This window comes from Zosterops lateralis, assembly GCF_965231275.1.
Source record: "Zosterops lateralis genome assembly, chromosome: 5".
Classification (NCBI taxonomy): domain Eukaryota; kingdom Metazoa; phylum Chordata; class Aves; order Passeriformes; family Zosteropidae; genus Zosterops; species Zosterops lateralis.
In genome coordinates, this window is record NC_139766.1 from 60,454,419 (window position 1) to 60,742,678 (window position 288,260).

At 39.0% G+C, this 288,260-nt stretch overlaps 2 protein-coding genes across 2 annotated transcripts; one reads left to right on the forward strand and one right to left on the reverse strand.

Moving 5' to 3' along the window:
• Positions 1–141,774: 141,774 nt before the first annotated feature.
• TTC29 (tetratricopeptide repeat domain 29) lies at positions 141,775–243,571 on the forward strand (the record flags this gene model as incomplete). Its single annotated transcript, XM_083861976.1, has 10 exons — positions 141,775–141,866; positions 144,188–144,271; positions 157,446–157,669; positions 167,250–167,435; positions 182,891–183,103; positions 185,728–185,813; positions 200,921–201,012; positions 206,545–206,668; positions 209,664–209,898; positions 243,486–243,571. 10 exons carry the CDS (start codon positions 141,775–141,777, stop codon positions 243,569–243,571), a joined length of 1,422 nt encoding a protein of 473 aa, XP_083718102.1.
• Positions 243,572–271,500: 27,929 nt separating this feature from the next.
• POU4F2 (POU class 4 homeobox 2) lies at positions 271,501–274,251 on the reverse strand (the record flags this gene model as incomplete). The annotated part of the gene is made up of 2 exons (XM_083861060.1): positions 272,900–274,251; positions 271,501–272,442 (listed from the first exon to the last, which is right to left on the reverse strand). The coding sequence occupies exons 1-2, from the start codon at positions 273,191–273,193 to the stop codon at positions 271,501–271,503; spliced, it is 1,236 nt and encodes a 411-aa protein (XP_083717186.1). The 5' UTR covers positions 273,194–274,251.
• Positions 274,252–288,260: the final 14,009 nt, after the last annotated feature.

A 288,260-nucleotide genomic window follows, 5' to 3' on the forward strand; every position in this document is an offset into this window, starting at 1 on the left:
CCTTCATCTTGATAACTTTGGTTTTGTTGGCTTGCTGTAAACCTCAAAAAGCCATACTGTTGTGTCTGCCCACAAAATTAATCTCAGCACCACACTACAGCTTACTTTAGAGGCCTCTCCAAACAAAAATAAATTTAAATAATCCATCAGTTATAGCTAAATTTTAGTGTATCTCTAAAGAAATGGGAGTGAAAGTCAAAGGCAGCTTTTTAATACCTGTTGAATTCACACCTTACACTAATTCATTATTTAGGTCTTTGTTTTAAACCACATATTAACAAATTGATGGGTTTATGATTATTTAATTTATAATCTATTATTTAAAGATGTAATTATTTTATTTAATTAATCTATTGCAGATATCATTTATTTTGTGACAAATAATTTCCAATTAATATTAAATATTCTGATTTCATATATAAATTATCCAGTTCTTGATCATTAACTTTCAAGGTATTATGAATTTCCAACAACAGCTGTTTATTTTCAGCATTCTACACTTTATTGGTAACAGATCTGGCATTTTTCTTCAATAAGAAATTTTTATACCACTGGGAATTTTTATTGTTTATGCATAACAAAGTTTTCCTTCTTTACAGGTTGTAAACACTTTCTCTACAACAGTTTCAGAGTTTTAACTCTTGCTGCCATAAATGTTGCCATATTACCTCTCCTCTGAAACCTAAGGGATGGCACAGTGAATAATTTCAGGAAAGTTTTACCCCAAAAACAACTTGCTCAGAATAAATACATCTTGGCAAAGAGCATTATGAAATTAAAAAATAGTTCGTCTCTCAAAGCTTTTGCTTTTACGTCACTTTTAAGGAGCAGAGTTCGTTTTAAACATACTAATTCAATGGCAGATCATTGGAAGATGATTCAGATTAAATTGTCCTTTACAGTAACACCTTTATGGTTAATGTGTCCTTTCTGATTTGATGCTCTGGGTGACCAGATTTCAAGGTTTTGTGGGAGTCATAGAATGAATTCCAGGTTTTTCTACATCTTGAGTTGTCTTGCATCTTGACCAGGTCAATAGTTTCTGGTTGTTAAAGCTTTTGTTTGTTCTTTGTTGTCCAGAATAACCAGTAAATGGCTAGAACACATTTAAATGCTTCATGTTTGAAAATGAGAGGGAAATAAAGTAAAATATAAAAATAATAATTGTAAAGAAAAGGGAGATGACAAAAAGAGAGGAATAAAACTGCAGAAAAACAAGTGATGCACAATACAACTGCTCACCACACACTGGCCAATGCTCAGCCCATCCCTGAGCAGTGATCAGCACCTTCTCAGTTTATACACTAGGAATGATGCTCTGTGGTATGGAATATCCCTTTGGCCAGTTTGGGTCAGCTGTCCTGGCCATGTTCCCTCCCACCTTCCCTCCCTCTTGTGCTTCCTCACTGACAGAGCACCAGATGTGAAAAAGACTCATCTTAGGCTAAGCACTACTTAGCAACAACAAAAACATCAATGTGTTATCAACAGTCTTCTCATGCTAAAGCCAAACCACAGCACTGCAGCAGCTACTAAGAAGAAAATTAACCCAGCTGTAACCAGGAGGAAAGGAAATAAGTGGAAGATATAAACAGGAAAAAGAAGGTATATCTCAAACTGGGTGCATTGTTCTAAACTGAGTGGAAGTATATTTTGAACTTTATCCTCCATTTGCAGTGTTTGGAGCCTGTCCTAATTAGGTCTGAGCAATCTAATAGGATTATTGTGCTAGAAATGTGACATTGGAGATTTTTCTTTAATTAGGCATTTGAGCTCTGATACCCTATACCAGGACAAATACAAATCCTGTCAGCTTCTCTATGGCACATCTACTTCTGTTCAGTTGACACATTTGTGTATTCTGAAAAAGAAACCAAATTATAACTGACAGCCCACAGAATTCCCCTTTGCATTAGTTTGAATGAATTGAGTAGGCTATTGAACTAAGTTTTCTTACAGCTTTTTGGTTGAAAATTATTGGTTTTGCCAGATCCTTGACTTCCTTTGTGTCAGGCAAGGGGTTTGTTTCTGCAAATCTACAGAACCTTAAGGAGTGTTTAAAGAATTCACTGATTCCTAGAGGGTCTGTTGCTGGTTCAGTTCAATAAAAGACATAACAGGAATGCAAATTACTTCCATTATACAATTTTAATAAATATGATTCAAAGACAACTGTTCCTGTGGCTTGTCCAACAGGAAAAAAAAGCCACGCCAGTTGCTGAAAAACAATGCCAGTAGCTGCGATGAATTTTAATTTTTTTTGGAGGGGAGACCATGGATATATGACCTAAAGGGAAAAAAAACCCCTCAACTTTAGGCAATGTGATGGGAGGAGGAGGGGAATACCATTAGTAGACTATGGGCTTAGCAGGAAACTCCCAAGTGTTAGGAATGAGGCTCTAAAACTGTAATTGTTCAAAAACAACCTAGAAATATATACAGGAAGGATACAGCAACGTTTGCAAAAGGTGAGGGACAATTTCTAAATGCTCATCCAGAGAAAATTCAGAAGTATTTTATTTCACATACAGTCCATTACAGCAATTATATAGTCACTTCACTGATAATGTTCTTACCTACAGATGGCTTAACAGGTTTCTGCTTTCTCATGCTTGAAGAGCAGCTTCAGTTTGAGACCTGTTGATTTGTTGTTTATCAGGGTATCAGGGTGACTTACATAGCCTGCTGCCTTTTCCTGTGTTTTTTCTGTGCTCTCTTCTGCTTTTATAATGTAATTCCTCTTGTTTTCCTTCTTACAAGGTATTTCTTACCCTCTAAGTCCATGTGAAATTGTTCCTGGTGTTCTTTGCTGCCCTTTTTCTGCCATAAGAGAAATCCTGTGTCTGTGACATGGAACTTACTGTCATCAAGTTCAAATCTTAGATCACCTGTCAGCTGCTACATATCCATTCACCATTCACAGAGCAATTCTTTCTTCAGTGCTACAGCGTATTTTCTCTTTTCCTCTCCCTGTTCAGACTATTCCACTTTCCATGGGATTAAGAATGGTTGTGGGACCCTCTTTTAGGGCCTCAGTTTACAGCTCCAGTGCCATGCAAGGAAGCATAGAGTGTTTGCATTACTCTACTAGCTTCAGATCCTAGAATAAAAATAGCATTCAAAGATGACTCCCTGAATGTTGAGAGGTAAAAATGCTTTAAAAGTTCATTTTGTGCCTTGCAATTTTTCTACTCTTAATCTCATAAGGATTTGTTTGTTTTAATTCTGGAAGATAAGTTATGCTGTCACTGGACTCTGCTAAATTACTACTATCTGATGCATTCAAACCAGTCTTACTCATGTTACAGAATAAAGATTGACATTCAGAGGGGATATGCAGTAACAAAGAGAATGTGTACTATATACTGTTCTAGGGTCATGGTTTTGTCTCTAACCAGTCACTCAGGTGAAATGTGCAGGGGCTGGAGTTGCAGGACTGTCCATGTGTGGGAGCAGGGCTGTGCTGCCATGCCCAGATACATAGCAACAAACAGCGCACAAAATATTGGAGCAGAGTGAAAGCAGAGGGGTGACCTTTGCTCTGCTTGCTGCCAAGCCCAAGCTCTTGGGGACTGATGATAGGAATGTTCTCCAGAGATGAGGCTGTGCTGAGTGAGAGAGCTCCTCCATTTGATATTTTTTTCTGGAACTGTGAAATGGAGGTTTGTGCTTAGGAAATGAGGTGCTGTCGATGGGTTTGTGTGATCCTCCTTGACACCAGTGTACTCCTGCAGTAATTTTCATCACTTACCAATTGTATTTTAACATAAAAGGATTTTTGAAGTGCAATTGAAGTGTGGAGGAACAATGCAAGTGAACATGTGCAGAAGTGAGTGATTACACTCTGAGGGGAATTCAGCTTTGTGAGTGCCAGGCTGGCCTGAAGGATCCTTTATGGGCAGCCCATGAGTGACTTGTGGTGTATCCATTAACTGTTATCCAACTCCTGCTGGTCTTTTTCCTTCCTTAGCCAATGCCATCCTGGTGAATGTGGAGCACTACACTGGACAACTGTATCCCTGCTTCTGGCCAGGGGGATTGCAGTGCCTGCTTTGTCATCTCCAGTGTCTAGCCCAGGAACACAGTAGGAGGTGATTACTGATATCTGCCAAGTCTGATACTCAGATTAGCAAAAAAACTAAAAGGTGGTATCTGAAATTGTAACTATATGACTCTAGAAGCAAAAACTCTTCTTGATCTTATCCAGACAAAAGAAGGGGGTTGTATTTAAATGTTGAATGTTAAATTAAATATTAAGGGCCTGATTCTTCATTGCATTGCGCTCATTCCAGAATCAGTATTCAGACTGCATCTTTAAATATTAAATTTCTCCTGACAGGATGGAAGCAGATATGCAACCTCTGACACTGGGTTCCCATGCTGTCTCTTATGTCACAGGTGATGACAATTGCTAGAAACAGTGACTAGCAGCAAGAGACTGCAATATCCACCTTAATTGCATTCTATATTTTCAGACATAATTTACAGTTTTAAAAAGTGTGGAAAAATGAGTATCCTGACATGAGTGCTCAGTATCCTGTAGCAAGCCACTGGGAACAGGAAAGTTTTCCTTTCAAGATTCAACAAAAACAGTCCCTTACTGTGTGACAGAAACAAGATGCACCAAACCTGCCAATGATTCAGCGTGTTTTTCTAAATTCATACTGGGATGTATCCTGAGGTTTGCAGCAGAGATTCAAACCCTGCAGGGAAACACCAGAGGCTCAGGCCTTTCTCCCAGCATCCGTCATGGTGCTAGGTAGGGAACCAAATGAGTAGCAAAAGTGCTCTCTGTACTAAAATAGCACAACAAATGGCTCCAGGGCACACAGAGAGGGGCCCATACACAGCATTAATTAGCTTAAAACTAATTAGCAAAATATTGCTAAAAAAAAAATCTTAAGTGGCACAATTGAGAGCTGGATGAGGGTTTGAACTCAGGAATATTAAAACTCTTGTGCAGTAGCTGTGAATTTGATGCACACTGGGAGGTTTCAGTGACAAGCAGTCCAGTTTTTACTGGTAGAGAGGAATACAGTATAAAATACAGCATGCTGTGGGATTAAAGGGTTTTAATAAAATATAAATTTTCCCAGTAAATTCTGACCTAGGCAAGACAGGGAGGAAACAGACATTACCCTTTACTAGAATTCCATTAATTGCAGCGAATGTTTTTCTGAATGTAGCTGTGGTTTTTTAGACGGAAACTGTATGAAGTCAATTTTTAAAAATATTTTCATTCAAGAGTTTTGGACAAATATTTATTAGATTAGATTTCAGCATATGGATCATGCATTAACTATTCTGCTTTACTTACCACATTCAATATTTAGTATGATAACCTTGAGCTATGTGATTCCTCCCATAAATCTTAAGTTTTAAAATATTTTCCCATTTTTCACTGTACTCCTGCTCTTGACCAGTTGAAAATGAAGAATATGTTTATCATACTTGGCTAAACACAAGAGTCTGTTTAGTCTTCTCTGTTTAGTCTGAACACTAAATAGAGATTGTGTGTGCCAGAAATGAAACCAGGCTGAAAATCACAGAACAACCTGGAGAGGGATATATTCGTATACCTTAAAATTGCCCAGGCAGCATGTAGAAGAATTTATTACCAATATAAATTATGTAAATGGAAATTCAATTATAGTGATTGTGTAGACATAAGTAGTTAGAGCATGTCCCTATCAATCATTGTAAAAGGTCTTTAAGAAAGAGACAGTACAAAAGTTTAAAGATGAACACAAACAATATCCAGTGGAGATGACTAAGGTAGGTTCTGGAAGGGGGAGTTGAGGGTGAACGGAGCTTTCTGCTTGGCCAGCCCAGCCCACAATCTCTGGAACCAGACAGTGGGTTGGGAATGTTTCATTTGGGGAGTTTGTTCCATGGGCTGGCTGCCTTGGAGTCTGCTATATCAGGCAGCTCTGACGCTTCTGGAACACCATTATCAATTAAATTATGGATCAGTATGTCTTTTAACGTAAAATAATGCATTTATGTAAAAATTAATGAAACAATCTTCTTGGCCCCTCAATATCAGCCACTTTTCTCAAATGTTCTTATTGCCATCAGAGTGGTCATATCCCTTCAACCAAGCAGTAGAAGTGGTAGTTGCTGTCTAATGTTGATGGGTCTTCCTGAAAGCCCTTTAATTTACAGGTTTTGGTTTTTCTGGGAAATAAAGGAATTCCTTGTGGAGCAACTGTTTCTTTTCTATGCAAAATCTGGAAAGCTATGGCCTACTCAAGTGGTTTGATTTTGTTACATGCTATAAATGCCCAAAGGATGAGATCTGAAAAAGTGGAATATACCAAGAGCCAGGATATTTAGATTCAAAACCTTAATTTTGTTTCTGTTGAAATGTAGGGAGCAGCAGTTATTTATACAGTTTATATGTAGGGTAACACTTGGATTTAAGTTACCTTCATTATTTGTACACCGAGTTTTCGGTTTACACTTAATCCTAAAAATTCCAAATAAATACTTTTCTGTACAAGTGTTATTTACACATGAGATTTATTAAGTCTTCTGTAATAATGACAGAATTTTTTCACTATTTTGTAATTTTTAAGTAACATGTTTTACAATATATGGGTTAGTAATTGTACCCAATTTTAACCCTTAGGCAACATTTTGGATAAATGAAAACCTCCCAATGTGTTGTTCATGAAAACAGGCAAAGCATTTATCTAGTTCTACCACTGCCTGTCCCCTGTGACCTAAAACATTTTATGAAAAAGATACAGTGGGAAAAAAATGGAAAAATAAACAAAATACTTGGCATTGAAAAAAGCTGGGTTTTTCTTTTCTCTAAAAACTGTAAAGCTCTTTACAAATAGAGCTGAAAATCTTGACCTCAAAGGATCTCTCCTTCAGAAGCAAAACAGAGGTGTGTTTCCATTTGGAAAACATTGGTGGTATCTGTCGATTTACTGGGAAAAGTGAACAAGATTGTTAATTGATGTTGATGCCTGTTTGCCTCCAGAAACTTTCCAGATTTTTAGGATAAAAGCTACTAGACAGATCTGAAGTCTCATCCTTCTTTTTGAAGACTTTCAGTGGTCTCATCCCAGTTGTATTCAAGACCAAAACCATCTGTCATTTAAAGACCTGAGATAAAGACAGGAGTTGGTGAATCTGCTCTGTCTGTAGAATTCTTTTAATTTTGGTAACAAGGTTCTTTCTGCTCACTCTAGACACCTAAAGTGTCAAAATGTGACCATCTTTGCTCAGGAAAAATACATATCTCTGGCACTATTTAAGCAAAAGCTGATGTTTAGGGGACTAGTAAGAGTATAGTAACCTCCTTGGAACTTTGTCAATTCCCTGAACGAATGTGGGATCAATACCCTGCTAAATTACAAATGGCAAAATGGGATTGGTTGCACTGTCTTAAAATATGCCATCAAGTTAATTTCAAACAGTGAACTAAATTTGAAAAGTGTATATATGGTCCTGCTTCAACTAGTGAGGTACTAACAAAGCAAGGGGATGCTGCCAAAGTTGTCTCATGGAACATCTTCATGTGGGACTCAGCTGGAGGTGGATGTCTTTGGCTAAAGTTAAGCCAATTCCAAAGGCTAGGTTTAGGATTAAGGATGGCAGAGAAACAAAGCCCAGCATTCCAGGTGGGGGTGGGACTGCAATAAATCTGCCAAAGGAAAGAACAGTCTGCAGAGAGACTTCTCTCTGCAGAAATTTATCATGTGAGACAGAGATGGGGACCTTGGGCTGAGACCCAGCCTGTACCTTGACCCCTAAAATCAAGGATTATGTTTAGGACTGAGGATGGCTGAGAGACTAAGCTCTGGGATCATTTGGAGTGGGGATGCCGAAAGCATTATGTGCTGAGAACTCCATGTGGAACTAGACCTAATTTCATGTGGCTTGACCTAAGGTTTAGTCTATGCTAATGCCTAGGGATTAGGGTTGTGAGCTGAGGAGAGAGAAGGATTAGGGCTGCAGGTGGACCCAGTCTCGCTGTAAATGGGTTGATAAAGGGGACAAGCTACCAAAAGATGTTATCCTCTGGGAACTTCATCATGCAGGACTATGTTGTGGAACTTGGGCTAAGGCTCAGCACCTGCACAGGCTGGGGTTTGGGCCAGAGACCAAGTGTAGAGTTGTAGGTGGTGTGTGGGGATGGAAAGGTGCAGCCAAAGAAACAGGCAGTCTACAAGCAGACTTTTTCTTTTGGAAATTTTTCTTATGGAGGAGAGCAATGGGGCTTTCCATGTGGCTCAGTCAATGCCAGGGGTTGCAGTTGGGGTTGGTAGAGGCAGAGCCTAGAGCTGCAGTGGATTGGGGCTGTCAAAGGAAGGAGTGTTCTGGAGAAGGCTTATTCCTGCAAGAACTCCATATGAAACTTTGTGTGGGTTTAACATCTAGAGTTCTGCCCCAACCTATATTATTCTGTGATTATGTACTGACTCTGGGAAACAATGTGAAATGAAAACCAAAAAATCTGTGGCTTCAAGTTTCAACACCAGAAAATTCAGGATTATTCTCCCATGGTCTTCTCAACATGAAAGAGTCAGATGCAGCACAGCCTTGGCTACTCTCCAGTCTAGTTGGGAGGTAAATTGTAATCCTCTTCCTGGAATCCAGCCTTCACCGCCAGTGCCCCCGGCCCCTCTTCTCCTGAGAGCTGAAGTCAGCCAAGAGGAACCACAAACCCTGCAAGAGACTGACATTCACAAACCAGCTCTCCCACTTCTCTACCTCAACATTTCCCTCGATTGCTGAATTTCCTTCTCATCCCAGACAACTCTAGGCTAGACAAGTCTTTGCTGTGGCCAACCCTTGAACCCCTTTGGGTGTGGAGAAGACAAAGAATATTTCCTGGCTCCAGCTTGAAAACAGCTGAGACTTCATCACACCAAAAATTCAGCTGTTGATGCTGAACATGTGATGCTTCCAGCACATGTGGGAGAGACTGCCTGGGAACTGGGAATGCCAGGTTTTGAATGGCTGAGCCTATCCTTCCTTGGGAAGGTCATTTGGGAATCAGCTGACAGGTAGTTTTGTGGGGCCATTCAAGAAGTCAGTCTGATGTGTCAGGCCTGTAAAACATTGAGTTGTCAGCCAAATTTACTGCTGTCTTTCTGCAAGAATGCTATGTTAGCCCTTAGAAAATATCTCTCATCAATTTGCAGCTCTCTGTATAAATCAAGGAGTTTGTGGAGATAAGGTCCAGACCACAGAATAAAATACTGCATTAAGTACTAAAATATTGCATTAAGTACTAAGTGCTAAATTTTTAAGTGTTGACCATTTCAAGGGCCAATTTAAACAAGACAGGATTAGGCTGAGCTGTTTACCTTCCTAACATGGCTCACTATAGCATAATAAATGATGGGGCTGTAAGCCAAGGAAGGCGACTACAAGAATGTTTTGTTTAGACTACTACAATAGCCAATTCAACATCATGAGAGGAATGTAGGATATTAGGAGTGATCTGAACTAGCAGAGCTACCATAAAAGTGATGAGTTACTGAAATGTCTGAAGCCATGGAAGTTTTGCTTCAGATTTGCCCAGAATCTCCATATTATTTAGAAGGTTTAGAACTAGGGAAGAGATTATTTGCCTCTATTTCTCTAGTTGTTTACCGTATTTGTTTTACATGGGTATTTACTTCACTGTTTCTAGTTTTCCACTGGCTAAGTGCGTTCTGAGAAGCTTCATTCTCCATACCACACTCTTTCTATATAACAGCAACAGAGCCTCCTTCTTTGTCCCTGGAGCTTCCAGCTCTCTAACATCTCTAGAGAGCTTTCATTATACTCTTGTTTTATTGGCAGCAGGACCAGCAACTTCAGAAGCACAGAGAACAAAGCAAATTTAGCTTGTGAAAACATTTGTATCCAATACAGTGAGAAAAATTCTCCAAGATTCATTTTGCTGCAGGCCTAAGCAGGCTTGTGACTTGGGGAGGTGGGATGAGAAAAGGAGAAGCACCCTTTGGCTGCACAAAGTGCACTCTTCTACCAGAACCTGCCTACTTCCTTTGTCATGTCAGAAAGTCATCTTCGTACTATGTTCAAGCTCTTTCTTATTCTTTGAAATTATTAATAACAATTGATAAAACTGAATTTTCTTCTTATTTCTGATTTTTTTCCCCCCTACTTTCAACTCCTACTCTGAAAGCAGGAACATGTGGGGGTGATGGTGGAATTAGAACTATACAACTTAACTGAGATTTGATAGAACTCTGTATTAAAAGTTGAGAGTATTTGGTCATAGCCTGTAAATAATCAATCTTAATTCAAATAATCTCTATGCAAAAGAGGGAGAAGAAATTTGAAATACTGAGGCAATTTGTAGATGAGGATTTACTGAGACAAAGTATTAGGAAAGACTTTATTCTGATTACTATAATGTGTAAAATTTTCCTAGGTTATGTCTTTATACTGTATGCATACATCACTGTCTTCACTAATTAGGGTTAATAACTGAGGATGGTAGGTTTGGCTAAAATGAGTATAAAAAGATTGATTATTTATGCAGAACAGTTTTCAAGACCAAAGTAGTTTAGGTGTAATCCTTAATCTATTATTTCTTTAGAATATCACTGACCATCTTAGCTAAATATACTGAGTTTGTTTTGGTGTTTTGTTGCTTTTTTTTGGGGGGGGGAGGAGGGTGGGGGAATATCAGAGGCACTGATGACTTTCAATGAGACTGAGATTCTGAAGAAAATAAAGGGCAGATCTTTAAAAATATTTGGTGCTTTCCATTAGTTTATCTGAGAACGTGGGCTAGGAGAATTTTTGAAATTGAGCTGTAAGGATAGTCAAAAGTTTTACTCATGATGTCAAAATCTTCCTTTGAACTCTTTGGGAGGGAGGTTACAGCAGTCATAGAAAACCAATGAATTCACAAATCTCTGGTGAAAAATCCACAATTAAGTTCTCATTGCATATTGTTATTGGTGATACTACAGGAGAGACCTGCCCAGTGGTAATTTTACTCTTTGATTCTTTCAGGATTTCTTGTAAAGCTTGTTTTCAATCATGACTACAAGTGGAAAATAAAATAGTTGTTGTGGTTAAAGATTTACTTAGAGGTTAAAAAGTTGGTCTAATAATATTTTAGGATTTGGGTAACATTTTCTCATGGTTCACTTTTTCACCACAGATGTCACCAGTTTATCCCTTTTCTATATCTCAGACTAAAACCCAAGCAACAAACAAAAACAAAACCCAAACGAAAACTATGTTTATTGTGCTGAACAACACCTTTAAACAGTGTCACTGATTACTTATCACCTGTTAAGTGAAATAAACCTTTACTTACGGTATGATGTTTTTTATGTCCATGGAAACTATGGAACCATGAGGAGTTTCACTCTTGGCTGTGAAAGCTTGATCTTTACAAAGAGCCATTTTCTCCTTTTGTGAGGATGTGTGTGTTGATAGGTCTCTGAGAAGGTCATACGGGTAACATTTGATATGCATTTTTATGGTGCCTTAAATGCTTAAAATTTAGACCACTTTGAATAATGCTTGGAAGTATTGTTTAAAAGTCTGCTGTGATCTTTGTTGTGGCTAAAGTCTAAGTGTTCTGTTTTGGTTTTAGAAGGGTTTCTATATGTCACTAATTGTCATCCGACTTCCTGAAATGTTCCACTGTTTATCTTCTGTACTCATGACAGAAATATGACATTTCATACAAAGCTGGGCTAATAAGCAGCTTTTGAAATTATTAGACAAAGCAGGAACTACTGCAAGTACTGAACAATTTGAAATGGTGACTCAAATCAGCTTGCCCTGAGCCCTTTGAAATGAACAAGTGCAATGTTTCATCAGATCTCCTAAGAAGTTCTCTGTCCTTATCATAAATATTCATCTGTTCTAAGAGGCATTGTTTGAAGTGCTTTTAAACCATGTTTAGTATTCTAATAAAGGATACTCAGATTAGGTTCACACTGCGTCCTGCTGCTGCTCTACAAACCCATTGGAAAAGAGGGAGTCATTGCAAAGAAGAGTTAACAGTTTAAATAGGCAAGAATAAAACAAGAAGATGAAGAAATGGGTACATGGAGACAATAATTTGGTTGATTTCCATCAGGCATAGCTGGGAATATGATTCAGGCTAGGACTTGCTCTGATACAAGACCATGTGTTTCTGAACAATAAGAATGTGCAATTAAGAAGGAACAACACAATTCTGTGACTTTAGTCTGAGTGAATATAAATGGTTACTTATATTCAGGCTATTCCTCTTTGTTTAAAGACTTTGTAGCATTACCCTAGGCTTTTCTTTTTCCCTGCAACAGTGTAATGGTATAACACTGTGTGCAAAGCAGTCCTTTTATTCCTTTAGTGCTTGAAAGGCAAAAGGTATAGTTGGTGAAGGTTAGTGCTTTCTCAAAGTCTGAAGTCCCAATATGCTTTTCTTTCCTAAAATTGTTGTCCTGGTCTTTTAACCTTTTTAGTATCTCTTGAGGGTGCTTGGCTAGCATCATTTATTTGTGGAAATAGTGAGGAGCCTGCCCTCATAGACTGGATTAATGTCTTTGCTACTTTAAAGAAAGAAATTTGGTTACATGTGTAGTACTTGTATATAATGCAAAGAAAATATTATAGTTCTATTTTCTCAGCCTGGTGGATTAATATCACTTAGGAATATTTCATCCTATAATAGCTTTCTCCCTCTGGACTGCAGCTGAGTCCAGAGGGAGAAATTTCTGGGACTGCTTCAGCCTGAAATGGTAACTTTGCCCATTGAAGAATTTAAAACACATGAGAAGAGCTACACCATTTAACTGAGCAAGGGTCTGGCCCAGAGTGAGCAGAAAGTTTTGATACCATGAAGGTCTCTGAATTTGTACATGTCCATAGGTAATGTTGATTGTTGTACTGTAAGCTGGCATACTGATGTGACTCAGGGGAGATCAGACACGTCTTTCTAGTCTTTCTTGGCAAGAGCAGAAGTATTTTAACTCCAAAAGAAAGTTTAAGTGTTGTGCAGGGTCTTACACAATGTTGGTGATTCCAAGTTTGCAACCTAAGATAGGAAACCAGTTTAAATAACTATCCCACTCTGATCCTGCTGTTGATTCATACTCTGTTACAAGTCAGACACAAATATGGATTTTATTTCAGAATATAAAAAAAAATGAAACAGGGAAGGCATTGTTCAGAAATAATCACAAACAAAAGGAAGCCTTGCTTATGCAAAAGAAAAATACATTTGCATTTAAATTAATGATTTCTTGAGTTAAGAGTGTGTTTCTTATGGCCAAGATAGAGAAGACCTGGAAGTTTTTGCTATTTAAGTGCCAGTTCGTGAGGATGGCTGTAAGCTGCTGTAACTTGTACCTCTAACTTTTAGTAAATGATGTCTTTATTCTCATAAATCAATGCTGGCTTTTATCTCTTGTACATCTTGTCTTCTCTGTCTTCCTTATCTTGTGGTTTCCTCATTTACCACCCATGACTCTTGAAATTCAGCAGTTTTTTTTAGTGTGCCACATTAATGTAAATATGTAGAGTTTTTAGTGGATTCCTAATTTTACTGGAGCTGCATCTGGTTTTATGCTGTGCTTACATACTTTACCTGAGTACCAGGGCATGTCTACTCCTATCAATGGTCTTGCAGAAGTATCAAGACCTTTACCTCTTCTTGTCAAAGTCTACAGTTTGTCTTTTTTTGTTTGTCTTCTGTTTTCAAACTTCAGTTTGCTGAAGAGGACTTTCATTTCAAATGAAAGGGGATGCTCTGGGTATGCATTTGACTGTGAGAGCTGTGGTGTTTGTGGGAGGAATTTTATAAATCTGGATGGAAATGTGAGATTTGGCAGCTCTGATCATAGGTAGAGAGGATCCCTAAAGAAAAGAAACAAATGCTGGTTAGCTGTCTCTCCACTCCCTCTGCTTTTCTTTTGCTTTTTTGAAACTGTCTAGACTTACTGGAAAGAACTTTCATGGGGCAAATAAACTGTAAGTTCAGTGAACTGTGGTGGGAAATTAATTTGGAATACATCAGTAGAAACACTGGTGTATTTCCCTGAGAAACCTGGCTGCGAGAGTTAGTAATTTAATAAGTAAATCATCACATTACCATGTGGTTTGCGTCAATCTAACCAATGTAGCACAAATTTGAACACTTCTAGTTTAGTTGTTGATAAATTATAAATCAATTGTTGGTAGACATCACTGTGAAAGTAGTTGTTACAGAATTAAGAAAATCAATAATTATTTATGCTACTCACCAGATAAAGGGCTGCCTTTCCTGAGTCAATTACTGAATGGCATTTGCTATTCTCATGTGTGGAAGTATTTTAAAATACAAATCCTTAATACAACAAAAACATCTATGTCCAATTGCCATATTTACTTTATGAAAGAGAAGAGAGCTGGGAAATTGCATAAGCTAGAGCTGGTTCCTGTATTCATGGGGACACTTTCATTGATGCCAGATATTGATTGGATAATAGAAAGCAGAATTCTTCCTGCAGCCCTGAGGGATCCCCGGAACTTCTCTTTGTTTTGTTTCAGACTTGTTTCCTCTCACATCAGCCATGAACGTGGACATTGACCCTTTTACTACCTTCTCTTCCTTGCATCCTACCTCATGGTCCAGAAGTGATTGGCTGCTTTTCTACTATCCACTCACATTATTCTTTGCCTGTAGTGGTTGTTTGGGTTTATGCTTTTAGATATGGACTAGAAATTGATCCATTATTGATTTCAAGAAACTGTGCCTTTACAGCATGGTGTGCACCTTGACATGAGAAAAAAGAATGCACTGCAGGAAAAAAAGGTGCTTGGAACAAATCAAAAGATATTTTAGGATAGGATAAAAATGCTGAAGATTGTAAGTCCTCATGAATATGTACTCTCATGAAGCACATGAAATTACACCAAACATTTCCAATTCTGAGAACACAATAAACATGCTCTCTTTTTTTGTTCTCATGTAAGAATGATTTGATGTTGCTGTGATGGAAAGAAACACAATAAAGGTGGTGTAATGTGACTTCTTTCAGGTGCTGGAGTCATGGGGTAACAAATTATGTTTCTGTGGGCTGCTGTGTGATTTATGCCTTTAAAATTTCCATTAAAATGGATTATCAGTTTGCCATGACCATTGTAGTCTCATTCTTACTGAGTGATAAATCTGCTCATAAATTTCTGAGAGAGATTTTTGCTTCATGCTTTCTATGCCTGACATCAGCTACAATGTCCAGTCTTCAGAAACCTTAGGTAAATAACATTCAGCTGTTTTGAAGGCAAAATTTGATGCAAAGTTAGTTTTAATGTACTCCCAGTGACACTTTTATGCTTTTGTAACTTGCACAGCTGCTGTTATAAATCTTGAAGTAGGATTGTTTCATCACTCTCAAACTGGAGTGAAAAACAAGCTGAAATTCAGAAATGTGGGTTTGTTATTTCAAAAGCTGACATTTGCAAATGCACAATAGAATGTCCTTTCTCTTTTTTCTTTCTGGTTAACAGAATAATTTAAGGTCTTACACATCAACAAACAGTGTAGTAATTAAGACCATCTGAGGTATACAGACAAATTCAACCAGTGTTTCTTCAAGACTTTAATCCAACATTCTTTAACTTATTTTTTTTTAGCCAAATATCTTTTTAAACTGTAAGAACTCAAGAAAAGCAAATGTAATTACAGGGATTAGTGCTGTGATGCTGAAGTATAGTGTACATATTTAGAAATAAAATACGTGTATTTCGTTTCTCATAATTCACTTCCGCAGTTAATTAAGATAAACAAATATGTGCTGGACTGTTTTAAGTCATTCTACAAATCTATTTCAGAAGTTTATTGAAATTATTTTCCAGAGTGTATATATACAAGTGTATCTTAATTTGAAAAGAGCTAGATAACTATATGGAGCAATTAACCTCTTTTGCACTTTCATTGTTTTGTCTATGTGGTAACATGAAGTTTAATTGGTGTATCTGCTTCTTTGTTTAACCTTATTGCTTTTCTTGGTAATGTGTATCTTAGCATTAGCAGCAGAAGAAAATTTTTCTAAAACCAAAAAAATCAGAGCCCAAGCATATATTTTACCAAAAAATAAGTTGTCTTACCTTTCATTATTGATAAAATTTAAATTTCTTATGTATTCTTAGGTTTTCTTTCTCAGATAGTTCATGAGCATGAAGATACTTTGTGTGGATCATGTATTTTTATTAAAAGTTAGCGAACATGATTTTTAAAACTGCTTTTTTTACAAGATGCAGCCAACAGCTGAACACTTTGGAACCAAGTCTATCAGAAAAGTTTTGTGCCATCCACCACTATATACACATTTTTATATATCCATTTTCACAAACAAATCTGAGCCTTAGCTGCTTTTAGATACTTATAAAAAAGGCATGGAGTTTGGTAATACTATTTTTCCTCTTCTCCATATGGAATGGAGGCATTATAATATTTGGAATCCCCCTTGAGTCCATGGTTTGACACTGCTTGACACTAATGTTTTGTTTCAGCACAGTAAGATTATAAAACCAAAGCCAAGACCAGTAATAACATCTGTCCAGACCTCTTTTAAAAATCAACTATATTTGGGATTATTTTGCTTTCATAAAACTGTTTTACAATACTTTTGCTTCCCTGTCTTCTGTGGCACTCTGTATGCATGCCCATGATACGTGTCAGTCTTCTGCTGTGTGAAAAAAAATAAAATCTAAGATGAGGTGGTGCATAAGAAGGGAATTTTTCCCTTTTGGTTTACCACTACCACTAGGCAAGACAATAACATTATGGAGACAGCTGCAGGGAGAGCTGACAATAGGATGGCATTGATCACTCTCTTAGGTTTGGGAATACTGTGGATGAGAATATATTCTCACCATCAGCCAGCCTTGATTCAAAGCATTCTAGTTAAATATCAATGGGTTATCTGTCCTTGTAAGGACATTTTAACAGCCTCACCCCTGGTGTTTGTTTCTGCTTTGGTAGTTCCATTGAGGATCACGGTACTTTTATTTAAATATTTATTCATATGTTTTTGTTTAAATGTGATTCATGTACACATGAAAGCTGAACTAAACAGTGCTAGTAACTCACCTTTCACTGGTGCAACAGAGCCTGAACAAGACTGGTCCTTTATCCAAAACTATTGTATTCCTGCTTAAAATTTCCTAGAGAAAATGGATGCAAAATGCACTAATTTAAAAAAAACAAACAGGTTACATAAAATATGTCCAGCTCAAAACACAGCCCCTGCTGAACAGTGGTATTAAAGTGCAGCGTTTGCTTCATTTTACATTGCTGACTTTATTTGAAGTGGTTTTGTCGATTTTATTTTTACTGTATTGGAGGGATAATTTATGGGTCTTGGAAATTTTCTTTAAATTTTTTGTGTTGCTACGAATTGTTTCTTTACTTTTGGGGGTTTCACTCAAAATCTGTACTAATAGAGACATGCTAATCACTACTAGCCCTTACTGAAGAAACTGCAAGTAGCACATGCTCAATATCTGCCTGACACCTATCACAGTATTCACAAGGAAGAGGGGAACAACTGCTGGTGGCCACAAGTTAAAACTCTCTCATGGCTTGGTTGCTGTTTTTTTTTTTACAGGGCATAAACTGTTTCTCAAACTTCCTTTCATCTTCCTCTTGCAGACTGAGCTGTGTGTATGTCAAATGCTGCTCTTGGCCTCGTGTCTGAGAAATCTGCTGCTCCTGACGTAGTTTCCCCAGGGAGCTGCAACTGTTTGTGCTTGTCCTTTGGCAGCCCATGATCAGAATATTTTAATTGCCTCCTAACAGATTTAAAATGGGACTGACTAGAGATACCCCTTGCCTTTGCTTGGCTTCCTTCCTCTGGAAGACAGTCGGAGTATTTTTGAGGTGCACTGGAAATGGCTTCCCAGTCCTGCAGAGCTCCATGTTTGGCTCATTGCTATGGGCTGTCCAGAGATGAATTTGAATATAGAAATTCTCATTTGGAGGTGTTATTGAGAATTTAAACATAAAAGAATAATTATTCTCTTCTTTAACGATGCTGTATTAGTTTGAATCTGAGCAGGGAGTCTTGGCAGATAAGCCAAGGTGTGAAGCACAAGCAACCCTATCAGAATTTCTTGCCTGGATATTTGTATCCAGTGATTATACCAATTAGATTACTATCACCATTCAGAGACTGGAAATTTTTACTCAATAGGGGAAACCCAAGAATGTTTTTTAGAATGACTATGACAATTCTCCTCCTTGCCTAGTAAACCTTAATTTGAGAGACAGCGTCAACATTGCCATTACCTGCTCTGGTGGCACATCAAACAAATCTGACAGGAGAATCCATTATAATTGGCAGTCAGTTTATTAGTTCAGAGTTTTCTTAGGGATTAGGTTTTTTTAAAATTTAATAGGGCTGTTATAATAAAATTCTATGGTTGAGAAGGCTGTTCTGTTATCCAGGAAAGATTTCAAAAGTTACAGGCTGCATCAGGGGTGGAAAGGTCTTTATGACACTGCTTCTGTCTAGCCAAACTTGAAAATGAGACATATTTGCTCACAGACTGGAGTTTATCAGGCAGAAAGAGTAATTAAATTTGAATTGCGTCAGCCAACTACCTTGAAATGAAGAGAAGTCAATGTAGGTTGCTCCAAGGAGAAAGAAGGAAATGATTAGTTGTAGTCATACTCAGTGTCCAAAAGAATTTCTTCACACCCCTTGCTTGAATCTTTTGCTAAGGGAAGGGGAAAAACTACATAAAGGATCTCTAATCCTTCTCTTAATGTCTAAAATTTCTTGAGTTCAGGATTCCCTTTGGGGGTTAGAGAAACGAGATACTATTGAACCATAATATTTTAAGGATTGACAGAAGGACTGTTAGGAGGATGAGGAATTAGTTGGATTGTTGCATCCAGAGGGACAACAGCTCAGTCCTGATCAGGGGCATCAGTGACAAGTGGTGTCCCTCAGGGGTCCATAATGGACCAGTGCTTTTTAATGTCTTCATTAATGACTTAGGCAGAGAGATTTAGTGCAGCCTCAGTGAATTTCCTATGAAGACAGGCTTGGAGAAATGAGATTGTCAGCCAGGAGAAAGGAAGACCCCAGAGAGACCTTGTGGCCTTTCAGTACTTAAAGGAGCCTTATAAGAAAGATGGGGAGAAACATTTCAGGAGGGCCTGTTGCAGCAGGACAAAGGGGATTTTTAATATTTTTTTTAAATAAAGGTTTAGACTAGATATGAGACATTTTTCACAATGAATGTGGTGAAATACTAGTATGTGTTGCCTAGAGGGGTGGCAGATGCTCCATCCCTGGAAACGTTCAAGGTCAGGTTGGATGGGGTTCTGAACAACCATATCTGGTTGAAGATGTCCCTGCTCATTGCAGGGGTTTGCATTACACAACCTTTAAAGGTCCTTTCCAACCCAAACCACTCCGTGGTTATGTGGGCTCTCAGTAGCTGAGTGCAGCCAATGAGACTCAGTTAAAAATACACTTACAACAAACTTGCTGATATTATTTTAATTTAGAAACTGCTTAACAAGAGAATCACAAAATATTTGCATTGAAACCTTGGCTTGCAGTTTAATCTTGAAGTCCCGGCATGAATCATTTGTAGAATGTCACACAGCACAAAGTAGGTGGTCCTTTGTTGAGGGAAAAAAAAAGATAAAATACTTCACTGTTAAAACTTGGTTTAGGTAAAGCTGGCACAGGTGGCTGTCATTTAAGTTATGTAGTGCATTCCTTTATGAGACCTTTTCCATGCTAGTCTATAACTTGAAAAGAATGGACCTGATTTCTCCATGGCTACTATCAACCTTAGGCTGACTTTCTGTGGAAAATTTCAGTAGACAATGAACAAATTCAAGGCAAAACAGAGTCTACACAATGGTTAAGTAAAAATCCTATAACCACCTTTTTCAGGTGATTAAAGAAGCTGGAGAGCCTGGAATCAGAAATTCGTGTGAATCTGACTGTATCACCATCCCCTTTGAAAATTTTGTGTGTACTCTCTATGGGAGTTTAGCAGCAACAGTCCCTGAAGATTCCATCTGTGCTGGCCATACTCTGGAGCTCAGGGGTCTGGGCTGAGTAGGAGTTTTCTTTATGTTTGACATCCAAATCTTCTTGTGGCACTTGTGGTTTATTTGTTCTCCCTTACTAGCATCTTTGTGGCTCTATTTTCTTCTTGCTGGACCACACATCGCTGATGTTGAGAAATGAGGGATTGACATCAGTGAAGCTGGATATTCATGGTACTTGATACTAGGTTTTACTTACAGTGATGCAGGGGTAGAGGTGTCTGGAGTTTTTCCTGGAGGTAAAACCAGCAGGATTTGGAAATGATCCAAATGTGGGATTTGGAGGAAAGAAGAAAGAAAAAGCAACCACAAAGCTTAGAGACAAAAGTGAATTTTTAAGTGACTTTGTGATGAGAGTGAAGAGGATGGGGCTGGATTAATTTTTTGTTGACTTTGAAGATGTGGTGTCACAACGGAGCAAAAGGATGGAAGAGCTCAACTGAAAGGGGACAATTAGAGCTTGAAAGAAAGAACAAATTTTTAAGTCATTGATGTTTACAAGGGGAAGGTAAAGATGCTCTTGTCAGATTGTTGGCCTTCCAGCCCCTGAGATAAGGCATTATACTGAACCTCACTTTAAAGAGATTGCTGTGCTTTGTACAAATGCTTGGCTAGATAAAATTAGCAGCTTGCAGACCTGTGGGAGTCATTGTCAAAAACTGTGTACCTTTTCTTTCCACAACACAGATTTAAAGGGGAACTTGAACAGGTAATTGAAGAGACACCTATTGAGGTAACTGAGAAGGAAAATGCCCTCAGTGGTTTTGCTTAGAGTCTGAGAGGTTATACCAGGTGAAGTGGACCCTTGATCTGCCATTCATGTACTCTTAGGATGTCATTTTATTTTTGGAGCCCATGTTTTGTCCTTGTACAGCATCAAGGTGCAGGAGCTTTAGGGAGGAAAGGAGAAGGCCATTTCCAAAGTTTCCCAAGCTGCAGATAGAGCTTAACTGGGCTATTTAACAGGATTGAAAGGGCTCCTAGGGGGCTGTTTGCTGACTCCTGCGTTACCTTCCTGTACTGTTTGGCACTTGTGTGATGTCCTTATTTGCTGACTACAACTGGTTGGATTGCTTATTTATTCCCCTATATAACCTCCCATGTAGCATAGACATCATCTCCATCATATTTTATGAGTCATGCTCCCAAAATATGCGTTAACTCTTTGATTTTTATAAGATAAGTTTTCTCTCTGAAAATTCAAGTGTTTTTCCTGCTATTTCACTGACTCAGAACAAAATAATCTGTGTATTGTTTAGATGTAATTAGCTGCAATAAATTATGGAAAAATAGCACAGTTTGCAGACTTTTTTGTAAAAAGACTGTTGTGATTTGATGTTTGATGGTAGTACTAATAGTTTGAAAGTAATTTTTTTATATTCTCTTTTGTTAACTTTTGTATCTCACTATAAAATTTTTATGATTTTTTGTTTTTACTTTTTGGCAATGTAGTAATAGGGAGAAAGAGATCAACTGCAGGACAAGAATAGGTTGTTCCTCCAGCTCCCTCTTTCCTTCCAAAGAAAAAGGCAGGAGACAGGTAAAGAACTGACCTGGTGCTACATATTGTCAGTGGTGGCACAGAGAAAAAGGTGTTGGAGTAGTTAGCCCAGCAAAACACAGATGAAGTTCAGGCAAAAGCAGGTTGCTAGTGGTCCTATAATCAATAAAACTTTTACTTTCATTATTTTTGGTCACCCCAAGTTAAATCATTGATATAAAATATGCTTTTCTAATATTTACCTTCACTCTGGCCAGAAATCAGTTAGACTTATCACAGGTTCTGGTGAAACATTTTTCACAACTACAACAAGTGTTCTGTGTATTAGTTGTCTCCAAAAATTAGGCTTAGGATAAATCAGAATTTAACCAGACTAGTGGTAACTCTTAATTAAAATGTATGTGGCATATTTAAGAAAGGAATACCTGAAAGTAAATATGGCGAGGAATTCTATTTAGGTCTTACTGTGTCTGAAAAGAAAAAAAAATTGTTCATTTCTCTTTTTTAATTATAAGTTTTCTTGTGTCATTTGTAAACTTAAAATTATTTCCAAATTTAATTTAGATCTCAACTATTTGCTTACATACCTACAATTCAGAATGCTATTTGAAGTGGAATTGTTATGATTGATTTTCAAATTGTTATGAAGGGAGAAATGATAAGGGATGTGTTCAATTAAACTTCCATTCTTTTTTCTTAGCTGAAATGTGAAACAGGAGATAGCCCCAGAAAATGTTTTACCCTGAATTCCTTTGGGCTGTGAACTACAGATGAACCAGAATTCATGGTGACTGGTGGAACAAAATGTTTACGAGTAGTTTAGTTATTTTCTCCACTTTCACTTATTTAGATTGTCTAAGAAATTAATTCCTCAGAGATAACAGTCCATGTAATTTTATTCGAAATATGCAAACTAGAGCAATTTCTAGGCCAGCAGAGTAAGCACAATAAGTATTTTACAGCTTTCAGTTTAAAGGCTATTGAAGTATAAACAAGTATTTCAAAGAGAATCCATTTGGTAAATGCTAAACTCTCCAAGAAAAGGTTTTCCTAGATGGCAATTTTTTAATGTCCCCTCGACCCCTTTTTACTTTTCCCTGCTGAGAACTATTTGATTTACTTTCAGATTTTTCCTTGTGCTCCTGCCCTCCTCAGCTCAGCTGAAGGCACTGCCTGGGAGGTAACTGCTGTTACCTGGCCTCAGGATGTACCATGGGAAAAGCACTTAATTTCCCTTCCCTCCCTTCCTGCAAGGATAGAAGCAAAAAGGTGCAACCTCCTTCTTCAGCCATCTGATTTTTTTATTCATGGTATGTAATTCATATTTATATTTTGGGGTGGTTTTTTATTGTTTTTGATGTGTTTCTGAAAATCTGCGTTGAATTCTTCAATTTCTTGGTCTTTTCTGTCTGTGCTTGTTTTGGTGGGCAATGTATTAAAAGGGAATAGAAGTCTTATGGAGTGTGAAATGGTCTGCCCAAGTCCCACCCTGTTGGCCTCCAGGGGAAAAAATCTCTTTGCAATTTATACTTAGTTGATTTTACTGCTGGTGCATTTAAAAGTGTCCTTGAGATTAGACACAGGACTCCTGAGCTTTCTGGATGGCAGAAAGTAAAGGGATAATGTTCAGTGCTCTAAAAAAATGTCAGTTTTCTGCTAGAACCTGAGAATTTAGAATACAGGATTAGAAGGAATCTCATTTTCAGTGGCATTTCTAGTTGGAGTAAGAAACTTACTATTTTGAATTGGAAAGGAGAAAAAAGAGGCTATATAGCCTGAGAGAGAAAGGAGTGGTATTAGAAAAATAAATTTAGAGTGGATTTTCTTTCAAGCCTTTCTAAGTAAAGTGAGCTTTCTCATACATGCAAATAGAGAAATGTATTTGAGTTGGACGATGATGGAGTGGTTTATAAAAGTATTGTTTCTGCAACTGATATTCCATCAGAAACATGGAGGTGTGTTGTGTTAATTGGTAGTTTAGTGCTTTGAGGACAAAAGTTAATTTGCTGTTTAAGTGCTGGTTTTCGTGTATATTGAGTATGGATTTGCTCCATGTTAATGGATACTCATGTTTTTCATATGTCAGCTCTAGCCTTCATCATCTTACAAATATGTTTGAAAATGTTGCTAAGTTTCATGCAATTGGAAAGAACAAAGCATTAAGGACAATAATTTCATGCTTTGTACAGAATAAACAAAAAATCCCAGAACTTTCCAGGCAAGGGAAGGGAGTGTGTCAAATTAATCTATAAAAGTCAGACAAAGGGACTTTGCTTGGAAAAGAAATGCAGAATGGTTTTAATTAACATTTTGCTTCAGGTCATGCCATGTTCTTTCAATTAGGACTGTGTAAGAAAGACTGTCTCGTCCTGAAATGCCTTTACTTTTTTAAAGGGAAAGACTTGGTCATTTTCCAGAGATGGGGAATGGGATACTTTCAGTTATCTTTTGTTTGGGGCAAGTATAGATTGTGGTTCTTTTTCAATTTTGAATATAATTGAGAAGAGTTGGGATCAAGCATGTTCAAGTGTCATTCTGAACTCTTCATTTTTTGAGTTCAGCTGTCTTTCTTCAGACTATTTATCCATTGCAAAACTCTGGCATAAATAACTTCTCTTTGTGCTGTAGTCACTTTTTCTCTAATGCTCTATGCATCTATTTAATAATTTTTCTGCAGCATTTAGCAGCAATGGGAATAGGTTTGTGTGTGTTGTCATACAGTGTTATGTGTAAAAGCATCTGCATGTTAAAGTTTTAGGGTTTGTAAAGGCGTTGCTCCTTTTTGTAAAAATTGTGTGTTTCCTCTGTCTTTGCATCTGCCCTGCAGTGGGCCCCTTTTGTTTGCAACTTCCTAGTTCTGCCTGGAATGAAGTACTTAGGTAAACAGGATGGTTTGAGGGAAGAGTTTCGTGCTAATTTCCTTTTTCATCCAGGGTATATGCCACTTCCAGCTTATACACCCAGAATGGGCACCACAGTTCCCATCATGCCTGATGAAACCAAAGCTAAACAAGCAAGAAGGATAAACTGATGTGTTTCTGTATCTAAAGCAGACTGACAAAAGAACTGTGGTCATCTTATTTGTGAATATTTCCCATGTCAAACACTGTTAACAAAAGATCCCCCACACTGCCAACCATTGGGCATTGCCATCCATTGTTTTAAGGAGTAAGACCCATTTTTGGGGAAAACAGCATCCACATCAGGATAATGCTACGTGAATTCAGTCATGAGGTCATATAAATATCAACCTCAGTCTTTAATTATGTAAGGTACAATTAATAGTCATGCCCTGCTTTGCACAGAACTTTGCACTAATGGAATAACACAGATGTTACTACAATTATACCATAAACTGTAGATTAGCAGCAGTGTGGGGTATTTTTATTACTACTTGGTTTGCAAACCAAGTCCTCAAACATTCAGAAATTCCAAATTCAGAATTGCCCTTGCTATATCATAGGGCCACTTTATCCAGTCCTATTCTCCTTATGAAACAAACATGTTGCAGAGAAAATTTATGCATGATCCTCTAGTCAGAAAGGATCATAGCATCTTGATATAATGACATATAGGTAACTTTAAATCTACCCAGTATCTGGTTTAACCCACTAGGCAGTGAAAATTGCTTTTAGAAATTCTCTTAGAGCTACTTTTTATTTTAGAATAGGAAAAAAATGGAAGAAGAAAATTTCCTTGACATTCTTGAGGGCAGCATGCTGCAGCTGCTGCCCCAGATGTGGTGCGAGTCAAACTCCTTCCCATAGTTAGGGGTATCATTTTCTTTTGAGATATTACCAGTATTTTTCTGTGGAATGAATGTGGCAGGGGAAAGTTCTTGGGGCACATCACTCACTTCCAAAAAGAGGGACTTCTGTGTATTCTTTACAGACAATTTCAAATGTTTAATGAGAATAACATTGGGCATTCTCAGGCAAAGGTCAGAGGAAGTTTTAAGACTGAAAAAATTAGTTTAAATTGACTGTACTATGAGATCCCGAAATAAGTGAAAAAAAGGAACTAGTGTTATACAGTAGAATGTACTTTTGAATGCACTGGTTTAGGGTTTGGTGCTGGCCAAAAGCTTGCTAAATACTTTAACTTATTAACAATAGAAAGTGAAGAAAGTTTGGGTTTGGTGGAAAGGATATTATATACAAGAATATAATGTTAGCTCTTGCAGCCAGTCAGCATCAGCTGACACAATCTAATAGGCATGTTCTAATACTTAACACTGTTATAGTTACAGACCAACATACTTAGGGCAAAAGAGTTCAGGTTTTTTGGAATTTCTATCTGGAGATGCTCCCATTATTGTCATTATTGAACAGGAATGGTCAGAGCCTACTCAATAGTTGTGTAACTGTGTTCCCTTCAGCTGTGTTTAGTTCATTTAAATAGTAATGGACACAATTACTATGTTGTTCTCCGAATACTTAGCCATTTTCAAGCATTTGAACTTCTAAGCTGGATCCTATTTCTCTTTTACCATTCAGCTATAGAGTACTCTACTTAATTGTAAATGAGACTCTGAGATGAAATCAATTTGTTGAAAGTATTTTGTATTTTCTAGCTGTTAAGAAATGCAGTATATCTTTGGCGTCATGTTTTGGCTTGGAGGTGAGACAAGAGTATTGAAATAATTCCAAAAATGAGGAGGATTATTAATGATACACAGTGTCATGGCTTCAAATCTGTAGGGATTTGCTTCCAGCTTGCTGATGCCCTGCAATCCGTTGCATGCCTGAGCTTTTGAGTGCTGGAGGAGATATCATTAGGTGTACAAAGCTTTGAATATTATGTGTGTATTTCTAAACAGTCTGGGTACATGGGAATTCCTGTGTCTCTAGAGGGGAACCTGTCAGAATCCCTTTAACCTATCTATTAAGAAACACCTGGATGGTGGCAATTGCATGTGGATCCTCTGGCATTATTGTGGCTGGAAAAGGAGAAGGAAAAGGAGACGGTAGAAGACAAGTGTGTGGTTAACTGCAGACCCAAACACAGGCAGTGGAGCTGCAGGGGCCCATTGGGAGAGGGGCGAGGAGAGCTGCCGAGGGGGTGCTTCCCTGGTGCCCTGCAGTAGCCTCGAGATCCAGTCCAAAGGGTGGGAGAGAGCAGAGTTGAAATTGCTGGGAAGAGATTGGGTCAGGCCTCTCTCTGAGAACCAGCAGTCCGCAGAGGGGGGAGAGATGGCAAGCAGAGCTTGACCCAAACAAATGTCAGTCCCAGCACTGGGACAGCTTGGCCTGCAGGGAGGCTGATCCCTGGAGATGCTGGCATTGCATAAGAACACTTTGAACCAAACTCAGCAGAGAGGATCTGCACAGCTCTAATTGAAACAGCCTTCTGTTGCAATGAAAAGAAAGCTGCAGAAGGGATGGTAAATGATGAATCCTTTCCTTTTATTTGGAGCCCACAATCGGCCTGCTGGTTTTATACAGAGAACGTTCCGCACTCCAAGTCCATTTGAAATTTAGTCAAGCTTTGCAGTAAATGATGTAACTCACTGCTGGGAGCTTCTCCAGACCTCTACTGTTTTACTTGCTTGTCAGTAAAGCATGTTTCACAGTACAAATACTTTTTTTTTGTCTTCCTTTTTTTTAATAATTTATAGATTCCACGTTTGTGTTCCTTCAAATATTTCCTATCTAGGTTTTTGCTTAAAGCAGTTCCAATCAAATGATTGATTTAATTTATATCCTTTAAATCATGAACTAAGATCTTTTTGACATGTAATAATGTTCCACATTCATTAAACCCGCAGCTCTCCAGCTTTAATAATTGCTTCCAGGCTCTTTGGAAATAAATAAAGACTGGACTCTTCCACTTGATGCATTACTGTATCCTTTATCATGAGCTGAAACTCTTGCTATTCTTTCTAGTATTCTGCTTATATAGTTTTAAATACTTTTTGATCTGAAGTTTTACAACACAGTAAATTAGCTCAAGGGTACACAACTGAACTTTGACCTTGTGAAGACATTCAGTCAGATGTGATTATAAAGAAATTTAGGATCATTTGTGGCTTTTGAAAGCAATTAGGGAACTATGGATTCCTTTTCTCCTTCAAGCTACATGTAAACATTCATACACATATGCTTCTTTCCCCTGTGTGTAAGGGACATGCTTACCAGTTTTATTGGGAGAAAAGGTTGGATGCATTAGAAACACTTGACAAAATCTGTTCCCAATTTCTCCCCTGTTGCTGCAGTTTTCTACAATACCAGTTAGAGAGTTTTTTTGCTGAGCCAAACCCATGGTTTGAGTTAACTGGAATTAAAGGCAGATTTAACTGGTACTTTTCTCTACCAGCCACATCCAGCTTAACCAAGAGGCCTGTGAACTCCAAAGGGGACACTCCATGGCCTACTTACCTTTACAGGAGATCAGCCTTTAAGTTCTAGTTCTTCTTGAACGCTGTGTGAATATAAAACTAGTTGGGCTTTAAGCCCAACTGCTAATCATGTTTGTGTACAAAGCATGGTCCAAAGCAGGCAAACTTACATAAACAATCTGCTAAAAGAATATTGGTCTGCCTTACCCAGTCTCCCAGCTCCAGAGATTTTCCAGAGCTTTGCTGATCCTTTCCAGCCTCCTTGTATCTTTTGAAGACATCAAAACAAGAGATAGTGGGACTGCAGCAGGCACACGTGGATATAAGAAGCCAAAGGTTATACAGTCAAGGTGCATTATTTTATGATGTATTGAGATCTGCAAAGGGTTGGCATCCCTGTAGATCCTGTTGAACACAACAGAACCCAGTCTATACATTGTCTTTGTTTGCAAGCTTCCTAAATGCTATGACTATTATGACAGATACACAGATATTTGCAGTGGGAAGGATTTTCAGGAATATCTTTAATTTCCATTAGAGCTCAGGTTTAAATGTTTAATATGCTTATGCCAGAAATTATGTACTTGGTTTGGAATGATTTTTTTAGTTGCCCGGTAAGAAATTTACAAAATCCACCTGGAACTTGGAGATTTCAAATGTAGACTGTTGAGTTGACACACAAATGCTCTGTTCATAAATATATGATCATACAGAAGATGCATTGTGCCCCAAAATGTTGCCTTCCATATGCAAGAAGTCTTTGTTGTAATGCCACGTGGTTTTTACATTATTTGAAGTACTAGGAGAATAGATTGGATCAGATCCCATGGAGGGGATCCTTGCAGCTGGCTGATAGATGTCATTTGTGACCTCTGGGAAGACTTGTGTCAGAAAAGGGAAGTTTCTTGCTACAGGTATCTCTTGGTGGTAAGATAATGCAGGACCTATGTATACAGATGACTGTCTGAGTTCCTGTGCTGTTCCTTTTGTCTCAAAAGGACTGGTTTGTGTGAATATTAATGTGTTGTGGCTAAAAGGGACTTTTTCTTCTGGGCCACAACAGCAAGAGTAGACCACACAAAACAGGAGAGCTATCCCAGTTGTGCTAAGCATGGTAGCATCTTGACTAGAATAATGCCTCAGGGTTGTGGGTTGGCAACCCAAGCAGAGGTTGGCTCATTTGAAGGGGTTCCAGATGAGGACAACAAAAATGGTCCCAAGTCTAGAAATCATGAGCTATTAAAAAAAGAAATCAAAGTCTACTGCCTAGTCTAGAGAATTCTGAGGCCATCACTGTAGTCATTGTGTAATAAAAGGCCACTGCAGTCACAGATGGGAACTTTCCCGCCGCATTTGGGTGGGGTAGGAGGACAGTAAGTTCTGTGGGCTGAAACTGCGACAAAACCAGCCTGGATTAGGCTTTAGGAAACCTAACAGGAAGGTGACTCACTGGAGCCCTGCAAACTGTCATGGGAAGGGCTTCTGAGAACAAATTAAGTAACTGTTGGTCAGGACAGACCTAGGTAAAACTGTTGTTCCATATCGTGTACTCATGTCAAAGAAACAGGCCAGATGACTTCAGAAGCTCTTTTTAACCCTGTAGTTTCTTTGAGGACCTGATTTTACTAAATTACAAGATTCTCTTTCTCTGAAGATCTTCGAAAGCCATCTGGAAACAATCCTGAGTAAAGTGCTCCTGGTAAGCCTGCTTGAGCAGGGAGGTTGGACTAGGTGACCTCCAGTGGTCCCTTCCAACCCTTGCCCATGGCAGGTAGTTTTCCAGCATGGCACAGACTGAATACTGACCCTTGTTGTTGGCAATTTGTTGTGTTTTACAGCCTGGAGCTTTCCAGGGAAAGGTATCTGTTTATTAACCAGCAGCAGGCACTGCCTTCTTCCTGGCTTCTGAAGGGAGATGGTGCTGACCAGAGGCAACAGGAGGATCTGATTCCCTGCTTTGAGCAGCCATAGCACTCTAGGCTTCAAAGGGAATGGAAACTGGAACACTCTGTATTCAGATATTAAATATACCTGTTCTAATAAAAATTGACTGGAAACACATTTCAGAGAGCCAAACTCCAAACTCTTCCATTGTAAGAAATGGTTATCAGACCATCAGTTTGATGCTTGCCCAGTTAATATATGCCTGCTTTAGCTTATCTGAATTTCAGTCTTCTCAGAGAACACTGCTTTTCTCTCAACCTTTTTAGTGTAACTGCTCTTTTCTTCCCAAATAAGGAAGCTTTAACCACAGTGTGTGCCTGCCAAACTTTAGCTTTTTGGAGCTGCAAATCTGAAGCAGGATGCTATCTGGTTTTATGAGGTCTTTCTGTTATTTCTATAATCCTCAGCCAGCCAAGAACCCCTCATTTATCCTCCTGTTCTAATCCTCCTGTGTAAACAAAAGGCAGACACAGTCTTGGTTCCAACTCAGCTAAAAATCAAGGCAACTCAATGTGTAAATATACCTTACAGAGAGACCTGTTTTCCAGAAACATGTTACTTCAAAGAAATTGTATTAAGATCCTCTACTGTTTAAGAAACACCTGAAAAATGCTACTTTCTCAAGTGCATTTTAATTTATGTTAAAGGACAGTCAAGAGACCTCGCAACTATGGTTTCATTATGTCAAATGTTGCTGAGCAGTGCCTATGCTGAAGAATTTCTTTATTTTAAAAGAGATGAAGGTTTGTCAATGAAACTCAGAGAATGACAGTGAAATAATGTGATTATGTACATAAACACTTACTTGAAATGAAGTTAAGTCATATTGGTAAAATCCGTGAGATTAAAGAGGAAGAAATAAAAATAAACAAAAATCCTCACATAAAAATGTTAACATTACTAAATCTGTTTTGTTTGTTGTGGCCTAGCCTAACATGAGGCATCCCAGCATTAATCCCTGCTAAGTGAATGAGCACATAGGCAGTTTAAAAACTTTTGTTTTCAAGCAAAAACCCCTGCGTGGTAGCCTAAAGGCCAATGTTTTCCGTAGTTTATCAGTTTGTTTAAATGTAGGGCTTTTAAAAATGTGTTTAATGATTTCATAGTGCAGATTATAAAGCCTTTAGTTTCTTCAAGCTTTTTTTTAAGTCCAAAATTCTTAGTTCTTCCTCCAACCCTTAAAAGTTGCAGATACTGGGGTGAAAATCTGACCAAGTCAGAAGTTAAATTTCCATCAACTTAATGGGGGATTTTCCTCCACAGTATTCAGTGTTACAAAAAGTCACACTGAGATTTTTATTCTTCTGTGAGAAAATAAGGCTTCCTTTTTTGCAATTAAGCTGTCCATGAAGTACCAAGGGAATCACAAAGCCTACAGTGGGGTGGTTATCATTTGTCTGTTGTTCATTAGATTTGGTTACAAATTATGTTAAGAATATGACAAAATTACTCTTCTATCTTGGTTACACATTGATAGTGCACTGTTGCGGTTTCTCCAGTTCCCTGCATGGATTTAAAGTAACATACCCTTTTCTGAGCATTTAATAAAATAGAAGGGTACAGTTGGTTTTGTTTTGCTTTAATCTACAAGTGACATTCCTACTGACTTAAAATCATTGATATTGCAAGGCACCTTGTTACCATGGATTTGTAAATGAACAGTAGGTATAATCTCATAAAACTAAACAGCAAGATTGTATGAAAAATGTAAATCAATATAGTACATGAAGTAGCATCCTGGGAAAAGAGCATAAAAATAACTGAAAATAAGTCTTATTATTGAGATTGATTCTTACAGAGAGAAAACAACTTGGAGATAAATGGTATCTTAATTCTTTCAAAGCAGATCAAATAGAACATCATCTCAGTAGTAAAAATCTTGTAAAATTACACAAAATCAAGTGAAATAATCAACATATGAGAAACTTGGAAACATTTGGTGGCATAATATTTGTAAACCCACTTAGTACTCTGGCTTTTGAAGAGGCTCCAGAAGCTGCACAATAGTCCCTGAAATCTTAGGGAAAAATATTTTCATTGGATCTGTTTTCTACTCTTCAGTAAGACTTAAATGAATAACAGTTCATACTTGAATACATTTGTTTACTAGCATTTCTTCTTAAAGTCAAAGAAACAAATCTTTGAAGTAAAGCACTGTTACCTTGCAAAAACATTCATCCTATGCCAGTTAATGCTAGCAAAGGATTTCAAAATTTATTGTAATATGTTAAAATGTATTACAAATATAAAAATAGCTTTAAAACATGATCAAACAATAACGGCAGTCGGGGATCCATGAAAAGATTTAAAATTGATTTGGAGATAATTTTCATTCAGAAAACAGCAGATAATGCACAGTTCCTATGCAAATGCATGAACCAAAACAAAATGAGAGCCACAAAACCTCAAAACAAAGGAACATTGGAAAAGACAAAGAAATGGGTAGATAAATCCACTGAATAAATCATTAGTGAAAGAACATGCCTTTTGAGAGCTGGACTAATTGCAGACATTCCTCAAGCAAAATGGAACCTGACTGTGAAAATGTGAAGATTGACAAAAATCAGGACAAAATGAATCCAAAATATCAATAAACCTATTAAGAGCCATGTGAGAAACTAATCAATGGGGCAGGCAGTATGGCACACCTGCTGACCAGTCCATTTTAATGCCATGAATAGCCCCTAGGGACAGCTCAGCCTGATGATTTGGGAGCATGAAAGAAAAAAAGAGGGAAGAAAAGAAAAAAAGAAACAAAGTAAATTCAGTGTTTTTGGGGGAAGCATCCTCCTTGCAAGAATTCATTTATGTGTGATTTAAGAGGAGTATCTGGTGTTGATTTGAGAGACATTTATCATTTGTGCTGGAATTGAGAAAGGAAAGATGGTAATCTTAAGGTAGATTGGTCAGAAGTCAAATGGCTGAGTTCTGGTCCTCTTCAGTTTCAGGAGCAGAAATCCAAAAACTGCAGTTAAGGAAGATTTTTTTATTATTATTTTATTGTTTGTTAATTTGTTATGCAGCAACGTTGTGGGTTTCTTTGCCAAAGCACTCCTGGCAAATTCTGTGTGTCAGAATACAGAGCTTGCATTTATTTTAAAATCTTTGTGGAAATATTTTTGAGGCAAACACACCGATAGAGAGGGGGGAGGAGCTTGACCAATAACACTAGAATTGTTAATAATATGGGCTTCACAAACATGCTGTGTTTCAAATGAGTCTCTATCCTGGTAGTTTCTATCACTGCCAGATGCTTTGCTCTAGAAGCATCTTCTTTGTAGCTCCACAGGAGCACAACCCAAACCTTCCCTCTGCTTCGGGGTTCTGGCAATCCTGAACAGCAATTCCGTTACTGTTCCAAGATGCAAAGCCTTCCCTGTGGAAACTGTAGATTTAAGAGTGACTGTCATACATCCTTACAACTTCCTTTAGCTCTGTGTTGAACATCTTCCAACATCAAAACCACAAAAGGATAGAGTTTTTGACTCGTTGTGAAGTAAGGAGGGAGGTCAACAAAACATCTCTTGTACTTTGGCCTGTTTAGGTCACTGATTTGTAGAGTCCCTTGGGAAGCAGTCCTTAATAACAAAATCCTGGATACACCCTAAGAAGGAAATTTTAAAGGTGCAGAAGCAGGGCATCCCTATGCACTGAAAGAGGAGCTGGTGGGGAAGACGACCAGACTGGCTGAACGAAGTTAAAGAGGCTTAACAAACTTTGGAAGAAGGGGCAGGCAACTCAGGAGGGTACAAGGAAGCTTGTTAGGTCATGTAGAAAGAGAATCAGAAAGCCTCCATCTGACCATCACAGTGAAGTCTAACAAAAAGTGTCTTTATAAATGTAGCAACAACAAAAAGAGGGCCAAGGAAAATCTCCATCCTACTTTAGAGGCAGAGGGGAACACTGTCACCAAAGGTGAAGGAACAGCTGAGGCACTTGATCCCTTCTTTGCCTCAGTCAACAAGAAAGAATGGTTATCCTGAGGGTAGCTGGCCCCCTGAGCTAGTAGACAGGGACAGGGATCAGAATAGATCCCCTGCAATCCAGGAGGAATTTAGTCAGTGGTTTGCTGGTAGTTGGACACTCACAAGCCTAAGGGGCTGCATGGAATTCATCCTATGATATTGAGAGAGCTGGTGGGAGAGGTCACCAAGCCGCTCCATCATTTGTCATTAGCCCTGGCTCACTGGGGAGGCCCCAGGCAACTAGAGACTGGCCAATGTGACACCTATCCACAAGAAAGGCTGGAAGGAAGATCCAGGGAACTACAGAATTGTCAGTCTGATCTAAGTGCTAGGGGAAGGTTATGGAACAGATTATCAGGACAACCAAAGAGCCAGACCCCAACATGGATTTAGGAAAGGCAGGTTCTTGCTTGACCAACCTGATCTCTTTTATGACCAGGTCAGCTGTCTGGTTGTCCTGGGTTGCAGTGTAGGATGTACACAAAGTATTTATTCTATCACCATCTTCATGAACTGTTGAAACCAGGTGGACTAGTGTTTTCCCAAGCCCCCTGCCTTTTTCTGCTAATGGCCCATTAACGCATTTGGGGTGTTTTTTCTGCTAATGACTTTTGGGGTGTCTTCTGCTAATGACCCATGAGTCACAGGTAACTCCCTCCAGGGGTTATCTCTGTTTAATGGGCCATCAAGGACCCATTTCACACTTCTCATGCTATTGTGAGATGCTCTGCCCAGGGGGAGGAGCCAAGCATTCTCACCTGGATATAAGCTGGGATTTGGGACAGTGCAAGCAGCCCTTATCCGCTGGATTCCCAGAGGAGCAGAGCTCCCAGACCTTTCTACAGGATCACTGCTTCAGGAAGAGCACCTCACCTGGATTGCTTCCAGCATCCTGCTCAGGTTGTATTCTGACCCTGTCAGTGATTCTTTGTGTTATTGCATTTATTTTATTTTATTTTTACCTTTTTACCTTTCTTCTCATTAAATTATATCTCTGACTTGGAGCCTCTCACTCGTTTTGCTTTCAAACCACAACACTGGTAGATGAGAGAAAAGCTGTGCACTAGTCTACCTTGCTGTTTGTTTTAGTTCTGTACTTCTGCTGACTCCCACAGCTTTCCACTATAAATGCTCCTTGTATATCCCACATCCCTGGCCTGGGTTGGCTTGCCTGGGATATTGGATTTTGACCTGCCGTGGCTCTGCCATCCTCTTGGTCAAAGTCTCACAGGTACTGATTTGAGTAGTGTAACTTTGCTCCCACAAAATTTTAAGTTTGCTTTTCTTGGTGACCTTTTCTCCATTTTGCTGAAGAAATGCTTTTGGCACACCTTCCATCACCATTTTCCCCATAATATTTATCAATTGTTTTCTGACACCTGGATTGGAGCCTGTCTGCTAACTCTGTGGACATCTTTTTCTTAAAACTTCATGGAGGATAAAGGATATTTGAGACTATCTTAATCAACATCTGCATCTCCTCTACCAGTAATGATTCGGTTTTAAGTCTTTAATTCCTGCTGAACAGCCCTAAATACTACTGTTGAATTTATTCTGGATTTTGCTTTTAATATTAAAATTTCTAATTCGTATACCAGTGGCAATCAACTTAATTGGCACTGTACTCTGTTTTTTTAACCACAGAACGAATTATAATATTGGAAAGCTAATGGTTTATTGTCCCTTTGTTTATTCTTGCTTATTTATTCTCTCCCTCTGGAGAAATTCCTAAGTTCTTAGGTTTCTTTACACTTCCCAATATTTAGAAGCTAATCATTGCAAAGAAAGTTTTTCAGTTTTCTTTTTTTCCTCCCAAAGTTTTGGAAACAGAATCTGGAAGTAAAAGGTTTCAGATCGCTTCATACTTGTTCAGTCTCTACCAAAATTTATTTTAATATAATTTTCAGATTTGAAAAAAATCTAATCTCTGAGTATCAGAACAAAGCACCCTGAAAATAATCTAGGTTATAAAAAGGGGATTTTATTTAAATTTATTTAAAAATAATGCAGTTCTTCCAACAAAAGAAATAAGTGAAAAAAAATAACAGCAATTCTATCTTAGTTCCTACTGTGAAGATATATATAAATGTATGTGCATATATTTTTTTAAAATTTAAATGATTGACTTTGATAACATGATGTCAACAGCTTACATATGTAGAGGTATGAACATTTCTGATTGTGAATCATTCTGGACTTTCAGATCATGTCCCAATTATGCTTTTGTGTCAGAGCATTCAGCTATAAAGAAAATGTGTTTTGGATATCTCAGGGTACTTTGTTTCAAATGGCTTTGTTTCTGTGACTGTTAGTGCAAAATTTACTCTTCTAGGACATCTTTGGCGAAGAGAAAACTGTGTTTGTCTTGTTTTGTCTTTTAAGTTTGGTTTCCAGGGTTCTCTGTTCTGATAAAGTTTGTTTCCCACAACTGGAAGCCGAGTCCCACAGGACTTAGAGCAACATCAGCAAAAGCTCAGACTCAATTTCTCATTACTAAACAACTGCAGAGAGATCTACATGCCTCAACTCTCCCAAACAAATTCCTTGTTTAATTCACAGTGCTTTTTGACTCACCTCACCACCCAGTTTTATGTGTCTCTAACATTAGGAGTATGTGCAAGACCAGCTGAAGGTTAAAGCACTTTGCGCTGACAGAACACGCAGTGTGTCAAACAGCAGCCCTGGCTGCTCCCATCTACAGCCTTTTAGCCAGACCTGCTAAACATAGCTGGGCTTATCACAGTCCCAGTGAGGGGAAGTGTGCCATTCCTGGGGCAGGGAGCCAGCACTGGGCACTTCAGACGTGCCTTTCATCACTCTCCTTCCCTGGGATAGAAGTGGCATTCCTCTGTCTATCACCCAACATCAATCCTGGACAAGCGCCTGCCATGCTGAGCCCTCACGGTTGTTTGGCCTGATAGCTGCTGAATTTATTGTGTGCTAATCAGCTTTGTTATGACACTCTGCAGTGAAAGAGGCAAAACAGGGCTGGAATAACGCAGAAATAACTGGAATTAGTGTGTGTGCAGATGGGCAGCTCTAGCACTGCGTGTCACTGTGACCTGTTTCCACTTGGTGAAGTTAAAATGACCATGGAACAGAAGGTCCTGCAGCATGTTATAACCAAAAACAAACCTGTGGAGAGCCTGGAGATTTGAAAGATGGCCACTGGCTGTGTTTTCTACTTAATTAAAAGAGGAATTTGAAGGTGATTAGGATTGTAACAGAATTGGTGCCCTGTGGGTGAAACAGACTCTGAATGCCAAACCAAAAGTGCTACTAATATATGATTATTTTATGTTGTCTTTTTTTTTTTTTTAAATATTAGGAAACTTGGACACACAAGGGGTTTCACATCTCCCTGTCCATTTGCAGCGCTGAATTTGCACTTTCTAAAGCCACAGACAGTGTAAATGGCAATGGTCCTTCTTGCCTGGGGCAGGTACTGAGGCCCTGCAAGAATTCCCAGCCCAAGTGCTTCAGGTGCAAACACCACTCACAAAGGGTGATATGTAACTTGTAGGGCAGTGGAGTAAGTGCAGGATTGTGGCAGGGGTTTCACAAATAGTTTGAACAAAGCCTATGCAACACTTGACCTCCTTCAATTTTGATATTGAAACTTAATGACAAGAAAAAAATTATCCCATTACATATAAATATATATTTAGTGTTCTTCCTGCTTTTCCTGGGTTTATAAATAGCTAAAGGTCAAGCTAGCTGAAAAGCAGAAGCATGCATATTTCAACTCCCATCCTCTGAAAGCAGAACATCATCCAGCAAATACTATTTTCAAGAAATTAACTTTCTGTCTGTACTTTAGTGATACTTCTAATACTTCTCTGCTGGAACCTAGGTACTTAAAATTAAAAAAATTAAAAATCTTGCCTTTTTTTTTTTTTTCTTTTTTTAATCTGATAAGCAGAAATCTATACAGCTTTCTTCTAGAAGTAGTTTGTACTTAGGGATAAAAATGTGGATAAAGCTCCTTCTATTATAGCTACCACATTCTCCTGAGAGAATTTAGCCCATAGAAGAAAATAGAAAAACAGAGGATTAATCAATATCTAAATTTGACTTGACTCTGTTCTGCTTCTCAGCAGAGAGGAACTGCTGTGGGGAGGTGACAGTCCTCTCCTGGGAAAGGGACTTGGCTGCCTCTCCTGCAGGGGCTGGCTCCTCTCTAGCCACAGGAGAGGTCCTGGTGCCAGCTACAGCGGTCACTGTTCATTTGCCCTCTGTCTTGAAATGGAAAAAAGGAAACATTGCCAAAGGAGGAGGAAAAAAAGCAATGGAGAGGAGGCAGTGTAAGGCCAAAGGCAGAAGTGTGGGTTGTTGTGGATATGCTGGAGAGGAAATGGCTAGAAAAGAAATGTGGTAAATTGGGAGGTGGACTGAAGGTCCTGGGGCAGGATTGATGGTCCTGGCAGGATGTTGACAACCACCCTTTTAAAGGGAAAGATCAGACAGGGCAGAGAGCAGGAAAAGGGAGGGAATACAAGGGCAATGAAAGGGAATACAGGGGCATTGGAAATCCTTTATTCTTCAATGATTATCCCTGTATTGTATCACAATGTAAACAGCACTGCCAGAGAGGGAACACAACGTTGTTTCTGTGTCTCTCAGTACAGTATGGTATCCTTAGGCTGTTAAAGCCAGGGCAGGAAAAGCTAAATTGAAATTAAGTTGCAAAATGCCTGTTGTTTTTTGATGAACAAAAAAAAGGAGAACCTAAATGTATATTCAGTATTTAGTGAACCTCAAGGAATTGGTTGTTGAGGCAGTAAGCCTGTTTGCTCTGGGAAAGGCATTAGCAAAGCTTCTGGTTTTGACAAGGAAAGATGGGTTACTCTGTGGGAGCAAAGTGGATTAGAAAGAAATTGTAGAGATAATAATGAGTGGAGTGAGGTGGACAGGTGAATATTTGGGTGCCTGGGGACCTGCCCAAATACCATTATCAAGTTCTGTTTTATAAGATTGCTCTTTGGCACTTTTACTCTGAATATGAAGAGAAGAATCTCCCAGAATTTTGTTATTGTCTGCCTGTGGGTAGTCCCTGAAGTCCTCTGGATGGGCAAGTTCTATGAACATCAGTGCTGTAGGCAGGATAAGCTCATTAGTAAGGGCTGAGTGTTGTTTTGGGATGGGTTGGGACCCATGTTAGCACTGCCTGTTCCTTCTCTTGGCTCCAGAAGAAATCGAGGTGACCAGCTCGGATATGAGCTTCTTACATGGTACATGCCTCAGGACCTGCTCGTATATCTCAAACCCTATCTGTAGTGTATTTGACTGTACTCAAAGGTTCTGCTGAAGCATTAGCATTTGTGAACTTGTTTTCACTGAAATAAAACCTCTAGAGACACTTCAGGTCTGAGTAGGTTTATTCTGGGTTTACGAGAGTGAGGAAATACTCGTAGACTGGAGTACTAAGACTTTTTTCCAGAGCAATGTGGAAGAAATGAGCAATTGAGGAAAAAGGCAAGATTTTGACTATGCCATTCTGAAGTGAACTTGAGGGCAAGCCGTTATTGTCAAGCTGATTGTTTTTCCTAACTTTCTATAATCCTGTCAGTTCTGCTAGTATGGCTGTGCTGTGAACCAAGTCAGGGAAGACAACATGTTTTAAAGTAAGATTTCTGGGGAAGTGGAAAGGAGGTTCTGTATTTGTTATGTATTTTTACTGAGCCAGATCAGCTCTCCAAACTGGCTGATAAAATATCCACCCTAAAGATACCCAGTTTTGACTGGTGGTTTTGGAAGAAAGCTGGGAGGAGAAAGTGGGATGGACAGGAAAGGCAAGAGCCTCTCCAGCTGATATTGCTGGCTAGAAATGTCTCATTGAACTTGGTCTCAGCTAAAATACATTTCTTTCAAGGCAAGAGTGGCTTATAAAGTACTTGGGTCCATCTGGTTCCCAGTTCTCTTTCCTGCCCCCAGACTGTCCCTGGCATCAATGTTTGTATAGCCACATGTTAAACAGATGTGAACTGAGTGAAAAATACTTTCTATAAGGATGAATATGTGTGAGTTCTAGACAATGGAGAGGAATATGAACTTACTTTTCTCAGGGCTCACACAGTCACATCTGTAATAGAGACAGCTAAAAATTGATAATATAAACTCTCCCTACACTTCTGTCACTCAGCCTGGAGGGTCATGCTTGCACTATGAATGTACCTAGAGGGGATACAGAAAAACTGCAGAACAATTTGTAGAAATGGAGGTTTCCAGTCTCACAGAAATCTCTTAAAACTGGTCAGTCAATCTTTGCCCTGAAAGTATCAGAAAGATGATCTCTGAGAAAGCCCTGGAGATATGAGATAGAATACAAGGTGTCTGAGATATAAGATAAGCAGAAACACAGTTGGGCTTTTTCTACTGTAGATGGATCCGGGTGACAATATTCACTACAGAAATGTTCTGTAGCAAGGATGACTCAAGAACTTGCTTTCTGTAGCAACTTGTTACTGCAGCAGGCCTCAGAAAATGATCACAAGAAATTAACCTTCAGGGTGAAAAATGAATGAGATTAGACTGTGTATTTTGGAATCCAGTGTTAGTAGGATGTGTTCCTTAAACCAATAATCATAATTAAATGGATGAGAGGAAATTTTTATCTCTGCTCCTGTGCACTGGCTTTTGTTATTGATTATAAAGATTTTGAAATAAAATTAAATCCATGTATAAAAGGACTTTGGAGAGGCCCAAAAATCTCTGAAGGGCTGAAACTTTGATGGTTCTCCAAGCCTGCAGCTGCAGATTTATCACCTGTGATGTGGTTTACTTAGTGTGTTTTATTGCTAACCAACTGTTGTGAGCTGGGAAATCAGACTATTATCAGCACAGGAACTGGACAAATATCAGCCATATGAATGGGTGGGAATGTGTCTTGTACTGGAAGTTGCTTGTTGGTCATGAAGCCTTGGTGATGCCTGTCTGCAGGGGGAAGGAAAGGAAAACACTCTCCCTCCCTAGGAAGCGAGTGCTTGACGTGGCTTTTTAACTAGGCTGTAAAAGGGTGCCCCTTGCTGTTTAGTGTTCCTGAGACTCACCATGGGATCTTAAGCAGCCAACAGGGTTTTTGTCCCACTTCCCATTTCTGTCTTGTGAAGGAGTTTATTGATTCCTCCTAATTACAAAAAACAAAAAACAAAAAACAAAACAAAACAAAAAAAAAACCAAAAAAAAAAAAAAAAAAAAAAAAAAAAAAAAAAAAAAAAAAAGGGGAAAAAACCCCAACCCCCTTTCTTGCCCTTCCTAAAAGTGTAGGAGACTGAAAATGAGTAGCTGGTTTTTTTTTTTTAGCAGGGCTCCAAGACCATAACAAGGCTCTGAGCTTTTTCATGCATATATAGCTGAAACACAGAACCTGAAACATATTTTGCCTTCCAGCATGCTTAGATTCATTTTTCTCGGACATTCCCAGTTTTCTATACCTTCACAGATCCAGACAGAATCATTATATTTTTGATCAAGATAACATGAAACCACAAATTTCCATTGCTGTTTCTTAAACAGACATCTACTGGCTCAAACTCTTATAGTACTGAAGTGTTGAGGTGGGAGGTAATGAGGCTGTTTCTGGGACAGAGGAAGAAGCTGTCTGTACTTGGAGCAAACCAGAAATGTTGTGGATGAAGTTAGCACAGTACTAGGCCCTAGCAAGCAGCTTCTAGGGGCAGGATGAGACTATATGAACTTTGCAGCAAGTTCATGTAATCTGAGAAATTCTTCTAGAGATGGGAACAGGAACACAAGATTTTTCTTCTGAAGTGTAGCTGGGAACTGTAAAAGTAACACACTGGTAATTTTTTAATGCACCCTTATGGCTTTCTTCTATGACTAGAATGATTTTTATTTGCTGGTGGCTAAATCTGGATTCTGCTTCCTGTTCAGACTTTAATGGAACTAATCATGCCAAACTAAATGTTTTCATGCAATGCACTTGAAATATCCAAAACTACAAATTGAGTACAGGTGTCTACAAAAGAAAAAAAAATCTGACAGGATTTTCTATCGATATATTACCCTCAGGCATACCCTAATATTCATTTACAATTAATGAGAAAAAGTTGGATTATATATTCTATGGATATTCTGCTTGCTTGGTTGCTTTTTGCCTGACTTGTATTAGATTTGATGGTTTACAAATGTGAACTTTTTATGTGTTGCATGTTTTGACTTCCTATCTGCTTAGGAGAAGTCAATAGTATTTCTCTAGAGACCAATTCCTCAGGTTCTGGAGAGTCTGCTTGCCTATTACTATAATAAGTTAACTAAAACTTTGCAAAATATAAAGCATTCTTGGGAGTAAAACTGTGTAAAGATGTCTTTAAAAGCTTGATATTCGCACTCAGTTCCTACTAGTCCATAATTGACATCATATTGCTTAAGTCGTTTTTGAGGAGGTTGTTTAAAAAAACAGAGCAAAGCAAAGAAGAAAACAAACTCTGTGCTTTTCTGTATTCCCAGAGATATGGCTCTGCAAAAAAAGTGTGGTTTAAGGTATGGAATGAGAGGGTCAGAGAATGTTCTAAAGCAGGAAAAAGGTGGAAGTTGGTGTAGAGACCTGGAACAAAATCAGAGGATAATTTTGACAGAATCACATAGTCAAGAGCAATATTCATAGGAAGGCTTGTGGGGCTTTCTTTTTTATGGCAGTAAGAATGGAGTACAGCCTCCTGTGAACAGCTTAGAGATGTCTTCAGAGATGAAAGTAATAAAGAAAAGAGAATCTCTTCTGAAAGAATGAAATCTTAAAAATCAGAAAATGTCTTGAACAGGAGAGTTGTTCACATACAGTGGCTTTGTTCATGGCAAAAACCTCATAATGACTTTAGAGTTTCAGGGCAAAATGCGTTGTGTGATTGACTTGGGCTCCTTTTCTCTGATTTTTGACATTCCTAATAGTTTACAATATCAAACTGAATTGAAAACAGAGTTTTCTCTTAGCTGTGGAGATTCCTGTGTCTAGTTCTATTCTAAGTATTCAAAGATGATAAATAACTTTACAATTTCTGAAGGACGTATTTTCCTGACTTTAAGCAGCCATAACATTTGATCCCCACTGCACTTCCAGTATTTCTATTTCAAAAAGGTTATGAGAAGATGAAAAAACAGATTGATATGCTCTCTTCTACCTTGCTTGGAAAGATGCAGCTTTTTTGGATGAGGATATTAAATATTTAAATAGATCTTGTAACACTCTAGATGGTAAATATTTCTCTGGAAAAGGTGTCGAAATTCTTAGAAATAACATCTCAGCTAATGTTGGAGAATGTTTCCTGTATGTTCCTCCTACTGCTTACTCATCCTAGCACAGACATTGCTGACTTACAGTTATCCACTTTATACTGACAAGGATCCCTTTCCATGGAAAAATTTCTCTCAAAAAACACCCCAGACATTCCTGTAAGTTCACTGAAACTTACTTTGAACTTAGAAGACGAGGTGCTGCAGTTCCTAAGGTCTTCATGAAACATTTGAAGTATTTGTTTATCTCACACATGAGAGTTAAGTCTTAAAGCTTCACAAGGCCACTCCCTTGATTAAAGTAAGGCAGTAGGCTTTAAATATTCTTACTGGGCTATGTCTCTAGTGAACCATGTTCCAGCTGCTGCCTCTCACTTATGAGACTCAGTAACATTCTTCTGACTGTAGGAGCATAATTAAAAGAGAAAAATAAACTGTTTTAAAAAGGCTTTAAATTAGGATGTGAGGTGGGTTGGTTTTTTGGTGTTTTTTTGGGGGGGGTTCTTTTTGAGATAAAGGTAGCATCATCCTTTATCTGATCTGGCTAGACATGAACTTCAAAGCTCTGTCAAGATAAGGAACGTGACACCCAGATTATACTGAGAGAATGTTTGCAATAAACCAAATTATTCAGTGCAGTCACTCGGTCAAGTTGATACAATCTATGAGTGCTAACAAATCCTCTGCACAGCACCCTGCTGGTTGTCATCTCCTATAGCATATGCTGGTATTGCTCATACATGGTAACTTGCTTTTTTCCAGTTAATGAAAAAAATTGTGGTTTTGACCGGTTAAGTTAATTCCTAATCAGCTTTTCCTTGCTTGGTTCGATTTTGGAACACATTTAGGGTTTCCCTTTATACCTTCAGAAGAAACTCTTCATGTATTCTAGGGGATGGGGGCAATGGTGCCCCTTCCTGCTGTCTTCTGCTACTTAATGAGGAGCTACAGACAAGGCAGAGCAGGCTCTTGCTGATGTTCACAGGGAAAGACAAAGCAGAATTAAAATGTCACATCAAGACAAACTCTCATTGTGCTCTCTTTCTTTACAGATATAGCAGTCCTTACTGTCAAATGAGTCCCTCTGCTCTGTAACTGTAATTTGTAATCTAGAAGTTATGGATGCATGTTGGAATATATAAGTTTAACTGCTGTATATGAGGAAGAAAAAAATCTAAGTCTGCTTTTTAATCTAACCTGCATGAATAACACCGAGGGGAGGGCAGTGTGCCTAAAGAAAACCATGCAGTTAAATCCTGAATGTCCTATGTGTGACTGATTAATTTTAAATTGTTTTCATCACCCTGAAAATTGGCCTGGCCTGTTCTGGCATAAAGAGGGAAAACAGCTCAAATTCAAAAGATAAGTCAGTAGTTAAATGATCAATGTAGGGACTGTGGCTTTGACTCTGAACATAAACAAGCTTTTTCCTCATTGCTTAATGCTGTAAGGGCAGTGTAGCTGTTCTAAATGAGAACCATGTGGATGAGGTTAAGGAGGGGACTTCTAATCTGACAGACTGATTTGTAGGTATGTGATGATGTCTGGTGTCAGCCAGAATTGCCCATAGGTATTGCAGGGTGAGGGTGGTTGGGTTTCATTTTTTTTTTTCCTTTCTCCAGGTCTGAGAATGCTGCTTGTGTTGTTGCTTTTTGTACAAAGTTGTGGGGAACAAGAGGGTTCTTTTTGCTATTTTATGTAAGAATGCCTGGAAAAATCTCAGTGTGCTCTTTGCTATATGCTAGCAATAGACTTCTGTGAAGTCCTTTATCAAGAAAATTAGGGCTGGCAATTTTGGCTCAGTGCTTGGAAGACAAATTCCTGAAGTTGCATACCTAGGCTTCCCTTGTGTTTGCCTTGATTAACAGGCTATACATAGCACAAACCAGAGCTACTAACCAATGCAACGAGATCTGAAACTTGGCTCCTGCAAGTGTCTTATTTATAACTTGAAAAATTCTCCTAAACAAGAACCAAAATGGGCAGGTTAGTTGTTGATGTCTCACAGATTTAAGCAATGCTGCATTTAAGAGGGGATCAGCAGAGAAGTCCTGCATGTAAGAGACAAAATATGAGTGTGGTTATTCCTCCTTGCATTTTAAGGACATTAAAGAGAATAAAATTGACCCCTGGGTGAAATATAATCTAGAAGTATTTGTTTTCACTGGCTCTCAACTCATTTTGACTGACAACTATAGAAGGGCAATTGATTTCCCTCCAAAGTTTATGCCAGCTTAGCCAGCTGCTTGAAAGGGTAAGTTTTGAAAATCTTAACAATACCAAAGGGGATTCACTTCCTGACTCCTCAAGAAGAAAATATCAACAGTGGTAGAAGTGTTATCATGGAACTGCAATTTTCCCAGGCTGAGTTCCTGGTAAGATGGTGGCCTTAACTCATAGGGTAATCCATAAGAATTCCTGGCAGTGCTCCACTGCACAATGCAGTGTTGGCTTTCTATCATTCTGCTTGCTACAGTAAGGTGGGTTAAAGAACACAGTTCTGGAAGATTGAGTCCACACAACTATGTACATAATGCTATCTGAAATTTGCATGTGTACTTAATGACCATGTAGGTTGTCAGGTTACTAACGGCCACTTAGGCACCATGGATAACCTGAAAAACCAGAAGCATAACCTTGGAATGCCCAGATTACAGGGTTTAGTGAAATTATTTTAGCACATTTTGAACTTTGAGGTTTCCAATATCCCTCTTTAAATGGCTACATTCGTGTAGTTGTGTGGGGGGAAGCAATCACAGAAAAAAACAGAGTTGATTGATTATTAAAATCACAATTGTCTGAAATCATGAACAGGTCAGCAGCATTCATGACATCCCTCAAGAATTTCTAGTAAAAGGAGAATGAGTTATTTACCTCAAAAGTAAAACACAGAGGTTTCAAAGACCAACTCAAGATGTCCACACTCTAAAGGCTTGCTTTCTTTTCTTAGTAAAACGTGAGAGGCCCATGTAGGTGGAAGTGATAAATTAACACTCAGAGCCATGAATTATGTAACACTTCTTACTTTCAGCAGTGTTTGCTGCACTCATTGGTTGTTTACATTGTGATAAGGCCTAGAGACAATATGGATTAGACACATGAAAGTGTGTCCCTACCCTTAGGATGACAAAGAAATGAGAAATAGCAGATGTCCAAGACAAATACTTGTGTCAGAATAGAGGAAGTCAGAATAAGACAATTACTATGAAATACAGTATCTTACCTGTCAGGCTGAAACACCAGGGCTTGTCGATCATCATGTAATGGTTCTGGTTGTTTCTGTCCCTGATAGAAGCTGTGAGTTGGTGTTTGAGAGAAAATACAAGCAACTTTGCAACATTGGCTCCAGTAGAAGTGCCGTGAGAGAAGTCATGATTCTGCATCTTAGATGAATGTAGAAATTTGTAAGCACTGGTGATAAGCCTCTGGTGGGTGTTACAGCAGAACTTGTCACCTGGGGCTTAAAGGAAAAATCTCTATTTGTGTTGGTCTAGACTGCCTCTAGGAATGGATAAGCCAATGTGGCTTTCAAAAAAAGATTTTACTAATGATATTTTCTACCCACTTGAAGCAGATGTCGCCTTAGTACAGTTTATCTTCACAGCTTAGTTCTGTACAGATACACAAAAAGAGAGAAAACAGGCCAATGGGGTCATGATCAATTCTTGCTCTTCTCATGTAAGAGGAAAATACAAAGGAGTACCTACAGAGCAAGATGAAGGAAAAAGGAGCTCTTGATGAAGTTTTTCTGTGGTTAGGTTGTGGTTCTTTGCTTCTTGCTGGAGTAAACAGAACTTTTCCTCGTGTAGCTCTTCTAAGCATCTAGAAATGGTATTTTCAGAGGCCATTTTTTTCCTCTTAAATTCAGTTTTGCTTAAATGAGCTACTGACACAGTCCTCTTTTGTCCTTTGAATATATCAACTGATGATATTGAGGAAAGGCAAAAGTGTTCTATGTTCCTATTCCTAAAAAGGAGTACCAAAAGTGAAATTCAAGCTGAAAAGAGAAATAAATAATAGTCTCCCAACTTCTTTTATGTGAGCTGAGTTATCAAAGAACTGAGAAAGGCATGTGTCATGCATTATGTCCTGCAGGATGCACTGCAAATTGAAATATAGAATAGGTTTACTTGGGATTTTTTGCTTTGTTTGAACAGTTGAGACTTATTACTTCTTCAAATCTTCAGGTAAATATCTCTCTACAAGTGTGGTATTTGGTTGTTCAGTCTGTTGAAGCAGACTGGGTTTATGCTGCTTTTCTTTTTCCCATTATGTTGAAATTAGAATAGTACCGTGGGGAAAACAGCAAACTGAAAAGTACAGGAATAGAATATTTGTATATTCAATGCAGTGGTGTTTCCCTGAGGGCTGATTAAGGTGGGTGGTCTAATAGATGTACTAATGTGACTGGGTAGCCTGCATTAAATGACTACTTAACTGTGTGATTAAAGAAGGACTTCAATTTAGTTTCATTCTCAAAAAAAAAAAAAAAAAAAAAAAAAAAATCATGGTGATATCTTACTACTTTTCCCTATTTTTTTAGTTAGGCTTCCTTCCAAGAATTCTTTTTCTGTCGAAGTAAATAAGAACTGACAAATAAGATCTTTGATAGCAGTTGTGATAAGAGGTAAGATCAGCTACAAACTGAACTGAATTTAGGATGGCCAGGGAAAGTACTGAGCATTCTCCTGGCTTCCTAGGTTAGAGCCACTCTCACAGACACTGGTGTGATGTTTGCAGACATCCATGCCAGAATAAGCACAAGGCTGCAGGTGCCCCATGTGTCTTCTGTACTCTGTGACTCGTCTTCAGAGGCACTTTCTAGAAAGTGGCTTGGAACTCCTTTGGACTGCTGGCAAAGCTGGCTCTGCATCTCCAGCTTCTGGGGGACGGTTTCTCACCACTCACCTGTTCTGAGTGATAATCTGGCCCTTCCCAGGACTGATGTGATGGTGTTGATGCCTGTTTCAGCTGTGGCCTGTGCATAGTGAGTGGTGCAGCCTGCTGGGGATTCAAGCACCATTCTGCCTATCTCCAGATCTGACTGCTGCAGATTGCTGCACCAAATTTTTGGCTGGATATTGCTGGGATTGTCCATATGTGGGTGGAAACAGAAACTGTCTGCTGCTGTCAAGCTCTCATAGGAACAATAACCAATTTCCCCCCATGTTTATTCCTGTGCAGTGACTGCTGCCAGCCCTGTGGGGATGTCCAGAGCAAACAAAGGTGAGGTTGGTTCTGAGTACATAGCAAAACCATTTAGGTAAATTGTTTGTGTGTGATGTGGATTTATTCACTTACCCAATGCTATTAGCTGAGTATTATACTGTTAGATTTTCCTGGCTAGTGACTATGAGGTTTTCATTAGCATAAATGCCTAGCTTTTTGCATTTCTCAGAAACCTGCTAATGACTTTGAGACAGCTTATATGGGAGCTCTGACTCTCTCACAAATTACTTATTCCCTTTCCCCACTTCTCCAATATGCTGTTAAATTACAATATTTTAATGCAATTTCCCATGTGCCTGATTGCTCTGATTGTCTTCATCAGTAGTTACTAATTTTTGAAATTATGATTGTTTTCTCTGTGATAAAGTTTCAGAAGTGAGCCTCAAGGAGCTGAGAAAATGGTTTTGGGGTTTTTTGTGTTAGCTGAAAGCTGCCTAGTGTTTTCTTAAAGCAAAATGTACCTATTTATATAAATAACATCAGGGAGTGAGGGAGGGAAACAGCTCACAATTTGTATCGTACCTATTGTGCTTCATTTTATATAACTACTACAAGGCTTTCTGTTGGTATGAACAATACATTTACTTCCAAACATTGTTTGCTGAGTCCAAGATGTAAATTAGTTATGAATATTATTCCTGGCAAAATACATAGGCAATCATGTGGGATGCTGCATCAGGAGCAAGATACAAATTCTGCAATAGGTAGAACAGTGAAGATTACAGTATGAAGAAGACATGACTTCACAATGTACTTCTGTTACATTTATCAATATTAAACAAGTCAATTAAACTGGAAGATCTTTGTGGTGGATAGTCAAAAGAAAGTATTGCAGCAATACAAAATGCTATTAAGAAAAGTCCTGACAATATTATTTAGTCTGCCTAAGGAATAGCCCGTCCTCAGAGTATTTGTTTTATGGAGATTTGCATCCTCTCTGCAGATTAGGCAGAGAGAGAAATAAACTTTTTGTGACACATGTTTAAGCCAGACCCCTCAATAACTTACCCAGTAGAAATGTGTTTGCCTCCTCTGTCCACCCCATGGAGCTCATAGCTCACAGCAAACATTCCATGTGCAGTCCCATAACCTCCTGCTGACATAAACAAAAAATGCTGCCTTTGAGCAAAAATGCCAAAGCATGCCCTCACTGACTGAATATTTATAGAAAGATGCTATCGAAAGATGAAATAAAGAAATTTAGAAGGAGAAATAAAAAATATTTTTGGAAGAATTTTTAGTAATATGCCTTGATATTTGGCAACAATTTGGAAAGCATACCATGCAGGACCTTAGAGAGATTGCTCACACAGGTAAAAATATTAATGTAGTTCCCCAGAGTTGCCAGTGGGCCTGTTCATGTGGGCACCCACCCTCTGCTGTTCCACTGAAATCCTGGCAAGAATGTGGCCCTTTATTTTAGACAGTGTTTTTTTAGCAGCAGAAGTCGGTAGGGTACATTCCCATGTTGGTGTGCACTGGGAACGATGACAGATGCAATCTGCATCACGTTATTCTATTTATTCTTGCTTTCAAACCAGAAAAGTGAATGTCTGTCTGCTAATGCTGCTGCTCACAGCTGGGCTGCAGGCAGAGCCTGTCTGAAGGTGAGGAGGAGACATAGAGTGGGAAAACTGTTACTGAACTTAAGAAAAAAAATTATTTTTTTTACATTTTTTTAAAGGGAGACATGTCGGGCTCCCTTTCTCAGTATACATTTCCAAGCAAGTATAGGTATATATTTTCTTTTTTTCACTACTGAGAATATAATTTGCATATTGAAAATGTCTGCCTAAATTTATCTACAAATTTAGTAGCTGAGCTTTATAGCCTATTAAAGTGACTTCATGAGAGCATTTGAAAGTAGGATCAGGAATAAAACACTTGTCCAGATGAACAAAAATACATTTTGTTGCATAATAGTCTGTTTGATAAGTTTGTTGGGTTTTTTTCCTACTATATTTGCTTACTTAAGTATTTATTTACAAAATTTCTATGGCTCACAATAGGACATAAAATCTGTCCAGCAGAGGGTTTTCTGAAGTAATATACTGTTCAGAACAATTTAGAAAGGAGACATCTGTTTCTAATCTCAAAAAGCAATTGCAGAATGACCCAAGGCTTTAAAACATTAATTTTCAATAGGTTGCATATTTTTTTCTGTCTACTGCTTCTTAAGTGCTGGACATTTTTTGCCACAAAACATGCATAAATTAAAATCCATGTGTGCAAACATATTTGTGTGGTATGATGTGTGCATCAGAGCTTTTGGAAATGAGACATTCTTTTCCTGGAGTCAAATTTCCAAGGCTTGCCCCTTGACATGAGCAGTTCACTTCCTGCTCTCCAGTTCTCAGACAGCATAAAGCTGAGGGTGGGTTTTGGGTTTTTTTCTATTATTTCAAATGAACCATAAGAAAATTGATATCATGTGATGTGAAAACTTCTCAGCATGGTAAATATACTTCTTTTTTTTGAGCTGAAAAAGGATTGCAGTTAACATTTGTTTCAGATTTCCTGCAATACCATCACTACTGTGTAATAGCTGAAATGGTTCCATCCATCCCATTATGAAGTTACTTTACTTCTTGACAAGAAGACATTAAGTACAAGGAAAATTGGGGGTAGGGAGAATCAAAACTGTGTGAATTGTTTAACCTTCCACCACGGTTCAACAAAGTTTAAAAAAAAAAAAAAAAAAAAAAGAGCCTTTGGCTAACTGCCTAGATTTTGTAAGGCCACTCAAGCTTTGTGAGCCCCCAAAGATCACAGTGTTTCTGGCTCAAGGCTGAAATCCCATTGAGCCAGAGCTGAAAAAAGCCTTTCAACAGTGTTGAGTAAACACTTCAAGAAACAGTTATTTGTCATGATGCTCTTAAATGTTGGATGTGAGCTGACTGCCACATCTTGGACAAAGACGAACAGTAATCATGAATACATTGTTTGACATCAAACACTTTCAGAAGGCATGGTTGCACTTGGTCCTAGGTGGAACAGCTGTTGTTTCGGTTTAAACTGTGGGCTGGAAAAAGGAGCAAAATGATAAATTTGCAAACCAAACACTAATACCCCTTGAAACTTAACGGCATAAACCATCTTGAAAAAGAATTGAAGCAAAAGCTTCTCCTTACAACAAGAATCCTGATTTCTATCACCCAATTTTCTACTTAGGAGCCTGGAAGAAATCATGTCTCCAGGAAAAATACTTCATTCTGAAAAATTGGTACTACTGATGAATTCCAATGTAGGGATTAGCTAAGAATGCAATTGGTGGTCTTATAACCATTTGTGTGTTTATGTTTGCTGGGTTTGGTTTGGATTTTATTTGTTCAGATTTTCTTTTGGTGGTAGGGTTGGGGAGGTTTTTGCTTTGTTGAAGAAATGCTGGCAAACTCAGGAATAAGCACTTTCATTGTACCCAGTCCTGTGGGCTCAAGCACCATCCACAAGATCTTCTCAACCTATGCAAGAGTTTACAGAACTAAGATAATATCCTTTTGCTCACTGTGATGTCTTCAGACCACTGTAGTTTTATTTTAGCTGATTAATTTCTAAACCAGAAAAAAGTTAATGCCATATTCAGTGCTTGAGGGCAACCAGGGACAACGGCGACTGTTCAAAATCTCGTTGTCAGATGACGGTTTTGCTATTCATGCAATTAATTTACCTAGCACACTTCAAGAAATGGATGTTCATCAAGTTACCCAAGCTGCAGTGACACCTCAGACTCATGTGTGCAATAGCAAAGTAACAGCACACTTAAAACTACTGCTAATTTTTCCTGTCGAGAAAGGTATTTGACTGTACATGAAACCAAGTTGTTATCTCCTTACTCTTCCATTTCACTCAAAATTTGCCCAGCATAATTAAATACCTAGCCTTGTATTGCATTTAGTAGTGAGTCTTACCTCACATTTAGTGGCATCCCTATCCTGACTACTTTTTATAAGGTAATTTTAGAAACAGTTTGATTATCTGTGCTCTGGAAATCTCTATCAATCTCTCTTTAATTAGAAACATGCCACCTTTTCCAGATAAGAATTTTGTATCCTATTAAAATCAAGAAGAAAGTCTCGATTTGTTACCTTTTTGAACTTTAAAAAAGTTTGTTTAGTTTGCATTTCAGGTTAATATTTGAGATAAGGTTGAACAGAAGCTAACTGAAATATTATGGACACATTCCTTTATATCTTGCCTGAGGAATACAAAGTTGTAACTCTGGGGTACATAGCAAAGAACAAAGAGAGACGGGATGAGAGTATTCTGCCTGGAAATGGAAGTACCTCCTTAAATGCTTGATTAATATGATGACTTCTTTTCACTTTTACTATAAGCTCAGATTTATCAACAGATTTATTATAACTGGGAATAAAATTTTCAGATTTGTTCCTGTAGTACCACAAAAGGTATTTAGTTATATTCCCAAGCAGTTTCAAAAACAATTTGGCCAGTTTAGGTTCAAACAGCCAGTACAAGAAAGCAAATGGTATGAACATCAGAGAAAAAAACCTAATTAAATTAACATTAGAAACTTTCAAAACTTTGGATTTTATTCATGGCATTGAAATGATGCTGATAATGTGCATATATAGTGGAGCGTGGTATTTGATGGTGTAACATTTACATGACTTGGTACCACAAGTATCTGGTCTTCAGGCTCACTCAGCACAACATTCTTGAACCCTGCTGCTGTAACACTGCCAGACACACCTTGTCATGCGTTTAGAATCTGTGTCACTGGACAAATGTTTTTTATTAGCAAAAGTTTCTACAGATGAGTTTCACCATACGTTTTCTGGTTCATTTCAATTTAACAACAGTTCTATATTTTGCCCAAAGGCTAGAGAGCTAAGTTTGTGTCAGAAACTTCTACTTTAGCTATCAGAGTCCAAATTGAACACTTTGTCTTAAAAAGAACTTGGAAGAATTATTGTAAAAAAGAAAATGTAATTTATTTTGACATTTAAAAAAACAACTCTTATAAACAAATACTTCATTTATCCTGTACAATAAGTATTCAGTTCCTCAGCAAATAGCTGAAGATGAGTTTGATAAAGTGCATTGTTTTTATAGCAAGTTGTTATGGCAGCCATAGCAACATCAAAGTTCTTTGCTGGATTTTAACTTTTTTTTGGGGGACTGCAATCAAATTTTGGGAGTTTTTTTTTCCATGGATAAGCTCTGCATCTGTTGTGATTGCAGGGAATAATTCTGATGACACCCAATGGCATCACAGAAAATACTAAGTGTATAAAAACTGGTCATACATCAGAAGTGTTGTCAAAGATGTGCTAAATCAGACACTTACATAGGCTTTGCAGTTAGAGTCAATGTTTTGTCTGTAAACAAATACTGGAGTGTCTCAACTTCATACTTCAGTAGTGACAAAACTGATTTAGAGTGTGCAACCTTTTGTGGTTTAAGTGATATGGATTAAAACTCCTGATAGATGTGCACAGAGGACACAATGTGTTTACAACACATCACTAAGTTTTGATCACTAGGGATTTAACATATGTGCATAGTTAAAGTTCAGGGCAGGTAAGGCAATTAATTTGTGGATGTTAATGTAACTGATGCACTCTGGAAGGCCTTTGTCCTCACTCCCATAACAATCTCTGACACTTTTTGAGATTTTCTGCCTTTGGACTAAAGCTTCTCATGTTTCATTTGAACTCTGATTTTTGGACAGAGAAAATGGAGCAAAGGGAATGTAAATGGCTGAGATGTTGATGTTCCTCCCACACATCCCTTCTTTTTAATGCATGTGTAGGAGGAATGAAGAAAAAGCTATAATTTCCTTTACTTGCTACAGCTTTCATTTCCTTTCCCAATGTGGAGGCAGAGACTATAAGAAATAACAAATGCTCTGCACTGTTTATTGGGATTTCTTGTTGAAGTTTTAGTGTTTGGGTTTTTCTTCCACAAGAGATTTTGTAAACTTGCCTTATAGAAAACACATGCCTAAGTCAATTCCTCCTTAGTCATCAATCTCATTCAAGGATATGTGTTTAATTCTAGGAACATACTTAAACGTTTTGCTCAGAGTTTGTTGAATTGCAAGTTGTGTGAATTTTGATACAAGCCTCAGTGCTGTGCTTGGGCAGGCAGACAATTTTATTAAGACTTCATTTGCCTAAAAATAGAGGGAAAAAAAGGAGAAGATTTACTGAAAAATAGACTAAAAGTAGACCTCCTGAGAGCCCAGGCAAGGCAGGCTGTGCTGTGAAATTCCTGAAAACACTTCCCTCATCTTTTCTTGGAGGCTTCTGATGCCAGAAATTTTATGACTTTTTAGGTAATCTTTTCCAGGCCTTCACTAATCATGCCATTAAAAAGGTGCCTTTTTTTTTTTTTTTTTTCCTTTCTTTCTTATTTGTCTATGTAAGTTTGCTATTTCTTTTCTGACTGCCATGGGCACAGTCAACAAATTAATCATTTTATTCCTTGCAGCAGCTTGTCTGCTGTTGAAGATTGTTATCTTGTCTTTGCTAAGATACAGAATCATTATTCAAAGATTTTCCAGGTGGTATTTTCAGCTGTTCCCAGAGTTTTACAATCTCCTTTTAACTTCCATCGTCGGTTCTTCAGGAAGGAAGATGGCCCTCTTCCAAACAAGTAAATATAGGAAATGGATCAAAAAGTACTTTCAATAAGTGAGTAGAACAATCAAAGACACCTGCCATCCAGGTAGGTATGGCAGCCTGCCAGCTGGCAGCCAAGGATGCCAGGGGAGGAATTTCAGGTCCTAACCCTAGGATTAGACCACTGAAGAGGCCTTAGAGAGCAAAAGTAAGGTCGTTAACCAATGTCAGTTAAGTCAGGATTGAGTCATATGGAAAATCTTGTAAGACTTCAGTAATAACAGCTATTTAGTTTAGAAAATAAGTAGGCCATATAATAGAAATATTAGCCTGAACGTGGGGTTTTTTTGTAGTAGAGGGGACTCAAAACATCCAAACCAATGCAGGACACTGAGTTTTTTGGGAAAGGTCTGTTGGCAGATAAAGGCAGGTGCGTGCAAGCGTGTTGCAGTTAAAATGACCCCCTTCAGTTGAATTTTTAGTACGTTGTTAAATTCTTCAGGATAGTAACACTTCTTTTACTCATCTGGCAACGTACTGAAGCACATGCATAATTGCAACCTTGTGGCTAGTCCAGTTAAGCCAGTAAATCTGTTCCTGGTCTGTTTTCTGTCAAACAAAGAAAGAAAAACCCAAACCCTAACAGGTTTCTTCCTAGGAAGGAAAAAATAATTTTAAAAGACGATAATCTTCTTTAAATACACCTCCTCATCTTCTTTGTAGAGAAAAAGCACTCATCAATCAGAAGTCCTTCTAGAGGGCCCTGTAGGAGCTTATTCTTGTTCCTTAGTTATTTAATATTTAAAAGCAACTAAAAGATAACAAGTAGAATAATGGGAATTTACAAGTAAGGAAACTGATGGAAATAGATCAGGAAATGGGAACAGGAAATGATTGGGACCGCCTTGGTCTGAGCAACCAAAAGATATTTTGTACAACAAAACAGATATTTAGAAGCTAAGATTGTTGGCTGAATTTCTGTGTGAAATTTCTCCTCAGAAGCAGTAATTTTACATGTCATACACTCCAGGCCTTCCTCAATCAGCTTTGCTGACGTTCCGGGAGGACTTAGAACAAATGTGCATAATAAGCAGTAGAAATTCTTGTAAGAACAAAGTGATAAACATTACTGTGTTTGGTGCTAGTTCAGCCACTATTGGAACACCGTGTAATGTGCTGGAAGCCAAACTCCAAGAAGTATTTCCATTAACAGAAAATGGCTCAGGGAGAAAACACCAAGGTAACTTGACAGATTCTTGTGGTTTGAAAAAGGTCCTGTGGAACAGGACCACCATTTACACAGTCCTGTGGAACAGGACTAGACAGTCAGAGCTCTGTTATTTATATGATATATTTCTACTGTCAATTTTTCTCTCACTGGTTGTGCTATGTTTGATCCAGCAAAGGGGTTTGGTTATTTTTTTAAAGGATCCAGAGAAAGGCTGTCCTTCAAAGATAGTTCCTCCTTTTTGTGAACTATTTCTGGTTGTGGAACATCCCCAAGCTCACCTTTGACACCAGTCCTTGAGACCTCACTTGATCCTGTCTGTTTTGTCCTGCCTTCACATTGCTTTTGGAGAATTGAAAAATATTCACAGAAAATTGTCTTAGCCTTCCCTGGATTCCACGTATTCTTCTGCTTTCATTGCTTGGTTCCATTATCTCAACCAGGTTTTTCACTTAAAGTGGTTAGGGTTTTTTTGCTTCAGTTCATCATTGTTGCCATTATTGCAACCTTTTTTTTTTTTTAAAAAAAACCACAATTTCCAGCTTTGCATCTTTTTTGGGTAACTTCTCTCTGTCCTTGTGCCACCCTATTCCTTTAGCACATATAGTTCTTCTCTGTTCCTAGAACTTACTAGAAGTTATGTCCTGTCATCCAAGTTCTGGTTTATTAGGATAAACAAATTAATTTAATCTCCTTCATTAGACTTATCTTGGTAGGATGGATGAAATGGGTTTATCAGATCACTTAACCAAGACTTACTTGTGCAGAAACATTCTGCTGCCACATATAAAAACATTAGTCTTTAAAGAAAGCATGAAATATATCTAGGGTTGTTCTACACTGGAAATCCAGTGTGTTCATTGACAATATTACTGGCAAGCAGCTTGCTGCTAGGGGAAGAAAAATTCCTTGCCTACAGTTAATCTGCACAGCATGTGAAATCCATGGTCCTATATTAACACATGATCTCTGTGAATTTATTGGAGAGAGATTAAGCAACAGTTCTTAAAAAATAATAAATTTGCCTTCAAAAAGGGCTTTTTTTTTTTTTACTAAATGGTTGCAGCTGTTAAGTTCCTCCTAATTGTGGGAATAATAGTAAAAGAAGTGGTATTTTTCATTAGACTGCCCTTTCTTTCTCTTTAAATTCCCAGGCTCATTGGAGGAAATTAATGTTTTCGTTTCCAGGAACTCTTGCTTCAGCCATTTCTTGCGTGTTTAGAAGTGACTTAAAGACCAACAGAAGTCAGAAACCACAGCCCAATGCAAGTCTGTCACTCTTCAAGTGAAATTATTTTTGAAAGTATATTATCTGGAGACCTAATTGATTAGGCAGCTGGAAGAAGGAACAGTGGAGGAAAAAATTATTTCTTGCTGTAGACAACATTAAATCTGTCTCACTACAAGGGCAGGTCAGCCCAGCTGGGGGAAGGGATTCTTGCTTGATTCAATTCCCTTGACCGCATGGTAATCCATTAACCTGCTGTTGACCATTCCCTCTCCACACTTGCACCTTTCCTTGGCAATGTCCATGTTCACTGGCACTGGGTCTGTTCCCATGCGGATGTTTTAAAACTTTCACTCATGTATATCCATGAAACTGTGGGGGTTTTTTACATGAGGGTGTAAATCCTAGGATAAACTGTGATGTAGAAGGGAGTATTATTGAATGCATAGCTAGAATTAAACTATTTCTGTAATCTAAAGAAAAATAAGGCTTATGCCCTTCTTTTCCTCTTCACCAAGATACATACACAGCCTCATAAAGCATGTGAGACAAAGTTTCAGTTCAATCAGTAGTTTCCACTGCAATCTGTAGGAATTTTTGTTGATTTACTCAAAATAAAAATGCTTATTTAACCTTAAAAATATCAAGAACATCAACTCATGACTTGTCTGTTTTTGCTGAGATTCTTCTGGATGACTGGAAAAAGTTGTTCTGAGTTAAAAAAAGAATAACATGGAGAGAAAGCCAAGCTAATGCCAAAGGATAGTTTAAAACTGTTGAGGACAGATGTTTTGTGTGTTCTCTGGGTCACTTTGGGGAAAAAAATATGCTGCTGTGACTCCTCAGAAACTGATTTAATACTGACAATCTGGTTTGTTTCTTCATAATTAGAAAAGCATCATATCAGTTACCAGTAGTAGTGTATTTATAATTTATCTCTTTAGTTATGATTAATTACATCATTAGTTTAGTCAAGATTTAGTTAAACCATGGGCAATCAGAAATACAAAAGACAAAAATGGAAAGCAAAAATAGTCCCTGTAAACTGGGCCTTATTAAACTAGATGAAAAAAAATCAATGAGCACTAAGAAGTTTTTCTCCAGGACAGACAAGTGCCTGTGAAAACATTGAAAACATCACCTCTAAGGTTTTTTTTGGTTAGGCTCTGCTCTAGCATGGGCTGGACTGGCAGTAAGAAGCCTGGGTGAAGATTATGACTGGAACAGGGAGAATCTTGATGCTACCCCACAGAGAGCCCTGTATTTTAATCATGTACTGAAATGGGTAATTGTCAGCCTCCAGGGCAATGCAGGTTTAGACAAGTGGAAAGTGTGCTGCCTTCAAGGACAACAAGCATTGTAATGTCCTGATGTGCTGTTCAATATAATTCCCAATGTCTTCCTTTCAAGACCTTCCCAAGAAGTTCCAGGTCTTTCTAGGTTCCACTGAATCATCTATGAATGACATGAAGGTGGCAAATCAACAAAGTGATGGCAGAGTAATGTAAGCGTCATAACACTAGGAAGAAATCAGCAAGATATTTGTTTGGAAAAAGAGAGGAAACAGCTCTCCTTAAATCTGGCACTACACACTACACAGCAAAGGGAGAGGTCCGTCACTGTAGGTTTCAGGGGTTTTAGCAGCTCAGAGGACAATTGGCTGGAGTTCCTCAAGGGGCACCCTGTGGAGAACCAAAAATATTTTTGGCTAAAGTTGCAATGCTTGCAGAGCACTGATGGGTTGTTGTGGGTCTTACACGGGAAATGTGACTTGGAGAAAGAGGACAGCCTTTGGACAGGTTTCTCTGATCCCAACAAATGTGCTGGGGAGCTGTAGAGGTTGGGAATTGGCATCTGCTGGAGCTCAGTAGCTCAGTCCCTGAGCTGAGAGTGGTGCTGACAGAGGGATTCTCTACCCTGTGGTGTCTCTGTAGGTCATACACAAATGGGGACATTGCCTCCCTGTATGGACTCTGCATGTAGAAGAAGCATGTGATGCTGGGCAGGGCTATTCTGAGGCAACCCTTTAATGCCCAGGAACTGTCTAGTATGTGGTCTGAAAAGGGGTGTCTTTGTTTCCTAGAAAGAAAGTTCCTAATCCCAAAACCTGACTGAAGATTTATCACAGTGGGGTGCTGATCCTCCAGGATAGCATCATCTCTTCTGAATCCTACTGCTACGTCCTGAAACACTCAATCTTTTCAAAACTCCTCCTGATGTTAGTCTTTCCATACCTGTGTGAAAACATGACAAGACTCTTGCTGGCAGTTCTTGGAAGGCAGAATTAATGAAGAAATGAGCCAAATGTTTTCTGACTGATCTTCTGGCAATATGGATGTCCATTTACTGCAATTGCACCTTCTAAAGCAAGTGCATATCTGATCAAAAATCAGAAGGGACACAAAGGTGCAGCTTCTCTACCAAATAATTGGGTACCCCATGCACCTGAGAGAAGTAGACATTGAAACAAGAGTTTTCTTATTATTGATGCAAATTTGACACCTTGAACAACAATGCAAGAAGACAGAAGAATCCAAACAAACTAAAAGTAACCTGTCAGAGCAGAAGGTGCAACTCATTCCCTGCTATTAAAGGTATTGTTTAATGATGTACAAAACCTTCAAGTTTTCCTCTTTAGCCTGAAAAGTCCTGACTCTCCTGTGTAATGATAGGGTATACCCTAAACATCATGGCTGCAAAAAGCACCAGCATCTTCTTTAGGGCTGCCTACCTTGACTTAAACAGTTCTTTCAGTTTCCCTCAGAGAAATGACTCTTTTATGAACATGTCATCTTCAAACTTAGGCAAAGCACTTTCCAGACTGCTGTTGACTCCTGCAGTATGAACTTCACGGTTAAATATCTTCTACTGTAGACAAGAGTACAGACAATACAGACTTTGCCTTAGAATAAAGGATCCAAGGAGAGTTGTTGACTTATTGATTTTACAGTACAGGCCACGGTTACCACATTTGTTCTTTGATCTGACACTCCAGATATCAACCACTGCCAAGAAGAAAAACAACAGTAGGAAGCTCATATTTATAGTGATACTCTGCCCTGTCCAAGCAACAGATGGCTTTGTCATGGAACAATGACCCCTGCTAAAGCAAATCACTCATTTCTGCTACAGGAAATAATAGCTTCCTCTGAAATTACCAGTTCCAAGTGCTAGATGAACCATACTGGGATGAGTTAGCAGGCACTGAAGGAATGAAGAACATGAAGGAATCCCCTTCTTTCTCCATGTAGTGGCTGTGATGTGGGGATGCCCTTTGGAAAGCCTGATAGGAGTTTCCTGCTGACGTTGTGCAAAGCAGCTTTCCCACTAGGTGACATTTGAGCACCCACAAACATTTACAACTGTGGGAATGCTGTAGAGTTCCCTTAAACTTCAGGAAAAAAAACTTGAAAATGATTTATTTGCGTCACTTGAGAATGTAATTTCAAAGGGGGTAGACAGCTCACAGCTGTGTATTCTTACCCTCACCTGTGCTTAGCACAGGGTGCCTGGTCTGTGCACCAGTGCACATAAATAGAGTCCTGTTATCCCAGAAAACACTCCAGTGATATCAGTCCTGCTGTGGCTTTACCCCTCAGCATGCAGTTCAGTTCCTTTTATTAATAACCAGACATTATGTTTAACCATTTCACTTGCAGTGTTGCACAGCCCTCCTTTAAGGGACCATCTATGTGTTTTCATGGCAGTTTTACAGCCTTAATTCAGAGCTGGTGATAAATAAAGCTGTTCCCAAACTTAGAAATGCCGAGAGCCAAGAATCACAGTTTCTCAAATCTCCAAAATAAATAAGTCATGTGTCAAACTTGCCTATCCATTGGCAAGGGAGTGCCATGAACACTAATGTCTGATTGTTGATAAGGGACTGTGGATGTTGCGAAGTGTTGACTGATACAGCACTCAAGGGAATGGAAAAGAGAAAGTGGTGGAAGATGCAAAAATGTGTCAGCTGATATCTCAGTAGGGCTTTTTTTTTCTGGTTCAGTGAAGATACTGTCCTGAAGGGTTGCAGAGGAGAATAACTCTCTAAGTTCAGCAAAATCAGTTCTGGGAGTTTTATTCTAGTGGTTTTGTGGTGATGTACAGTCTGAGTAAGGTGAACAAGGTAGTTGGGGTTTTTTAAGTGCATATCAGGGCTGGTACCCTTGGCTTTTGTTTTTGTAGTTATGAATGCTTTTCATCTATGAATTACAACCTTTGTTATCTTGATTAGAACATCTAAAAGCTCACGTAGCAGAAATGATACTTTGGCTTGTTCTTTACTCTGTTTACTTGTGTGTTTATGACAATTAAATTCAAAAGGAGAGTTTTCCATCTTTTTTGTTTTGAGTAACTTTCCATGAATCTCGAGGCTTTTCTTTTCTCTTTGGTACTTCCTCTCTAGAACTGTACTTCTTGTTCTGATAGGATGTGTCAGTCACTCATCCTGTTGCCTGTAAATTGGCCAGGATCATTTCCAGTAACAGAGGCCAGTGCCATGATGCACTAGCACTGGTATCCCACAACTATAAATAGATTCTTCCATGGGCCTCGGAAGGATAAATAGACATTCAGAGTTGCTGCAGTCATATAGGAGAAGAATAACAGCTCTAAAACTAATGCCAGGACCCAATGTTTGGTTATTCAGAGGGCTGCTTTTTCTCTCAAAGGGCTTGGCTTGTGTAACTCTTTAGATATTTTTTTAAATTATTTTTTAAAAATTTATTTTATTTGCTTTCTTCTGGCACGTGGGCAAGTTGCTGCTACCCAGCATGTGCTGTAGTGTTGTTATTAGATTTTAGGAGGAAAATGAAAGGTTTCACTGTTACAGTCATTTCTGGTTTTCACGTGTCCTTTTCACAGCTTCTGTCTCCACATCTGCACAGATGTGTGATGTGTGTGAAAGAAGGTTCCTTGTATGCTGTGTATAAGAAATCTGCTAATTGAATCAAGCAAGAATCATTTCAGATATAACAGGCAACTTCTGCTGAATCTTGATTTGGTACCTTAAACTGTCTCTTCAATCTGCAGGTCTCCACTGCATCTCTGCTGGAGGTTTCTGCCTCTAACCTGAGTGGAGGAACTGCCTGGAGTCTCAGCTATTGTAACGGGGAGCATTTTAGCTTCAAACAGTAATGAAAAAGTGTGTATTCCCTTCTTGTAGGTTTAGAAAGCAGGCTGGGGCTGGTAGAGATGTGTGGCTATGGCTTAAACCATCACAGCTCTATTTGCCTTTTGCTAAAGCCTGTGACAGGATAAGCCTCCTAACTTTTGTTCTGGTACAAAACCAAAGAGGAGCAGGAGCCTCACTGGCTGTATGGATGACAAATAAACACAGGGCTCACAAAAGTTTAGTTTTGGCTAAAGGATCTTCCTGTGTCACACTTCCAGAGGACTTGATCCCATGTGCTCATGGAGGCACTATATTGGATTAATCCCCAAAAGATTTTTGCCATGTAGTTAATGTTTCCTGTTTTTCAAGGGCGGTCCCAGCAACTGAAATTTTATTCCTTTTTAGAAAATTTGGGTTGACTTACATGGGTGTAATAAAACACCTGGGCTGCAAAATAGATCACATTTAATTTGATCTCCTTGTGTAGCCTGTATAAGTTCTGGACTAGAACAAAAAGTGACCACATTTTGCCTGTGTTTGCCCAGCACTTCTACTTGTAAGGCTCTTTTTTCAACTGATAATGACGTGCCAGCTTTAAACCATTTGGCCTTGGCATTTCCACGGCATGTTTTCCCAGTAAATGTCACTATTAGGCTGAATGAAGCTTTCCAGAAACACCAAAAATGATTCAGCTTTCTAAGATAGAAAGGTGGAAAAATACATTTTGCTAATATGCTCAGAAAATAGTCTCTTCAGTAAGTAGTTCTTGATATTTATCTACTTATTTATTTGACACATGAGTTGTACTGAGGATTGTGGCAATGTGTGTGGCTCTTTTTTTCTTTTGGGTTTGTTTGTTTGTTTGTTTGTTTGTTTCAGTTTTTGTTGGGTTTTTTTGGTTGGTTTGGTTTTTTGAGGGTTTTTTTTTGTTGTTTTTTTTTTTTTTTCCTGAAAAAGCAACTAACTACGTATCCTGACTGGAGCCTTTTATGAGTTTGTCATATTAAATTGGTATCTATGGACAAAGAGAGGATACTTTGAAATGCCTGAGGGATGGGATGTTATCCAGAAGGACCTGGACAAGTTAAAGAAAAGAACTCACCTTGTGAGGTTTAACAAGGTGAAGTGCCAGTTGCTGCAGCTAAGCTGGGACAAGCCCTGGTGTTAATACAGGCTAGGGGATGAAGGGATTGAGAGCATTCCTGCAGAGAAGGACTTGAGGATGCTGGTGGATGAGAGGCTGGATGTGAGCCAGGAACATGAACTGAAGCCCAGAAAGCCAATTGCAACATAAAGCAAAGAAAGTCCAAAAACCTGCATGGCCAGCAGGTGAAGGGTGGTGATCCTGCCCCTCTGCTCTGGTGAGACCCTGTGTGCAGTGCTGCCTCCAGCTCTGGGCTCCCCAGCACAGGAAGGGCATAGGCCTGTTCGAGTGGGTGTAGAGGAGACCACAGAGATGATAAGAGGGTTGCAGCACCTCCTCTATGAAGACAGCTGAGAGAGCTGGGGTTGTTCAGCATGGAGAAGTCTCCAGGGAGACCTTACAGCACCTACAATACCTAAAGGATCGACAGGAGAGCTGGGGATGGACTGTTTAGCAGGGCCCGTTGGGTAGGACAGGGTTACGATAGTTCTGAGCTGAAGGAGGATCCATTTGGACTCGATATGAGGAGGAGGGGTGATGAAACTCTAACATGTTGCCACGAGAGGTGGTACATGCTCCTTCCCTGGAAACATTCAAAGCCAGATGGGACGGGGCTCTGAGCAACCTGATCTAATTGAAGATGTCCCTGCTAATTGCAGGGAGTTTGGCCTGGATGAACTTCAAAAGTTTTTTCCAACCCAGCAGCCCATTCTGTGCCTCTGACTCTGTGACATCTTTGGTATCCCTGCCTGCCCAGGAGGCATGGTGCTGTCCCCTGGGGACATCCTGGGGACACAGCTCTCCCCTGGGGACACAGCTCTCCCTGGGGACACAGATTTCCCGGAGGACACAGCTCTCCCCGGGGACACAGATTTCCCGGAGGACACAGCTCTCCCTGGAGGGACACAGCTCTCCCTGGGGGACACAGCTCTCCCGGGGGACACAGCTCTCCCAGGGGACACAGCTCTCCCTTGGGGGGACACAGCTCTCCCTGGGGACACAGATTTCCCGGAGGACACAGCTCTCCCTGGGGACACAGCTCTCCCTGGGGACACAGCTCTCCCTGGGGGGACACAGCTCTCCCAGGGGACACAGCTCTCCCTTGGGGGGACACAGCTCTCCCCTGGGGGACACAGCTCTCCCTGGGGGACACAGCTCTCCCTGGAGGGACACAGCTCTCCCTGGGGGACACAGCTCTCCCGGGGGACACAGCTCTCCCGGGGGACACAGCTCTCCCTGGGGGACACAGATCTCCCTTGGGGGGGGACACAGCTCTCCCCTGAGGGGACACAGCTCTCCCTGAGGGGACACAGCTCTCCCTGGGGGACACAGCTCTCCCTGGGGACACAGCTCTCCCTGGAGGACACAGCTCTCCCCTGGGGGACACAGATCTCCCAGGGGGGACACAGATCTCCCAGGGGACACAGCTCTCCCTTGGGGGGACACAGCTCTCCCTGGAGGGACACAGCTCTCCCTGGAGGACACAGCTCTCCCTTGGGACACAGCTCTCCCGGGGGACACAGCTCTCCCTGGAGGACACAGCTCTCCCTGGGGACACAGCTCTCCCGGGGGACACAGCTCTCCCTGAGGGGACACAGCTCTCCCCTGGGGACACAGCTCTCCCTTGGGGGGACACAGCTCTCCCTGGGGGACACAGCTCTCCCTGAGGGGACACAGCTCTCCCTTGGGGGACACAGCTCTCCCGGGGGACACAGCTCTCCCTGGGGACACAGCTCTACCTTGGGGGACACAGCTCTCCCCTGGGGACACAGATCTCCCTGGGGGGACACAGCTCTCCCTGAGGGGACACAGCTCTCCCCTGGGGACACAGCTCTCCCTGGGGGGACACAGCTCTCCCTGAGGGGACACAGCTCTCCCGGGGGGACACAGCTCTCCCTTGGGACACAGCTCTCCCTGGGGACACAGATTTCCCGGAGAACACAGATCTCCTTTGGGACACAGCTCTCCCTGGATCTCCGTTTCCCGCGGCGGGCCCGCCGTGTGAGGTGCCCCGTCCAGCCGCTAGATGTCGCCGTTGCTCTTTGGCGGATTTTGGGAGCCCGCCCGGCGAATTTCCAGGGAGCGGGTTATTCATCCCATGGAAACAGGGTCTTCACTGCTGGGAAAGGACCTGTGAGACCACCGAGCCCTACCGGCCACCCAGCACAGCCAGGTCTATCACTAAACCATGTCCCCAAGTGCCACATCTACATGTCTCTTAAACACCTTCAGCGGTGGTGACCCAAACACTGCCCTGGGCAGCCTGTCCCAATGCCTGACCCATTCAGTGAAGAAGTTTTTCCAGATATCCAAACTTAAACCTCTCCTGGTGCATCTTGACGCCCTTTCCTAGCCTTGTTGCTTGTTATCTTGGAGAAGAGAGCCACTGCCTCCTGGCTACAGCCTCCTGTCAGGGAGTTGTAGAGAGCATAAGGTCTCCTGAGCATCCTTTTCTCCAGGCTGAACACCCCCAGCTCCCTCAGCCACTCTTTGCAGGATATACACTCCAGACCCTTCCCCAACTCAGTCACCCTTCTCTGGACTCAATCCCAGGACCTCAGTTTTGGTTGGTTTTATCTAGAATTGATTTTTGAGGGCGTGGTAATGGGGGCAGTACTTTGTGGGGCATGCTTTTCCCTGTGGATGCAAAATTCAAAATTCACATCTTCCACTGAGTTCATTATGCCTGAAAAACACAAGTGGAAATAGTGGACTTGCTTGATATTCTGTTCTTACTGGAATGAATTATGATTGTCTCAGTGCCAGAAAATTAGTCATCACATAGTTAAGTTTGTCTTTGACAGAACTTTATGCTGCCATTTGTTCTAAAGTAACACGTCAGATTACAGTTCCCAAACTGGTACAGAATCATAGAATTGTTTGGGCTGGAAGCAATTTTTAAAGATTACCTAATCCATATACCCTGCCTTAAGCAGGAAAAATGGGTTACACTTTGATTCAAATTTTGAGTCTGTCTCTCCTATAAATGTTTATGGGAGTTTATAGCATGTTGCATTCAAAAATCTGGATTAACAAAGCATTATTAAAGCTGAAAAACCAAGCATGGTTGTTGAATTTAATATTGTCTATGCATGCCCTGTTTTCTTCTTTCTACAGAAATAGAAATTACAGCATCTGTGTATACAAACACTCACTGTTTATTTTTGCCATGTCAGTGTGTTTTCATTTTCAGCAGGGATGGCCTTTACCTCACCTCATTCAATGCTTTGTTTTTCATTGAAAAAGATGAAATATGAGGTTCCTGTTCTGCGATGCTGACTGAATTATTAATTTCTTGTGGACATTTCTGTAATACTTCACAATATGCACACAAAATCAAGCAGTGTTACTGGGCCACATAGACAGTGTTGTGAGACAGAGTATAAAATTGTCAAACAGCTGTTAATTCTAGTGATTACAGTGAGATGTCTTGAAAAAGCTTTTCAAAGCATTCTGCTTTTTTATGCTATATTAGGTATTTAAAAAAACTACTATAATAAATTAAACTTTGGCTGAAACTGTGAGTACTCAGCAAATCTGGCCAGGTGTTTCACATGGGATGTGTAAGAACTTAGAGAGTTTGTGGTCATCGAGTTAGTTAAGGTTTCTGCTTAGTTCTGCCTTGTGTTATGTACAGAAGCAGATATGGAATCTCATTTTTCAGGCAGCATTCAATTTCTTGACCCTAAGGATATACATTTTTATTTTTTGCTATAGAGATCTCCTGTTTTGCCACTTATCTTCTGCATTATTAAGAACAAACAAGCAAACAAAGAAACAACAACAGCGAAAGCAACAGAAAAAGAAATGAGACAAAATTATAAGGACAGTAGCATTTGTTATCCCTGTAGAGCAATGTGCATCACAGGGAACATGCACAGAAGAGAGCACATTAAAAAGAGCAGGCATTTTTAATCTTGATACTGCTTTCTTTACTTGCAAGCATAATATTGTTTTTAATACTTTGTGTAATTCCCTAGGTTTTTAGAAAAGCAAAGTGAGAACATTGAACTAGATTTTGTGGAATCATAACACCCCCCACAGGGGTCATCAGCAAGATGGGAATCTCTGGATGCATCTGACAGCCATCTGCTACTTGAGCTAACAGTGTCACTGACAGCAGTAGCTGGGAGTTATTTTTCATGCTGCCTGTCAGTAGAAAGCAAGAAAGGGGGTACATCCTGTGGATGCCCAAACCTCTTGCCAGGTGTGGAGAAATTTTCTCATTCAAGTTTCTGGGAAGGAAGTCTTGGCTGGTGGGCTGGATCCTCAAAGACCGAACCTTTCTGTCTGATTACTCCTCCTTTCCCTGTTTCAGCCTTCCACCTAATCCCCTTTCCTGCAACTGTGTTTTGTCCCAGTATTCTTCCCTGACTGCTTCTTCTCATTTCTCTTTATCATTTGTAGCTCAGTGCTCTCTCCAGTTTCCTGGCTCACTTTTGGTTCAGCTCTGCCTAGGCTGATGTCTTCTGAGCCCAGCCTTCTCCAGCATTATATTAGATTACCTGATGTCCCTCTCAAATCTCCAAGTTTCCTGTTACCTCCTGATTACTCCTGATGTCAGGCTCTTACCCCAGCTAGTAGCACACTTGCCCCTCTGCTTGCCATTTTAAATTTATTTCCTCCAGCTCCAGTGTCAGCTTCTCTCACCCCATCCTGTATTACAGGGTCCATTCTAAGTCTTGGACCATAGAGCATTTTCCTGAATAAGGCCTTCCCTGCAAGCCAAGTTATTTTCCAGCCTGTGTTTAAGTTAAAATTTTATCCTCAGATCTGATAAACTTTACATCCATTCTTCAGTGTATTCTTTCCTCAAAGCAGTTCTCACAGAATGTACCTTCAGAGCTGTTTGAATGAAAAGGGAGCATAGTCGAGGACTGTCTTAGGTTCTGTCTCAAATTCTGTAGTTAAATCAGTTTGGTCATATTAAAAGGAGACAGAAAGAGGGACAGCACATCTTCCAGCTCCTTCCCTCCAGTGCTAGGTGTCACAATGAGGCCAGAGGAGAAAATCAGAACACCTTGTTCAGCTCTCACATGCTGCTACCTCTGTATTTCACTCCCTTCATCTATATTGGAGCCGATAAATTGAGTTTTGACACTCAGATGATCATAGTTCCTTTAACAAGGATTGGAAAGCCTGAGGATAAACATGCAGGCTTGTCTGAGAAACAGTGTGAATCACTGCCTTTGTCAATATGATGGTGTTTTTCTGGGAGCTGACATGATGGCAGCATGTAATACAGTCATGAATAGATTAAACAGGTGATGTCATAGCATGTGTGTGATGCTTTCTGTCACATTTCTTGTTGCAGGACTTTTTTTCCACTTTTTTCTTCTATTTTCTTCCAGCTGATCAAAAACATAAAACATGAAAATTCTGCTAATACTTTGAGCAGTTTTCTTTTTTTATTAAAAGCAGAAGTGAGGAGCAAACTTTATTCTTGTTAAGCTCTATTTTATTTGATCCTCTCCTAAGCAGAGTGCCATTTAAATACTCCATTATAAACCTGCAGAAAGCAAATAATGCCACTGAGGACATTCCCTGAAAATGCATTAAAGTTAAGGATTGTGATTTGGTTAAACTTACGTTACTCAGTTTATGTCAGCCTACCTCAACAATGAGAATAGGGGTATTTTGCTTGGAAAAACCTTAAAATATTAAGACATTGATGAGTGAGGTAAGTTAATCTAAGAAGGTCTGATTTTTATGGTTTTATGCATCATGCCCCAGCAGTCTAACAGATTTCTAGAATTTGTATTCTCTTAAAGCTGTATCATGGTTAATTTAGAAACAATTTCATGAGTTCTGGGTGCATTAGTGCACACCATTACCAGTTCAGGATCTGAACAGTTCAAGTATTTTTTGCTGTTGAAATACACTTACATTTATGAGCGCTTTCAGAGACTTTTATTTTGAAATATCCTCTTTTGAAACAACTTTCAAATAAAGAAGAAACACGCAGAGAAGTTTGCTGGCTTTGTAAGAACAACAAAATTTGCATCCAAATTCTAAATAGTCCCAGCAGGTTAGATGGACAGAGGAAGGTGATGACTGTGTTTGAGTTAATATTATTATTTCTCTTTTGAAAGAGCACCTGGAGCCCCCATTTGAGGTCAGCTGCCCACTGAGTATTACATCTCCACAGAGCAGCCCCAGGTATGCAAAGGGACATGAAGGTGTTCTAGTCCTGCCTGGCCTCAGCCTTTGAATAAAGGAAGACTTTTGCTGCCCAGTGTTTGCAATGAAAATAGACCTGGCAGATGGTGAGGAAACATGGAGCTGCCTGAATTCCCACTTTATAGCTGGGTAATGGAGGCTGATAGGTGACTTGCCTGGTGTCACATAGGAAGTTGAGTTAGTACCAAGATTTAGGCTGAGCTTGGCTGTAAGCCTGGCCTTTCTCTTGCAGTGTTTCAGTTAACAGACTGATCTGTACTAAGGCTAGATATGATTACCAGCTCCTCTTTAGTTCCCTTTGAAGAAGTTACACTGCTATGAAGCAATCTTTGTTGTCTCCACCTGTAAAGGATGCACCAAGTCCTAGCCTTTGGATTAATGTAAATGTGCTGAAGCAGAACTTTGCAGTTAACTTCTCTAAGCCCTTAATAAGGGCAGGAAACAGCCTCATGCTAAGCAACTCTATTCATAAATGCATTTAGCAAACCAATAAGCAAACTTCAGCAGTGATGGTTTTAAGTGTAAATTCTCATCAGGGACTCACTCTTCACAGAGTGCCCTTTGGACTGCTTCCATCCAAATTTTAAATCATTGCAGTATCCCTAAGGATTCTCACTACACATGAATTTGGGGTTTCTCTGCCCGTCCCAGCTCCTGTACTCTGCTTTCTGTTTTTCTTAGAGTGGACTCTGCAAAATACATGTAAGGGGGTAGAAAATGCTGCTTCAGCTGCTCAGTTGTTGTGATGTTTGCCCAGGAAGGCTGGGGTGTGGTCTGACTAAATGTGTCCTGTGTCCCAAAAGAATGACCTAGTTGCCAAGCTCTCTCTCTGGGTTAGGACTGTGCTCACTTCCCTTTATTTGCCACAAAATGCAGTGGGGTTCCTGCTTATTATTCTGGGGCTGTTTTTTGACTCTCCATTCAGAGAATCTACATTTCTCCACACATTAGCTTTAGGAATACACCAGCCCTTCACAGGGAAGACCGTGTAACCCAGTATTTGTGTCTTGTGCAGAGAATTTTCCATGTCTCAGGTTCCAAAATGTGAATTGGAAACAATTCACCTTATGCAGGGGAAGGCAGAGAAGAGGGATGTTTATTATTCTCCCACACATATGCATATCAAGAAAAAAAATCTAGAGAGAAATTGAGATTCTCTTATTCTGGAGAGATGAATGCTGTTAAAATAACTGTACTAACACAAAATATCTTTAGGTATTTTGTGTTCTTTTACAGTTGTAGAAGAAGAGAATTGCTGCTTTTTCCTTGTTTCAAACCCTAATCTTATGTAATGCAAATCTAATTCAGGCTTTACAGCAAAGATTTCTGATGTAGTGAGAAGTGAAAATGATGATGAAATTTTCCAATATTTCCTCATTTGCATTTTCTGGATCTAATTGCATTTGTTACTGCCTGAGTTGTCTGCAGACTCTACAGCTGTTTTTCCTCCCATGTAGTTGTGATCTCTTTCATGTTTATTTTTTAAGTCTCCAGGAATACTGCAAAATGGACAAAAGTTGAGGTGCAGTTACAAGGGGCTGTTTAAGGGTAAAATTTCTTGTCAAAATTCTGCATGTCCCAGACCACAGAAGTAATCAGGGTGAAACCTTTCACAATTTTTCTTGAAATATATTTTCTCTCACATTTAAACCACGGACAAATATCTTCATGTCACAGTAACAATGGGGTAACTAGCAGGAGCTCAAATGACTAAATGGCCTAATTTTCACATTTGAGTATTCTGGGTTTGGATTCTTTTTGTAGGGTTTTCAGTTTTGTTTGGGTTTTTTTTTGGGTTTACCTCTCAGCCAAAATGCAGGACATGGACAAAGCTGAAGTGAAATGAAACCTTTTTGTCTGAGAAAAATTTGAAGAGCTCTTTTGCACAAACAAAAATGGCTTTATTTTCTCTGCCTATGTTCTCAACAGACATTGGTCTTAATGGATAACAAAGTTTGGCATTTCCTACTTGTTAAGAAAATTTTGAATTTTTCATGTAATCGGAGGCAAATAAGCATTGGTTCCAGATGTGGAATTTTTCCTGTTTGCTTCAGTGGAAGCACTAAGGTTACTTCATGTTTTTATCATGGAGATTTGCACCCAAAACTGATTCCATACTGCTTTAGAGATTAAGATAAACTACAAGAGTAGTTTGAAAAAGACAGAGATGCAGCTACATTATGTAGAGGCACACATAATATACGTGTTTTACAGGTTTCGTATGTTAACACCTGCTTAACCCATGTGTGAGTCAATCATTGCAAAGCTGGCACTAGTTTTGGAGCAGCAATTTTTAAGGTTCACAGTCTCCTGTTCTTAACTCCTGTGGAGTGCCTTTGGGAAAATACTGTGTATAATTCAACTGGCTTTTGTGTAGTTTCAGTTGGACTGAGTCTGTGTGCAGTTTATCCATGTGCTTGGATGTCAGAGAAATGCAGGTGAGAGATCAGCATTCAATTAACACATTAAAAAAAACAACAAAAAATTCTTCACCTAAATAATGCTTTATTTATTTTGACTGGATAGTTTTGCTTTTAAATCTTGGATGAAATTCAGCCCCAGACGGTATATTAATATCCAGAGGGATATTAATAGTTTTTAGAGTTGTGTGATGTTGAGTTTCTCAAGATTGCTTGATTCTTAAAATGTTTAAAGAAAAAAAAAAAAAAAAAAAAAAAAAAAAAGTACAGAAACATTATTGAGGATTTATTCCATCTCCAGGAGAGGGGAAAAAGAAAAGGAAAAAAAAAAAAAAAAAAGGAGGAAATCTATTATTTAAGGTAGAAATACAGCCAGTGTGATAAAAGTGCCTCCCCACGTCTTGTGGCCAGGTGCTACGTGCATATAAATGTTTCACGTTAAGCTTTAAGATCAAGGAAGAGTCTGTGGGGAACCTTGTTTCCTGGAGATCTGCTTGCTGGAGTAGCTCCCAAGTACTGACTTCCCATTTTTTATTTGGTTATTAAGGATGAAAGGCTACATCGTTTTCTGGAGCAGCGTTCCTTGCATGCCATTATCTTTGTCCACAGCTGTGAAACGTACATTTCTATAGGTTCATGTGGATGCTTAGCCTCACTCAGCTTAGCCACCCTGACTCCTGCTTTATGTAAGTTTAATTCAAAGGATCACCCTTATGTCGTCCTGTAGGCTGAACAAAAGATAGAGGGTTTCATTAGTTGAAAAACTGTCTTTTTTACATACAGCTGAATATTGTGGGTCTCCAGCCTATGTAATGCAGGGCACTCTCTGGTACTGCTGAAAAGGGAACTTGGAAAGTCTAATTTTCTGTCACTATTCACTCTGGGCAATATGTGTGTATGTGCAGCCTTACGTGTCCAAATTGCCAGCGTGAAGTTTTGCATGCTCCAAATATGTACAGAACCAGGAGGAAAAATGTGGTTGCAACCCATTTGTACTCAGTTTGCAACAGCAAATCATCCTTAGGATCAGAAATTCCAGCACTTACCTATTTATCACAGCTGCTCTGCATAAATATCCCTTCCAAAAGACTTAAAAAAAAAAAAAAAAAAAAAAAAAAAAAAAAAAAAAAAAAAAAAGGCTGGTGTGGTTAAGAGATATTTAAAATATAACAAGCTTACCAATTTTGGGGTTTTTGCTCGGATAAAAATCCTGGCTTAACTACTATATTTTTAGAATTTAGCTAGTCATTATGTTTCTGGTAAGTGCTATCAATATGAATATTCTGAAGTTAAAACCAGGCACTTGCCTGGCACTTGGCTCTTTAAAATTCATCTTTTAAAAAATTGTAATAAAATTTTTAAGCTAAGAAATTACTGCAAAATATTATTACACATATAAATGACAGAATCATGCTCAGTCAAATGTAGCATGCTGCTGTAATATGGGAAATGATAATCATTATACAAAGGTAACAAGGAAATCACAACAGATGGAGAAGTTTAGAGTGAAACAAAACCCTTCAAAATGAGCAAAACTTGATAGTTTACCAAGGGTGAGGGGAGTAAGAGTAAGAACAATCTATTTGGGGTTTTTCAGGGATGAAGGATCCCACCTACAGATATTTCTTCTACTCTGACCTGTGTGTTTCTGTCTCACTCTTTAATGTAATTGAAGGTACTGAAAAAGAGGTGTCAGGGAGTTGTTTGGGGAAAAGCTAATAATGGCAATCTACTGTCTGGAGAGTTTATGCTTGTGCATTTTCTCTAACATGACACTCATATCAAATATAAACTTAACAAGGACTGATCTATATTCTGTACTCTTTAGACATTGTTACTGAATCCATTTCCTGATGGCTCTGGGGAAGGGAAATTGTGTTGCTCAAAACCAAGCACGTGGTTGGTATTGTATAGAAAGGGAAACATATTTTTGCCTAAACCCAAGTTTTCTTTGTGGAACCAAGCAGCCCTATATTTATGTATATGACTGAGTGCATCTATATATTTAAAACTCATACTTCTTAACCCTTCTGACACAGACACTCAAGCGCTGCCAACTTTGAGTTTAGTTTAGAGGATAAACACAGATAAAAGCACAGTAAACAGGGACCTGCTCTCCTTGGCAGAGGAAGGAGACAGACACTCTGCATAGTCCATTGCCAGCAGATTTTCATTGCAGTAACTACTTCAGTTTGAATACTGGTTTTGGAATAGTTCAGTCAAGTTTCTGAAAACAGTGTAGGAGTAAGAGCTCAAAGATTTCTCACACATTTCTCAGACCTGAAAAGGAATATAGTCTATCTAACATGAACAGAAATGAGGACTCATGCTTATGCTTCTAATTTGAAAATACATTTCCTACCTCTAAGGGTGTGTTTAAATACAGTGGGGAATACATATAATTCTGTGAATACCTTCACTGAGAGAAATGATGCCTCCTAGGGTTGTGTTATCAAAGGAGCTTGAGTTGAAGTCTCCAGTATCCTCTGCTTTAATATATCTTTGGATGGCAGGTCAGTATCAGTAAAGGCAGCAGGAATAAATGTTTTTCTAACTTTCCTGTAAAGCATGGCAGTACAGTTTCTGAGCGTTTTAAACTAAAATGCCTCTATGATACACATTCTACATTGCTCTCTGCCTCAGACACTATTTTGGTGCAGTAAGCATTTTTGTTTATTTAAACACATGCTATGTGGTTCATGGCCTGAATATTTGTGGCCAATTCTGATTTGGGATTCCATAATACGTCTCTGGGACTGCAGGGCAACTGAATTGGGGAACTGCAAAGGCCTATGTCCTTATTTTACACCTTTTTATTTTTCCTTATCTCCATGCACTCTTATTCTAATTTCCTATGTTTCTTCTGGTTTGTTTAGGGGTTTTTTTTGGTTAGTTGGTTGGTTGAGTTTTTTCCTTCAGGAAGCCTTTTGATTCACTGAGGGTTTAGCATTTTCCTTTTTCCCCCAGACTTAAGTTAAACTTAACAGATGAATCAAAGTAAATATTTTTATTTCTAGTATTTCCTTTTTATTACTGTATACTTTCCCCCTTTTTATTGTTTCTAATCCTGTGCTTTTGATTCTGTCATCTTGTCTATTTCATATTCTGTCATCAAACCTTTATTTTCCTTCTCTACTCTTCTCATTCTTAATTTATCTTTAATTGTTCCCATAGGCAGGTGTGACTTTTTTTTATTCCTCCAAAATATGGAATAATTCTATTTCTGGTTTTTATTAATTCAAGCCTGAAAAATAATTTTGTTTTGTTTATTTTATTTTTTAGGCTCAGCTAATCCTTCTCAACTTTCACATTGAGGGACAAGGTAGAGTCTTGTACTTCTGTGAAAGGATGTACAGTTTGCCAGCATTTGGCCACTATGAGGAATAAGAACCTGCATTCAAAAAATAAAAAAGTAAAGAAAAATCCAAAGAGAAGGATCCTGGAGGGGAGCCCTTTGAGAGCTGAAAATCACCCTTCCCTGATGTGAAAGACATTTATGCTGCCTCTAGCAGATCAGTGGTGCTGTAAGGTAAACACTTTTTATTGATAATATTTGTTTGGTTGTTGTTAATTTGGCAATGCTTTGGTCTGTTTGCAACTATGAATTTCAAAGATGTGTGCTGGAAGGGAAGGGGAAGTTTTAAAAGTAGCATTCCTGCTTGGATAGTGTACCCTGAGATTGCCAGAGCTGGGATTCAGCTGGATGCACCCTCGTGCTTTCCCTGCAAATGGAAGTGGCTGGTCATTAACACAGTGAGTCACAGTAATGTGTTATGATCTGATCTGGCATTTATAAGGAAATAGAGTGGCTGGCCTTGGATACCTCTCCTCCAGGTCATTTGTCCTAGTGATAAAGAGAGTGCTTGCTCCCCAGAGGAAGCCAAGCTGCCCATTATGTCAGCTCACACCCTGGAAAAGGCTACTGGTTCTGGTGCCTCTGTTTGAGATGTGCTCTCTAAACGGGGTCAGTGTTATAACTGGGAGGGGGGAGCAGCTTCAGCTGTGAGTGAGTGCTCAGAGAAATGGTATAACTGACTCTGTCAGAGATGAATAAGGAACGTTGACAAGCAGGCTTGTTTTATATTCACTTTAGGAAAAAAAAATACATATATAATGATTTGTGTTTTGGATCATTGATTTATATGTCAGACAGATGAAAAGCAAAATTTCTATGATGCCTTTATCATTATTCTGACAAGGACTGCTTTTAAGTTAAAGAGTGATAAAGAATGCCAACTTTTGACATTACTAGAACAGCCCTATCAGCTTTAATTTTCTATTGTTTTCTTCTTGTCAAAGAAAGGCCATTAGAGATAAATTATGATCTCAAACTGGTTAATCTACTGACGTGCATTTTTCTCCCCATAAATTACCCCATCCACCTCCTGAAGCATTATATAATCCCAACGAGGAGCGAGGTACAGAAAGCAGAAATTGCGAATATCCAGCGTCACCCCTCTTTAGACCAGGCGTTCTGAAGCTCTGGGAGAGCTGCCCACAGCTGAGGCTTTGTGCCACAGGGCACAGATGGATGTGTGGAGCCTGGATGTGCCTGCTGTGCCCGTAGTTTGGTGTGCAGGGGTTGGTGGCACGCCCTGCACCGCTAGAGTGTGCTCGGTGACAGCTCTGAGCTGCAGGAGGAGCACGGGGAGGGCTCAGGGTTGCTCAAAGTTTATTCCTTCCACTAAATTAGGGAGCTAGTGCTCTTGTCGTTACAGATCAAAGTGAATTGACCTCATGGCATTAGCATCAGTGTCCTTAAAGCGCAGAGTTTATACAGAAAGCTGGAGAGTTTTATTTTGACCAGTCTGCGTGTCTATACCGGTTTCACATTTCGGGAAATGAGGAGTAGCTATGCACACCGTGGGGATTTCATGCAAAAGTTTGTGTCTTTGCATCACACTTGGACTTTGGTTTTTGCTGTTCCAAAGCTGTAATTTTCTCCTTTTTATTTTATTTCTTTCTTTTTCTTCTTTCTACTACTTTACCAATTTGATGTGTGTTCAGCCGTGGTGCTTTCTATAAAACATTATTGACAGCTGATGATAATTTGCAACTCTTTAGCCAGGCATAGCCTGTGTTTTCAAAGCCTTTATAAGCATTACCTGAATCAATCAAGAAAGGCCAATATCATTCATGTATTTTGACAAGTAAACCAAGCTAGAAAACAAAATCAGATTGTTTCCTTGAGACCACAAGACTGTGCAAAAGCCAGGAAAACAACACATATCTTTCGACATCTATTCCTATTCTCAAACATAAGATACTTATTTTTTCAAATGTGTGTACGATTAGCATCATGATTAAAGGATTATGATTAACATTCTTTTGGGAATAGATAATATGTCTTCTTTATATCTGTACTAGAAGTTTTCAAGTGTAATTTATCATCCTGAGTATGTTATAATAGGACTGACACGGAGAGTACACTAAAAAAAAATGCTTCCTGCAGCTCAGTTGGATGCTAGCACAGATATATAAGGCAGTATGTGAAGTGTAAGAGAGAAACAAAGAATTGGCTGGAGAAGATGCTGGGAAAATCAGCAGAAAATATAGAAAATGACAGGGGGGAAAAAAGAAAGCAAAAATGTGAAGAAAGACAACTCAGGTTGGATTTATTTATACCCAGGGCTAAATTATATATTGTAGATATTATATGCAGCATATAATAATTAGATTTTATTTAGTAAAATAAGGACATAGAGCCTAGAATTACCCAAATTTGAAACAGAAATAAAAATCATGTTTCCTATCACAGTATGTAGACTCTGCTGTCAGTCTACCCTGTTTTTTAATGCATAATGGTAATGGAATGGAAATATTCTGTATGTTTCACTATCATGATGTGATGTGATGTGATATATCAGTGTGTGTCATAACATATCACATTATATATATGTTATAAGAATTGAAATATTTGGAGAGAAAATTAATTGAGCCATGAGTAGCAGCATACCTGTAGAAGGACAGAGGCCCAGAATAACAATACCATGCAGAGAGTTCTTGGAAATATAATCACTGTATATTTTAGCTTGTAGACTGTGTTTGCAGTATCCTCTTTCAAGACTTTGAGATCACAGAATAACTTTCAGTGTTTAGTAACTTTCTGCACCAGTGATTCCATCTGATGGGGATTCAATTGATTTTTCACATCTCAGCATAAGGAGGCCTAGACTGTGCCCTCTTGCCTGAGAGTGTTTGGTGGCACCAGCAGTAAGGGATGTCAGGAAAAATGCTTTTAGGACAAGAGCAGCGAAGATGGAAATACCACAGAGAGCTTTCAGGTTTCATGGAACTGCAGACATTTTTTATCTGAGCAGTTCAAAATATGGGTTTTACACAGAAAGAAGCTTTGCCTGCTAAAAATCTTGATTTTTACATAAAATATTAAGAGAAAGGGTGTTACTGATGCTTAATTTGAAGCTGTATTAATTTCCTTTTACAGCTGCATTTAATACTCAACTCTTAAGCATGAAATGAATTAATATTATTTTCTTAATCCTGTTAAAAGATACTCCTGAGAAGAATATCTCTCCTGGGAAGAGCAGGAGTTTAGGGACAGATGTGGGACCAAAGCAGTTGATGCTATGTTGGGTGAGATTTAACTTTCTATATGTACTGTACCACCAGGCACTATATTTGTATTAACTGCATTTAGTTGCTGTCAGGGCACTTAAAACTCCTGGGCAAACTGAGAAGAATAATATATTCTCCCAGTGTCCTTGCTCTCCTTTGCATCTCTGTGATCTCAGTTTCCTAAAGTGCAAACAGGCAGAGGCCAGTGGGACTGCAGTGGCATTGTCTGTCAGTGAAATGAAAAATGGGACCATCAGGAACAGGCATGTTAAGAAATATCCAAGGTTTGGAACTGGATGATATCCATTTTGTGAAGTAGGGTGGGGTCTAAGGGCAGGAAGTAGTAGTGGAATTTCTGTGATCATGGAAGATTTGAACTTACCCAAAAAAACCAAAAGATGTCCATTGAAAAACCAGACATATAAATACCATAAGTTCTTTTCCCAAATTTATTTTTCAATAAAGTCAGGTCTTGGAATATCCTCTGAAGTAACCTAAGGTAGATTTTCTTTCTACCTAATGATCAGTGAACTAGCTAAAAATAATCATGTGTTATGCATAGTTTCACTGAACAGCAAGACCTAAAGGGTCTAGACACAAAACTATACTTAGAGAAGGTTGAATTTTCTCCAAATCTATCTCTGAGAAATGTGAAAGATAAATCCACAGTTCTGGGGCCTTAGAAAGGCAAACTGAAAAGATGAGGGTATTTAGTGAGGGCTGGGAAGCTTACATATTTGAGTAGGGGGAGACATATAATAACTCTGAAACAAAAAAGTTTTAGCAGCCACCAAGATGATACTATTAGGAAAAAGTATTGATCTCCATGAAATGAGAGTCATCCTAAGCTATGTGTTAAAATTAAGAAGACAATCCAGAAGCAATGCAAAAGGGGATTGATTAGGAGGAAGAATTATGCCCTGGAGGTTAAAAGCTACAGAACTGAAACAAGAATGGCCAAAAGCTGTGTTAAACCACACTTTACTATTCATTTCAGTTCCCTGCAGAACCCTTCAGCTTTGCAAACAAAAATTGAATGAGGAGGAAAAATTCTCATCCTGTGTCTTTTCCAAGGAGCATGCTAGCTCTGAATAGAGAGATGTGTTGATGGCTTTAAACAACACCTCATACACCTGAGAGCACATTCCTTGGTATTGAGAAGTACTTAAAAAAAGGACTGTTGTCCCAGGACTTTGTCGTTTCATATGATATTGTAAATCCTAGTTAAGGATATAGTTAAGGGAAAACAGATTAGTAGACTGCAAGCTTTGATAAACCATGACCAAAAAGAGAATCTACCACTATTGATATTGCATTTTATTTCTGTAACATTGTGCAACAATATCTTCATCTTGCTCTTGTTCACTCTGCTCTGGGTGTGTCCTCAAATTTCCAGCATGATTGTAAGTATTCTAAATGAAAGACCTCAGCAGGTCCTTGGCTTCTGTGGTATAAGCACAGTTTCTTCTGCCCTGGTTCTTGTCTGTAATGTGCTCGTGCTGTATGTCTGACAGAACAGTGGATTAAAGTGAACTAGAACTGTAGAACATGCTTTGTAAACGGCATAGTTTCAGCAATGCTGCTCATAATGTTAAAGTACAGGATTAGGGGGTTGTTTTTCTTTGTTTTGTTTGGGTGTTTTAGGGGGTTGTTTTTTACGAAAAGGATGAGCTTCTGAAATGATCATGCAAATATCATAGATATTTCAGCACATCTGCCCTTCCTGAGCTCCTGTTTCTCTGAGATCCATATAAAATTTGACTGTTTTTTTCCCTTTATTTTCTCCCCTTAAATATTGTAAATCAAACACTCAACACATTCAAAACATATCAGTCCTTTGAATCTTCCTGGAAGACTCCCTACTGTGCTCTCTGAATTTTTAAGCCTTTCAGCCTCTCTCATATGACAAGTGTGTTTTCTTCCAATGGACACGTGCACAGCACAGTCTGTCGGATTTTCCCCAGCGCTGTCGCTCACCACGAACTTCAGCTTTGCTCACATCAACTTCCTTTTGAACGCTGGGAGGGAATGTTCAGGCCTTTCTCAATGAATCCTGGAACCATAATTTTTGCACTGGAAGAATAAGTGCAGGTTCCTGTAGCCCCTTGGTTAATCTTTGCTTGCATTCAGCTTTACTTGCAGGCTGGAATCACCAAGGCAGGCAGTGTGTTTTTTGTTTCAGCCTAGCTCTGTGTGCTTCCTCCAGTGATCCACTTCCTTCTGAGGGGGGAGAGCTGGAATTTCCCAGGTGCCTCACAAAACGTTTAATGAAGTGTGTAGCACAACCATTTCATTACAACATATTGTGTGCTTTTGCCTTTAATAACTGCATTCCTCATCTAAGATGTCTCTATAGCTTTCAAAAATGAATTACAGTGGTATTATTTTTCTCAGAATATATTTTTCCATGACAAGAATAGCACTTTCCTAAACTATTGTATTTATTAGCAACCTGTTACCCTCTGACACTACTGTCATTTTCATCAGCTTGATAAAGTGAGTATCATTTAAAATCTCTTTAAAAATTATTAAACCAGTTTTAGTGGTTAGTTTTTTGTTATTTCTCTTTAAAAAAAAAATCTGATTGGATGGCAGTCAAAAAATCAGATTAGCTTGAGGGTGAAAGAATTTCCTATGGTAGTACAGAGGAATCTCACTGCCTGGTGAAGAACAGGCTGAATTAGAAGGTGTCCATCTCCAATCCAAAGTATGAAACTCTGTGCTGCTCTACTGCTTCAGCTTCAGGAAGAACTGCTGGTTTTGCTTCTTTGCTCCTTCATTGCCTTTTCACATTTCTTTCATCTACTGTATTTTTCTGGCCACTGAAGCTATGAGGTTATGAATAAAGATTGTATATAGATGGGAAAGAAAAATTTGTCAATTAACTAACTATGTTCATGGCAGATGAGTTTTACTGTGTTAGAGGAATCTCATCGAATCACAGAATGGTTTGGGTTGGAACAGACCTTTAGCAATCCTCCAGTTCCAACCCCCCTGGCATGGGCAGGGATGTCTTTTTGTTAAACCAGGTTGCTCAGAGCCCCATCCAGCCTGGTTTTGAGCACTTCCTGGACTGGGCATCCACAATTTCTCTGGGCATCCTGTGCCATTGCCTCACCACCCTCACAGTACAGAATTTCTTCTGTAATATGAACCTGCTCCTTTTCAGTGAAGCCCATGCCCCTTGTCCTGCCACTACCTGCTCTTGTCAATACTCCCTCTCTATCTCTTGTAGGCTCCTAATGATGGCATCAGGGAATTTATCCTTTAAAAGAGAAAACAAAGCATTAAAAACATGAGTAGTATATTGCCTCTCTGTACCTTACAGTATCTCTGCCTTAAGTAATCATTCCTAATTTAATAAACAAGTTTTTTAAAACAGTTAAATAGTTACTGGTGGACAGAGCTGTGAATTAGTCACCACTGGCACCTCTTAGCTAGGCTGTGGAATTAAAAGTAAAGGGATTGAGCTGCCTTTTGATCCGAAAATCATCCTTGTGAAATATGCTCTTACATCTTTGGAGAAATCATGTGTGACCTAGTTGCAGTGGACAGGGATAGGATGCATGCTACTTCCAAAGAGGTCCTTTCAGTTCAATCCCCTGTAATAAGTGTCATTATGAAAAGCCTCACCCACTGTGTAATTCAAAGGAGTTAGAAGAGTTGTGATCAAAATAATTTCATTTCTCTTATAGTTGCATAAAATTCTCAGAACAAGCTATTTTTTTTTTAACTCTGGCTTTAGTGTTTGTACCTTAATTCTGTCCTTGGAGCAACAACCAGCAATTCTACGTTGAAACCAATCTGTAGTAAAAGCAATCTGCAATTAGCACATCTTGTCTATTGCTATTGTACCTCAATATTTTCATACTTTCTGCTGATATCTCTCTCTCAATTAATTCCTGCATTTAAATAAATAAATAAATAAAGAGGGGGAAAAAAAAAACCCTAGAAATTTTTCTACCATTAAAAATCAAGGAATTATGTCAATCAAATACATAAAGGAAGGAAGAATACAAGCAAGCAAGCTGTGTAGAGTAGTTACCTCATGCAAGTCAGAGACAAGGGGGATATGAAAGCACTGGAGCATTCCAGGTCTACCAAAACATGTGAACTTGCTGAGTGGATGGTGCACATCAGGTATAGAGACAAATAGGCAGGAACTGCAGGAAACAGCAGCATTTTCACCTTTTTCACTTGCAGGGATGGAGGTAACAAAGCTGAAAGAGATTTCTATAAACCGTAAATAAAGATGATAATGTCTGTGAGATCTGTGTATATTGTGTTTTTCTAACCATTTGTTTGAATGCTTCATAAAAGCTGAAATCAAACAAAAAAACACCCCCAGTTTCTGGATATCAAATATATCCAGTCCAGCAAACAAGAAAATTGCAGAAATCTGTCTGCAGGTTGTGGCCTTCAGCAAGGGAGTGATGGAAGGGAAACCTGATCCAGAAGGAAGGCTTAGTAAGAGTACCAAAATGGATCTGAGCACTTGAGCACTTCTTCTTTATAATCATGACACAGTGTCATTATACATGACACTTTTTTTCTTTTTCCCCCAAATGGAGTTGTATCTTTATTTTCCCTTTCCCTATATTAAATTCCTTCCTTTCCCTAAATGAAGTACTTTTTTCCACACTGCTTTTTATCCAGGCAGCACTTCAATGGTTTTTAATTTGTATTTAGCATCCTGAATGCTTTGCTAAAAGTGCTGGACACTCCTCTGCAAATCATAAGGTATCTCATACTGAATCTCCCCCCCTCATTTGTGACCTGAGTCCAGAGAAGCTCTAGTGGAACCTAGAGAATGTGAAACCAATGTTTCCTTGTATTTCAAGTAAGAGAAAGGTAAATTTCCATTTTAATTTAAATGTAACCTTGTCCTCCACCCCTCCCCCCAAACCCTGAAACCAGCAAAGAATAAAATAACAGAAGAGTTGATCTGAAGAGTTACATCAGTCAAATGGCTCTCCAAAGCAAGGGAGCAGCTCAAATACAATTTTAGCACCTCTGCCTTTCAGAACTCAGTTGGATGTAATGTCTACATCAAGGAACTGACAGAATGAAGCTAACTGGTGTGAAAAAAATCCACTCCTTCTGAAGAAGCTTCTAAATACCAGTTGTCTAAATCTATTGATAAGCAGGGATGCATTATTAATGAAGCCTGCAGCCTGCCTAGTGCTGCTCAGATGGTTCAAGCATTTAGTAGGAAATATTTCTGTGAAGTGCTGCACGGAATAATGACAGTGTCTGTCTTAAATCGAACAAATGACTGTAGCAAGCTCTGGGGAGGCTCAGAGCAAGCAGATGCTTTCCAAGTGAAAGGCAGTGGGGTACCACCTGCTGTAGGCAGGCAGGCAGGAACAGTCCACTAAATATTGACTTGTTAATAATTCAAGATAACGGGAACCCCTAGCTCTTCATGGATGGCACTGCCCCTTCATCATGTGGCTTTTCATCACCCTAATGAGCTACTTGAAGAATCAGACACTGAAATGTCTTGCAGATACTCCCCAAAGACTGGGACTCAGGCTGCCATAATTCTGAATAAGAAGTTTTTGGCAGTACACAAAATCGAGAGGATTTCAAAAATGGTAGGATTAGTGCTTTAGCTAAATATTGCTGTTTGCTCTGTAGTGACTCAGTCTGCAGCTTGTACAGCTCCTGGGGCAGAATGTCTGCCTTGTGTGACATTTCTGTGGGTAAGAATATTTGACACTCCAGTTTATTAATGGTGAATTGATAGTTTTATTTGTAACAAGGAGAACCTACAAGAGGTTACTTGCAACAGGGATTCTCAGTTAATACTCTCAAAAAATGTGTTTGAGACCCTCCACAATTCCTACCTATCATGGATGTAAAAGCAGCATTTTCAAGTGAAGACTCTTCAACTGAAATACTTGAAATTGAATAACCTGTTAAAAATTAATAACCTCTCAAAAGTCAGCAAAGCTTCTATGCAGACTTTGTGGGCTTCTTAGTTTGCAATCACCAGCAGTTTGTCCTGCTGCAGCAGTGTAGTTTATGAAGAAATGCAGGAGCTCCTGTGTTTGTAGTAGATATCCTGGTGATTGGTGCTGTTGCTTCTCTTCAAGATGCAACAGTAAAAGAACCCAGTTTTGGGCCAAGAGGTTTTTCTCCCCCAAATATATAATTTATTTTTAATTTTGAAATTATGTTTCTTATTTGCACAATTTTCCCAGCTGTCAGAGAGTTACCACTTAGCTACCTGGCTTCTTTGCAAACTTCACTGGGTATTTTGCTGCACTTAATCAAGCTGACTAAGCTTCACTTCATGAGCAGTCTTAATAATTCCAAGTGAGATATGGTAGGCTCTCTCATAAAGCAAGTGATTATCTATGAGGAACTTAACCTTGACAAACTTAAAATTACAAAAAATTCACTGGTGCTGCTATGGAGTGCTTCCTCTGTGTCACAGTCAGTGAAAATGTCTTTCCAGCACTGAGCACAAAGCTTTAGTTGGAAGAGCCAGGAGTGTGTGTGACTTTCTCTGCTGCACTGCTGAGCTTCTGCTTGTGGCTTCCCAGTTTTTGGGTCATCTATATGCATTCATAAAGTTCAGATTTGACAGGACCTAGAAAATTATCTGGGCTCCCTTATGCAGCTGCCATTGCTACACTGACACAAATATTACCCTTCCTTCTCCCCCAAAAATGCAATTGCTTCTGCTACACAAAGCTCCTGCTCTTTGTCTGCAAAGGAGAAGTAATATAAGCTTTTGCTGAAGTGTTTGTTTCTGTTTTTTAGACAAAAACTTGTTTTACAACAGATCAGTTGTCTGGTCAGACATTATTGCTAGAGAGTATTATTTCTTCTGCAGCTTAAAAATCTCTTTATCCTGCTTGCTAGTTCTGGGATAAACTTGAAATGCCAGAGCTCTGGCCTGCTGGAGTGTCCTAGATGTCTCTTTCTCAATTTTGCTAAGTGGACATTACTGATACTTCTAAAAATGGTGCATATTCCATGTGACTTCAGATAAGATAAAGATTAAAAAATGTCAAAACTTCTAATGAACAGATACATGTAAAGCCAGAACCAGATGTGTATTTGTATTATGTAGGTATCTGTAAAACTTGAAGATACTTGCAGATAAGAATCCTAATTCTTATATATTTGCTTGCATGTTTATTTTGTGTGCAGAATATGGAGAGTGAGGAGTCTGATTCAAATCTTTGGGAGGTAGCCACAGGTGCTAATATTTTGTAATTTTTTTCTTTTTTTGGAGAAAACCTAGTATTTAAAAGTCAAGATGAGGGTTCAGACTACCACAGAATACAACCAAGTAACAGAACATGAGTAACAGACTCATGTAAGAAAGGGAGTTAGCTGGTATCTTTCTCAGAGCTCATTTTCTTTGTGGGAACAGCTGTTGCCTTCCTGTCCTTTCTCCACAAACTTGAGCCAATAGATAGGAATTAAAGCCCATTAGTAGGCTGCAATATACATACCAACCTCTTTCTCCCCTCCTGGCAAGAAGATAAGCTCTGTTTGTCATAATGGCAAGAATAAGTAATCATGTAGGTTCCATGGACAATTTGAACATTTAGTGATATTCAGCTATGTTCTTCAAACAGAGAGATAAAATAATTTAGAACTGAATGTTTTTACTTTATGCTAATAAATCCAGGTGAATAAAACACAGGTGAGGAGCTGTATGGCCAACCATCATTTATGGTGGACCACCTGGCACCTGCACAGAGCTGTTTGGATACATCCTGCTTTTGCAGACAGAAAAGCAAAGGAAAAAATGGCAAGAAATTTTCAAGTCATAGACTGAAAATTTTGTCCCCAATTTTATTTTCAAATAGATGTTACTTTCAAGGTATATGACTACAAAGTGGCACCAACATGTTTTTCTTGCCTACAATGGTATTACTAAACATTGATCACTTTTCTGCTTTCTAAATTAAGCAGTGGGATAAACAGCAATCTGTTTTCTCAAAATATTGCTATGTGTTGTCACATCCTGAGATGTCAACAGAATATGTGACACTGTGGAGGAGCTCTGTGCATGCACTTTGCATGTTTCAATATGCTTCATGAGTAGGAGCAATAAATTGCCGAATTCCTCACCAACACTGCCAAGCAGACAGGATTTAAGGAGGAGAACATAATAGTGTGATTCAGGAGCGCCTTTGATCATGGGAAGCTTAAGCTTTTGAAATAACTTGCAACTGGCTAGCTTAGAATGAAATTTTTAAAGGCTGCAAGGATCTTAAAGCCTTCAAAGGTGTGCTTTCTGTCAAAAGTGGCTGTGATTGCTCTGCTGTGTGAGGCTTTGCTAGCAGGAGAAATGCTTGCCTGGTACGTCACCATTAGCATCTCTGAATGCCAGAGAAGTGCTGTCAGTAAATGAGTTTAAATGGCCATTGGGCTCTGTAGCCCTGTCAGGGCCCCATCAGTGCAGACACCAGACAATATGTCGGGTTAGATGCTGCAAGGGTCTGGGAGAAAGCACAGCTGGCAGACAAGACTCTGTCCAACCCTGAATACCTGTTTGGAATCAGAAGTTCCATAGGCTGCGATTCCACAGGCTGCACCATAATTAAGTCTGAACTAGGTATTTCTTAAAATGTTTCCCTGTGTTTTTAACCAAGTAGAAAGTAAAGCCTTCTTTTTCCAATTGCTTTAGTATGATCAGAAACAACACTCCAAAAATCTCTACCAAAACATCAGAGGAATCCCAACACAGTCCTCGCAAAAGGCTGAAAAGGGAACAGAGTAAAATATGCCTTTTTATTAATTCAAACGTCTTCTGTGATTAAAATTGTAACTAGTTTTCCTCTACAAAACCAATTTTGCTTCATCTGCTGTTACTCATGTGAGTGCTCCTTTGACAGAGGAGAAAAAAAATCGGTGGGAATTCTGCATTGTGGCAGAGCATGAGATTGCATCTCCTTGGTGACACTTGCTACCCTGTTGCAGACTACAGCTGCTGCTCCATTTTAAAAGCCTCTATCCTGCCCTTCCTCACATCCCTGCTGATTTTATTACTTTTGTTTCTCTCTGAAGAGAGAATAGTGCTACAGAATGCAGTAGGTTAGGAATGCATATATTCAGTGTCACCTCTTAATTTGATCTCATTTTTCTTTAATTATCTGGACTCTCAAACTCCAAAAGTATCCTCAGAATTCACGCTATTAGACATGCAAACACTTGTGCTGATTTTGCAAATAGGTTGACTAATAGGCTGAGGGGCTTTTAAATGGAAAAGGAATGAGCTATTCCACTACAGTAGCTGGAAGTACAGCTCAACCTGTTGCTAATCTGCTTGTGTTCTGATCCTACTGCTGATGGTCTTGGGTATGTCCCTTCCTCTCTTCCTCTCTCAGCCTTCCAGGTTTAGGGCCTCATTCAAATTATTTCCATGGCTGAATTGTATAAGCTGAAATGCACAGTAAGATGAGGATATGATTTGCCTGCTGAAGAAACTAATCACTAAGAGAGTTATGCAGTCTTGCTGTAAGAACTCATTGGGAGGGTGTTTTGAAAGGATGGTCTGGAAGAGCTACTTACCCTCATATTGTGATTCCTGATCAATGCAGATAAAACCACATAGATGGAAAGGGGTTTTTTCCATATTTGTTAAACAGTAAGGGTTCTTAGATCTCTATTTTAGTAAGCAAAATGAAGCAAGGAAAGTTATGTGGACAAAAGTTCTTGGTATCTAGACGTTCTGTGTAATATTTACAAGACTGAGGCTCTTACCTTGTTCAGCTTTACAAGGATGTAACAAGAGGAAAACATGCCAAACACTACTGCACCCACAAGGAAACTGACCTACAGAGCCTTTCAGCGGTTTGTTGACTAGCAGAAGTATATGGATGTAAAGAGAGCAGGAAGCTTTTTCCTCACAGGTTTCTCTCAAAGGAGAAAGAGTGGAGAGTGTGATGCAGTATAAGCATCATACAGAATACATTAGCTCTGACTATAGATAAATGGATTTTATCATCAGTGGTGCTACAGCTGTAATGGTCTAAAGACAGAAATGAGGCAAGGCTTTAGCAAGAAGAAAACTCCTCCATGAGTTGTCCATACAGAGCAGCTTTCAGGTGCATGGATCTCTTTCTCTTAAGTCTATAACAAGGTAGAACCATTACCCATTGCAGCAAGGGCTGGAGCCCTGAGAGCTGCTAGCTAGTGGGGAACATCCTCCTCTAGTGAGGCCACCTTTCCTCCACAAAGAGGAGGAAACAGCAAATGGATGGGATCAGGAGTCTTCCATGCAAAAGGAAACTAAAGGTCTTTACTTGGAAAGTTGATAAAAGCCAGGATATATGCTTTATTAAAAAATTACATTTAAAACATTTTAAAAATCTTAGATTTTTGTGTACAGTGGCTATATCGTTTAGTGTAATTGGTTAAACATTCTATCACCTCAAAGTTGTTTTTATTTGAAAAGCTTCCTGCTCTAGAAAATGGCTGTTCCCTTTTTCGATAATTAGCACATCACTGCCTTACTGACACCTTCCCCCTCTCACTTTTCACCAACTGATTGGTTGCAAACTATTCTATAGTGCAGTGGAAAACTTGTTGGCACACAAAAACACATGGAATACTCTCATGACATAGCAGGGAAAATATTCTGAACTCATTATCAGTCTTGTTATACTAGACCTGAGATCGCATTATGTCAGTTCTTTCTCTTTATTTTTTTTTTTCCCAGCTTTTGGGGCCTGTCATTTGATTGCAACTTTCAGAAGTTTCACGCTTCTTTCAATGAACTGATCTTTCCAAATGATTTATTTTAATACTATTCTTCCTTTCCTTAGCAATATTCATTATTTGATGCTCCCTTTAATAATATGCTGAGAAAGAAAGTTTTAATAGCAAAGGCAATTGGTCAGTTGAGAACATGGCCATGGTATTTAACCTGGTTCCATGTTCTGTTATAAAATATTCTCACCAGAAGAAGGAACCTTATTCCTTTTTTTCTGATTTTCCTTTTAAAGAACTAGTGAATTTTTAAGTACATCTTAAATAAGTTTGTAATTTTTGGCATCTTAAGGTGCCAGAGCAGAGAAATGAACCATAAATGAGAAACATCAAAAGTAGCTTAGAAATTTTTTTTATTATTAAAGCGATGAATCACAGGCCAAATTAACAAGTAAAGGAATCTGGCTGTAATGAAATCTTTTTTTCTAACATAACACTTCATTATAAAGGGAGTTTTTCTATAATAGTAGCAAGTGTAATTACATTTTTATATATAATTAGGACATTATTATCATTTCACCATATCAAAGTTCATTATAAGACATCTCCAATGCATTTTTCATAGAGCAAAAATAAAAAGAGAACAGGGGTCCTTCAATTAAAGTGGTATAAGGACATCCACAGAGACTGAGGGAAGCTGATCAAACAGCTTAGCCCAAAAGGGACCAGGTAGAAACTCAATGCTGCAAGTTGTGTTTTTACATATCCTACGTGTTATTAATTATACTCTTCACCTTTCTCATCTACCACTACATTGTTTGAAAGACAAAAATGCTTTTACAGTTGTAAACCAACTGAACTGAATATGGAAGATATGAAATACCTGCATTCTGTGAATCTGAGTCTTGAGATCTCCTCTACCTTCTTGTGCATGTGGCTGTTATGCCCATGAAGGTACATCTCTGTCCCGGAAGAACATGCAGCTGGAATTCATAAGATTCATTTTCTAGATTAGTTTCAAAGTGTTTAGGTTCTCTTTATTTTCTAGTTTGAAAAGGACCCTTTCCTCTTTCAAAAATCCCTTTCTTCCTGAGCAAGGTGAGGATTAAGGAGCTACTGAGAAATGGCACAAGAACAGTCAAATGTCATGTTGATTATTAGTTTGTATATTCCTCAAACACTGACAAAAACTATGTGTAGTTTGATCATGCCCTGCTTACTTTCCTACTACTGTAGGATTTTCTTTGCTGACTCCTCCATGCACACAAATCCCTGTATGTTTTTCTAATCAAAATAAGAAGTGTGTTCTCTTCCACCTTCAAAATGCATGTGAAATTTCTCTGGCAGAGCTATGAGTTGGACATTTACTTTTGAATTAGCATTAGGCTGAGGGTATTACATGCCATTTATCTGTTGGTCTAGAAGCAGGAGATAGGTAGGTAAAATCACAAATAGAGCAGGAAATGGAGTATTTCTAGTCTTGTTTCAAGCAATACGTTTCAGACTTGCATTTTGGAGAATACTTCCTATTCATTTCTGGATCTGGCACAGGCTGGAGGTGAAAGTCCATCCCACAGCCAACAGCCCTGACTGCCCACAGCCCTTCTGCTCACCTACCCCAAGCTTGCAGGGAAATGCACTAATCCTGCAGCGCTGAGAACAAGCTCAGTCCTCCTTTAGAGCAACAGTACAACACAGGTGTAGCATCCCTAAATTAAAATAGATGGATGTTCTTATATTTAATTTCTTCACTTTTTGACTTTTTCCTTTATTCTCCCTCCTAGCTACTTCCATTAATTGTTTCCATTTAGTTTGGGATTATCTCCTGCTTTCTCCTTGTTTTCCTCTTCTCACTTCCTCTGGACTTAAAATCCATCTACACAACCACCTATAGCCAGCTATATCATCCCCATGACTTTGCCAGATATCACCAGGATTTTTGTCCTGCCAGGACAAAGTTGATTTACTCCAATTGTTTAAAAATGGGATAGCATTTTTAGGGATCTGCAGTTCTCTCCTGAAAGGAGAAAAGACTGAGATGGCAAGAAAGAGATGACAAAATCTGCAGACCACCTATGTACATACGTAGACAACTTCTGTAAGTAACCATGGGTCTCCACTGACCTCACAGTTTTCTTCCAGGCTCTCTACAAGAGTATAAATGACTTTTGAAACAGGTGTAGAAGGAAAAGAATGTGGGGGCCTCAGCTTCAAGTTATGTTGTGTCGTTTAGTCTCTGACACAAGGGCTGCTCTGAAGCTTTTAATTCCTCCTGCTATTTCAAAAATGCAGAGACTGTCTTCCTTATGAAAAAAAAATTACGAAAATCATGAAAATATTGCCTGCTATGTAGTGCTATGTGAGTGGGATTTGGATGATCTAGGAAATTAAAAACCAGTGAACTACATAGACTGTATTTGCTGAGGGACTTCTTTTAACTGCTCAAAAGAAGGATAGCTGTCACTTCATCTTAGCAGTACCTGGTAAAATCAGGTGAATTACCATTTTTAATGTATGACAGCATATAGAGAGTCAGGTGTTATGCAAATCTCCTATTTCATTAATCACATGTAGCTCAATTACTTCATTCCACTCAAAGCCAGGAAAAAAATGGTGACATGGAAAACTCCTGGGCTTCCTAAACTGCTGCTCTGCCTTCACTGCACTCTCTGCCTTGTAGAGTGCCTTTATTCTTTGAAAAAGTAAAACAATAGTTTTTAGAGAAAAAAAAAAAAAAAGACATAAAAATGATTTTGTAAGGAGCAAAAATGTGTGAAACCTGCCATGAGAGGAGGAAGATGAATCGTTATATTCCTTTATTTCCAAGAGAATAAGGCAGCAGGTGATGTTTACGATAAGTCTATGAAGTGTTTGTAACTGGATGTCATGAGGCTCTGCTGCAGCCTGGGCAGCCAAAGCCAAGTAATCCCATTACTGTAATGCTGGTCCTCACTGCAGAGCCCACTGCCCTAGGTTCATCAAAGCACTGGCCATGGCTGCAGCTTGGAGTGATCCATGCCTGGAAAGCCTAGAGAATGAACAGAGTAGGTTCTTGTCTGTTTGTGAGACTGTAGATGCCCCCATAACCACTCACCACTGCAGAGCCTGACTTCTAAAGTATTTGTGCAGCAGCTCTTTGGCCTTTGGCCTTTTCTATAAAAGAATTTTTTTTTGCACCCACATAGATTCACCTGGTGGCAGCACTGTGAATTTCTGGTGCAGGAGTGCTGAGCTAGAGGAAATCAAAACTCAAAGACCTCAGTAAGGTGCTGAGAATCCAGTTTCTTGCATTGAAACTTTTAACACTTCGACTTCTAGCTGATACAATTTTAGTTTAGTTTTCTGTGACAGTGAGCATTGACATAACTCTTAGCTGCAGTTGAGAGAGGCCAATATCTTTTAGACAAAGAAGGAGCACAAGAAGAGAACAGAAAGAGAAGATATGGACCTGGACATCTAAAATGCAAGGGGCCTAAAATGAAGACCAATAAAAATGTTCAGGCAAAACTTCTGTCTTGGTTCTTCCTTCTGTAAAGTAAGGATGTTAACAACTACATCCTTCAAAAACTGAATTTAATAATTTTAGTATTTGTTTGAGTCCTGAAGAAATTTTGTCCCTTTAATTAAGTTATTGGGAAGAAAATTAGTTTAGTGTTAACATGATTCTGGCTTTCTGTCTGCCTTTCCTTTTTCTAGAGAGATATTACTGTCCCTAGTAAAAAGTCCATATTGCACTTGAAATGTGGCAGGTAGGACAACAACATGAAATATTACCTATGGGAGCTTCTCACATACAAATATTAACAAAGCTCTCTGCAAATGTAGGCAGGTATCCATGACTTTATTTATACTTACATCACCTTATGGAATTTTTCTTTACAACCAGGAGTGTTAGAAGAATTTTATTTCAGCAAAAGTGGGATTCTGTTGAGCTTGATGAACTTCTCATGAACCTAAATTGGGAGGTACAGGCCTCTAGTTGTTCCTATAGCCACAATTCCTGGTGTATCCATCCTCAGGGAGGGTAGGATGGATAGGGGAAAGGAGCAGCATAGAGCACCCATCTTTGTTTCATCCTCTAGTTAAACCTTATTTCTGACATAAGTTTCAGTCAAATTAAATTCCCATTGCATTCTTTCTTTTACTAGTCTTGATCTTTAGACAGTCTGAAGATTACAGTAAGTGACTTCTGTTTTTTGAAGGAGAGAAGATACCTTTCTACATCATAAAGGTCAGATATCCCCACTGTTGGCATTCTCCTTTCCTTGGAACACATTTCAGAATGGACTGATTCTTTTGAAGTTGACAGTAATGTGTTTCTAGTGATTGTTTCTCTTGGGGTGCCCTCTTCTTTCTCTTGCTGCTCAGTACAGCCAATCCACAAGTGCCCAGCTGATGAGGCATTTCTCAGAAGATTCCCAAACATGCTACAAATGTGCTGGCAATGAATCCTCACCCTGGTTTTGACCAGCTGAATCATTATTGAAGTGCAGGGTATGCATTACCTCAGTAATTATAATACATTTCCTCAATAATTATATACGACAAGCAATCCATAAAATAAACACAGAAGAAGAAAAACAATTGGTCAAAGTGAAATACTCACCTTGGAACAAAACCGAGATATTACTGAGAGGTATTTCAAGGGCTGTCATGCCCAACAGACATCTACTAGAACTTTAAAAAAATGTTCACCTGATGCATTACATTTTAACAGTGTAAGCAAGTAGAAAAACCTCAGTGAAGAGACAGCCCTTGATTTGGATAAGCAGCATGATAAGTAGTATCTGGTGAAAAAATGACAAAATCCATTTGCATAGAGCAATTCATTTATATAGGATGCTACTGAGATAAGCTGAGTAACAGATGCCTGCAATTGAGGAAATCATATCTGAATTGACTGGAAAAGCACAGACTGTCTCACAACCAGACAATTTTGTATTAAGAAAGCAATCGTTTACCTTAATCTCCACACTGCAGAGTATAAATGAAAGGCTGAGAGACAATGTGGATTAAATTATCTGTAGAAGAATATTAATGCTGCCAGCCAAATGTGCTAGGAAATCTCCTTGAGATAAATATCCTGATGATCAGCATGCTCAGGTCTAGTAATTTGAAGTCAGCACAAACTCAAGGATGTCTGCAACATCCTTTTGCTTCTACGAGCAAGCTAAGGAAGCACAACTAAAATAAGGGAAAATCAAGAGAAGCAATGACTGCCAACAGCGTTATACAGGGGTCACTTGCTCTCTGCTATGAGTATTCCCTAAACCCTGAAAGGCTAAAGGAACATAACAGCCACCTATACCTGAAGTATGCCTTCCTCCTAGTGAGGAAGGGCAGGCTGAGAGGCTTTTAATATCTGTAAGTTTTCTGAACTAAATTGCTCCCAAGCATTTAAGGTGTCAGTGGACCAAAGATGCAATGTGGACACAACTGTTTCATCTTGATGCACGTAGAGCAGGTGACTGGTTGTTCCATGCAGAAATGCAGGATTCAGAAGGTGGGGACAGACAAAAGATGTGGTGCCAATGAGAAAGTGTCTGGAACATTGCTGCTCCAAAAAGGACACCAGGCAGTTTTCATATAAAAACTGCTCTTATCAACAGAATGCAAATTATAAAAGTAACTAATTGGCTTTTTAAATACAAAATTTGGTTAATTCAATTTTGCTATTTGATGATTACAATTCAGTTTGAAAAGAAGTGTGACAGTCAGAACTTTTCTTAAAACCAGTAGGTGACATCAAAATATTTTCAATGCATGCAGCTGAAATATGTATGTTACCTTTGTGTCCCAATTTAGATTAATCCAACACATTAAAGATTATGGTTGAACCTTGAAGACAGCAGAGTTATGATGTTGTAGTAAATTGTAGAAAATGTTCAACCTGCAAGAAATACAAAAAATGTGTAAAGTGTCCATATCTATCAACAGACAGTTTTAAAAGCAGCTGGAAACATCCAAAGATGAGAAAAACAAGAAACAACTGAATGATTGTTTATCTGTCAATCTGGCCAAACATCAGGAGCAAGGGACTTCATGTATACAAGGAGTTCAAAGAATAAGAATTATCCTGCTAACTCATTCTAATACCCAGGCCATTGAAAACCCAATCTCTGAAAAACAAAAAAGCACTCAGGTAGAATTGTGAGTGCTCTGGAGTCAGCACATGCTGTCCAGACATCACCCAGGTTAGCAGTGACCTGAGAAGAGAGTTTTTTCCATTACCAAAGCAAGAGCTGCCAAATCTATGTTTCTTTCTGGTGCCCAATGCATGAGACAAATATCAGAGCAGAAAAAAAAGAAATCAGGCAGAAAATGTGTGAGGTGTTGTATCTAAAAAGGAGGTCTGGACAGATTATTCCACTGTCTCCCTGCAGCCTTGCCTTCAGTAAGAAATGCCTGGTTCTCCACTGTAAAACTGTTTGTGTATGTTTTATTGTAACTGTAGATTTGTAATTATCATCATCCATGGAGCCAACTGACATCTCCTAATTACATTTTTCCCCCCAGTTATCTGAACAAGTGTGGCAGTGCTGTTTAGATTAGGTTTGCTGTTTCACCAGGATATTTTAGAACAATGTGATTATGCATAGTTGCACCTAGCTACTACTATCATGACAAGTACAGAAGTTAAATTATGAAGCAAACGTAAGCTTTGAAGAAATTTTTATTTAATCTGTATTCCCCTGTTTCATCTGCTCATCCATCCAGCACAATCTGCATCATTATTAACCACACCATATTTCTAAAAAAGGAGTATAAAAAGTAAGACATCTGTGTTATAGCATTAATATATTCAAAGGTTTTTACTTTCATCTTCCAGGCATTAACACTATGTAAGTGCAATGTAGGCGCAACTTACAGCATCGATGAGATGCCATGAGAAAAATGTACTAAGTGCCAGAAAAGAAGGAAAAGAAGATACAAGTAGACTGAGCATTATGTAAAAAGAGGACTTTTATTCATAAATAGAGCACTTTCGCCTATTGCTCCTATATACATTTATTTCTAATTGCTACCACAATTTTTAAGGCACTGAGGCAAGCCTCCAGCAGTGTGCTGAAGGTGTGTTTGTGCTGTTATGCCCTCTGGCTTTGCTGCCAGCCTATTCCCTTAGATCAGAGCCAGAAGGCAGACTGTTTTCGAATACCGATCACCTCACCCGGACCTAATCCTTTGAGTTCTCTTTGGCATCTATTCCTTCTGCCAGTTTCCTCTTCTGTTCCTCTCTTTTCTTCTGAAGTTGACAACAAAGACATCCTCAGGGCCCTCCTTGATGTAAGACCACTCTTGATGTTGTTACAGTGTGGTTTTTTTTTTTTTTTTGTACCCTAAAGTTGTGCTACTTTTATATTCAGCTAGCACAATATTTGCACACCAGAAGATAAAGAAAATGAGAATATGTTACACAGAATGATAGTTTCTTTTTTATTTGTACACCTTGGTCCTTTCAGTGGAAACCTTTTTATTCTTTTTCTGTCATTCATCTACATACCTGATCAAGAACCTAAAGGTATCTTTTTACAGGCTGTGCTGCTTATATACCTTAAATTGGCCTGACCTGCCACTTCTAATTTTAAAAAGATGGCTGTATGGAATGTGGATGAATATGGAATTTCTATGAAGCACAAAACTTTTGAACGGTTCCTGTCCTCTGTGATAGTGAGTTTTAAAAGGGAAATCTCCAAAGAGCTAATTAGTAGACAAGTAGAGCTCAGGCTGAACAAAGCTGAAAAGATAGCAGATAACTAAAAGGACCTGGCCATAGCTGACAAAAATCAAAGCACTGACAGAGAGCTGGCAGTAACCTTGGGCTGCTAACTGACAGGGACAATAAAAAAAGCCTCTGAGTGTGGCAGAGAGTGACAGCCACAACCAGAGGCTCTCTGAAGAGCCTGAAACCTCCACCAAAAGGAAGATATAATCTTCTGCCTGGCAGCGCCATACATTTTCCCTCCCATTCCAAATTGGGGAAATTGGAGCTTGTCTAAATAATTCTGCTGCATGAATGTGAGCCAAGAATGGAATCGTCCAAGACTGGTGTGCAAAGTTTAGTGGCAAACTTATGGTCTGAGGGGACAAGTCTGCAATAAATGTAAGTTTGATTGGGGCACAGTGAAGGTTTCTTTGCTTACTCTGACACTTTTGCTGGAGTTGCTTGTTTCTTACTCTCTGTAAACTTCCATGAGATAAACATTTAGCACAAGCTATGAAAGAAATTTAGTTGCCATATGCTTCCCAAAATGTAATAAAAAATGGAAAACAAAATCAGCTTCTCTGCAGTTGGTGGGGCAGGGGAAATTCTTGTTGCTGCATCATGTTTATAGGGGAAAAGGTGCTTGATCTGATTCTAGAAGTCACTTAGTAAATGGTGGCAATGCTTTGTATTTGTATGTCCTCAGTGATTGTAAACATTTGCACACTGTGATCAATAACCTGTGAAATTGATTCCTCACAAACTAAGATATTGAGGTAGGGCACACATTGGACCAGCAACTGTGTAAATGAGTGTACAAAAAAAAAAAAAAAGCCATAGAGGTCATTTCAAGAGACAGAACAGATGGTAACTGCAGGGAAACTAAGGCTGCAGAGGGCAGAGAGCATTTGTTGCATCTGGGCATATTAATGTTAAGACACAGATTTTACTTTATTTTCGTATCTTAGTGTTCTACCTGAAACCATTTGGTTTTTCATAGAAAGAAACAATGACAGACCAATATCAAAAGTGGCCAATTTCTTTTATCCAAAAAGCTACAGTGGGCCTACTACATATCAACAATCCCTCTGAGTCACAGAAAATTGTAACACAATAGGGAAATGTCTTCTGTTTTTCGGAAAGGATGGAGATGATTTTGACATTAAAGAAGCAGTGAACTTTTCTTAATGGACTCCAGAAAATCTTGAGAACTCTTAAAAGTCCTTGGTTTGCCCAGTCCTAAACTCATTGCTGCGGCCCAGTCTCTTGGATATGTGTGTTTAACTTGATCTTTCAGCTAAAGGCTCAGTTATAAAATGTCATGTATGTATTCAAAGCATTAAATAAGGCTTTGAAGTATCTAAGTATCAATCTGCCTCAGATATGCAAGAAAACTTCATATACCTCAGTATTATTATTTCGATTTCCTTAAAAGCTTGAAAACATTCAAGTCCTTATTACAAAATTAAGACTGCAGTTTAGTTGTTTCCACCTGTCTGCAAACCAAAGCAAATCCGAAATCTTATAGAAATTGGCTTGCAGGTTCTCAGCCTCATAAAAGAGATAACCTTTTGCTTCATTTATACCTGTAATTTCACAACTTCAAGACTGGGAAGTTCTTTTATTTAGAATTGCTTAATATTAATATTTTCATAACTTTCACTCATCCTCCTCATTATCTGTTTTCATTCTCAATTTCATAAGGCCAAAATAGTCTTTGACTCTGATTCATTTCTCCTTATTCTAAACCATGTTCTTCCTTCTTAGTCTTTGGCCTGTCCTGGCCTGTCCCTGCAAGATTTCTTTTTCACTTCTTTCATGCTGCATGTCTTACAGTCTCTTTTCAAGCCTTTGAGTTCTACTTCATGGCTCCCACTTTTTTCTCTGCAGGCGTTCCTCACTCCTTGCCTACATATATTTCACTTGCACCTCCTGCACAGGATACGTTTCCCTTGCCTTTCCCTCAGAAAGTGACTTTACTCTTCCAGGTATTTATTCTTTATCCATTTTTAGACACAGCTCTGTAAACACATACGAACCAGAATGGCAAGGAAGGACCAGAAGTAATATGGCCATCTCCTTCCTTTCTCAAACTGTAGTGTTTTCCTCTGTTTTACTGCACTGTCTTGGCAATTGCCTTCCCCTTACAAAAAGGTTCAGAGCTTCATCCTCTGTTCTTACACTGATACAGCTGAAGACAAAAGCTTTTACAGTCTGGTTTTGTTAATCTTCATGCTTGAATTCCTCACTGGCTAAAGGGCTGCTACAGGTTAACATGCTAACATATATATATAGTAAAACCCTTGTAAATTGGCTTTGGAAGGTAACACTGTACTGCATTATACTCAATGCATTCAAAATGAATACAGTTTGTAAGGGTGACATTCATTTCTGGTAGCAACTGAAACAAAATTGGGCCAGTTTAACTGAGATTGGCATTAATATATCACTGAGCAGTTAGTTATATCACGTGAATTAGATATTACAAATTCAAGAATCATTTGTTATGCTTTTAATACAAATTTTCCTGACATAAGTGAGATAGAGATAAATAGCCACTCACAAAGATGTCATTTGGTCTCTTGGGTATATATTGATGATTTCTGCTGAGAAACTGCAGAATAAAATGTGGAACAGGCTTCCATGGTTTTTGTAGGGGTCTTTTATAATTGGTTCCTCTCTTTTTAGTATTGATTTTTATGAGGTGTGTGTGTGTGTTCGTGTATTGGCAGAAGAAACTCCATTGAGAAACTTTGAAGTCTCCTCCATTTAACTAACATTAAAAGAAATGTCGTAATGTAACGATGAGTTCTACTTTGTTGCTCCTTCTCGTGGCAGGAGAATAGCTCTAAGTAATGAGGTTTTGAGTTCTCAGATAAATCTCTACTCTCCTTTTCTCAGAATTACCTTGCACAGCCCTTCTGGATGTCAATATATTCATTATTCCAGTAATTACCTTTAAACTGTTGATACCTAAAAAGAAGTTAATGTTTATTATTTGCATGTCACATTTTATTTTTGTGGATAGCTTCACGTATTGCTATGTATTATCACATTAGGTTGCACTGATCAAAATTTTTCTTTCCTGAGATTTGCGGGAAATCAGGAGGAAATTCAGAAATGCTGCCTTCTTGTTCTGCTTTGAGGCAGAAATTCAGAAATGACAGCATTTTCTCTTGGGTAAAGATTCGGGTATAAGTGGCTTCTCCCAAGTGCTGAGAGTACGGTTTGGTGACTCTGGGTCTCTGGCTTGTGTCCAGGGAGCATTCCTGGTACTTAGAGGCAGCAGGCAGGGGCTCTTTGTCCGAAGGTGTAGATAAAACCAGGAGTTGTTGTTCTTGCAGCACAAGGGGTTCGTTTCCCTAAACGAAAGCATCCACGGGTCAAAAGATGCTCGCTGAACATCGTGCCCATTTAGAAACATCCAAATGGAGATGTGCATTGCAGATGAGCTGTTTTTATTTCTTGTCTCTTTCCTGGCACGACGTGAATGTCCCTGTCAGGACGTGAGTCCTGCCAGGCTGCCTTTTCCCCGGGTCTGCAGAGTGGCAGTGTGGTCTCTCCGAGGCTCTCTGTGCACACAGAACCGGTTGCATTGATGAATAACTCGATGCTCTGTGAGCCTGCGAGGACTTGAGGCCTCATGGGCCTCATCTGACTCTTCTGAAACTACTTCTACATTCCAGTGATGTAAATGAAAGCGCCCCTCTTACAGCAGCGAGAAGCTTGAAGTGCCTTTTCTTTTCATATGCACATTCCTTGAATGCTGCCTGAAATGACCAACAGCAGAATGTAAAAGAAATGAAAGCTGGAGCTCCTTCTGCCAAAGTAATCCCAAATCATCTGTTACGGCAGGACTGAATATTTACTGAAGAAACATAGTCACAAAATTAAATTAATATGAGTGCTTCCAACACAGCATTGCAGAGAAAATGTGGAGAAATCTAAAAATCTCTTTTCTCCCAGTCATACTACACTGCACATCTTTCTGTAGTTTTTTCCTTGTACATATAATAAAGCTATCAGACACTGCATGCATACTTTGGTCCACCATGCAGAGATTTTCCAGGGCTATCTTTAAGCACCACTGATAAGGGATTATTTTGTGTATGGTTTGTGAGAAGCATGCCTAAAAATGAATAGAAAATTTTCTCTTGTTATAATTTTGAATTAGTTATCGTAGCATTAGTCAAATAGAATCTTTTCCAGTCTTTTCACTAAAAGAATTTTTTTTCTTCTATATCAAAAATTTTATTTAAATAAAAATTTTATTTAAATGAAAATCAATAAAACCTATGTTGCAGCTAATGGTGTTAGGTGCATTTTAGGGAGACTCTAATGGTTGCTAGAGTTTTGCATTTTATTGTGAGGAAATGGCTTCTGGTAAAGTACACCTGATAGGAAAGATGTATTTTTGTTTGAAATATATGCAAAATAGTCTTTTCCCTATTTTTTATGGGCAAATAGTAATATTTGAAGCCGAGAGTGTTTTCTTCCTTCATTCATTTGGCAAAGAGAAACACAAACTCTCCTTTTGGAGATTCACCTCCATGCTGTTTTGCATTCAAGCCAAGCTAAATCCGATCTCTTCTGTCACACAGGATGTGCGTGCCTGCTTGCTGTGGTGGGATTGCTCACAGGGAAGCTTGCACTTGCTTCCAGATTGTTTCCAAACACAGGAGTTCTATGGTTCGAGTTACTGATTAAAGGTCACTTCTCTATTTGTATTCTACTTTGACACTTCAGATGATATGAAATTCTTGAATTATAAAGATATTTAGGCTGCTATGAATTGTGCTGAGCAGGGAGAGCTCAGAGTTCAGCTCCCTGGTGACTGAAAAAGCCCCAGATTTTTCCCCTAGAAGCTTCAGGGGCTCATTTTTAGAAGAGACTTTCTTAAGACCAAAACCTGCAGTTTTGGAGCAGTCTTTTAATTGACAGTGGCTCTATTAGTCTGATGTATTTTAATATCATACATGATTTTAATCTCATAAGCATATTTTATAAATCAAAAGAGAGATGTTCTGTTGTATTTAAAGCTGTTAAAAAGAATATTAACCTTTAAGAACCAAATAGCATATGGGGATTAGTATGAAATAAAAATGGGATTACAAAATAATCTCTTCACACTAAAAATGTTATTCATGTGAAAAAATGTTTATTGCAATTAAGTGTAAACTACAATTAACCATCAACATCCCTTATTCTTGTCTGTTCACTGGCTGCAGTAAAATGATTCCTGAACTGGATCTGGCCAAGTTACACTCACCTCCCTGTGCCTGAGGATTTGAAATGTTGCTTCTGATCTCAGGTCACCACAGCCTCATGGGGCACTGGGCTGAATTACTCTGGGACTGTTGGAGCTCTCACTTTGCCAGGACTATAGGTCCTTCCTCCTTGCCTTCCCCCAGGATCCATCAGATGAAAATTGATGGGAGGGTGATGTGTAATTTAGGCAAAATGCTCCTAAAAACATATAATTTAAATCCATTTTGTGAATTTTCATTTTCATTTTTCATTTTCAATCCCTTTCTTAAATATTACCTCATTACAAGTTTCTACATTTCATTTGAGGGGGGTAGGAGGGAAGCTTTGTGTGCACATCCAGACAGCTATCAGAAGATATTTGCCAGAATTCCAGTGAACACACTGGTTGTTAACAGAACTATAAAACAGCAAATCTGCAGTTAAGCTTAACTGAAGTCCCAGTTGTTTTCCCTTTCTTTCCCTGAATTACCTTACATGTTAACACAAAAAAAAAAAAAAAACAAACAAAAAAAAAACACCCACCATGAGGGAAGTCTCACACACTAATTCAGGGAAATGCTTGCTTCGCTCCAGTGCAAGGAAGACAAAAATACAAAAATACATTCTGAAGAGTCTAAGTCTACACTTGGTTGGTATTATGGCTTTTGGGTGAACAAACCTGGTGTGTTAACTTGACTCTGTTGCTGTGTAATGCTAAAATGTTCTGTTGATTCTGCATAGAAATTCTCAGTGTGCTCAGTTTTGTGGCACTGAGCACCAGTAAAATCTATAAGTACCTCATAAATCAGATAGGAAAAGCAAACAGCTAAGTACCAAAGCTCTATAGCAGTACCTGTGGCTTTTAAAAGTTATTTACTGTCTCTCTTTCTAACTGTAAAGTACACGCTAAGAGCATTTGATTGTAGTTACCTGTTGCTAACTGCTTCATTTTAGTGGGAATGAAAAGAAACCTGCTGCAGGTTTTTAATAATTTTGCAGGTCTACAAAGACAAGAAAACAATGTGTTTAGATTGAGCAGAAGCAGTAGGGAACACAAGAGTGTCAGTTCACATTTTTGCTATGTTTTTATTTACATTTATTATAAGGGTGATATATTTTTATGTTCTGATCCTTGTGATCTTCAAATTCAAGCATCAATAGTTATAGACCTACAAAGATTAAAAAAAAAAGGACATACTAGGGTGGGTGGTTTGGTCTTTTTCATTTGCAAATGGCTGTTCTGTTTCAATTAGGCTAACTCAAAGAGTATCATGAATTAAATCTGGAAAGGCACCCTAACTAGGTAGAACACTTCTCAGTCTTTTGGAGTGTATGAATTATGATAGCCTTTGGCTAATCATTTTGCAAGATTTATAGCCATTGCATATTCAGTTGCTGACTTGTCAGGGGATAGAAAGGCCAATGTGATGAAAGAATCTGCTGCTGTCAGTGGCTTTTCTCCCCTACCTTCAAAAACACACCTCACAATGAGAAGTCAGAAAAACACAGAAAGAGCCCAGGTACCAGAAATGCTTTGAGCGAAAGTTCTTTGCATCTTTCTAAGAACCAGCCCAAAGATGTACTCCACATGACCCTGTCTAGCAATTCAAACATCTTGTATGATATAGAAATAACACAATATAAAATCCAGACCACCAAGGCTTGATTCTCATCACAGGTGTGTTACAGCGCTCCTCTACCTCTCAGTAAATATATGAGAGAAATCCAGATACAAGAGAATTCAGCCCAAAAGTCTTGGCAAAAAAACATTCTCCCTTCCACTGAGACAATAATAGTGATATCCGCTTGATCTGACAGATACCTTTCACAAACAAAAAAAGGTGGTTATTTTCCACCAAATTTGTTTATATTTACCACTGTGATGAGGCAATACATCACAGTTTAATGGTCAGCAGGAAAACCTGGATTATAAACTGAAGACTTGAGTCAAAAACATATTTCTTACAAAGGTGTAAAATTTGCCTGGGAGGACAAACACGTCAGTGAACTAATAAAATAAATATACAAACATGTAAATATTATTGTAGGCTGTAATGATTATGGCAACACTTTAATTCCCTAAAATTATGACTTTGCAGTCAGGCTATGCTTGTGTAGACTTAGCTTGCTTATTTTGTTTGGTTTTTAATGACTACCTGTTTGTTATTTTAATTAGTCACAATCTCCACTAATGAGTCACTAACAGCATTAGACAAAAGAAGCTTCTTTATATCCACAAATAATCCAACGAAAATTACTTCACAGCCATCAAACATTATTTATTCATCTCCATCCTCTTAATAGATCTACAAACCCTTAGTGATAGTTGCAAACAGGCTATAAAAGCAGAGACACAACAGCACCTGCCACTCTCAAAGCTGTTGATCTGAAAATTTCTCTTCCATCAGTCCCTACATATTCCAGAAGCAGTCTCCCCAAAAATCAACTCCAATATAGACACCCCAAAACATGCAATTTGAGGGAGACTTTTAAGACATAAACCAATAAGGGTAATATTAAAATAAGACAGATTGTTCTTTTCATCTTCATAATGGTAGAAGCACTATTAATTCTATAGCCAAGTTTATCTCCCCTTGGTCAATAATTTTGTGTGATACGTTGTTTAAACCTTCTATCAAGATCAGGGAATTCAACCTTTCTCATAGTCCTATCATAATTTCTCAGAATGAGGTGGAGTAAATTGTCTTCCACTTCAGCTCTTTATTAATCACTGGGAATAATAATTCATTTCACAGCAAACAGATGTTGGTGAAAATGTATTGGTAAGCCTGATAGAAGCCCAAAGCATGTGCCTTAAAAAAATCTCACTTCTTTGCTGGTGTTGATCATTCTGGGAAAGGGTGAAGAACAAATAATTTATTTTGGTTTTTTAAAATTTTTGAGACAGTTTTAGGAAAATGTGAACTGAGGGCTGGAGAATTTCTAAGCTGCAAGTAAGACTTATGAAAACAATAATTATTAAAGAGTAAATAGTAAATACAATTGCTTAAAGGAAACTGAGGCCAGCTGCTTTCCTAAAATTAATCTGTGTTTTTTAATATCAACTACACATTGATCTAACATATCTGAATTCATTAGCTTAGCTGTAAGAGAAGGCTTCAACTACTAGAAGGCTGTTGTAATTAAACCTGCAATGGATAAGCAATTTTTAAAGATAGTAAATTACACCCTTTCCTTGATAATGCTACAAGCAATTCTTGCTGGTGAAAAGGGATGTATGCTCCTTGGAATTATTCTCTAAGAAATACTTTATTCTTATGAAATAGTGAAAATAAATGCAGTCTCCTACAGCCAGGCATACTGAGCATTGGGAAATTGTATCCCAAAGACTGCAGATAGAAACCCTGACAGAAAGTTTTGAAGATAAAACAAGTGCCTTTTAAAGACTCAACTGTTGATAAAAATAAAATGGCACATCTAAATAACATAGTTGATGCAACTAAAGATTATGAACACAACTAAAGTCACTCTTGGGACTGCTTTATTAGCAATACCTGAACAAGAGAAAGGAAAATACTACAGGTTTTGGAAGAAGATCAGTTCAGTACAATGGACATGAATGTAATGGAGATGTCAGAGTTTCAGAGCTATTTTCAGAAAGGAAGACTATTAAAACTGTTTTCACCAATAACATCAGATAGTGTACTCTTTTGTAAACCAGACAGATTACTTGCACATGTGTCAAGAATGTACTGAGACTAGGAAGTGACCAAAATAGAATGAGAGGAGTTGGATATTTCTTGTCTTGGGGAATACAAAGATGTTTCTGTGTGTATTATTTATAAACAAATACATTCCATATAGTTACTTCAAATGGCCAAGCCCAGATTTTTCAAGCACAACAGGGCCAGGTGTACCAACATAGGAGAAGGAAGAAAAAAAAGATAAAAATAAGTAGAATAAATGAATTGCTTGGTTCCCTCAGATTCATGTGTTCTGTCTAGCCTAGTGGCCATTTTCTTCTACTGAAAGGTGTTGCCTAGACTTGGGATGCCTTGGGACTCAGGCATAACTAATTCAAGTTAGAATAGTAGCATCTAATTTCCTGGATTGTTCTTATGCATTTATAAATAAAATGAAAGTTCTTATCTAAGTCCTACAGATGAGGAAACTGAATGTAATATGATTAGAGTAAGCTTGTCCTGCAAGCTAAGGGACAGGGGCCACCAAACTCAGTGCTATTTCCCCTGTGTCTTGTTGATGTCTCTTGTGTGAGGACTGCATCTATGAGGTGACAAATGTCTTATTTTTTTTTTTTTTAATGTATGGCATTAGCTGCTTAACAGAAATACTGATGTATGTTTAGGACACATAGAACAAAAGTGAGCACAAGGGCTCACTGACTCAAGTTAGTCAAGGTCAAGCTATATAATAATAAAGAACTTATGTATCACATATCAAAAATTGTCTGGACCTCAGATCTCAGAAATTTGCTATGGGGAAAGATATTTATCAGTTGATAAAGAAAGAGGTTATCAGTTGTCTCTTCCTTGGTTATATGCCTTCACTTCTCATCCTCCATCTCAACTCTAGTTCCAACTAAAACCTTCTGCCTGTGCCTTTATATACTTCTCCCTGCACCAGATTTGCAGTTCTGAGGCTCCACAGCACTCTTCTGATGAAAGACATAGCTCAGTGGTACAAAGGAAGCATTGCTGGGAAACAGGGATGGGCAGCAGAGAGCTTAATCCAGCTTCCAACCCTATCTCTCTGTTCTCCCACGCTGCAATGCCAGCCCACAGTTCTGCCTGTGTATGGAGTTTGGAAAGGCAGTCGCAATGCCACAAGGGGTGCCTTGGCTGCTCATTTTCTTTTCCTCACCCTCAAAAGTTCACCTGTGACAGAATTAAGGAGGACTTAGTAGAACTGGTTATACTCTTGTTCTCTTCCCATGCACCTTAGTGGGAACAGAAATGGTATGTGTGAATGTTTAGTTTAAAGTATGAAGGTTCTGTGTTTTGCAGTCCCTTCTCTGTAACTATTCCATTTGTGTTTAGTGATGCACTTATCTCAGATCCTATTAAATAAATTTTGGAATTGTTGGGCAGGAAGAGCTATCCTATGTAGGACTGAAGGCCCCACTGAAGTCAACAAGTGTCATATGTGCAGTGTTGAGCTGAGCACAACAGCAAAACTGACAACAAATGTATTTAGAGCACTTGGACACACATAGTTTGAATGTACTGAGCTGCTGATTTTTTAACTGTAGTTTAACCCTAAAAACTTGCACATACACCTTTCCATAAAATGCTCTTACAAATTTAGCTAATGCCCTGTATGCAGCTTGCATTAATTTTATTTGCCGACTAGACTGACCTTCACAGAAATAGTTCCTCATACTGAAGCAAAAACATTTTGTATTTCCTTTTCAATTAACTGCTGCTATTACTCCAAATAATTAACTTCCACTCACTTACTCCTAACAATTAACCCATGGAAAGCAGGAAATAAGAGCTGTAAAATAACACTAAAACACAACATATTTAAGCAATGAAACCTGGGAGCTGGAATTTTGCTTTAGTTGGGCTCTGATTTTTAGTCTACAGCATTACAGAAATTGCTAACTGCAAGTCTAGACCCGGCATTAAAACTTGGCATAGTGTGGTTCACATGATGGGAAAGATGTAACAATCCCCTCCCATGTATGTAGATGTATTTTATGGAATTTATCCAAATGTAAAGAATTGACAAGAATGGGATGTTGTTTTTCCTCTTTTTTGTTTATATACTTGCTTTTTAAATTCAGATATGGAGATTACATTGAGAACTTTGAAAGAAACAGTTTTCCCAATCACTTGTCCAAATTTATCAATTAAGTATCCTCAGCTGAGACATTGAATTCTTTCAAGGGAGAAAGCAAGCAATTGTTCCCCACCCTTCTTTTCATTCTGGAGGGAAGATGTATTTCCTTCTATGCTGTCCATCCAAAAGGATTTATTTCTACAGATTGTAGTCAATATTTTTCTTATACACTTTTACTTAGTAATTTTATTTAAATTGACACCAACTCAGAGACGAATGTCATGAAAGTGTAATTAAGTTTGTAGGATAAAGCAACCCCAGTGCACTTGCAACTTAGAAAACCCCCAATTATCTCTTGTCTTACAATCCTGATTTTCAGCTTCTTGATATAGAAATTATTCCCTTTCTTACCCAAAGTATTTATATACCAAAGACATTTTACAATCACTCTCATTTTGCAGGCAGTTTGTTAAATTATTTTACTGCATTTTGTGGACATTGAATGAGATAATATTCTTGTTATTTTTTCACTGGCTGAGAATTATTTGTAGCCAAGTTTTCGGTGTAAATACCAATATTGAGGAGTCTGCTGCCTCTGTGCAAGTTCCTAGCAGAAGACCTGTGGAACTGAATTTCTCACCTGAGGAGGGTGGGACAAACAGTTGAAATAGATTTTCAGATTTTATTTTTAGCAAGCACAGATGTCTTTTCAAAGTGACATATGCTTACCTTTTTAACAAACTTGGTAATGCCTTCTTATTTCTTTAACCAACTGGATGAGTGTAACTGGAAGAAAATGAACGTGTCCTGTGACATGTTCCTCTGAAAGATTAGATTCCTGATGGGATGCAACAATTCAAGGAGCCTACACATGCTGGAACATTCTGATTTCATTTCACAACATCTGAAGGCTTACTTGGATATAACCCAGCACACAGTCTTCAGTGATCTCAGACCAGTCAAAATATTGCCAAGTAATTGTTGATCATAAGTGACCGGATAAAGAACACTTATGTTTGACAAGTTTGTGTGGTTATCACCTGAAAAAATATGTGCTGAGGAAAAAGAGCTGAGGGAATTCAGCAGCTCAGTGGATGAAATTGGAAATTCCTCTAAGATTTTCATTGTTTTCAAACTAAGCAACTCTTTGAGCAGACATGAAATTATTCATTTGCAGTCCCCAAATTCTCATAAAATGATCCCCTTTCCACTCTGCATTTGGATGACAGTGCAGTGCAGAAGAAACAAGACTGTTTGCCTGATGGGCTATATGTTTTTATCCACACATATCCAGAAATAATGGAACAAGTCCCTCAAACTCTCAAAAAATAATTTTCATTCAACAGAGACCTAAACTATGAAAAATTTCACCCAGCAGCCAGAAGTTTTCAGAAAGTTATGAGCTACTGAAAATGGGGATAGCATGGCAAACGTCACCCAGCCTGAGCAGTAGTAGTCATTTTCTCTCCTACTGTAATATGTAGCCATATAATTTATTCATGTTCCAAAATACATTAGGTAAAAGGAATGAATTCCTAGTGCTGGTAGACTTAAGTCAAATCCTCTAAAAGTCAATACAGTTTCTCATGTGTAAGATTAAAATGATGGAGTTTCCTCAATTAATTGTTTTCCAGTTGCACTAAATGAGCAAGATTCCATTTTGGTTGGAAATACAAAGTGCTTGTCAAAATGCCACTTCCTACTGAATTTCAGCTTCCTGCCCTGGGAAAACAATCCTTAATAGCTTCCCCCTCCCTCCATTGACTAGCTCCCTTCATATTTTCTCTGCTTTTTGAAAAAATTACGGCAATCCCTAAGAATAAAAATGCTTGCTTGCAAAGTATATTGTATTAATTTAATCCTTCAGAGAAGGGAGCTCTTCAGAAATTAAAACATACTCTTTTCTAGCTATTGAGCTACAGTGCCTCCTTCTGCTTTTTTTGTGATCATCTCCACTTTTTATACTGAAGTGAGCTCCTTTTGTTGTTCATTTCACAGAACTCCATGGCTTGAATTTTTGTTGGTTTATGTTTTTACATAGAAATTAGATTTCCCCCCCCCCGCCCCCCATATAAAAATCTGTATACATAGGATCAGAATCAGGGCAGGGTATGTATTAAATTACCCATTAATGTCTTATCCTTGGAACATTAATGGGTAAAGACAAAGTTTATTTTCACCAGGAAAAAAGTTAAGCCCCTAACGTATTTAAATCGCTTTGAGTTAATAGGCAGCATTCACTGCAAAGTTTGTTTTTGTATTACCTTTTTTTCTTGAAACCATCAGAAATTTCTGTTTTACAGTAAGGATTGCAGTGTGTTCTAAGCAGGCCAGGACTTCCAAAGCATTATTTAAATGCCTCAGCTGAATACCAGCATTCTTTCATCCTATTTCACACACTGAAGTACCAAAAGGGTAAATAACTTGCAATATCATTTTTGACTGACTTGACTTTGAAAAAGGCACAACCTCCACAAACAACTGAGCAGTTGTTAGGTGCTTAACTGGATCTCTAAATGATCCCATATGCTAGTCAGCTAATACTGATAATGATTATAAACACCTCAGTTCATCATATTAATGAGTTATAGCCAATAGAAAAGGACAAAATATATAACTTTTCCACAAACTTAGTTAAATGTCAAGGTTTTTAAAGGCCTAGTTAGCAAGTATATTAGATGAGATATGTCAGTTTCCCAATTTACGACTCTGACTTGTCTCTTGTGATTCCTTATAGCCTCTAGCCATTCTCCTCTTACCTGAGGCATTCTCTGGCAAAAACCTGATGCTTCCAGTCATTCTGCATTCTTGTGTTCCTTCAAAAATAATTGGACAGGCACCTCTCCATAAACAATCATCATTAGTCACATAAGGTACACAGATAAGAATACCATACAAATAAGTTTCAATAGAATGTCTCAAGCCAAATAATAATAATAATTTGGCTAGCATGCTAAAAATATGATTGACAGGGAGTTAATGCACTTAACACTTTTTTCAGCAGGCTGTTAAAATTAGTTCCTTGATGCTCAAAAAGTCCTGCTCCCAGAAAAGTGACACCGACATTGACCAGTGAGTTTGTTGCTGTTCAGTAACCTGCTCCATTTCCAGACTATATGATTAAAGTCATTATGGGAACTGTCAGGAGGAGGGAAAAAAATGAAAACTGTCATAAGAAGCAACTGTTGGAAATCTTGGGAGGTTTTTTTTATAATGCTAAACTATTTTAAAATATTGTCCGTAATTTTAATATCACAATATCCAGCCATATAATAAGGATCCATGTAATGAAATACATAATCCTTTGAGGTTATACACATAATGGTATATATGAGCATCTTTATTACATATATAAGAAGAAAATTATTCATAAATTTCCTTCTACATGAAAGGAGTGAATTAGCTTACAAAAATAAAAAAAAAGAATTCTTATTCTAAAATTTAGTATCAGAAAGAAATCATCCAAATTAAATAAACGAAATAGAGAGTGGGCGGAGGAAAAAAACGGATTCATAATTGAAAGAATTTTGCTTTTTTAAAAAAAGCCTGTCAACAATGTAATGCTTTCTAACATCAATCCTACAGAGCCAATAAATGCCTCATGAGAATGCAATAAATTAGAAAGTTAAAAGTGTCCTAATTTCAACTTTCAACTTTTGTAAATTTATTTTAATATTTGATGCAATTATATACGAATAATTTTACAGAATTTTTTACGCTCTTAAATACCCCCAAGTTCTGTTTTTGCCGACCTTCCAGTTGCACTGTAAATTGTTGTTAGTTATATAGAGATTGCAATACATGTCATGTGTTGCTCAGACATAAATTGTAGTATTTGTCTTGGACTGAAAATTGATTTAACAAATTCACAAATACCTAAAATGTTTAAAGATCAGGAGGTTTTACATTTCACCATAAAGATCTGACCCTTTCCTTATGTTTGAAATATTTTTATAGATCCAAGAGGGTGCTTAAGACAATAGTGTCTTTTATACAATAATATCAACACTATAATTAACTTATATTTATTTTTCTTTTTATCACCTGCTACGCCTAGGTTTTGACATTAAGAATATTGCTTTTGATATTTTCAGCATTAAAAACCACTTTATGCTTTGGTTCCATTTTACTCCCAGTCAGAAAGATCAGAAAAAGCTCAAGTCACACAGTGAGAAACTTTATCCACTGAATGAGACATTATCCATTCCACCAGACTACAAATCAAAGAGTATCTCTTAGGCTGCTTAAAAATTCATTTTAAAATCTGATCCTGATTGTACTTTTATGGTAATTTCATACCATCAATCATCCTTTTACCTTTAGTCTCTAGGTCCACTGCTTTCCCCATAGATCTCATTCTCTCTACCTCATTATAATTCTTTAGGTGAGAAAACAGGATAAGAAACCTTAACAGAAAATGAGAGAAAGATGTAAATTTCTTGAGAAAAGTCAGGTTCACTAAGAAGCACAGCTAATGATATGTTCTGATCTAGGATTTTTTTTTTTTTAAATTAAAAGATGGAGAGGGATAGAATAGAATGAAAAACACATTTGCCATGCAAATAATGTGTTTGTAATCTGCATCCTAACTCAACAGTATCATTTGTACAACCAAGCTGTCAAAATATCTTCTTAGATGGAGTTCCTTAAAAAAAATGAAAAGAATAAAATAAAGATTTTCGGGTCTCCACAGAACTTTTCCTAATTAAGTGCTGAACTTCCTAGAATTCTCTACTTTCCATTACTAATGAGGCTGAGCCATCTTTGCTAATACTATAGATTATGTGAATTGCAATAATTAGGAAATGGAACTAACTGAAGACTGCTAGAAACATACTGATCAAAACCCCTTTCTTACACCTAAAATTTAAGCTACAAAATTATGTAAAATGAACATAAAACCTTGTTGGTGTGTTCAGCAGTTGGTGGTACCTTCATCAGGCTGATCACAGGTAGGGAAAGCTGCTCTGTGTTGTTCCACCAGTTCTTTGTAGCAGCTACAATTCTTGGGAATCGTCAGAATCTGGTCTGCTTGCAGCAGCTTCTACAAGAGCTGTACTTTCCCAGAAGTCAGTATTGTCGTTCCACTCTTTTCATTTGAATCATGGCTATGATGAAAAGCCTTTTTTACAACATTGGGAGATTTGCGAAATAATGAAACCACTGTTTGAGACATCTGGGCTGGAAGAAAAACTATTGTTAATCACAAGGGAAAAGAAGGATTTTTCCAGCACTGTGGGCTCGTCCATGTTACAGTTCCTAATGTCTTTAACAAAATGTAGCCATAAACCACTGAATTCTGGTAATAGCAATAATCCCTCCAAAATGGTTTGTTACCAGCAGTTAGTGACCAGTTTCTTAGTTAATGGCCTGAGGGGAAAGGCTTTAAAAAAGCTGTATGCACTGTTTCCTCTCAGGCAATTTAAGTGGCTGCATTAAACTGTATTTTCATTGAGCATTTGTACTCTGATAAAATTCTAGTCAGGGAAGGGAATGAGGTGGTGGTGGAGTATGTCATCACTCTACTTTGTAAGAGAAACACTGAAAAAAAAAGCTAACTAGTGTCTTCATAATCTGAATGGTGTTAGGACTTGGTTCTGATGATAATAATAAATGCTAAAGTCTTTAAATATCATGTAAAATTAAGATTAATTAGCAACTTTATCTGAAGAAAGATGAAAGAGTCTTCAGCTTTATGGTATGATACAATGCCCTTGAAACAATCAGGGAATACAAGAAAAAACATTATGTGCTTTCATGCAAAATCAAAATGCTAATCTGAAATGCTCATTTATTTTCATAAACTCAGTAAAAATAGTGCCTTATTTGAAGGAGTATCACACTCTAGCATGATACTTAATAATATTAAAAAGTAAATAAAACATGAATATAGGAGGGCACATAAAGCAATTAATATACAGTTTTCATTTGTATTTTACTGAGTTAATACATTGTTTCATAAAGTGTTTTCAACTATGTCACTGATGTACTGACTTACACAAATGGGATTTTTTTTAAATATACATGCTTTATCCATACTTTATAAAAAACATTTTCAGTAGATGAAAATATTGTACAGCACAGAGCTTTATTAAAAGGTAAAACAAGAATATTCTTTCACTATTTTAGTTGTATAACAAGCTGTAAGTCAGTCAAATCCATAAACAACCCTATGCTGATTCCTCTGCCTGCTGCACAACTCACTGGGCTTAAATGGCATCTCTTCGCTTTTTGCTCACATGGGTAAAAAAACTCATTAATCAGAAAGTTTTTCCCAAGTATGGCAATAAAGTCAAAGGAATGATTGGCATTACAGAGAACACTCTGTAACGTACACACAGGAATATAGGCTCTCATTAGGCACAGCATATTAAAAAAATCCCAAACAAAATACTGTACATCTATGCTTGTGCTATATAGGATGCAGGAATGACAGGGAAAAGAACCACGTGTAGGGAAGTGGGGGTGAGTGGAGAGAATTTTAGGGTTCTGGAATCCCAGCAGGAATAGAAGGAGTCAGCTCTAGGGAACTCTGACAACCTGCCTTACTGCTTTCGGGAAGGGCTGTAGATGGCAGAATCCCAAGGGAAGCTGCTTTTGTGCAGGACACTGAAGTAAGGGTTTGTTGGGATAGAATTACTCCATTTGTGCATGGCCTGTGTGAGGCCCTTGAGCACCTGGTGCCATTATTCAGCCACATCACATGTGGTAAGACTTAGTGAAACTGACTTTTTCATGAATTTTGCTTTTATTAAAGTGATACTGAAGCATTTTTTGCTGCCAGACCCCAGTTCAAGTCTCTCTACCACCCACCACAGAGAGAATGGTATTCCCAGTAACTTGGGATCTATTATAAGGACTAGACTAATTTCAGAAAACTATCAGTGGTTTAAAACAGCGTTCTTGTGCTGAGGTAGGCTCATTCTATAGAGTCAATTGAATTATGGAGAGTAGAATGAACCATACCACAGTCAAATATTTAGAAATAAACAGACATGGTACTCATTGGAAATATACCACTCATGCAGTTATAACACTCACAGAGTGTCTTAAGTAAATAAATAGTGTTTAATAAACAGCATTAAAAATTACCAAAATGGAACAATTAGGTAGCAACCCTGGAATTTTGGTACAGTTGTGTGGAAACGGGAAAAGGACAAAGAAAACTAGCAATAAGGGGAGAGAAGTGCTTATGATTTGAGAGCAGAGACAAAGGTTGTCTTGGGAAGGAAAGGCTGAATACACTTCAGAAAGACCCTAATCAAGGAAAATATTTATTTTAAAGAGTAGACTTTATGTCACATTTACAATTTACAATTACAAGCTGAAACATTGTTCTTTAATAACAAAAGAGTAACTGCCCTTTATTTTTTTGTTTTCTGTGCGTGTGATTTGTAAAGGGAGCTTGAAAACCTTTTGTTTTTTTGGGTTTTCATGGACTTAATCAAATATCAGATGTTAATTCTGGTTTTGCTGGAGGACGATTTTGCAGATGTACCTTCTGTACCTTAATTGAACTGATAAGAGAGAAGGGACTGAACATTTAATAATACATTCTTCCTTCAAAAAATTAATGAAACAAGAGTATGAAACATTAATGGAATTACTTCATATTAAACTATCCAGAGAAAGTGCCAAACATAAAGGGCCTCATCACTGAGGTGGTGGTATAGGTTAAGTGCTCTGTTTGCCTGGAAGAGGATTGGAGGAATCTCAGCTCCCCTGGACATTGTTTCATCTCTCGCCCCTACAAAGGCCTGAGCTATTACATCCACTTGTCTGAGGCCAGGCAAGGTTTCAAAACATCAAACTGAAGACCAGTTCCTTTGAGCTGAGGGACACCTCAGTTTAAAAGCTGAGCAGAAGAAGGAAAAGAGTGGAGAAAAGAGTGGACTAAAAGCAAGAACAAGAGATGACAGGAAAGAAAGGGACTTTCTTGGAATCAGAGGTGGCTTGGTGCCGTCTGATTTGAATATTTAGAAAGCAGAATTACTTCAATTTGGATCATCTCTGTTAAAAATAAAACAGTTGGTGTTCATGTTGAGTACAAAGACACCCAGAAGCTGGGGTGTTTCTCTTTTGGCTGTAGAAATCTTAGAGCCATTGTAAAATCCTGATTCTGCTATGACTTTGAATGCAGCAGCACATTCATTTCACACTGAGCTGACAACAGAAGATATCTGATGTAGGAAAAATTCCTACCTCTGAGAGCCTCTACAGAAAGTGTTGGACTGGTAATAGCAGCTTGATTTCTAGACAATTTTTTTACACTGATGATGGAGCAAGAGCTGATGACTGAAGTTGGAATTTGAAGAAATTGCAGCTGGTGGCTTTTGTGTTTAACAATATTGTGGTAATTTACAAACTGCACATTTTAAGGTTACTTCTTCAGAGCATTTTGTCATTAGGATGACTGTATTCCCTAGCAGTTGTTTTGCAAGAAGTTGTTAGCTCAGTAAGAGTGGCAGACAAGTGCCCTGCTGGTGCCAAAGCAGTGATTATTTGCTTGCTTGGTTTGTTCCTGTCATTCTCCAAAGAACTCTCAACTTGTTTCACTTCCCAATGTTTTATTTAAATCTCAGTGAGATAATGGAGCATGGGAAAAGACCTCCTATTTCATGGCTGAGCCTGCTTTCAAATCTGCAGGCTCAAACAGAATTGCATAGTGTTATGTGACCCTTTGCACTGCCTGTTCTGTCAAAGCTTTGGCCACATCCTACACAAGTGGTCAGTGATGAAGAGATTTCTGCCATGATTTCTGGATTAGAAATGGTGTGAAAACACAGCTCTTCCATTTAAAAAAAAAGAAACAGAGAAACACACAACAAGTTGGTGTTGTTTAAAATATTTTTCTACTTTACTCCTCATGCTAATGCATTTGTGACAAATATTATTTTCCCGGATGACATTTGTATAGTCAGTCAATAGGAAATGTCAGCCAAAGAAAAAAACATCTGCATTAATCTGCATTCTGAAAGACTTCTCATTATTTCTCATCCAAACTAGGAGCTTGCTAAATAAATAGAATGCAAAAAATAATTGAATAATGCAATTATGCTCATATAAAGTTAGAGCTGTCCAGAAATAGCAGGGAAAAATTGCACCCCATATTTATAGGTGTATATGTGATGTATAAGTGTATATATGATTCAATTAAGGAAGATGGGTGTATTGATTTCATGCACACTTTATATTCTTATCACTCAAATCATATAGTTTAAAAAAACCCCAAAGATAAATTAAGGTGACCCTGTGCTATGGAACAACATACAGTGATGAGTCCAATGGAATCTGTCAGGGGTAATCTTTATGGATTTTTTCCAAACAAATTTCTGTATGGGAATTGCAGTGGGGACCAAAAGGAAAGTTCAAAAATATCTCCAGTGAATGAGATTTTTAAAATTAATGAATGGGACTTAATTTTTTAAGAAATTATCTCCCAAATTTTTGTTCTGAAAAGGGAGGCAATGAGCAATCATTCCTTGATGACTTTCTTCATTCTATTAATGATTCTAGCTGCCTTAGTTACTCCTCTTTTAGCAACTCTTTCTAGTTTATGTCAGCCTTTCTCTTACAGAAACTCTTCCCTACCCTCAGTTGTCTCAAAGATTATGTACAGATCCAAGGACAGACCCTCAGGGAGAATGTCATGCAGAACAAGGGAACTCTATACACAGTTCTAGTCCCCTAAAAAATGAGGGATGCCCACTATGCCTGTCCAGTCCAGCCTTGCCTTAGGAATATAAAACTGTGTGGTTTCATAAATGTGCTGGTTCAGAAACTGAGGCACAGTTACAGAGTCTCTGCAATTTCCTTTAACAAGATAAATTACTGTAATTAAAGGGATTTTTCTTCATCTTTTATTTTAACAAGGAAGGTTCACAAAGTTCCTGAAATCAAAAAGGGTCCTAGAGCAAGAAGAAACATTCTTTTGACTATCTTAAAAACAATCCAATTTAAGTTTAGAGCAGAGATCAGAAGATACCCAGTTCAAGAGGTTAAACTCATCCCCCTGGGGACAAAGACATGTGTGACATGCATGGCCACGTAGAGGGAAGAATCCTTACAGTTTGAAAACTGGAAAAAAGTAATTGCACAGCAGTTATTGATAGAACATAATAGGTAACTGTGTAAATCATTTCAAATTGATTAGAAAACATCTGCATGTGGACAAGCAGCATCTATCTAAATATTAGAGGCCATTTCTTAAGTCAAGTTGTAAAGTTCACACAGTCGTAAAACGCCAAGAAATGAGTCTGGGGCCTTCCATATAGTTCAGAATTTAAGAATAATTATTTTTAAGTTAATAAAATCAGTCAAACTTAAAAATCAGATAATTTTATATTGAAACTTTAGTCTGTTGAACAAGTAAACATAAATGAAACTCAGTACAATTGCAGGAATTAGTAACAGAGAGAATATCTAAGGAAGGAGAAACCGGCTCTATTGCTAACGTGCTACAGATGATGAGAAATAGTTTTAATTTTAAATAGTTTGAAGGGTGTTTGACACTACAGTTGGGAGCAATCAAGTAATAGGGCACAATTTTCTCTGCCTTCCAAGTGGTCCTTCTTTATCTTCAGTATCCTGCTCAGATTTGCTAGTCAGATCTGACTACTGCAGCCTCTTCTCAACCAATCCCTATATCCTGTCGGTCTTCAGCCTCCTGAGAGTATTTTTATTCTATCCTAGCATTAAGACTTTAGAGAGAGCATTTGGGAAGCTGTATTAAATTGTAATTTGTTTCTTCTTAATTTGTTCTATTGTTGACATGCCAAAAGAAAGCTGGAAGTTACTTACAGGTATTTATAAAGTGATTTATCTTTTTAACATACAAATAAGGCACCACTAGCAGTGAAAAACCTCTCCCTTATGTACCAAATCACGAGCAACACACCCAGGACTTTTTAGACATCTCAGGAAAGTGCTTCCAAAGTCCCTGCTCTACAAAGACTATGAGAGTCTGACATTGAGAGTGATCTCTGCTGAGAAGAGCAGCAAAAGTGCTGCTTGTAATCGTGAGGGCAACTTTGCTCATAACAACAAGTAAAGCAGAAGGCACTGAAGTTACTCACATGGAGTTGCAAAGGTCCAGGTGTGCGTGTGATCCACACCCCTAGAAGCTCTTCTGCTCCACAGCCATGGCAGCAATGTCAATAACAGACAGCCCGTCCTATGTGTCTGAGAATCCACAGAAGAGAATGCTCTGAAGAGTCTTGACAAGCAGTGCCCTGGGAGTTACTTTGCTTTCAAGAGGCTGACTGCATTCTTTGTGCTTTTGGCAGCATCCCTAAAGAAAAAAAGCAAAAAAAAAAACCCCAAAAAACAGGCATTCCTGGATCTCAATTTTGTTTTCTATTGTTGAAAATTATTTCTGAAACCAAAAGAATACAGCCTTCCCTCTGCTAGACAGGAACTACAATGTTAAAAGGATCAAAAACTTACTTGGGCTGGTAAACTGAGCAAAAACAGTATGGAAGTTAAAGAGAAAACATCGACTGAAACTATGCTTTTAGACATTAGATTTTTGAAAGAGGGCATGTCTTAGTGTAAAAGAAATTTAACATACTTTTCCATCAAGTTTTTTTAATAATTTTTAAGTTCTCTGTGCATATTTTGGGGTAAATTCAAAATGTAACTCAAATTTGAAAACCTTAGATAGCTTGTTTCTGTGATATGTCTCCCCCCTCCCTTTTTTTCTTTTTATCTGTTTCTCCGTTGACAAAAAGTCAACAACTTGCAGTGTAGTATTTTTCTAGTGTCACAAATGTGACCTTGATCACCCCTTCTTCTGTTAAGTCTTCAGAACCTTCTTGTCACAGCCAGCCATACTTTTCCACAATAATACTAAACAGCTTGAGAATTTATTCAGTCTTCAGTTCTAACTATATCTTTTTCTGCTCCCTCTGATCAATCTGTCTTGAGTGCTGCTTTACCCTGGTGTATTGTTTTCCTTCCTGCCCATATTTCTGAACAAGTCTATTTAGATAGTCTGTTTCATCAATTTTAACATCAAACTCTATCATTACCTGTTTTGCCTTAAAAAAAAAAATAAACTTTGTGGAATCCCATAACATCCTAACTTCAGAGCAGCTGTCTACCTAGTAAAATAAAGACACAACTTCATTATCATGTGTCGGCATCCCTGGTTAGCTAAACCCAGCTAGCTCTGGAAACAGTAGCCCAGCAAAGGAGGCTGCAGCACGAGCTTTGTGAGGCTGGAGTGCACAGGATCCTTTTCCCAGGATCCTTAAAAACCCTGCTCTTGGCTGTGCAAAGCCAGCACAGCCCCCAATCTGACCACAGAATATATAAGGAACTGCTCTTTCATGAAGGCTTTATTCACTGTTCTAGACTGGTAACTTCTTTCTCCCTCATTGTATTTAATTCATGCACTGTCTCTGTCACTGCAGATCCCACCTGTCCTGAAACAAAAGCACAAGCTGTGAGTGTGGTCAAATACTTTTGTTAATATTTTTTTTTAATCCCAAAATAACAGAGTACAGTATCATAATTTTTTACTGAAGCATTTTCTGCCCTGTTTAAGTAGCATCACTTGTTTATCCTCATGAGAGGATAAATACACCTGCCAAATCAGGCAGAAACAGATGTCTCTCTTTATAACTTTTCTCTCACCTATACAAAGGCATATGACATCTCAGTGCAGAATTATGACACAGTCTTCCCTGTCTGGGTGTTTTCTTCTCACTCTTCTATCTACTGGTTTACACTTGGAATAGTTCTATATAGTCTGTACCCCTTTTCAAAGCCAGACATAGTTCTATGGTTGAGTACTAAGCTTTTTCCTTTTTTTTCTTTCTTTTTTTTTTTTTTTTTTTGTTTTAGTTGACTATTTGTTGCTGCATTTTAAAGTGCTATTCAAATCTGGAACACAATACATTGATGAGCTCCTAGACTTAATATGTGCATATAAAACCACATATATATTTATATATGCTAATCCATTTAGAACACCACTTATTTAGAAAATGTATTATTAATTATGATCTCAATAATGGCAAAACAACTAAAAATCAATGCACTATGAATAATTCTGAAAGTAAAGATATTCTATTTCCTAAAAATATTTGTTAACAGGCAGGAACTCTGAAACATTTGTGTTCCTGACTTTCCTTATTTAGAGAATAATTCTGAAAATCTCATTGGTTTCATTTTTTTTTTCCTATTTCCATCTCATGATACAGTAAGTGAAAGAGGTCATAGGCCATGTTCTCAGCTTGTAAAAAATGGCATGGCTAAGTGAGAGAGATCCTTTATGCTAGCTGAAAATCTAGCCCCATGTTTCTAAACACTACTCATTTACTATTTAAAATGTATTTTTAATTTAAAGAGCATACACCAATGAAATTTGGTACATATACACAGGAAGCTGTGAAGCATACTGCCTGTAATTACAAAAATGAAGGTCAGATTAACACCTAATATTAGTTTTTGCTAAGATAATTTATGTTCCTTCTGGACAAAAGAAACACAAATGATTTCTTATCTGCATTTTAGAATGAAGCCTGATACAATACTAAGGGGAGGGTTTTTTTTGCAGTAGAATTTTTAAAAGAAGAAAGAATGTAGGGAATTCACTGAAGAGGAGATGCTGCCATACTGTGTTGAAGGCTGAAATAGTCAAGCTAAGAAGAAGCTGTGTGTAGGGTTCACAAAGTAGTGGTGAGGGGACAAATCACATGTGATACGTTCAAAAAATGTCTTGGTAATAAATGAGTCAAAGCTGAGAGAAATTTTTAAACACAGAGAAGATCCAAATATGCAGAGAAAAAAATCACACTGAAGGTTGGACTGATTTCAGTGACACCAAATGTAAAACTACAGGACACAAAATAATCTCATTTAGGGACTAAATGTGGAGAATGTTTATGCAAGACCAAATTAAATTTCCAAGTATGTTCAATTTTTGGAATTACTGTTGAGTAAATATCTAAAGCCTGGAGCAGGATGTTGCAGTACCTAGGGATGACAAGTTTTAGTGACAGCTTCGGAGCCACAAAGTCCAGGGCATGTTATACAGGAGCACAAGTTCCTTCCACAGAGAACAGGATTCTAAGTGGGATCTCATTCAAGATCTTGGACTAAAAGGGTTCAGTCAGTGTCACATTATTACATTTTTTCTAAGTCACCTTCAGCTTAGCTAATCTCATGCCTGGCAGGAAGAGACTATGTCTGCATTTGCTATCTTGTGCCATTTCCTCTGATGCTCCTGCAGTTAATATCACACCAAGGCGTGGGATTTGTAGGGCTTTCATTCACTTTATCCCTGGCAAAATAGGTCTGAGCAGCCACTGCTTTTCAGCTTCAAATCTAGCTACTGAGTTTGTGTGTTTGCTGGAATGTTTTGTATCAGTGTCATAATTTTAAAGTTTTAATCCTAATTCCCCTACCAGCCATAATGATCATATTCTATAGCAAATAACTTTTATGGGGGTATGAAGTTTTTTGCCACACCAAAATCTTATGGGGATTCTTAAACATAAATCTGCTGTTCTCCTATAAGTCTACCTGCTCTGCTGGAATTTCCTTCTCGGAAAAAATTCCTTTTTCCACCATCAGTTACTCCTTTATCTCAGCTCTTGCAATGCTGTACAGAAAAGGTCAGCTCCAAGCAACACTACTGTGTGTCACTCCCTCGACCTAGTACTGGATCTCTCTTCTCATCTCTGCTGGATGCAGCAGTGCTGGTTTCTCTTCTTTCTGAAGTGGCTTAGGGAAATTCTCTTCTCCATTTCAGAGTCTGCTGCTTTCCTCTCTTTTTATTTGGGAAAGAATAAAGCATAAATATCAGCACCTTCTTCTAACACAGCATCAATTCCCTGGCACCCAAACAAATAAATCAAAGGCACCACTATTAATGGGTTTTTTTGTAACAGAGATGATATGCTAAAAGGATACTTTGTGTTCCCCTCCCTTAAGAGAAATGCCAGATAAAAGTCTTACTCTGTTTAAACGGTGCCTGACTGAAGATCCTTAACACGTGGAATAGAAAAAGCAGTAAGAAAATAGTTCCTTTATCAGGATATTCCCACCTGGCAGTTCAAACCTATCCTACCAAAACTAGCTGAGAACGGAAAGTCTGTTTACATGTTTTATCTGCCCTGGACATCTCACCCACCCTTCACAACTGCCAGGCACTGCACTTGACAACTCTGAGATCAGCCCACTGCATAGCCAGTTGTATTTACCTGCATTTTCACTCTCATTTTCTCACACAATACCCAGCCTGACAGTCGTTTTCCTCTCTTTTCTCTCCAGAGGTTTATTCAACAGGTTTCTAATAACTTAGCCTTTTCCACTAATATTAATTATTCTTCTTTTTCACATTCTAACTAATATCTTTAAACCTTTCATCCTCCTCCACACTTCCTGATGTTCCTTCACTAACCATTCATATTTCTTTGAACTACTTCTTTCCTGTCAGAAGTTTATTCTCCTTCTACTTCTCTTTCGATATTTTTCCTCAATGTCCATTTTTATTTCAATCCTTATTTTTTTCTGAAAGCATACATCATTTTCCAAAGGATTTTTAATTCCTAAAGTGATATCCTTGCTCTTCCTAATTGTAAGTTTCAGGTCAGGTCAAAACACTGGTGAATGAATGTCTACAAATTTGCACTAAAAGTAGAGTTTGTTACAATGGATCTTTACAGGCTTTTAGGTCCCTTCTTGCTTTAAAAGTTCCTTTACTGTAATTAACTGTATCACCATGGAGAGGCTTAGCATGAACTGACAACAGTGGATGTAAAGGCAAATTATGAAGTGCACCAGCAATGGTTTCATATCTGACAGCCCTGTCCAAGATTATCTACACAAAGCAGTCTGGGCATTTTCTCCCCACTTATAACTAGCAGCATCTGACCTGTGTAATTAGAGAAGAATATAACCTCTTAAAATTTCACCACTTAACATTTCATTTATTAGCCATGAGTATCTATTTTGTTTTTTAAGATTAGATGAGTCAGTTTTATAGTTGATGTTTTCATAACGCAACAAAATTCTAGTCAAAATAAGCACAGAACAAGGTGAAGACACAGAAGAAGGAGCCTTCTGCCTCAATGAATAATTCATTTGTGAGCCACGGAGGCCATAAAAATCTGAGAACAATAAATAAATATAATCTGCACCACAAAGCTTGGGAGTACTGAGTGGGGGTTACTCACTTGAGCCCAAAGACAGTGATAACGGTTTGGTTCTGGCTGCCCTGACAAAAGCTCCAGGACTACGTTAATATAATAAAAGCTGTGATCAGACTCCTTCAACCTCAGGTGCAAAGATAATGCTGCAGCAGAAAAGCAGCTGTCAATTGTTTCTAAAACAACTGAAGAAAATAAGTAGAACATGTTGCTAATCCAAGCTGATGAGAAGAATGTAGAAAATTAAGAGACCTTTACTCCAAAAAGATCTTCAGTGGCTGGAGGCAATGAGTGCAGGAAATTTACTGTGGGCTATAATAATTGCTGCCTGCCCTGGGAAACGGCATCAAGGCCAGAGCAGTCATGGCTCCATGCAAGCACATCCTCTAATTATTGAAAAACCTGTGTAGAGTCTCAATGTTAATCAGTCTCTCAGAGACTTCAGCTTTATGTAGTTAGTGCAGATTTATGGCATTTTTCTTTTCTTGTTATTAAAACTGATATTTCACAAGGAAGAAACTATCTCCAGACAACTGTTAAAATGCAAAGTTTCAGCCATAAAAGAGAACTGCAGAATTATTCTGAGACTATTCCACAGAGAACCCAAACAAGAAGGGTAAGAAACAAAACATCAAAGACACACGGAAAAATGGAAAAAGATGAGACTTTAAAATATTAACTAAAGACGCAACAGTTGGCCTATAGATTCAAGAGGTTATAGTGTAATTAATTAAGTGCTTGTTACAATTAGGGAAATAAACAGCGCCTATGCTAATGCAACATGAATAATACATAATTATAAAAAAGTAAAACAAATTGAGAGGTTTGCACAGCCACATTACCAGAGTCATTTGCATTACTGTATCAATGATGCACTTAAAAAACAAACACAGAACTTCAAAAATCTATTGCAAGGCCAGAGTTTGCTTCCTTTTACGAGTGTTGCAATGATAGTATAATGCACAATTTCTGATTATTCCACTGAGATGATTTTATATTAGATTTTGGTCCCTAATGCTGGAGCAACTTTGAAACATCATACACAGTGGTCTTGGACAAATAATATGTTTAATCAATAATTCAGATTTTCTACCAGCTGGGTCTGCAGATTTCTGGAAAATAAAGTGGGAAAAGTTGTGTGTCTCAAGATCTTATCTCTTACATATTACATCAATCCCTACTTTCCAGAAGTACCTGCCACTTCATAAATAGATGAACTCTGGGAGAGTTCACAGAAATGAAACCATAAAAATCGTGGACTTCTCTGTAACTGACAAGATTTGAGAAGGGCTGGGGGTGGGGAGGGCAATAGGTGCATTATTCACACCTCATTTGGTTGTCACCATTCTGAAAAAATATGAAATAATAGATCTGATTTGTCTACAGGTTTTAATTTACTGATGATGGCTCACTGTGCTCTTCAGTGGCTTAAAACTGCATCAAAATAATCTTTCTGGAAAGATGTGCATAAATACTGCATAAAACCTGACCAGAGACTGTACTTATAACCCAAAAGAGGCACATTTATTCTGTCTAGAAAAAGACTGTGCAAGATACCCAATTATCTATATGGGAACAGGAAGTTCAAAAGATGTAACTGGAATAAGCAGTGGGAATGCCTGAATCAGAGCACAAGACTGGAATCAAAAAAGGAGATGCAAACTGACACCTGACATCAGCTCTTTATTCCACTTAAGATGCTAATACTTGAAAAGAAAATAAGGACAAAAATACCACTGCCATATGTGCAGGAAAGATGCAGAATCATTTGAAGTACAAAAAATTGTATGCAAAAGCAAGCAATGCATTCAAGTATTCTCTTATCAGTGTAGAAAGCTCTTAGATGTAAAGACATCTGGGACATTATTTTAGACTAACTTGCAGCTGTAACCTTACGTATAGTCGTGTGATAACTTAAATCATGTTGTGCACTCAAAAGCAAATCACAGCTGCAGATTTTACTGCCTGATTTACTCTGAAGGTGCCATCAGTTACAACAATGAAAATACATTAAAGCATTCGAGTGTTCGATCTTCTATAAAGATTATGACCTAGTCCTACTCGTCACCAGAATAAATATTTGTCATCTCAAGATTGAACTTGAACAAACACCAGCTAATCCTGGGAGGGAAAACATGCAGTGGGATCAGTATTCCCAGAATGACATTTGAAAACTGTATCTCCATGTGAAGCTGGCTGTTACCAATGCAACAAATACTGCAATACTTGTGGCAATAGCAAATGGAAGTAACAGGGGCAGTGTGGAAAGCTGTGTGTTTGTGAGCCAGGCTGTGCTGGCTTTGGCAGCAGCAGAGTTTATGTTCTTCCCAGTGGCTGGTATGGATCTGTACTTTGGATTTGTGCTGAACACAGAGTAGATAATGTGGAGATGTTTTCTGCTGCCACACTGGCAAGGGGGTGTGGAAAGATGGGAAGAGACATAGCCAGGACAGGTGACCCCAACTGACCATAGGGATATTCCAGACCATGTGACATTATACTCACTAGATAAACAGGGAGGGGAAAACGAGGAAGTGGGCGATGTTTGGAGTGATGATGTTTGTCTTCCCAAGTCACCTGTGATGGGTTCCTGCTTTCCTGGAGATGACTGAATCTGCCTGTCCATGGAAAGCAGGAAGTTAATTCCTTGTTTTGCTCTTTGCTTTTTGTGGATTTTGCTTTCCCTGTTAAACTGTCTTTATCTCAATCCGTGAGTTTTCCAACTTTTACCTTTGCAATTCTCTCCCCAGGCCTGCTGGTGAGGGAGTGAGCAAGGGGCTGCCTGGGGCTGGGTTGCTGGCTGGGGGTTAAATGATGACACAACCAAAAGCAGTTAGACCAATGATTACTAATTACAAATTATAACTCAGATGTCTATCAAAGAATAAAGCCTCTCTGTAATACTCAATGATTTACATTTAGCACTTTAGATCCACATATTCTTACTAATGTGAAGTTCTGTTTTGCAGCATTAGCTACCACTTTCTGCCTTAGTAATAAGATCCACATCCAGAAAAATCTGATGTCTTCCTCACTCATTTATAATAACAACATGCTGAAATGCAACTGTATGCAGATTATATAAATATAGACAGGGAAGTCTAGATTTTCACACTTGTTTCTCTATCTGCATAATTGTATCTTTGCACTTTATTATTTACCTGTTTACCTTACAGCACATTAATTTTAAAACATGAATAACTGAGTTTTGCTGGGTGAAATATGAAGTGCCACCTTTATAAAATACCATATTCTACAGTAATTACTGCAAACTCCAGTATTGCTCTTATTACTTAGAGTGTCTGAAATCATTGCTACAGAAATCCTGTAGGTTTTTTTAAAGGAGGAGAAATGCTTGATTTGTGTAGGTACATACAATTTTCAATCCCAAAACTTTTTTAGCCCACAGGAAAATTAACAATAGTTAATCAATTTTACTTACAAATGATATATACAATTATCATGTATATTTATCCTCCACTTCAACTTTTATGCAAACATAAAAAAGTATAGCACATCTATTTATTCAACAATACATTATTATCAATTACTGAAAATACAACTGGCAGCTTCAAAGATATAAACAGAAAGTAAATTTTTCTGAAAACTTGCTTCACTGTTTTTCTAACCTGCCAGTTACTGGTCTTATAATAATGAGATATTATCTCACCTTTTAAAATAAGCACAAGATTTTTGGATAAGAAACTGTTTGACTGCACAGAGCCTTTTAAGACTGAGTGGCAGATTTGACTAGAGTTTCTTGACTTACAAATGAAACAGATGCTCTGCAAAGACTTAAAAATTTTAAATCAAAATTGTTCCATTAAGCGATCAGTGACTGTATAAGAACAGATGTGTGATTTTCATTTTACTTAACGAATTTTTCTACAATCTACAATTTTATGTTGATATCCTACCTTTGCCACTATTTTTACTAGACATTGTATGTGGTGTCACAATGCGTCTTCATGTATGTATCTTCCTAAGTGATCTGAGATGAATGTTTCTTGACTAAATCTTCCCTGGGAAGAACCAAATATGTAATTTTTGCTTACCTTCCTCATGGATATGACTGTTTCATAAGCTGTATGACCTGCTTTTCTGGGCATGCCTGCCAGTGTTTCTGTGTGTTGTGCTGCCCTGTTTACCTACTCTCTATCTGTATGGATACAAAATTATTTCCCTCTTCAAAAGACACTGTAAAAATACTGAGAAAAATATAGGCAAGAAAGTCCATGTTGCTATGAGTTCTAAAAAAACAAAATTTAGCTGAAAATTAGGGAAAGAAATACCAATACTTGAAGGAAAACAAGGCACAAGGAAGTAGAAAAACCAGCTCTTCAGAAACAAGCCAGGCAGCTGCCTGTATCTCACATAATTTTTTTCAGTTCTTTATATTGTTATAATCAAGGTGGGATCTCTACAAAGCCTGTGTTTCATATACTTCAGTCACCACACTTCTCTGCTGTGATACTTTAAGAACCTTTGCCAATTTATTTGCAACTGAGAAAAGAAAGAAATTCCTGATGGCTTTTGGGTAGCTATCTTTGTAAAGTCTTTCCTGGTTGGACAGCAGGGACCCAGCTCTCAGGGGAGTGTGCAGGACAAGGAAACTGCATGCTAAAGCAGAGAACAGAGGCCAAAAGGCAGTGCCTGAACTCTGCTTAGGTTGAAGAGGGCAAGGATTCACTACGAGGCCTTGAGGAGAGTTCAGAGGCAAAGGTCACAGGGTGGACAAGAAGGCAGCTGTTAAAATTACAAAATTAGAAGATTATATGATTACAATGTAGGTCCTTACAAACCTATATTCTGCAAGATTCTTAACCCTGATTTTATTTAAATTGTTATGGCAGAGAAGATTGGTTCTGCAAAGCAGAAGCATCTTGGCTGAATCCTCCACACTGGGTTCTGGAGACCAGGAATTCCTCTCAAAAAATCCAACACCAAGGACAGATGGGTGCTGACATTACAGTGTATCATCCAGGAGGAGTTAATGTTGAATTTCATTATGAGCATTAGTTTCCAATCTTTCTTGCAGTAAACTCAAATTATTATCTTTACTATTGCCATAATCCATTTCCCATCTGGGCCTTGTTACTAAACTACAATTTCAGTTCAGCTTGTTCCCATGTGCTTAGCTCAAACTGTTTAAATAACATTGTCCAAAGAAATTATCATTAATCTCTCTGTAAGAACATCTATCTGGCAACACTTAAGACAAAGCTGAAACTGATGCTGTTACCACATAAAGGTAATGGGTTGTTATAGAATCATAGAATTATAGAATTTTAAGGCTTGGAATGAACGTTAAAGATCACCTGGTTCCACCCCATGGCCATGGGCTGGGACATCTTCCACCAGGCCAGGTTGCTCAAGGCCTTATCTAACCTGGTCTTGAACACTTCCAGGGATGGGGCATTCACAGCTTCTCTGAGCACCCCATGCCAGCAAATCACTGCCCTCACAGTAAAGAATTTCTTCCTAAGATCTAGCCTAGATTTCCATAAATTTTCTGAATTCCCTACCACTGCAGTTCATACCAGGGAGTCCCTCTCTGGCTTCCCTGTAGCTCTGCTGTAGCCTGGGAAATTGATACAAGGTCTCCACACAACTTTCTCTCCTGTAGACTGAATGGCCCAAATTTTCTCAGCCTGTCTTCATAGGAGAGGTGTTCCAATCCTCTGATCAACTTCATGTCCTTCCTCTGGACATTCTCCAACAGTTCCATGTCCTTCTTATGTCTGCAGTACTAGAACTGTGCTCAGTACTCCAGGTTATGAAGGTTTTGAATTCATGGTCAAGTCCCAAGAAAAGCCACCCTTAGCACCATCCTCTCTGGAGCTGAGTAAGAGATTTAAAATTCAGAGCATCTGTAAATTTGTGGAAAATGATGGTCAGGATAGAGCAAGACAGACAACATTCCTGAATTCTCTGAGGAAACTGGATCTGAGGAAATGTGTAAAAATGCTAGACAGATGTGTACTGCAATTACAATAGTGTGAAGTTTGTCAGTGGAAGAATGCTGAGAACATCTGTTTTCAATAAACATTCATGACAAACTGACACAAACGTCTGTTTCACATTTAGGGGAGAATGTGACTCAACAGTTTGGGCCTTGCAGCCACCACAAGACAAAGGCATTTACGTCAAAGCCTACTGCAACTGCATGTAGACCCAAGTCTGCTCTTAGCATAGTGATAATCCTTTCTTCAGGATTTATGGCCCTAAACTGTCCTTTCCAGCTGCTGTCTTCTGCTTTACTCTCCAAAAGACTTTACTTTGACCAGATAAGCAGGCAAAATAAGGGTAAGGCTAGATTGGACCAGTATTAACTTGAGTTACACTTGGACATCGCTGCAGACTGAGGGACAATAACTATCACCTTCATCTGTGAACACTTTGTTTTGAGGTAGACCCATATAAAGAATTAGTGAAGCCTATGGCTTCTGCTGGGAAAAACCTGCTTCCCTGTTCTGGGCATCTTGCAGGCATCTTGCAGGCAAAAATCTTCCTCTTCTTTGCGTAGTAGTGAAGAAAATCAAGCAAACGTTTCTTACTCCAGTAAAGTATCATTCCAACAGCAGCACTTCACTGAATTCTCTGGCTTTATCAGTTCAGTTTTTTCTTGGCTTTTTTTTTTTTTTTTAATTATCTGGTAATTTAGATACAGTTATTGTAGATTCTTCAGCCTGTGTTAGATATTCTCTGTACTCCCCAGAGTTTTGTATCCTGTTTTATACTTCTTATCTTTTTTTTATCAGTTGTCACCTATTGTGCCTCAGTATTTTACTCTCGGGTACTTCAATTATATATGAATGTGATGTGCTTCACAGCAGCTACTTTCCATTTGCCATCTAAATATCTTTGTAGATGAATGTAGTAACCTACATTTAACTTCACAGGCAGTTGTGCAAATCTACTGAATTTCAGCTTTTGGGTTATGATGTGGTTATTTTGTCTGCTTGCTTTTATTTGATAATTGATTTCTAGATTTTTTTTTTAATCTTCTGTTTCCAAATCAAAAATAAAATGTGAAAAGAGAAGAAAACCTGCCTGGTTAGGAAAGTCACAGAGCATATTCCTAAACCTTAAGGGAAAGAGGCTAGCTTGGGATATTAGAGGGCTCATCTCTAAGATTCAATCATACTGGCTCCCTCAGTGGTGCTCATTTACTTAAGTTCAGCAATTTTTAAAGAAAAGTTCCATTACAAGACAAGGTAGCTTGTCTGGTTTCAGTGTCTTAGCAGAAGTAATTATTTGGAGAGCATTGATAATACCTCACCAGACTGATTTTCACAAGTGCTTTCATCCCACAATTAAGCAGAATCTGTTTTCCCTGTACTCCTATAAATAAGACACTTTGGAAACAGAGAGGCAAGATCTCTGCTCTAGTATTGCCTACAGAGATAAAAGCCAGGTAAAGAAGGTGGCATTAACATCTATAGGAATATCCTTTGACTTATTTCCAGAAAATATCTGCAATCTTTGAGATACAAATATTTGTTTGATACTTTTGTAATTTTTTAATGTACACATAAACACCCTGGGAGAAAATCAAGTATATCTCACATCACGCTTCCCTGTGCTCCTTATACACTATCACAGGATAGAGAAATAGAATTTAGTATCAAGTTCTTATAACTTTGAAGTCAGGCTCTAAGTCTGATTAATTACATGAAATAAGAATCAGTCCAATACATTATATAAACCATTTTAATCGGGGTTGGGTTTTTTTCTCCCCTCAGCTACTTGTCAGATATCTTTGCCTAAGTCTACAATATTTAGAAAATGTTCTGGGTAGAAAACATGCTGAAGAAAAATGACCTGCCCACAAAGCTTATGGCTGACCACAAATGATTTGAAGGTTCTTAAAGTTACTTCACAGAGCGGATAATGATCTTCTCAAACTCATGGAAAGTAGAAAACTTCTGTGGAAAACTGAATTTTTGACTAATATAACAGTTTCTTAAGCAGTCATCTTGCTTCTTGAATCTAAAAGTACATTTAATGTAATATGCCAGAATTCAGAAAAACATATAAAATAATAAGCATATATTCTTTCAGGAAAAAAAATCCCAGTGCTAGAAGAACAGAAAATAGCTGCATTGGACAAAAATAATTCAAAAGAGAAGCCTTCAATTTATAGCAATAATACATCATATTTGTTTGGATTTTTGCTTTTCTTAATCCCATGAGCACCTAACATATCTTTTAGACTATTTTGAAATAATTTTAAAAGTAAATAATTTGGTAGGACTGAGTTGAGTGGCAGTCTGACTAATCAGGAAAACAGCATGAACAAATGTTAAGTAAGTACAAATCAAAACACATCAAGAAATAAGTATCTGAAAAAATGCCCCCAGCAATGCACTAGGGAATTCTCTGACTTCAAATCTCTGCAAATACAGATTGAACTTAAGATGTGTTGTTATTGGTTAAACAATTTTTAATGAAATATAAAGACCTATGTGCTCTTAAATGGATAATTTATGTGCAATGTTATTGTCTCCCAAGGTTTAATTAAATGTTTGCCTTGTGGCTAATCAGATACAATTAATAAATGAAGCCTATATTCATGTCACTGATAAGGAATGTTAAAATGCCCTCCACTGTAATTTCAGTATCACTTTTGTGTCTGGTTAATAACAACAATCTAATATATGAGAAACTTCTACAAAATAATTTGGTAGGGACACTGACAAAGTTCCTGTAGTATAATGAACAGGTTTATCACAATGCCTAATTTCATGTAAGTACCCAGCAGTACTAGATGCAGAAGTGAATGCTTACGAAGTCCTTTTCACCCCCAAAATTTCCAAAATTCAATTTAAAAACCTACTCTACCAAAAAAGGAGCAACATTTCTTAGCCTTATGGATAGAAAACAGTTTACACAGTGGAGCATGAACATCCATTAATCACCAGACCCACAGAACCCAAAGGATTTGAACTATCTCTGGCATGACACACCTAAGTGTTGCCTTAGACTATGTAAGAACAACACATTATTTTCCTGTTTTCCTAGAAGTGATCTTTCATGCCTTTTCACTCCTGCTACTTTAAGTTATAAACCTCTATAGGTAAGCCTTTAAAATGTAGGTGAGCCTCTGCTGGGTACTCTTCCATCTTAAAACATCCTAGAAATCATGGGCTAACAGACAACAGGCCAAAGGCAATGCTGTCACTGACAGTGTTCCAGAAGTCAGCTAGAAAGAGAATTTTAGACCTGCCAACCTCAAAAGACATCTGTTCTCCATAGTTAGCATGTTGTTGTTTATCATTTACACTGCACTAGTGCACAAAGGTCTCAGGCCTGGGCTCCATCCAAAAACAGGATCTGTAAATAATTGCTGTTGCCTCTATCAGTGTTTTAGATGAGATGCAATCAATGGGTCTGACCAGAACTAGTAAACGATAATGAAAGAAGAGCTTAATAGCAATTAAGAGCAAACAATCTTCAGGGACCAAGTGCAAAACTTCAGAGTTTCAGCTTACTAGAGAAAAAAATAATTTGTCTGCCAGCTGAATATGAGCATCTCTTGCTGGCAGTCTTTCTTATTATCTCCAATCATTTTTTTCACCAATTTAAGCATAATTTATCATACAAGGAGCAGAACTGTACAGGATAATTCCACTGTCATTGCTTAAGTCATTCATTTTGATTGTACCTCCTTTGATTTAGTTAGATTCTCATTCAGCCACAAGCCATACCACGTGCAGAATCATGAAATTCACTCAGAGGAGTCTGAAAGGCTGTAAATACTGCTGTCTTCCATTAGGATAAAGAAAGGCATAATTAATTGCTGTACAGTTAGAATATTGGCTGCATATTTTGTCTCAGGAAATGAAAACTTATTTAAGAATAACTTATTTCTCTTGGGGTTGTAAAGATATCTTTATCTGTACATCACTGTTCTTTTACCCAGGCTTCCATTTCTTACAGAACGAAGACTCTACAAATCATTGCATTAGAACTATTTAGCTCAGTTGTCCATGGAACAGCTTGTCCCAACACACACCAGAATAAACAGATAATCACAGACTGAATACTGAAAATACAGCAGAGTTTTCTAAATGTGATTACAGTGGCTTTTTCTCTCAGTTACTAATATCAGTTCTACACATAAAACATTTTTTTAAAAGCTCTATAGGATAAACAGTCATAACCTAATTCTGATTACAATTTCCTATTCAATCATGAAGGAGACCTTCAAACTCAGTTGCCTGAGGCACTGAGAAGCTCCAGGTCTTTGACGCTCATGAAAGGAAGATAACAACCACTCTTCAGGGGAGAGAGATTTTATTATACATACCCCGTGGGTTTTTTTTTATCCTTTATCAAACTGCACCTTTGTGGGCCTTTAATTTCTTAATGGGTTGTTTATCCTTTACCCCATAATTCATGATGATAAGCTAGATGTCACAGAGATATTGTTATGGTGATGAAAAAGTTCTACTGATGAGCTGAGTCAGTGATGTAGTTTGATTAACTTTTTATATAAATCTTTCTAGACAGCTTTCAAAAGAAGGCCAAACAAGTCAGTTGACAATGTTACAAATGTTTCAGTAGGTGAAAATCCATCTGATGCAGACCTATAAAAAATACTTGAAATAAGTAAACAGAACCAGGAGGAGATATTGATGACATAAATTTAATTTTATCATAACATATAAAGTGCAGGCTGGGGCACTTTTGTCTGTAATGCATGTAAAATACAGGGTTTACAATGGCATGATATAAAGACTTAAGAGCATGATTTTGGAAAGCTGTATGACTTGCAATTCCAACTTTCATGACTAAGTTTATTAGCTGCTCTCAGGCAAATGCCAAGAAAATCTTTGTACACTGACTGCTACCTGGTAGCATGCTCGGTGTTGCCCCCCTCCAGTTCCCTGGTTTTGTATTTTTAACAATTTGGCCTTTCCTCTTTTTTGTTTTCTTCATACTTTTCACTGTGATACTTTAGTTTTCACCAAGCCTCTCCCTCTTCCCTCCCTTCCAAAGTGAAGGACTGGGGATACTTCAGGTTTGCAGCTTTTTTTTGTGTAGTGGACAGGTTGATAAGAAATAGGAAAATCAGAACTACCAGGGACCAAAGATGGACAGGTAGGCAGGAATCAAAGCACTTATTTTTTAATTAAAAGTATTCAAGTATTCAGTATTCAGGAGTATCCAGATATGTCCTGGTAAAGTTTGGGCATTGCCACATTTAAGCACAGCAATTCCTTTCCCATGTAACCATTAAAAGTGCACAAATATACTTCCTAAGGGTACCAGCTACTCATAATGATCAATACATTGCACTTTTTGCCTCTCTAGGTTACAGTTTTGAATATGCCAATGTCTGAAATAATTTTTTTTCCCCCATGTGAATTAATTCTTCATATAGTTTTTGCAAAGAACACCTGCTATAAAATATAGTCATTCCTTGGACATTATCCTTGCTTACAGAATTGGGAGCAAACCTATTCTAATGATAGGAACAAAAAAGTGGTAGTAATTGAATTTTTTTTCCACAGACAGACATCCTTTCCCTTCAGGACTTGCAGGCCAAATATTTCTAGGCAAATTAAATTGGTGCTAGAACACAGCATTGTAATAGGAGTTGGTTTCATCCTTAACCACAGAAAGGCTACTGCCTCTTCATATTACTATAGAGATATAGACTGCCTTTGATTCTCTGCTAAGAATGTTCTCTCTAGCTTACATATTGTTTGGCATGCAGGATCCTTTGAACACATCTCCATAAAAAAAAATTCTTACTTTGCTTCCAAGTCAAATGAATTATATATGTTTAACACAGGAGATGTAGCCATGGCGTAAATGTCTGCTTGTGAAGTACTTCAGATATCACTCCACAATATTAAGAGTAATTTTTAATCTGCTGGTTTATCTTTTCGGTTTTTAAAAGTTTTCTTTGTAAGTTTATGTACAGGATACAAATAATTGTGTCGTTGAAGTGTTTAATCCAAAAAGCCAAATGATAATAAGTCAGATGCTTTACTGAAGTCTAATTAAATTACAGCAATAAGCAAAACCTGCAGCCTCATTAAGACAGCAAAGCCTGATTGCCAGGCTCTATTTTTGTGCCAGCTTATATAGATTTTTAGCAGAAGCTCACGGTAACTGGAAATATCTTTCTTGTCTTAAATCATTTGTTAACTGTGTTAACAATATTGTCTGTTTTGCCTGATCGATGTCACATTGGTAAACTATAATTATCCCATTTATTCTTTTAAGGTATTAGAACAATACTAGCTTCATCATCCTTTAAAAAGTCTTAGTGTATCAGGAACTTCTGAATATGAACATTGATGGACATGTTCATTCCAAGGGCTTTAATGGCAGTTTTCTTTCAGTAACAGAACCATTTCCCCTCATCTTTGAATAGAAAACAATTCTTCAACACTAACAATATATTTACATCAGCTGCCATCTTCCCAATTGACAGAACAAATATCTGTATCTTTAACATTTGAAATTTGTCACTGATTAAGGTTTAAGCTCTCATCTTCAGGTCTTAATAGGTCTTACTATTCAGATAATTTTCTGTATTTTATACTTGCAAAAACCCTCCAATTTCCTCATTTTAACTCAGTTGCCCATATGTATATTTCCCTCATAACCTTTTACTTGCCACAGCAATTTTCTACAATTCCTGCCTTTCAGTGTACATGAACAACAGCACATTCTTTCTCCAGTTTTGCAGATGTTTGCTTTGTAAAGCACCCTGGCTTTTCAGCAAACATATTCCTTAGTTGTGGCATTCTGGCTGAGTGGATATCTGCACTACCACCCTTAAACCACTTCCAATTACTATTCTCCCATTTCGGATTAAATTTCTTCTCCCGACAGACTTACCTTATAATAGTATTCACCTTTATAAAATTAGCACTTCCAAAGGATTAAGTATATGTATTATTGGCTTGGACTTAATTCTGTTTGCACATATCAAATGTGATCAAATCATTATCAGTTATACCTAAGCTATGGCTAATTTTTAGTTCTGTAATCAATTCCTTTTCATCTGACAAGATGAGGTCTAATATAGAATTCCTCTGTGTTGGATGCAACATTTTTTGAGTTAGGAAATTGACATTTTAAATATTTTGAAATTCCAAGTACATTTTAACACTGGCAGCATGAGACCTTCAGCATATGCCACTCAGACTGAAATTCACTCAGTACAGCAGTGCTTTCCCTATGTGTTGCAGGTGGGTAAGGCATAGGTCATGCTGTTCTCTAGTGTGATTTGATATCAGCTAAGTACCCTGTCAGCTTCTGACTTATCCACTAGAACATTGACCCATAAACATTCAAGATCCTTTGTTTCCGATTGCCATCAACTCAGAAACGGGTAATGTCATTTTTTAAGTGCTTTCTGTCCACTTGATCCTTCCAAAATAGATTACAGCAATTGATTCTGACATTCCTGTTTTCTGAACAGTTGTAGCAATAAAAACTAGGTCAAATCTGTGGTAAAAAATGATCTCCTGCTGGTGTCAAGTTTCCAACACAAAAAGAGAAGCCACTGAAAAATCTCTGCTCTTTATATTCTGTAACATCCCAATTGGGTTTCTCTTATAGTTTTAGCAAAAGCTCATTGATTCCTTCTCAATATTTCCATTTCTGACCAGCCTCCAGACACCCAAGCAGGCCAGCCCCTTAGAACAGCTCATTGACAGAAAGTGAGGACATTTTCCACAAACCAAATGCTTTCATGTTGTCACTTGCTCAGAGATTCAGTCTGGTTTTTTTCACTTGCTCTTTCTCCTTACTCAGAAGTCCTGAAGGATTTCAGGAAGGTTCTGGAAGGATGGAAGAGGAACAAAGATGATTCAGGGACTGGAGCATTGGTCTTACAAGTAAAGGCTGAGGGAGCTGGGCCTGTTCAGTCTTGAGAAAACTGGGAGGGGACCTTAGGAAGGTTTGTCAGTATCCAAAGGAGGGATGGCAAGAGGATGGACCAGGCTCTGCTCGGCGGTGCTGGGCAATAGGACAACGGGCAACAGCAGAACCTGATACACAGAAAGTTCCACCCGAACATGAGGAAGAACTTAGTTACTGTGCAGTGACCACACACTGAAACAGAGAGTCCAGAGAGATTGTGGCTCCCCTGACTGAGATATTGACAGACCATGTGGGCACAGCCCTGTGCCGTGTGCTTGGGGACAGCCCGGCTCAGGCAGGGAAATTGGACCAGAGGCCCGCTGGTCCCTTCCAACCCTAACCATTCTGTGAAAGAAGAAAATCTGCTCACTGCAGGGCTCCATTTATCATCTGAGAGACTGCCCACACTTCCTTAGGTGTCCATACGATCCTGGCTCTTTGCTTGCCAGCTCCAGAAGCTCGCTCAGCTTTGAGGGCCGCTCCCGTTTGGGGCGGCTGGTTCGGAGCTCACCTGAGCTCCTGGAAAACACACCGACACCTCGGGCCGTGCCCATTGCTCACAGCCCCCGTTTACTCCAGGGTGTAATGTGGGCCCAACACCTCCCGATCCCGCCGGGAAGGGAAGGGGAAGGGGAAGGGGAAGGGGAAGGGGAAGGGGAAGGGGAAGGGGAAGGGGAAGGGAAAGGGAAAGGGAAAGGGAAAGGGAAAGGGAAAGGGAAAGGGAAAGGGGCGGGCTGTTCCCGGGGGCTCCGGTTGCGCGGCCCCAGCGCCGCCCGGCCCGTTGTCATGGCGAGGCCGCGGCGTCCCGTGTCTGGCCGGGCCGGGCTGGGAGCGCTCGTCCCGCGGCCTCGCCATGGGCCCAGGTCTGTGCCCCGGGGAGCTCCGGGCCATGGGGGAACATTTTATCGGTACCGGGTGTGTGGCGGGACAGGGGAAGGCTCAGGCTGCAGTGTCCCCGGGCTGTGGTTGGTGGCAGGCGGGCAGGCAGCAGGGAGGGCGGCGTGTTCCCCGAGCCAAAGGGACGGGCGGCATGGAGGGTGCGGGCCAGGCTGGGGCCGGCACCTCCTCCGGGCCACTCGGGATAAATAGCATCTATCACGCTGGCTGTAGATTAAAAAAAAAAAAAAAAAAAAATTGTTAATTTTTAATTTTTTTAAAATCAATTTACACTGTTATTTTCAGTGTCATAAAGCAGCGTGCCAGTAAGTCTGCCCTGACACATTCCGATGTCCCATTTACCTTACGAGGTCCACAAAAGACCTCGTGTGTGTTGTGTCTATCCCTGCTCCCTCACCCCCTTCCCTCCCTGGGAAATCCTCACCTCCAGAGCAAAGGGGCTGCCAGCAGGTTTCCCAAAAGGTTCAGGGAAAGGCACATTGCTGTCAGCTATTTGCTTTGCCCTTCAGTGCACCTCGGAGCAATTGCAGCCAACGGGGAGAGTCTCTCCATTATGGGATGAAGTGAAGCACTGCTTTAGAAACAAACTGCACCCACCTCATCTTGCGCTGAATTCTGTGGGTGTTTGATTAAGTAAATGAGACCTGGCTTGGACTTTATAATAAAGGTGTAAAGTGGTCTTTAAATGACCCGCAATGAAATTTACACGACTGACATACCATGGGTTTGAGAAGGATGTTGCTGGTGCCTTCTGTCGTGTGTCTGTGGTTGTAATTTACCTGTAAGAGTCAGTTACCTTGGAAATGAGGGAAATACATCCTCCATTTCATTTTGAAAGCAGTTTCCCATATCTAAAGTAAAAGTTCAGTTGGCCTTCCTATAAAGCAGTTTGGGTTTGTTTTCCTTCTCCCAAGCTTTGAGTTTGACATAGGAGCCAGGGCAGTATTTTAGTCCTTGTGCGGCAGAAACATGCTAAGAAAAATGTCTGAATATGTGCCTCATGTGAGACCTGTGCCTCATAAGCCTCTTTTCCCATAGACTTGACTTCTGTGGATTGGGAACGTGGAGTGTGTGAGCCAGCAAGGACTTGTCGTGTGCTCCAGCCATGTGCTTTGGGGCAGTCCCCAAATTACAGCTCCCCATCAACAGCTTTCCACGGCTGCAGTGGCTCTGTGGGGGTCTCCTTTCAGCTGCTTCCCCTCCTTTTCTGCCCCACAGCTGCAGTCAGCTCCCCTGCCTTGCCAAATTCATCAGCATGGCTGTGCTCATTTTCCCACTTCATACCTCACAACAAAGAAGCTTGTAGAAATTTTTGCATCTTTTCTGGGCTTCAAGATTGTTGTTCCAAAGTTTAATTACTATTTCTCTGAATTACTATTTCACTGAATAGCATCTTCCTAAAAAGAGGTTTTCCTTTCTATACAGTTTTTGTATACAAACCTGTCATTCTCTGTGAGAAGAGTAATCATTTACAGTGATGAATTACCCATATGTTTTTATTCTATTGATTTTTTATTTTCCAGGACACATTTCTGTTAAATTTTGCTGCCTCTAATTGCAGACTAGTTTATCTATAGATAATACCTTTTTTTTTTTTCTGTAAAAATGTTATCATTAGTATGAGGCCCCAAAAGAATTACTTAGGAGAAATATCCTATCCTGTCATCTTTTCAAACTATAATTCTCCTTATTATTCAGTTCTAATAACACAATTTTAAAAAATTACTTCATTATAACCACAGCAAAATACTGCATCAATGAAATGCCTTTTGATCCCAGAACGACTAATATATAAAATATCTGCTAGTCTGATGCTGATCATTCAGTAACAAATTGATTCAGATCTAATAGTTATTTCCCAAAAAATAAATTTCCTTTCACTAAATGTAGCAAATAGTTAAATTCTTTCTCCCCCTCTTATTATATTCTGTTTTTCCATCCCTATTAAAAGTTTATGCCTTCAGGCCTACCAGCAGGGCATGCAATACCTACATTAAACCAAATTTAAAAGTAAGGGTGCTCCTGCTGCTAACGTCCTCAGATCACAGACATGCAAAATGAAGGAACTGGCAGCTGAAACTTTAATGGTTGGAAGTGTAGACTGAATACTTGGGGAAAAAAACACAGTAGCTCTATATGACAAAAAAGTCCTATTAGCATTTATGTACTTCAAAATGACAAGCTAGATGATTCTAAATAACTGTGGGGCTTTTGGTTTTTGTTTTAAGTAAAACCCTGTGTTGTAAGTATAGCATTACTTACATTTTTTCCTTCAAAAGCTTGTTTCTATTATGATTATGTAGGATTTTGAACATTAACACGGTGCCTGTCATTGCTTTGCACTCTGTATATTTCATCATTTGTCTATTTTGTGTATAACTTAAGATACTATCAGCAGTTGGACCTAGGTAGCTTGAGGAGGCAGAGGGAATCCCCTGCAGGTATGGCTCCTGAATCAGCTGTCCCTATGGAAATCAAAAGCACCTCAGTGTAAGAGAGAAATCCATGGAAAGTTAAATAATGACCATTCCTTTGTATTATGTCCTACTGAAGTAATGCTGCAATTTGTGTGGAACTGGAGTTGGGTTTTAATGCACTGGAAATAACAGAGAGTGGGCTGGGAGGCAGCACAAAAGGGAAGAGAAATCCCATTGCTGTGAAGGGGTTGTTTCAAGTAATGTTGGTTTTGTTTGTTTGTTTTAGTTAAAATGAAGGTGTTGCCTCAAGCAATCCTCCAAAGCCCAGGGGAGCATCCCAAGTTCATAGAGCTGCCTCCTTGCCCTCCTTTAGAGTTTGCAAGGTAGGTTCCTCTTCTTTTTCAAAGCATCATTTTTACTGCTGTGAACAGCTTCAATCAGCTGTGCCAAGGTGACAAGTTATGTTTGCTCTTTTACAATATTTAAAACTTAAAAAATCATAGGCAAGGAAATTCTCTCTTAGGAAAGTTCCACAATTAAAAGAGAACAAAAAAGAAGGTGTCCACTGGATTAAAATGCATTTCTCATTAATAACTGAGTGAGTTTAAATTAAATAGGAGGCAACTTACAGGTGAAGTAGACTCTTTTTGTACACTCTGTGAAGTACCATTATGAAAACACCAGAGAAATAAGGATAAAACAACTTGGAAAAGGCAAGTGACAACCTCTGGAAGAAAAGAAATAGTGTTCTTTTAGCAAATGCCATCCTCATCTCAATTCTGTAAAAAGAAACAATGTCCATTCCAAGTCACAGTCTCTTGTCTTCACATTGAGTAATTAATTTATTTATTTTAATATTTTTAATTGTCATTGCATATAGGAAGCCATAATGATTTTCTTCAGTAGATGGAGTTTCCTAGTGTATTTTTTCTAAGTATCACCTGCCCATCTTTTCTGTGTTATTGCTACATTAGCATCATTGATAATGACAGCCTGAGTGAGATGAGTATTTGTTATTTTTAATAAGTTCAACTCTTTATGATGGATGACCATGTTTGTAGTTGCATCAGTCCAATACAGTTATTACAGAACTTATGTAAAAAGTTTTTGCTTATGGTTTTGTTGGTTTTTTTTCCCTCGGCTGTAGTTTTCTTTAAGTTTGAGGGTGTTACCAATCAGAAGTCAGAAATTTATACTTTGGTTTTAAGGCAGGTACTATTTTAAATTGTATATGATTCTAAGGGCTTTCCCCCTGATTTTTTTTTTTTTAATTTATTTTAAAGATACCTTTGTAAAGACAATGGAAAGGCAGCAGGAATTTCACTTGTAGTTCACTGTTTCAATTCGGAGGTTTTGACTTACTCTCCCTTCTTCCAAAGACTTTCCTAAATTTTGATTATTCTGGTGTGAAAATTTTGATATTGAATACATTTTGGTGTTGATTATAAGTGAATTTTCACAGCAATATCCATAAGGTGTACATTTAGCCAGATCAGCAGCAACTCCTAAGGATTGTGTTAAGTGCAGCCTCGAAGCGCAAGCCTCAGCTGGTGCCATTCAACAGCAGCAAATTCTGGAACAAATTTAAAGGCATTATTTGTGAGGGAAGTTTTCACTGGTACATTTTTTTAAATACAGATATGTCAAAATATCTCTGCTTTTCTTAGCTATTTTGTTTTCATTTAAATGAACTTTGTGAAGTGTCTTCTGTATTCTGAGAGCAATAAGGAGCGTGTCGCTTATATTAGCTAACATTATGAAAAGAGTTTACTCTCATCACTGTAATGAAAGACAGCAGTGTAATACAGAGAGAGAAAGAGCAAAGTAATGGATTTATGTGGAACACTAATACTGAATTTCTTTTATCTTTGAGTGATTAACTAGACAATCTTTGTGCTCTTTCTCAGAAGAATAAAAATAAATTCACATTACTTTTATAAAGATAACATCCTCTACAGTTGGGATATCACATTCTATTTGCCTACACCTTATGGTCAGTAAGCACATCTTACCCTTTCCAGGCATCTCATGTGTATCAGAGTGGAGATGCAGGGAGATGCAGGCTGAAGTGAAGGGTGAAATGATGCACAGTTCAAATTTTAAACCTAGATCCATACATCCTAAAATTTGCTCTTTATTTTAATGACTTTGGGATTATCCCCTCAGTGGAGCGCCTTTTGCACTATGCTGCTCAAACTGGGAAAAGGCAGGAGCAGTATTAAAAGATTGCACTGCACCAAGGAAAACATTTTGAGTTGGATTTGGGAATTCTTTTCTTGATTTGTCCTCCTTTTTAATTTTGAAGAAGCTAAATATGAAATAGATTGGACTGCTCTGGTCCATACTGATAATACAAAAATGTAACAGTTTTGATTTAGGAAACAGGTTAAATATGGATAGCTTAATCAATTATTACTGATTTTGCTAATACACAGTTTCTTCTAGTTTAGACAGAAATATCAGATAGCCAGATCCCTGAAAGCTAGTACCACCTCTGTTTTCTTTCAGAAATAAAGATTTGAACTAGCTATGGACCAAAAAATTAAAAAGATATTTGTATGTGCTTATAGAATGTCTGATATATTACTTTGTCAATATTTCAGTGTTTAGCTCTACTTGGCAATGATAATATATTATACATGCTGCAGAAGTCTACGTTAGCACCTTACAGTGTTTCTTTTATTTTTTTTTCATTTAAATTTAGGATTCATTTGATCAAAGACAAAGATGCCATAGATGATTATTTGGCGAAGAATATCAAAGGGGTGTCAAAACAAGATGCCGCTGCGTAAGTTGGGTTTTTCGAGGCATTTTAACATCCATAAGTTTATTGTTTCCTTTGTTTCTAGTCATCATAGTAATTTAAATTTAAAGTTCCCTAGGCCCTACCCTTTTTTGTGGAACTTGGCATTTAAAAATTGAAGTTGATATTAAATAATGATGTTTCATTTCTCCTGATGTTAAATATATCAAAGCATTTATCTCCTTGGTTTTACTAATTTGTATATTTACCAATTAGATCAGATTTGTAACATTATTGTTAAGATTGTGTCAGTAATTATTATATTGTGCTGCCTTTTTTTTTCTTTGCCCTTCTCTTATTTTTTCTGAGCCTTTGTGAAATATCTCCTTTGGGGTGGGAGCTTAGTGTACCGACATGCATGTTCTTGTAATTTTGAATTACTATTTAGCCAAGCTCAAGTGCTGACTTCTGTGGTGAAGCATTTAATACCCCATTAGTTATTTAAAAAGCCAGTGAATGAAAGAAATCTAGATAACTTTTGATTTCTTACAGCTGAGGTATTTACATTTAGAAGTTACAAGAGACTATGACTGACTTATTCTTCTGGAGTCTTTTAACAGATCTGGGGTTCAGCACCATCAAAATTAATGAAAGAATTCTAACAAACTGGATTGCTGGTTTCTTAAGTGAGCTGATTTATTTATTTCAATATTTAAATAATAAAAGGATGCATATACAAGGGCTCTAGGCACCTTAACAATGAATATTGCAAGATCACCCTTGCAGCATAAAAACATTCTATCAGTCAGACAGGAATTCCACCAGCTAGTTTCTTGCAAAATATGCTTCTTTTCTGCTTCCTAGCCTAAGAACATGCCTGCAAACCTTCCCTAAAAACTTCCACGTTGAAAGCCAGAAAATTACCAGAAGTATCAGACCTCAGGGAGCAAGCAGAGAACTGAGCACCTTCCCTTAGTGTCCCCCTGGTTCCATGCCAGCTGTGGAACTGGCTGCTCTGCTCATTGCACTCCAACAATTGTCACAGGCTGAGTTGCCTTCCCGGGGAGCCCTTTCAGTCCTCAGACCCAGTGGATTTCCACACACCATGCCAGGTGTGGCATTTCCACACACACTGCTATTTTAGGAAGCCCTTGAGGGTTCAAGGGGCATTTTACAAGCAAACAAAAAACCAAAAAATCCTCCTAAATTATGTTTTTATATCCAAACCCTGAGTCTGAATGTTGTGGAAAAGGAAACCAGTGAGGACATCCACAATGAAGTAAGAATTTTATCATCTGTTCTGTAATACCTACACAAAGTGGAGTTTTATATTCTGTAAGAGGCTGTTTATCTGAAGTTACTAAAGCCTCTTAAAAGATTAAACTGAAATATCATATGTATTCTGGTTTATTTCTATGGAGATTTTAAAAGTACCTACTTTAAAAGGTTACATTCATGTTCTGTGCATTTAATTCTTCTTGGAATTTTTAGCTTTTGATAATAAATCAGCAGTTATGAAATTTCTCTCTGTATATATGATCTACTGATGCTCTTCCATGACCTTGATAAAATGAGAGCAAACAAAAGGTAACAAACTAACTACACAGTTACATTAGTACTATGCTAATCTAGTTAGAAAAAATCTAAATGCATCAAATGTAATCTAAAACAAATTTATTAAGGCAATGCCACGTCTGTAAATGATCTTACTGAAATCAGTGTAATCAGACTTGGTATGTCTCAGCAGGCAACGGGTGTTATTATTTAAGAATATGAGAGATGGCTTGTAATATGCTGTGTGGTTTTTCAATATTGTTTCAATTCCAGAAGCAGATTATTGCACTTCTTTATAAAAGGACTGAATTTCCTTCCTCTGATATATAAATATCTGCACTTTTGTTTAATAGGGAGGCTAACTTAATATGCCAGTGATTATTTCATCAAGATGAATTTATATAGCCACACTCCTGCTTAATATTAAACACTCTTTTTTTTAACTGTATGTTAGGCAAACAACAAATTTATTATCTTCTAAATAAAGGACTATATAGGTAGTATCATATTTTTGGAAAAAAGCAATATTCTTTAAAATATTTCTCTAAAATTCTATCCTTCCCAATATTTCTTAAAATTGAGATGAACTATTGAAGGAAAAATGTTGCATTTATTGTTGTGTTGTAAAATATATTTCTGTGTTCCAAACTTCAGCAAAAGAGAATTCCATTAAGTGTGTTCGTAATATAATCTCTTTTTTTCTGTGGAAGAATGAGGAAATGTTTTTCAGGTTTTTTCTTTGTAATAATTTTTTTGTCCCAGGTTGATGTGATAGACAAGGGAGAAAAAATAGTGCTTAAGAAAAATAATACTTATAATTATATTAAAACAGGATATTACTTTGTTTTTTCATTGGTTCTGTTTTGCTTCCTTCTCAAAGACTTTAACTTGAAATAAGAAGTGAATGTGGGGCAAGGATCTGGAAATAGAAGAAAAGTTAAAGTTCATTAATGCAGAATGGGAATGCTTTCTTGCCACAGAATCAGGATTTTGTATGAGGAGATTGGCTGACTCCCGTGGCCTTCAGTCAGCTTTTCTTTATACTTTCTGTTCTTAGTCCTGACTCACCAAGTCATTAACAGCTCAAAATCAGATTGCAGTAAAAATTAAAAATAGTTCATATGACTGAACTAAGAGTCAAGAAGTTAATGATGAACTGTGAAATAAAGCATTTTTAATCAAGAGATTGATTCCAAGATTGAATCTTCAGATTAGTTTAGAGCCTAAAATGGGCCTGAATTTGATATTGTCGTTCTTGCTGCCCGATCTTTTTGTCAGGGCCAGAAAGATCAAGTAACGGTTCTCTCCTCTCCATACAAATGTCAAAAGAGGACCACGTCGTCAAAAAAGAATTGAAGACTAGAAAGAAAAGCTTTGAAATGTATTTGATGAGAGGAGTAGCTTTGCTTAACTGTAACCAAAACAATAATTTCCTTGGTGATGTTGCTACATGTATTTTAAATAGTTTTGGATTGAATGATGGAGGAGTCCTCAAGACTCTGGTGGTCAAATAAAATCCAAATTATTTATTATACAGAGATGGTAAAGGCTCACCTAGGTATGCAGAAAATTTTTCTGTCTCATAAGTGGTGGATCAATGTGTTATGGAATACTTGCTTGATAAATCTGTGTCAGTAAAGACACATTCTGAGATGACTTTTTTCAGGCAGGAGACAACATTCTCTTACATGCATTCTGTCAGATGTTTTTGAGATACAGTGGGCTGTTCTGCTTAGAATTCTCCAATGGCTGGCCCACTTTAGGATCAGCTGAAACAGAAAAAGGCAAAGGCTTTGATTCTCAGATGAGCTGTGTCCCCCAGAGCTGTTGGCCATCTCTGCCAATACTGGGAAGGTAGATCATTAAACTACTTTTCTGATTGTTGCCTGCAAAATGGAACATTAAAATTTCTGCTCTAGCAGTGATGAGTGATGACTATAGTGAAGTATAGCCTCTGTAAACTCCCTGCAAAAGGAGCAGAGGGGCTTTCACCCGAGTTTAACTGATCCAGGTTAATAACCCCAACCATATCATTAGTTGAGCCCCTTCTTTCAGGATCCAGACAAGTGCTTTAGAAAACAGGTGAATGATACTTTTGAAGCACCCGTTTCTATCCATTGCTTATAGAGAGATTGTAGGGTGATGAGCTCAGATGTAGACACATAATTTACCACTCAATCCCACACTGCAGAACTATGGAATTTTGAAAGCTGTGGAAAGGATGAGGTAGTGGTCTTAGAGACTGACTCCTGAGGCAGCATTTTTACAAGAAGTTGTCAACTGCAAAACAGAGGTGAGCTGGCATCTATTTTAAAACTTCTGTTGGTGCCATCTGATAAAAGATTATTCTTCCATTCTTCAGTCAGAGCCAAATTATTTACTGCCCTCCCCAAGTTTCTCCTCTTTTCAGTGTCAGCATCAGCTAGGTAGAGTTAAGGAAAAAAAAAGTGGGAAAATTTATGAGGGATTACGTGTTAGAGGAGTTTGTGGAAATAAACTATTTCTTTCCTACATCCAAATGACTTCTACCAGTGATCTCTGAATACTCAGCTCTATATGTCCTCCAGGACTAAAGAGGGAGAAACTTCCTCACCTGACCAGAGGCCTGGATGATCTGGAGAGTTCACTGAAGGAGAAAAATGAGATTTGTGGGCTGATGGAGAGGAGAAGACCTAGTATGATGGAGGTTTGTTCTGTATTTTCATCATAGCCATGCTGGACTAGGAAGCCCTACTATTAAACTGGGATTTTTCTGACTTGAAATTTGTTTCTAAGTTATTTAAATCATGAGGGTTTCAGTACTCAGTTTTTGATTTATTTGCTTCTTTATCTGTTTGTATTCTGGTCTTTTGCATTGAAGGACCAGAATGGATTTAAGGAAGCTAAACACAAATAGCTGATTGGAGATTTGATTAACCCATACTTTTAGTAGCTGTCACCTCTACCACATAAATTAGTAAGGTGACTTCTTAGGTTACTCAAAAAATAGATGGAGACCTTTTTTTTCATTGACATCATATTGCCATGTTATCTTTTTCACTACCCCTGAATTTTTTACTGGGGCTTCCGTTTGACGGAGCTTAGCTTAGGCATGGGAATTTTGTGTTGTAGGGTGGATTTGACCATTTCTCTGTTAATAAATGAGGCTCTTGAGGGACAGAAGAGGGGCACTACCAAGAAAAAGGGTAAGGAAAAATATCTTGTTGATCTGGGATTAAGGCAAGGAAGCAGGAGGTGCATCTGCTATTACTAGCAAGCTTGCAAAAGGCAATTTGGGGTGCAGACAGACAGTGTGTAGGTGCAGATTCTGCTTTTCCTTTGTATTTCAGCCCTTGATTGCACAGTATTTGGTTCCAGTCATGCACTGCTGTGAGTTGCTTCTATTTCTTCTCTGTACAACACTGTGGAGACAGAGGGAGGGAGCCAAGCTCAAGGACACAGCAGCAAATAGAGAGGGGAGTAAACTTCTTTCCCTTTCATGTTCAGTCCTAGCAAGACTTTGCTCTTCTTCCTGATGTCAGTCTTTGGACAGGACCTGTAAGCACCTGCTGGCCCTCTTTGTTCACATTACTCTGGATGAAAACTGGTGGAATGTTGTGTAAACTCATTTACATTTTATGAGGGTATTTCTTCACTTTTAGATACTAAAAACTACGGAAGAGGGTAAATCAGAACCAAAGAAATTTATTCTTTCATGGTAAAAGAAATTTTAAATTAAGGCACTCTGTCCCAAACTCCCTGCTGGTTGTGGAAAGGGAGATGGCACAAGTCACTTAGTGAGCTAGATGATAAATTTTAAATTCCTTTCACAATATTATTTAAATATGTATTTTTTTCAGTCTGAATAATTCCTAACAATCTCGCTTGCCATGACCAGAATTCAATGTTTATTAAACAACTTTCAAAAAGAGATTTTAGAACTTAGAGGCACACATTCTTTTTGGTCAAATGAATGATCTCTGTGAATTTTGGGCCTGATAAGCATATTATTTAGTGTAATTAGGCAGTGATCTGAAGAGCAGAACTGTGTAGGAAGCGAATGGTTTGCCTTTCCTAAAGAAACTTCTCTGTGCATTTGTGTAATGTGAAAGATTTTTCTTGAAAAGGTTAAAAAAAGTTCTAATCAACTTCTGTACATTATGTAGAACTTCATTTTCTAAACTCTGCAAAAGAAAGTTTCATATTTAATGGGAAATCATGAATTATTCCATTTATTATCTACTTCCTCCTTTCAAAGACATGATCTGGATAAAAGGCGGGGTGAATAATTTCAAAAAATACAATACATTTTTAATGGGAAGGTGCAAACTACAGATTCTCATGACTATTAGCAAGTATAGAGGAAACAGAATTTTACTTGCAAAAACTCATCAAACTCTTGCAAAGATAAAATACATGACATACTTTAATAAAGAAGAACACAGTGAGCTGAAGTTTTTCTTTTTTTATGTAACTTGTTGTTTTTACTAAGTCTGGTCTTACGGGTTTTTAGTGCTTTCATTTCACAATAGTTCAACAATATTTACTACTGAAGATAATGTACAAGCAGTACACAACTGAGTTCTATTTTTAAAACACTCCATAAAGGTGAAGCATCTCTAACACACAAAAAGAGACTGAGATAAAGAAAGATTGTCTAATCTGCCTTGGTACAATCATGACTTCCTTATAATTTTCACAGTGAATCCTGCATTGTGTAAAATCCTCATTTTTCCTTTCTTCTCAGTCTCTGTGTGGTCTATTTGTCCTTATCCTACTGAGTAAATGCAGCTGGAGACTTGAATAAGAGATCTAAACAAAAGCAGAAGTACTGTAGGAATTGTTCATGTCAATACTGCAATAAATGCAGAGCCTCGTATGGGTCATAACAGCAGCTTGAAAGGTTACAGAAAGTAAATAATTATGTTTATCTGTCTTGCACACTGTAAAAGAAACTTGCAGAGAAATATGATAACTGCTTTGTTATCATGCAAGTCAAATGGAAAGGATTCCACTCTCATGTGTTTCTAGCTCTCAGTCCATCAGGTCAGCTTTGAAATAAAAGAGAGAAGTTGAGAAATTTTGATTAACAGTAGTCCATAAAATATGGTTAGAATTACTTTTGGTTAAGGAACACTATTACTCTAGAAAAAAAATTTTGGAAAGATTAAAGAAGTTTTTTGGTTTGGTTTTTTTTTTTTTTTTACTGATTATGCTGGAAATAATCACGGGTGTGTGTACTTTTGTAAGATGAATATTTTTATAAGGGTAGAACTTTTATCTTTATTTTTAGTGTTTTCTTTGCATTTATATTTAGGGACAGAATATTTCAAAAGTTCATTGTTAAATTTATATTTCCATTTTCTGGGTTAATGAGAATTCTTAATTATTACAGTGCTTACATTCATTTTAGAACACTTTTTCTGTGTCATCCTTTGATGTTTATAATTGATTAATTTTTCATTTTGCGTAGCTTTGAACAAAAGGGAGTTCAATATATGTGTTCTTTGCGGGATCCTACTGACAGGGTGTGCATCCACCTTTGATTGTATGATTTAGGTTAAAGTGAGGTTTGACAACAATCCAGTGACTGAGGCAGCAGATGAAAAACACTGCATTGCTAAAGCTGATAGTTCTTGTACCTATATATATTGTACAAAGTAGCTACATCTCTTTTATATATATATATGCTTTATTTTCATCTTTCTATTAAAAGTTCCAGATAGCTCCATAAAGCTTTTCTTCTTTAAAAAATCTGTATTGTTACAAATCAGTTCCAGGAGATATTCTTCCCTTCCACATATGTACAAATTATCGTGCAATATTTTTTATTTATAATTAGAATAGAGAATCCTTTTTATAACATTTGGAGATTTGTGGATTTTATTCTTTTTTTGTAATAGGATATTAGCAATTTCAAGTTTGTAATTTGGAATTAAAAAGCAGGCACCCCACCCCAATGTAATTTAACACTCAGCTTTAGTAGTAAAATATTCTGAAGTGTAAGCTAACTGTCTATTACTGCTTAATGGCATTTACTGTACTGTCATATCTTTTTTTAATGAGATTACTATAGTCTACAATTTAACATATTACCATCCAGTAAATATTTCATTAAAAGAAAAGTATTTAAACGGACAGTCTTTAAAGCAGGATTAAAGAGGCTGTGCCCTGATGCAGTTAAATAGCTTTGTATCAGTAGCAGTACATGGTACTGAAATGTGCTGAGTGCCTGGACCATCCGAGGGCTTGACGTACCAAAATACTTATGTGGATAAATTTTCACAGAGAATTGGGATAGCACAGGACTTGGATGTGTTTTTAAGTCAGCTGTGGTGGGTTGCAGCCCAGGGATGTGGCAGTGTAGACATCAGGAGTGTGAATACAGAGATTGACACCACTGGAACCTGGTGCTAACAGCAAATCCTCACCTTCCAAATTTTCCAAGTGTTTGCATGAGCACTTTCTGTGTTCAACAATTCCCTGCAAAAACTTTAACTCATATTGAGTGTAGTGTTGCAAAACTTGGTTTTTTTTGACTATCCAGCTATAATTAAATAGTAATTCCTCTTTCAATTCCTAGGCAGAGCAGCCTGAACTTATAAATTCTTACAGCGTATTTGGCTTTTTTTTGTTTTATGTACTATGTTTGTTTCACTTAATGCGTATATTTTTCAAATTTTAGGGAGGAAATATTGATATTTCCATGTTTATGATGTGGTTTTTTGCATATGAGTTAAGCAAAAAGTAGCTAAGTATTCACATACTTTATGTAATCTTAATTTTCTTGTAGATTTATAGCCAGGAAATGGGGAAGTAAAATACATTTGTTTAAATAAACTTAAGCAAAAATATCTTTATTATTTTTTCATAATTTTGTGATGCTTATCTAAGGGATTTATATCAGTCATTGGCTTGCCAACTGCAGGAAATCCCAAGTGGATGGAACCTATTTGAATACAGTTTTTAAACATTATAATAATTGGTAGAGTAATTATTTTACACTGAGAGTACACTTTAATATTTTATATACTCTCGTTGTTTAATCCATGCCATTTTGTTCATTACAAAATGGGATTGCTACAGTACTGTACAACTACTTGTATTGTAATCAGCAGCAGAAATTAACTGAAAGTATTTTTAAGCCCTATAAATTCTAAATATATGAAACCTAATATTTATATATATATATATATATATATATGCCATCTGAAAATAGTAGTCTTCTGGACTTGTTTTGCAAATCTTTAGTTGACCAAATCAGACAGGAGGCATGGAGAATGAAGCTCCTGATAAATAATCCTGTTCTGCTATACTGATTATTTTGATTATTTCTAACACCAGTTCCTGCCTCTTGACCTCTTAATTTCCTTTTTCTGTTCTCTCTTTCAGTGTAAAGGCTAGAATGTAAGTAGCCTTATTGTAGAGGATTTTAAGTTGAGGGGAATGTTGTGTGATCTCCCAGCATTAAGAGTCTTGTAAAAGTGTAATACCATGATATAGGAAAGGCCTCGAGACTGGAACAACAGTGTAATTTCATTAATCTCACTGAACACTTACTATTTATTATTCTTACACTGGTAAAGGCAGATTAGAATCAGATTCCTGTGATTTTTCAACGTGACTCTAGATTGTTTTGTAATAGCAATGATAATGCAAAAAGAAATCCACATAAGGAAATTACTGAAGTAGCTGTATAGTTTAGGAAAAAATTAAAATGTCTATAGCAATATCCAGATACACTTAAATGAAGCACAGTGTTAACAACAGCAGTGCCTTTTCAAGCTCACAGATCCACATTCAATAAGTAGTTCCTTCCACCTGTGATGTTACACGGCACAAAAACATCACCTGTACCAAGGTTCCACTGAAAAGGCAACTTGGAGTTTTGGTTATTTATTTGGTGCTGAAAAGTCTTGTGACATCATGGCCCACAGACTCTCAGAAACTCACAGGGTTTTTCAGCACTTTCTGATGGAACACTGCATCACAGTAACTGCTGGTGCAGGACCAGATCCACCTGGAGCTCACTGCCCAGCTTGTGTAAATAAACATTTAGCAACACCAGCAGGTAGCAGCAATGACAGAAATTAGTACACAGACAGAGGATCTTGGTATTCTTAGCATCAGCTGGGCTCTGCGTTGTGGTTCTCATCTGCTGAGTTTCATGGAGGAAGAAACCCAAACCAATTCTGCTTTAAACTAAAACCAGATTTATTGGTATCTTTGTTTTAAGCATAAATACATAGAGATGCTCCAAATATATTATTTTAAATTGGTTTGCTTTAAAACAATCCATCTGAAACCTTTTTCTCTGGCGTGGTCTCACGATCACTCTGGGGGAGAGAGGACTCCGGGTTTGCAGTCACATCACATTCAGTTTTGAAATGAAACCCGGCTGATCTTACAGAGCTGTGGGCACACTCCATGGCTCGCAGGGGACGGTGCGGGCCAGGGGAGCACCTTGGTGGCCCCTGTGCCCTTTGCTGCGCGCCGGGCTCCGCGCATCCTGCCTGCAGTTTCCCACATTTCCAGTAGATGCCCCCAGAGACCATTAAACCCCGGGAACAGCTCCGCTCCGAGCGAGGCAAAGGGCAGCCGGTCTTCTCTCCTCTCGCTCCTGCAAGGAACAGAATTGCTCAAAGGAAACCTCAAGTCGGCGCGGACGAATGCGGAAAAACAAACTGGCTTGCTTAACAATAAAGCATAAATTGTTAGGTAGCAAGATTGAAAAGTGTTTAGTGTAAGGTTGCTTATTAATGTAATAACATGCTACACTAACAGTGAGATTTTATAAAATAAATTGCAGAATCGTGGAATATCCTGAGTTGGAAGGAACCTTAGGTATCAGGTTTTGATATTTATGTTAGAAATCAAGTGATCTTTAGTTATTTAAAATGTAAGTTGTTCTGCTTTACCTCGGATTTTACATGCTGCATGGCATCATAAAAAGCAGGATGCAAAGTGTTTCAAGGATTGAGGATTGAGTGTACTTTATTTCTAGGTATCAGGAAAAGTTTACTGCTGTCACCTACAAAATGCCTCTGTTCAAAAGAAGTGTCTGATGGGGGGAAAAAGACCCTGGAATTTTCATCTGGAAGCACCTTGCTAATTGTACCAATTTTAGATTTCATTGCAGTGTCAGGCTATTTTAGGTGGTACAAATACCATTTATACCCATAATACCATTTATCTCCTGCCCAATTTTATTGTTTGTGTGTGATCAGTCACTTGTGGCTTATGTGTTACAGGAATAACTTAAGGAAACAATAGTATTATTGCTGTGTGCTTTGTGCATTATAACTGAGATGACTTTTGCTTTTATGCCACTAAATTTGAAGGGTTTTACAGTAGATACCTTCATTGCTGGTGTGCTAAAATCAGTTCTCTTTGCCTCAGAAAAAAATGTGCTCTGCACAGTAGGATTACCTCAGCTTCATTTCAATTTCTCAATTAATTTGGATGGGATTTATTAAAACACTCTTGATGCTGTTTTTTAAAAATTACATGTTTTACTGTATGCTTTGTTTTCCTGTACTGGTTTGCTAATAATGCTTTCTTGTGGGGAAAATGTGCTTTGACTTCAAGCAAAATACACCAGTCTACAGAAAATAACACCTTACATGGACACAGTTTTTCTATTTGTATGAATACAGGTTCTGTGCTCAGTGAGTGTGCAGTGAGTGTTAAAAATTACCTGAATGACATTTCGGGTAGTGACTGCTGAGATCTTTTAGCACTGCTTCCTTGTTTACTTCCAGTACATCTCCTGATCTAATGCATGCATGCACACAAACAAACAAAATGTGGATCCCATTTTATAAATAAGCAGGCATATGTGTGCCTGCTATGCAGATTGTTATTCCACTTCTCTGAGTTATATTACTGTAGGATTCACTCCTAGGCCTTTGGAAGTTGGTAGGAATTTTTTACCTATGCTCTTCAGGGTTGGAGTTCTTTATTACATAAAATTTTTAACCAGGAAAGAAAAAGGTATTCCATATTAAAAAATAGAGAATATATTGCATGGTATTAGCATAGTATCTTTACAGTATTTTGAAGCTATACACTGTACATTTTGTATATGTCAAATATACCATACTCTAGCAAATCAAAATTTAAATGTTTAAGCATATTTCTTGTATACTTTTATAAGATAAATGTTGGTAATTTTATGGTGCAGAATAGATAGATCTTTTCCCTTATCTGTATGAGCAGTATGTGATTTTCAATCTCAAAAAAATCTATTTATATATTAAACACAAACTCAGTACTGTCTGGTCTAAATTGTATCAGGAATTTTAATATTTTTATGCTCAGTTCTGCAACTGAAATGTGAAAAATGCATGTGAAGGATTAATGTGGATCTGTGTAGTAAGAGATTTTATTTTAATTATGTCAAATATGAAATAATGCAGATTATTTGCTTCCTGCATCTTACATTTCTGTCTATTTTATTGACATTTAGCTAAGAAGTTTTTCACATCACTTCAATTTTATCAGCATTGTTAAAGAATTGCAGTAGCTCTTTTTAAGATCAAAGTATTAGTCTCATTGGCCTATTATTTATTACACCTGAATTTATTACATACACTATAAATCTCATTTTTCAGAATTCCGTATTTATTTTGAAGCTGAGATAATTTGAATTTAAATGGATTTTAATCTAAAAGGACAGCCTTGAAAACAGTTTGGAAACTCAATGGTATATAGAAGATAAAAGTAACACGTCTGGGTCCTTGCCATTTTACTGAGGTAAAGGTTGGTTTTCCCAGACTGGGCAGCCATTCCTGCAAGCCTTTACATCTGTACCTTTGTGTTGCAGTCCCATTGGACTCATAGTTTTGTCCAGAACAGGACACAATTATTGTTTCATGCCATATAACATAAATATTTTTATTATTTCCATAAATAATACCTCCAAAGGTGTATACTGTTAGTTTTATCTTCTATATACCATTGATTCCACAACTTTTCAATATGTACATCTTATCAGAGTTTATGAAGGCTCTAACTTCAATAAAAAGTCATCACAACATCATTTGATAGTAAAATTGAGGAGAATTTATCAAACTGTTACATCACTAACCAGCTGAAGTTATGTGCTAAATGGAAGAAAAATAATATCTAATTATGTTTCTGGCATAGCATTTGTTTTACATTTTTAAGCCAAGCCATCCTGTCCTACAGCAAAACTATTTAATGTATATATATAACAACATATACAGATAATATATAGCAACATATATATAACATATAATAATGGTGTTATCTATAACAACACAGTTGTTGTTTTGACATGTGCCTCAGTTTTCCTTGTGCACTATATTAAAGCAAACTAAGGGTTCATTGTGTTTTCATGAACTAATGTAAACATCGGGGGGTTTCCCATCAGTCAGCCTTTTTTACCAAATACTACCTAAAGAATACCAGTGTATTTTTTACCGTGTTTTCAATGTGTATATTGGTATTTATTGATTATTGCCATGTTTGCTTCCCTAGGGTATGGCATTTGCAACCAGATTTTAGCAGATCTCTTTTTGAGCAGGGGAAATAATACCCACTCCCTGCTGCTGAACTGCAGAGGTCTCTTCCTGAAAGCTGTTGTAGTTATCTGCACTTATTTGGTGAGGTGGAGAACAGAATACAGGTTTAAAGGCTTAAAATCTCCCTTTCTTATTCCCAGTTACAGGAATTCATACAAGAAGAACATCTGCATAGACATGCTGTGCCAGGGTTATCACAAGTCCTTCTCTGAGCTCCTCACTCTGATCCAGAAGTGGAATGCCTTCAGGGAGGCTGCAGGGCCTGGGTCAGCCATATGGCATGAGAAGTCCCTGGAGGAGCAGCCTGATAAGCTGGATCAGCTTTACCACTTCCTGACCGGGGCTGAGGCAGCCCAGCGAGCAGGTAAATGGGGGGATTGTGGGTAGCAGAGCAGCGGGAGCCGCAGCCGCCAGTGCCTGGGGGAAGCTTCCAAATTGTTTCATGTATGAATTTGAAACGCTACTGCATCTTAGCACATTGCAGCCTTAGTCAACTGAGCTGTATTTATAGAATAAATGATTAGGAACTGCGGATATCAGGAGAGGTTTTGTGAAGGAAGGGAAAAAAAGGGGGAAAACATGTAGAGTGCATTTTGATATGGTCAGAAATGTTTGATGTATTTATAGCTTTGATAACATCTCAATTGTTTTCTCATAGTTTCATTGTTTATTGTTTTTCTTCATCTATTGATTTGAGTAGCTGGTTTCGTATTAGAAAAATTTAATAGGTGAAATGCTGTTTCACACGGTAATAGTTTTATAAATCTGTTTTTATTAAATACCCTGTCTGCTAACTGTGTTTGGATTTGTGACTGACTTAAAAAGGATTGTGAACATGTCAAATAAAATACAGCACACAGATGTAACATGCCACCTGTGAATTACTGGATATTAGTGAAGGCATAACTCCAAATTACTGTATTTTCTCTATTGCCTACTATTTACTAAGCACTCGTATTTATCATTTCCTTTTACTATAAATAGTATAACTTACTCCATCTTTCTCCTTTGGAATAATTGTAGAAATGGAAGCAAATAAAGGTCTAACTGCAATCCTGTTTCATAGCTGAGTTGATTTCACAGTAGTTGTCTTATTTCAAGTTGCATTTTGATTATTACAAATATGAAAACCTACAGTAAAGCCTGTGAGTTTGTAATCTAAGCTTTTTGAGGGAAACTCAGAAATGGGAAACTTCATTTCAAAAAAGGACCAGCGAAAGAAACCCTTTTGGCACTTCAAAAAATTGTTAATTTTAAATGTTTATTTTATATTTGCCATGGAAGCTGAAATTGTGTTTCTTTATTTAATTCACTATAATTCATGACAGGAAGTCCAGCCAGCCATAATTGGAAGGAATCTTCAGCTTTGCCTGGAGTATGACTAAAACCAGAAGAGACACCCCTGTATCTTGCAGAATACAAGAGAGAAGTTTGGGGCTTGGACTGCCCTGGCAGAAGCATTCTGCCAATATTTGATGGTCAAAAAGTACAAGACATGGCTTATCTCGATGGGGCTGCTCCCTGCAGCCAATTGAGAACAGTTTGCCTGCCTTCAGTGCAGGATAATTTGCAGTGTTACAAGCTGATGTGTGACAACAGAAGTGGCAAAGAGGCTCCCAGAGAGGCACGGCATTGCCAAATGTGCAGTTCCTGCCTTTCTCTCACTGAACCCAGCATTTCATGTGTGCTGGTCTCTGTAAGTCTTTCACCTCTCTCAGAGACGAGGTACCACCAGCAGCTGCCTGATTGCACCTTGCCTCTAGGAGAGAGTATCTCCCAACTTTTCCTGTTGATTAAAATGAAAGAAGAAAAAAAAAAAATAATGAGGACTTAAGTGTTGACAAGCTAGGTCAGGGCATAGTTTGTTTTGATTTTTTTCACCAGTTTCAATGCAAACCTTTTCACTAATGTTTATATAAAGTGAGATTTGAATTGCCTGGCACATGAAGGGGTGGATGGTAATTTCTGTTGCAGGTCTGAGATCCAGCAGTGCTGTGAAGATTCACATGAATTGTGCAGCTCATCAAAACACTAATTCAGTAGCTCTGCTAATCCAGTTACTCTCTGATTTTAATCAAATTGCTTGGGGCTCTGCCTTATGATCTCCTGACAACTCCAGTTGACACCATTTAAGAATCATTCAGCAGTTCACCTCAGCTGGAACTTGCCATGATGTAGCAGCCACAGCAGCAGCTGACCTGCATTTGCTCTTCAGCTGCCACAGTTCAAGCTTAAAAGGGTGAAAGTAATATTTGGGTCAGTAAATGGTGAGAGTTTCATAGCATGGTTGATGTTGCTAATTCTAGCTTGGCTGAAATTTTACCTATCTCAGGTAACAATTGTGCTGAAAAAGAGATAGCAGCTATAAATAATGACCATAGAAGATTCATGACTTGTAAGCGTTTTTTTATGAATTGAAACTTCATGAAATGTTGGGGTCTGAAGTAGCATTTTGAACCACAACCATTTTGTTTGTGGAAAACAAAACACATATTTTATCAGTAAATCATTTTCTTATTTGTTATTTAATTTTTCTCGTCTGATATTTTTGGATCATAGAGTATTACTGTCCTAATTTTGAATATAACTTAGAACTTCTAGTTTTAGAGTTTTATGGTACTTACCATAGTGTACAGAGCAAGCTATGTACGCATTCACTTTTCATATTTATTGGTGGAAAGTGATATTGTTTCCACAGTTTATAGTTCCAGGACACTACAATGTTGGATGTAAATTATTTGCTTCAACTGAATCAGAGCCATCCACCACAATGCACAGGCTGATATCAAAGAGCAATTACTTTCTTTAGTGCTGGGTTTGAAAATAGTAACATTTTGTTTACCAGCATTACAGTGTACAGTCTGATTGCCTTTACACACACCAGTAAAGGTTCTTTCTGTTTTCATTTTTAATAGAATATTTTGGTTGGACTTCAAATCATACAGGACTTGTATTTTTTCTTTTTTAATTACCATTACCGATATTTTACTGTGGGCAAAGAAAGCAGCTTTTTTTTTCCTGCTTTTTTTTTTCCAGCTTTAACTCATTTTTGTTGCATTTGAATATCTCCCAAGTATTAAAAAAATAGAGAGGGAACTTTAATCCTTGCAGCTTCTCAGAAAAATGACTGATTGAGTTATTTTGCCCTGAGTTCAGCATTATTCTAAAAGCGCTGGCAATATTGGCAATGCTTGACTCTATTTTTATCTTGCCTTCTTTATGCAAGTAAAGTAAATGTTTCTGACTTCAAAATTGAGAGAGTTTTGATTAATTCTTTGGTGTTTCTTTATCCTGGACTAACCTTTTTTTTTTTACTAGTTCTGGTTTCAGGAGCTTAGGAAAAAAAAAAAAAGGAGGTAGTTGAGCTGTTTAAATATGTATAGTTGTAGGTCTTTTTACAGAAGAATGCAGGATAAATGCCCAAGTAATGGATCTGTACAGCTCAGCATTTGATGTATACAATGATTTCTTGGCACATATATGGGAATACTGGGGGTTCCTTCAAAAGGCAAGTTATGTTTTGTATTTATCAGTACTGTATTTATCAGCTAGAGTGAGCTGGTTTGCTTGTAGATTTTGATAGGAATGCAAAACAAGTTCCAGCTCAAGAACAGCTAGAGATGTCCCAGCTGTTAACTCTGCTTTGCCAGAGCAGGAATGCAAAACCAGGGAAAATGCCACAGTTCAATGACTGCAACATGTGTTGGGCACTCAGTACTGTAGTGGCAGATCACTGTGCCTATGCCAGAGGATGGAATCCTTGGGTATGAACATGCCTTTAAAAGGGCAAGACGCAGCTTATTAGCTGATCACCGGAGCAGCTGCTGGAAACCAGGAGTTAAAACCTGGGAGCTGCTGCCTTTGTGAGATTCCACCTGCTCCTGGTTCCTAACCCCACTCAACCTTTGAGCTATGCTTTGTGCTAAATGCTGAATCCGTGCATGTACTGCAGGCTGCTGACCCTTGTTCTAGACAGTACCAGACACACACAATTAGAAAGAAGTGACAACTTGGCTTTCTTTCCCTCAATTCAGTGTAGAGAAAAATTTTGACAGTATGAGTTATCATTAGTTTTTGTTGTAAAAGATGTCTTTTCATAAAGGATATGAAGGAAGGATGAGTATTCGATGTGTTTCCGCTGGAAGATCTTTGTCCAGTTTAGTCAAGGTTGCAAACAGAGTTTAGCATTTTACAGTAGAAAGCTTTTCTGTAAGATTTCACGCTCATGCCTTAGGCTTGTGCAAGTAACATTGGAATAGCCATATTGCCCATGCTATTTTGAAAAAAAAAAAATACAGAAAGAGGTTATGCATTAAAAGAAAAAGGTATAACATTTTCCCTTTTTTAATATTTGCTTAGATGAGTGGTAGTTTTGTTTGCTTTTGAGGGGCTGGACAAGGGAACACTGTTTTATTTTCTAAGCAAGTTTGTCATTCCCTACTTAATATTTTATCACAGAAAAAATGCAGCAGTTGCTGGAGACCAGGGGACAATTTTATTATTTTTGTAGTTATCATACAAAAAGTTGAAATTATTCTGTCCAGGAAGGAAGCCAAGCCATCTCAAAATACAGGCACTTGTAGAACTGCTATTGACTTCAACAGAAGCAGCACTTTTTAGAAAATTTCTGTAGTATATTTTTGTTGCAATAGCTTGGAGTTCCCTTTTAGCATTCCAGATGACCAGTTTATTGCCTCATATTATTATCATTAGCTGGTTTCATCCTTTACCCCGTAAAATTATACCCTGACCATTCCCTTAGCATTTCTGCACAGACTGTGCATTATCCCTTTATGTGCCAGTGTTGGGAGTGGTGTGCTCTCTGTGCACTCCAGGAAACAGACTCTGCCTGAAACTTGGTTTTGTCATGCTCACAACTCAAATTTTCACTTTCTTCATTTGTGGACTTATGGCTAAACATTTGGGAAGAAAAGCTTATCCATTAATGAATAAATTCACTGGAAAAAGGGATGACTGAGGAGTCTTCTACCTATAGACGTAAAGGCATTCTTTTTCTGAACAAGCAAAAGGGACTGATTCTTTGCCACTTATAGATCCAGGTGGAAATAACTGATTGCAGCACCATATTCAATTGCAGTTATGCTGTCTCTTGATCCAACAGCTTCTATCCTGGATCTTTCTCAGTGTGAATTCTTCACAGCATCAGCTATCATGATGCTAAGTCACTGATTTTGATCTCTCTAGCAAAAGAAAAATTAGTCTTCCAGCACTGTGTCTCATTCTGACATAAAAAATTTACTCCTAGTGACTTAATTGACCTTGGACCACTCCTTTATGTGTCTTCAAGAGTGAAGGGTCAGTTATAATCCAGTCATACACACTTCAGCAGCTAACTGCAGTGGAGGATGAGTGTTAACACCTGTTGAAAAGTTTGCATTTGGCCTTTGCCTGGCAAGAACAAAGGACTGACTGGTGGCTTTTTGAGTGGAAAATACTGAGCCATAGCTAGATGTTGAAAAACTTCTTTCTGATACCTGTAGTTTAAAAATCAGTGCAAGTTCTTGTTAATGGAAAATGGAACACCTGCCTCTTTTATTCTTCAAGGGAAATACCAAGCCAGGATCTCTTCGTGATGTTTTCATCTGTTCTCTAAAGACCATTCCTGTACTTCTTTTCCTTTCTCCCACTGCATCCTGTCACAAAGGAGATCGTGGAGATACGGCAGCATGTTGTACTTGAGTCACACTAGGATGGCTTGCTGACTTTCTGTTTCTTTTCTCTCATTTTAGCCCTGTTGGGGTTCCCAAACTGCACCTCACTATCCCTTGCATTGCACTACTTAGTAGTTGTCTAGCTGAGCACAGCAAACATGCAGACATGGATTTGAGTGGTCCTCTGTTCAGTGCACAGCTTTGCTTGCCAAGGGAACAGCTCTTGGGAAGAGCCCAGGAACAAAGGTATTGTTCAGTGGGCTGATCAGGGTCTCTGGCTGAGGTGCACCTAAAGAAATCCTGATACAGAGCAGGGAATACCCCGTGTGTTTAATGTATGAGGTATAATGTTTAAGGTCAAGTTGAAAAGTTGATTTTTTTTAAATCTCTGTTTAACAGAAATATCTCAGGAAGGTTTGGTAGGACAACTCTCCTTTTGTACATAAACTCTCACTTAGGGAGTTGTTTTTCATTTTTTTGATCAACAGATACCTAAAAATTACTTATCTACATGTATTTTAAAATCTCTCTCCACAAAATCAGAGAGTTCAAAGTTTTAATACCTGAACTACTTCTTAGAGATTTTATAGAAGAGATTATTTACCTAGTCCTGTGTTCCTTTCCTGGGGATGTAAAAGTTCACTTTCATTAAGCCTGACACGCAAGCATTGCCACTATAAGAATAGCATTAATTAACTTCTTGATCGGTAACTCAGACTTTGAATCCAGAAGACAATATGACTTTTAAAAGTCTGGGGTTTGGGGGTCTGTTTTATGACCATGTATCTGGTCAGCCACTGTCCAAGACAATGCCAGGGACAGGGTTGTCTTTGTGCACTTCTCATTGTTATGCACCGGCAGGATCGTCATCAGAGGGTCACATGAAAGTTCATTCAATCAAAGCTGTGGCAGTAGCTGGAGTCTGCCTCAGGTCACTTCCATCCCTTGGGATTTGTAGGGCACTACCTGAAGTTATTTGCGTAATTCTGTGTCACATAAGTGCCTTGATACTTTGCAGCAATGATTTCAGAGGAGCAAATCTGTATCCAGTGTGTCTGTATACAATGATGATCCAATTATCTCTTCTCTTTCTGGATTATTGCAATCATTTGTATGCATCCTCTGGTATCTTTGAGTTCATTCTCACTTAGCTGTGATCTGTACGTAATGTGTATTGTTATCTTTATGGTAGTGGTTATAATTAGGTCTTGTATTTCACTGCTCTTGTGGTTGTGTGCTTGTAATCATGGGAAGCTCTGCCTCTACTTCTGAGATAATCTCTAAAAGCATTCCCTTGTGCTGCAAGCACTGTTCAAGTCAGGGTGAGATAAATCTCAGCCAACAAGTATCTGCTTTTCTTCACTGAGAGGAAAGGGATCCTAGGTGACTCCTATCTGTATCTAAATTGGTTCGTTTGGATGAATCCCAACTGGGTCTTGACTTTATCTGAGTGTGTTGTCCTGGTTTTGGCTAGGATAGAATTCATTTTCTTCTTTGTAGCTAGTACTGTGCAGTGTCTCGGATTTAGTATAATGTTGAGATGTGTGATAGAGAATGATGTTTATAGATGTATAAATAGATCTGTTGTAAACATATATAGGCGTATATGTGTGTGTGCATGCACACAGGTAAATATAGATATATTAAGCCCAACCCAGTTTTGTTATTTCCATTCCACAATCTTTTGAAGAGATTTTTATGAGGTTGTTGTACCAAAATAGTCTTAATTTCTAATGTATAAACATGTTTTATATTACGTAGACTCCAGGATATTCTGAAAAAGAGGCACAGAAGAGGTGCTTTTTCAGTCCTGAGAAGAAACAAAAGGCATGAAAGCTCATAGCCATAAAGAATATTACAATTACCAATACATGAAGTCTGAATATCAATAATTATTCCTCTCAAAGCTGAACTTTGAAACTTAAGCTGATGTTTTGGTTTAAAACCTTGGATGCAAATGATGAGATGATAATCTAAATGCAATTTATGAGCTGTTTCATTTTTGGTGATTTTAAAGAGATTGTGAATCACTCATTTCTTGGAAGGGATGTTATCTCTTTTAAAATACTAGAAATAGAAATGTATATAACACACATTGCTTCGAAGTAAGAATTTTATAATTTTTTAATGGAAATTATTAAAAAGATAGAAATCTGAGGTTACAACTTCATGGAGGGGAAAACTCTGAGAAAATAAATAAGCAAGCAAAATAATAAAATAAATAAAATAACACAAGCAATAAAAAAGTGTTTTTCACCATTAGAGGAATGAATTTTTAAATTAAAAGATTTAAAAAGTGTTCAAAAATGGGGAAAATGTTTCAGCTTGATTTCAAAAAACTTTAAGCAGGACAAATTCAGACAATGGTCTCTGAAATTACCAAGATGGAGAAAAAAGGAGGAGAAGCAAGTAGTAGATGAGCATCTTGAAGATTGCAGCATGATTAGCTGGCAGCCCTTCTTCTCAAAAGAATGAAGTCCTGTTGTGCAACACACTGAAGACCTTTATGAACATATTCTGAAGTCAAATAACAGTCATGACAACAGAGAAAATGAGAGATTTACATTTCTTCAATTGGATCATATGTAATTTGTAATTTTGAGACAGAGCATACTAGAGATGAGGCTGACAAACCCCTCTTGTGTGGTTTAGTCATGAATTTAAAGTACTTATTTGAGTAATTGCTGCTATGTGTTCCAAATAGGGCAAGTGATTTGCATAGGTGGTGCAATTTAGAGTCATTTAATTCATCTTTTTAGAAGTTGGATTTCCCCCAAATTCTTCTTGTAGATAACAGAAGAAAAGAATTAAACTGCATCTTTTGATTAAAGTGGTTTGATATGGTTATCATAGTTTCAAAACACTTGGGAAAGAGCTGGACTGTGAAATCTTGCCTCTGCTGAAAAGATTTATTTTTCCCAGTTGATTTCTGTGTAGTGCTCCATACCCAGAATTAAGAGGGGCTTTTCTTTTCTCCATTTTCTCTATTTTTTGAGCAAAGCTTACAAATTACAGAACTCCCAAAACCAGAGCAGTTCTGTTCATGCGTCCAGCTTAACCACACAGCCTCTCTTACCTGCTGCCAGATGTGTGCTTCTTAACTCCTTCTTTACCCAAATACCTGGAAATTCCTTAACAGCCACAAACACACTAAGTAGCCCACCAAAACTGCAATGGAATTTTAGCTAATTATTCAATTTCACATCTAGCATGAGTAGAGTTTGGACAGAAAATTAATTTATATTAGCCGTGAAACATATAGGTTCATGCTTTAGTTTATTATCTCATAGATTTTTCAGCATCATATAAGAAATAGATCTTTCAAATGCACTTTAGGGAGGAGCAGTATGATAAGATTTGTTAGGACAGTTTTAGATTTCTACTCCAAATTAGTAAAGTTTTGGAATAATTCACAGCTGGCATCTTGTGGCTTTTTTTAAAAGGTGCTTTTCCTAGGGAAATAAGCTGTTATTCTGTAACTTTAAGTTGCAGATCATATATTTGTGGATATTTTTGTATTGCTACTTAGATTTAGGACTTGAAGGTTTTTGTAAATTTTAGGGATAATCTGTGTTCATTCAACTGTCTGAGATGATAAAGATTAGAATCCAAACTTCAGGCCATAGAGGAAACTGTAACTTTGAGTCTCCCCTACTTTCCACATTTGTTCTGAGAACAATTCCTTGGTGAAGTGGGGGTCCCTAGGGAAATGGGTGCAACTTCAATTTATCTTTGATTTCTAAAAGTGCTAAGGTACTAAACATGGGAATATACATGAAAAATCAAAGCCTCTCCTATAAATCCTACTTTGAACATTTAAAATTATATGAAATTATGGGTTGTGTTTGCAGAGTGTTCTTTCTGGTTCTTGATCTCCATCAATACAGTTGCTACCTTAGAGGTCCAAGGTTTGGAAAGTCCTTAGGCCTTTTCAGGGCCCAGAGGCTCAGACAAATGGTTCTCCAGTCTCTCTCTGACTTCTCTTTTGACTACCCAGTGTTTTATCCAGGTTCTGTGTGTTTTATTGAACTGACTTTTGCTTTTGCACACAGAAATGAGAACAAAAATATGTTTTCAATTATGCTTAATTTGTAAGGTTATAATTTTCCTCTTATATTTCTCTGAGTAAACACGTAGCAGAATTTGCTGGCAATTGAATGGTGAAAATAGAAATAGCTCTTAATTTTTATTATGATTATTTCTATAACATGCAAAATTTCTGAACACTGATGATGATCTAACTTTTTTATTGTGATTTTTTTGTTTTTAAAGGGCACTATGAGAAGGTGTATGATAACCAGCTTAGCTTGGCCTGCTCTTTCAGTGACCCTGAGGACAAATGGTTACGTGACTACTTTTATGAGCAGAGCTATAACACTGCTCAGTTAGTAGAAATTGATGGTGGGAAGAGAAAGGCACAAGCATCTGTAGACATGGGCCTCATCCAAGAAGAACGAGGTAAGGCACTGACATCATAAAGCTGCTTTGGATGGCATCTGTAGTTACACAAACTGGGCTGAATTAAAGGAGCTGTGGACATGTAGTTCTGTAATGTTTAATCCTGGTTCCAACTTAGATAAATAGCCTATATATTTTTGTTCTTTTTAAAACGACTTTTTGGTTCTCTTGACCACAAGTGGCACCCTCTTTGTTCACACATGACTGCCACATTGGTGTTTGCTTCAAACTTAGACCTCACCACAAGCTCCATTTCTCCATCCACATCCTTAAAAAGCCTGGACAGATCATCTGATCCAACCTTTCATGGGAAGGGGAGCCTAAATGAGGTCATTTTAGCACCCTGCCAATTGCATCTTAAAAACCTCCAGTGATGGGGACTCTTCCACATCCCTGGGGAGCCTGTTGCAATGAACAGTTGTTCTCACTGTAAACAATATTGCTTTCTTATATCAAGGTGAACCTTGTTTCTGTATTTAAAAGCGTATGTTACCTATCATGGCAGAGGGGTTTGTGTATGGATAGCAGTCTGAGTATAAAAAAAGGTGTTTTCCTCTGTTTGCATGAAATAATTTTGTGGTGTGGGAATACAAGCAGTAAGTGAGCCTCAAATAATTGAATAAAGCCTGTCTTCCAGTTCTAATTTGTAAGTGTACTGCAATGCCTAACTATTGCTTAAAATATGTGATTTGTATAGCCACTATGGTGTTGTTTCTGAATTTGGCTGTGGGTTGAAACAATTCCAACTCTGAACTCAATTTGTGGCTGTTTTCTTGTATAAAGTGGCTTCCCTTAAAAAAAAAAAAAAAAAGACAGAAATTGAAATATTTTGTGGAAATAGTCTAATTCCATTAAATGTGTGATGGAATTGGGTGTGTTTTCAAAGATGGGCCAATTTCCCAGCAAAAGCCTGGACATAAAACAAAAAGTCTGCAGCCTTCTTTTTTTATTACTATTATTTTTAATTGAAAAGGTGTCATCCTATTTTTCCCTCTTGTTCTCTTACATCTCACACAACACCTTTTTTTATATTTCCTCACATATTTCTAGACTGATGGCCGTTCACACTGTTTTCCTGTGAACTGTTGCCTTTCTTGCCTGCAATACCCAGACCTGGATTCAGTTTTAAAATTCCAGCACATACCAATAATGAGTAAAATGGAAGGATTACTTTTCTTACACATGGTATCATCCAGTTTCCCAGTTGATAAGATAGCAGTTACTTAAAGCCTGGCCAGTCGCAGCCAAGTAATTTTTATTTTGAATGAAAAATGCTTAGTTAGGTTATCTATCTCTTACTCAGTAGAACAAAACTGCTGGAAAATTGCTGGATTTTTTTTTTTTTTTTTTGCAACCTTTTCACTTGGTCCTTTAGTTACTAAAAAATAAAATTTTAAGAAGGTGCAGGCAAGCAAACATTCATATCTACTTGTAACTTCAAAAGCTCTTACTGTGATTCACTGCTGTTACCCAAGCAGTGCCTAAAAAAACCCAATTTTTTCTACTTTTATGATGTCTTAAGCAAAAGTTGTTGAATACTTAAATATCTTGAGGCCCATTACAAAAGCACATAAGTAAAGTTATGAAATAGCCTGAGATGATCAGAGGAGCAGAAATTTTATTTTCCTGCTGAAAAATATTAGAAACTTTTAGAAGAGAAGCTTCTTGTTAACATTATTAAGAGAGAGAAAACAAAGTGTATTTTCACTGCCCAGGGTAAAGCTCCACTGAATCTGTGGGCTCTGTCTGTTGCAAGTATTTTCTTTCCAGAGAGAGAGAGAGAGAGAGGTAAAAAAAAAAAATAAAGAAGCTGAGAGAGTAAGCATAGGATTTGCTTTGAGGGACCACTGAGGAAAAAAGACAGCAGATGTATTCTGTGCACTTTGTATTTCCAAGGGTGAAAAATTGATTCAAGGACAAGTTCTGACTGGAGAAAAAGTACAAGAGATATTGGGTTGCCATTGCATAATATTGCATCAGTTTTAATGGTATTATAAGTAAAGTTTTAATTCTGCTATTTTGGGTTTTTTTGTTCAGTTATTTATAATTTGGTAATTAATTTGTGAACCAAATTAGTCAGATTCCCAATTCTCTGGGGCTGTATCTGCAGGAATAAAAGTAAACATCTGGTCCCAGTACTTTTCAGTTTTCTCATACAATAGTGTATTTTTCATTACTTGGGAAAGGAAGCTGTCTATATATGCTTAGGACTGATTGCTTGGGAGTATAAAGTTAAACATGGACTTGTAAAGATTGCTGTTTGCCTTGGAAGAAAATCAATAAATTTGCTGGGTAATTTTTGTGTAATCAAATTTAAAGTTCTTTGACTTTCAGCCTGGTCCCTGTCCTAAAGGCTGGATATAACCTGGTGTTCATTAATCTTCAAAGCTAAATATTTGAGGTGTCAGTGGTGTAGACTTCAGTCATGATGTTTGGATGCAAGCCATTAGTAGCTGCCAGTAAGGGAAAGAAAACAATAATATGTGAGTAGCCTGCTACAGACACAAATGGAATGTTCTGCTTGGAGCAAACATAATTTTAATGGCATTTCTTCACAGAATGAGATTTTTAACCTCTTCCCTAAAATACTCTGCCTGTAAAATAAGGTCTGAAGCATTCATTGATTATTGTAGGAGTGTTCAGATTTTGATACTGTTCAATTAGCTGTGCTACTGCCTTACTTTGTCTTTCCTCAGAGGGCTGATAATAAGTCATTTTATTACTTCAGTTACTCATTATTTTACTTTAGTTACTCCTTTATTACTTATTTTTTCACATAGCTCTTTATTGTGCTGATGTCACTTTACAGACACTGAAAATGCAGTGACATAACATGTTTTTCTCATGTTAAATTCAGAAATACTTTTCCAAGTAAGCACAGGCTTTGTGATAGAATCTCTAGTAAGAAATGAGTTTTTTAAGAATACTTTTCTTCCTGTGCTTTCAATGCCTTTTCAGAAGTAATATCAGTCATTATAAATGTTTGCAATGTTCTGCATATCAGAGAGTAAGATTATAATCATAGTTTATAATAGATTATATTAGTGTGCATTCTGCTGAAGTTAATTGTGAACTTGGGGTTTACACTGTTGTATCTTGCAGAAGAAACAGTTGGAGTGCACTGAAAAACACAATGTCTAGTATTGTTTTGTATATGTTCTTACATCATTGCAATATTTGAGTGCTTTCTTTTCTGTGCTAAATGCTTTTACCACCTATTACGCATGAAGTGATATACACCTTAAATATATGAGTCCCAAAGTTTAAGATAACTTATATCAATAAAAAGAGAAGCCTGGGAGAAAACAAGGAATTTATACTTGTAGGGGCTCTTTGCTTCAAATATGTTACTACAAAACCAGATAAATTTCTGTATTATTCAAAAGCATATCACAACCAGACATCTGAAATTAGGGTACCTGTCAGTTGCAGTGCTTGGGAACATTTCTGGATACATTTAAATAACTGTTTGAGAAAGTATGTAAGTATCACAGTAGAGTCCAATGAATAAAACTTTAACAATTAATTACAAATGTGTATCAGTGCCACGTCAGAACCTGGATCTCCCCTGCTATGAGAGCTGTAGGATGAGTGGAAATTATGCCATATAGTCTCAAGGCAGTGGTGACTTTGAATTAGTCATCAGATTTATATTCTGCTAGCACATAAGGATCAACAAAAGTGGCGGTAATACTTTATCTGAAATCTTTACAGGCTGAAAAGACTAAAGGCAGGCAGAACTGGTGAGAGAAAGGGAGCAGGTGCAAAGCAAATAGCAATGTTGGGAATCTCAGAGTTGATACCCACAACACACAGCTAATCCAGAAACCCAGTTTAGTCCATCTGTGTGTGTTTTTTAGATTGTGGGTCTTAGGAGAGCTCCATAAGGTATTCCTTTAGTCCTTTCTAAAATAGCTTAGACATTTCAAAAATCTGCCATATTCTGCAAATTAATCAAGGATTTTTAAGTGTTCAGTCCTAATCCAATTCTGCCTTGTTTGTAAGAAATATTAAGGTCTGATTGCTTTTCAAACAGAACAATGTTATGCCAGAGTTGATCACTTCTGATCACTTTGTACCTACCCCAAAAATATTAATAAATTGCACCTGACTTATTTGAAAGGGTGTAATTGTTTTATCTGCAATCATGGATAAAATATGGTCTATTTCATATGTTGGAATTTGGTGGAAACTTTTCTGGTTGAAAGACCTACTGAATGGGAGGGACTTACAAGTTTAATTAATTTTTTGGGGAAAAAGACTGCCACAGGATTCTTGCAGATTTTAACAATCTCAGTTGAGACTGAGGTGTAGGATTTTCCCTATCCCTTTGCTATTGTATTGAAATTCAAGTTTTTATCAAGGCATTGCAGAAATTGATGGAAAGGTTCTGATTATGTTTAAGGGGCATTTCACAGAATGGCTGGATTGGAAGGAACCTCTGAAAATCACCTAGTCCAATAGCCCTGCTAAAGCTGCTACACTTGGAACAGGTTGCACAGGATAGCTTTGAGTTATGAAGCTTAACTATTAATTACTGGATATATTTGCTGAACAACAACTTAAAGATGGTTCACAACATATTTTGGTTTTGGAACATAAAAAATCTAAACTGTTTATTTTCTTGTTCTTAGTCAAGAAATTCTTGCCAAGAATCCATTCTTACTAAGAAATTGTTGATTTTGTGTTTTGAATTGTTTATGGCTAGTGTTTTTTAATTGAAAACTGTAATGTATAAATAATTGAGAGAAACTCAGCATAAATTCATGAGTATCTATGCAGAGGAAATATGCACGTTTAAGCAGAATTTCCCCAATTGGTTTGCCTTCAGGCAGAAATAATTTATATTCAGATATAAAAAAGAGAATGTTAATATTGCAAAATGAAGTACTAAAAAGGTTTAAAAAGGCAAAAGTTAAAATTGCATATGAAATTTCATATACTTTTGTGTGTGCACAATTTGCAACTTTATTTTAATTACATAAAAATATAGTTTCTTTTTAGGATATTCCTAAGTATAGCCAGAATAAAATTCACCTGTGGGATGGGTGGCCCAAATGCACCTTCTCCATTAATAGAGCTTTATGTTGTTATCTATGCTGCAATTCTGCCAATCCCACTTAAATAGCAAATCCTCCATGGTATAGTGTAGAAACGTTCTGCTTTACAATCTGATTGCATAATCGTAAACAGCTGATAAATAAAACAAACCAGGGGGACAGCATTTGTGAAGAGAGATTAATTTTTTCCTTGTTACCTGTGGAGTGCAGAGCTGTCACTGATAACAGAATTGCTGCATTTGAAGCATCCAGCTATGTTGTGTTTCCACCATAAGGCGTATGCCCAGCATCTGAGATTTCCATACCGCTGTATCCACAAGCCCATGTTAGACACTGGGTTAAGGCAACCTAAAGTGAATCTCATCTCTTCATTCAGGAGCAAAAGCAACTCAAATTATCAGCTAAAAGATAGGTTTTGTCCATCCTTTTGTCTGTTGGAGAGTCCTTTCTGTAAGCAACAGAAAGGTTTGGCTTAAAATGATACCCAGTTATGTTTGTGATTTTTGATAAAACATCAAGCTCATCATTATCTTTCTCTTTCTTTTTATAATGAGATTTGTCATTGTGTGGACTGAAATGAGGAACAGAATTTAAAGATATAAATTCCTATGTAATTTTTTCTATATAGGAAGCTTGTGTGCTAATTAAAACATGACAATGGCCTAGAGGAGAGTCACAGTTCTAGAGATGTAGAGATTATCTATCCTTTCAGACAGGAACCACAGGTTTTTTCTGCATTTATACAGTACCCTTTCCTCTGTGCTTCTGCAGCACTTGCACTTGGTGAGGTTCAGTGTGTGATAAACTAAAGCTAGATGAGAACATGCTGCTCCCTGGCTAAGCAGAGTGCTGCTGTCTCATCGTGTACTGCAAGTTCTGGCTCTCTTTCTGTCTGTTTGGAGTTTGGATCCATGTGTATCCTCAAGATATTAATTTTCTTAAAAAGTGATGAGAACTTACTGTCCTATTGACTTCTTACCAAATTTGGTTGAAACTCACTCCAAAAGTAGTTGAAGATCAGGATGATCATATGGATTTGTTCCCTGTGGAGACCACCCTAAAAGTGTCTTTTAGCACTGTTGATTGTCTGGAGAGAACACACATATTTATGTAACAGACCAAATCCAGTAGTAACCAAATACCATTGGTTTATCATGATATTCCCCCTCCTCACCCCAGGTTGCATATACCAATTTACAAACTTCTCAGATTTATTTCTACTTATGGTTATTTTATTTTCCAAACAGCTTATTCAGAAAAAGGCACATAGGAATAGTTTAGTCCTAGGAGCATACTCACTTGTTTCCAAATCCCTTGTCTTTGACTACATAAAACTGGTGCTACATTTTAAGTTCATATACTTGAAAAGAGTCTCTGCATCAGAGAACTTTAAAGAGAGAAAGGAGCCTTCTGTTGGTGGGACATGAAATTCTGCATACCCAGTTTGACCATTTAAGGTACTTCCAGTCATTGACTTTCACCAAATCAACTGAAGATGATTCCCCTTTGTTATTCTGCACTTACTCTACCTCACAAAGTGGTTATATTGTTTTCTGATTGCTTAAGAATTGAATATATAAGTCAGCTGGGAAAAAACTTGATTGTAGAGCATAATTTAAAAAATTAAAGCAGCAAATTGCTAGGAGTTACTCTTTGGATATTCTGGTTTTCTCTGTCAGTCAGTAGCAGTCAGAAGCAGCCATAAATGCTGCTAGATTCTTGGGAGGACAGATTGAGCAGGTTTGTTAAATAATTGAGCTCATCCTCCCTCAAGTGCACAAAGTACTTCCCCAGTAAATGACATCTTATTATTACAGGGTTGTTGCTGGTATTGAACAAACAAGTGCTGTCTCGAACTGATGTTCTAGAAATTAGGAATGTTTTCAGTTCAAATTAGCACAGTCTTAAGAAAGTCTGAAAAAGCTTTTTGTTTTTTTCATGAAACATGAAAGCAAAAGAGGGCCTGTTAAGTTCATAAAAATATTCTTCATAAATATTTTTTATTCTTATTTTTAAAAGGTTTTGGTGGCTAACGAAGATATTTTGAATAAGAGAACTCAGAGAAAATTCCGTAGTGCTTCTTCTGAAAAGAAATCCTGTGAAAATATAATACTTTCTACATGATTTTACTACAATTGGCTTAAATCAAGGCTTTTCATTAAGCATAGGGAAGTAAAAACATCCTTTAGAGTAAGAAAAAAGTAAGTTTCTTTAATCCTTTCATGGTCACTCCCACTTTCCTGGCCTAACTCTTCAAATGGAGAATCTTTTAGTTCTGCTATAACACCTGGGGACAGGTCTTGCTTTCTGATAAGCTCTTCAAAATATTCACAGCAGTGCACAGGTGCTGATTCTAAACTCTGTCGTTTGCATTGTCATTAAAAATTTTGGCATATGAAAAAAAGATCCTAAATTAGGACTCCTAGGTGTTCAGTGATTGTGAAGTTCATTTTTAAGTCATAAAACTACTGAAAAAAAGCTATGGCTGTTTACTTGAACTATGAAAGATGTATCAGGAATATTTTAGAAAAAAACATTTGATGTGTGCTTGAATATAACATGTTGCACTCAGGTGAGCTGTTTATATAGATACTTCTTCACGAATCATATTCTAAATATTTTCGGTATCCAGTATTGCTCTGTTTGCTTTATGTGCATGTTCATACGACTATGACATTTAATGAAGAGATCTTTTTAAAGTATTGATAGCCATGAGTAAATTATACTGTGTTTGATCTGTGTTAAAGATTCAAAGTCCAAGATATTTGAATAGAACTTAGAATAAAAATGTAATTAGGTTACATCCCTAAAGTCTGATATATCTTTAAACAAGACTGCAAATGAAACTTTATTAAAACTTCAAATGAATTATTTCTTTGCTTTTTTAAATTCTTTTTCCCTCTCTTCTCTTTCATGTCTATTACTGACATTGCTGCTTGTATTTTACCTGTCCTTTCCAGGGTATTTTAATTATTTACTGCTTAATGACTAGTACTGAGATGAAGCTGCCCTCTCACTCACAGGGTTTTTTCTTTGCTTCAAAGCTTTGAGAGGTCTTGGAATACTGTAGCTGGACCAGCAGTTGTCATCATAAACTTTCCTGGAGGCAGTGTTTCCTTTCAGTAATTGATAAAAGAGGCTGTTTCCAGAGGTGTCTTTCCAGTGTCACTGAGAGCTGCCAGGGTTGCATGTCCTCAGCCATTACCAATAATCTGGAGAAACTGTGGGTAAAGCAAACGTGAAGCTGTTAATAAAAATATATCTTACTCTTCAGAGAATCATTCAGGTTGGCTGGGATCTTAGCAGGTCATTAATCCAACTGCACTTCTGAAGTAAATCATCTGCACCACAGAACAGCTCCAGTGCTGGAGCGCTGCATCTGATAATAAATTTATTATTGGAAGCTATGAAAAGTAAGAGGAACTGGGTGGGATCTGAATAAAATGTGAACACTGCCAAGAAAACGTATTTAAACCAAGGAATGCATTTGACATGTCTTAGCAAAAAAAAAAAGTAATTTAGTGAAACTAATCTGCTACAGTGTCACTTTCTCTGTTTAAAGAATAATGATAATATTAATCTTTGAGGTTAAATACTAATATAACTAGTTTTCATTATTTCTATTGAAATTAAAAAACTCTTAAGCCCTGAAAAACAGAATTGCAAAGTATGTGCCATTCATCCCTGAGTTTTCTGCTCCCTTTCTGCATTTGGATATTCACCCATAGACATTGAAATATTTTGAAACCTGAAACAGGAGAATCCCACTGAGTGTGGGCCTGCTCTTATCCAGAGCCTGGAGCCTTACAATGTGAGCTTCCTGAATACATTTTGCATCTTGGGTAGCCTTTGCATATGGAAAGCACTTTGATGCTCTGCAAGCATGAAAAAAGGCTTGAATAATACCATGAAGCAACAATTCCATTCTCTCTGAAATGGGTGTGTGAGCATTCAGCTAATGTTTAACATTGTCTGCAATATTGTCCTCCAGATTAAAATCCATAGATATCAAAAAGTGTTTATTTATATAAAATCAAACAAATCAGAAGGCAGTGCATGACAAATGTTGCTTTCATAAAATGTGTTAACCTAAAAAGATAAAGGAATTTTAATTGTAAACCAGAATTTTGCGTGTTGGTTCATTTGAGTATGAATGTAAGACAGGCAAGTTAGTGGAATTTTTATTTGGGACCTGTTTGGTTGTCATTTTTTTTTCCCTTTGCTGGTCCGCAGTGCACCATTCCCAAAGCAGATGTCATCTCATCCGCCTGTGGGAAAAGCCTCCTGCTTGCAGCTCAGGAGTGCTGGCAGCAGAAGGGGAAGGGATTAGAGAGCAGCTAGGCAACCAGAAAAGCCAACATTATCCCTACCTTGTGAGGTATCTCTGGGACAACTCTTGAAGCAAGCCCTTTTTAGAACTTTTTTAGCCCTTTTGGTTTGATATCCCAGCGTGCTGCTGGTGAGCCACAGCGTCTGTGAACTGTCCTGCTCTGGGTTCTGCAGTCTGCACTGCCCTCTAGGCTTCTGTAGGTGTATTTTGAGTGCTTGAGCTTTAAGGCAAGTAATATAGGTCCTCAGAGGACAAAACTACATATGCTGTAATGCTCACTGGATTACTACAGTTATGATTTTCTTTTCAGACAACAAACATTTGTTTAAGTAATGTAAACAGGAATAATGTATCGTCCTCTACAGTGCAGTACCTGGGACTAGCCTGGCAGTCCTTCACCCAGGGAAGAGAAGATAAAATACTGTCCTTTTGTACTGCAGTGAGTCCACCAGTGCTACATCTCAGGTTGTGTGAAGCTCAGCTTTCCTTTTCTCTCCTCCTTTTTCCTTTCTGTCCTCAAGTGCTCTACTTCTCAGGCATGACTTCAGCAGGCCTTAGGCAAGTAGGACTCCAGGTAAGATCTACTGGTGTATTGTCAAACTGGAGGAATGGTCAGAATACCCTGTGATGAGCCAGTATGGTCATTGCAATATTCTTATGAACTGCCTATGTCATTTTGCTAAAGCTCATGGTGGGATCTTTCTGAAAAAAAAAAACCCTCAGCTTCTCTAATGTAAATTAATGTAAGGTTTTATCCATTATCTTAAAAATATTCACTTTAATTGTTGGCTGATGATTGTTTTTGTTTAAGATGGATGTTGGAGAGTTATGAAACCACAAAATTTTATCTTAAATCACTTCTGCAATTTTTTCCTTGTTTTTTTTAGCTGGCACGTGAGTTCAGGTTATTGTATGTGAGACCTGTCCCAGTGGCTTCTTTACAGTTCTTTACACCTCAGGAGTGCAAGGTGGTTCAACTGAATGAGAGGTGTTTGCTGAATGAGAGGCCTTGTTTTATGTTTTTTGTGAACACACCTCTGTTAAACACTTTCGTAACAATCTCTGTGGCAGACTTCAGTATTTCAGCATGAGTAGTGCTGCCATAATTGGACATAGAAACTGGGCATAATACAAGTAGTTTAAGTAGTTAGACTGGAATGTAAGCATATATCTTTTGAAAGATAAGAGCATTTTTGGTTTTCATTGCCATTAACTGATGCTTCAAGCAGATTTTTGTTCTCATTGTAAAGTGAAATAACTGATGGCAAAAGATGCTCTAGATTAAAATATACTACAATATACTCAAAGTTTATTTTTCCTTTAAGTTGTTTTAATCTACAGTGGAATATTTTCTGAAGCACTCAACAACTGTTTATAATTTAGAATTAAATGTGCTTCCTGCTTCTAATGGTGCTGCTGAGGCAGGTTACCTAACAGACCTGTCACTTTTCTTGTGCAGTTGTTTCTGTGGCATTATTTTCATTGGCAAATATACAAGCCGATAGAAAAGGAAATCATTAGGTGCTCTCAGTATTGCTGAGGCATGGAGCTAGAGCAGGTCAGTCACCGCGTTTTGCAGATTGTGACATTTTAAATTACCTGTACACTACTGGAAACAGTCTGTGGACCTAATTAACATTTCACCTAATTAAAGTCAGGAATGTATGTGGAGAATTCTAGATTGTTTTGCACTGCCTTTATTTATTAAATACCACATTATTCAAATTTGAGTCTCTAATTTCAGTATTGAAAACTTCAGGTTTGTGTGCTGTTTTCTTAAGTGGGAGTAACTTTTTTTTTTCCCTCCTTCAAGTAATCAATGCGCTGCTGAATGAGTTCATTTTAATGCACTCAATCATGCCTCTAATGTTTGTAGCTTACGGGCTCAAGCATCAGTAATGCAGGAATGTTATATGGCTTTAGTTTGGGCCATTTCATAAAATATTCATGGAATCAAAAATGTGCATCAAAATAGCGGCTGGGAGAATTACATTTATGTGCCTGCTTTTATGGCAGCTTCACATTTAAACCCATTTGTGTTAATATCTAGTCAATCTTTCTACTTAAAAAAAAAGGCAAGATTGTAGTCTCCCTATATATACCCCTTTTGGTTTGGTATCTATTTTGATATAACAAATCTGTATTTTTAGATTGGGTTTTAAGAAGGGGAATTATAAACAAACTTTTAGATAATCTAAAAACATTTCTCTTCCATATTTACAAAATTGCATTGAATTATTTTGCTTGAATGAATAGATTTAATTTTTTACTTTGAAGCAACTCGGTGAAAATTGTTTCAGAATGTCTTATATTCATATCTAATTGTTTAGAACTGATTTTCCACTCCCAAAATTATAATGTGACAGTCTTAGCCTCCTATATTTAAGATTAAGCTATTGCTGATGAGATTTCCTTTGTTATGCTCTAAATTATATTAAACTGTAAAAAATGATAAAACTGTAAAATTTTAGTAGTGGTAGTATGTATGTTGTAAGAGTTACCCTTCTGGGTTTTGATTCCTTTTATAAGAAGAGAAGAGAGACATCAGAGATTCTCCAACTCTATTTGGTATCCACTGAGATAAATTCTGCATGGCAGTGTGAGAAAAAATATACAATTGCTATTAATGTTGCCAACCAAAAATAGCTTTACCGTTTAGTGTAACATTCTGCAAATAGATTTTTCAAACATGGGTTTCCTAGAAATACTGTCTTGATTTTCTCTTTGAATTCCTAGACCTATAAAAATATATTTCTGCAAACTGTTTCAAGTGATTTCTTTTTTTCTTTTCTTTTTTCTTACTCCATTGTTTTTCCTCTCCTTTTGCTTTTTTTGGTCTTTCTTTTTTTTCAGATCATAATAAAAGTAATTTAAAACTCTATCTTATCACTGCCTAAGTGAGATAAAAATGCTCTTATTCTCAGAAATGTTCTGCAATTGGCTAATAGCTTTCTTTTAATGTTTTTCAACCTTTTCAGATGGTGTCCTTTGTATGTCTGCAGCCAACACTTACAGCACTTCAGTTTTTAAAAATTAGAATGCACTGGCCTCATCAGTTCCAGATCCAGAGACTAAATTCACCAGCCCCCTGAAAAGATGATTTTCCCACAACATTTGAGTTTCACAGAAACATCATGGATTAAATAAATAGGCTGATGTGTCATTTGCGAATGGCAACAAAGGATTTCAATTTTCATGGAAAAATGAATTCCAAAGTCCAAAAAATTTTACTTTCCATGAATTTGAGAAGTCTGCAAATAGCTTGTTTTATTTGAAAGAGTCTTCAGTAAAGAAATTCCATCTCTTCCTTGTTTAGGAAACTAGCAGGTATTTTGGCTTTCTGTGCATCACTTTCCTTTTAGTATTTCTGTGAGCAGATTTTTTACATTTTACTGCATAACCTTTCTTGATAATTCTGTGAAGCCAAATGTAATATAGATCCATTTGAATACTACAAAAAAAAAAAAAAAAATCATACTACTTTATAATTTTGAAGCTTGGTGTAGATGGATTGTTTCCAAAGAGGTTTCACTGAGATCTGGCAAAAGGAGTGTCAGGTCAACTCTTGAGAACTGTGAGGTGCATGGAATGTGTGAGTTCCATTTCTAGTCTGATGGAAACTTGCTCATGGTGATACTGCAAGAGAGGGAGCTTGGATAAGAATCACCATGCCTGATAGTTTTAACAACCTGAGCAATAGTGCTTGAGGTTGCAAGGTTTTTTTACCTAAACTGTTAAGTGATCATGTTATGGTGTCAGGAGAAACTCAGATACTATTCAACTTCATGGTGATGCCACTCATTTGTTTGCTGCTTCCCATTACTAAAAGTTTTTGAGTAACACATGAACCAAATTCAATTGAATCCATTACACGTGTAGTGTATCCCAGTGACTCAAAGGTATGATAATAACCTTTCAAAAGAACAATCTGTTCATTAATGAACTTCGGAGAGAATTTCAAGGTAGAGTTTGCATGAGCTTATGAGAAACCAAGTGAAGAAAATGCTGGCTCTACCTATTAACATTAAACTTTAACTCAACTTTCATTTCAGTCATTTGTCACAAACCCAACATTAGCTTCTTCAACATCTTAAATCTGCCTTTAGCACCTTGGATAAGTGGAATTCTGTTGACTTTGTTGACTGTGCCCTAAGAAGTTAGCTGAACTTGATAGACAAAATCTGAAATTGGAAGCCTCTTGAGAATGGACAAAGGTTTTCATCTGGCTTTAGCAAATCTACAGCTCTATTTTCTGTTACATCTACTGTCAGGGAGTCCATAAACAGTTTGTACTGGTTGTGATAATTTCTCTTTGCCTTTCTATTTGTGCAGTCTGATGTCAAGTGTGTGACGTCTTGGAAAGAATGTATAGAACTTTTCCTGCTTTCCCAGTGTTTTGGGCCATCTCTCCAATACCTGTCCTTAGCTGGAATGAAACTGAATAAAATCTGCTGTCTCCCCTTTCACCTGGCACTGCACTTTTCAGTACCTGTTGTCTCCTCTGGCATTCTTATACAAATTGTAGGATGTAGAGCCATAAAATTATTTGTCTGTGGCACTCATTTAATTTATTGCGTCTTTGAAAGAGGAGTTTCTTGTGCTTGTCAGTTTTAGTTGAACTCATTTTAATCATCAGAGAAACTTAATATGAAAATAAATTTAATTCTAATAAAGGTGAGTTATGTTTTATGTTGCAAAGTTGAAAGCATGGTTATAAAGGGGTAACATATGCAAAAGACAAATCTAAATTGAGTTAATAAGAGAAATCTGTCATAGCTGTTCTGCTGCCTCTAAGTTGGCTGGAGGCCTGGGGAGATAACCTCATTTTCTCTAGGAATGCTTAAAGGAGATCCTTCTCCAAGCTTTTCTGCTTTCCTTTCCTATGACTGGGAAACAACTGGTTCTTTTTGCAGTTTGAATTCAGCACTGTAAAAAAAGACTGCAAAACAGCAACAGTTCCTTGTAAATCACATCTCAGAAGAGGTGTAAACTACAAACATCTAAATGAACTTGTTTTATGATTTGTTTCAGCTGTTTATAGAAATATATTGATGGTCTATGGGACAAGATTCCTCCATCACACACACAAACTTATGGAGGCAGGGTCACACTCACAGTTCTCCCTGCTACAGAATAGTCTTTGCTTAAAAAGATATTGTGACCAGAATGCTTTCTTTAAAATTATTTTTAATGTAAATAATCTTATCTTACCTGCTTCCCAGCAATACTCATTATGTATGAGAAAAAAACTTTTCTGTTCTTTCCAAGAGCTTTGAATTTTCATTGTCCAGCAGGTATGGAAATCTCCTAGATTGAATTTTATGCACAGAGGTAAATCCAGCTGAAGGTAGAGGAAAAACTACTTGAATGTGAAAATGAATTGAATTCTATCTTCAAACTTTCCTATGCCTTAAAGATGTTTGAGTAACTTATATTTGAAGACCTCGGAGTATATTACTTCAGGCTCAATAATTAATCTATCCATGGTTAATGCTCTTGCAGTAAATCTACTAGATAAACTCACCAGACTAGGCCTTGCAATAACTGTTAAATAAATTACTTTGTATGATAATTCTTTTTTTCATTGAATAACTTGTTTGAATGAAGATTTTTAGGTTTTCCCCACAGTTTTGTTACATTTATCCTCCACACTTCAAGTCTTTCAGCACAGATTTTCATTACGGAAAGCAAAACTTGAAGAATGGTTTCAGTTGTGATTATTTATACATAGATGTGATTTCGATGTTTGAGAACCACAAAAGCTTTATGAATCTAGAATAAATCTGTTCTCTAGAAGTCCTGAGTTAGCATCTCAGGAACCACACCCGTTCAACATCGGGAATATACTAATTAAAGCTAATTAAAAATATGTTAAATTAGAGCATTACTGGGTACTGTGAAATTTGACCATACTTTCCAGAAATCTGCGAGTTATGTATTGAAGAGTCTTGAAAAATCTGTGGAATGTTTGGCTGCAACTTACTTTTAATGATGAAATTATAGACTCCAAGCTTTAACTATTATTGTTGATTGCACTGATTTTAATTATGAATGACATTTTTCAGGTCATATCATGAAAGCTGCTGAGTTATTTGAAGCATTTTATCGGCTAACAGAGGGCACAGCCTGGAAGGATAAGACAGGCCACACTTACACTTCACTGGCATGTCATCATCTCTGGAGAATTTATACATTGCTAGCAGACAAAATGCTGGAAAATGAAGAACACCAAGAGGCCATCAAAACGCTAATAAAAGCTTTAAAGATGGCACAAGAAGGTAGGTGGAAAATAACACTTTCCCATTCCTTCACTCAATGTGCAGGCCATGATTTTCCCAAGAGTAAAGTAGAAAGTGTCAAGGGTTTGACTGGGTGATTATTTCCTATGAAACTCAAAGACAAATGCTATCAATACACTTGCAGATCTCACTAAAGCAGAAATACTTTCTTGCTGACAACAAAGAAAATTTTGGGTTCCTCAAAGCTTTATCTCCAAAAAAAACCCTGACAACCTTGTGGGAACAATAATATAAAACTGTGAATCCCTAATCAGAAAGTGAGGTCAGTGATGGAAGCTGATTTTGATTGGCTACTGACTGTTGATTTGGCAGGTTTTGACTGATTATCTGCTGGAAAAGTTACCTTTTCATTCTACATAGTTACAGAAAAAAAGGTTTTTATCATAAAATTTTCTATCACGAAACAAAAATTTTCTATCTTAATATACATCAATATTTTTAAACCTAAAGGAAAAAATTACAGAATCGCATAAGAGCGTAGGTAGGAAGAGAAACCCCTGGAAATCATAAGGTTGCTCTGAGGAGGCTGCTCAGGACTACATCCAGTCAGGTTTTAGTGTTTCCAGAGGTGGAGCCTCCATAACCACTGTGTAAAAGATTTACCACTGTTCGAACACCCTCACAATAAAGAAGGTTTTTGTTTTAAATACGTATTAATTCAATATTTATCAGCAGATCCATTAGGTTTTTTAAATTTAATAATGTAGGCTGAACATTGAATCTGTGACCCAGTCTTTGACTAGTAGTTGGAATAGATAGACTGTCAAAAATGGCAAAAAATGAAAGTATTTTCCAAATTTTAAAATAAGTTCTGTGACAAATAATATTATGACTGTATAAGATCATAATAAAAGTTTGTAGTGTTTTCTACAGTTATTGTCTATAATATATGCTTAAATTACAGCTACAGTTAAACTCCTCCTCTTAATACTAGGTGTAGTAACTAGAAGGGCTGCTGATGAAATGCCCTTTGGATGTCTTCTTATTGCTGGTGAAACCTGCTGGATATTAAGTGATTGTCAAAATGGATCTGATGTCTTTCCAAATTTTTTTTTGACCAGACAGATGTTCTGATTCCCTTATTTCAAATTTCAAATCAATCACTTCCATAGCTTTCTGAGGCATGTAGCACCTATCACTATGCACAGTATATGTGCTGTTGTTCTCTTTAAATTTAAGCTTTAGGAACTTCTTTCTGAGGAGTTCTCCAGTCCTCATTCCAGAGCCATACTGGCTACTGGATGTTATCTGTAATGTCCATTCTGTGCTTCTAGACCATCATCTATCTTCATATATTTTAGGAATTAGGATTAGATATTAGCTGCTTCAGGCTGTCAGATCCTCTTAAGCAAGGAAGAAAATTCTTTATGTCCCTAGCAACTTTAACTTACTATTCTGTGAAAATGTTTTTCTGTATCTTTTTGTCTTATTATGCCTTTTAAGGGATATTGAATATTGGAAAAGACCATCAGGTGACAGGCTTTTAATAATGGTAAGTAACATATTAAGTGCTATCAATAGAGCACTGCTCTGGCCTCAGCAATTATTATCATTCAGAGAGTTTCAGAACCAGGTGTAGGCTTCTGTGTGTTTGTTCAGAAGGAGCCTACAACTGTAGCCAACAATCTCCCTTTTCATTGTGACTATATTTATTTATGCATTTTATAAAATACCTTGATATGCATTTATTCTTCGGGTTGATTTTTCACCATTTATTGTATTGGAGCAGATGGTTATTGAGCAACAGAAAAATTGGATTTTTTTGGCTATTTTTAATGTAATTTCATTTATCGGGGTTTTTTTATGGCTACTCATCCTCTACAGGGAAATTTTTGCATATGCTGTGATACTTTAAGAACTACATAATTAGTTTATATTTATTTTGGTAAATAATAGTCAAGTAGATGATTTTCTCTTGAGGGAGCCATGCAAAAGGACCAGCAAGAAGTTTTTGATAGACCAGTGAATGAAATGATACCTGGCATGCAAAGGTGGGATGCACCTTAGCAACAGCCTGTACAGAATTTTCTCTAAGTGCTGCTTCCAAGTATATTACCCATTTCTTTTTAAGCTATTTTATCCTACAGTAGCTAGTAAAGCAGGCAGGAGAATAAGAAAGATGAAACTGGACAACTGGTGGTTCTCTCTTGGCGTTTTCCTAAGAGTCACATTAGCAAAACATGTGGGTCAAGATACATTTTGTGTTTATATATTCAGGTTTATTACCTATTTGTAGCCACTTTTAAATTGAGTATATATAGAGAGGCTGCTATAATTTTCCAATGTGAAGACACTAGGACCATGATTAAACAATTGATGACAGAGAACCTGACATGTGCCATTTTGATTGTACTTTCTTATTGAGAGATATTTTTCTCTGACTTTGCTGAACTTCCTTGGTGAGCTCCATAGCCTCTGTTTTTAATTATCTGTATTTAATTATCTGTATGTTTTCAGAAAGAGATACGTGGTGGGAGTAAGGAAAGGGAAAAATTTACTGCAGTATTTTAGCACCTGTATGTTATTTAAGAACCTGCAAGAGCTGTACCAATGTCATTTTGTTCAGATCACCCTGGTAACTCCACCTTTAACCCTTCCTTTAGGAGGTGATATAAAGATGCATGGAGAAGCAGCCTATTGCTTAAGTCTGGCATACCATTTTTCTGGAGATCATGAGACAGCATTAGCAGTAAGTTTATTCTTCACTTTAGCTTTCTCAATGCCTTCCTCTACCCCTTCAGCATGTTTGGCATTTGCAGAGTGGAAAAAACAGTGGAAAGGTCCTGGCTCATGGACCTTACATAACTTTATCTAGGTCTGTAGACAGGGATCCATGTGGATCAAGCATTTGTGGTTCCAATAAATTCCTGAACTGATGGAGTCCAGGTTTCCGTGCTTGGATCTGTGGAAATAATATAAATTTACAGTTCAGGTTATACGTGACTATCCTTCCTTTTCTTGTACATATGTGAATATGAAACAGTCCCTGTATAGTTAGGTTTTTGTATAAAACACCAGTTTTGCAAATTAGTTTGGTGCAGTGTATTTGTGAGCAACAATGAAAAATGTATCAGTTCACACGCTGATATTGTTAGAACATCAGTAATTTAGAAGAAATATTAATTGCTTTTGAAAAGCTGTAATGCTGATGCAATTCCTGCTGTGGATGCCTGAGTTCAAACTCCTCTTCCGATATTTCCCTTGAGCCTTAATAATTCTAAGACAGTGAGAGCTCTGCATGTGGAATTCTAGTCTAGAAGGGGGGTTTCACTGCTTCCTCATAGGTCAGTGTGAGCAGAAAGATAAGCAGGACCTTGGTTCTTTTGTGCCAGTCATCAGTCACAGTCCTCCATGATCCTCTTAAGAATGTTCTGTGGAAAACAAATTTGAATATTTTGATTGTGATTATTGTAATTAATTACTCTTTCTGTTTGTTCTTGTAACTGCAGAATGACTCAGTATTCTATTGATGAATTTGTTTTATAGAGGTCATTCATTGCGGGTGTTTGTTGTGATGGTTTTTGTTTGGTTTGTATTTTCAGAAGCAGACCAATAGAAGTCCCAGAATAAATTCAGCTTGTGTATCAATTTTACTTTTTTGGTTCTTGCAGTGTAGAGGGTGTTCTAGATTTCTTTCTGATTTAATTTCTGTTATGATTTTTTAGAAGTTATTGACCACCTTTAGACATTATTCTTCAATGCTGAAAGTCCTATCTTCTGAATAAATCCATTGAATGCTGGAAAGGGGGAGCCTGTTCTCAGTGAATTGCAATTAAGCCTGTAGCTGAATGTAAAAATATTTCAAAACTAAAAAGCTTCATATAATTTTATAAAATTGTATCTAATTGTTGCAATGGCAACGAGAATGATATTTGATCTCTTACAAGAAAACAGTATGATAGAATAGACCAGAATTTTTTGTACTTCAGTTTACCTGCAATTGTTTTTTGCCTGACAAGTATGCTGGCATTCTTACCTGAGCATTTTTTCTCAGGCTCTCAGAAACTTAAGTTAACTTTCCATTTCACATAATATACTGCTTGAATTATGAAGAGCAGCAAGATAAACAAATGTGCCAAATAAAGAAACCTGCACCTTAATCTCTCCACAATATACGAAGGATAAAACTACCCTTTTGACTTTGAAAGAGCCAAAAGTATTAGTTGTCCTGGTATTGTTTCCTCAGAATCAATTTTGGCTACATTTTCTTGCTATTATTTTCCCTTCATTGCCCTCCCATGTCTCCTGTCAAAAAGTTACGGCAGTTATTTGGAAGTTGCATTTCTTTTCGTTGCGTGCTTTTATTTTTTCTAAGGAAGCTTCTGAAACGCTGAATTTTTTAATGTACCACTACTCATTTTAAATATGCAACCAATAGGTAGTACCTAATTTTTTTAGTCCTACAAAAACACCTGACAGTTGAGGAAAGCAATGTGCAAGGGCAAGAAGATCTCTGTAGTACAAAAGCATATTATACATTATGTTAAGAGTATAAAATGTTATTTTAACAGTAATGGAAATACTAATACTTTTCAGTGATAATAATACAGTGGCATTTTCTAATATAATGGCATTACTAATAATATTACATGAGCAACTTTTTGAGTACTTTTGTTCAAAAAATATGCTGTGTTCTGTGGGATGAGGAAAAAGGGGTACCATTTTAGCTGCTTTTGTCCTATGCAGTGATCAATATAGACAGCAGTAAAATATCAGTGGTTGACAGTACTGTTGAGCAGAAGTTGTCTTCACTCTCCAGTTGGAAATCATTGCCTAAAATTTGCCCTTCTGTTCTCAGTTTAATGGTCTCTGTATCCAAGGGGAGCTCAGATGCTTACGGAGATGAAATCATTGCCTCCTGTTCCCAGGGGCCCACTGGTTATCATTACACATAACATGCAGACAATACTGCTAGGAGCCAGTTTGCCTCATGGTAATATGTAGTTCATCACCAGCTTCTGTAGCATGCTAAAGAGGTCTTGCCACACAGCTTGGGACTATTCGGATGTAGACTCAGGGGTCTCAGCAGTTATTTCCCTGCTTTGCATCAGTTTTCATCTTCTTTATCCCTTTGTGCCGTGGTCCACCTCAGGCAGTCTCCTTCTAGGGGAATCTGAAAGGAGCAGCTGTTACAGGCACCATTTCCTCCAATTGTTGCCACTTGGTTCCTTTTGCTCTTTAGCGTCCCTCCCCCAACACCCACACACAGGATCATGCATATGAACTTGTTTCTCTTTCATTCATGTCTTCTAGCAGGGCAGAGAAGCATATGTTCAAAATAGTCATTATCTGATGCAGTAATTAAAGACTGAAATGATTAAGCTGCAGCCTATTCTATTAAAAAATGCAGTCACTTTGTATCAAATGGGCTGGTTTTGTTAGAGAAGGTTTTTTATTTGCTAGGGACTTGGTGTTTAACATAATTTGATTTGGTGTATAATCTGTATAAATTAGTTTAATTTGATCTGATATATATGATTGATTTCAGTGGAGCTACTCAGATGTAAAAATATAAGTGCGTGCAAGTTTAAAAGCCTGAGAACTAATTACATTCAATAGCAGTGGGATATGTTCATAATATTTTTCATATCATCTGTTTTATAATCAAGCCTAATGGTTTTTCCACAAAATATTAATAGTTCACATTATATAGATTTCATCTTAAACATTATAGATTTTGACATGGAGAGCTCTCCATCTAGGCTAATTTTAAAGTAAAAGTTACTGTTTACTTGTTTTTTCCTCAGACTCACCCAAGCAGAGTATTAAGTTAAACATTTCTGTGTCATTAGAAATCTTGCATAAGGTATTATAATCTAATGCTTGATGGGTTTTTTGTTTTTTTTTTTTCCTTAGACTGGGCTTTCAAGATTTCTTTGAAGTGTAGGGTATTGTGGATTTTTTCTCTTTCAATTAGAGTTTCATCCTAAATCATTAGGATAAATCCAATCCTCATTCCTCATCTAAATATTAGGGTTTTTTATAAGTGTTCCTTTATTTTGGATATTAAATCCTGTACTTCACATATGTTACACATTTAAATAATAGGGGCAGTGTTCATAAGTACTGAAACTCATGCCCAGCTAAATGTGGTAATTTATGACATAATGCTATCTGCATGAATTGTCAGAATTACGATACACAAGCCACAGGCATAAAATTATCAAAAAAATTTATGAACTTGCAAAGACATCTTCACATTCAAAATGACCCTGTTAAAGCAATCAGAGGTGATTAATGGCCATAAACCTAATTTCTGCAAAAGTCTGTGTCAGAATGACAGGGAATTTTGTTCTCCTCTCATGCAGCTGGGGAGAATATGAGTGGGATGCAGATATTCTGAATTTAGCATTTACAGTCTGTTTTATCTGATTAAATCTATTATATCTCTTTATATGGATTATGGATGGATGGATGGATTTGGTAAATCAAGGAGGATCTTAGCAAGTAAAAGAACTCCAAAAGGTAGAGTGAAATGTCATTCTCCTTTCTCCCAAATATTGTGTAAGGTCATTGAGAAGAATGATCATGTGAAGTTAGAAGGCTGAACTCCAAGTCATTGGTGCCTGAGTAGACCACTGAGTTTGGGTTTAAGCTTTTGTTATTGTTACCACAAAAAAACATCTCAAATAGGGACTCACAATACACACCCAAAGATACTCTTTAATGGAAATAATTTCAAACTTCCTTCTTTTAAATCAGACATGATCTCCTTTATGAATCTCCTTGGTGGTGTTTAGCCATTAGTATAATGTGGTGTAACATTTTCAGCTTAGCAAATGGCATCACGTGCTTGGAAAAACATCTTAGCCTACCAGTTTAAGAAGTCTCATCATTCCTAGAGGCTCCACTTTCATTGAAGTGATTTTTAAACTGTTTTTAAAACTATATTCTTATAGAAATTTAGTGATTTTCATAGCTGAGGAATAAAACCCCAAAACTTTGAGCCTTCTTAGAAGATAGGCACTTCTGATTGGTCTTGACACTGACAATAAATCATGTACAGAGAAAGGAGTGGCCCAATTTTGAAACTGGTTAAATTTCATGTTCCTGAAGGGTCCCATTGCTGCTAGACACTGGTGAAGACAATACAAACATAATTATGTGAGAGAATTAATATTGAGAGTGAACTTTGACCTGACATAATACACTGACTCAAATGCTGAGGGAATTAAGAAATTAAAAATTATTTGTGTTGGCAATACTAAAGAAGACCTGGAAGTTCTGGAAAAAGATGAAATGTCTGATCATTCAACTAATTTTTTTGTTGTTAATTTAGCACTTAATTCTTAAAGTGAAGGCCAGTTCTAACTTTTTATTTGGACATGAGAGTTAACAGTCTCTCAGTGAAGGAAGGATTTCTTCTGTTGGTTTAAGGTAAATAAGATTTTTCCTGTATTAATAAGTTTCTTGAAAACCTGGGGGGAAAGAGGGTTCTGATTATGCCTGAGATGCAGCAATCTCCATCTCAGATTTCCTTCAATACTTTTCCATACACCATGTAGTTTTGCACCTTGGTGTTATGGTGTCCATTACACCTGCCTTGAAACATGGTGTCATTTTCCTTTTCAGTCTGTGGTTCAGATTGCATTTTGGTTGGTTAATGGCAGCACAAAAACTCCCTTCAGTAATGTGGATTTTTGTCAAGACAAATGTGCCACAAGAACGTGATCTGTAAGAAAACACTCTTAAATGCAGTCCTTCTGCAGAATTACAGTAGTCTAGTTATACAAAAATTGTAGAGCATGAGAAACAAAAAATATTAAATACATTAAAAATTTGTTGCCTGATGATAAGAAAAATCACAATTCCATGTTTTCCCACAGCAACAGTGAAAATAAATGTTCTAGCAACTTGTTAATATTGACCCTACTTTTGTTCAAGAGTCTCATGTCCCATAAGAACAGCTGCCAAAACACCATGAATGGCTGGATTTCCATCTCATCCACTACAGTTTTCAATTTACTCATTCATACACACCAAAAGAGTAGGACTACTGCCATGAGATGAAAGTTTGAGTGCACAGTCCATGTAGATAAATTTACAGCACCTTTTCAGAATGTTAGAATTATCTGACCACTGGTGTTCTCAGGAATCTGAATACAAGTTGGTGCCAGAAAGTTTAAAACCTCAAATTTGAGGGCTATGCCTGAAGGGCATTGTTTTGTTTGTTTCTAAGTCTGAAACTGTATGAAAGTTTCTTCATTTATATATTTATAATATTATGTAGCTTTACTTAAAATATATATATGTCAAACATCTTGATTTAGAAGTTCTGCTATTTAGCATATCAAATGTGATTTCCCAAACTTCAAAATCTATTTCTGGTAGTATCTTGACTCTACTTAAGAATGATTTATTGTAATGTTATTATTTATTTATTATTTTATTGTTGCCTTACACACACATGCAGGCACTTACACAGACACACTTTCTGTATGAGTATGGAAAAGAACTGGAGGGGAGTGCAGTGCAGCACTAGTGAAAGTATATATTTACATTGCAATAGATATTCTAATATCAATAGAATTCTTTGTATAACTCTTACTTATTTCTGAGAAAGTTGCTTCCAACTGTTATATTTGAGCTCAAAAAAAGCAAACTGCCCTTATGGGGAGTTTGCTCAGCTCTAATATCTTGAAAAATTAAGAACAAAGCCGTAAAAATTCCTTGAACTTGAATCAAAATATCTTTACATCTGGTTTTCACAAGGCATGGTGGGCAGAGCACTTGGCAGTCATGGAGCCTCAGCTCAGGTCTCATCTTTTTGGTGTTGCTGCTGGGATGGAGCAGCCTCTGTGTGCTCTCTGCTGGAGTGGCCAGTGCAGGTGGCTTTTCCTTGTGCTTTCCCAGGAAGGTTATCAGCCAGACTGGGGATACAGCTACACAGGACCGGTCTGCTTCTGGGAAAGAAGGTTATAGTTAGCTTGTCCTGACTGAGATTTCTGAAATTCCAGTAAGTGTCTCCTGCCAGTTACAGAATGTGATTTAGGCATTTTCTCTAGATTCTATTGAAACTTTTTTTAGAGTCGCCAATGAAATACACTCCTTTTTTTTTTTTTTCCGCTCCTTTTTTTCTAATTCTTTTTTTTAAACACCTACCAGTGTAAAGTTTCCCCTCATTTCATTCCCACATTGGATTTCTAGCTTAGGTGTGCTGTACCTCAAAACCTAAATGCTGTACATAATTGAGGGAAAGGGATAGCTACAGCATGTCTAAGTGCATAGTTTATGTTATCTGAAAACAGTAACATACATACAAGATCTTAGGAACTGCCAGCCCATTAGTGCACTTCCATTAGTGAAACTGCACATTCTATGCCCAGGGCTGTAGCAAATGGCTGAGGAACTGCAAGAGAAATTTTCTAATTCTGTTAGATAATCTACTTACAGAAGTCAGGCTCTTAATGTGTTGTGGGAAAGGAAACATTTGATTTGTGCCCACACTGTACAAATTCAGGAATTTCAGTACTTAAATGCAAATGTATTCATAATCTGGGAGGTTTAGTTTTCCATTGTATATTGTTAATTCTAATGAACAGATTATAAAAAAAATTCTGTAAAGTAAGGCTTTTGAAATTAGATTGGTTTCTCAAATTGGTACAGTTCAAGCTACAGCAATTCACTTAGTAAATATGTGTTTAAATTTCAATTCAGTTATTCTCAGTGACTTTGGGAGGACAAGTCATATATTCAGGTATTAACAAATGCTTAACAGCTTGGCCTGATCAGAACCATTGACAGCTAAATTGGAGAGTAGGTCTTGATTCAGGCATTAGATCTTGAGGAATTTAAAATTTATCCTTTGATAGATAAATAACCTGAGAAGTTAAAACACTGAGGCATGCCTGTGTAAAACTGAGAGCTTGCTGCCTCCTTGCTAGAAGCAATTTGTTTTGCTGTTTTGCTTTCAGCTTATGTATTATTTCAGAGCTGATCAAAAGAATTGGTAGCAAAGTGTGAAATAAATTGTACTTCTAAAGAAATCGATTTCACATTCCTTGGTGCTTTAAATGATTTTAGTAATATTAATATTTAAAATATTTCTGTCTGAAATCTTGTTATGACTGCACATACCAGTAAAGGTCCCCATTTCATTCAGCTGTTTTTCATACTAGTATATTACCCAGTAAACATTGTAGAAATACTATCTTTTAGCACTGAAATGGATGCAAAAGATTTCGAGTGTCTATTTGCATCAAGTTTTATTCAGTCAATAAGAACAGTCTATTAATCCTTTTACTGCATTACATGGGTTAAAATTTGAAGAATACAAGATTTTCAGCTGAATGAGGTCCTTTCCTTAACTTCTATATTGTTTTGCAGAAAAGTACCCACTACATTATCTAATCTAAATTGGTTTTATACTTTCCTAGTTTATCTCTGCAGTTTTTACCATTGCTATGCAAATCTTAACTGTTTGTTTGTTTGTTTGCTTACTTGCTTTTAGCTAGGAAAACTGCGTAGTTAAAAATATTTGTTCAAGATATTAGTAAGCATGAAGCAGAATATTTATAGGTGGCTGGTCTAAGAAGTAATGGGCATTTAAGCATACAGATATATATATTATGATACTATTGTCTTAGCAGGCTACAGGGATCTGACAGCCAGGTACATTCATGTAGACACAACAATCTGATAAAAAGCAGTCCAGACATCTAGATCACAGTGCTGCTATATAAAAATATTTCTTAACAATTCACATTATTGCACTTACCCCAATTTCCAGTCCTGTCCACCTTTTTCTCCTTGTTTCTTCCCCTGGCTCTGCCTTTGTCTTTCATGTACTTGCAGAATCTCATTTTTCCTTTACAAGTCACCTCCATCTGCTTATGTGTCAGAGTGGCCCTGGTGCCACACATCACATAGAGGAATTCTCAAGATGAAGGGCTATATTCATATCACTACTTCTGTCTCAGCACTGTTTCATGCTTGTCACTGCTCAGCACTCAGCGCCACACTGCCTTGTTTTGTCAATAACCATTTATTTGTTGCTGGAATAGTAGCAACCATTACATCTGACCTCCCTGTTTCATCAATTATGAATAGATTATTGGATGTGAACATCTGCAAAAGCTTGCTGTTGAACTTACCTCCTGGCTGGGATTAGATAAAGTATTAAACTGTTGTTTATTGTCAGGCCAAAACTCTACTGGGAAGCCAGGGAATTCCAAGACTAGCAGACTCCCATCAGCAAGCACCAAAAATTGTTTAGTATTGCCACCGTTTCCCATAAGATCGTAGCCATTTATTATTTACACTTATTACTAGTTGTTATAACATACTTGATAAAAGCTCTTGGCAGGCACAGTGTTTCCAGCTATTGTCACATCTGTCAGGATGGAAAGGATACATAAACTGTTTTTTCCTCTTATATTGCTGTTAAAGGGTAACAGATGAAGCTTCTTCACTCCAGACTGTTAAGCCATGCTTTATTTTGAAGAAATATGTCAACAATGGCTGGCTTGGAAAACATTACATTCCTGTCCTAAATACAGATTGCAATAACCTTTACTAGGGCAATGTCTTTTGCAGTGGAAATTTCAAATTGTACAATAATAGTAAATGAAAATACTTGGGTTTGTTGTTTGCATAGTTTTTTACTCTGAAGAACCTGGATGATTTTTAAATTTTTTTCAAATGTTAATGAAAATTAAAACCCTTTAGGAGGTATAGGAAATAAGAAAATTATTATTTCATTCCTGCAAAGATGTTGTGTAAAGAATCAGAATTAATATAATTGTTGATGGCACAGAAGACCAGAATTAAGGACAGCACGGCAGAAACAAAAATTTAACTCCTCTTCAATCATCTGTATATTTCATCTCTTTAAGCTTTCTGTGCTACACAATGAAGCATACAAGGTGAACTCCTGACCTTGTGGAAGCCAATAGAAGTTTGAAATTACTCTGGGGAAAGGAACTTTTTCAATTACTTACATGTATTTACATGTCATCCATTCAAATCAAAGCAAAATACACACGCCCTGAGTATTATATGAAGCACACAAGACTTGATACAGGCAAAGAGCCTTAGGTCTGATCTTGATAGACTGTTAAGGAATGAGTGAAATGTTAGTCTTCCCTCCCTTAATCCTTCAAGCAGATGCACACACAAGTAACTTCAAGCATGTGTTGCTGAGTGTTTGTAGAGTATGAGGGTAAATACTGCACTTGATAGCCCAGTAAATGAGGGGAGGAGGAGTGAGGGCTGGATTAGTTACCCACAGGGAGAGTGGAGCCCAGCAGCACCTCAGTGATAGCCCTGTCCTAGCTCTGAAAAGTCTTCTACAAGGGTGTTCCCCTTTGGCATTTGACTTGGACAGACTTCTGGGTGGATTCTTCTACTTCCTCCCCTGTCCCTGATGCCCTTGCTCCCATATATGTGCTTATGCTATGCATTATCCAGATAAAGTCCCTGGAACAGGAGTTCTGGAACAGACCAATTTGGCCAATTCCAGCCAAATTCTTTCTGTCTCTGTAAGGTGATTTACAACATTTGTGGATTTCTGATAATTTATCCAGAACTATAGCTGGCGTAAGTGGATGTGGCTAAGGGCAAGGAGTTAACATTCACAGGACTGAGTTGGTGAATCTTAGTTGTGGGTAAAGAGGGAGAAGTAACAGTTCAGTCAAATCAGGGAGTGCTGCCTCGTTCCTGGGTGTGGCACCCAGTTTCTGGATCTCTGAACTGTGAGCATGCAAGTGGAATGTGTGCAGCTTCTACTCTGGATGCTCCCTGTGCCTGAACACATTTAGCATTGAACAAGGTGTGCCCTGCCATTCAGTTGATGCTGGTGTGTAATATTCCTGGGATCAGTGAGCTCTGCTCATTGTGATCAATACATTTCATCAACAGAACAATTTTCTTTTGCTGTCCAACCTCTCCCAAGCTGTGTTGTAGCAAAAATAAGAATACATCTGGGTTTGTATTGTGAAACTTTTCTTTGATCTTACTTGGCATGGTCACAGGTGTGTAACCACTCAAATTATGGTAATTAAGACTGCACTTTTGTGTAATTTTTAAATACACATTTCTGGGGCAGCTACTGGTCAGAGTTCATTGAACTGCAAAGTGCCTATGCATACAATTCTATTGTCTCTTATTTTCACTGGACTGTATCAAAGTGATTCTTTAGCAACCATCAGAACTATGTGTTTTTTTCTGAAAGTATTTAAGAAGTACAGAATGGTATGAGTCCTGTAATCTCACTCGACTGCATTGTCTGTCTACCAACACCTATTGTTGGCTTCAGAAAAATCCTGTCAGATGCTGCTAGGCAGGCTGGGCCTTAGCCTGCCACTGCAGTGCCTGTCAGGAATCATTAGCTACTGATCTCTTTGACTAATGGTCCAGTTGATAGTCTGATTCATGCTCAAGATCTGTAAATGAGGCAGAAGCATCTTTCCTGCTCACCAGCTGTGAAATGGCTAAACACAGCTAGATTTGCAGAAATCAAAATAAATGTATTTCCAATAAAGTTTGGCAACAATATCAAATCTAAAGCTGAGAGAAGAACTATCTTTTTGTGGTTTTTTGAGTTACAGTATTATAAATCAACGTTATCTCATCATGTGCTTGTCAGAGAAATGTATTTTACCAAAACAGCGAAATGGTGGTAGTAGCATTAATCTTGCATTGATTTGGATAGATGTTCTTTATTCAACATAAATTCATACTTTCAATATTTGCTCTTTTGTCCATTATCCCCAGATATATCAGTGTTCATCAGAGCCTTTGTGCTTTTGTCTGAGTCCTGCATACACTAACGGGGTGTTGTGTGCATGTTTTTGTGTACATATAAAAGAATTACAGGTGTGACAACAATAAAAAACAAAGAGTGAGATTTTGGATGGAGGGGGTTCTTGGGGGAGGAGCTCCTAGATCTGTTTTATATTAATGGAATAAGCCCTGGAGGGTCAGCCTGGCATAATGCCAAGATAACTGAGAAGTAAATCTGGGCCTGAGAGCTCACTAATATTTTTCTTGGAAAAGGAGGTAAATATGAAATACACTACTAGCTAGAGAATTGGTGTGAGAGCCATTCCACAAACAGGCTCTAGTTTATGGATTTAAGCAGAGCTTAATACTTTATTTTTACATTGTAATTGTAGACACAACAGACTTACAAAGACAAGGGAAGGGAGTTGATTTTTGTGAATGGATGCTCCCACAGGAGCTATCCTGTGGTCTGTTATGTGGAAGACAAAGTTGAAATCCACCTTCAACTTCTAACTTCCCACATCCTGCATGAAGGAGGAAATGTGATTGAAACCCTCTGTATTTAGACTTTGACTTTCATGGTTTGTTTTTTTTTTAAGCTAGTGTTTCCACAGACCCTCAGAGGTAAGAATTCTTAGATAGTCGGTGTGCTTGGTCACATTGATCCAAAAACTAATCTGTGACCAGAATCAGTGTGGTTTTTATAATTGCTATGTTGTTAAACTTAGGTTACATTTTTTATATAGATATAGAAAGAACTGTGCAGTATTCTAATCTGTTCAAGCTGATATACAACAATCTTTTCCCACTAGTTGCTAGGAGTATCAAACTGTCTTTGAAACAATATGGAAAATTTATAATTATATAAAGTTGTGAGCATGATCAAGATAAATCTATTGTAACAGCCTCCTTCCTCAGAATTCCTTTTACATGACTGATTCTAAAAAACAAACAAACAACACAACATATAAAGAAAAAAACAGACATTTCACTCCTTCAGTAACTCTGAATCTCTGGAAACTTTGTCTAACTTTGGAGAAGGAAATTTAGCTAAATGTGTGTAATACCCAAACTGGTTTTAATATACATTACCAGTATAGATTCTTACATAGTCCCATTCAACATCTATTTTCACACTGTTATATATTTTTATTAATGAATAAATAAATTAATGAATAATTACAAAGAAAATTACCAAGATGACGTTTTCAAACACAATATTTGCTATAGAATACTGCAGCAGAAACATCTTACCTTAGTAAGATGTCTTTTTCTTTTGTTGTCTGGATTTTTTCCCATCCAGTAAAACTGCACATTTGTGTAGGAGTTTTCAGCATTAATTATTAATTATTCCACCTCTTCCTTGGATGTCATTTTCCCCTGCACAGACTGACCAATATATATATATATATATATAAATACCATTTTCTGGCTATGCTTCTGTCTAAAGGCAAACTTTCATGGAGAAACTATAAATTCCATTAGATCTAAATGTTACATTTTCCCAATATTTATCCACTTCCCAGAGAGCTGATAGGTGACTGGCAGAGCCCTGCCCACTCAATACTCTCTGCCATATGCATGTCTTTTCCTATGTGGTATCCACAGGAAGCCATTTAGATGGATTGTTGTTTCTATCCCCCCCAAAAAATCAGGAAAGTTTTCATGCCTGTTCATTGGTGTTAGGCTTTTTACAGATTCTGGCAGGTGTCACTGTGTTGATTCCACTTGATTTTGCAGCATGTAAACTTTATAATTTTTTTTAAATAGCAATTAAAAATGTGCTATATTTTCAAGAGACTCTGGGTGAAATTCTATAATGCTTATATGTTTCACCATCCTTTTAGTGTGTTCTATCTGTTCCTCTTTTTTCTATCCTGCGCGTTGAAGGTTGGGCATACATCACAGGAGAGGAGAACCCTCTTCTCTCCCTTCACATAAATGGCTACTGGGTAGTTGTGGCATCCAGGGGCACTACTCGGCTCTTTTCCATCAAGCCCCTGTGTCTCTTTCTGTGTCCCTGTATGTTACCTGAAGCTGGAGGAGTCATTTGAAATACAGACATAAAGAGCACATTTTCTATGGTAATTTATCAAGATTTCCTCCCTTTCATGAAGATGATTTAATTAATGTTATTCCTTCATTATTTAGAATGAAATATCTGATTTGTGTGGAGTAGTAGTAACCTGGGACCAAAATGAGCACTTTTCATCAATATAAATGAGTGGTTTTATTTATTTACTTCTTTCTCGCAGCTGTTGCAGCGATGCAATGAACCAACTTTTTACTTCAGCTATGCTGTGTATGATTTGTCCTTGGCTTTATCTGGACTTTTCAGGCTTTTTGATATCTTTAATAGAAAAAAAAAGTATGCTAGCCAAAGCCTTAGGTTCCTAAGTAACCTTTCTGTGCCAGATAGTAATGACTGCAGGCCCTCTGTCCAAGTTTAATATTGTAGAGGCCAGTGTAAAGTAGGAATGATTTCAGTCCAGCACATAACATTTGTGACATCTCCTGACACTGTAAGAGCAGGTTTTCTAATATGGGCACGATTATTACAACAAATGCCGTAGGTCTCCGGAGTTAAATGCAATACCAAGAATTATTTCCTGGATACCTATGTGTTTCTGCTACCATCCTGGGTTATTAGAAGGGTGTACTACAGGCACTGACAACATCATGTGTGTATTCAATTTAGAGTTCTGAACTGATGTGACAACTTCCTAACTGAGGTGCCTTTGTACTCTTTCTGTCACACCTAATGCATTGATAACTCAATTGGCAGTGACCTGCAAGGATAGAATGCAACATTAGAACACTACTGATAAGAAAGTATTTGAGGGATGATAAATAGGGCAGTGCACATTAATAAATGCTGCTTTTGGTGCATGCAGAGCTTGTGTAGCTAAAGAATAAGAGCCATGTCCAGGGATGCTGCTACGTGTAGTAAAATTCCTTCAAGAACTAGGAAATCTGAGTGGTGCAAACAGCAATGGAAATGGTGACACCCACAGCACAAGCACACACAGGTTGTCTTCTCCTGAACGATGCACTTTGCAGTGGCAGAGGATGCACTCTTAGTAGAAAATGCCCAGTCTTTCACTTCAGTATAAATAGGCATCCTGGGGCATGCAGGATACTGTCATATGTCCCTGGGCATCTCCCATCCCCCCTCAGAGCTGGTAAATGACATTCGCTACTCCTTTCTTGGAAATGTGCAAAAAGGATTTCCATAGAGAGTCTTTGGAGATTTCCTGTTTTCTCATGTGTGTAATAGATTGGGTCAAGCAACAAAGAGGAGGGATGAAAGAATAAGATTTAATTTTATATGCACTCTCCTGTCATCGCCACTGGAAAAAAAATGGAAGAAAAGAGAAATTCTGCAGTACAGGTGATGTTGGAGCTAAATTAAGATCATATGTTTTTATGCAGCAGCTGTAAGCCTTCAGTTATTGGAAGGTTCATAATAATAGAGTAGATTCCAAGCTAATGCTAACAAATTCCTTGTGTGTGAATAATTAATCAGAAAAATAGCAGCATTATCAGCAGTACTTTAAGCCAACATAGGTTAAATGTATACCCTGTAGTTTATTCAGTTTTGGGGCATCTGAATTGTGCTAAGATAAGTTGTGACAGGTTAAAGAAAGAAAAATAATACCGAGTGGTATTTCAGCATATAATTCTAAAACAGTATGAATGCTAAGGACACCATCTTAAGTTATTGATTATCATAAACTCATAAAAGCACAGGGTCTTCAAATCTTTTAAATTATAGATAAGGAAATTTATACTGCAAATAAGGGAGTACCTCTTTGGTCTTTTGCAAATTGCCAAAATACAGAGACATAATTGCAAATTACATCTTTTTGATTTGTAATTATTGAGTAGTTTCAACAATTATAAATAATGATCAAAACCCTAGTCCCGTTATGTCTAATTAGAGAACGGTTGCAGAAGTGGGAAGGCTTAAATTTTGCATTCTGTGTGGACAGAGAGATTGGGAGGGGAAGAAAAAGTGGAAATTCCCATTGGGAAATTCCAAAAATTTACTGGTTTTATCTTCCTGTTTCACAGGTTTTGATCACCTCTCTAGAAATCTTCACATTCCTTTGTGATTCTGGTGGCCTGGGCAGAGCATATGCAGCTGTAGCCAAGATCCTGGCAAGGTAGGTTAGCACACCCTTGTCTGACTGTCAGTGCAGATTCACTCAGCTGTGAAAGACTGAAATTGTTAAGAGGTCTGTCGCTTCCCATTACTGACTGCTTAAATTTTAAGCAGTGCCCTTCTTGCAGTAAGTGACCCTTTCATCGAAAGTTGTTTTAAACTGTTACACATTTTTTAAAGTGTATGGTTCTAGTTTTTCTTTGCCTGTAAACTGTAACATGTCCTTTTTCTTCCACATTTCGAGGGCTTTTTAAGTGTTGATGTGGGGTTTTTTTGTATTGGGGGGGGGGGGGGGGGCTTACCTTACTGGAAAATAGAAATACAGACCTATTTTCCAGGTTAAGAAAGAGAGAAAACCTGGAAGAATACAGCAAGCTTCAATAGGTGTCTCAGTGTAATATTTTCTGAACTTTAGGTTTCCATTTATTGTACTCACTTCTGTGGAGGTATTTCTGGTTTGTGCATGTGTGACTAGGTACAAATTTGTCACAAATACGATGCTTGGGTTCAATATTTTTGTTTCAGCATCTGGCATTAAAATCTTCCTCCAGGTGAATTAGTTCAGGTGCCAATAATTTTGACAGAAAGTCATCTAATTAAATTATCAGATGAGATAGGGGAAAAAGAGATTAAAGTGAAGGTTGCAGCTTATTCTTGTTTTATCCCATGTTTGAAGACCTCAGTGCATATGATGCATGATAGATCTTGGCTCGTGTTTATGGAGAGGGGCTTGTCACCAGGTTTATTTCAGTGTGCAGAGTAAATTGTGCAGACTCTTTGAGTCAGATCCCTTGTCTCTTGGCCTTACCCAAGCACACAGGGATCAGCCACAACCACAGTCCTCTTCAGCTCTCTGATGCATAATTCATATCTACGTGTATTCTGAGCATCCTAAATAAGGACATGGGAAAAGATAGTCAAAAAGACAGAACAGACTAAGAATACCACGTCTCACTTTTAAAACTCTCTTAAAGCCTAACAAAGAAAGATTTAGTAGCTAAAAGACCATCTGTTACAAAGAGTAGCTTTGCAATGAGTACCAAGTTTTCTGAGCTCTCAGTAGCATTCCTGAGCTCCTTGTATTCTCAAAAAGCAGCAGTCTAGGTAGAGGCTGGGTTAAGATGGTCAAGAGAACATCCCTGGTAAACCATTTATATTTTCTTTCTGTGATTTAGGCATTCTTGAATGAGGGCACATGCATTTTTTACTCAGAAGTTGCAGATTTTGAGATCTTTCTGAAGTCAGTTTGCTAAACCCTTCATCTGAAAGACCATGCCAGTGCAATTCTTTTCTTAAAAGCAGACCTAAAGACAGAGTGGCTAGTGATTTTCTTCTGCATCAAATCTGTATTCCACACCTTCTAGGAGCATTCTTTAGCTGTCCAGGAATGGACAGTTCCGCTGCTTTCCAGTTGTTGCAATTTGAAAAAGAAAGAAAACAGTAGATGAGGAGCAGTGGGATTAGTAAGGCTCCTCTGTTTAGTATTTAGGGCACTCTCCTAGAAGAGGAAAATTCTGATTAATTCAGGTGAAGGAGGAGTTCAATCTCATGTATATGATCAGGGATTTAATCAATTGAAGAACAGACTAGAGAATAAATTGGGTCTTCTTGGTGAAGACCCAACCATAAACCCTTTCTCTGGAAAATGGCTGTTGTAGTACTTATTATAAAACTCATCTGCTAGTTTTGCCATGAGAGCATTTACCAAATTGAACACCTTCCTTATGTACCTGCTTTGAAGAGCTTTGGGTATGTGATAGGCATTTACTGTTTAAGCTTGTAAAATATCATGATGGTTCTCAGCAACTTTCAGTTGTTTGAGAAACTTATATGGGGAAAAGTCTGGGCACCTATGAATCATAGAATTAGAGAATCGTAAAAGAGTTTGGGTTGGAAGGGATCTTTACAGGTCAGCTAGTCCACCCCCCTGCAATGGGTAGGGACATCCTCAACCAGATCAAGTTGCTGAAAGCCCATCCTGCCTGGCCTTGAATATTTCCAGGGATGGGGCACCAACCACCTCTCTGGACAACCTGTTCCAATGTTTTACCACTCTTGTTATAAAACATTTCTTCCTTACACCTAATCTAAATTGACCCACCTTCAGTTTAGAACCCTTGCCCCTTGTCCTGTTGCAGCAGGCCTAACATTTGCTCAACAATTTTTCCCCGTCTTTACTAAAAGCTCACTTTAGATACTGTAAGGTCTCCATGGTGATTTCTCCAGGCTGAACCACCCCAGCTCTCCCTGTTTTCATAGGAGAGGTGCTGCAGCCCTCTGAACATCTTGGTGGCCTCTCTACACCCACTCCAACAGGTCCATATCCATCCTATGCTGAGGATGCCAGAGCTGGACAGAGAACATTTTGGATAAAACGCACCAATAATTACTGCTAGTGACAGAATCCCCTTATGCAGCTTGTTCAATTTTCCTTTACTTGTATTGTTACCTTATCTAGGCTAGATTTGTGTAAATAATTTTAAATTTGATGGATAGCATCCTCACAAGAAGATGACTGAGTCCCAAAAATAATGCATTACAACCATAATGTCCGTGAGAATTAGCACTTGTTTCCTCTTGACGGGTTGGAGAAAGAGCCTGAGCCCTCCTGAATGGCTCAGAACCTGTCTATGGCTTTAGAATATTTTGTGAAATCTTTGCTGCAGATGTTTCCAGAGACCATGGGAAACTGAAAATCTTTATCATGTGCATTTAGTCATGTCATTTTCCAGGGGAAAGAATCTGACATAATAGCATCATGTTCTTGACTTATTCTGCCAGTGTCCACCATGGTAATGACTTTTTGTGGACACATGATTTATACATCCAATTCCATCACATGAGCAATCCTATAAAAGGTGCATATTTTCATAAAAGTCTAATAGGGGTAAAAATCTCATAGGGCATTTTAGCATGAAACTGGAAAATGAGTTGCTGTAGATGTGTAATCTCTTCTGCTGAAGTCATCATAACTGTTCTGTGGGATCATGAATGACTATATCTTTAGGAAATTGCATTTTATGCATTTAGGAAGGTGATGTCTAAGGAGATAGAAAGTATACGGATGTATAAAATAACATGTAGATTTTTGAAGGAACTATAAAATATTAGCCCTTTGAGTAGGAAAGACCTGTTTATCATGTTATCAGGTCTTGTGCGGGATAAAGTGTTTCAGTAATTCTCCTAGCATACTTTAAATATCTCAAGCTGTAGTGCTTTTAAAAGTACTTCCTCTGAAAAATTGTTAAACTGTACCAACTGATGGCTACCTGGCATAAGTGAAGTTCTAACAGTGAGAAATATCTTTCTGATGTGTATCAAATTGATTCCTGTTTTCCTCAAAGAGGTTATATGCCCTAGCAATTTTCATATTTTCTATATGTGGAACAGAAGTTTTGATGTGAAAAATAAAAAATGGCCAAAAATACATCAAAACGCTTCTATTAATTCATGAAATTAAGAAAGCCTTTTTACATTTTCTCCTGTCACTGATTCCATTTGCTTTATTACTTTCAGCCTCTAGCCCACAAACTTGGTGGCACAATCAACAAACCCCTTAGTGGCTGTTTCATCTCTGCTCTATTTGATTTCTCCACTCTGAGTAAATGATTAAGTTTTCATGCATTGGTTCAACCAAAATCTATGTTCACTCAACCACATCCTTTATTGATTACTTCTACTGCAAACAGTAGGCCAAGTGTGATATACATAATTGGACAGTTGTCAGGGGATGTGGGTGTTAACAGTCCTGTTTTCCCAATTGGAAACTGGAATCACCTTGATACACAAATATTCTGCACTGTTTCATTCTCATTCCTTGGACCAAGGAGTCCTTTTCCTCAGAATATATGTTTTTAACTCTCAAAGGTCTGGTTGAATGGATTTAATGATTATACCATATAATATGCTCTTCAAGTTGCACCTGTGCACTGCATATAGAAAACTAGAAAAACTGGAATTAATATTTGTCTAACACTTTAACCTTGTCCTTTAACTTATATAAATCATATGCTGTATTTCTGTAGGGAAACATTTGATTTTCTTTTCTTTAGGAAAAAAAAAACAGGTTAAAAAAAATTGTGTCTCTAATTCTAAAATTTAGAGGCCTTTTGACATTTGGTAAATGTTTACAGTCTGGTATGCTTCATATTCTCATGGTAATAAAATACTTAAATCAGGAAAGTTTAGTAAATCCAAGTCTGCTAGTTGACCACTAAGCTTTACAGTAGCATATACTTGACCATTTCAAGAATGTTAGTTTGCTGTGATTTAGCATCCTTTTGTAGTAATCTTGCCCTCTCAGTCACATACAGATAATCACTGCAATATTGTAAATTTGCAGCTAAGCTTTGCTGTGTTTCCTGTTTCATGGCAGGCTGTTATAATTACTTCAGTAGCATAAAAGGGAAATTCAGAGTTCTGCCAGATTTTGAAAGCACATACCTCTAATACAGTTTATAATAAAAACTGTGTGGTGAATAAATGCCAAGCCATCATTTGCTGCAGGAATATAACTTGAAGGTGGTTTAAGATGGTAAGAAAATAGATCATAATTCTTTATCACTTACAGAAACTCCTATTTTTTGTGAATTTCTTAATTAAGACTGGATTTTCTATCTTGCTTGGTGCCTTGACATTTAGCATGCTGTACTCCTACATTAGTGTCTCAAGTTCATGGCTAATATTGAGGTCAGCTGAAGTAACACTCAGGCCTTAAAGGGAAAAAGGGCACTGTGCCTTATTCACAAGCAATCTCAGATGTCTGTCTTAGATCTTGCAACCACACTGCTGAGGTCTTATATTGTTAATATGACTGGCTTTATTAAAAAAAAAAAAAAAAAGGAAATCTGCAAATTGTTATTGTTGAAGTACATTAGCCAATTTTCAAGTTAGATGCAGCTGTGACCTCAGGTTGCTCTGGGCTCACTGGGATTTGGGGGTGGCACCTGCAATCCACAGTTTATAGGTTTGCCTGTGTGATCCTGGCCACCTTTGATCCATCCAGCCAAAGGGCAGTATTGTGTTCCAGGGAAAGGCTGTCACCCCAGAACTGAGATACAGCACTTTTATGGAGCTGCTGCTGCACCACCAGGTTCTAGAGCAGCTCTGAATGACAGAAAGCCTTACTGAAAAAACCACCTTCGTACCTCCTTCCCCTATTTTGTCAGGATGTAAGGGCCAGCTGAATTGGAAATCCTATCAGCAGCTCAGTAGAAAAAAAGTTAAAATAATGGAAAGTGCAAAAGCCCTGGTAAATCATCCACCTGTGTTTTCATTCTTGGCCTTAAAATATGGCACAATACTCTGAAAGAAAGTTTTGTTCTATTTTGCTGAAAGGATCCAGTTTTGCCCTCAGACATTCAGTGTGAAGTCTCATTGGGCTCAGCACAGGTAGTGCTGAAGGCCATTTGGAAATAAAATCCAGTCATGGATGAGTCATCACAAAGTTGTTTCAGAACAAGGGGGCAGATCTTCAGCATTTGAAGAAGCCATGTGAGTAAATACTTCATTTTGTCCCTGTCCTTTGCTGCAGTCAGGGAAAATCAGATGAGGCTGTGGAGTACTTGGGAGAGTTTGTGAGGAATGCTGAGAGAGCTAATCTAAGCCAAAGCCTGGTGGATGCAAATGTCCTACTTGGGAAAGTTCACAATGAAACAGTAAGTATTGTTTGTAGTAATGATCTCAAACAACTTGATCTACTTCTTAGTGAAATCTGGTTTTGCCTATGTGGTGACGCAGGAGGATTTGATCCAGGTGTTGCATCTTGCAGGAGTTACCCAAGGAGAAGTCACTGCATGACTAAATTAAATGGGCCATAATTTTTTGAGAAAGGTGAAAATTCCACATCATATTTAACACACAGAGTTTTGTTCTAAAATAGATGAATGAAAACCTCCAAATTTAGATCAGGGCAAAGTTTACATGTTGTGAAAAATCTGCATCCAAATCACCATTGGGGCCATATATGCCCATGAAGAGTCATCAGTTAATGCAAATGAAATTTTATTGCACTATACATGAATGTAGACTGCATTGCATACTAATGAGCTGTTTATAATCTTAGCTACAGTTCTCCTCTCCATGCTCTCAGCCAAATTTATGAAATGGGTTCTAGCATCAAGTAGTTTGTCAAAGATATGTTCGCAGTGGAAGGACTTTCTCTTCTGTCTCTGCTTGCACTGCAGTAACACTTGGGTTTTGAAATCAAAAGGATTAAAGACATTGCTGCAAAAGTGAAAGATTCATGCTTTAACCCCTATTTTAGGGCTGAATGCTACAATTATTGCTAAAATGATTTAGATACAAAAAGTAATAAAAATAATTTGTTCTGTATGGTGGATAACATGGAACTTAGGAAACACTTTCACTGTGAATAAAATAAAAATAGATATACCCTTTATATTTTCTGTTGCAAATTTTTTTGTCATAAATTCTGTGTGTAATGTATTGAACAGAGTACTTTCCCCTTTTTACTTACACTATCCCTAAATGCCCCTTTTTTTTCCCCCCTGGGTTCCTCTTACAGAGAACTCCCACTACCAAAATTGCTGTCCTGTTTGTCTTGTTTTTATTTCATGAGCAGTAGAATTTTTTTTTACTCTATAGTCTCTAAATTAGCTTGAGATGAGAATTTTCTGTTTACATGTGTTCTAACGTAAATGCTGAATTTCCGCTTGAAAACTAAGTTTTAAGTTCTTTGACGACTTGATGAAGTAACTGCAAAATGGATCTGAAACTTAGAAGAAAGCAGGGTGATATGACGCTGTGCTGAATTATTCTTCTCCAAATCTGAAAAATAATTAAATAACTTCTGTTTAACTACTTCTGTATTTCATTCCTTGTTCCACCATTGCTAATAATCAATTCAATAGAGCTTGTATTTTAAGAACTAGTCTCTATTTGATTATTCTTTAAATTCTCTTTCTCAGTTCAGAATTTTCTGCCTTGAGCTGAGGCAGTGGTGTAAAAGGGCACAAGTGCAGTAATTTAATCTTATTAATGTATATAAAATATTTAGTTAAAACATATATATAAAAATCTTGAAGTTTGCAATTCCCTATTTTCTATATATTTTTTTCTGCAAGGTCAGCAGTATTTACCAAAACTGAGTGTGTATTAACATTTCCTCTTTTGGATCACTGCCTGCTGGTGTCAGCTGTCATCACCAGTATTCTCTAAGTTAAGTCATTATTAGGGTCTTTTTATTCAACTCTGTACATCCCCCAGTGATAAAATTTGCAGTAGTACTGTCCATCAAATTAAAGATATCTCTATTTATATCCAGATCTATCCTTGGGGACCTTTAGTAAACCAGGGATATAACTCTTCCTGTTCTTCCAAACACAGATCACTTTGACCAAATTCACTTTGCTCTGTCCATACTGTTGCTGTACCTTTTCAGTTCTCTCATCTCACTATTCCCTCACCAGCACTTTTTTTTTTTAATGCTGCACACACTGTTTGCTTTCTAGTCATGATTGTTTTACCCAGATGTTTCTTGTTTCCTAAAATACCTGGGTTTGTCTTATGCAGGACTGTTAGGTCTCATTTCTCCCAGTTTGTTAAGCAGGTTGCTTATCTAATATGTACACTGTGAAGTTTCCATTATATACTCTGTCATTTCTCATTTCACCTTTTTCAAGTTTCTTAGTCTGATTTGCTGCATTCCTCTCACTAATTGCATCACTTAACCTGCTATAGTTCTCCTGAGTATGGTAAGTAGGTGTTTCTCCTTTTTATTATATTACAGCTTATCATTTTTTATTCATTGCTGTGTTCTCATAGGCCTAATTCTGCTCTTCTGCTGTATTAAACAAAGCTAAAAGACTACCAGAATTTCTGTTACTCTTTTTATCCTTTTTTAACTATAAGCACATTTTACCAGTTACAGGAATTTTCACCCCAAAAAGTGGTATTAAGTGAAACAGGTACCAGTTGGAGTCTCCCCTCCCTGGCTTGGTGCAGAAGGGAATTTCAGTCTTACAAATCAAGGTGAAAGGATAAGACAGCTCTGAAAATGTTTTCAGTCAGGAAGTTTCTGCTGTCAGGCCAGCAGAATTCCATGCCAATGGCAGGATAGAGAGATAAATGTTTTGAGTTTTCTATTCAGCAACAGTTGGGCTGCATTTTGCCTGCTGTTCCTCTTTTTTGTAATTAGGAATATCCCTGGGGTATTGTATACCCTTTCTTCCCCATAAATGAGTAAGTTTTATTTTCTGTTCTTCTGCTGTGCTTTAAGTCTATCACTTTGTTTCTTCCATTTTTAGGATTTCTTTTTTAAAGTTTAATACCACCATAAATTAGGACCCTTCCTCCCACAGATATATTGAATGCAACAGAACAATAGCAATAATTTCTAAATGGCCTGGCTGCAACCTTTATTAATATTTAGCATTGATATACTTGGATTTGTATGCTCAAAATGCTACCAAAAACGATAACCAAAAAAAATATTCCATTCAAAGATATGAGCAGTGTTATCTGGATTTTAGAGGTTAGAAAACAGCAAGGGGGAGTGATTTGCTTAATGCCCTGCCCTGAGTCATTCTGTGTCTGAGGCGTCAGAGGAGCAAGCTCTAATGTCAAGGTAAAATACAGGTGACTACAGGCCATTTTTAACATTATTTTCTTTTATTTTCTCTTCTTTACTAGGGGAACTATAGCAAAGCTCTGGAACATTTCAGCCAGGCCTCTGAGGCAGCAAAATCTTTGGAGAGCTTGCCCTTGGTGGCTGAAACAGCGAGTTACTGTGGCATCGCCAAGGCTCATCAGCTGATGGTGCCGTTCAACAGCCACGTTGCGGCGGCGGCCGATCCGCTCAGCCTGCAGTGCCTGCTGGCATGGAAGCAAAACAGAAGTGACATGTGCACTGACCCTCTCACAGCCGGTAAGGCAGTGCTTATGAAACACATTAGTGCTGCATTGTCCTCAACACTTAAGTCATTTTTCTTGTAGAGTTTTATTTAATTATTTCCCGGGTTTAATCCTTGGACGTAAAGGAGGTTGGGCTTTACTCCTTTGTGCTCTTGTTTTAGAGGCGAATTAAACAAGTTAAAATACTTAAAATATCAGGGAGAAATGGATAGTAGTTTCTCTGGATGGTAACTTATATTTTTTCAGTTACATGTTTTAGTCAAAACGCAATTGTTTTAATCTTTAAAGAAAATAATAATAATCTCCATTTGCAGTACACTTTTCAACTGCATCCAAATATAAGATCCCTCTTACTAAAAGTGAGAAGTAATTTCTGCTTGACATAGTTCTGAATCCAGAAAAACATGCTGCTTTATTTTTGGTATCCTTGTACTTGACATTAGAGAGAAAGGGAAAAAAATAAAAGCAAGCCTGCTTCTTCACTATGTTTCCTTATCACAGAAAAAGTAGAGAACTTTGTGTGGAGTAGACCTCTTTCTTCATGGGTTAAATTTTCTTTGCTCTTCTTTCCTTGCACAATACATTAATACAAGACAAACTGAATTATGCATTACCTACAAGTACTGATAGTAGGAATCTGTATTGTACTGAGGAAGAAGTCTGCTCTCCCTTAAAACTTCCTGCTCTGCATTCCTGTGAAGAGTGTGAATCTGGAGTACAGTGGAAAGAAATGACAACTGGGGCAGTCACAATATGGAGCTTCAAGGTTACTTTGTAATTCCCTCAATTATCCTACTCCTAAAGACAAAGAACTGCCTGACTGCTGATTTCTTGTGTATCTCACCCTTTCATAGAAGTAGAAAATTAAGTGTAACTTCAGTGGTGAATTTTGTATATAAAATAAGTGGTAATTGAAGATATTAGCAGTTTAACAGGAGCCAACATACCAGAGGCAACACTGGGAGCTACTGAGAATTATGGAACAAGGGCATCCATTTGGAGGCTGAAGAGATAAATTAGATAACATTCTGTTTAAAGTTCTAGTGATGGTAACACTTCTTCAATGGCTATATGTATCTATATTTGTGATTTGTGTCTCAATAAGTGAACGTCTAGCATGCCGGCAGATTTTGTTGACTGTCAGAGTTATTTGGGTGCATGTCTGCTGTTGAGACCTGTAGTGCAAATGCCAATAATTCCAACAGAGATGGTCAAAAAAAGAATTCATAAAAGAATTTTATGTACATTTCATATAAGGATCGCTAACTGTAGCTGATGCAAATAGGAGGCAAACAAAAATCAACAATGGCAACAACAGAAAAAAAACCCCACAGGAACCTCAAAGACACAGAATGAACTTTGTATCTCCAATTTTAGGTCTTGCACCTAAGGGGGTTTTCTGTTCAACTTTTTTACATTACTTTTTCCAATCAGTTGTGAAACTCATTTATATCCTGAAATGATATGTGCCCCTTTAAGCTTGAGAATCCTGCTCCTCTTTAACAGTACTTCAGGGATAAACAGAGTATGATTAGAAAAGCCCTTTATGTCCTGGCAAGCGTGGTACCACAAACAAGTTTTGCCTGCTGAGATTCTCTTCCTTCTGTATTTCTGCCTAGTTTACCCTCTGTTACTTTCAGTATTGCAGTTTTCATTTCAGTTCCAGTTCACTCCAGGAACCCTGTGGCTACTGCATATTTAGCAGCTCTTCCAGTTCAATATCATTCTTCTCATTAGTGCTCCAAGCTTACTCTCATGATACCCAGATTACATCCAGGAAAACATAGTGTCACACTGTCAGCACAATCTGTAACATTCCTCATGTTTCGTGTGCCAAATCTCTCGTTAGTACTGGCATTACATTTTTAATATCTTTGTCTGGCAAAACATGACCTGGCACCAATTCAAGATTAGGATTTGCTGGCTTTGAGTTTCAGGTACAGCCTTTATTCTACCTTCCAGGAGAATGTCTGTGCATCCTATGATGAACTCATCACTTAGGAAATTCCTGCTGTGATAATAGAGCAGTATTTCTAGCTCTTTCAAACAGCTCAGTGTTGATAATCTACTAGATTTTTCTCAGTCTTTTTGAGGCTAGAACAGAGAAAGACAAGATACAATTGTAGTTGTTAATCCACAGGGAAATTTAATGAAAGGGAGAAGAAAGACAGTAAGTTTTTATTTCTAACTCTTCTGACTGAAGAATTTTTGTGTCAAAAAAATAAGAGTAGTTTCTGTATTCTTAGGCAAAAGAAATACTTAAGCTAGTGGGGGGGAAATTTCATTTAAATTCAAGTACTGCCATATTACCTTATGTCTTTCAACCAAGACTTATTTTCTGAATCAATCATTTCAATAACCAGGCAGGAAGAACCATTAATTACTCAATTTACCTCAACATTTATTAATAAAATAGATGTTTTGACTGGAGTTGTCATGGACAAAAGGGATAGGATTGTCAGAAAATAATGTTTAAAAATGCAAAGGAAAACGTGTTTCTATCTGCTGCCTTTGACTCAGTCACCTGACTTCACTTACAAGAGAGTTATTTATATCTTTGTGAGATGCCACTGCAACAACAAATATGGTTTTATTGTTCTTTTTATGTTTAGTGAAATGGATAAAAAACCTTATCAGCAGAATCAGTAGGCAAAAAGGATTGTGACTCCAATAAAATCCTAAAAAGAAGCCTACAGCCTAACATTGTCTGATGAGAAAACATTTCACAGGTCTTTCAATAAATAATCACCTGACTTGCTGCCTTCTAGAGGAAAGAAGAATAATTAAAGGTGCTGAAGGCAGGAAATTTTTGAATCAGATTTTGCATGTTGATTACATGAAATGCTGACCAGAAATTGTTTTCTGTGAGTAAAAAAACTCACTGGCAACTCTCAGTCCAGGTTTTTGTGTCTGCCAGGGCTGTGCCTCAGCAAGAGCCCTTGAGTGCTTGAAATCATCTGAACACTTTTAAGAGTTGATTTAAAATGCATTGTTTTCTTCATCCTACAAAGTCTCCAGTTGTTTTCTTGGGCAATAATATGTGCTTTTCACAAAATTTAGGTTTACATTCCTTGACTTTGGAGAACTTGATAAAATTTACACATTTTACCATAGATTGTCTGTGTTTATTTTGTTGGAGTTTTTTTATGATAGCTTTAAATACTGCATATTGTCATCAATTCTGAAGTCTTATGATCAATGGAGTTATTTGGTACCATCAAGTTCAGCATGATCAGGACTATTTCTAGTATTCCACACCTGAGCAGCCTTTGATATAATTTAAAAGGCATGCAGCAGCTAAACCTATAGCTTTGAAAATACAATCCAATGAGCTTTTGTTCTTACTCCCAAATATGTAGTCCCTCAATATTCTTCCAGCCTCCTCTTATGGATGTAAGGAATGGTACACTCCACAGTGTGACTGCATTCTTTTGTGTTGTGTAAAAAATTGCATTTTCATCCTACTGATTCACATTTTTGAAAGCTCTTTAAGGTGTTTTGTAGTCATTTTTCTGTAAAAGATGTGGCTAGCACAAAATTTCTAATGTTTTGGAAAACAGCCATCTGACCAAGTGCATTTTAGACTGAACGTGTGTGTGTGTGACTTTGTCATTCATTAATAAAAGGAATATCCATAAAGGATGGGAGAGTCAGAAGTGAGATATAAGATCAAGGATTATGCTAAACAAATTCAGTTAATATTTCTCTACTGTAACTTACCAGAACTGTGTTATTTATGGGCCATGTTGGTAATTGTGTCCAACAGCAGAACAGGCTGGATCATAATGTAATAAACTGCTTTTTTTACTGTATCTCTTGTCTAAAGTACACTAATTCCAGGAAAACTTCTAATGTTGCCTCCTCTCTCTCAGCAGCCTATGCACTGTGTGCTAGTCTGGAGATAGGGAGAAACTGAAAGAATTTTAGAGACAGACTTTGGGGTTCTCAGAAAATGCAGCTGAATATGAAGTAAAGGAATAATACACGCTATTGTTCATTATATATAGTGTGTATATACTTATAATCATTATTGTTCACACTGGTAAATAAGAACTATGACTTTAAATTATATGAAGGAGGTGAGTGACCAAGTACAGACTCCAAGGCTCTCCCTGTGCCAGAGGCACAAAGGCTCACATCTTAATAAGACTGTTTTGAAAGTAGTTCAAATGCTTCAGTCCCCTATTGAAATTCACAGGATGGCTTCTGCACCATTTTATGGGGCTTCTCAAACAGAATAATTTTCTCCCTTTTGGAAAAATACAGTGTCTAAAAATTCTGAAAAATATACATTTAGGGAAATTATTAGGAAAACAAAAAGCTGAGAGGTGATTCTGTCTTTTTTTCTTTAAAAATTGGTAAACTTGTGCTGCCTCTTCTTCATTCACATCACCTAGCACTCATCACTTTCTAAATTTTATCTTGTCTCACCTTTAGCTTTTAAAAATATCAGTCATTTTTTATATTAATGCTAGATACACTCTTAAAATATTCTTAGTAAGTCTTAATGCAGTCTTAACTATGTGTTGAAATAGACCATGTTTGTATATAGATGTTGATGATATGGAACAAGTATGTTTCAGAAAATCAGCCTATGTGGTTCACAGCTATTATATTATTTATTATTAGTTGGGATTTGTTTTTTAAGTCTGTGTCAAGAGTGTTTAACTGATATTTTTAGCAAGTGAGAGTGGTTACTGCTTGGGCTACAGAAAGAATCAAGTGTGAGGAGAAGAACTGAAGGTGACAGGGAGATTTTTCAGCACAGTGGCCAGAATGCAGCAGATTCTCGGTGAAGAGCCTGAAACACGGTATAAACATCTGTGTCAGTTTTGCCAGGAGTGCAGTAGCTTGTTCTGTTTTCTGTTGATGGCTGAAGTTTGTCTGAAAAGAGGGGAGTGCTGATATTCAATGTTCTCATGCTTTGTACAAATGCAATATCCAAGGGGTTTTACTGTGATTTCTTTTAAATACCAACATAAATAATTGGGAATCGCTAGACAGGATCAGATCTAGGTCAGGTGTGTGGGTTACCTATACCATATTTAAGAGGAGGGCTCATGGAATGTTTTCATGTTTAGCCATGGATTAATGTGTTAGAAATTCCTTCCTAGTCCTTGCTCAGAGCTGGCAGGTTTTTTATGACTAAGTGGTGTTATAGGTTCAAGAAAATCACTATCATCCTGGCTGTGATTGTGAGTGTTCTTGTCATCAATAGTTATATAAAAACATTTTACCCGGAGGTGAATTTGGATCTTATCTAGGCTTTTTGCCATCTGATGTTTCGTATGGAAACATCTAAAAACACATTTCCTTTAGACACATCCTGTGCTAAGTATTGTTGGCATCCAGCTGTGTTTTCTCAGACAAGCTCCCTAGATCAGCAGAAAATGGTTTCCTAAATAAGGTGAATTGTTCTTTCTTGTGGAAAAAAAAAAAGTTGGAAGTGATGTTCAAACTGCAGTATATTGTCAGACCCTTTAGTGTAGCTTTATGCACTGAACTAGCATAGCTTTGTGCACTGCATTGTCAATGCTTCTACATAAGTAGAGTTCCTATCCAGTTTAAAAAATGAAAATTCTGAGGGCAGAAATTCAGTCCTGCTTGATTTTATAGAATGGTGCAAAAGAAATTGAATCTCTTGCCCAGCCACTTCAGGAGAAAACATTGATTTGAGGCTCTTAGAAGTTTTAGGTTTGACTGCAGCATTGATGAAGAGAAGAGTCACAAAACCAAACAGCTGGCAGGAGTTATGCTCTGGCAGTGCCCTGATGGTGACAGGGCCAAAGTAGGAACAGCCAGTTGGAAAACTTCTGAAGTGGCCCTAGGGCCTCTCCACGTGCCCATCCTTTCCTTTCCTTTGCTGCATACACGAGCAGAGGTGTATCTAGTGGGTTTATGCTCAGGAGGGAGAATGGATACTCATAAAGAGCCAGAGATCAGACTGTATTGGGTTTGTTTAATATTGAGATGGTTGTTGTCATTTAGACTTTGTAGAGAATCTTTTATTGGGGCTGTCTGCAGACATGCCAACCAGTCTAGACCTTGGGCCAGCATGAAAACAGCTCTCTGCTGCAATCCCTTCCTTACCTAAAGCTCCCCAACAATCTTTGGACACAAAGAAAATCAAAGCCAAGACAAAGAAACTGTGTTCAGTGCATGTGTTCTGTAACAGAAGCCTTAGGTCATCTCAGGAGTCACAGGCAGCGTATCAAACACCTTCCTTCTCCTGGGTTTCCCAAGCCAGCTTTCTTTTCTGCATCCTTGAGAGATTTTTTTCTGGGATCTTTTTCCCTGCCTAGATACATCCTTTTATGTTCCTCTTATAAGTAACAAATTGCTGTTTTTATTAAGACTCTGTAGTCTGAAGATAGTCAAGACTTAAATGATTTACATTTAGAATAAGCCAATCTATTTTGAAAAGTAAAGTGTTGTTCTTCCACAATTTTATGTATTTATGAAACCATATTTCTTTTGCCAAAAAATCCACCTCTCTTTATTCTTTTCTGTAATCACCAGAGATACTTTGTGATTTTTTGAACTGGTTTTGAAACATTTATTATTTTTTTGTTTCTCTTCATTCCTTATCTGTTCTCTTGTGTTTTCTTGTCTGTTCTTCACTTTTCTACTGCAAATTATTCTTTCTCCTTTTTTGGCCCTACACCTTCACTCCGAATTCCAATTTTATGCATACTTATGTCATTGTTTAAGGAGTGTAAGTCATTTATCTCTATACCCAGTAGCTGGCATCTCAACTTTCATCTTCTTAGGTATATTTTTTGTGCTTGTAGTAGGACCAATAGGAGGGTTTTGAGAGTTTTTTCAGTGTTTTCCTACTGTTTCCACACTGTTCTTCATGTGTTTTTATTGCACTGGGATCAGAGAATGAAGTGGAAAGAATTACACTTCCTATTGAGTAGCTTGACAAGTTGGTTAATAGAAAACTGTGAAGTATCAAAATGGCCTTTAAATAGATCTTAATCACCTGTGGGAATGGATTGACTAAGTTTAAGTACACAACTGGGTGATTAATTAGCTTGAAGATCCAAATGCATGCTTAAGTAGATGACCATGCCTCCAGGCTCATCTGCTTGTTCCTACTCACTCAGTTAAGCATTCAATATTATCTATAATACAGAATATTCCCATGGAAGGCCTCATACAGGTCTTGCCATAGAGCCAAGTAATTTTTCAGTGTTTTTCATAGTGTGTCATACAGGTACATCGTTCTGAACATGGAGCTACTATCTTGCAATATTGACATTAATAAGTATCTGATACAGTAATTGACATAGAGAGCGTGATTTGAAATTGTTCTTACTCTAAGGTTTTGGGATTTTTTTTTTTCCATTTTCACTACAGTAGTTTAATATCGTTGGTTTTTCTTAAAAGTATGGCATACTTTCTAATTTTGGGGATGTTGAGCTGCTACAGATATTAATCAAACATAATGTAGCTGGTGTCAGCTCCTGTGGGGAATTAATCTTCCACAGCAGTTTTTGAAATGGGAACTGCAAGTGCCCAACACCCCTCATAAGTAAACCTTATGCTTATTCCTCTGCTAATGCCAATGTCTATGAAAGCCAGTACTCAAGCCCTGTCTGTCTTGTGAAGGTGGATTTCACCGTCTGGTATTTATAGGTCACATGAACAGAGACACGGAGCTGCCTGACTGTGTCTGTGCATCCCAACTGGGCATCTGTTAGCACTGTGCATTTCACTCATTGCTGAGAGAAAACTGAAGCTGAAACATGGAGGATGTGCCTCAGAGTAATCTTGCTCAGCTCATGTTGTGTACCCAGGGAATTTGACAAATAGGGACTTCAGACCATACCCAAGGTGTCAAGGAAAACCAGTTTTTAGGAACCAGGAGGGGAGAGGGATGTGGATACTGCACAGTATCCACTGACTTCTTATCCTGGGTGCAGCACTTGCAGCCCTCTGTTTACCTCACACTTCAGGCTGCTGCTGGAGAACGTCATTTCAGGGTGTTATAGAGCAAAGTTCTGTGACTCCAGAAACTTTCAATCTGCCAGACAATGCCTTGAAATGTGTAATTCTCCAAGAGTGAGCTTGTTATTTTTCCTTTAGCTCAGTTCTGAGAACAGTATTAAATCAAATTAAGTTTCATTTTGTTGATATTCATACAAGTATGCCCACTTATGCTGCTGATTTATTAAAAAACTATGGATATTGATCTAATACCAATATCCAACTATGACGGACAAAGATCTCTAACAGTTTAAAGTTAGAAAGTGTATGTTTATTACGACGCCGGGCAGCGTGCGGGATAGCTCCCAAAAACACACGCGCAATTTACAGATCATCACAGGGTCTTTTATCTACAGGAGTATTGAATACACAAACTACAAATGCATATTCATGACTCTGGTACCTCCCATTCCCCGCTTCTTACGGTAATTAGCCCAAAAAGCCATCAAGCATGCGTAGTTTGTTTTTTGAAATGGGTCGGTGGTCCTTTTTTATAGGGTGAGGTCCCAAAATGATGAAGTAAGATGGGTCTTCCTCTCTTGACTTTTTAACCTTTAGTGTTCGTGACAGCTAAATCCTGTTTTTCCCAGGACTGTTTGATTTATGATTGTATTGTGTTCATGGGGTCTATTGATTATTTAGGATGCAAAAGCCTAGTTTGACAGCTTCTCTGATTTATCAGTTCTTTCCAATAATTATCAGTTCCTTCAGTCTGGCTTCTGTTAGCAAAAGCGAAGTCCTAGCTACATTATCTCAGCACTATTTATTTTGACTACAGTCTTTAATTCTTCTAAATCAATGCCTCACTGCAGTAAGAAGAGAATTGAGGTGAAACACTGATGACTTCAAACATCAAGAAATCAACTGATATATTGAAGGACAACTGGATTTCTGTTCTTGCCATCTCTTAAAGATCTTGAAAAGGCTCATTGTTCATACGAGGAAAAATAAGACTTTAAAAAATGTCACTAATGACTGCAGCAAGTTAACTGTGATTACCAAAACCAGCTGAGACTAATGACACAGAATTTGATTTCGATACATTTAGTTTTGTTCGGTTATTTTATTTTGATAAAATATTCCTTTTTCTCACATACTTTGATAAGTTTTTAATGATTGTATTCCATTAGCCATTTGGAAGATGGGTGTGCATGTGGAGTACATGAACATATACGTGTGTACCTACAGAGAGAGAAACTGTATGGCAAAGTGAGGAGAATGTTGCATTTATGTTAAAAATTGTGAGCCAAATACTGCTTTTTTTATGCTTATAAAATCTTACTGTTTTGAGGAGGGTGGCACAGCTATAACTATAAGTAGATTTTGCCCCTTTGAGCTGCATTATCAAAAACTTCAAGACAAGCAGAGGTTGAAATAATTGGGGAATTTCTAGGTATGATATTCATGCTGGAGAACATAATCTAAATAAGAAGGAGGTTCTGACAGGCTCTTCTAATAACTGGATTTTAGTATATTTTGTATTTCTAAAGAATATTTTTTGCTGGGAAACACTGAAAAATATGTTACAGCCCTAATCATAGTTGTAGTTCATTTAAGGAATGATCATGCAACTAAAATGTGGAAGATACAGGAGGAGTCCTAATACACCGTAGGAAAATATGGGGTTAAAGTGGACTATATTTTAAGCAGTGTTCAGTTGACTTGCTGTGTGGGGAGAGACTGAGCAGTCCTGGCTAATGACTTGTAGGTACTGAATCCTCAGGTCTCTCAGGTGGTTTCCCTCGACCAGTTTCAGCAGAATGATGAAAAGGTTGAGATAAAATAAACTGACAGTTGCTACTCATCGCAGGCAGCAAGCTGTACCCTGGCAGATGAGACCCTGGGAGCCCTCTTTTTTAAACAAAGGCTTTCACTGCAGTGAGCAATGAACTCCACACAAAAAAGGAAAAGGGGAGAGAGATTGGCAGCTGGTGACCGACAGGAGGAGGGAAGGGAGGGAAACTGAGAAACACAGCAATTGTTGGCTAATTAGAAGCCATTCCCACCTACTTAATACCAACCCATTAAGCAGAAAACACTTTTCATCTTACTCTCGCTGCTACACATGACATTATACTCCAATCAATACCCTCCCACTGGCTGCCCCACTGCCCACAAATGAATACATTGCAGTTCAAGAATGCAGTAATTGAGTTGGGGCAGTGAAACTGCAGCTCACAGTCAAGATCTTTCTCTGAAGATACAAATGTAATGTTTGTTGCTTGGATAAAGAAATCAAATCCTTGTATTGACAGATGTCAAAAATTGGCAAATGGATGAAGTCAGCAATGGATCTATTTTAACCTTGTATTGAAGTGACAATGAGAGTTTATTTTCAGAATGGGGTTTTTTTTCCTCATTTGAATAAGAGATCTAGAGGGTTTGCACCCAAGTGTATAGATTTTTAAGAGTATTTTGAACTCTGTTCTTCAGTTATACCTACAAAATACATAAATGCACATATCCTTGAGTGCATGCAACAATACATCTTGTATTTACAGCTGCTTGATTATTATTTATTTTTAGTTTTGTAGGCTACATTTACTCAGGCTATTTCTAATTTCGTTTAGGTCTTCCTATGATTTTTAAGCATCACCTTAGAGTTTACAATTTAATCCACAATAATACCTTGTGCAGTAGATCTAGGCCTTAATTTTCAGTCATTTCAACATAATATTTAAGTTCTGTGTTTAGGTTCTTGCAACATTTCTCTTTCAAATTAAATCCCTTGTTCCCTGAGCCATCTGGAATTGATAATGCCATGCATAAAATAATGCTGTGTAAACTGCAGTAAAATTCTTTCTTCATATCAGTTTTGTTACCACAGAATCAAAACAGCAGGACACTGTCATGCTCCTCCTTGGTCGGACTGAAGACATCACTGTCAGTCTTTTGGAAGTACTAGAAGGAAGTTCCAATACAAGACATGACATCTCTCCATCCCTTTCAATTTCAGAGAGAACTGAGTATCAATTCAGGAACTAAGATTCCTTGCCGTGCAAGTTTGAAAACATTTTTGGGTGCAGATAAATTGCATGCTGTGACATCTGATATTTGCAGAAAGAGGCAGCCATCGCTATTGATGCTATTCATTGTCGTAGTATACTGTGGCATTTTCAGCATGGCATTTCTTCAGATGCTGTTTGCTCAAGTGCTTCTTATCTGCATAATTGTAGAACATGCTGTTATCTTGCCAGGCTGAGCCTTGAACCCTCGAGTCAGGCTTTATATACGTGCCATAACTTAACCTACTGCTTGTGGCTCTCCCCGTTTAACAGCCTGTCTATGTCTGAGTAAGAACAGTGGAAGCTGAGCGGAGTCAGTAAGGCTGACACAACAACAAATGTTTTGCATCTTTTGAAATTGTAAGCCAAATAACAACAAACTGCTACTTTGTTGCTTCTTTCCAGTTATATTTTAATAGTTTAGGCTTATTACTTAAATTATCATCAATGTTAGCTCATCTAATTTGCTTCCCAGTATTGTAAAGCATCTCATTCACCTTCTTTGGGTGTACTCCCTGGGCTTCTTTTGATATGTATTTAATGGCACTTTTAGAATGAGATTTGTCCTCAGTAAGGTCTGTAAGGGGGAAATAATTGTCTTCTGATGGAAAGATTTGAGATCTTCACCGCTTGTGATGGTGCAGGTGCTCCAGACTTAGGAGTTGAATATGGTAAGACATGGAGACAGAGGTTTTCTTTATTTATAGATACTTGGATAGGACAATCAAACCTACATTTAGTTTCCACATAGGTATAATCTGCTATTTAAAATAATCTGGTTCTAACATTTGTCCCTGTGAACTCTGGTACTTTGATTCTTTTCAACACAGAAGTGTACAAGTTCAGTCTTACTTTGACTAGATGCCAGTTAGAGGGATCAGAGGCAGGCTAGGAAAAAAGCGGAGAGCAGTTGGCAGTCTTTGTGTTTCTCAGTGCCAAAGCCTGTGGGGTTAATTTGAAGATGCCCAAATCACCTTGGCAGAATCATCTCCAGTCTTTTCCAGAACTGTGGAATTTAATGAGCCAGGACAATAAGCATAGGATCATAGAAAAATTGTAGTGGAAAGGACTTCAGGAAATCATCGCCAGCCCCTATACAGGAACAACAATACAAAGCATTTTTGTAATTTCCAAGAGAAGTTTGTCTTGTCTGTTCTTAGAAAAATCTGGCAATTGATTTTCCACAGTATCCACAGGCAATCTGTTCTACAGGATAAAATTATGCAGAAAAAAGGAATAAACCAGGAAGTTTTTTATTTGTCTAAAGTGGTCTGTAATTGAAACTCTGTGTCTATTGTTCAAATTCATCTCTTCCATGTTTGCAGTAAACTCAGAGACAGGAATTATCTGGTGCATACTAGTGTTTAGAAGAAAATTTTCTAGTGATCTCTGAAGAGGATGGTTATAAGGATTACTTAGTCTAAGTATAAATTATATATGATGGAATGTAATTCCTCGTTACAAGCATGACTGATGGAAGGAGGTAGAGAACGGATGCAAGAGTCCTGTTTCCCTTTTTGTTTATTTTCCAGTTATAGTGCCCAGTAGGATTAGTCTATATCACTCAGCTGAGCACAGTAGGTTGGTATCCACTGCAAAAGGGCAGGAAGGAAGACCTCGGGCTTCACGCCCAAGAAATAAACCAGTACAGAGGGGGAAGGGATGCTACGTATTCTTAAATGGTCTCCCTAAGTGCTGTGAAGCTTTGTTATTCAAAGTCTCATGCATAATTCAGGACTCTTCTTCTTACATAAGTTTCTGAAGCAGGGAAGCAGCTAGATTCCTTCATTCATTTTACCGAGTTAATCCACTCATACTTCAACTCTTCCTAGAGATGCAACTAATCTTAAATTAAATCCTTTAGATCCTTATTTATGATTGAGGATTTTTTTTTCTATGAACAAATAGAAGAACTGAACAAGCTCTTTATCAGTTCTAGATTAGATGTTTTGATACTTCAAAAAACCCAGACTGTTTTTTCTCATTTCAGAGTTCACTATTTCAATCCCTATCCTCAAAAAATAAAATACAGCACTACTGTGTGCCTTCACAACTTTGGATGCTCATAAAGCTATACCAAGCCCTGTTTGCCAGTCTTCTGCAATGAAAAATCAAAATATTTACAGGACAGATAGCTCACCTTTTGAGCCTTTGTCAAATGCTTTTATTCCCTTTTCGTTAATACTTATTTTTGCCATTCCATAGCAACTCAATTAAGGGTTTGGGTTTTTTTCTCGTCTTGGAATCTATTTTAAAACTATCTGCCATAGCTCCCTTGCTTCAGTTTCTCAACTCAAATTCATTTCTAAATGCTGCTCCTTTTTCTGTCATATCTAAGATCTAACAATAGCTGCCTTCATTAGTGAAAGTTTCCTACAGAGACACTTCAGCCTAAGTTAGAAGCTGGCAAGGCTCTTGTTTGCTTAGGACTCATTCATGGAAAAGAAAATCTGAAGCTGTGTTTGTCTTTTGCAGAAGTTATAACTAAGGGAAGAGAGTACAAAAAGCATCAATCTTCAACTAGATCAAATGATCAATAAAACCCACTCAAATTGCATCCAGCAAACATTCTGCTCAAGGAGACTCTGCTTCAGAAAAATGACTTCATGATAGCTGAGCAGAAAGTGTATCCTGTGGAAATAGTTATGGCCAGGCAGTGAGCTGATCTTCCACACATTCTTTCACTCCCTGTGAAATAGAGGTGTGTTTGATTTTCTTCTGCCAATTTCAGTTGTCTCACTGTGCTCTGAAATCTCCAGATTGATTAATGGAGCTTCTCTGGAGAAAAAAGGATGTTTCTCTCCCTTACTTACATGTACACTGTGCACTGCAGTGGCACACACTGGTCTGGTTGTTATATTGTGTTTGGGGACGTGTGTTCTTAATGGAAAAAAGGAAGAAAATTGTCAGACTTAAAATGAGATATGTTCTCCAATATTGATTTCCATAAACTTGAGCTTCTTGTTCAAGTTTTCATAACCATTGAGTCTCCAGTGCCTCTCTATCTGTAAACATTTTCAAGTATTTGTCTCTGAGGATGCATGTGTGGGACCTGCTCATGTCTGACATAAACAGTTTCAGTTAAGGGGAAAACATTTTTTTTTTCCCTGACCTTGTGAATGCTGTGTACACAGAACTTTGTGGTCTCGATATTAAGGAGGCTGTTGCATTTCATTTTACTAGACTGAGGTTTCCTATGTGCCTGAGAATCTCAGTTTCAATGGATAAAGCAAGGGCTTAAGAGCTTTTGAAGTAATCATTACTTAGAAAACTGAAGGATTGTGCTCTTACAGCAACTCTTACCTTGTTTTCCTGGAAACAGATGAAAAAAGTTTTCCTCCATCACTGTTGTTTTAATTGTGATTCTGACATGTCTGCAGCTGGTAAGTTTGGCTGCTGCAGGAGTTAGCTTAAACTTTATATTTTATTTAATATTTTAAATAATAGTTTTGATTTTAAAAGGGATTATTCACAGACGCTCTCCCCAATAAGTTCAATTTTTATTTTTTTTTTTTTAATCTTGGCTCTTCGTAGATCTTTCCTTATTCCAAAGTTGTCCCCACTGGCTGATTTTGGTGGAGTGCTCTACCCTGTACCTCCTGACTGCATGAAACACATATAACACACCACATCTCTGCATGGTGTAACTCCAGTGTGTGCTTCTCTGTATTGGCACAGTGTGAGACAGAAGTGAGCAACACTCCCCTGTTGCAAAGTCACTCTTTATCCTCGTTTTCCTGTCATATGAGCAGCACTGTAAGCAGAAATACTTGATACTACAAAGCACATTCCTTAAATCAGTTTTAACTGAAACTGCAGCCACTAATGGTAATTTTTTATGTATTGCATCTCACTACAAGGAAACTGAGAATGTTTCTGAACCTTCAACAGCAATCTCCCTGTAAATGGCAGATTCTTTCCAATTTAACCTTAAGGTAATTCAGAATTTCGTGGCTTTATTATGCTCACTAGGGGGATAATTGCTGTTATCATTTAACTGCATTTACACACAAATCCCTGACACAAGCTCAGTCTTGTTTACATCAATGCAGTTATATACATGAGGAACTGCAAACTTTTACCTAAAAACTTGGTCTATCTTGATGACCAGAGAAAACCATGAAGCAATTTAACATGTACTTGCAACCAATTCATGGCACCCTTTTGAAAAATTACGATTTTTATTAATCACTATGGAAAGTAAGATCTTTAATAGAAAATTGTTTCTTAATGAACAGAGTTCTGTGTTGGAGGTAAGAGATTTAACATGACAGTATTGTTCTGAGGGGAATTTTGGTGCTTTGAGGTCAATTCTTGGAGTAATTTATGTAGGAAAAAATAGCTTAATACTGTTCTTGGCCCTAATTAAATGAAATTGGTGTTCTTTCATACAGGTGCATTATTTAGAAGGATGTTAAATATGAGAAAATAAGCATTAATTTTATTGTAAGAAAAAGGTCCAGGAGCATGAGCCTTTACAATTAGCTTTGTCTTACTTAAATGAACTTATAGAATGGTTAATTTCTATTCAGCAGTGGCTCTCCATCATTTGATTGGAAATATTCTATACTAAGAATTGTCTTTCAGTAAGAACCACAGATTATTGCTTTCAGCTCTGGGATCCTCAGCACAGGGAAGGTATGGGCCTATTGGAGGGAGCACAGAGGAGGGTCACAAACATGACCAGAGGGCTGGGGCACTTCTTGTGAGGAAGGGCTGAGAGAGCTGGGTTTGTTCAGCCTGGAAAAGAGAAGGCTTCTGGGAGACCTCATTGCAGTCTTTCAGTGCTTGAAGGGAACCTCTAGGAAAGGGGAGGACAGACTGTTTAGCAGGACCTGCTGTGATGAGTGGCAATGGTTTTAAATGGAAATAGCGTAGAGTTAGACTCGATATAAATAAGACGGTTTTTACAATAAAAATGGTTAAACTCTGGGACAGGTTGCCCAGAGAAGTGGTGGATGCCCCATCCTTAGAAACATTCAAGGTCAGGTTGGAGGGGCCTCTGAGTAACTTGTTCTGGTTGAAGAAGTTCATGCTCATTGGACTGGATGACCTTTAAAGGTCCCTTCCAACCCAAACCATTGTGTGACTTTCTGATTATTGAATTCAGTTTTTTTCATGAAAAACTTTCCCATTAAACTGGGGGACTGTGTCTTGTGACCGCCCTTTGCTTCCTCTGTGTTTCCTTTAAACTGTGATGAGCTTCATGATGGGGTCCAGCCTGAGCAAGGCATGACCCTTACTGTAGGCAGGAATAAAAAAAAAACCAAAAAAACCTCATTCCTCAATTAATTTCCAACCCCCTACATTCCTTGACAGCGATGCTATGCAGAGCGCACTCGCAAAAAGAACACTCCTTCCCTTCTAGCATTTTACACCGAGACACCAACGCAGAGCTGATATTTTTAATGCCCTCCCATGACTGACTGTGGTCATTTTGTTTGCAAGAGGTGACGTGGGGCCAGAGGGAGCCCCCGGGTGCGGGAGGGGAGCACGGGTGCCGTGCGGGGCCGGGGGTTGTGTTTAGCCTCTAGAGGGTGCGCTTTGATCCCTCTTGATCACACAACAATTTGCTGTGACAGAGGCGACGAGCGGGTGAGTGCAGCCACTTATGCATGAGCAGCAGCATCACCTAGCAGCACACACTGCCGAGGCGAGAGGCGAGGCTCCCAGCTTATGTAATAAACCATTCCAGGTCCTGTGTAGCCGGCGCAGGAGATGGAGCCTGCCTTTTTTTTTTTTTTTTTTTTTTTTTTTTTTTTTTTGTCACTGAATGGGTGTTAGATAGTCAATCAGCATTCAGATTTATGCTTCAGATGCTCATGAAAGAGGATGCTCTCCTTGGCGTGCCTGTCAGCGGTGATGTGAGCGTGCAGGTTTTTGTGGTTTTGGAGGTTTTTCCTGAAAATATTAGCACAAGCGTCCTGCCACGTAAACAGATCTGGGGAGATCTGAAGAGTTAAGAGATTTGCAGTATAAGGTTTTATTTTACCCTTTGACTTCCTCATAAATCCTTTTTTTTTTTTTTCTTTAATGTGAAAGGTATCTTCAGGAACATAGCTTATCATCTTCCTGTGATATATGTGAGCTTTAAAATGTAGTCTAAATTTGCTGGGAGAAAATCGTATTCAGGATCCAGTAATATAGTTGCATTCAAGACAGAATAAAAGGCTTATATTGCTACATTTGATTCAAAACAATGGCTTAATTGGCCAGGAAAATGTAGTTATCAGATGATAAAGATATGAAGTCAAGGGCAAGATATGCCTGAAAACAAGCTTTTTCCTGCCTAAAATTAGGCAAAGTTAATAGGTTAAATTTTGTTTATTGAATAAGAGAACCCAAAGTTGATTGATATAGTAATTTCAGTGTTTGCTATGGCAAATATTTAGCTCATTATCAGTTTTAATAGCATTTTGCAGAACAAGCCTTTTCTTGACATGCAGAAAATACTATTAAATTTCCCTGCATAGATACATTGTTATGACATGCAATAACTACTTGAATATAAAGGGGATTAATAATTTAAAAGGTGTTAACAAATTAGGGCCATCATTAAAAATAGACTTTGAACCATTTTGTAGAAAAATCAGATTGAGGTAATGCTCTGCTCTTATGATAAAGAATTACAGCATTAATTCTGCAAAGTGAACTTATTGCTCCTATTCGTCTCCAAAACCCTGGAGCATTAAAAGACAGGGAGAATGAAATGATCACTGCGTTTTTTCAGGCACAACAGCTCTAATATTTCCATCACAGTTTCACAGCTCAGCTTGCATGGTTGTGCTAGAGAAAAAAAACATAAACGTCATGCTTCCCTTTGTTTTGTTTTTGCTGGTCTTATGGAATCGGGTCGAATTTTTTCAGACAGTTTATATTAATATACTGAGAATTTTGCTTGTACAGCATCTGTGCAGAGTATAAAGCAAACATTTCTTCTGTATAGAAGCTGTTTCTTTTTTGATTTTTAAATGTAATCCCCATGTTCCTTTTGCATTTTGTTTTTCCTTTCTTGCAACAATTGATGACCAGAGGCATTTCAAGGTTGAATTCTTGTTGCTTTGCAAATTATTAATTTGTTTTCTTTCCAACTTGAGATAAACAGAAATAAGATCGTTTTTGAAGCCTTTTCTTCATTGTTTCAATTTGCATCCATGAAACATGCAGAAAAATAGACCCAATTTTTTTTTCTTTTTTTTTTTTTTTTTTTTTTTTTTTTTGTGCAAGTGTATTAGGAAATACATTTGTGATTCTTACTCATGTGAGTAATCCCTGCCCATATTGTTTCACTGCAGTGAGGGTCAGGTGTGAACCCTTATTTTAGAAATAGCTCAGTCAAAAGATGTAAATAAGATTTAAAAGGCTAGCCTTTAATTAGTGCTCATTTGCTTGTTGTTTACTTTCAGATGCAAGTTGGAGAAGGAAAAAAAATTATGGGATTTAAGTAATGAATTTCACATTTGAAGGACAGAAATATCAGTTCTTAGGCCCCCAAAGGAAGCAAAGTGTTTGTTCTCCCCCTCTCTCTTATTCTCACTTGCTATGGCAGTCATCTCCCTTCATAATATTTCTCTCTCATCCCCCTTCCTGAGTTTTCCCTCTCCTTCCCTGTGCACTTTCTGAGGCCACAGAACCCAGATGGTGCCCTCACTGTTGCCAGACCCTGGGGGAACTGCTTCTGTTATACCCACCTCTCAGTAGCTGTACTAAGAGGCATGCCAAAAGTCCAGTGCTGAGATATGTTTAATTTTGATATTATTTCCTTTCCAGTGAATTTGTTTGTCAGCACCAATTTTTATCCCTGAATTCAAGTCTCCAATATTGGCAGTGGTGCAACATGGAGTTTAAATAAAACAATGAGTTTCTAGACATCTGGTTGTGATTTTAGCAGAGTCAGATGTTGTTAAAGCACCAATCAATAAATGGTTAAAGCATTGTTTATATAGCACCTCTATTCCTGCTAATACTGAAAAATTCATAACATCAGGACATTTTTCAGGCAGACATGTATGTTTTGGTGCATTCAAGAAGTACATTTTCTTTTATATATCAATATAACAGTGTTCGGAGTTTTTTAATTACACAGAATGAAGAAATGGATGGAGAAAGTAGAGTGTGTGGCGGAGGAGAAAAGATTTGTGTTCTGATAAAATATAAATTCAGAGTATCTGTGGTAGAGATACAGTTAACAAGGGCCATCAATGATAACAAAGTATTAGCACGTTATTAGCCAGTGGAAGACCAAGGACAGTATTAGTCTGTTCTATGGCAGAGGGGAGAAAGTCTTAATAGATGACCTAGGGGAGGTCAGTGTGCTTTAATGCTTTTTTGGCTTTAGTCTTCACTGAAAAGGTCAGCTGGGATCATGTGGCAAACAGAGTTTATGTGTGCCACAAGGAAAAAAAAAATCAACAAGGTCCTAGGCTAGAACAGGAGAAAGTAGGCTAGAGAGTACTTAGAGGAGATATATCTTCAAATCAGATGGGCTGCAGAAACTTGATCCTACAACCCTTAAAAAACTGGCTGGAACAATTTTGAGGTCATTAGCCATTTGTGAAAGCTGATGGAGTTCAAGTCAGGTTCCAGAGTAGTAGAAAAAGACAAACCTTATGCCTGTTTTTATAAAGGGAAAAGGGAGGAGCCAGCATGAAATTTCAGATAGATCAATTCAAGATCCAGTCTTGGAGAAATACCAGAGTCTACAACCAGATGTTTAACAGATATGTAGAAGAAAAAACGGAAATCTGCAACAGCCAAAATGGGTTTGCTAATGCTAATTGTGTCAAGCCAAAATAATTACCAAGCAACAAACTTCCAGATAAAGCAGTTAAAATAAAGAGAATATATCTGATATAATCTGTCTGGAGCTTTTTGATATACTGTTATATGCAACATTTGTAAGCAAGAAAGGAAGCCTGAACTGCATGAATCTACTATCAAATGGATGAATAATGATTATTAAAAAACCTCTGACAAACAAAAGCTATCTGTGGCTGTTGTTAGAAATGGAAAGCTGTTTAGCTTGCTATTCTACAAGGATCTGAGTCTGTACTGAGTTGTATTTCCATTCCTTATCTGGAGAATAGTAAGTATGCTTTACCTTGGAAGGGAACACAAACTAGGGAAGGAACATATGCATTTTGTCCATGGTGGTGCAATTCTAAAGGATCTTGGCAAACTGTGAAACACACGTGATGTTTTCAACCTTATGTGTGTGTTTGTGTGAGTATACATAATCAGGAGTAATCAAAGGCAGAGTTACAAAAAGGGACCAAGTACCAGTTGTGTAGAGGGTGGGAAAAAATCAGCACTAGCAGTAGATCACAAGCTGAACCTGAGTGAACAGTGTTCAGCTGTTGTGAAATCTGCAGACATCTTCCTGGGATATTAAAAAATGATGACTCCTCAAGTAATCCTTCCGCTCTACTCAACACCAGTAAGGTTTCAGCTTAGTATCATAGCAGTGCTGGGTTTCATGCTTCATGGAGTATGCAGAACAGCTGGAGAAGGTGCAGGAAGGATGAAAAGGAGCTAAAAATCATGACCAAAAAAATATATTGATTTAATGGTAGATTTGAGCTTCTGCATCTATAGAAGAGACTCAGGGAAGAACAAAATCGCAGGTCTGAGCTTTGCAGAATTTGAAAAGGGGCATAAAATAAATAATGATTTTTTTCTCTTTGCCCATGATAAGTTGAAATAAAAGTAGTGAACTGAAAAATTGCAGTTAATGGAAGGATGCTTCTGATTAGCCACTTGGAAAAACTTTACAGCATTATAGGAACTTTTTTTCCGGTGGTTTATGAGTTGTCATTATGATGAGGATGATTTATATATGTAGCTGACATTCATATCAGAATACAGGCAGCAGCATTCCCAACATGCTGTAATTGTGGAGATAAGCCTGTGAAATGTCCATGACAGGATCTCATAGCCTAGAAAAAAAAAAAAAAAAAAGGGATGATTTTCTGTGAACAAAAAAATGCATTTTATCTGGCAATTAAGATTCATTTGCTAAAAAAGGGTGGGTAATAAATTTCATTTCTGTGCATCTCAGTATGATCATCTGTGAAATTAGCTTTAAGATGTTGGTATTTTTTGTAATACAGCTTTCCAAAATACTTTTTGGCTTAAGGGTATTGAAAGATATTCCTTGCCTACCCCAGTTCATCCCCTCATATTTTCCTTTCTGGAAGTTCTCCAGCTCTTTCTTCTCCTCTTATCCATGCTCCTCCTCCGCAGAAACCATTCCAAGGCTACCAATGTATCAGATTTTTCTATCCCATTGATTCTGATGGCAACAATATTCTTTTTTGCTGGTTGTTGGAAAGCCTGGAATCAGCTTCTTATTCAAGTTTAATGTGAAGGAGGGCTATGAAGACTCAGAGTGAAATCCACTTATTGGAGCAAAGTTCACAGCTGTGATCTGGACTCTTCCCTCCTTCCATTGCCTATTTCTTCTCTCTCTGGCTAAAATAACAAACCAGACTTTTTCATCTCCACTTTCCAGCCCAGGACCATTTCACCTCTTCCCATGATGGAGTCTTAGAACGTCTGGTAATTAGCATTCAAAGGTGACCACATGCTGCAAGTGAAATAAATGCCTGTTTCCCCACTAGCTGAGGTCAGGCAAGAGATCCATTTTCTCATTCAACATTTTGTGTGTGCACACAAGATTGTTTCTCTTGCTGCCAAGTCTTCCAATACAGTATGATGTTCATTAAATTTTATTTTTGCAATTTAAAAATGTTTCCATGTAAACTCAAGGTTAGCCATAGGTAGCTAGCAAGTAAGATGAATTTGACAGAAATTCTATTGAGTCTGTAGTGTTTTCTTCCTCTACTCAATATTAAGGAATCTATAACCCAAGAAAGGGCTTTTCAAGGGAAACTAAGCAAATAGAAAATTGGGACGTGGGGTGTATATTGCAAGATACTAAATATTTGAGTATTTTTCCATGTCTTTTGGCCTCTAAAAATTACAAATACTTATAGATTTGAAATTCTGATAACTGTTTGAAAAGCTAATTGTGTGCAATGCCTTATGGTTAAACTGTATCTATAATTTCAGCAGTTTCCTGCAAGCATTTAAATTATTTGCTTACATTTTGGAGGAAGAAGAGAAAGAGAAAAGGGCTACAGATTGGTGGAAGTTTTTTCAGAGTCTGACTTAATAAATGTGACAATCAAATATGAGGATTTTTGGAAACAGAGATAAGCGATGCTAGCCTGAAGGCTGAACTTAATGTCAAAGAGGGTGTTCATGCAAAGCAAAACAGTGTATCTAGTAAACTAGAGAAATATCATCTTTGGAGGAAAAAATCTCTAAAGATTATATGCCACTTTTAACAGGCAATAACAAAAAAGCCCTAGCTGTACCTCAGGATATGATCAGTCTTTTTGAACTGCATTTGTTCAGTGCTTTTTTGTTCTTCAGTGCTGTCTGCAAGCATTCCCTGTCTCAGTCATAAGGCTCAGAGTTTGGCAGTTTTATTTCTTTGTTATATTTTCATCATGTGAGATAAAAAGTCACGGATGAGTGATATAATGGAAACAAATGTTACCTGTGTCTGAGCAGGAGAAAAAAGCCCTCAGTTGCACTGAATCCGTGCTCTTATTCTTTCATAAAATTGTTTGAATTTTTTTTGAAATTGATAGGTGATTTTTTTTCCTTCTCTACTCAGCCAAACTGCCTCTCTACCAGAAGGGGAGTTCAGTAACCACCTTAGGAAAAGCATTTCTCAGGATAGCTGAGGTAGAGACTGTTGTAGGCATGATCTGTTCAGTCTCTGCAGGGGGGGATGAAGGCTGCATCGCTCTCGAGTAGCCCCTGGAGGTTAGCTCAGAGCAGCAGTACAGCTTTGGAGGGAGCTGTCAGCCCTCTGGGCTACAGGGATGTGCTCTTTTTAATAAGTACATTGCACAAGACAGTACCTATGAGGTAAAGGGCATTAAAGGGCATTTTTCCACAAGAAAGTCTTTCTTAAAATAATGATTAATAAGTCCAAAGCTGCACAGTTAATTTGTGAAAAATGCCAGGCAGTCCTAGATGCTTTCCATGTGAATGTAGCCTAAACAAAGTACATTCTACAGAGGGGAAGTTTGGTTCATCCCTTGCTCAGAGGTTTGAATTTAACTCTATTTATTTTCACCAGTTGTGAAGAAAGGGGTTAGTAATATGAAGATCATTTAATACTATAGTGTCTCGTCAAGTAAACAATATTTAACTTGATTAGTCTGAATATTCATTTGTGGGGTGGAGGAATTGGCAGAACTCCTTGTTTAAAAATAAGGAATATTAATAGGTATTCATTTGCTAGATATCATAACAGCATGTATCTTCCAATCAATTGCTTTTCAGAATGTGGGATGCAGCAGATTTTGAGGGTATTGTGTGTAATTTATACTTTTTTTTTTTTTTTTTTTTTAAGTACATGGTTGTGGCAAACACTTTATATATATCATGGTTTTTTCAAGTTTAGCTACTTCATTTAGTTACTGAAAGGTTAGACTTTTTTCTTGGACACATATTAGGTAAATACATCAAAAAGTTGCTCAAAAATTAAAATGGAGCATTATGTTATCAACACATTGAGCAAAACTCCCATATTCACAACCAGCAATTGAGTGAGCTAAATCAGACAATATTTTTAATATGAAATGACATGACAAAGAGTCTCTAGGATTTTCTTTTACGTATTTTTCTTTAACATAAAATCTCGATGTCTGATGTTCATAGACATGATTCACTGACTTGCTCACCGAATTTGAGCAGTCGTAATCAAAACATCACTGATGAACTGGTCTAAAATGAAACTGCAAGATTGCCTGCAAGATTTTTATTTCCAAAGAAATGCATGTGTGCCAGAAATGAAGGATGAGGTTCTGGTTGTCCTAAAGTTATTACGGGTGGGAGATTATACGGACATATATGGTAGTGATGAACAGAGATCAGAGAGACCGGAACATCAAGGGGAAGGAGAAATGGGAATTAAGAGATCAAAGACTGTAGAGGAACTGGAGGGAGAGTTGGCTTTGTCTTCACTGCCAAAAAAGGTGTGTTTTTTGTGTGAAAAAACTAACAGTAGCTGTAGTTATTTTGCTGAGGAAGACAACAAAAGCCTTGTAGCTTTTACTGTGATCTAGCTGAACAAGTTCAACTGCAGAAGTGAATTGTAACATTTGTCCATTGTCTCCATTTTACTTAACAGTAAGGTAATTTTTAATGAATGAACAGGGTAAAAATTGCTCTGTCTTTGCTTTATTCCATTGAACACTATTCAGAGAGAAAAAGCATAACAATAAAGAGTAGCCTAAATTAGACAGAAGTCTGATTTTCATAGTAAGCAACAATTATCACCACAAGAAGGACTCAGACTACCAGAAAAGCACATGGAGAGTAATATCTGGAGAGGATAAGGCACTGAGGATGTGCACTATGAAATACGAATTTATTTCACTCCATGTCACTGATTTGCTTTGCAAATATTGATTCACCTTTTCTCTCTGATGCGTCTTTATCTCTTGTTTCTTAAATAATCGCAGAAAATCACAGCTATTAATTAATTCTTCTCTTAATCTTTCATTATTCAAGGAAAAGGCTCACTGAAACCTAAGGTCATATCTCTTTAATACTGGCTATTTATAATTAGGCAGTGAAAACCATACCTAAATATTTAAAGCAGTTTGAGATGTTGATTACCCAGAACTCCCAATAGAAATATACACTTTATTTATAAGAAGCCTAGGGAGAGAAGGAAATGTGTATGATTTTGGAAGTTTTAAAAGTGTATGTTAAAAAATTGTCTGACCAAAATGATCCAGGTACAGTTGATTATGATTCTGAACAGCAATATTATTCCAGGACCATTCTTTATTGTCTTGCACTTCTTGGATTTCAGTCAAAGATGTGGAATCAAATGCTTAAATGGAGCAATCCAGTTTTAAAGACACTTTCCATAAATTATAGCTTTTCATATACTTTCTCATATAAAATTAATTGAGACTTTTAGGAAACTCATCTACAATTTCCTCCACCTCCTCAGTAGTAGACAAGACTTTGACAGAAAGCTTTGTATAAAGAAGAACCTGTGAGAGCACAGTTATGCTGGGTCTTATCCTAAGTTTTCCTTTATCATAGAAGTTTCTGTGGAAGGAATTTTCACAATAAGAATATGTTTATGACAGTAAATCATCCAGAAATAGAATTTATCATGCTTGAGTTACATTGGAAACTGTTGTTTCAGTTTGGGGAAGTATTTTAGCTGTGCTAAATTTTCATCTACAAATGTGTACTGGAAGGCAACATATCTACTACCAGAGAATACAGTAGATAATTCTCGTTTCTAGTATCTGAAAACAATTAAGATAAAAATAGCCTTATTCCTAATGTTAAAAAGCAATAGTAATACAGCTAAGCAGTAATAACTTGGTCTTCTGTTCTTCAGGATAGACCTCCAAGTAGCATCCTCTTGAATTCACAGCAGAAGAATAAGTTTTTTAATAGAGTAAATTTTCCTCTAGGATTATGTGCTTATGTCTACTGCCTACCTCATCGAGGGACTTGATTCTTTGTTTAGTATAAGTAGCATTGGGATCACAATAAAAGAGAAGGCTGGTCTCCTTTGCTGTCTGCAGACTAGATTGCCTTAAGAGACATTGAGACCAGTAGAGAAAAAAGAAATTACACTGATCCAATAGATATACTGCTGAGAGGTTTCTATTATATTCTTACCTCAGACATTGTGCCACCATTAAATTCACACTTTCAGGCCCTGGGAATCAGGTCAGCATGACAGAGAAGTTTGGCTAAAATGAATCTGCTATATTAGTTTTTGTGAAAATGATTAAGCTCCGCAGGTTTGAGATCAGGACTATTTTTCAAGCAGTCATTGTTTCAAAGCTAGGCAAATAAACCCTGATAGAAAAGAGAAAATCATATGGAGTCAGACCAAGATGAAATTGAGTATCAGAGTAAACAAACTACCTGAATACATGATCTCGAGTAGGAAAACAACACAGAGTCATTCATTTGGCACAGTTAAAAATCAGCTGGCAGGCATATTTTTTTTAAGTATTTTAAGTAGACTGCCCATCAAATAAGCATAATTATAATCAAAATTCTTACAACGTTCTCAAAATTCCTAAAGGCAATCAGCTCCACTCAAATTAGTAACTTGGATAAATCACCATTAATTAGCTAATATAAGCCAGCAGGTGGTTTTGAGCCCAGAGAGATTCCCTGGTTATTTAAATTATGTATACTATACTACACCAAAGATATAATAAGTGAAAGGGGAACAACAGGCACAAGTGTGCTAAAAAAATAAACAACAACAACAAAAGCACTCTTTAGGGATGATGCCTAGCTAAAGTCTTCTCCAACTCCTACACCCTACCCAAAGCAATACAAGACATCTCTGAACCTCAGCTCAGATAGAGACATCCAGGAATGTTCTGTATGGTTCCTATTTCAGCTCTGAAATATATGCAGGAAACAAATCTGCACTGGAAGCTTGTTTGGAAAGGTTAGTTCTGAAGATTTTGTGATTACTAGAAGGACAGAGAGAGCAGTGACTGTTTTATAGAAATTCACCACTGAAACCACAGGGATTCCCTTGTCATACACATATTCATCCCAAAAACAGTGGGAGACTTTTTTTTTTGTGAGCTCTGTAGGCAATTCCTATGAATAAATAAAATTACATAATTTTAAAACATGAATGTCTTCTGTGACCAATGCTGTTGTGGTCACTTGTGGACAGTAACTGTTAGGCACCAAACCAAACACTTTCACATTAGTATGTCAGAAGAAAATCAGATTTTTTTAAAATACTGGTACCAATAGTGTAATGAAATCCAGAGATTCTTTGAGAAAGCTGACTCAAACCTGCCTGCAAAAGTATTATCTTTCAATAACTCCTACTTGCATGGTGTGTTTTCCTAAAAATCTCAGGGATTGCCATAAAATTCTGTCATAATTTAGTGCCATGCTTATTCTTGGTGGTAATGCACAATCAAGGCTCAACTGTGTTTAAGAGTCTCTGAAGAAAAGGACATTGTTTAGGAAGAAACAGCAAGATCAATCCAGATATTTGTATTTTTCTCACTGAAAGTGTGGACAGTAATGCAGTAACTTAATACTTTAAAGGATTAAAACCCCTGCCAGGTTTTACTGAATGGTCTACAGGTATGGTAGTAATATTTAATCCCAAAACGTGCTCTGGAATCACCTGTGCCTTTCACATCCATCAGCTCAGTGTAGTGTGCTGTTTACAAAGAACTGAGATTGTGTATCACATTGTACTCCTGCCTCTGTGTCTGGCAGAAACTCTGTGTTGCTGGTGTTTTCTTCAGTCTCGGTGATGTACTTTGATGAACTTCTTTTCATACATTTATGCAAGGTTCTGGTCTATTCCACTTCTTTTTCAATGTAAATGGTAAATGTAATATAAACCTGTTATCCAATAACTATTTAGCATTTTCACTCAAGCACAAGTTTCAGTAAATTGGGTCTGTTCAACAGGAAAAAGAATAGCAGAGGAAGAAGGTTTTCATTGCCATATTACAACCCAAATCCTAAAGTTATAATTTTTCAAAGCAGAGAAAACATGAAACCTGTACATACCTAAGTCCTTCCCACTTCAGCAATAAACACACAGGAATTGGGCTTATTCTCACATCAGTGGGGAATCAAGACAGTTCCTGAGTTACTTGAAAAAGCCTCAAGATATGTTAGCAAAGTATGTACAAATGGTCACAACCATAGCTAATTGTGTAGGTGAAATTTATTCCATGTGCACACAAAAGTAATATCACCAGTTTTTAAAAAATGTGTCTTGCATTGTGTTTTAAACTACCTTAAAAATTCTGGTTTTCACAGTATAGAAGTGTACAGCTGTTTGGGGGAAAAAAAAAACCTGCAGACTTGTTGTTCAACACAGGCAACAGTGCCCTTTGATATCTTTTTTTGGACTTTGTAATAATGCTGTAACTACCGCTGTTCCCAAATATTTTATTTATAAAAACTGTCCTCCCACAGGGCGGTTGCAGATGATCTGCAAGCTGAAGACCAGTCTGCAAACTCCTCTCACTCTAGGAAATGGTGCTCCTGTTTGTAAATATCAGTGCTAGTCTTGGGATTTTTAACAGCTGGTGTGCTCCCAATTTCAGTACACATAGCACAGGATCCAGCTCTGGGGTCAAGAGTGGAGGTGACAGTTTAGTGTCCAGTCTTTCCATAGTGATGCTGATATGCTCTATTGTTGCTAAAACCATAGAAAAACAGTCTGAATGCCTTTACATTAGCACCACAGGCAGAATTTGTGTTATTCTTGCAAGAAAAAATAGTAATTTGATATCTTGGAGGGATCAGCACTCAGAAACCATCATTTGTTAGTAGCTTGTGAATGGAAGTGAAATAGGTGTTAATGTTCAGAAAATGTCAAGTTTGATAGAATGAGTTTAAGTCACCAAAAAGATGATTTTGAGAGGGTGATGAAAACCCCTGGTAGTGTTTAGCAGAGGTCATTTAAATCTTGTTTCCTACATGGAACAATTGGAAGAGTTTCTCTGTAGGTTTTTTGTGCTAAGCTTTCTCTAATATCCATGATTAGAGATCACACTTTTCTAATACTAACATGAGACAGGGAAAAAAGTAAGTAAGCTGAATCAGAGGCCTGATTGGCCTGGTGTCTGTCCAGCAGTGGCTAATAGATATGGGGAAAATATCAAAACAAGAAATTTGGAAGGAAGCCCTCTGTGTGATATTCTCTCCATATCTTCAGCAACACGGCAGAGACTTCTTGAAGAAGTTGAATCTAGATCCCATTATATTTAATAGGCTTTCCGGTATTTGTCCATGAACTTCTCCAGTGCATTTCTGTTGCATAATTGGCCACAAGCCAAGGCACCCCATTGAATTTGGCAGCTAAAATGCAGCTTCCTTGGATCTGCCCTTAGCCCGTGTTTTTGCAGCTTCAGTTGTGATTTTTGCTCTGTAAAAAAGAAGGTTACCATGTCTCACTCTTTTTTCTTCATGGCCCTGAATGAAAAATAGATACATCTCTTTATATCCTGCCATCAGTCATCTTTCTATCAAGCTGAAACTTCTAATCTCCCTGTGCATAAAAGACATTTTACATACATGCAGCAATTTGCATTTATCAACACTGAATTTTATCTGACACTTTATTGCCCAATCATAAACTCTTATTGAAGTTCTTTAAAGTTTTGATTTTGATCACCCTGTATAATTTTTTTGTCAGCATAGGTTCTGTCACTTTGCTGTTCACTAAGATTTTGAGTTGTTGTTGGGGTTTATTTAAATGTGTACAGTACAAATTCTGCCTTAGATCCCTGTTGAATTCACTACTGATGTTTCTTCATAATGCAAATCAATCCATTTATTCTTATCTTTAGTTTCTACCTTTAACTAATTGTTAATCCAGGGAAGATATCTGAAGCATTCTGAGAATCTAATCAACCAGGTAATATCATCCAGATCTCTTGTATTCCTCAAAAGAAAATAACCTCAGGAGACCTCTACAAAAGCGATCTTGATTTCTTTTCTTCATTATAACATCTTAATTTACTTATTTATGATTATATCCTTTATTAGAGTTGTAGTTAATTTGCCTGGTATGAAAGTCAGATTTTTACTGGTCTCTCCTCCCATGGCGCATTCTTGGTTTTAATTAATGTCTTGTTTAGCTTCATGTCACTCTTGTACTGAGGGTGAATTAAGCAATACCTTTATACACGTCCTTTAAACCTCTTGAGCAAATACTACTTTCTTGCCTGATTGATTTGACAGCTTGTTCTAATCCTTTTCTAACAGTGTTTCAGTTTGGGACTGTTCCTCTCTTATCTAGAAAATAAAAATGCTGATCTCTGCTGGAGATCTTCCTTACTGACCACCATCCCAAGAATACATTTTGCCTTTCTGATGTTACCTTTTATTCCTTGATCTCTCATGCAACTTTTTTTGGGGTGTGTTTGTTTTTCTGAGGAAAAAAGAAATATGTAATTGTTCTTTTTACCACTACTTCATCCTTAGGGGCACAAATAGAAATAGGAAAACAACGCAATCTGCAGAGGTGTGATACCTGATATCAGTGCTCTGTTATTTTTGGTCATCATAAAATAAAGCACTGGGTTAACTGGTACTTTTATGCCCATACCCTGAAAACTTCCAACTGTTGCATTTTAGAAAATTCTCTCTGATATCTTGAAAGTTCACATTAGAGTTCACTTAAAAGCCAGGGAGTCATCAGTTGTTGGTGAGTGCAGTGAGGGGGTCAAGTTGGTGTTTGTGGGGTGTGGCAGAGAGCAGCTTTCTGTGTCAGTGGCAAATGACCAGGATACAGAGTGAGTGTGAATCACCTGCCTTCTCCTGGGATATCCAGGGGAATTTCTGACAAGCAATTTCTGCAGAGGCCCTGATTCTGCTTTTAATTGAGAGCTATATATTAGAGACATCTGTACGTTCCGTCTTGCATTTTCAAAGTTCAAGGGAAGCTTCCTCAATAATCATTGTCAGAATGCAACATCATGTGGTTACTAGACTTTTAGTCACTTACTGGTTTTGCTTGTATTGTCTTGTTCATTAGATTTTTTTGGGGAAAAAAACCCACTCTGTATTGTTAATGACCATTTCCATTCTTCTTTCTTTCATCATTCTTTTCACATTTTTGCTATCTTCAGGGTTTTCTTTCGTCTTTTCCCTGCAAAGCTTTCCTGATAGGGACTTCACTCCTTTTTCTCTCATCACAGCACTGGTTAAATGATCAGAGATGAAGTTTGATTTGATAGCAAAGTGTCATTATTTGAATTTAGAGATAATATCCTAATGAAATGGGGGTAGAAAAAGAAGCTTATTCAAGGATATTCTTTAACTTGCCTGCAGAATCAGGCAAATACCACTGACTTAGATCTTGGAAGGACATTCAAACCTCTTTGGGGAAACAAATGGAGGGAATAGTTCAGTGAAAGTGTCCTGGAAGACTTTGGGTACTTGAAAGAAAGGGAGAGACAGAAATAGTTTGGAATGTATAAATGTGGTGAAACAGTAGAAAGCACCATCACTCAAAGAAGGAAAGAGCTGTATCTTCTCTAAGTTTTACCTGGTAGCCCTCAAAGTAGGGGCAGGGAATTGAATGAAACAAAAAAAATTCAGTTTGTGATCCTTTGTGGCTCATTTTTGCCAGGTCTTCAGTTAGTGCAGGACTCCTGAAAGGTTCTAGGCTTGCTGGCTTGTTTTGCGAATTTCAGAAGATGCAATGTGTGCTCTGTGATACCTTGTGTGAGCTTTTCAAAATTAGCTTCAAAGCTCCATATTACCATATTACATTTTTGCCAAGTCATATTTTCTCACAAGTGTATGATGCATGCTTGAATTAAGATGTCATTGTTTACTTAAATGTCTGGAAAAAAAAAGAAATTGCAAAAAATTCATGTCCTTTTTTCAACAGTTTAACTTTTAACCCTTTATTTTGCAGTGTCCTAAGACTGGGTTTTTTTCTAGTTACTTTCTGTATCTAGTGAAGAAGTACATTTATAAAAAAATACATAAAAGTACATAGGTATAAATGTAAACTTTGATTGATATTATACCCCCTGTGTTTAATAAAGTGACTTGGGAAGTTTTACAAAGTCAGGATTTAGTCCAGATCTGAACCAGTGTTTTGGCTTATATTAGGTTGTTTGTTTACACTTTCAGTGAAAAGGTATCTCCTTAGCAAATATATTATATACAAAAGCCTTAATTAGCATTGTCTTACTCAATTTAGTTGTCCATTTAGAGATCCAGTACTCTTAAAAATAAATTTCTTGTATCATAATTTAAACTTCTCTACTAAAACTACTGTTTGGATGCTAGTAGCTGTTGTCTTTATTAAATTGTAAATAATTTGTTTGTGAGATTAAACTTCAGATGAAGCTATAAAAAATACTTTGTTTTGTTAAAGCATTACTTAAAAGCTCATGGGGAACTGAGTTGTAGCTATTTCCATCTGTGACATGTTTTTTCTATAAAATCAGAAAACAAATTTCATACTAAACTTGCCTTTTCACATAATTGTTAGTTGTCAAGCTACTTTGCCATTGCAAATAATAATTGGAATGTAAATATATAAAGGAAATGTGTATTTGAGATGTCTCCACTTTTGATATAGGTGAACTTAGCGATCTCTAGAGTAACAATGTCCTAGAAGTCAGTGAATCCTCTTTCTGAATGCCATCTTATACCAACTCTTGAAAGAAAAGTACAAATAATGGATGAAAGATTGAGATCTTTAGTGTAAAAAAAAAAAAAATAAGAGAATATTCCTTTTTTTGAAGTAGTATTGCTTCTTGCCTGTGCATTCAGGAAGGAGTAAAATCATACAGAACTAAAAACTCATCACAATGGATTAGTTTTCATATGGATGAAGTGCAGACATTAATACTTAGATTTGGATTAGTATTTGAAAAGTGATCTGAAAGTTATTTTATTAGCATATTAAACAATCATATTAACCAATAACAAAAAACATGCAGTTTAACATTCTTATGCAGAAGTAGAATGCACAAAAACTAACATTGACTTCTCTCTTCTTTCAAACTTGCAGATAGGTTCAAAATGTTTAATTAGTTACTATTAAAATTGAAGTCAATGACTAGAAAGGGAATCTAGAGCAAATGTGCACCACAGCTTACCCTAAAGGAAGAAATATTGAGCCAATGAAAGCAACCTACAGAGAAGGGGAAATAACAGGCATGTGCTGGCATATTAGGAATGTCTCTCCATAGATGTGCAAGTTTTATTTCACATTGTCCTCACCCTTCTCAATAAGAATGACTGATAGCTTCACTTTGTGATTTCCCAGCTTTTAAGAGTCTATTTTTATTTATTTTTTATGACCAACCTTGCACTTGTTAAATGTAATTTTTGCTTTATGTAACATAGAAAAAAGCACATCTGCAGTATGCTGTCCCATGAATTAACAAGAATGACTGGACATAAGACAAGAAATCCTTTAAAAACATATGTTCACATTAAATATCTGGGCTAGCTCTGTAAAGAAGGTCTTATGGGGTCATTTTTGATGCAATGCAAGTAAACCATTTCTGCTCTTCTGAAATAGTTTCTTTCAGGTTTATATTGAGCTTGTATAACGGCACATTACATAAATAAGGGCTTAGTTTGTACATTAGTCTTTTACATCTTGGAGTCTTACTAAATCCTTGTTTTTACTAACTTGATGCTTAAGAGATATTGATTTCTGCTACGCATGCCTGTGGTGTTTATTTTGATATGTCTGGGATTAAAAACGAAATTAACACGCATAATCAGTTTTCTTAGAATTAAAAAGGGTGCTTTGGCACCTTTGGTTACATTCTTCTGAAGAAAAAGGAAAGCAGAAGAGATGTGATAAAAAAGGGATCGATTTATTCAATCACTGGGTATAAAAACATTAGCCCTGGGAAAGACCCTTCCTCTAAGAGCTTTAGCTGCCCAGTCTCACTTGTGTGGCACAAAATAATTTGCATTTTTAGAGAAAATTCATGCCTTCTGTGAGTTCTAGTGAAACATGAATAAATTGCTTTCTTTTCCTCTTTTTCTGATTTTATAAAGCTGAATCCATTAGGGGCTGAGTCAAACTGTAATGAAAGAAAGGCAACAACTGAGATGATGGAAACCCTGGATTAGATTTCTTAGTAGTCCAAGCCCAGCTGTCATGGCCTACATGTCAAGTTAGTGCTCTTTGGGGAGGCCTGGCAGTACATGTGAATATTTTTTTTTTAACTGCTGTGTTACAACAGGTCTCTAAAGCAGCTAGGAATTAAACAGAGATGCAGAGATTAAGAATTAAATAGAGCCACAGCAAACAGTCCACCCGGGAGGCTTGCAGTGGGGCAAGTAAACCTTCCCAGAGCCATTACCTACTGCCATGCCTGGCAGGCTTGCCTGTGACCTGGAGACTCTGAAACCTCCAAGCAGGGCTGTCTTACTCCAATTTATAGCAACAAGTTTCGTCTATTACACCTTGTGAGCTTTGCTATGAGGTGGGACTGTGGTTTGATCAGAACATACAGATTCCAGCATGGATTTTAAGCCAGTTACTGTTTTTATTTGGAAGACCTGGTGTCAAAGCACCAAACATTCATCCGAGTACAGATTGATGTTAAATTATCAAATTACTGGTACTTAGAGTTTTCTACCTAGTGCTTGGAATTTTTCCAACTTCCAAAGAGACTCTCACACCCTCCCGGGAAGGGGTATGATGGCACAGTCAAGGGATCTCCTGGTCTGTAATAGATTTAGACAGCTGAGGTCATCTCAAGTTCACCATTCACTTTGTGAATTTGGGGAAATTGTGGTATTTTCAAACCTAAGGTTTGAACATTTCACAACAAATTTCCTCAATTGTTGGAACATTTTATTTAAATTAAAAAAAAATCTGCCAGAATCTTTATCAGACTTGTGCCCTGGGGAAAAATTCCTTCCTTATTTCTCAGCTGGTGGCTTTGTATCATTTCCCTCATCTTAGGAAAGCATTTCAAACCAGCCACAGCTGGTGTCTGCCTGCACTTCCACTGGTGCCTTTGTGAGGGACAGAACTGAGCAGCAACACCTAAATAACCCTGTTTCCTTTTCTCCCCTTGCATTGTGGTTGTGGAAAAGATCCAAAAGAAGCCAGGTCACCCCTTGCTGCTCTCCTTCCCTTGCACCTAGAAGTCCATGGTTCCCCTTAGCTCTGTTAAGTGTCTGCCACACTGGGAGTACCTGCTGGTGACTCTCATCACAGTGGTCAAGGAGTGGAGTGGCAGGGTGGCATCTTTTACTTCATGAAGACATTTTGCTTGCCAGCTGCATGCTTCTAGTCTCTGCTTTTCCTAGAGCAAAACAATGTGACTGGTATGGCATAATTCAAAGTGAATTTAAAATTTCTGAAGTCAAATGTTTTCTAAAAAGATCTGTTTTGAAGCAATTTGGCAAAGCTGACATAACCATGCTAACTTCAGTGCAGCTGCATTGGCTGCATCACTTGAGATTTGGGCCCAGAGTAGCCAGAGCATTTATTTTTAAATTCTAGCTTCTGCTGGCTTTTTCTTAAAAGTCTCTGTAGTTCTATAACTTTCTAAAGTAGCTCACAAGTCTTGTGCTACTGCTAATAAAACAGAAAATCCATTTCCATTTTTCAGTGTAATCTTTTTTTCATGCGAATCTATTTCTCATCAAAAGAAGTGGGTGAGTGGCATGAAAGCTGGAGCTCTCTACTTATCTGTAAAGACAAGTAGTGGCCTTTCAAGTTGTCACACGTTGTCTGGAGGAACATGGCCATAAATTCAAAAACTAGGAGGGAGAAACTGAATGCCCTGTGTTGCTGTGGCTATCAAAAGTTTTGTACTCAATGCTTGGTGAAGAGAATTAGGTCTGGTCTCTGATTCTGTGTTCTCAATCTGTTGGTAAAATCAGCAACAACAGCTGAGACAAAGAGGATTCTCCCAAGTGTCCGTGGAGAAGGTGTGTCCCATAGCACACCAGTGTCAGCACATGTCACTGCAAGGACCCTGCATAAACTGAGACCTTTATTTCCAGCAGCTGGTTTTTTTGGTTATTTTTAAAAGATAAGTGGGAGCACTTCACTTCAGTCTTAGAGGGGAGCAATATTCTCCCCAGACAAGTTCAGTCACAAGAAAATTGATACTTCTGTAAGTGATTGCATACCTTCTTTTTAAAGAACATCCTCTTCCAGGCACTTTCCTACATCTCCTCAGCCAGAGAGCATGCTCTCATGCCTGAGGTGCCTTAGAAGATGTAAAACTGAAGTCAGGTAAGGAGAAAAAAATCTCCATGGCATTCCTTTTTTCTTTGTAGCAGATGCCTTGCTGGGATTTCTCTGCTTCACTGGCTTCTGCTTCTGTGCTCAGATGATACTTTTGGCTAAGCGCTTGGAAGAGTTTCCCAGGCAAAAAAAACCCCCTGCATTATAGAGACCTCAGATGACAGTTTGCAAGCCACCAGGCAGAGTCATCACTGGAGATGCTGAAAGTCTCAGCCATTAAAAAATGCTCTTACAAATGTAATTATAGAAGAGTAGGTAAACTTTTAGAGGCCAGAAAACAGCAGAGCCAAACCAGAGCATAAAGAATGAGAGCTGCAGAACAAGAAACTCTCAACAAAATTACACAGGATGCTCATGTCAAAATACAGAGATAAAGAAAAAAGAACTAAAATCAGAGATATTTTAAAAGTCAGAGCAGTCTGATACTGTATTTTAACCTCAGTATGATCATGGCATACAGTTAAGCAAGAGGACATGTTTAAGTAATCTGTGTTTCCCAGCTTTCCTCCCCTGGGACACTTTTAAGGAACCTGAATTTCAGAGAAAGGGGTGCTAACCACTCTGTGACAGTCAGGTCCTTTGAAGACACATCAAGCTGCATATTCAGAAATAAATATTACACACTGCCAGTGAGCAGCTCCTCTGCTCAGTGTTTTGCCCAATGGGTAGAAGATGGTGTTCACAAAAGGCAGGTGTGAACTGCCCTGCTATGCTGTCTCAAAGGTTTTAATTGTGCCTTTATACCAAGTACTTAACAAACAAAATGCACTATGTCTGAGAAAAGGGAAAAGAACAAGGTTTTGTGTGTAGTCAATACACAAAAGTTGCACAGTAAATGCAAAAAGTAGATTCTCTAGCAGAGTATTTAAATTTACAGTACAAAGACTGTAGTGAATTGGGGAAAGACAGCAGGAAATTTTTAGTGTAATGGATTTGGTATGAATTGCTGTCAGAATTGTCACTGTGCCTTAAATCTGTTTTCACAGCTACTGTATTGTATTTATTTACTGAGCACCCAATATATCTTTTTTTTTTAATTGAAATAGCCATGATAATTCTGCACACAAATTAGGAACAAATATGCTGATTCTATTATGATCAGTATGTTGTCAGAAACATCAGCCCACTTACTGCTTCTTTGCCCTTTGCAGTGTGAGTAGATTTCATTCATAACTCTAAAGATGTGTGTTAAAACTTTGATGCATATATCATTGATCTAGACACATTTCTGTAAAAGTCTATAGAAATGCCTCTAAAAATATTGGCAGAGGTTCTTTGAGACAATAAAATGCCACTTCTGTGAGCAAGGAAAGGGTTTCCTTTCGTATGGAAAGGAAGTAGATTTCTGAGTAGATTTCACACTCAGTTTTTAGTGATAGCTCATGTCGGCAGAGGTAGAGGTAATAGAAGTGTTTTTCTACTCCTTGTGTGTTCTCTCCTGACCAGCTTCTCAGGGTAGGCAAAAGTGAGTTTGGCTTCTACCACAAGAGTAAGCAGACACCCTTTGCTCAGAAGTTTTCTTTCTCAGCAGGTCCCCCCAGGATTTGTCCTGTCTTTAGGAGACAGCAAGTAGGTTCCAGTTGTGATCATTCTGCATCTGGCTGGGGGATGAAAGAAAAGAAACCTTTCTCTAGGCCATTTGGGAATTCTACTTTGCACTGTGGAAACTTTGATTAACCAGCTGGGTAGATGCTCACCTGCTTTGTGTTGCTGGAAAACTTTGTCTGAGAATGTTTCGAGACAATGAATGGCAAATACAGAGTAGAGCCAGAGACAAAATGCTGTACTGAATTTTTAAGCTAATAGTTTGGATTTAATGTAGAATTTGTTGACAATAAAGGTAAAACTATAAGCTAAAAACTGGCAGCGATTTTGTTTAGGTTTCTTCATGTTTGAAGTGATCTTCTTGATGATTGATTTCCAAAGCTGATTTCTCTGAGTCACCAATATTTGTGTAGAATTTTTGTGATCTCTAACTTCCAGATACACAAAAGACAGTGTCATATTTTGCCCTTGAGAAAAATCCCTGGTTTTCTATCTACAGTCAACAATTTGGCCTGATAGAGTTGTTATTTAAAATTGATATTCAACAAGTGGTTTGTGCAAAAGATGTCACAGATGAATGTATAACAATGGACAGAACTGAAAAATGTAAGATCAAGAGAGATTTCCATTGTTGTACAAATGTCTGGAATATGCCCAAACTATGTAAGAGAGGAAGATTAATTTGTCTGAGAACTGTTGAATATGAATAAGTAACAATGGAAGTTATTAGTCAGGGAAAAATTAATATTCCTGTTAGGTTTTCTCACCCAAGCCAGAAAAACTTTGCACGTTCCTTGTAATGCCATTGTCCGAGTAGGCTCTTCAAATGCTTATAGAATAAATTCTGCTTCTCATTTATAAACTTGCCCATCTGTGAAGCCTTAATTCAGAGAAACCTACCTGCTCAAGTGCTTGCTGTAGTTCATTAAAGGCTCCCATTTGTACTCATAAAGACTCATTCATTGCCCTGAATAATATATGTGGTGTACTGAACCAAGTCTTGCTTTTACAATCTAAGTTAAACAACTTTGTCTAATAAGAAGCACTGTCTCACTTTGAACTAGGCCCTAAGCCCTAAGGGTCTTGTATGTGCGTATTTATTATTTATTTGTTTTTGCCAAATTGTCCTTCAAGGATTTGAAAGCTGAGACAACCAGAGCCACCTAAACTGTTTCTTTCTCTGCCTGCTTAGAAAGACAGAGGCAAGCACGGGCACAACTGTACTGAAGGAAATACTCATCCATAAACTTATGCTAAAATGCAATTGGATGATCTTCTGTCTTTTTCTCGGTCCCACCTTCTAACCGTCCTAATCTGGAGAGTCCATCTCTGTTATGTGTGGCTTTTCCAAATGCCCATGATTAATAACTGCTGTGATTCATTAGCCCGTGTTGTTGGCATTGTTTCCCCAATGGGAGCATTTGCTGTCTAGGGATAGTCCATGATTGCTCTGCCTCCTGGAACAGTAAGATGCTTTCAATCTAATGCGCTGTCCATGTTTTAGCATAAAATAATATTAAGGCATGCACATAATGGAACCATCTGAAGATCCATTTTATTAAGCACTGAAAGAAAATGTGTGTATGTGTTTGCATGTGCAAGGGAAGCATAATCAGCAAACCTATTTCACCAGAAATGTTTCCATGAGGGTTTCACGTAAAGACACAGCTATTTTGAGGTGTAGTTCTTTGTGTGTGAGCATGAAAAAATACTCCATAGCCAATATCTTACCTGGTGCAATTAACTTAACTCAAATTACATACAGCCTATTCGAAGAAGGAAAAATAGGAAACAGAGGTAGGTTTATTGTACTTATTCCATTTTGCGGGTATTTATTTTAAATGCAATCTACCTTCAAGTACAGAGCTGCACTGCTCTTAAAAGATTACTGCTTCAAGTTACTCCACATACCTTAACATAGCATGGACCCTTTTTACATTATACGATCAACTTTTTGACAGTGCAGGGCCAGCACAGCTAATGGAATAATAGCCTGCAGGGTCCAGCTAAATGATATACGAATATAATCAACCTTTGTGATGACTATTCAAAAGTAATCCCTTTAGCTTTCAACTGCAACATATATTTCAACCAGGCAAAGCCATATGAAGAAAATCTCTGCAGACTCCACTGATACAATATGGCCTTCATATCCCTACAGTGTGTTTGCTGCTCACAGTGAGTTTTAAATTTAAGGTAATGGCTACTGTATATTCATGTGAGCATAGAACAATACCTTTGATTTGTTGGAGAAATGTTGCATTAGCTACCAAGGGCCCTATTCAGTAAACTTTGACACAACCCTTATATATGGTTTACTGCTTATTCTAAATGGAATATGCCTGATAGAAATGCTTTGCATGTCCAAATTGTACAAATTCATTAATCTTTATATTAATAAAACTTCCAAGTACAACTGCCTCCATTCCAAGTGAACCGAGTCAGGATACATGGTTAAACAGGTAGGCCCAATATGCTTTTAAAAGGCATTGCATCAATTTTCATTTATCAAGACAAAAAAAATACATAGGAAGATCATCTACAAGTATGGGATGAGCATGTTGTTGGCAGTCATATTATTTTCTGCTCTATCTTTATTCCTACAACATCACATCATTCTTCAGGTTATATAACTCAAAGCAGCTGACCTTTGAAAATGCAAGTAAATTTCAAAATACAATAATGGGTTATATCTCATTGGCTGTGTTACACCAACATGGTAATACATTGAGATAGTCTTGATTTCCCTCCCCTTGGTGGAAAAAAAAATGCAATATTGGCTACTGGTGGATCTGAGTACATGGAAGTAATTCTGTTAAAGGAAAATAGATGTAATAAAAACACTGTGTTGCCTTATGTTACTACTTTCATATGTATGTTATAGTCAGAGTTCAGTCTCATTAGCAGGTGTGGTAAATAGGGCCTTGTTTGTGTACATGCACCTGAATCCATGTGAGAACATAGCAGCATGTATCTTGTTAGAGGTGATGTGTTGGAGGATTCTGCTTAAGCAGGTGAGCTATAGAGGAGGAGTGAGAGAGGCTTTGGGCATTTCCTCTATTTGTTTGCCATGGCACTTCTTGAGCCCACATAAAATTACTGCATCCTCAGCATCCTGCAGCAGGAAGTTCCAGTGATGAGGTGGCAGTGCACAAAGAAGCTCTTGCTTTGTATCCAAGCCCACCCCCTCCCACTTTCAGTAGACCCTACCTCATTTTTTTATTTAGAAAACACAGTGAAAAATGGCTTATGGGTCACCTCATGCATGCTATGCTCATTCTTACTTTTGTCATCTCCTCAAAAAAATTTCTTTTTTTTTCTTCTAAACTAGTTTCAGCTGCCTGAAACAACAGTCCTCCTATGACTTCATCACTTCATGGAATTTTCAATGGAATTCTTGTTTAATAAAGTCCAACAGTCTGAATAATGCAAACCTTGGATTTGAATGCTTCCCCATCACATGAGCATGCAGTCTCAGGTGTCATCTATTTCATTTTCTTGATAATCTTTTGAGAGAATGGTGCCTAAAATTCCTGTCCTCTCTGGATTTAGTTGTAGCTTCAATCTTTGTGGATATGGCCTTCTTTCTTTTGTATAGCTTTTCACTAATTATATAATGTAAAGGACTTACAGCCCTGCTTTTTTTTCTCCCAAAAGCATTGTGAAATAATGAGATTTTTAGAAGTGTACCATCCTGTAGATAGACACATGGAAACAGAAGAAACAGAGATGCCATTTCTAGCTGCACTGAAAATCCAACCAGACAATTTTAATTATATTTTATCAACAGCTGTGATAGTCTGTCAGGGACATCCTATTATGATTAATTATATTTGCATTCTATTAATACATATTAATGTTATCTCCACATTTTGCAAAATAAGATAGAAGGAGAATGCTTGATGATGTGATCTGTGCTGGTATATATGTATTATCATTATGAATATGAGGTGCTTTTATTGTTTCCAAATAGCACAGGCCAAACAAACATTTATGGCTCAGTATTCCATCAGTTATCTTTGATATGCTTAATATGTGCTGGGAGGGCAGAACTGTTAATCAGCCAATAATAGCCTGGTGTCCAAGTGTGAAGGCAAAAGGCCAAAAGGTGCACGAGAAAAGCAATTTCTGCTGTAACTCTCCATTTGTCATGTGCACATCCCCACCATCTCCTGCATGTGTCAGTGTCAGTAGCTGTCAGAGACAGGCTTTTCTGTGTTTGCCTGGAAATACAGGTGTTGCTGTACCCAGGCACATTTTGAGCTTGAGTCACCCGCTTTGCACCACTTTTCCAGCAAAGTGCATCCCCTGGAAAGAGCAGTAACACTGCACTGGTGTGAAGTTGGGGTAGGACAGCACAGTTGTGACCTCTGGGCATTTCTGGACTGTCTGGGGCTCTGGGCTACTTCCCACTGGCTGAGTTCCTAAACTAAACTGAGCCATGCAGGTTTTATTAGATTTTTTTCATTTAAGACTTGGTCTGCTAGGAAAAGAATTCCCATTCATTTCCTTTAGGCCTGGTTTCAAAACATGTCACCTGGAATAACTCCATTGTTAAATACAGAGTAAACCACTAATACACACACTGCCCTCTTACAAAATGAGACTCCATATGGGAATGCTAATTCTCAGATATTCTTCATAGATTTACCTATCCTGTGCTGGATACCTGCATACAACTATGGATAAGTCCTGGTTAACAACTGTACTTAATAAAAGCCCATGAAATGACAAAACCTAAAGTTTATTGAGTCATGAGTGGTTCAGTAGATTTAATCTGTTCCAGACGTTGCACCAGCACAGACACTACTTCAAGTATTATTTTTCACCCCCACCAGAATGGGGTGATTTATTTTGGCCATGAGTTAAATTATGGTGCCATACAAACACCATTGGTATTGCTGTGACTGAAACCTAAAGTCCAGTATTAGGCATCATAGTACAAAGTGGTAGTGACAAATTGAGGAGGATCCAGTTAAGAAAACATGAGCTCCTTTCAAATGTTGAAGAGATTGTGTTTGCTTAGCCTCCAAAAGAGAAAATTAGAGAAAGGAAAATACTCTCTCAAGCTATAAGGAGTTATTCTGAAAGAGGACAGTGTTCCGTTGCTCTTCATCTCTGCAAAAGGTAAAACAAGAGGAAAAATCAGTTTAATTTGCAATAAATATTTATCTTAAGTATTAGGGAAGAAAGCGAGCAATAAGGCTGTGAAGCACTGAAACAGAGAGATCAGGGACGTTGTGAAACAGCCTTCATCAGAAGCCTTGGAGAATAGATGTCAGGGGTGGACTAGATATCTACGTGCCTTTTCTTCATTTGAGGAGCTGAAGCAGATCAGTAGTTCCCAAAATAAGGAGCAATGCCCCAGGGATGGTGTGGGTGGAACGAGGCAGAGGGAGGTGTGTTGCTGGAGAGTCCCTGGGAATGGAGCAGAAAGTGCATCCAGGAGGTGGGAGTTTGGTGTGGAAAGGAAGTGAGGGAGGAATGAGACAGCATGACTGGAGCAAATGAAGTCTGTGCCTGTCAAGAACTGCAGAGTCCAGCCATGGCCTCCCAGCCACCTGTTCCCTGGATCACATCCCATGAGGAAGACCCACTAAGAGGTGGCAGCTTTCTCTTGCTTCCTGCACTGCTCAATTCCTCCCCTGCATGGTGCTCCTCCTGCCTGCCATCTTTCAGTGCTGTCTTGGCCATTGTCTTCTCCCAAATGCATCTCCTTTGTTGGGTCCCCAGCTGGTCCCATTCAGACCTTTCCTGTTGGAGAACTGCTGCACAGGAGGGCAAGAAATGAGAGCAGAAACCTTGGTCAGTTCTGCATTTCTAGGATTATGTCTTATGTGACTTGCCTCTGTGTTTTTTAGATTTCCTTCTCTTGTGACTTTTTGCCATTTCAATTAAACCATTTAGGTCTTTTAACCATTAAAAGTGTTGTAAGTCTAAAACACTCATGCACTTTTTTTTTTTTTTTTTTTTTTTTTTAAATAACAGGACATGGTAAAGAAACAAGTGCCTCAAAGCCTCTGTGAGCCTCTGTCTAAGACACCAGTTCTAGATCTTCATGGTACAGTATTTGCTCTTAATCCACAGACTTTATTCCAGTCTTCTGATTTTTACAAAATGTCATTGCCTATCAATACTTAACCTGATTTTGACAGGCAATTACACATCATCTCTGTCCTACTATGTCTACATAATTATATTTTTCCTGCTTATAAATGAATGAATTCACACTTCCCTCAGTTTTTTACACATATTCCCAGTTTTGGAATTTAATTGCCTTTGATCGTGTAATTACTTTTAATTTACAGAAATAAGCCTTTGAGACAGAAGCAAATCTGGTTAATCAGATGCCAACCCCATATATAAAACATGTAGATATCAATGTATATACATAAACTTCTGACATTTTAATATTTTTCTATTTGCTGTTTTTATTCTAGAGGATGGCTGCTTATTGACAGAGAAGCTGATGAAAATTAGAACAGGAAGATCCTTGAAGAGTAGTGCAACAAAGTAGGAATTTCAGCAAGGGTTTTGTCATTAAAATGCTATTATCAAAAAGGATCTGTCATTGAAATATTTTTTTTAAAAAAAGACAAAGGATAATAGAATAGAAAATTTTTACTTTGTGCCCTTATTGCTTAATGTTTTCCAAAGTGTCAAGATCCTCCTATTAAGATACTAAACATGAATGGGAATCCAAGATGCTCAATGCCTTGTAAGATCACCCTCCAAATGTGTCTGGAGAGTTTTATTTAAATCCCAGACTGTGGTCCCTTTCAGAAAAACTTGATCATAGAGCTACCAGTGATTTTAGCATGTGTGTCATGGTTGGGGTTCAGCTGTAGCTGAAATAGAATAGATCCAGCCTGGATGGAACATTCTAGTGCAATTCTGATCCAGTCTTTACCACAGGTTGGACTCCAAACACAACCAGATTTGTTTAAAATCCATCTAGATGCAATCCAGTGCCACGTGCTGTGGGATAACCCTGCCTGCAGGTGGGACTAGATGTGGTCCCTCCCAGTCTGACTCATTCTGTGATTCTGCACTTCACACCATCAGGTAAACTAAAATTCTGCTTAGGTTCTTTCTGATAAATAATCTGAAGCACTGATTTTGGACTCTGTGTACAAAATTGTGTCCCATTTTGAGCTGGTGAAACTCCTGACAGTGGGTTCCACACGTCCCACTGACATCTGTGGTCTTTACAGTCCTCAGAGGACACAGAGCCCTCAGAGCCTGCTGCCATCACTGTTGGCTTGAGGAAGAGTTAGAGGACAGAAGATGGAAGTTACAACTTTGCAAAGTATTTGGAACCTTTGAATCTTATTTAGGAAAACTGGTGATTCTTAAATTCATATATTAGAAAACTCCTTCTTTTAAACTGAACAAGCAAAGCTTTATCACTCCCAATAGCCGACCATTCTTTTCTTTCCAGACTCAGAGTTTGTAGCGAGGTCCGTTAGACCTATAATCAGGTTTTATGATAGTGTTTGAGCAAGCATTAACTTTTGCCATAGTAATAACTCAATTCTCAGTTTTCTTCAGGATTGTAATCCGAGTATTTGGTTGACATGTGACAATAGGGTTTCTCCCTGCTAAAGAGCAGTAATAATGTATCATTAACCAGCTCTTATTAGACTCTTTTTGATCCAAAATGCTGTATACATGCAATTTAAATACAAATAGCTCAATAATTTTATTCTTTTGTTTGTAGGTCTTTATTGTCTGAATACCATGCTTGTTATAACAATGTTAATTTAGAAGGCTTTTGCAAGGCTGAAAAGTTGTATAGAAATGTTCCCACGTGCAATTATGCACACACATAGGCAACAAATCTCTTTGCTGAGTGCTAAAATGAGGTAAACATTTTATGGAAACCAGAAAGAGAAACAGGACTATAAATTAAATATAAACATCTGTATTCTTTATCCTTCAAGTTTCCCCCTTATGTTTTAATACTATTGATATGAAATAAGAAAAAACATTCTAAAACCAGCACAATTTTGCAAATAATTGCAAAATTATTTGAAAAAATATTATATTATATTATATTATATTATATTATATTATATTATATTATATTATATTATATTATATTATATTATATTATATTTAAAAATAATATCTTCAAATCCTGTTAATCTACAAGCTCTTCTAATCTTTGTAAGAATAGCATGACTGTTAATTTCAGCTATTTCAGCTAATTTCTTTTATCAAAACATTGTCGAAAGAAATGACATAACTGAATTTGGCCTTTGTAGTAAAAAAAAATAGAGTACATAAAATAACATAAACTACACCAATATTCTAGAAAAGACAAATATCAATTTATCAATGTCAAGTTTCTAAATTCTTAATGACTTTTAACCCCATGTACATTTCTGCAGGAACTGAACATTCTGTTTGTGTGTGTCAAAAGTTATTGTGTAGTTATGCTAAATAGCATCCATGATTTTCACTATTTTTTGCCAATCTGCACTTGTTACTACATGATAACTCTGATATGCTTGTGAAAAATGGTCATGAATTAATCCCCTAGAGCATTAACTCTCCCATGCTTTTTAACACTTTTACATGATGCAGCTTTTAATAAAAATACGGGGAAATTTATTATCCTATAGCAAGGTAAGTGTGAGTTCTGTTCTTGAAAGTCAGGAAGCTTGGGGAGCAAATTATGTTTATTGTGCTAAATATACCTGTCTCCCATCCCAGTAACAATTTGTGTGATGAGTTACTCTCAGTCTGGCAGAATGCAGAGTTCAGGCCCTTGCAGACTTTTGGAGTGGGAAAACAAAGATTCTTCCCCCTCCAAATTAGTGGGGCCAGGGGGTTAGGCAGGATGTTGTTCCATACGTCACTGTTTGGACAGGATCCTGGAATGAAGCTCTCAGCTGCTGGAAGCAGTCAGAACTCCCTGGGTCACAGCAGCTGTGGTGAATACCTCACACAGCCCAGCTGAAAGCACAGTGCTCACTGTACTTTGGCTGCATTATCAACCCAGTGCTGCTGCAGAAGAAAAATCACCACTCTCTGAATTATCCCAACATCACTTCCCTTTGCTGATGTCTCGTCAGACACAGTCCTGCTCATAAGATCACATTGGTGTAACGGAACTTCTGTCCTTTGTCTCTTTTCATGAGAGGTGCTTTAATTCCTTTAAGGAGCTCCTCTTATGGAACATGGTTATTCCCTGGCTCCTTCTTTATCCTGACAATCCTTCCTCCAAGTTTTACTGGAAAGCACCTGATCCCGTGACCCTTAATTTGCAATCAGGAAGGAGGACTCATGAGAGAGTATGGATTGCAGTTTACCCCTTTCTCTGTGCTCTCAGAAATCACAGGCAGAGTTGACTGTAACAAAGTTAGGAAAGCAGACAGATCAATTTAGCCTATAAAGCCAGTCCATTTCAAACCAGAGACTTGTCAAACATATTATAGGAGGTGAATATCTGAATAGTTCTGAAGTGTAATGTCTCTAAAATCTACATTTTGTGGGTGCCTAGGATATGTTCGGCTGGCAATTAAGGTTGCTTTTTGAGTAGGGCTTTAGTAGGTTTCACTGTGGATATATCCAATGGTATTGACTAACAATTTGTAGCAGAGATGAAGGTTGTATCTCAGAAAGGATTCTGTTTATAATTGTGAAAAGCAACTTTTCTGACCATTAATAGGGTGTATCTTGTTAATTATGATGATGTATAAGGTATTTCACCTGTGATGCCATTTAGAAAATTAATGTTTGAGTCACAGAAAGGTCATTGCCGTTCTGGAAGGAATCCATTCATCTCTAAATAGGCCATCCGAATATAGACTAAGAAATACTCTATATATAATTACCTGGAAATAGATGGAATAAATAAGATTGATGATAGGTATTACTAAACCCACATGTTAGTTTCCTGCAAGGAAAAAGTAGATTGTAACTGGAAGAAGCAGTAATATACATGTAAAAATGCAAGAAATAGGTTAAAGTCTTGAGTAGTTCTGTGAGGTTCGACTATTACTCATGAGGTGAGAACTCAGCCTTCAGAAGTGGTGTGCATCAAGGACTTTATCCTGAGATTCAGGTGGGTGTGTCTGAAGACAGCTCCTACAAAGAAGAGAATGAGGAATTTTTTTTTTTTTTTAACAAAATTTTGTCTTGTTTGACAACATAATTTTCATAATACCTCTATATTTCCCACACAAGTGCTTACAAGTCAATAGAATGTGTGTGCTGTCTTTGAAGATAAACATGTTAATGGGTATTTCCATGTGTGGGTCCTCTTTTGACACAGGCCTGGAGTCTCCAGGAGCTGAGGAGGATCCTGGGGGACACAAATCTCAAGTAGTCCCAGCAGCTGCTCATTCTCCATAGCTCAGTTCTGCAGCTTGTTCTCCTGCAACATAGGAGAGATGGGACAGGAAACCAGTGCACAGCAGATTTTCAGTGGCACATGGACAAGCCAGAGACTGGGCATCCTAAGAGGAGTGTCTGGGAGTGGCAGTAGCTCCTGACTCCTGCCCAGCTCCAAACTCAGCTAGGATTGAGATCTCCTATGCCAGACAGACAGATGAGAGGTAGCCCTTGTCTCTGGGAGGCAGTTTTTGTAACTGGCACATGCAGCCCCTCATTTGGGACATACTTATCCATACACAGAGGTAAATCAGCTTTGAAAGGCTGCTGCCTCCTGCACTGAGCTGTTCTATCCCTGGCAACATTGCTCCTGGTCTTCCTGGACTGTCAGAAAATATTGTCCCATCTGGCCACAAATTCACAGTTTACAACTGAAATTATTTAAATCTGGACTTGACCATAGCAATGCCTTAGAAAACATCTTCAAGGAGCCCTTCCTGAAGCCTGGTGGTCACTGTTATTCTTTGCTGTTTGCTTTCGTAAGAATTGTCTTCCTCCTGGCTCCTCAGTGTCACTTGGCTGAGGGAATTAGACACTCTCTTCCCACACAAGTACCAGGTTTCCTTGGCATTGCTGGCTGCTTGCAGTACAGATTAAACCAAAATTTATTTATAAGAGAAGTTCAGGATTACCTGCTTTCCATCTCCTGGTTGCTTCTCTCTCACAGCAACCCCTTTAACTTCAACATTCTGAATTGCAGTGAGCTTTCACATCTGCTGAACCTCGATACTCTCAGAGGAGCTCTGTGATATTGGAATATTTTGATGAATTAGGGTTTTGCTTTTACTTCACTTCTGCAAACCTCTGTTCTTGGAGGGCAACATCACTGACACGTTCAGATTCTGCACTGCTTTTGGCAGAAACATGAACACCTGCTTGAGACTGCACTTCCACACACACACCAAACCACCTTGGAGCAGATGATGTTTAACCAGTGTTCCTGGGTGGGGTCACTCCTATAAGTCCCATTATAGGGTTTTTATCTCCTTCTTCCTGACTAGAAAATTCAGGATTGTGGAACCTCCCTAGAAAATAACTTTCTGAAACTATCTGTGCTACAAAACTGCATAGTTTGTACAAAGTAAAAAAAAAAAAAAAAAAAAAAAAAAAAAAAAAAAAAAAAAAAAAAACACCAAGCTGTAAAGGTGAGAAAAGTAAAAGATTAAAAAAACTAAACTAATATATTTGCAAGAAGTTTGCTTGCCTTAGTCACCCTCTATTTCTCCCAGATCCCACGTCCCACTGTAGGGAGCTGGGGTATTTCTATCAGTGAGACAATGCACTTTCCCTCAAAAACTGCTGGGTTTAATCTCACCATCACATGCTGTGATTCATTTCTGCAGTCCCTATTGTATGTTTCTTAATATCAGACAAGAGTGAAATATCTTCAGGACTATGAGACTAGAGTTAACTATTTTTTCAAAGGAAAAAGGTGCTGGAAATATATAGTGGTCTTCATCAGCTGAAGGACTCTGTGGAACCAAACCCAGACTCATGAGCCTGTCGCGGTGTTGACTACGAGCCAGGAAGAGGCTTTTGCAGCTCTAAAATAGAGTGAGTTTGGTTCAGTCTCATCGCAGGCACAGGTCAGAGCTGTGTTCAAGGAAGACAAGAGGAAGCTCTTCTACATTTTCCTCTGATTTCTGAGCCTTTGAAGACCGTTCCAGGTGTGTGCTAAAGCTCCTTTCTGTGACAGCTCTCCTGTAACAGAAGGACAGGTCAGCTCTTGACTTCTGAAGCAAAGGCTTCAATGTCTTCACAAGTGTTGCAAGCTGAAGTAAAAATCTGCCTGTGGCAGCCCCAAATTATGGGTCACCATACCTATGCTTCCTGATCTCTGTGCTGGAGCTTTTTGAATTTCTACCTGGAAATCATCTTCAACACCATTGAAACACAAGTGTTCGAAACAGCCCTATGAGCTGAAAAGGTTTATTTCATAGTTTAACATGGTCCTGCCATCTTTAGCTGTTTTTTTTTTTTTTTTTGGTTGTTTTTTTTTTTTTTGCCTTCCTTCATGATGATCACTCATCTGGGGAAAGTGTTGTCCATGTTTTGTCTGATTTGCCATGGCCAGTCCTTGGTTAGGAGCTTGAGCCTCTTTTCTCAGCATTTTCCACATACAGCATTGCATCATTAAAAAGAAATAAATCTTTTTTCAGGTAGGTGGATATTCATAGCAGAATCTCACCCCCCAGCTAAAAGGCTTTGGGTGGACACACAAGTACAATTACAGTAAATCTGATGTTTTTGAGCCTACTGTATCCTTTCTTCATTTGCACTGTCTTCCCCACTTTTCCTTATACCCATTTTTTCCTTCACCTTCATTCAAAGTCTTCCCTCTGTCTCCACAATTCCAATGCATCATAGCCTTCTTTTGTTTTGTCCTTGCTGCTGAGTGAAGATGTGATACAGATGAGAAGTAAAAGTGGGAAGCTCTTTCAAATTAAACTTTGCTACAAACATCTTGCCTGTAAAAATTTCATTACAGCCTCAAGAGAAACAAAGGTACTTAAGCCTGGAATGTCACTGATCTCTGGGCAGCAGCCTGCTGCTAAATGCCTTCCCAACTCTGCCATTCCACAGCTTGATTGGACCTTCCACAACTTCCCCTTCAGGCCTGGCTGTGGCTGTGTATTGGAACAACCCCAACTGGTGATGCTTTTTTACCCAGGATCATCCACAACTGCTCCCCCATTAATTCCCTCTGTCTGGGAGCACCCTGATGTCTCCTTAATAGGGGTTAGCATTATTTATAGCAATTTACAGGTGTGCTGCTAAAAGATGGAATGTAAATCACCTCAGATGTTGTTCCATGATGGAGTGCCTCTACATTATTTAACAAATTGCCCCAATATGACTGAACAGCACACAATGGCAAAACTTGCCGCAGAAATGTAATATTGAAATGGACACATAAATACACGTATTTAGTTAAGTTTTGTAATTTCAGTTTTTATTCCTACGGCAGTTTTGTACTTCAGAAGGATTTTCAGCTTCAGAAAAGTAGGGTACTTCTAACCAAAGCCATGCAGCTGGCTTTACAGAGGTGTTTGGTACAAAAAAAATAATCAGGTTGCAGTGTGCATCTTAGTTACAGCTCACTGCCTGGGGTGTAAGGTGGCAAGCAATGTTGTTTTACAGTGTATCAGAGTGATTCTGCCTCGGTAGAAAGAAGATTGAGGTATGATGAAATGCCAGCCAAAAGTGCCTATAGGTACCTCAAAATAAAAAACTACACGTGTTCTGAGATGTTGGTTTATCGTATTTGCCCGTAATCTGAGCACAGTGCTTTCCCAGATCAAGGCAAGGCTTGCAATTTTGAAGTGAGAGGAAAGATGGAGCAACATCTTCTTAGAAAGCCTGGACAGAAAATGAACCACAAACAGTGTTATATTTCTCCTGTAATTGCAGGTGGTTTTCCTCCTTTGGAGGTAAGGTACCATTATGTGAGAAAAGCTTCTGATTTTTCTCTGTTCAATCAGGAACAGTTCAAAGATTGTCATGCACCTGGTTGAGATCTCACTGAGATCTGACACAAAACCCAAGGAAGCAGCCCAGCCACCTGATGATTTTCCTCTGGGCAAGAAGACTTGGCTCACAAACACCCACAGGGGCAAAGAAGGGAAGTGATCTGGAGGGGCAGAGGGAGAGTTGGTGTCAGCACTGCCCAGGGATTCAGTTGGAAGTGTATGAGTCAAACAGTCTTTTCTAAAGTTGAGAAATGAACAGCCCCTGCAATTCCTCTGTTGCTTTTCAAGGAGTAACTCTTGTTTTTTTATAAATTTTAACCTTTGAGGTTTTCCCAGTTAAATTTTTAACATATTAGGCCTCTCTTAATGTGAAGCCCAAGACTTTCTAAAACTGTTGCTGAGGATGTTTAAAATGTTTCTACAAAAAGGAGTTGTCCTGCTTCCGTGTGGGTAACAGGGCTGTTTGTGTTCACGTGTGTTCATGGACAGGAGGACCCATGTAATAAAAGCTAGTCTCATCCATCAGAGCTGCATTTGGGCTGCTGCTGCACCGGGAAGGATGAGGATTGTTGCAACAGAAGCTGTCTGAGAGGCAGGAAAGGGTGAAGGAGATGCCCCAGGTGCAGAAATGTCACATGAGCTGCATCTCTTCCTCAGGTGGCTCAGTCATGGATGGGACCTGGCTTCCTTGGGAAACCACACTCCACATGGCTGGCCCTGTACATTGGTGCCTCTGTTTGTACCTCCCCAGCCTCAAGCCAGTTTAAAAAGTGTTTTAAGTCCACTTCAAGCCAATGGAACAGATGGGGAAGGGGTTTAGCTGCAGCTATATCCCCACAGGTTTTGTGCAGCAGAGTGGATGACAGAGGTGATAGACCCTATGTGTGTCCCACACAAGGGAAAAGGCAGAAAATCACATGTACTGAAAGCCCCAGGCAAGAGGATTTATTAATGTTCCATCCTCTGATGTCAGCTGGAGTTTGTGCCTTATTTGACACCAGAGAACCCAACTTAAAAGCCTAAATTCAGGAAAGTAAGCTTTTCCTCCCCTCTGTGGTACACCTGAGGCTGAGCTTTGAAAAAAACTGCTGTGCTTCTGAGGGAAATGGGTATTTCATGAAGTATCTTATACTGCCAGTACCCTGGGAGTGAGATATTCAAGGGAGATACTCGTTAAGTTTTTTGGAGGTGTTTTCAGATGGGGTAGGGTTGATCTCAGGTCTAAGAGCACTCTTAGGACTCAGGAAACTTCTTTGCATTTCCTCATCCATCCTGAACTTCTCTGTTTTCCTCTGCTGCAAGCTTGGATAGCAGCACATGCCTACGTCGTGGGAATGTTGTGTAGATCAGTATGCTGCTATCAGGGAAGGGTAAAAGTGCTGAGTTGACATCATGATCCTGAAAGAATTGTAAAGCTCTAGAAAGATGCATCCTTACAAAACAAAAAAAACCAATCCATTGGAATGCAGCATTAAATACACTGTCAGTCACCCTCAGCCTGTTTTTTCTTTTTCCTACATGAGCTCTTCCACACTTTGCCACTGCTCCTGCCATTGCAGTCTGTGACATGTATAAAAGAGGACTCTTTCAGGAGTTTGGACTGTGTGTCTTCCTTCAGAGAGCACCTCTGCCTCGGCACTAGGATCCTTGTCAGTGCTGTGTTTTGCAGAAATAAATAAATAAAGGAGCAAACGAAAATGTCATATACATAAATATGCCACAATAAGTTTAGTCTCTGGATCAAAGTGCTGAAAACGACACAGCTTTGAAACAGAAAGGTAGGAATCAAAATTACACATCCCCGCGCATCAGCCCGGGTGCCAGCTGTTTAACTGAGCCGTGCGTGCTGCGGCTGATTAAATGAAAACATTTTAACAGCTGTCTGAAAGAAGGAAAACCCTCTCCCCACCTTCCCAGGGCTGCCCTCCTGCTCCATCCCCATGGACTGCCTTGGAGAGCAGCCCCATGGCTCCATCCTGAGCTGTCCCTGTTCATCAGCACACGTGTGGGGCCACTGGGATGCAGGGCTGCTCTGGGATCATCCAAAGGACAGGCAGTAGGGTCCTTGGAGAGGCTGGAACCTCATCGAGTCCTGGTGCCATTGCCTGGCAAACCTGTGTGGGGGCAAGAGCCCATCAGCTGTCTGGCTCTAATCCAGACCATTCCATGAGTTGGAAGTGCTGCTGCCTGGGTCAGGAATACAAAGCAGCTCAGCTGGGTAGGGGAAGAGGTCTTCATATCCAGGCCAAACACAGCTCCCCAGCAGGGAAGAGGCTTTACAGAAGAGAGAAAGCTTTAGGTAAGTGGTGGGTGGTCTCTGGTGGCTGCATCCCTGCCAGTCTGCAGAGCCAGCTGGGAGCTGTTCTCCAGCCTGGGGCCAAGCAGCGCTGCATGACGGCTGATTCCCTTCCTCTGTTCCCCTGCCTCCCCAAAACAGCGTGGGCACCACTGAACAGCCTGCCTGGAGCAGGCCCTGTCCCCAGCCCATGGCCAGGCATTGCTGGAGGTGTTCACTGGCTCCAGCCAGCACAGGGCAGGCAGAACTGTCTTTGGCCAGCCTGGTGCCCTGCCCTGCTTCGTTCCCTGGTGCAGGCACAGCCAGGAGGTGCTGACCTGTGCTGCTATCCCAAGCTCCAGTGGGGCTGAACTGAGTGGTCTCCAAAGATCCCTCAGCTTCACTGGGAGGATGATAAGACACTTTTTGTAGTAGAAATTTGGGAAGGTCACAGTCATTTTAAAAAATGCTGCATGTTAAGACTGAATTCTTAAAGAATCCACGTTTCTAAAAGGAAGAGCAATCAGGAAAGAAATTTTACAACTCAGGATGCAAAAACTATTTCAAAAGGTGACATCTTTTGCTTTTTTTTTACATAACGTCTGCTGTGTCTGTATGTTTGTGTGTACCTGTGGGATGGAGGCTTTAATTATGCCCAAGTTTGCACAAGCCCTGCTCATCACACCCTCCTTTGGCCCAGGGGACATTGCCACACTTGTCACTGCCAGAAGCCCCCCCACAAGGGTGTCCAGGCTGAGAATGGGACATGGTTAATTTGCTATTGCACATTCATAAGTTCTGCCCACAAAATATGGCAAGAAACTGAACTGCTCTTTACTTTTGTAAAAGCTGCAGCCACTGCTGCTATATAATGTTGGCATGGTCATAACATGAGACTCATCCATGGATTTCCCTCCCCATCTGGCTTAGGCAAGTCGAGGTTTGCCGTTCTGGTTTGGAATGGTTTTGTTCAATACAGGCAAATCTATCTCCCTGTAATTGTCCTCCCTAAAAAATGTGCATTCTCAAAGTTTATGCTGCCTACTTCCCTGATTTTCCCTCCAAAATAATGTGTCACCACAGGCAAGAGAAAAGCTATGAGTGAGTGAAAAGATGGGTAAGAAAGGGCTTTCCCATCACACAACCAGCCCTCCTCAAATCCAACAGGCCACCCACGTGTGCCCACACACCCTCAGAGGTCTCTGTCCCCAAATGCCACACACAGATGGACAAAGCAAACAGGGGCCGGCCAGCCAGCTCAGGGCAATGTGCCACTGTGCTGCAGCTCCTGTGTGCTCCTGGTGACAATCACTAAGGGCACATCTGCAAGGACAATTCATCACGTTGCCCTCGGGCTGCCTGGTGGCTCTTTGTGCCTCATGCTTTTGCCCACCCACGGTGTTTTTTTCACTCATTGCCTTGAGGGTATTTTTCTCTTCCTCTGCCCAGAGAGGTTTGGGAGCCAGTATAGAAGTGGTGGCTCTAGGATGGGTCATCTCCAGGCTCTAGGACTGGGACACCTCATGCTGGAGGTGCAGAAAATGTGTCTGGCAGGTCAGCAGCAGCCACCTGTCATGTGAGGGCCAGAGATGGGTGTGTTCCACCCTGCTCTGATGGGGAGCACCCCTGGGCTCACTGCCCTAGAGCTGAGCAAGGCTGGATCACACGTGTGGCTGCTTACACATCACACTTCTAGGAAAAATGCCTCGGGTGTCCGTGTGCCCCTGGGAGGTGGGGTGAAGGAGACACCCCTTTGGCAGAAGCCTGTGTGAGAGGCCACTTGGAGCCCCTGTGGGGGAGCTGCAGCGGGGTTTGAAAGGCTGCTGGTACCTGCAGCAGTCCCCCCACCACAGCCCCTCTGCCCTGGCCCTCGCCCTGCACGTCCTGGGGGTTCCAGGGGTCAAAGGGACTCTGATGGGCGGTGAGTCTCTCCTGAACTGCCGGTGCCCTCGGGCCGCCGGAGCAGCGGGCACCCCTCCGGAGCCTCGGGCGGGCACTGCGGGGCTCCTCTCCTCATCCCCGGGGGGGTCGCACGCCTGTCACCGCCGCCTCCTCCCCGTTATTTACATCCGTCTTTAGCAGTCTAATTACCCGCTTTATTGCTTTTGCCCGGGGGAAGCCCGGGGACGGCGGCGCAGGGGAGGACCCTCCCCGCCAGCCCCCGCAGTGCCCGGGGGAGGGGGGGACACAGAGCTCAGCCCCACCAGCACCTGCTTTGGGCAGGAATTGGGGCGGGGAGGGGCCGAGCCCCCCGGGGCTGCCCCACAGCCCGCCCTCGAGGGGCGGCTGCTGCGTGTTGCACAAACGCCATCTCCTCCAGCGGAGGGGAAAGGAAAGGAAAGGAAAGGAAAAAAAAAAAAAAAGCGACAGGATAGATGGATTTTCAGATAAGCAGCGGAGGTAATTTATTGGCCTTTATGCTCTTCCGATGGAGTGGGGGAGAGGCGGCGGAGTCACGTCTGCACATCATTAACCGGGTTACTCCGCCTCGGCCCAGACCGGCTCCCCCGGCCCCGCCACCGAGCGGGACCCGGCCGGGCCCGGCGCCGCCGGGAGGGGACACCGAGGGGACACCGAGGGGACACCGTGCCGCTCCCCCGGCCCCGGGGGCTGCCCCAGCCTCTCCCCGCTCATCCAGGTTGTCCGCGGCGCACTCGCTCCTCCAAACTCATCTAAATTACATCAATAACAGAGCGCACTCTTTAATGAGCTCTCAACTTTAAAGACTTGAAGGATATTAACAAGCCGCTTGACAAATGGTGCTTAGAAGCACATTAAAGACGCTGCTAATGGAGCGCATAATGACGGCTAATTTTCGATCAGATATAAATTAGAGCCCCAACAGTTATTTGCCTTAAGGACTTTATGTAAATGATCCTGTTCTGTATAAACGGGGAGGCGAGCCCGGCCCAGCCCAGCCCGGCCCCGCCGCGCCGCCGAGCGATGCCGCACCCGACGGGGCGCGCAAACTGCGCCCCCCGCGCACAGGGCCCCGCTCCGCACGCCCCGGGGCCGCACGGCTTTACCGGGAGGACGAGGAGGAGGCCGAAGGCTTGTCCCACTGGGGCTGCTGGCGGGGGCCGCTGCGGGGGACAGTGCCCAGCACCCTCAGGGGGCCGGAGCAGCCCGGCCTGAGCCCCGCGGAGCGCTGGGCAGGGCGGGGGCCCCTCTGCGGGGCCGGTCCCGCACACACACACCCCACACACACCACACACACCCCACACACCACACACACCCCACACACCCCACACCCCACACACACCCCACACACCCCCACACACCCCACACACCCACACACACACACCCCACACACCCCACACACCCCACACACCACACACACCCACACACCCCACACACCACACACACCCCACACACCACACACACCCACACACCCCACACACCACACACACCCACACACCACACACACACACCCCACACACACACCCACACGCTCCCGGGGTGTCCCAGCCGCCGCCCGGCGCGCTGCGAGCTCCTCTTTTTTTTCCCTCCCCCGTTGTTTTCGTTCGGGGGTCGTGGCCAGTTTGGGGGCAGGGTTTTGGTTGGTTTGTTCGTTTGGGTTAGTTTCTTTCTATTTCTTGCTTTTAATTTTTTTTTTCTTTTTTTTTGTCAACAAGTGCCAGGCGAGGGCCCGGCCCGGGGCCAGGGAAGGCGTGACCCGCCCTGCCCGCCCTGCCCGGCCCCGGGATGCTCCGCACGGAGGAGCCCCGTCAGCAGGTCAGCAACGCCCCCGCCCTGGGAAGGGGGTCCCGCCTGTCTGGGGGAACCCGCGGGTTTTCCTGGGGGAGCTTTTCTGGCTGGTGGGCTGTGATTGTTTTTCTATCCCCATCCCCCGCCCCGCTGACCTGCGGGGTGTCCTGGTCTCCCCCCAAGCCCCTCCTTTACCTTTGCGGGCCGTGCGGCTCAGGTTCCCCTCCTGCGCCGCCGGGCTCCCTCCTCCGGGAGGGCTCGGGGGTCCCACCTGCCAAAACAACAACAACCATAAAGGAGGGAGGGGAGCGCTGTCCCTTCACCCTCCCCATCCCGGTCACCGCGCCGGGATCACAAACCGGCCGGGCCGGGCCGTCCCGGGAGCGGGCACTGCCGGGGTTTACCCCGGGAGAGGATTTGGGGAGGGAAAACGACGAGCCGCCCCCATCCTCAGCAGGGCAGCGAGCGGCGGGCCGGGGCGGGAAGGGGCGCGGGAGTTGCGCGGGAGTTGCGCGGAGGCCCCGCTGGAGGCCGGACTCACCCCGGGGCTGCGCCTCCTGCTCCGCGCTCGCCGCCCCGATCCATCGATTTGTTCCTGGAAAAACGCGGCGCATTCTTATAGCAGCTCGGAGCAATTAATATTGCATTAACCCTATTAAAAAAAAAAAAAAAAAAAAAAAAAAAAAAAGGGAAAACCCGCACCCCGGCAAAGCCATTTATTATTAAGGCGAGGGTAATGGGAGACCCGGGCTGTGTGCGTGTCGTGGGGCAAGGCAGGCAAACACAGGCGTGACAGTGTGGCGGGAAGGAAGGGGAGCCGAGGGTGGCTAATATTTAATTTCAGGTCTGTGGTTTTCTAATTCGAGATTAAAAGCAGTCACGTCTTTGAAGCCAGACACTTGGTGTAAATGTACAGTTAAAATATTCTATTCCACGGTCCCCAGACAGAGCTCTGCTACTCCCAGGCTTCATTAAATTTTAATTATCATCCCAGACTGGAGCAAGGAAAGAGGGGGAAGACTGTCCACCTAATTGCAATTGATAAAGGCAAAGAAGCCGAGATATTTTTCCTCGCCGTGCGCGCACAGCAGTTGTTTTTGTTGTTGTTGTTGTTGTTTTAATGCGGGCGAAGCCCGGCGAGAGCAGCGTGAGCATCTCCGCCTATGGATCTGCTGTTTACAAAAGATACACGTGAAGGGAAGCCGGGCAGTGCTGGGTGTTGGGGGAGAGGGGGGGCTCCTGGAGGATCTGGCGAAAGATCAGCGGAAGAGGCGAGGACCCTCATTAGAGCTCGTCGGCTCCTCATTGTCTCCCAAAACAAAGCCCTGGTGCCCCAGCCCCGCTCGGCCCGGCAGCGGAGGGGCCGCCCTGGCACCCGGCCCGGTTCTCCCGATCCCGGGCTCCTCTGCACCCCCGCACCCCCCTCGGCCCCCCGGCCCTTCCCCGCCTTTTCGTTTGGTAATCATCTGCCGGTGCGGGACCGGCAGGTACTGGGAGAACTCGGCTAATTGCCCCGGGTTTTTAATTTGGCAAACTAGAGAGCCATCTATCTCCAGGCAGTAAAAGGTAAAAAATAAAACCCACCGCGTTTGCTTTCTAAGCAGCTTCCTATTATCACATCGCCACTTAATTTTATTTCCATTCTCTCCAAGTTAAATAGAAAGCCCAGCTCACAGGGGAGCTGCCATGTGCCTACAGACTGGGGATGTCAAGCAGAGAGACTCACAGTGCAAAGTTAATTTCAATTCCCGAGGAGGATTTCACATTCTCGCTCGCTCTGACCCACAGTAATTAGCTGAGATAACTAATGATTACTTACTTATTCCTTGTAATTATCTGGATTTAATAATTCGCTGTGTAATTTATTAATTCGCCCGTAATAGCCTTTAAGTGAATGGCTCATTTAAGAGGGCGCAGCGGCGGTTCAGGGGCTGCTCGCTGCTCGCTGCCTTCGCCTGCTCGCGGTCTGGGGGGGCTGTGCCGCTTTGGGGGCCTCCCGGGCCCTGCACTGCCCGCCGGGCTGCCCATCCCCGGCCCCTGCCCCACCTCACCTCCGGGAACCCGCGGAGGTTGCGCGGCAGCCCAGCCCAGCCCAGCCCACGGGGGAGGGGGCACCTCCCTCCTTTGGGGGGGTCCCGGCGGGGCGCGGGGCAGCGCCGCCCCCTCCCAAAAATCAGCGCCCCCCGGCCGGGGCCGGAGGAGGGGACAGCCCGGGGGTGACACCGCGGGGCCGCCACGGTGGCGGGGCTGGCGGGGAGGGCGGGTGCGGGCACCGGCCGGGACACGGCGCCTGTGCCCGCCGGACCCCGGGACAGCGGGACCCCGGAGCGCCCGGCCGGTTTTGAAGCTGCGGCTGGAGCTGGTGGCCGGGCGGAAATATGAATATTTAATCGCCGCTCGTGTCTGATCTCCCTCCCCCCCTCGCCCGCCGCCGTCGGGGTTTTTTTTTTTATTATTATTATTATTATTTCCCCGGGTTTTGTGAGCGCCGCGCGGGGAAACCGCTTTTCCCTTTTCAAATTTGGGGGGGATTTTCGCCCTTCTGCACCCTCGGCTCCCCCTCTGCGGGGCCAGGGAGGGGACAGAGCGGCTCGGGGAGCGGGGACAGCCCAGGGCCCGTGTCCCCGGGGCCCGCGCACAGAGGAGCTGTCCCTGGTGCTGTCCCTGGTGCTGCCCCTTGTGCAGTGCCCGGAGCTGTCCCTGGTGCTGCCCCGGCCCGGGCTCGGGCAGAGCCTGGCGGTGGAAAAACACAACAAGCGGCAAAAGCGCTTTGCCAATAAAGCGTAAAAAAAATATCTTGTTTTCTTTGTTTTTTTAATGAAAGACGATTTAACAACATTTAAAAATAAGTTAGTACATTACTGGAATAAATAAACCTCCTATTAACAAAACAAAACCGACAAAAAATTAAAAAAAAAAAAAATAAAAATAAACCCAAACAAAAAGCAACGAAATCGGGTCATGTACAGAACTTAAGACTTCAAACAGTCTCGGATAGAATAGCGATACAGCGAAATCTGTAAGAATATATCTATATGTGCGTCAACGCCAATGAAATATTTACAATACATACAGGTACCCCACCGAGTACCCTCAGTTTATTGTTGTTGTTGTTCCAAAAAGAAATGTACCAAACCGGGTGTGAATTTACAAGCAGTGCAGCCTCGCTCTCGCTCCCCTTCCCTACAAATTTTAATTTGGCTTTTCTACAAACAGACTTCCGAAAAGGGACTTTCCTCCGTGGAAAAGTATTGCAATTAAAAGGTAATAAATAACCGAGCAAATAAACAAATAAATAAATAAGCAAATAAGCAACCGGATAGATAAATAAATAACCGAGCCGGTGTGAATAGTGTCGCGATACACCTTGGAAATCGAGAGAGAAGGATAATTGTGCTGGCAAGGAACCCGAGGCGACAGTGCCACCACCCCCCGCCCCCAGCGCTGTCACCTCCGCGGCCGCGTCCTTCCTCACTTGGGGAGCGGCGTGTGCTGGGGACAATGTGGGAATCCCCATTAAATATGTAACGCGGTAAACAAATACCTCGGACAGTGAATCAGGCTACACAAATCATGTAGGACATCTACTACAGGGTGCCGACGCCGCACGAATAGGAATACTCGCCAGAGAAATACCGTGGGTTCGGGTGAGAATTTACAAATGGCCAAAAGGGACATTAAGAAGAAGAAGAAGAAAAGCTCACGTCCATAAATCCTACCAACACAAAATATTTGATTCTCACTAACAATTTTTTTTTTTTTTACTTTTATCAAGACTTAGATTAAAGAGGTGTAATTAATTAGAATGAGCACAAAATGAAGTTGCTAGAGAGATAAATTAATAATTTACAAGGGGTTGTTTGGCAGTAATCTAATAATAGCTTTTGAAGACCAGTGAACACAGCAGGATCAGCTCTTTCCCTAAGCGTTATAACTTCAGAGAAGGAAAAGGATAATAACCACAGTAAAAATATATATGTATTTATATATTTATAATACGCAGTGTAAATGCAGAAAAACCTGCCATCTGTTTTTTTTTTTTTTTAATCATTATTATCATTCTTATTATTATTATTATTTAAATCAAAATACTTTTGAGACGTCTCTCACGGTGCGAAGCCTCAACTCTAGATTCAAGTTTGGGTCCCGAGAAAGCCACGGCACGGTGGCCACGCCGCTGCCACCCTGGCGAGCTCTGTTAGCAATAAAAACCAGCGGTACTTGCCGGGGCGGCTCCGGGCGCGGCTCTGCGGGGAACTTCCCCCGAAAGTTGGGCGCGGGGCGGGCGGCGGGGTGGGCCGGGGTCGTTCGGGCTCGTTTTCCTCCTTTCCTCGTTGTCGCCGCGGTGGTTTATCGGGTTTTCCGCGGGCGGCGGCGGCGCCGGCGCGGCTCAGATCCCCGCCGAGTACTTCATGCGCTTCTGCTTCTGGCGCTGGTTGCAGAACCAGACGCGCACCACGTTCTTCTTGAGGTCCAGCTTCTCGGCGATGGCGGCGATCTTCTCGGAGGAGGGCCGGGGCTGCAGGGCGAAATAGGCCTCCAGCGAGCGCTTCTCGGGGGCGGCGATGGAGGTCCGCTTGCGCTTCTTCTCCGCGCCGCTGAAGAGCTCGGGCTTGGCCAGTTTCTCGCGGTGGGACTTCTCGGCCTCCTCCAGCCACGCCTGCAGGATGGGCTTGAGGGCGATCATGTTGTTGTGGGAGAGGGTGAGGGACTCGAAGCGGCAGATGGTGCTCTGGCTGAGGGAGCCCACCCCCGGGATCTTCAGGTTGGCCAGCGCCGAGCCCACGTCGGCCTGGGTCACCCCCAGCTTGATGCGGCGCTGCTTGAAGCGCTCGGCGAAGGCCTCCAGGTCGCGGGGGTCGGCGTCCACGTCGCTCATGCAGCCCATGTGGGCCGGCAGCCCGTGGGCGTGGGCCATGCCCAGCGCCGCCGGGTGCATGGGGTTCATGCCGGCCATGTGCGGAGCGTGCCCCGGCGTGGAGACCACCGCGCCGTCGGGGGCCGCCATCGCCCCCAGCGCCAGCCCCGGCGTCAGGTGCTCCAAGAGTTCCCCCTCCAGCGCCTGGTGCGGCTGGTGGTGGTGGTGGTGGTGGTGGTGATGGTGGTGGTGCGTGCCCGACAGGGCGGACGGGTGGGAGATGGGCACGGAGGAGGAGGAGGCGGCCGAGGTGCAGGGGATGGTGTTCATGGTGTGGTACGTGGCGTCCGGCTTGAAGGGGCTGTGGTGCGGCGGGTGGTGGTGGTGGCTCTTGCTCGGGGAGACGATGTCCACCGCTGCCAGGGCTTCGGCGCGGGCCAGCAGGCTCTCGTCCAGACCGCCGAATATATTGCTCTGCAATTGCAAATAGAAGGCACACATAACGCTCAGCAGGGAATTCGCCTCCCCGCGCACTCCGCCGTGCCACTAAAACCTTCCCAGCATGTTAAAAGAGAAATCCTGGAGAAGGGAGGGGGGGTGGGGTGGTGGGGGGGAGGAGAGGAGAGGAGAGGAGAAGAGGGAGCGAGCGGGGCGAGGGAGCGGGCGCGGCGCAGCCGCTCGCACAGAGGAGCCGCGGCGGGCGGGCGGACGGACGGACGGACGGACGGACGGACACACGCACCAGCCGCACGCAGCATCCCAGGTCATAAAAATTAATACGAGCGGCAAGAGCCGCCGCATGCATAAGTTGGGCGAGCGCCCGGCGGCGCCGGGTGATTTGCTGCACGGCCATGAAAAAATCATCAGGCGGATCCGGGGGGCCGCCGAGGGGCTCCCCTTAAAGTGGGGCGGCGGGGCGGCGGGCACCTACCGGAGGGGCGGGCAGGCAGGCCCTCCGCATCGCCTCCGCGCCGCCGCCGCTGCCGCCGGAGCCCGAGCCGGAGCCGGAGCCGCCGCCGGGGCCGGAGCCGGAGCCGGAGCCGCGTCCGGCGGAGCCGCCGCTGCCGGTGCTGCCGGGGGAGCTGGCGGCGGGGGCGGCGGCGCCGGCGGAGGGACAGGGCGAGGCGGTGTGCAGGGCCGAGTACTTGGTCTCGTGGAGGCCGCCGCCGCCGCCGCCGCCGTGGGGGAGGCCGAAAGGCTGCTTGCTGCTCAGAGACATCATCATGGTGCTCGCCGCCGGCAGCCGGCCGCCGGAGGAGGGCAGGGGCGCGGGGCCGGGGGCCCGAACCCCCCGGAAAAGCCGCAGGAGCCCCGCGCCCCCGCCCCCCGAAAAATTAAAAAAAAAAAAAAAAATCAATCCCGCTCGCCCCCCAGCCGGCTGCCCGAGCCCCGCCGGGGACGAGAGGGCAGAGGCGGCTCCGGCGAGCCGGGGATGCGCGGGGGATGCGCGGGAAGCCTCCCGCCCTCCGCCCTCCGCCCGGGCGCTCCCCGCTATCCGCCGCCGCCTCCGCTCCGGCGCCGGCCCTCGCCTCTCGCCAAGTGCCCTCCCTGCCGCCGCGCCGCTGGGTTTTACTCTCTCCCCTCCCTCCCCTCCCCTCTCGCCTGTCACTACAGCCCAACTCCTCGGGAAGGGCCCTCCGCGCCTGCCTCCTCGGCCCCGGCCCCCTCCTCCGCCGCTCCCTGCCCGCCCCCCGCCGCTCCCACGCCCACGCGAGATCCCGCACCCACCGCCGCGCCCCGCCGCCTCCTGGAAAGGGGGAGGGAAAATGCCAAAAAGGAAAAAAAAACAAATTAAAAAAAATAAAAAGGAGAGGGAAGCGACCACCCCGCCGCCTCAATACCACCCTCCGTGAAAAGAAAAAAAATAATTTTAAAAAGGGAGGGGGGAAAAAGTGCCGTCCGGGCTGAGCACGCACCTGCAGCCGGAGTGTCCCGCCGCTCCCTGCTCCGGCACCGCTCCGGGGACAGCGGGGACAGCGCGGGGACAGGCCGGGAGCGGAGCCGGGGCTGCCCCCACCGGCCTCCCCCATCGGCCGGGAGCCGCAGGGATCCTCCTGCAAAAGCGCACCGCTATCCCGCCAGTTTCCCACGCCTCTCTAATAGGAAAAGAAGAAAAGGAAAAAGGAAAAAAAAAAAAAAAAAGAAAACAGAGAGAAAAGAAATCGGGGAAAGTCAGTTTTCCTGGAGGTGGTCGGATTTATTTCCATGAATTTCACTTTGCAGCAAAAAGGTTAAAATAAGTGCTTAGGTGTTTAATTCCTCACCTAAACAGCAGACTTGGTAATTTTAAGGGAAATAAAAAAAAAAATTACATTGTATCAGCTCTCACTGTCGCCAGCTCGGAGAAATGAAATAAATCAAAGTTAAAAGCTTGAGTATCATTTAATTATGGTGTGAATAGCGCTTGGAAAGAAGTAGAACAACATCTCTAAACAAATTATGGCCGGGCCAGGAAGGAATTATTAGATTGAAATTTCATTTAGGCTCGGGAGACACGGCGCTTCAATATGTAATCTGTTATGCCTCATCTGATTTGTATGCTTAATTCAGCTTGACGAATTTATTAGTTTTCATAATAGTAAAAAAATGGAGCAGCACTATGGGCTAATGCATTGTGTGTACTATAAATTGTATGTCACCGTTGAAAGGCTGAAGTCTATAGAAATCTTTTATTAATGACAACATAGGAAAGAGGATTTTCTTGCAAGCCTTTAAGGAGTTCATGCCAAACCTCCGCGCTTCGTGTCTCGGTAGGCTATTAACATATCGTCATACTAATTAGGCTACTTCATGAGTGATATAATTTCAAACTTTAAATTATGTTCTAATTAACAAGGGTTGTCCAATTTGCTTAATCTTCAAAAGGCTTTTGGCTTGTCTAATTAGTCTAAAGCATAGAGCATCTCCAACGCCCGAGAAAAAAGAGCCATCGATGATATTTTGCGCCTTTCGAGGCCATCGCGGGCCGAGCGGGGTGCGGGCAGGGCTGGCGGGGCGGGCAGGGATGGCAGGGCTGGCAGAGATGGCAGGAATGGCAGGGATGGCAGGGCGGGCGGAGAGGCCGCTGTCCCCCCCTCCCTCCGCCGGGGTCCCCGCCGCGCTCCGGCCGCTCCCTCTCCCCGTCCCCGCCTCCCCGGCCGCGGCCCTGCGCGCCTCGGTGCGGGCGTGCCGGGAGGGGTGCGGGGAGAGAGAACGGGGGAAGGAAAAAAAAAAAAAAAAAAAAAAAAAAAAAGAAAAAAAAAAAAAAAGCAGAAGAAGAGAATACCTCGTCGGCACGGGGAGGTCCGAGGGCAGGCAGCCTGCCGGGCGCGCTTAGCCGGGGAAGGGGCTCTGCCCGCCCCGATCTCCGGCTCAACTTTGGCGGAGAGAAAAGCGAGGAGGAACTTCCCCCCTCCGCTATACATTTAACCCCTCCCGCACTGAGTTTAATTACTCGCAATAGTTGTTCTAATGTATGCTGTCACACGGGAGAATTGAGAACGCATATCGTTAATATGAATTAATCTTGATTTTAATGGCAACTGACAGCCGATCTCCAAAACGCCGCGCTCGTGGCCGCTCCGAACGGCCGCCACCGGGACACGGCCGCCCGCCTGGGCAACTTTCCCCGGTGCCGGGCCCGGGCTGACCCCGGGGCTCCCCGCGGTGTCTCCGCCCTGCGGGGACTCTCCGCGGCTCCGGCTCCGCTCTGCCCGCAGCGCCCTGCCCGCGGCTCCACCGCCCAGCGCCTTCCCGTTCCCCCCCCGTTCCTGGGGATTTTTGTTGTTGTTGTTGTTTGTTTGTTTGTGTTCGGGTGTTGGAGTTTTCCCGTCCGCAGCCCCCGCCCGGAGTCGGGAGGGGCCGGGAGGAGCCGCAGCAGGCGCGGAGCCCCCGCCGCCCCCCGGGCCCGCAGCCGGCCCTGAGCACCGCCCGGCTGCCCCAATAAAAGGAGAGCCCCCCCTCCAGCTTACCCACGCCCACACCCTGACCCACGCAGACATCTGGGGAGAAATCACTGTCGCCTCTCATGTATCCACGTTCTGATTTACGATTAAAATTTAAAGACGCGCATTCATATTTTACCGAACCTAATGCGCCCTATGAATTTTTAATCCATTTAGATGCGGGCTACACTTTGAGCAAACTCTACCTTTGTTTTGAGGGCAGGGCAGCGCCAGCCCCGGCCCTGGCACCCGGTGCCCCGCACCTCTCCCTGCCCCTGCCGCCTCCGGGACGCTCCCCCGGGGCTGCGGCCGCGGGGGCTCAGCGGGTGCGGAGAGATGCACCGGCCCCGCCGCCCCGTTGGGGCATCCCCGCCCGCCGGCGGAGCCTCGGCATCCCCGGCCCCCTCGGCGCTGCCAGCCCGGCATCCCCCCGGCCCCGCTCCGCCTCGCCCAAATCTCCTCCCCCGCTCCAAACGCGCGGCCGCCGCCCCGAGCCCGGTCAAGTCACGAAGTCAAACTTCGAGCCCCGAACGATCAATGAAGAGTTTTGCCGTCCGTGGCGCCTCGTGCTTCCTGGCACTAAAATAAATGCAAGAAATCGAAACTTAATTACTTGAAAGAAATCCAGAAATCCCTCTGCATAATTTATCCAGGCTTTTTTTTTTTTTTTTTTTTTTTTCCTCCGTGGGGTTTGTGTTGAACGCACGCGTTTGGCTCCGCGCGCTCCTGTCCCCAGCGCCGCCCCCTCGGCAGCAGCGGAGCCCCGGGTGAGGGGCGAGGGGGGAAGAGAAATCCTCCTCTGTGCCACTCTCTTTTCCCCCCATCCCAGAGCATCTCCTGGGGCAGGGTGGCAAGCGGGAAGCTCTCCTCACTGCCCGCAGGATCTGAGCCCTGAGCCAGGCACTCCTGATCAGAAAATATCTGCCTGGCGTAACAAGCTGAGTCTCCTAAGCGTGATGGAAAGTGCCAACAAAGTAACTCAGTTATTGTGACAAATTTCCCCCCCTCCCGTGGATCCCGTGCTCCTCACGGATAGAACATCACACCTGGAAGCTGGGGGTGGGACTCTGGCAATGCAGCCACGGTCTCCTCGTTTGCCATCCCGCCCTGCCTGCTGAGCCTGCCGCTGGATTCACCAGGACTGGAAGTCTGCCGGCTCGGGAGCAAACTTCATCGTGGACACCTCATCGAGAACTTGAAGTAATGTTATGAAAGAATGAAAAATACATTTGGGAGCTGCCTGGAAACTGAAGTACATTTTGATTTAACTTACATTAACAGAAACCTAATGTAGAAGTGAAGGGATCTAACAAAACCATTAATAATTTAAAAATAATTACAGATAGTCTATCCTTACTATTCATAACCACTCAACATTTTAGACAAAGAAAGCTGAATATTCTTCGTGGGAGAACGATGTGAGCAGACTGCTAAGCAGGAGCCATCCAGCCCTCAGTGCCTCTCCTCTGCTCACACACACACTGCATATTCCTGCACAGCACCCAGGACACCATTCTTAAACCGCTTTTCCGAGAGGGAGGGTGGAGGTGGAGGCAGGGCCTGTCTTTGCACAGGGCTTTTTGGCATTCATTTTGGCACGGATTTCAACCCCTCCTCTTTGTTGGAGCTGCTGTTTGAGGTGGGGCCAGTGTGGCAGGGGAGACCAAGAAGGCTCCTACACCTCCTCAGGCTCTTCCAAGGCTCTGCCGGTCCTGGAGACCTCAGGAAAGGCCTTTTTCATCCACAGCCTTGGCTAACACCAGTGGCAGTGGTGACTCCTGCCCCCCCTTCTGTGCCATCTAGCTGGTATCAGCACAGCAATCACCTGCTTGGCTTGCCGTGGTGCTGTACAAAAGTTATTTTTAATACATTCATTTTAATTCAAATTTCCATTGCATGCTTTATAGCTCAAGAGTCATGAGTGTTTTGCAAGGCTGTGATTTTGCCTGTATTTCTGATTGTTTGGATTTGGGTTTGGGGTGGTTTTTTTTGAGATACACCTGCTGTGCAAACACTGTACAATCAGAGCAGCTGGATATGCAGTGAACTTCACTGCTCTTACTTACAGATAAAGATAAAATTGTACAGAGGGAAATTCAGACATGAAGTGGCTTCTAAAGGAAATGAAACACTGGATTATACAAAGCAGATAAATTCAGATCTAACTCTCACAGGAACACAGGAACTCACAAACCATCTCACAGGTGGGAGCCCTCCCTAACCACCTCCCCAGTTCCTGCTTGTATTGAAAGGATTAAGACCTCATGGATCATTAAAAAAAATTCCTATAAATCACACTGTGAATGTCCTTGGGACTCCACTCTTGCTGATTTAGACAAAACCCTGGTATCTTAGATTAGCCTTCATTAATTATTTTCATTAATTCCCCTTGTTATAGATGTATTATCACAAATCATATTCCAAACACATTCCCTAATTAAGGCCGAGATTCCTCTCTCTCTCCCCGGCTCCGTATGCCATTTAACTGGAGCAATGAGGACACGTGTGTTCAGCCTGGTGCCTGGAGGCTGGTGCCAGGCACTCGCTGCAACGAAAGATGGTGCTTGCATTTCAGATATCTTTCAGGGCTTGCTGCTAACTGAGGGAAAGTGTTGTGGTTTTTAATTTGATCACCAGCATGGGCACGTCCTCAGCTCGGAGCTCTTAGCTCTTGTAAGTTTTCAGTGTCTTCCATCTGCTTCTTCAGTTTTTCAAGAAAAATATGATTTGCCTTTCTCCCCCTTCCACCCTGCAAGGTGTTGGCTGATCTCTTTCCATGTCCCCAGGATTCACCAGGCAGCCTTCTCCTTCCAGCCAAGAAGAAAAAACTGTGATAGTTGATATGCATTGGAAAAGGTGATGAAAACCTTGTGATTCTGAGCAGGCACAGTTGTGTCACTGGGTCGGTGTTGTACCTCTGAGCCATTAAATAGTGTGTTAAAATATTTACTTAGGGAGATAGGGTGATGTGGCCTGTGGCATTTGGTGTGTGCCAAACCATGGACTGTGCTTTCACAATCTCCATAGTTTTGGTGAGGTCTGGCATGGACTCATCCTCCGCCATGAATGGTGGGGTGGAAAATATCTGGGAATTATTCTGTTTTCTTCCTTTGATTCAAAATTCACACAATCAGAGCATGGTGGGACTGGAACCTGACTGGTGGGGACCAGCAGGACCAGCATCTCCTGGAAATATCAGATGTGTGCTGGAGCATCCATCCCTGCAAGGCCAGGCACGCTGAGCTCAGACCTAGTCCTTGAAAATCAGGCTTTGATTCCCAGTAGATAAATCTGTGCATAATAGCAGTGATAATGTTGGAGGGTGTCCACCTTACATGTGGGCACAGACACTTCGCTAAGTTTTATTCAAAGCTGATCACAAATCCTCTTCATTTTATATTGGTTAAAATTCAGTGGAAATGCTTTCCACCTTTTGTGCAACCTCCAGGCACACATCAAAGCCCGTCCCTTCCCACACAGAGCATGGGCAGGCATCCACCTGTGCTCCCTACCCCTTTCTATAAATGAAGTATTGTACGTTTTGAAGACTGTTAATATAATGAAATCAAGTTGTGAAACGCATCTGCAGCTTGCATCAACATTTCCTGTTGGAAGCAGCGGGTTAGGGCTGTGCTATCACGTGTCTTCCCCAGTCCTGAGACAGCCATCGAATTCCAGTGAAATCTCTTACAAAGGCAATCAAGACGATCAATGGGAGTTTTGCCAGGAACATCAAAGCTTATTAAATGGTTCTGTGTTGAGAACTGCAAACACACAGACGCGCAGGAAAGAAGACAGCTCTGAAAATGGTACTATGAAGGTAAAGAAAAATTGAAGAAAGAAAAAAAAAAATGATGCCCAGGAAATAATTTTTTTTAAAAGCAGGAGATTAATAATTGACAGATGTATGTACAGCCAATCCAAAGCAGAGTTTAAAATGCAGAAAGCTCAGTCCATGGCATGTAACACAAATTTCTGTAGAGGCATGTACTCACAAGAGCTTCTATCCACACATCCTACTTTAAATATTTTGCTGAATTGGAATGAACAAAATCCATGCTTAACTACTTTACTGTTTGTTTTGATGGGGGAGACCTGGGACAACCCAAAGATGCTGTCATTTGAAACCTTTCAAATTATCAAGCTGCATATTGGTGACTCTGTGTCTGTTGCTGTGTATATATGTAGAAAATGTAGAATCAAATCATATTTTTACTTGTTAATCCCTTAGCAGTTCTGTTGCCTAGTAGGTGTCCTGACACGGTGAACTTACTTGAGTAAAATGCATTTTGCTCTCCTTGTTTAGGGCCATGTCTCCTTGGGTAAGTGAATTTGTTGCTGCACACCCATGAGATGAGGAAACACTCCCTAACAGGTCCCAGCATCCCTGTCTTTCCCAGTCACCTGGGCTCCCAGTGCCTCTCGAAATGTTCCTGCTGGGGCTAGACACACCAGCCCAAAGTAGGCCAACATGGTGGGGAGGGGTTTTGGCCTTTTGTGTTTTTTATTTTATTTTATTTTATTTTATTTTGTTAGTTTTGCGTGGATAATTAGGGGGTTTTTTTTGCTTGATATAATTTTTAATGATGCTTAATATTTCCGAATGAGGAGGTTGGATCTGAAGAAGCTTTTACAACCATTTGAAGTTGTCTGCTGTAAGTGCTGACAGCTGCTCGATGGCTTTTAGTGAGGGGGGGATGCACTCGGGAGTGCCCGGCTTGGAGTCGGGCGGGTCCCGCGAGGGTTTCCAGGGCAGAGTCGGGAGAGGAGGCTGGAGGGAGATTGGATGGGATGGGATGGGATGGGATGCACCGCCCCTCCCATCCATATAGATACAGCTGGGGCAATCAGGAAATTAAATGCAGTTTGTGGTAGTGAGTAGAAGGTTTGGGGCGTTTTGATTTTGTTTAGCTTTGTTTTATTGTTGTTTTGTTTTTTCTTTTTTTTCTCGGGAGGTCGAGGCAGCCCAGGCGCTGGAGAGGTGAGCTCAGGACCAGGATTCCCCCGGCCCTTCTCTTTCTCCCTCTTCTTCCTTCGTGGTCCCGTTGATACTTTAGGAGCCAGTGACAGCCAGAGCTCATCTGTGTTCCCTTGGCTCTGGGGGAGCCCTGAAAGTTTACTCTGGGAAAGGTGACTCCTGGAAGTGCTTCCAGAGGGTTGGGCTGGGTGCCCTGGAGTTTGCATCTTCTTACTGCCTGGCCCTACTGCCTGTTTATAGGAAATTGGGAAAATTCCTCTCCTCAACCAGAGCCAAAAGCAAATCCTCCTTCAGGTGCCCAGCAGAGTGTTGGGACTCAGCTACTGCAAGGATCATGCAAGAGGTATATCTTAGAGCAAAATGTGGTTCATATTTCATGTCTCTCTCACATCTGATGTCCTTCCATGTCCCCAGAAGGATGTTCCATGGCATGTCACAGTATTTTTCAGGGCTTGTGTCAAGTGCCAAGGAAGGTTTTTGCTCAGAACACTTAAGAACAGACCAGAAGACCAGAAAAGTTCAGGAGGCTGACAAGTGAGGGTTATGTGTCTGGAGGTCAAAGCCACTGAAGTTAATCAATTAGCAAGGCCCAGCTGCTTTAGATAGTAAAAGGTGGTGGTGAAGAAAACCCGAAACAGGTAGGTAGAAAGAATACCGTCCTTCAGGTAAGTGAGGGAAAGGAAGTGATGAAAAGAGTTTTGCTCTATTTGGTTCACAGTTGTTCTCCAGCTGTGGGTGGGAGCCTGGCTTGGGAAGAGAGGCAGGGGTGGTTTGGGAGCTGCTGCAGAGGTCAGAGGGCTTGTGTGGGGTTTGATGTTCAATATTCATACAGCTGTGTTTTAGCAGGGTGAGCTCTCTACACATGGCTGTTGTTTTCACAATCTTGTAGATAAGCTGTGTCAGCACAGCTTTTATAAATCCCATTTTTACCAAAGATTTATGATGTAGCTGTAAATGTGTGCTCTGGACTGGTGTCTTCTATAGAGGGTTTTAGTGAGGAATCTTATTTTTAGAGGGTTAGTGCATTTATTTTCCATGCCTAAGATACACGATGAAAAATGCAATTTATAATGTGGCATAATAAAAATGGATGATGTTGCAGGGGCTAGCAGACTTTCTTCAGTACCTGCACAATATATCTTTCTGGTAACATTTTGACAGTGATTTTACATGTGCATTTTATTGGTGTGAGAGGTGGTGACAGTGGGTCAGGCAACAGAAGGAGCTGCTGTGTCAGCCTTGACCCTAACCAAGACCACTACCAGTGCATAAAGAGGCCAAGCTGGTTAAAGAGAGGGGGAAGAAACATTGATTCAGCAAAGGTACATGACTAGATTTTGCTTTTATTTATTCCACTTTAAGTCAGAAAAAACTGAGCGAATTGGAAGTATCTTTGCTGTGTTAATACATGCGTGAGTGCTCCAAACATTTCAGAGTTCTTTAAAAATTCAGCCAGACGTGGGAATAGCTGGGTAGCTTTCTTCTGAGAGCTGAGATGTGCTGCTCTTTGGCAAGACTATCTGTTTGGTTGGGTTTTTTTTAAGAGGCAGTCCAGTGTTCCATTTGGCTTCAAAACAGGCTGCAATTCACTACTTGAGTTTGTGTGGTGTTGCCTTACCTGTTGTAAGATAAGATTTCATTGTAATAATCAAACTTCTCCCCCATAAATTGAACTCTTCCACGTAAAATGGTGAAAAACAGCATTTCTCTGTATCTGTATGAACAGTTGCTGGTTTCCCTTGAACTCAGGGACTTAAGGTGCCACTGGCATCTGCAGAGCAAAACCCATGGAAATGAAAGATGAAAGCAGGACTGGTGCATTTTTGGTGGACAAAGCTCCTGTCAAGTCAAAGACCAGCTGTCAAATCAGAGTTTGAGCTGAACCCAGAGGAGAGACAAGCTGTATTAGCAGTACTAAAACTAAGGAACTGCTAAGTGGAATTTGCAGTCTTATTTTGGTGGGGGAGTTTGCTTCTTATTTTTTTCTTTATTCTAAAAGAAATTGTGATGAATTAGAGACAACAAAAAATTCAGTCCTTTAGTGTATGCACACAGTTACCTTTTGAAATCATCATCTCTCTGTGTTTGCAATCAGCAATTGCTATATAAGTTAGCACTTCCCTAGTTTGTTAGTAACTGTATGTATGAATTGGACCTTAAATCCTATCCTGGCACCCATCAGAATATTAAGACTTCAGGTTATAGCATTCCTCAGGTTAGGGCTGTACATCAATTTTTGAAACCTTTCCAGTAGTAAAAAAAAAAAATGCTCCCAACTATAAGTTAACAAAGAAATTATTTCAGATTTTGTGACATCCTTGCCAACTCCTCTCTTCCCCCTCTTTGATAGTTTGACTAAGTAGGAGCAAGGAAGAAGGGACATCCCCTTTTGGATAATTCACCCCCAACACTCATTATGGCACAGGTCATAAATGAGAAATTCAGCCTTTATCTGAAAGAGAAGCAACTTTGTCTCTTTTAGATTGCTAAAATTTTGCTGTTCATAACTTGCTTGAAGTCTAATAATAGTTTACGCTTATGTGCAAGTAACTTTTTTTTTTATAATCTGCTCCTGATTGTTATAATCTGTCATGAAAAATGAGAACAGAATTTTGAAGCAGGTAGAGGACAGTGGGATCACAGGTGATGGCAGTGCAGGATGTGAGCAGGAAGCAGATGCCTTCTGGGGGTAACCCTTGTTATTTAGAAAGGTCTGTGTTTTGTAGGAAAAGCAGTAGAGGACAGAGAGTACTTGGTGTGAGAGGGTAAAAAGTAAAGCACTGATTCTTCAGGATGAAGTTTTTGTTCCTCTGGTGTGGTGAAAGTTAGTGCTGTAAGGGATGGGGTTTTTAAAATTTTTGTAAGTCCTTGATTCTGTAGAAGGAAAATCTTCCTTCAGGACTGATCCAAGGTATGGAATAAGCACACCCAAGAATAGGGGACTGATGCTTACTCCCTTCTGTCTCAGGTCTCAATCACTCTTCTGACTTGCTGATATAAAAATCTCATGCCTATCACCAAAACAAAGTGAAATAGGGGAGCACTATAGAAACATGAAAATCTAAGCACCCCACAACAACTAAGCATTAAAAAAATACACCCTGATGAGTGGCTGGGATGAGTGTAAGGTAGCAGAGTAACCCCATGGCAGTCATTACTTGCACAGCTTAACGTGCAGCCATGGCAGCACCTGGATGCTCCAGTCCTGAGCATTGACAGCTGGGGAGAAAGGAGAGGTCCCAGCAGGCAGGGGGTGAGTGGTGCTTGCTGCTCCTGTGATCTGCCAGGACTTTGTGGGGAGGGTGAGCTGTCAAGCAGGAGGGTGGGTTTGTTCTGGATTAATGTGGTGGTTCTGTTACCATAAACTCAGCTGGTAGTGAGGGAAGTCTGGGCTTTGCATAACTGTGAGGGAGAGTCCTGAGAGGAGGTGTTGAGTGTTCAGGCTCAGCCTGTCACATGCCCAGACTGTGGGTGGTTTGAGTCTGAAATTTTTAGAAGCAATTAACACAAGGAAAAAAACCCCTCTGAAGCAAATATACATTTCAGTGCTAATTCAAAAGTTTTTTTTTTTTTTTTTTTTTTTGTTTTTTTTTTTTTTTTTTTTTTTTTTTCCCAGTTGGAATTGAATCAAGATATTAATGTCATTTATTTCAAGATCATGCTCCAGAAAATCCTACACAAAAATGCTGTGGCTACTGATGGATAAACAATGGGTTCAGGGTTTAGAAATGCACCTCTCATAGCTGTTTTCTGTCTGAACTTTCTTACTGGTTCCAAGTTTTGGGAAGTTCAGATTTCCTAGGCCCAGCTGCCATCCAGCCTGGTAACGACCACAAAGTTACTCTGTCGTGTTCAGTGAGAGTCTGATTGCGAACAGCTGAAATCAGATACTAATTCCCTGTGTGTGGGGCATGCTGGAGTCTTATGTCCTGTTGGTCTTGGAGTAAATTTAACACAAGAGGTTTGGCAGTAGGTGGACTTGGTCATGTTGATTTTCATAAGAAGTTGACCAAAATCAGTCAGTCAGAAGAAGACAACTCCTCTTAATTATTTTTGATCATCAAGCAGCTTTAATCACGAGGGTGACACATAAGCATGAGGCTGCCTGCTCTTTTCCTTGCAGGAGTAGGTCCTGGCAGAGCCCCTGGAGCTCAGCTGTGGGATGGTGCTGAGCTGTCAGCTCTTCAGAGGGACTGCTGTCCCCTGGTGCACATTTATGTGCTGAGAAGCACAAAAAGTGCTGGCTTCTGGCTGGGGTCTTCAGAGGCCACTATGACACCAATAAGTAAAAGTTAATTGCAAATTTATTTCTAAATAGCAGAAACACTTGGGGCCAGTTTCCTTTAAAGGAAGAGGGAGGAAAAGGCTGTTCTACACCCATTTGATTAACCTGTGCTGTTAATCACTGCCAGGTTGATGAACCTCTATTAGAAATTTGTTACTCTAAGGGGTTTCAGTTCAGTGGTTGAAAAACAGCTTTAGGGCCTGGGTAGGTAAGAGTAGCAAGAAGTACAAGTAGCAGCACTGAGCCTTTGAAGAGGCGTATAAATAATTAGCAACATATTTCATGTGGACTCTTTAGCCAAGATATCCTGTCAGACCTGTGATTTTATCAGAACATGACAAAAATGTAGAAAGAGCTCTACATTTATCCCAGCATAATAATGTCGATATCTAAAATAATTTGCAGCATTAGAAGCTGTTTTAGGTCACAGGTAACAGCTCTGGACTGCTGAACTGCTCTATCTGCTGAGGCTTCTTCAGAAAGCAGAAAGTATCTGAAAGGTTCTTTACACTCTTGTGTCTTTTGAATTTTTAGATACTTATTTCATGGTTGCAAAACATGAAACGTAGGTGAAAACCTGAACTGCATCTTAATAAAGCAAAGTGGTGAATAAATAGTAACCCATGGAGCTGCAGGAGGTGGAGGGTAATACAGCAGGTAAAAGAGAAAACAAAGGTGGGAACTTGTACAAACCCTCCAGTGGGGGGGAACACAAACAAAACCACTAGGGCACATCCATATTATCCATGTATGTAGAGCCATACACATCCCTGCCCACGGCGGGGGCTTGGGACCAGATGATCTTCCAGGTCCCCTTCCAACTCAGACCATTCTGTGATACCCGTGCATCTCACTCAAAGGTGACCAAAAACTTTCTTTTTATTAGTAAACAATAAGCACAAAGCCTAATGAAAAACACCTATCTGGAAGTTGTTGGTATTGCAAGTGTCTTACATAACGAGCCCAACACTAGTTAATCATAGTTTAATATCATTCCAGTTGGTTTAAGTTTGCTGTTTATTCTGTTGTTTTTGTGGTTTTCTTTTCCCCCCCCTCTGTTTATGTGGAAAACCAGTTTGCTTTATAGGGCAGTTTCTTCTGCTCTCCTATTTTCAAACATTAATCCTAATCTCTGGGGAACAGCTCCACCTCCTTGCATATGGCTTTGCTCACTCCTACCTGGAGGAGCCCAGTGGGCTTTAGCATGAGTTTTGTCCAAGGAAGAGTTCATTTATTTCACTCAACATCACCCAGCACCTGCTGGTATGTGTGGGCCCCCTGTAAGCAATCCCTGCACTCAGATGCAGAGGTTATTTTAGCAGAAGCGTGTTGGTCTCTGATACTTTCAGAAATGCTAGTGGGACTTCCATGAGGTCAGGACTTGGAATTTGGAAACTAACCCAGGATAATCTTCAGTTGTCTAGAGTACCTTCTCTACTAACCTGAATAGAATGAAGATTTCACTGTTTACTTTTTCTACCAAGACTTTCTACCTAGCTTTGAAGTCTGGAAAAAGAAATCAAATTCAAAGAGTGAACTTCATTACTTTTACCTCTGGTTCAAATGTTTGGGCTGAGTGGTGGTAATCTAAGTGCTATACCACAGGTCAATGAATTTCTAAGTCATGGGCATGAGGTGTTTTCTGCCCCTTCTACTTGCATCAGGAATTACACAGACCTATTTAAATATCAACTACGGTTAGTTTTTTAATCGCTATAGTGCTTTAATAGTTTTTTGTGCATTTGTATCTTTAGAGACTAGTGCTTAGGCACCAGGCAAAACACCCAGATAGATACAAAGACAGCTTTTTTCCTTAACGAAACTCATCCTTCCCACTCTGCTTTTAACCTGGAAGAAATGCTGTAGAAATCCATGGGCATTACCAAGGCAAAGTGTGTGATAGAAAAAGCAGGTCTGTATTTTTTGGTCTAGCTTCAGTCTTTTCTGCTCTCTGCAGGAAGCTGACATTAACTGGTGCATTTCAAATCCCCCTGACTTATTTGGTAGCCACCTCTGTGGTGAGTTTGGGTGTTGTTTCCACAGTAGCCCACAGGGCAGGTTTTACCCTTGACAAGTGAGTGGAAGCAGTGCCACTCAGCCATTACTTTTTAATATGCTAACCAGGGAAATGAGCCTTTTAAGTGCCTGACTTGCAGGAGGTCATCATTAGTCTGTCAAGGTATTCCTTTGCTGCCATCTTCTATAAATGTATTTGATATGGCAACTCCCAGTTATGCTGTTTTGAGCAGACAAGACATACTGTTTATGAAAACAGACTTCTTAAAAGCAAGCTGTGGTGGCGGGTAAAGGAGGAGAGGTTGTTTACAATATTTTAAGCCAAACGGTTCCTTTGGCAGGAGCTTTTCTGTAACAAGTGAGAACAACAAGAATTAGCTCTCTCAGCACTTCAACAGGCAGAGATTTTTGTCTGTAATGAGAAGAATGAGACTTGTTTGACATAAACTACAAAACAACACAGCAAAGATGAAGAAGGAGGGCAGAAATACATTACTGAAGGTGAGAAGAAACAACTTCACTGCTCTACTGTGAATTCAAGATTCTTGCTCATTATAATGTATAATTACAGCTGGCATCATTCCAGAGGAGGGGTTGAAAGAAGGTAGGTCTTACCAACTGTGCTAAATCCTGTTGGGGAACTGACCACAGCAGCATCCCACCTGAGCTGGTGTAATCCAAAAGATTCCTGTTTTATTCTTCTGCACCAGGTCCTTCTTTATGCAGATATGCAAATTCTCTTTGGACTCCTGAGATTTGAAAACTGATTAGAATTTTTATGTTCCTTCGTTAAGGGTAAAAATAGGCTATCCCAAGATAGACAGCCCCCCAAATTATATACTGATCTGAGAAAATGGGAATAGCTTACTTCTGCCATTAAATGAATAACTTCTTTCAGCAGCCATAGCTTGGTTGTGCCTCTTCTGAAGTCTTTGCTGTCTTTCTGAAATTTTTAGCTGTTTAGCAATACATTTGGAGAAAAGGAGGCTCAGGGGAGACCTTACCACTCTCTACACACCCTGAAAGAAGGTTGTAGCTGAATAGGGGTCAGTCTCTGCTCCCAGGTAACAAGTGAGTGGACCGGAAAAAA